Source organism: Cuculus canorus, chromosome 3, assembly GCF_017976375.1.
Source record: "Cuculus canorus isolate bCucCan1 chromosome 3, bCucCan1.pri, whole genome shotgun sequence".
In the NCBI taxonomy this organism is placed as follows: domain Eukaryota; kingdom Metazoa; phylum Chordata; class Aves; order Cuculiformes; family Cuculidae; genus Cuculus; species Cuculus canorus.
The window spans coordinates 107,609,432-107,897,789 of NC_071403.1; the positions used below are offsets into that span (position 1 = coordinate 107,609,432).

Here is a 288,358-nt window from a genome sequence, read left to right on the forward strand (position 1 = left end):
GCTTGACCATTGCCTCCTGGCAAAAATGAAAAGACTGATTTTGTCACCTTTTGTCCCTCCCATCCCTGTGGGGCAAACAAATGAAGCTGGGACTTGGGGCTTACTGACAGACCTCCGCTTCTGTACAGTCTCAGAAAACATGGCCATTCCCATCTTCATTGAGAAACACCCAGTGGGTCAGATTTTCACAGTGTAAGTTTGGTATCTATCCATTTAAGTCAAAAGTGGCAACATTATGCATTCATTTGTCCCTTAAGGTCTCCTCATTCATAAAAATAAAACCAGATGCCTGGCTACTGAATTTATCTAATTACTTAAAGAAGTTTCTGATGCTGGCAACTGCTACAGCATGCATAATTGAGCCTCCATAGCTCTCTCAAACACAAGACAAACACATCAGTGTATTTTATGTAAATGTTTCAGAACACTGGTTATTTCATTTACCTGAGATAAGTTTAGATATAAGTGCTTTAAGCAGCTTAATACAAACAATGTTAACACTCTAGTTGCCTTGCCATCACAAATACTCTTACTTTTCTACTCTGTTCTCCATATGCCTTGTTTTCTTCATGGTTTTCAAGCACAGATTTCCTTAAGTGCAGTAATTAATAAGTTAATATTTTATTTCACAGATTTTGAGAAATGTAGAAAAACTGCACAACACCACTGCCACTTGTTAGGAGTAAACACCAATATGTGCAACTGCACTCTGAACACAGCCAGCACTGCCAGGCTGTGCATGACATCTTGGGATGTCATGAGCCTACAGAAGATTTTGCTCACTGATTCCTGTGGTAGTATTTGGTGGAAAAGGCTTGAGGGTAATTGTTTGAGTGCAGAAAACTTGTTCCTTTCTGTTAAGGCATATGGATGGGATTAGATATGACAGAGCTATGTGTGATCTTGCAGAAATCTTTTAATTTGTCTGTGCTTTCTGTCCTTACATGCACTCAGGACTCCGCAGTAGCGGCTTTCTAAGCCTGCAATGGTCAGCTGACAAGACACATTCAACAGTTTCTGTGTAACAATCAGAGGCCAGTTAGTTCAGTCCCAGGTCACTTTGATTCCTTACAAATTTCCTACTCAACATGAAGAGCAAACTTTCTCATGGTTTTAAAATTGTGGCCTGGAGCTCCACAGCAGAAGTGCAGCATCCATCAAGGGTCACACAAGTGAGACAAAGACCTGGTGCACGGGAGGACACTGCACTTTTCCCCTAAAAGTGTCCTAGCAAAGGTTCAGATTTCTCGTAAGAATTTGAAAGGCATATCTTGTACTGTAGCATAGATGAAGATGATTTTCTTCGCCTGTGCCTACACTGGTGAAGCCAGCAGACTTTCATGAGCGTCGGGTAGATGAGCAGGATGGGTTGTGCTGCTGCACACACCTGCTCCACAGGATGTGTATACCCATAACCATACAGCACAGACCTCTCAGAAGCAACTTATGGCCTTTGAAGCCACCACAGTTTGCTTTCACTGTGACCTATTTTCATGCTGACCTATGTAAACCTACCATGTCTCTCTTCTTCTTTCCACAAAAAATTGACCTGTTTATGTAAATCATTACAGAAAGGCCAGCTACAATCAAAATATTATGGGCCAGGTCAGTAATGAGCTTGCACTGAATTTGGACACCTGACTCCAAAACTACACCCGTCCCTGGTAGTGCCCAAATGTTTGTGTATGGTCAGGTCATTGTTTGTCCTCAGCTCAGAGGCCAAAATATTTTGTGAGTAACAAACCCAGAACAGGTGGATTTGACACTTCCAAATATGTGAGGTTTGCCCTATTTCATTTACCTGTGCATCACCGCGCACAGAGGGAGGGACGCATGAGGGATCTTACATGTTTGCATTGGCTGAAACACGTAAGTCCACTATTTATATTATAAACAAAAAAATTGTTAAAAAATGTTGAAGTAATGAAGATTAGATTAACTAAAATGATCTTCTCTTCAGTGAAGTCACATTTTCAGCTGTTACCCAACATGAACTTTACTCAGCTGTTATGCAAAGCAATGTTATTATAAACAATACCTGTACAGCTTAAAAATTCTGCATGAAGATGATCTCAAAATGAAGATTTATTTAACAGACTGTGACTAAGGTCCATCAGCAAGTGTCTGATTGTCCAGGTCTGCTGCTAACCCTGTTTGAAAACACCCAACCTCCTTACTGAGTCTTGGCCAGATTGTATCTTCTGTCCACTCTGATTTTGCACTCTTACCATACCTATCTCTTTCTGCTGCTTTGTCTTCCAGAGCATAGTTAATCCCTGAGTATATCACAATTCAATGCAGCCAGTATGTTTCCCTCAAAAATCAAGAACCTTCTCAAATTCTCTTTGAAACCAAAAAGTATTTTAACTCACTACTCTTGTTTGTTAGCTGTTTCATTATGACTTTCTGGGTACAGCTTAGAGGTGTGTGTTCCTTTGCTTTCAGGCTTCATATTACAGTGGAAACAAAGCTACTCTGCATGCCAGTGCTACCCACTTGGAAATGAACAGAGCAGTGATTCTGGTAAATATTTTACTGAAGAGAGTTACTGAGCTGCTGCTGCTATGGTGAAGTGAGGCTGTAATGTGCATCAGCCCTACTAGGTGTGTATGTATGCATATGTTCATGTCTATGTCATGCAGTAATAAATTCTCCACCCCTTGAAATTTGTCACCTAAAGTGTGCATTCATATATTTAATAACATTTTCAACGGATCCTGCTAAATCCCTCTTTAACTAACAAGCAAATGAAAATATAATCTAGGAAAACTTACAAACTGCCACCACAAACAGTAATATCAATTAACAGAAAAATCAAGTGGACTAGAAGCGATGATGGGAGGCATGAACACATACAGATACGGAGTATTTGTCCATCCTTTAGATAATAGGGTTCAATACCTATTGTCTCCAAACTAGCAGTTTCCTGACTGCACAGTTGGGTCTTTTGCAAACAGATCTTTCTCTGTGGCAAATCCCAGCACTGACATGGAGCCACACAAAATGGTTCACCTCTTACTCCTGCATTTTGTGTTGCCGGCTCCTGGGTGGCCGGAAATTGCATCTGTCAGGAAAGAGCATAGGCGGCAGCACTCAGAAATGTTGTGATAAAAAGAGACAGCCAGTGCCCTCCTCTGTGTTTTGTTTTGATACTCTTCAGCTCTCCACTACACACAACAATGATAAGCTGAATACCCTGTCTAATGAAAAACTTGGATAGTTTTTCTGCCCACTCAATGTTTCACAGTTCCTGGGATGCTCATTTCCAGGATGCCAGGTTAGCTCATAGGCAGCAATGCAGAAATGTGTCAGCCCATTGGCAGCATCCTTGACCCAAGCCCAGGCAGAGTTGGCTGGACTGGGAGAGCTGAGGTAGGTACAACTTGGACAGGGCTGCACCACTGCTGAGTTTCTGGAAGCAACAGCACTGTGTTCACACACCATCGCATTTGAGCTCAGCCCTGCCAGGTCCAAGCTGGCTCTTTGCCCTTGATACAATTTACCCACAAATTAGATAATTCATCCGTGGAAAATGAGAAATAGATCTATCAGCTGTTCCTCTTGGAAAACTACCACCCTGCAGCAGGAACGATGAAGAAAGACCTTGGTGTAGGTGCTGTCACTGTTGTCACCCTTGACAATTGGATTCAGCATGCCTACAGCTACACCCTTCAGTTAGCTGAGGTGGGTACTAGAAGCTGAACTTCAGGAGGACTTTTTGCTTGTGCTAGTTATCACTATTGTCCACTGCTTCTGACATCTCAGCTCCATCATTCAGCACTAGTCTAACTATTTCTGTGCAGTCCTACCATGTGTTCTTGGAGGCACAGCCTTTGCTGTCCCACCTTGCCTTGTCTTACTGAACTTGCTCTTCAGTATTCTCATTTGCACTGATCAAGAGGCTTCTTCAATAACCCACTGACCTAAGACTTTAAAGATACACAGACATCTCAACATGTACATAAATGCCCATGGATTTCTGGAAATAATATACCTGAGTGAAAAATAAGCGGCTAAACACCAGTGAAGGTCTGTGTCCAAAAATTTTAGGATTTTTCTGTCAAGATCTGCAAGTATGGAGGTATTGTGGGGACTTCAGCCCTCCACTAGCACTGGGAAAATGGCACATAGCCACTTAGTTGCAAAGCCCCCACACTTAGATGTCTGTCCCTAGCACTTACGTACCTCTAAATTTCCAGCCCTAAGGTCTCAGTCTTCTTGCCCACAATTATCTGAATCAATAAATCTCACAAGGCCTTATGAAAAGGGTGATGGTACTCTGGAATTGTTAACTTGAAATAATAAGACTTTTGGGGTTTGTTTTCTTTATTAGATCATCTTGGTAGATCTGTTAATTGGTTTGTTGTCTGAAGGGGCTTTCTGTCAGTCCACTGCATTCTGACTCAAAAGGGATTACCACGGCAAGCCTGAACTTCTGCCTTAAGAGAATGAAATTAATTATGGACCTTAGTAACACAGCTGGGCCTTCTTAATAAACCTTTTTTTGTTGTGCTCTCTATTAATATGCTGACCCTATACACAGTTTCTGTAAGTACTAGAGTAGACACTCATAAATAAGAGGTAATCATTTTCATTTAAACTCAGCTAATCACTTTCACTTAAGAGAAATGCATTTATTGGATTGTTAGGTCAAAAGTAGCCAGGAACTACCTGTTTTTCCAATGTGTCTTTTGTACTCTGTCTCCTGTATTTATTCTAGATATTATTTTTTTTTTTTACAAACAGTGATCTTAGATAATACAGTGCATGCTCACTCGTATATCTTATGTATATACTTCTGAATACATAGGTGGAATTGCGGATTATGGTTTGTATTCCATAAGGCAAGTTAGGCAAGTTAGTAATTTTAGACAACTAAAAGGTTTAGAAATCCTTGAGAGCGTTTTATTAAATTGTTGTACCCAGCCTCATCAGAAAGAAGTCCATTCTAACCGTCATGTCACACTTGAACCTCTCTGTTCCCAGACTCACAGAATTGCTCTGTCACTAATCCTCTGACTTCAGGGAAATCGTTGAGGGAATATGATGTTATTCACATGAGTAAAGGCATCACAGCTTGTCACTTCAAAAGCTGTTTTTCCTCTTTAAACCTAACTTGCACCCAACTAACCCAGTATTTATAATCTTTACAGCTGTGTAGTTTACTCCTGGCTACTAACTATAGTCCTTTTACTGTAGTGCTGAACTGCACTGGGACACTGAAAAAATTGAACCAAAGCATCCGTTGAGTAAAGTTTCACTTCCCAAAAGAGAAAGAAACTTGAGAAATCTGACAGGCTAGTGCAAAAGAAGCATAGAAATCATTACCAAAAATATGTGGGAGGGAACGTGTATTTAAAATAGGACCGCCTAATTTGGCTGCTAAATCAGTATAAGGAGCTCCGTACATCTGTGTGCGGGAAAGGGGGGGGGAGGGGGAGGAGGGAGGGAGAAAGGAACAGAGAGAGAGAGGGAGGGAGGGAGAGAGGGAGGGATGGAGAGCAATGTGCCTTTCACAGAGCTGGGAGCTTGATGGGAATGTTTGATTAGCTCCCCTCTGAAAAAGAAAAGGTGTCCAGGCCTCCCCCCTGCTGCCTGCCTCTCATTCTGTAGTATAATGTTGACTGGAGTCTGGGGTACAGAAAAGCTTGGAAAAAATAGCACTTTCATACTGTTTGGAGAAAAGGAATAAAAAGTTGCACACCTCAAGCAAGGTAATTCTGATGCAATTTCTCTACTATATTTATTTATGGGGGAGAGTGGGGAGTTGCTTTTTTGTCTGTTGATAATAGTTAACTGTTTTCACTGCTAAGAAACTGTAGGGACATAATTATTTATCATTCCAGCTGTGTGTGTAGGATCAAAGAGCTAGGAAGATGAAGACATAGATGTAGAATGAAATTTTACTTTCAATTAAATATACTTCATTGAGTATTTATAAAAGCATTAAACACCTACTGTTAAAGTGGACACACATACTCACTACCTGAACAGCAAGGGCTTACCTGTTTGATAAAGAATGGTGTATGTTAGTCACACATCAAAAGATATATATATGTCTGCTGTTCAAATAGTGTGTAATAGGTAATGCATTTTGTTCTCTACATTTAAAATGGTTTTGCTTTCAAGACTGTCTCTTTGATCAACAAAAAGGTGTGTTAGCACTACTTTACAGTTGGAAACACTGATCTCCAAGATACAGAATGGAAAATTATATTATTCCAGTTATACGTATTTACGGTGTGAACTCCCTTGCTCAATGGATAGATAGATGTATGAACAGCACAGTAGCCTAGACGCTGTATATCTTTTTGTGCTGAGTGCTTGTTTTGCTGGTGAGGCTCCAAAAATGAATAGCATTGTCAAGCCTGCCACAGCCGTTCAGCTTTCTGCAGTGAGATTAGGGTCTCGATAAGGCTCTTCAAAATGTGATTTCTCTCAGACTAGTACAAACATGAGCCAAATGCCCCAAGCAAGCTATCAACCCTAGCTAATATTTTGTTCCTAGAGTTTATGGGAACAACGCCACATCCAGAACAAATAAGGAATTACAGACTGCAGAGGCAGATCCTCCTTGGAATACACTCCTTTTCCTCTAACCTCTCCAAAATTTAAACAAAATACCAAAACCAAGCAAGCACACAGAGAGAAAAAGTAGTTTAGATGGATTTTAACATACATTTGACTGAGAAAAGTAGTGGAGTCGCACATGTTTATAGCTTGCATTTTACCATATAGATGCTAAAGTTAAAAACACCTTGTGTATCTGTGTTTTTTTGGTATCTGTAATAATATGTTCTCCAGAGTTCATCAACTCATCACTTGAATGACAGTCATGGCTGTAAGACCAAACTCTTTCAGAGGTGCAATGAGAGCTTAAGCTAAAATAACTGCACTGCACACACACCTTGGTTTTGGAATATTAAATTTGAACATTATTTTAGACAGACTTATTTTGCTTGCATAATTTATATAATTTTTCATGTTGCTGGGGTTCTCACTGACATGACAAAAAAGATTTCCTGTTTTTCTGTTATTCAAGACATAAAAAAATACTTCGGCTTAAAAATACTTACTCTTTAAAAAGGAACTTTGACTGTCCTGCCAATATAATTGAATATTGCTTTGTGTTTCCACCTGTAGTAGGAATGTGATTCTTAACTTGCTCACTACTTCATATAAGGCACTTCTTTCCCTGGTAGTATTCTTACACATGGCTTACCACTGGCTCATTGAACTGAGAAGTTTTATTAGATAAACCAGTTTTCCTCACACTTGGGTTGCAAAAAAGCTACTCCATGTAGATTCTCTGGTGTCTAATAAGAATGAAATCCCACCAAAGTCTTTCCTTTAGTGGAGTCATTAAAAAGGTTCAGCCAGAACCTTTACTTTCGCAGAAGTAGTAGGAAATTATTTTTTACATTTCCTTTTGTCAAACTAGATTAGTCGGAAAATGTCTAAAAGGGGACAGTCTGAGATAGAGGGAACACAGAAGCTGGACAACACGCTAAATACTTCATGTGAAACAACAGAATTATTTAGTATTCCTCGCCATTGCTTTTTAGAAAACATTGCTAAAAATAAACTTGAAGTTTACTTTGCGGCGGCATCAAAGACTTTATTGTAACTGGTCTGTCTGGAGAACTGTAAACTTTTTTCTTTCCATCCCTGAACCACAAATAAAGCTTTAAAAAAAATACTGCCCAACATCTTAACATGCTAATGCAGAGTTCAGGACATGCTCTTTCAAGTATTCGTTTTGCTAAAAGTCTCCTAAATGATGACAGGAAAGTCATTTAGAGTATCTGGTTGAAATAAGCAATGAAAGCGATAGGTGACAGATCAGTTTACTATCTACAGCTGTGACTGTTCATATTCTGGTGTTTTGAGGCAAAACACATAGGGAAAAAATGTTGTAACATTCACAGACATGCAGTGCCCTTACAGAGGGACTGAAATGGGCAGTGCCAGACCAGTGAGGTATGTGTTGGCCCATTGCAAGGGGAGCGAGAGGCCACTGTATTTTCTGGGTGGGTGGTGAAAAAGCAGTAGTCCAGAATTTCCTGAGATTTCTAGGGGATGTTCTGCCCCCCCAGAAGCTCTGAGTTCACAGGATTCATCCAGTGTGCTGCAGCATCAGCTGAGGTTAGACCTCACATTCAGGACCCAGAAACGGGGCACTGGGTGGATATGTCCTTCCTTCTGAAAGCCCATCCATCACACTGGTCTTGTTGATCTGTGCTGGAAAACAGAAACTCGGAACAGAATAGGAATAACGGTGGGTTTGGGTTTTTTTTTGGGGGGGGGAGTGAGAGAAAGCCAAGGGAGAGATAGATAGGTGCTTAACACCTAACTTAGAGCACTTCAACTCCTCTTTTGAAGTTGCCGGGGGCACAAGGAGCCCCCTGTCCCAGCACTGGCCTGGTGTGCCTGTGCTAGTAAAGCTCAGCTGGGACCTGGGACAATGCAGCCCCTGTTCTGGGCCCGGCTGTCACACAGAGACTATAATTATCTCTCTTCTAATGACCAGCCAGGCAAGATAACAGTTTTTATGCTATGTTTAGAAAACAATGTCTTACTACAAATTGACAATTCAGCCGCCTGTAAAAGAGCCTCTCTAACAGCCTTAGTGCAGCTGCCATTCTTTTGCATCCCAGTTCCTTTATTTGCTGCACATTTCACACTTGGAAAACTTGAGTGAATGCTGCACAGACAGTGCAGTCTCCTCCTGCCACTGAAGAGGCTTGGAGAGCACAAAAGTGCCCAGAAAATCTGTAGCACTTTAGATTGTATCTTTATTAGTAAATTAAACTCTGACTGTCTGGCTCACCACAGCCTGCATTGCACTTGTGAACTCTTTTAGCCTCTGACCTGAAGCTGCTGTAAGCAGTGTGGAGGGAAGCACTAAGACTGCCTTTTACCAGTTCCTGATAACGCCTTGCAGAAAGCAAGTTACAGCAGAAAGCAGGATGTGGAGGGACTTGCTGCAGATAAAACAGGAGCCTGTGTTACTGATGAGCTTTTCTTTCAGTGCTGTGGCCCACAGACAAGTTGAGGGACTACTGAAATTATGTAGGCTCCTAAGGCATCTATGGGGTAGCTGTACTCACCAGCTGAGATGGCAGTCTGTGAGGATAGATCTGACCCTTGCAAACACCTTGAGGTATCAGAAGTAGACAGCCATGGCAGCACTCATGGATTAGCTATCTGGGTATTTGGTCTGGGTTCTGCAAACACTGTGCACTAAACTCTGTGCTGGGGCAGCTGTATATTTAGCAGTGTCTGAGGGCTGCTCCCACATCCTCTGCTGGCACAGAGCAGAGCCCGGTTCCCTCTTTCTGCCTCTGGCTCGTCTTACCTCTTTTGCCACCTTTTCTGAGTTGGCATCTCTGCCCTCCCCTGCAGCAGGACATGACTGGGTCGCTTCTGTCTGCTTTTCGTCTTCAGGCTGAGTTTTTAGCAAATGAGCCCTGGAAAAACAAAGTAAAAATTGTTGATCAGAAACAAAATTTCCCTAATGGATTAGAACCAGCAATATTTCTTATGAAAATGTATTTTGATTAAAAAAAGTAACCCCATCTGCAGCTTTTGCTTTCCCTTTTGAAGCAGAGCACCCAAATCAATAACTCATATCCCTAACTGAAAACATTTGCATTCAGAAGAGTATTTATAACCACCTTTGCTTCATTCAAATTATCTAGATTTAAGCAGTTCTTAACTTGACCAGTCTCACTGGCATGACTTTCTAGCCCCCACTAAGTCCATCCTACCTTTGCTTCCTCTCCAGAGCTTCAGAGTGCATTAAGAAGTCAGTTGCACATTAAGTACATGATCTGTGTCAGTTAATCTTTAAGGTGCCTCATTCTAAAGGACATCCCCTAGGCAGAGATATTAAAAATACGTTCAAGATCAACTTCCATTTGCGAACTGTTTTTCAGCCTGTCACCTTATAAAATAGCTTTATAAATGTAATACAGCAGCCAACAGTCTCTCAGCTGGCAGCTGGTTTCATGTGAAAAAAAAGCACCTAGTTGTCAAATGACAGTTTTACATGTGCAAAACTTTCTGGAAGAATTTTGAAGGATTCTTCATCTTTCAATAATGTCACTTCATGCAGCGCTTTGATGTCCCCTCTAGGATGAGCTGGGGATTTCCAGCACCTCCAGGCTTGTGCATAAATCTGTGGAAATTTTTACCTCTCCAAAATCACTTGTTTACAGGGAAGTTTGGACACAGCCATCTCTGTGCCATTTGATGTCCCTGCCAGGTTCCTTTATGATTCAGAAGGCTCCATTCTTTTTATTTTCCCCAAATTAGTTTACCCTTGAATCCGCAGAACAAGGGTGAGACATAGAGGAAAGCTGGCAGCAGTGCTGTGTATTCTGGCCCTGGCCACCTTCAGTGAGTCAGAATTAGGAAAGGATAATGTCTCCATGACTCCAGGGGCTATTTTCACAGCTGCCAGCCAGCTGAGGACAATGAGAGCCCACCCTGCTCACCTTGGTGAGAGCCTATCTTCCTCACCTCTCTTGCAAGTCATTTGCAGCACTTCAGAGTTTTGTTCTGCTGGGCTTAGTGGAAGAAATTTTTGGACATGAAGCGTAAGAAAGAGGGGTTGTTTGGAAATGAGGCTAAATGGGAAGAAAATGTGAGTCCAGATTAGGGAGGGAACAGGTTAGAGAAGTTTTTGCAGTGGAACAACTTGGTACAAATGGGATTGTTAGCAAGGTCAAATACAGGTATCACACAAGTCAGTCAAATCTTCTTTTACCTTGCTTTAGGGAGAGCCTTTCTACCAAACTGCATCTCAAAATATTTGGTAATTTGGGACATAAAGTCTCAGGATTCCATGGTCTACTTCTTCTATTCTCGATGATGAAATCTGTGTGTAGAAAGAAATGTGCAAGATAAGCAATAAGTAGATTTGAAGTAGAAGCTCATATGTTAATCTCCTAAAGCCAAAGTTCAGAACAAACTTCATGAGTATGGTAGTGGATTATGCACCATTGAGGTCTATAGGTTTAGTTTTGTTTTAAAAACAAGACCATAGATTACAAATTTTTGCTCCCAGTCTGTGAGATAACCAATTTCCCTACTTGAACTTGGGCTTTCAGAAACAGAACCTTGTGATTCATCCCAGTGCCAAAACTACAGGTTTTAAAAGCTTCTAGTATGCAAAACTCATTAGCCAGGTCCTGAGACACATTTCTCAACAATTTCTGGCTTCACATACACTGTCACAGTATCCAGGACCAGGTTCTGGCCACTTTCTCTGTCATTACATTTTCTAGCTCCTAAAGTCCACTCCGGAGCACTTGGGTATTGAGGGATGTCATTTTGGAAACACAACCATCTCTCATGTTGTCTGCATTATCCATATGCTAGAAGGCCCCCTCCTGCCAGTTGTCAAGGTTTGCCAATACATCCTATAAGGCTGCACAACTTGGCCCACACTACATCAGGTCTCACCTCCACCAACAGCATGTCTTCATAAACCCAGCACTACTCATAAAAGCTTCATTTATAATGCTGACACCTATGCAAACCCATAGTACATTTTCATCCCGAAAGAGTCAGAGATGTCTTCTCTACTCATTAAAAAATAGAAACAGCATTCACAGATCCATGGTTGTTAAACTGCTCCAAACAACAGCAACACCTGGTGAAAGACCCCAGCTTGAATGTGCTTGTTGGGTTATAGGTGGGCTGCAAACCAGCACCAAGTGAGAGGGATACAACTAAAAAAGCCTGTAGCAAAGCCAAAGCAGCAATGACCACTAGCTGAGTAGGTCAGCTGCTGCAGAAACAAGGCATAAGGCTCCATCCTCACCGCAGCCTCGCACTTTGAGCCCTTGAGGAGCAGGACTCACCTTCAGCCCAGGAGGAGAGGAGCCAGACTTCCAAACCCCAAGTTCACTGTGGAGAAGATAGTAGAAAGGAATCCAGCTTATCCACAGAAGTAGTGATAGTCTCTGCCTAAAGACCAGACTAGACTAAAGACTAGACTTTGTTGTTCTCCATGTATGAGAAAGCAAAAATTTAGTTAGCAGCCTTAGGAGCACCTCATAGTCCAGACCAGCGGGACATGAATGACACCTGTAGCGGACAATCCACACATGGCTTTTGTGCCTGGATACCACAACTGCTCATGCATATCCTCTGAGCATCCAAGTGGCACCTCTATACCCATGCCTAAGGAAGGAGGGAGCCAGGGCTCCACGTGTAGGGCATGGGGTAGAGTAGCCACAACAATGCCCTGGGGCATGGAGTGGGGTATCCTGGTCCTTGGCAGCTGACCCTGCAAGGAGTGAGGGGGTTTGGAGGTCCCAGCAAAGCAGCATTAGAAGATGAGTGAGACCCATGGGGCATTTTGGGGTTGTTTTCTGATTTGTCTTTTGTATCATGGCAGCACCCTTTTAGCAGGGCTTGGTATTTTGTAAACTAAGGGCGTCAGAGACATATCCAAGAGAGCAGGAGGGAAAGGTTCCCGAGCAGGAATAATGCAGTTAGTCAGGAAGAAATAATACATTTTGAAATACACAAAAAACATAAGGGGAAAATGTTAAGTAGTGCAGGGAGCATGAGACTTATAACACAAATTTTATAACACAAAATTGGAACTACTTTCTCAACTTTGTTCCACTGGTTTCCACCACAGAAGCAAATTTCAGCTAAGCTTTTCAAAATGCTTTCTACAGCTTCTACAATGCTTCCTGATTTATTGAAGATATTTTATGTAAGATGTTTCTTTGATCAAGTATTCATTAGCAGACATCGATGAATTTCACCACTTACTGCTTTCTTTCAAACCAGTGCCACATGCCAGGGTAGTTCCAGATATTTTTTTAAAAAATTACATATATTTGTTGAATCCTTATCCAACCAGTCCATTGCTTTGACATAAGGCATCAGTAGCCATTCCTACTATAGGAGATACTGAATTGATAAAGGTTTTCTGCTAGATATTGTAGATTTACCAGCATGCTTAGGCATCAGTTTCACTTTTGACCTAACATATAATTCATTTTTCTAGTAAAGGGGTACATGTAGCTTCAATAAGCAGAGCTTACTTCAATAAACAGAGCTTTATTACTTCAATAAAGTATCTCTAAATTTCTGCTTCTAAGTTGCTATCAAAAAAAGAAAGAGCCAAGTCTTGTCTGAACATGCTACAGAAATCCTAAAAATCATCCCCAGGGTGATACGCAGTTTCCTCAGCTCCTTTAACACAAATTCTTCACTTTTAGACAAAATATGTACCTTCGGGGGAATTCTGACACACTGCAATAATTCTTAGATTCCAGACAGCACAATAGCATCGTTAGTCAGTGCTCTTTTCATTGTGTATCCAACCTGAGAAGCCACATATTGCACTTTTTAAAAAGTCATTTGGAATTGTTAAAACCATTTATTGGAAACAGAAAATGCTGTGTTTTCTAAAAAGTGAGCCACGGATCTCATATCCCAAACTGAGCACAGCCCTCGGACACTGCTGAGTTGCGGGTACTTCCCTTTGCCATCAGTTCCTTGGGGAAATAGCAGTGCCAGGGATTGATGGTACCTGGCTGAGGTCTGAATGATATTAAGCAGAAGTAGTTAAATTAGAAAACGGGAGCAAATTCTCTGCAACAGCGGGCAAGATCCAGTGCACAGAGGGAGCATGGAAGCAAGTGGGGGCAGACACCTGAGCAGAGTAAGAGCCATGGTGGGGAGGGAGGAAAAAGGGACAGAATTGTCTGGACAAGCATTCACAAGTTTGAGATAACAGCGATTCCCAATGAACCATAAAAGCTGCTCACCAAAGTGAAAAAAAAAATTAATGTATAATACATTAACGGAAACCAGGAAAGTACAGTGTAACAACCCTCATAGAAATTGTCATCTGGATAATCCAAATTATATCTTCTCTGTAAGTGACATATTCTAAATGTATCTCTTCGTTAGCTGGAAGGGGCAGGTCAGACCAGCATAATTGATGGCTATCTTGCTGAGACAGATGAAAAAGTATAATCATTGCAGTTTTATTTAAGCTCTGAGAAAGGTCTGGCAATTTAAATGACACTGCAGTTTTAAATAAATTACCTTCTTCTGAAAGAGCTCTATGGAAAGTAGAGAAATGATTTGCCAGTGGTACTATAACCTCATGTTTGTTTAATTTCAGGGCATAGCATGAACACAAAATGAGTAGTGCAGGGCTGCTTGGGTGTTTTTGTTTGGCTCTACATTGCTGGATATAGCACCTCTTCATTATGCCTACCTCAAAGGAGCTATTTTGGACTGAACTCTTCTTGCAAATATGCATATAAACTTTTCTTAAAGCAGCTCTGAAAAAAGGACTCCTATGCCCAAAATAAAACTTAGGTAGAATGTAGACCTCTGAATCCACCCACACCTCAATTCCATGACTTGAGAGTGACTTGAGAGGTACCCTGCAAGAGGAACTGGCTACTGGGAGTCCCCGTAGCCTTCTCCTTCGAGTCAGGGGCCTCATGGAGCAGAGCAGGTACTGTTTAAAAAATGATGTGTCAGACACAGCAATCAAAACTTTTGAATTATAAGAAGGAGAAAGTGGTGATAACACAATCAGGGATGACTGTATCAGAGCTGTCTGTGGCCTCAGAGAGTTTGAACCTATATTTCTTTCATCACCAAAGAGGTCTGCCATCATCAGACTTCCAGGCACAGAAGACAGATACCTCCATTCTCTGCAATGAAACAGGACCTCTCTGCAACCAGCAGTGCCAAAGGTGGGGTCAGAAAGAAAGAAACTGAGTGGCCTGGCTTGCTGCTTGATTGCTTGCCTGGGAGCAGAGCAGAGCCAGAAGTTCTGGCTTTGCTCCTGGAAGGAATATGTGTTTCACAGTAGCTCAGTACTGCATAAAAAGTAGAATGAGTCTAGGAAGAGAGAAGGCCCTGGGACCATACATCCTCTTCCCCATCTGAACATCCAAACCACAGGGCTGCAGAAGTGCTCCTCGGGCACCTTCATGGCTCTTAGGATCCCAGACACGCAGTGATCTCGTTTCAGTAGAAAGGTGAGAATGTGCCCGGGCATCCTCACTATCCTTGGGGATGGAACCCTCACTCTCAAAGACTCTCTTCAATTACTTTGTATAGGGCTTGGAAGAGGTGGAGTTTCTACTCCCTCCAAGGTCATTTTGAACTCTTGGGACTTCTCCAAGTAGAGGCTATAACCTCTGACCACCTCTGGTTTAACATCACTTTGCACAGGTGACCAGAGTCTTTCAGGACACATGGGGAAACTGTTCATGTTTTGCTTGTCAGGTGCAATAGCTTTACACCCATTTTAGGCAGCTCACTGACCACTCGGTAGGCTAAACAGCCCAACCTGCCTGTAGTTACCACACGCTCACACCAGTAAGCTGTGCCAGTCAACTGAACTTCTTTGAGAAACAGCTCTCTTTGTATAGCAGTATGGTGTAAACCAGCACTTGTTCAAGAAACAGAGCAATGTCCAAGCCCACAGCGCCCATCTCTGAAGCAAAAGGCCTAAAAGGCAAGGAAAAAGTGCAGCAGCCATCACCTCGCCGTCAAAGGGTCACTACCTGCAGGGTGAAGGACAACCTCTGTCCAGATGTAGGATTTGTCTGGCCATGGAAAGCAGCTGATGAACCGTCTGTAGCTACTGCTTTGGTGGTAAAGGAAATTATTCAAAATTATAAAACCCTGCCTGTAATTCTAATGCTAACTGTGTATGTAAAAAAAGACTCCTTAAGGCCAAAGCACAAGCTGTTCCCAGGACCAGAAACTCACTTAGCTGGTTTTGTTGTTCTTTTTATTAAATACACAATTGCATAATGTGAGATGTCCGATACTTCTTACAACTCCTCAATCATAAGGGAAAGACCCGCAGCCATAAAAGTCTGTATTTCCTCGACAGGACTTTCTGAGGTGCTGGACATTCAAGCAGAGTGCACCATGGTGCTCTGAAGCTCAGCACCGCCTCCAGCAAGCATGTTTAGGTTCTTAGTCCTAGTTCCACCTACCTTCTGCCATCTGGCCAAGATGTGGGGTCTGCAAGCACAGCAAAGGCTCCTCTGAAAGCTGAAAAAGTTTGAAGAATGAACACGGAACAGTAAACCTTGAGTTTCTTATTGACACTTCCCACAAACAGTGTGTGCAAATTATTTCTTCCTTTTGATATGTTAAAGTATATCGTGACCTATCTTTGCAGATAGTGCTGGTACAGATATTAGGTTTCTCATTTCAGTCATAGCAAGACCCACATAATTTCCTTCAAATATGAAAGAAAACAGGTGTGTGCTCAAGAGCACTTTAATTCCTGGATGAATATATTATATTGCAGACCACTCAAAGAGCAAAGTCCAGCATCCCATGCAAACAAGCTCAAGCCTGGGATACGTGCAGGGCAACCTAATTTTCCAAAACAAATAGAGGTATCAGCTTGCCTTTTCTGGTTCAGCAGAACACATCACTTACCTTTTTAAAATAAACAGCCACTTCTATATTTATTTTTTTATGTACAGACTTTCAGAGCAGCACAGTGTAATGCGTGGACGTCATTCCTTCAGTTTTACAGGAAAGGGGGTAAAACTAAGTTACACATGATGAGTGTTTGCCATATTAACTGGAGTGCACCAAAATGAGCAGTTATAATATCACTGAGGAAGGTACAATACCATGAAGGCAGAAAGTGAACTTGATAAAGACAGAATTGAATAATTTTTTGAAAAGAGACAAAAGGAAACAAAAAAATACCTAAAATGTTTAATTTTACAAGATGATGATGGTCAGCTCCTATCTATCCAAACTAGTTTACTCACACCTACACTAAGCCCACTTGATTTTCCCATAAAGGGCACATACTTAACTCAACCCACAGTGCTTAGATCTTGTGTTGTTAACTGTGAGCTACTTGCTCAGATAGCTTTCAAACAAAGTCCACTTCTGTGCTTTCATGGTACCAGTGCTGCAGTAATATTACAGCTCCTTGACAAGGGGAACAATAACACACACTGTTGTAGTACAAAGAGAGTGCACAAATTAATTTCTGCAGCACAGGAGATTACAGGAAATAAACTGCTTACTCCTGCAGAGACAAAGCACGTGGCACCAGCAAAGAATTCTGTATTGCACGTGGAAAGGACAGCAGTGCCTGACACCAAATATCAAGGGCTTAAAATCTACACTTCTGTTGGAAAATGTGACAGTTTGCCATACGGTGACAATTTATACATATTTAAACCATCTGTTTGTTTGTAGCATGTAGCAGCTTTCTCAGACCTTTATTAAAATCAAGCTGTTAATAAAAGGTCTGTATAAAAATCTTACCTTATGTCCAGAAAGAACAGTTTACTAACTCTGTCTCTTCCCTAACAATCAAGCTTTTTAAAGTATTCACAGTAGCGAAAAAATAATCAACATCCTTTCAAATAGAATTTTTGTTTTAAAATGCAGAATAAGAATCTGCAGTGGAAAACACTGAAAGAGATTCTTCTTACTACATTTCTACTTGACGTAGCTGGGATTTAAGCACATGTTAATGTAATGTGTTTACTTAACTGCTTTCCTGGTATAAAGTTAACTTCTGTTAATGCAGTCTGAAGGATACCGATGAGAAAATGTACTCTGATAAGCTAAGATCCAACATTAAATCCAGGAGATTTAATACTAAATTGTCACTAGTTACCAGCAATGATTGAGGCTGCAGATAACTGATTAGTGGAAATCCGATAAAGAAAAATCTCAGCAAAGTTCATCCTCTAGACAAATCCAAAGTAGAAACTTTTGGGTTTAATGGGATCTATTAATTTGGTTAAGGAACAATAGCTTTGTATTCAATAGCAAAATATTCTTGATCTACAGAAAAAACATCACAAAACCTCCCATTGGATCTAAACAGACAAAAAAGCCTGTTGTATGCATAGATCTGTTTGCAGGAGCAGATCCCTGCTTTCCCTTTCCTTCCCAGAGAAACCAAAACCCCCCAGGCTGTTACTCCCTTTGCTGTTTTGAAGTAGTGGATGCCATGCTACTATACAGTGTAAGAGATCTCAAATGACTGACATCAGATGACTCTCTAGGCCCCAAATACAATGAAAGCACAAAGACTCACCACAACGGAAAGCCTGGAGTCCCTAAGCCAGACAGTAATGGTTGGCAGTGTAAATCCTACGCTTTTCCCCGTGTGACAGCCCAAGGTCTGAAGGCCAGGACTCCCTTGAGAGTGTTGCCACCAGAGCTGTGTTGCAGGATGTATGTGCACTTTTCTCGGCATACCAGTGCCTAATGCAGAAATTACCGTAGTGGAAAAACTAAGTTTCTTTGCTATTATAGTTTATTTTCACCAGGATCCATCAGAATAGTAATGTAAACTGCACCAGCAAAATAACAAGAGTCCACAATAGAATGCTTTGGAGCGCATGTGTAACAACAAATCTGTTAAATAAATCTAACAGCCTTGTCTAAATGCTTCTGTTAATTCTCCTATTAATAAAATATCTGTAATTACAGGCTAAGTGGTCTGCTGAACTCATTTGCCCTGATGGGCTTTATATATGAACTCCTTTTAGAATTATTGGCCTCTCTCTGCTGGAAATTTGTAGTATTTTAGGGGGAGGGGATACAAACAAACAAACAAACAAAATAACAAAAAACCCAAACCACAACCACTTTCTGTTTCTTCAAAAAACAGTACCAGCAGACCAGGCAGAGACAGAAACTGCAGCTAAATCTGGGGTAGTGCCACCCAAGAGGACTGGGGTGGCTTCTGGGGCACCTGGTCTTGGCTTGGGAACAGCCGGGTTTGGGGGATGCAGGGCCTTTGGAAATCAATAAGAAGTCTCGTGCAGCACTGGTGGTACAGGTCGTTTATCCATTGTGTGAGACAGGAAATGTTTGGCAGTGTTGGACTCCCTCTGCAAAGCACACAGCAACTCACCTGTGAGGCTACCTTTTCAATGGCTCCTTTACCATCTCAGACCTTTTCCACTCTAGTTAAACTGGAGATGAAAATACTTCATCACCAACACAAATACAGTCAGGACTATTTCTCACAGCTCTATTTGACTTTAAATAAAGATGCCACTGCTGAATTTATTCACTGCAGATTTGGGGAATGTTCACATTAAGATGCATTTTGCAACACTTACGTCAGTGCCAATGTAGTCTTTAATGGTGCATTGTGGTTCTGCAAATTACCTGCAGCTCTTATTCTGCCTTCTCTTTTTCCTGAAGCAAGAATTCATTGCAAGGGGTAACAATTTTTTGGTACCTTTGAAAGGGTAACACGGTGTAGTGATGGGCTGAGACATATAAATGAACAGAAAAGCATCAGAGCTAATTACTCTGAACTCTCTTCTACAGTTTACTATTTCATTTAGCAGCTACACAGCAGAGATACACTGCAGTAAATGCTTCAAATAGATTTTTCTTTCAAGAGATAGGCAGGGTTTTTTCATGGAAGCTAATAGCAACAGCAAAACACTACCACATAAATTGTCTTGTTGCTATGGCTTGTACAGTCTGAGGTCACCCCAACTGCACTGTTCATCATTTTGTAGAAAGACACAGCCCTTTTCCGCACCATCAAGATTCAGCTTGGTGTCTTCTGAGCAACCTCTGCTGCTTTTAGCTTTAGTAGCCTCACAGGAGGGTTGCTTTAGGGTGGTCATTAAGGAATGACATGGTATTTTAGGAAGTGATATTGTTAGTGTACCCTGGGGTTTCAGGTTCTCTGACTGCAGTACAGAAGCAAGAAATCAGAGGTGCAGATGGTCCGTGTAAAAAGGGTTATAAATTATATAGGCATAGAACTCACCAAATTCAGTTTAGTCTAGCATGTAATTTTCGTCATCCTGACTCATCCTGCTTGAAAAAGAAGAGTAGTTAAAATAAAAAATGTGGAAACGTTGTATATGAAGACAGACTACTGATCTTTTTTCCTGTCCTGTATCTATTTCATCAGTCTAAACTTCCTTCCATAACAGATGAAGACCTGGTCTTGAGTACACAAATCTCTGCATCAAATCTGCCACTGCTACATTTTCTAGTAGGGAAATATCTTGCTTTTCCTGATCACTTGCGGCTTTAAAATTCCGTTATTTTCTTCGTTGATATCAAACTAATTTTTACTTTAGTACAAATCTTTCCATTCGTAATCATGTAATCAGTTTCTTTGAAGACCAAGTTTATTTTGATTCTTGAGTTTTCCCTGTACAACATAAAAATATTTTCTCCCTCTCAGACTTTTTACTCTGATATTTGCCAAGCATCTCATAGTATTTCAATGACTGAGATGAATCATGAGTGCACAACTCAGGATTCTCACAACAATCACTAAATAACTGCAAAATCAGCATGTGAAGTAATGCTCAGGAGAAGCTGGGAGGGGCTTATCTCTGATAAGTTAGTATTCTTGTAGCACAGAAAATAGCTTCTGGGGTGGCAGGAGTCAGAGATCACATATACAGATCCAGAAAATAACATTGTCTGGTTGTTCTGACAGAGTGCTCTTAATCTCAGCTGCACACGCATGCACAAATGTGCACGCACACACATCCTCAGAAAAAGAAAGAAACCGGTAATTTGTCTCACAAACAATGGCACGATTCCAAGGTACTTTATACAATATCCGTCAGGATTGAACAGACTTGTATTCCTAGAATCTTTATGAGACTACATGGTGCAGTTTGATGTACAGACAATGAGATTCTGTGAGCATGCCTCAGAAAAGCAGAGAATGAACTAAAATAGCTGTCAAAGCATATCTGTACCCATGATGCCCTCTGCTGCCACTGGTTTCTGAAATAAGCGTGTAGAATGAAATCTTGGTTTCCTGAGGCAAAAGGGAAATCTTGGACAGAAGTAAAAAATTAGTCCATGGGAATGCCACAGCCCAAACATCGTCTCCATGGGGGACATCAGCTGCTATACAAAGCATGAGAAGAGGATGTAGGAGGTAAAGACTGTGAAAGGTTGAAGAAATCCTTCTTTCCCCAGTGTCACAGTATCACACAATACCTCTGAATGCAACCTGATATATTCTTTTCCTTTTCAGTGTTTCTTAGTGGCAAACTAGATTTTGCTTTACTCACCATGAAGGCCACAGTCATTGCAACCTTCTTTGGTAAGTACAGTTGATGTGCTGCAATTAGTAGCTTGTGGGTTTGTACTCTTCTGGGCTGGATCACCAGTGGCTGCTGGCTTCCTCTCTTCTGTTTGGACTCCATGGCTGATGATACAATTAGTGGTGGGTGGAGTAAGCCTTGGCACAGCTTCTCAGAAATGGGCTACCCAAACTTCTTGACTTTGGCATAGAAACAACATTAATTATTTGCAGAGATCTCTAAGTACATGACCACCTGCATGCAATCCATATCAGATGGCACAATTAGGCCTGCAAATGTCTATAATGTAAAAATTCCTTCAAAAAAAAAAATGATCTGTTTCTTACTTAGGAGTGTCTTTTCCCAATTTTTATCTGTGTTCTTGCTCTTTCTATGAACAAGAGGGTGCCAAAGGAAAAAAGTTGTAAATATGTTTTATTTTCTTTCCCTTGGCAGTCAGACAAGATCTGGCTTTTTGGGAACATGTAGAGACTCCAGAATCTGCAATTCATCTCACATGAACAGTCTGGTTGATTAAGAATGGTTTCATACTCTACTTTAATTACATGTGTTCCTTTGATGGAGATGCAGCCACCACGTAACATAACGTTGCTGTATGGCTTTGATTGTGATATTCCTAGGCAATATTCCCTCTAGCTGGAACTATGATGTCTGGCAGGTTATCCATTCTTAGGTGAAATTCATAGCTAGCTGTGTAGTTGTTCTGTCTTTACTAAGAGACCAAATCACTTTCTCCACATTAAATTGTGCCCAAAGATTTCATGCAAGTTCTTGTAGTTATTAAGTCTGCAAATCCTCTGTAGCCACTCTAGGAGGAGAAGAGCATAAAAGAAAGAAATGAGACTGCTGTTGCATATTCTAGTAAGATTAACTTAACAATAATGAGAGCATCAGCCAACACGTCATAGAGAGTTTCAATTTCCTCTAAAGGCTCAGAGAAGGAAAAAGTGAATGAGATCAAGATATTTGTAATGAAGCTAGTAATTCCCCGTAATATAGTGCTTATAGACTAAAACAAAGAATGAAGGGTTGTTGTGTGTAACACACTTAGCAAGTAAAACTGACAAGGTAAGCTACATGCATATATTGTGATGTATGTTTTAATGTAACAATGTATGTCTCTCATATCATTTCACTTTTCAAATCATATTTCTACTTACTGAAGAAAAGCAGTGCCCTTTCTAGGACAGAATATTGAGACATGCCACACTAGAACTTGACGAGGTCCATAATGATGCTCAGTATTCCATGCCCACTACTACCAGTGAGTGGAATTCCACAGCACACCGTTACAGGATGATCTCTTCAAGGGCTATTAGAAGGATTTTTCTCCCCCTAATTTTCCAGTTGCTTTGTGCACAGAGCGTGTTGGTTCATTGACTTATCTGTTGCACCAGTTACGAAGAGTGTCCACTGCTTGTGGAAATACTGGGGCCTTTCACAGTTTTCATGACCACAGGGACTCAATGTCATCTTTCGATAACAAGTTCCACAGATGAATGTGTGAGCTGAACCTGTCCTTAATCCCCTTCAGAAAACCACCCCCACAGTAGTTGCCATCTTGACTGCAAAATTAGCTCATGAGTAGAAACCTAGCCGTCACTCAAGATATTGCCATTTTATTTTTTCAGTCTGTTGGTTCAAATTTGGGAAATCTCATGCACTGGACCTTGTGCTGACAGATGTTGATAATCCCCTTTTTCCTGTTACTATGTTTTTTGTTTTTTTGTTTTAGGTGTGTTTCTTATGTGTACATGTGCAGCTAAGGAAGCCACAAGGAAGATGAAAAAAGCTAAGCTATGTAAGTGTCCTAGTGGTATTCTTGGCTGCTTTACAGCAAGCATCTCTAATGCTTTAAAAAAGTGCAAAGTGAGTTTGTATTCTAGTAGCTCTTCACAGTTGGCTGCAAAGTCAACGGGAGCATATGTTAAGAGATTTTTTTTTTAATTGAAATCAAATCACTAGGTAAAGTGTCTGCTACAGAATGTGTGTAAAGGGGAAATTGTGTACTTCACTACTAAAATCTGCCTTCATAGGTCATTGGGTACCCCACAAGGATCTAAGCAAACACTAAGAATTTCAGAGAGAGAGACATAAATATGTGAAAAGAACCTGATGTAACACAAAGCATATATAGCTGATTAGCATGAGACAAGTGGTGCGTGTCCTATGCACTAGGATGTATAACTTTCAGCTATATTGCTGTAAGACCATTCCTGTTTAAAGATTATTTTGCTCATTTAGTTGACAAACAAGCCTGCTGCGAGGTTGTGAACTCACGCTTAAAACCCTTGTTTGAAGTAAATTGTATCCAGCAAAGAGTTTTAAAAATTAAGGGTAAGATACTGGGATGTGGCTGCAGCCTGGCATTACAGGTGACACAGAACTACATGAGCACAGCAGGAGGCTTCGGAAGCCTCCCACCTCGTGTATGCACAGTCTTTCTCCTTCTCCCTCCTTCCCACAGGTTAACCACAGCCTGGGTGATTACATTTCTTTCTCTCTGCAGCATAGATTCTTAATGGGTATTTCCTTCAAAGAAGCAAACATTGAAGGTCAGATATATCCCCAGGCTCAGACACATCCATCAGGACAGGGGGTTGTATGTGTTATATTGTAGATGCAGAACACATAGACATGTCTTGTATCGCAAAATTTAAGGCATAAGAGGAGGGCATCCCTGTCACTCAGTTACTTATTGCTTCATGACAAGATCACTCAACTATAAAACTTTCACTCTGACTTTACCAAGATTTTGCACTCACAGATGTACCCCAGATCGATTGCGATGTCAAGGCGGGGAAAATAATCAATCCAGAATTCATTGCAAAATGCCCTCCTGGATGTCAAGATGTAAAACACCGCGTTTATGGCACAGACATTTACGCTTCCTTTTCCAGTGTGTGCAATGCTGCTATTCACAGGTGAGTGAGTTTAAATGAGCAAGGCACTGAGACAAAACTGTCACTTCAGTGTAGGGAAGCTCTTGGCTTTTCAGATCCTTTAGAACTCCCACTGCCTGGTAGGTTCGATTGCAGATTGCTGTTCTGATAGAACAGCAGAGAAAGAACATGTGTGATGCTATGGATCCAATCTTATGAAGTACTGTCAATCCTGTATTCCTGTTGAAATTAGTCATGTTTGAAGATATTTCTCAACTTTAGGAGGACTGTCTTGAGATTTGCAGATCTCTCATTCATGCACAGGAAATTACTACTGTAATACTATTATTCGAGAGGAAGATAGGGATGGAGCTGCTGCTACTAATAAAGCTTCGGAGAAAAATAGACATATCACCAGTGATGAATACATATGACTCTTATACTTCTGGGATTGCTTTTTGTTCTCCAGATTTGAATTTAACTGTCCTTGACATCGAAGACTGAGTAATGAGATTTTTCTGTTACAGAAAATGACTCTGGACAAGAAAATCTATAATACAAATTTTATAGCACAATTTTTTCTGAGTTTCATTCACCATTCAAAAAATGTGCATAAAATTTTAACAGATAATAACTTCAAAAGCAAAATAAAAAGTAACTTTATGCAGGATACAGAGAAAGCTGAAAATGCGGTAAGAATTTGTAGAACCAGACTGATAATTTGACATCAATCAGAGTTATTTGAACTATTGCAGTGCTTCCAGTCCTGTGAAATAGGTAGCATCTTGAGTAAAGCTGGATAGTTAAGGTTTTGGGACTTTGCACCTTACCTCTGCACTGGGCAGTGCACAGACTGTGTATATGGGGCTGCCACCTCCTGGCTGCAGCTCTGTCTGCTCAGTCCCTTGCTGGGGAGATAACTACCAGGTGATAGGATTTCAAACAATAAATTCCTCCTTCAGATACTAGTGCACAGTGGAAACTGTGTGCCTCTGCACACAGAGCTTGTGCCAAAGGGAAGTTCTATAATACTGATAGTGACTGCAATTCCCTCCGTCGTTCAAATGCTGGTTTCCTGTAGTATTGCAGTAAGGGTTTCAGTTTTTCCTTGCTTGCCAGGTGGGTTTGGCTTTGTTAGTTTTTATGTTTCATTTCTTTAGACAGTAAATTTCCTTTCCTTACAGTTATTTTACCAGCGGCTTCTTGTAATGATCAGAGATAGCTACAGCACTAACATATTGTTTGCTGCCCGTTACTTGTTCTGCACAGTGAATCACTGCCAGACCTATGTTCCTTCTGCAGTTGCAGCCTCTTCCTGATTTGCCTACTTCCATAATGATGCCACAGCAGGTTGCATACACTGAAAGTTTTCTGTTTGTCTTGAGATACGTGTTACATCGTATTTCAAACACCATTTAATGTGCACAGCAAGTAGTCCCAGCCAGGTTTTCTACAGCTTCCAGAAATATTGTGTTCAGTTTACTCCATGCTGTGGTCCAAACCAGGCTTATTTTTTTGCAGATAACACATACTGGAACTCAAAAAAATTCCATTAGTTTTACAAAAGAAGACGTCAAACAAGTGGGAGATTTGCCTCATATTTGTATTTCTGTCACATGGTTGGCCCAAAAACTTCCCTGAGTACCTCTCCTTGTATCTTCAGTCTTTCAATCAAGCTTGCAGGAATTTTAACGAAGGCAGTAGCTTGTTCTTGTGTACAACTAGGTCAACCTTAAACACAGGACCAGTGGATCAGTGGGGAGAGCAAATAGATCCTGACAGCACTTTGTAACAAAAGGCTCTTCTCTATGTGGAAGAAGCACAAACATTTCTTAGCAGCAGGCATAGCAGTAGCTTCACTAAAGGCCCTCGTTTAAAGGTAGAAGTGAATGCTTCACACCTCTTGCATTATTGAACAGTTTCTGCATTTCGGGGGGAATTTCCATCCTCAGATATCATGTTTTCATCTTGCAGTGGTGTAATTGACAACACAGGTGGGAAGATCCTTGTCCAAAAAGTTGCCGGTCACTCTGGTTACCGTGGAAGCTTCTCCAACGGGGTCCGGTCGCTGTCACTTCCACGCTGGAGGGAGTCCTTCCTCGTGTCAGGTACCACAGGGGCATGTCAGAGCTGTCTGCCCTCCCCAGCTGCAACTCACTGCCCGACCAACCAGGCAGCAAAAGGCATAAGGGGAAGCAGCCTTCTCATTTGAAAGACCCGCTAGGTCACAACAGGTCCATCTCACCTAGCTTTAGCATGAATAATGCACTTGAGACAATTTTTATTCCGGGCTTCCTATATAGCCTGCAAAGAGACATACACCCTGCCGGCTGTGTGCTCAGCTCAGCCCAGTGTGGGTCTCAGCCCACTGCGGAAGGTGACAGGCTATCTGGATTGATACTCTGAGAGCATCTTAACTCCTGCGACTGATACACAACATCCAAGCCACAGTACTAACAGGGAGCTCCTGCTGTTGCACTTGCTCTCCACCCTGGTAAGTAGTGCTGCTAAGGGAACTAAAGGGCCTTTTGGCCATTTGAAGCAGCCTCAGCCTGCGCCTGAGTTCACGTCTTCTGAAGGCACTTTGGACTGATGGCAACAAATCTCAAGCCACCTATAGCCATAATGTATTTATGCAAACCCTACATCAAGCAATTCTATTGATGCATCCCAACTACGTTACGCATTCTCCCCACCTGTGTTAGCCAAACAGTGCTATCTACTACGTGCAGGGAAATCCATCTTAATTCCTTTTTTCTCCCCATTATATATATAGCAGCTCAGTTGTGTTCACTGGCAAAATTCACGAATTTATTTCTTTTGTAAATCAGATCCCCTTTACAGAAGCTTCAGATTATCTTAAACCTACTTGCACTTACTCTACCTGTTTGAAAGGAAGGTCTAATTTACATTGCTTTACATACAATTTCTAAATCTAGCTTCTTGCTACATCCATACAGTGGATTAGTTCTTGCTAGTCTGCACTTTTAGAGGTTTAGGATAGGTATGACCAATTGATGTTAGTTAACTACATCATTTCTGGAAAAATCAACAGCTCAAGCAACTAAACAGCCACTAAAAATAAAGAAATGTTCTTTTCATGTGAAAATTCATGGACAGTAAAGGAGGTCTCGGAAATTGACCAAAACAAGCTGTCATCTGGAGTTTGTATTAATATATTTGGATGCAATTTTTACAGCATTTTGCCATGGGTACACCACATTATGAGAAGGATTTATTTTGGATGAGTACAAATTTCCTGGAATAGCTGAATTGCTACTTGTACTGTCGCTAATTTTTCTCCCAACAAACAGCACATTGTAATTCTGGTACATAAATGGGAAATAAGATTTTTTTACTTCAGCAGCTGCTCAGTTGTTATACCATAAAACTGTAGGAATTTTTGATTTATAGTAACAAATCTTTATTCTTAAGTAATGAGACACTATAAAAGAAAGTACAGGAGAAAGTTACAAGCACATGTAAGAGGTCATGATGAGAAATCTAGTTGTGGATGCCCCATCCCTGGAGGGGTTCAAGGCCATGTTGGATGGTGCCTTGGGCAGCCTGATCTAGTGGGATGTCTGTGCTCATGGCGGGGGGGTTGGAACAGGATGACCTTTAAGGTCCCTTCCAACCCTAACTATTCTATGATTCTATGATTCTATGAAGAGATTTGTCCCTTGTGCACTTGATTTTATGCATGCTGAGTGCTCTCACTGATGTCAGTTTATAAACTAGCTCAAGCATAAATCTAACATAATATATCATTTTATACACAAATTATATCATATATCATTTTCTATACAAATAGGAAGTAAACTTTCACTATAACTACTTAAAATGTGGGAATTTTAGAGAGACATTTAGAAAATCCAGGAAGGTTGTGCTATTCATCTCGGCAGCCTGAGACTGAATGCAGACAGAACTCACCCTCAAAAAGAGATGAGTTGGGTTTTTTTTAACAATTATGGGTCATAAAAAGACAGAGCTGCATAATGCATTCCCCAATATAAATACAAAGTCACCTAAGGCATTAATTTCAGGACAGTTTTAGATCTTGAACAAAATTCCCCATTTTCCAGCTGAATAACCTCTCAGCAGAAGACCAGGCCTGTATGTGCTACGGCACCCTGGATACATGCCAACAGTTTATTCCTAGTTAGGATATTGCCACCAAGACTTTGTGATGTTTAAATTGTGAATGAGCATTCACACAGAAGAGCACAAGAGGAATCCCCTGGGGATCCAGGCAATGAAGTGGAGTGATTTAGGGGCAAGAGGGATGAGGTCTACTGTCTGGGATTAAAGCAGCCAACACACTAGGAGGTACGCAAATACACTGGTATTCCCTTTCAAGCACTGAAATGTCTTGGCACTCAGTTGAATGACTCCATTCAGTTTAGTGGGAGTTTTGCAGCTAGTGGGTTAAGAAAATAGAGTTCTAAACCTCTGAGTCTGCTAGTCACAAATAAGCATGAGAGGGAGAACAGCCATCACTCCATTGCTCGTACTTCAACAACCAGAAGTTGAGGTTTTCAGCCCACTTGTAAACCCATATTTAAGTATGTTAAGCAAATTCCAACACAGATGCAACTTTTTCCAGACAGTGGAAAAGACATGTTACCATTGCTCCAGAGAGCAGGAGGGCATGCAGGTCAGGCATCAGATCTGCCTCTCAATCACATGTGGAACACAAGTTGCTGTTGATCAAAAACTCCAGAGTCTGGGAGCAGCCAGCCTTCCCACACCAGCTTGTTTGTTTGCATAGCAGTGGGCTTCGGGTTTGCATTAAAAATCAGATTAACACAGAAAGACTTTAAAATAAGATTAAATTATTACACTATCACTGCACCCATGTACCAGCCACTCACGCCTGGCGACTCTACCTCTGTTAGGGATAAAGAAAGGCATTTCAAAAGCATCTGCAATCCTATAACTTTTCCATCTTTCTATCAAATTGGGAGAAAACTCCCTAGTCCTGTGTGGCTCATGATCCCAGTTTTAGCTTGGAGAGAAATAGAAGTGAAGACCTGTTGCCCCTCACTTAGGCCAGCTTCTGCAAGATACCCAAGGGCAAGGAGAAAGTTTTATCCAGTTTGTCCTTGCATGCTAACTTGCCAGATCTGGTCTTTGGCAGATCTGTGTGACCTCAGTGGATCTGCTTTCAGGTTATACCACTCTATATAAAAAGCTGAATAGTTCTTGACATCATTGCCTCATTAGTAACTCAAACTAACTAGAGTTCTTCATCTAGCGTTTTTAATGACATATGAAATTTTAGAGAGGAGTCAAACAAAGGAGCTAGAGACACGAAAATGGAAAAGGACAATGCCTCTCCTGTTCCATGGCCACCCCTGCAGATAGAGGACCAGTTTCCCTCACATACACCATACTTTGTGCGCCATCATGGACAAAAAAACCAAACCCTTATAGAGGGCTACAGATGTCCTACACCCACCAGCTCCTAGAAGCCAGAGCAGATTTCCCCGCACTGGGCTTCTCTGCAACACTTCTCTTTCAGTGACATAAACATGCCTTGCGACCACAAAAACTGCCCCAAAAGGTGGAATTGTATGGCCCCATGTACCAATAGAGATGACATCTGCTGTGACACTAAAAAGATTTATGGTTTACAGCTTAACTGGAAAATATACCTCATTGTTTTAAGACAAGACCCTCATTTTAGATCTAAATATAGGTACCATATGTTCCCACACACAAACACAGCCTTCTCTCACTGTTATTACTGAAAAGACTGTTGCCAGAAATGGTATATTACAAAAGAGAGGTCAGAGAAGAGTACTATGTGCATGACAAAATGAATCCCACATCAAACATGCTTTCTAATTCAACTGCAGAGTCAGGCACTGTTAAAGGCTGCCTAGGGAACATGTGGGTTTAAGTACAGGTTATACAGATGTCCTTCAGGAACAGTCCTCTTATGCTCAGCACCATTTGAAGGCAAAAGAATGAACTAATTGACCTCTTCAAATCCTTCCCATGGTTACGTTTTCATGCATTCTACCTTTTTTTTGTAATGATGATGCATTTAGCCATTGGTATTTTTAGTGGCATGGTTTTGAGATTCTGCCATCAGATGAAAGAAATCTTCAAGAAAATTAGTTGAGCAGTAAATAAACAGGGCCTGGTTCTGAATGTGTTTGTTAGATGGGAGTTTTGTCCATGGTCTTGCACCTGGGTAAGGGCAATCCAAACCACAAATACGGGCTGGGTAGAAAGTGGATGGAGAGTAGTCCCCAAGAGAAAGACTTGGTAGTGCTGACAGATGAGAAGCTCAATGTGAGCCGGCAATGTGTGTTTGCAGTCCAGAAAGCCAACCATACCGTGGGCTGCAACCAAAGTGTAACCAACAGGCAGAGGGGAAGTGATAGTCTCCCTCTACACTACTCTCACGAGATCTCATCTGAAGTACTGCATTCGGTTCTGGAGTCCTCAGCTAAAGAAGGACATGGATCTGTCAGAGTAAGTACAGAGGAGGGCCACAAAAATGATCAAGAGGTCTTGAGAAACTCCCATATGAAGACAGGCTGAAAGGGTTGGGGTTGTTCAGCCTGGAGAAGAGAAGGCTCCAGGGGGACCTTATAGTGACCTTCCAGCACTTAAAAGAGGCCTAAAAGAAAGCTGGGGAGGGGCTCTTTATCAGGAAGTGCAGGGAAAGGATGAGGGGTAATGGTTTTAAATTGGAGAGGGGAGATTTAGATTAGGTATTAGGGAGAAATTCTTCACTGTGAGAGTGGTGAGGCACTGGCAGAGGTTGTCCAGGAAAGCTGTGGCTGCCTCATCCCTGGAGATGTTCAAGGCCAGGTTGGATGGGGCCTTGAGCAGCTTGGTCTGGTGGGAGTTGTCCCTGCTCATGGCAGGGCATGTAGAGCTACACGATCTTTAAGATCTCTCCTAATCTCTATGATTCTATGAAAATATAGAATATTTTGTGATGCTGTCTAATGATTTTTTTGTAGAGGGCAAGCCAAGAAAAGGTGTAACGTATCCATCAGCTCTTGAATATTCTTCTTCAAAAAGCACAGCTGTCAAATCAGGCAAGTAATTACAACTGACTTTCCCTGCATCCATTCACAAATACCCATTGCAGATTCTCAGTTGTGTAGTGCAAAGATATAATTATTCACAGCCAGAAGTTAATACATACCTTAATATCTCATCCAGACCCCTCATGGTATTTATTTTTGTTAAGCATATGTAAATTATCCCAGACAATTACTATTTTTTGGTCATATCATGTTTCACAGACTTCTGTTCCCAAGTATTTTCCCCCTTGCTTTAAATCTGTTAGTGAGTATGATGTTGTATTGATTATATGAAAGCATTTGAGGCTTTACATCTTGACTTTCTCCTAATGTTATTCATGTTATCTTTTGGGATATTCAGTGATGAGAGTATAATAATAAATAATAATTCCAGTGACACAGATATCAATGCATTGCAACTTTAGCTAAGGATCATATGATAAGGAACTACTTTTTAAAACCATTTTAGGCAGCATCCTACTCTGTCAGACTCAACTCAGTTTAAATAATTCAGTGGTTTTCAGAGTTCTTTGATCAAGTATCACACCAGGTGGTAGTCGATATTCAAGTGTACGTGAAGTACCTTCATCACTGAAATGAAACTTGTTTGTGTCCCTTGTAATGTTCAGACTCTTCCTTTGGAGTGTAAACAAAAACAAAGTTAATTACTTGTACTACTGCACACTGCTCTAAGTTGGCTCTTCTGCTCTTTGCTGAGCCTGGGCCTTCCTGATTTTAACCACTGTGATCTGTGGTATAATAAAATGTGCATGATCTTCTCCATAAACTCAACTGCCAGTCAATGGGTGCATCCATCCAAGGCCACACAGATACTTGGAGTCCCACTCTCCTCTTGTACATTATTGTTGTTTGGACCTTTGAAGCAAAGTACAGAGCTCTTTCGTCAAATGTAGGCTTTTACTTGCACAATGGCAAATTTAAATCTGAAAGCTGTAGTTGTTCAAACTGAATAGGCATCAATCAAGGACATGCCTTTAGTTTGCAGTACTTTTGCATTTACAATCAAAGGTACAGGTTTGTATGTATCTTGACTGGATATGCAGAAATTACTGACCCAAATATTAGACACTGCTAGAAGGGAGACAATACCTTAGAAACCTTGGGGTATTTTTCCTAAGAAACATTTACTAAAACCACATCTCAATATTCTCAAATGTACCCACTCTTGAAGTATTAGCCCAAACATCTCACACCAGACGAGAAATACTCAAAGCAACATTTTCTTCTACCAGTGCTAAAACCCACCTTACATGAGAATCTGTATAAAAGGGGATCTTCATCCAGTTGTGCAAACAAGATATCATGAGCCTGTTCCTGCAGCAAACCAAAGGTGAAAATGGCTTTCTGCACTCTCTTCTTGAATCAAAAATTTTAGGACCCTAACAACAAGGACTTTACATTCAAGCAGAGAAAACCCAGGAGGATCAAAGAAAGTAACTGTTGCATCAAACTCATAGCTTGGGGACACCATTGCATTACTTTGCCCAGTCCTGTCCCACAGGTAGCAAAGAGATCTGATGGTCCTATCCATCTCCTCCAAGCTCTGCTTGGCCTCCCTGCCACCTCAGCCCAGCCATTTCAGCTGTACTGTGCTAGAAACTCCTTGTCCTTAAGAGTAACATCTCTGTAATATGGTGCTGAGGCCATATCATGATGGAGGATTTCCTGCTTCTTCCTATTTTTCTGATTTCAATTAGAGAGACCACATTGCACACTTCGACACTTAAAACCATTATCTGTGGAAGGTAAAGGCAGCACTTTGAGGATTACACTCACTTGCTGCCAGATTAGCAAAACATCCTGCTTCACATCCTGAACATCCTGATCAATTGGGATGAGACAATTTTTGTTCTCATCCCAGGGGCAGTGGAGATGCATAGTGCCCATCATTTCTTTAAATACTGCTAGTGGTTACAGTGCTTCCCAAATACTGGACATAGCAAGAAAACCTTGTCAAAATTGTAACTATTCACAGCTGGTAAAACCAATCAAAATATATTGCTTTTAAAAACAATACAATTTTTTAGGAAACCATTAACCCTAGAGTGATTGCTGGAATAGGTCAATGCTGCCAAAATAGCTAGAGAAAATAAACAAAAAAAAGAAGAGCAAACTCCTCCGATACTCAGTCAGACATAAAAGCAGAGGCTGATTGTTTTGCAGGGTAGCAGTAAATGAGCCATAATACATTTTCTAAGTACCTCGGTGACTTTGGGCCTTAGAAGGGAAAAAAAAAGGACAAAAAATTCCCCTTTCCTTGTAAACCGGTAGCATTCAAGATTTGGCCCCATGAAGATCTGACAACATCAGGCAAGAAAGAACTACACATGAATGTGAGTTAGTGACTGAAATATTGCATGTTATCTGGTATTCTCCAAATGCCCTACACACACTGTGACCCTGATTCTCAGGACATGTTGCTACTCAGAGGAAAAATCAACAATATAGGGTAAAACTCTATATTTATTTCTCACTTCAGAAATTCTATCGACATTGGCAGGAGTTTCTGGGCATTCAAAATGCCTAAGTTTGGCATAAAAAATATGGGATAACTAATCTCTAGAAGCACCCAACCATCACTTTTTCTCACTTGGTGAGAAAGTTCCAATTAGACTGACTGACGTACCTAATGCCAGGTGATGGGATACTTTCCTTCAGGGACTGATAAATTCTAAAGAGGAGACTTAAAATTATTTTCTTCCAGAGTTGCATTTGCTAATGTGCTTAATTTTGTTTCAGAGCCTAAAAAGCCAGAACAAGACCTAAAAGCTATGAAGAGTGCAGATACCATTAATACATCAGAAAAAGCATCGGAACAAGGTATGGGTTGCAGATCCCCCCCAGGGTTGGAGATCTCAGTGCGCTTTCGCAGGATCCATCCCAATCTAAACTATCTGTAGATGCTTATAGGAAGCAGTTTGACACTGGTAACACATACAGTTTTACCTCCTTCATCCAGCCTCCTCTCTGCAGACTCTTTCCCACCAAACCAACCCTATTATGTGACTGCCCGCAATGGTTATTGGAGGGTATGTGCCAATTCAGAGAAGACAGGAAACCCTCTCAGTTTAATTTCTGCCTGTGTTTCATGGGAGTTCAGACATCACGAATTTCCGAAGCCTGTGCTATGGCGCTCAGCAACTTTCTACACAGGGCATGTGCCCTACAAACCCTTTGAAGATGCAGTGAGGGAGATGGGCACCCTGCCCGCAGGAACACAGAGTACAGCTAGCCCTAAAAAGCCACCAGAAAGCTTCTTCAGAAACCCAGCCAACAGGCACCAAGGCAACATGTATTCTCTGCTCTTACTATGCTGCTTCCTTGGGTTTGCTGTTAATACTGTTAGCTCCCAGCTTACTTGCTCCTTGCAGCCTGGGATAGAAAGCCAGCCAGTACCCATGCTCCCCACCCCTGCAGCACCAGATCATAGGGGAAGAATCACTGTGCCCTCTGTCTTCTTTCTTTTAGTGCAGCAGTGTGGAGTAGGGCACCGTTCAGCCTAAAGAGAGCCATTCACACTGATTTTTTCAGCTGAGTTGTTTTGTTTTCCTTCTGAGCCCTCTTTCAGCATTATCCCATTAAAACTGTCTAAGATGTGAGTTTTTCACTGGCTAGCATTAGATGGTAATTAATCCACCAGACAGTTTCACGATGATGCTTTCCAAAAGGAGAACATCCAGCAATAATATACAAGCTTGTGCTGTGCAGCAATGAATAGACTGCACATTATTCCTTTTTGGTGTATACAGTCTGCCGGGCTACTTCCAGGGACACAGGCAGGGAGGAGAGGAACAAAAGTAAGGCGAACATGGGATATATCTTAGGGCAGTTTTTTGTAGATAGATGGAGGAGATAATGGTGAAGATTCCTTTTCAAGACAATGACTTGAAAGAACTGTAAGCGTGTCAATGATTTTGTATAAGGATATTTAGGATGCAAATTTTGCAACCAGAATTGTCTCTGTTTTCACAACAGATGATACATTTTAAAAGTAGTAGCAGCTATGAGGTCAGTCAAAATTAGATTAGGTCAGCACGTCCCAAGAGGTGCTCTCATCCACTCCCCTCATCCAAAGCCCTAACCCTCCCTGCTCCAGCTCTGACCTGCTTCCTCAAACACTTTTACCTAAAAGTTGTCTTGCTGCCAAAAGCATTTCAGTGCTGTGGTGAGCAACACATATATTATTCCAATCTGTGACACAAAATGGCCATCTTTTATTTACAGATGTCAGCTGATTCCCATTTATTTGGACATTCTAACCGCTTAGATACACTGAGGAAAGATGATAGCAAAATCAAAACTGACTCGTTGAACCATCTCATAGGTGTAAGACATCTGTAAGGTTGAGAAGTGTTCCTGGTAAAGCAGAGAAAGTGTAGGGGAAACACTTGGGCTACAACAGGCTGCTGCCAGCACCCTCTGCGGGGTAGTGTAATATTGCATCACACAGACACCTGTGTTATGCACCAACACAGTGACAAAGGCACTAATGGCTCCATGAGTGCAGATGCCTGTAGACACCCTGAGGAGAACACCAATGTCTTATTTGCCTTAAACAATGCGTGCTAGTAATGGTGCTTCCATGAATGCCACGCATCCAGCTGCAGTGATTGTGTCAATGTCCCTACAGGGGATGCAGTCCGCAAAGAGTATCAGACATCTCCGGTGCCAACACCAGCTACACAAATGGCCACCACAACACCAACACCAACAACCACGACAACGGATCCTTCCACCACAATGCCAAAGCCAACCACAACACCTGCAGCAACCAGAACCACAGCAGTTGCAGCTGCAGCCAAGACTCGGCCTGGACTGCATAGGGTCAGAGATATAGGTCAGTAGTATGGATGTTTGCTTTACTTTCTTCCTGACCTACAGATTTCCTAAAATTAGAGGAACAAGACAAGCAGCTGAATATACCACGATTTAGTGCATCATGAAATCAGTAATTCAATGCAGCAATATTAGGAGTGGATAAAAAAATTAATTCTAGCAGATAGGCCAGAGTTAGAGTTATGCCTGAGAGATACATACAAAATTAGTGTGCTTCATAGATAAACAAACATGTAAATTCTCTGAGACGGGAGTTCACCTGCAGTAATATTACAGCTAGTCTGCTAGAATATTACATCTTCACATATATTGTGATCTACTGACATATAAAATGATTCATATGGGAGTAAGCTCTCCACTCCCAAATGCTGTCACTATTTTCAGGTACAGGAGTCAACAAATAGTTCTTTGATTTGTGTGTCTGGGCTAAGAGTTCAACAAATAAGTCACAACTCATTTTAGTATTAATTTTGGGATAACTTTCAATAAATGAAAGCTGTAATATCTTTTTTGCAACAGCTTTTAGATTTTAAAGATTAAAACGCTGGGAAGGAATCCTTATATGATTTTTGCACGCCTAGTTTTCTTTAATCACTCCTTTCCCATATATTCTTATTCATTAACATTAGGGGTTTTGGTTCAATAACTGAAAATGAAAATCTCTTATTTTCAGGTTCTAGTAGTGTCCACCCAGCATACTCATCTGTGTTAGCTGCAGCATCAAGTAAGTATGGTGAAGAAGTATGTGCCAGAAGGTATACAGTACAGTGTATTTTAAGGCAGTAATGATTAAATAACCTTTCATGCCTGAGCAGACACAATGACTGAGTCCAAGCCTGGATTTAAACTGAAAAACAGGCATTTGGCATGAATGTCAGAGGTGCTGATCACCCACAGCTCTGGGGAAGCCTTTCTAGTGAATATTTGAGCATTTAATCCTTGACAAATGCTGCATTTTGCAACACTTGAGACAAAGCGTGTGCTGTTTGAATTGTATTTTCCTACTGCTTCGTTCTGTCTTACATTCTCAAAGAGAGACTTGATTTAGTTGCAAGACACGTGATGCAGAGGACTGCATGACTATCTAAACTTAAGGCTGAAAGTTCTGAAACGCAGAGTTATGTCAAACCAATGCTCTTTGGAAAACCTCAGGCTGTGGTTCTGTGAGTGGCATAAATGCATTGCTATTCCTGGTATGCCACTCACGTTATTGACAGCAGAATGACAGCTGCTCAGACCTCTCCATCTTGATCCATAAGGCTGCTCCCACTCTAGCCTACAAGGCAATATTTAGAGGTGTTTTCCCATACAACGTGTAATTTCTCAGCTATGCAGTCAAGTAAAGGGGAATATTTTCAACTGTTCTCAAGTTGCTGAGTGTAGGGACATGATTGTTTTTGAATGAAAAGGAAGCTGGGCCATCATTAGGTTTTATGCTCTGTTGCTATTTCTGAGTGCCTTCAGCTTGGCTTTGCCCTCACGCGTGTAACTGCAGCCGCAGCCATCCTTGCCTCTGGGTAATTCAGAGCCATGCGTATAGCAGGGATCTTCTGGGCAATTCAGCTCTTGAGGGAAAGCATCATTAGGTCAAATTTATCTGCGAGCCCGGAATAAGGGCAGGGGCTGAAGGAGGTAATCTTACCAAGCCAAATATGAAGGCAGGATTTACAGAAGTGCCAACACAATTCAAAGGCATTTAAATTCAATAGGAATCTGCATCATTCAGTACCTAATGTGCCTGTAAGCCTCATCTTGCTTGTTGCTCTCTTTTCTATTTACTATTCCCACAGGCTGAGCACAGAAGAGGCTATTATTGTCTTTACTAGCAATTAGGAAACCCCATTTGAGGTTTCCCAGTCAGTGAGAGCTGAATGTTGAAGGTAAAATTCTGGCAACACTGAAATCAGTGAGAAGGTTGTACTTGCCTTTAATAAGATAGAAACTTTAATCAAAATAAAATAGATAGATAGATAGATAGATAGATAGATAGATAGATAAAAAACTCACTCACTTTTTCGAGTCTCTTAATGGCCACTTCGCTGCAATTTGGATCCATCTTTCTTCACAATTTTCTTTACTGAAATTTGTAACAAAAATTAACGGCCGAAAGATTAAAGTGGTCAGACTTAGGGACAGGTTATCGTGAGTTGGAGGAACAGTGAAGATGAACTTCTGATTTCACCGACTTCATTTGTAGGACCATGTCTAGCCTGCCTGTACTTGGTATCTGGCTTCCTGAATTCTCCTGATCTCCTCCCGGTTCTAAAAGAGAACTGGCTAAAATAAAAACACAGAATATGGTACAAATATGGTTTTGAGGTGATTACTATATACAAAACAGTTTCTCAGTTTTGTCTGTCTGAGGAGCCTTTAGGACTCACTTCTATTACTTAGGCCAGAGTTTCTGATGATGTCCTTAGCCTTAACCAGAGTTTGGCTTGACCAGACAGAATCAAATGTTCTCATGTCTGTCTTGGCTCACAGGGACTCACAAATCTACTTCTCACATGGCATTGGTAGTTTGCCTGCAAAAGACATCTTATACCTAAGCAGTCTTGAAATAGAGCACAGTCAGGATGAGCACACGTGTGGCTACTGTTAGTTCCAGTATTTCCATTTCCAGTCACTAATAACGGCAAAAGTTCATAAGGCCAAAAGAAAAGCAGAACTTGCCACTTAGAGCATCAGAGCAAGGACAAAAATTCTCCACCCCAGCTCTGGCTGTTCTTTCTCCTTTATCTTCTGTTTGTCAAAGATACAGAAACAGGAAAAATATCTGAGCAGGATGCAATGCCATCTTTAAGACTTGGTTTGGAAAAAACTGCTAAATGAAAAATCACTGATGCAACTAGCATGATGTTTGACAGGTTATTCCTATCTGCCCTGCTAATGACTGCAGCACTTCACCAGTGCAGTATGTGGTAATGGATGATCCCGAGGGAGAAGCAGCAATGGCAGTGCGCTTTGAAAGTGGATGCAAACTCTCTCCTGCTCTAGGCCCAATTTTAAGTTCAGCCATGCTCCGGTACAATAATGGCTTCTGCCTCTTTCCAACAGCAGTTAGCCAAGCATGTTCCCAAGGGCCACAAACCCACTTGCCCTCTTCCATCCCAGCTGTTCTAGCAACCCTTTCTTGCACAGCTGCTTGGAGCCTAGAAGAGGACTGGGAATAAATCCTGTGCTCCTGTGAACATTGCAATGGTAAACCATGATCCTTAGTGCCATGCAGAGGCACTGAGCTGACATATGAGGTGCAGCAAGAGTGAACAGTCCTGAGGACGCGCCCAATCAAAAGGAGCATAGAAAGAAGGCCAGGTTGTGGAAGGTAGGGTAGACACAGAATTTAAAATGTGACATGAAATAGTTCTGATACTGAGCTAATCTCTGTCTTACCCTCTTGTACTCTGTTTCTACTGACCTTCTAACCAGTGTTCATATTCGTTCGGGCTCAGCTGTGGTAAACCCAAAACAAGGGAAGCTCTCAGTCTCAGAGTTTATTTTCTTCTACCTCTTTGGCATGTACCAATCTCCTGTGTGGAAAGTTTGCCCTGAACAACCCCTTACAACACGGCTGCACAGAAAAACTTTTCCTTCCATAGCCTGAAAATTCAGCATAGACAGCCATAGTCCATTTGGAGACAGAGCTACAAGGTTATAGAGCTCAAAAGCCTTGCCCGTTTGGCAGATGAGCCAGTTATTTCCTTAAACAGGATGTCTTTATCTTCTGGAGTTTACAAGGTTTCTCAGAGCAGCTCCTAGAAATCCCATCAAAGGATTTCTAGCGGCCTGTGAAGGTTCGAGTTCGAGTCCAATCCAAGCAATTTGGTGTCACCTAATTTTGAAATATCAAGTTCCCAAGGAGCAGCAGTTCCTGTTTTCTGAGACAAACATTCAAAATGGTCTCATTGATGATATCTTATTGATAAAAATGTCTCATTGGCTCCTGTCCAGTGTTCACAGGAGTCAGCTAGAACATTCCCATTGATTTCAGCAGGCTTTAGAATTAATCCGTCTGGGAAAACTAATGAATAAAGGCTTGTCAAAGGATAAATTTGTTAACAAGATTTTTAAGAATAATTAATGAAATGAAAGTCATGGTTAAAGATGCAGTTTTCATCTGCAAATGCTTTGAGCCTTCAGTATTTTTGAACAATGGGAATTTAATAACCAAATCACCTTAAAACAAAGCCTTTTGTGTAGATTGTGGTGAAGATATTTCAGACACATGAATTCTCTCACGTTATTTTTGTCATTGTCTCATTATTTACTGTCTGCTTGCTTGGCTGTGTCTGCTTATTCTCTGCCAAAAGGGTAGTATCTGGTCTGGGGGGTTGGTTTGGGTTGTTGGTTGTTGTTTTTTCAACATTTCTCTCACAACCAGCACAATTAGATGGTTCTGAAATAGAAGTAAACGTGGATAACCCATGTGAGGGAGAGAAGGGAAGTTATAAGGGAAGACAAACCACAGGAGTAACTACAAACCTTTTAAATGCAGACTAGAGACCTGTACAAGTACTATTCATAACTGAAGGGAGTGTTACTTAGACTGATCTATATAACACAGAGCAAGGCAATCCTTTCTTAAGCTGTGTCAAAATACACAGTGTTAACATCTGAGAAAGTACATTGATGAAAACTCTGTCACTATGAATCATTAACTGTATGATTCATAGTGACAGAGCTGTACAGCTGTACAATAAGACTTCATGAAAAACCCAAGTAGTAGTAGTTCTGAACCAAATATGGTATAAACCACACTTTTCCCGTTTGATGCCTACTTAGGACAGATTCAGGCTGCACAAGGAAGAGGACAGAATGCAGGTACGTCTTAAATTAATAATAACTAGTAGTTTGTATTGCCATAATACTAGGAAACCTTGCATTTAAGTTCCATGTACTAATCAATATAATATTTTCAAAGTATTCAGAAGCACTTCCACTTCTGCAAGTAACAGGAATATTTTACGACCCAATGCAGGTAAGGACATTACAATTCCTTCTCTAATTCCTCCCTGTAGCTAGTTCCACCACTCACAGCTACTGAATCACATAATGCATTGTTTTTCACCCATAGCAGGATGCGGTGACAGCAGGTATTGCACTGGTTATTGTGACAATACTGTAACTTCTAAGGGAAAAAAGCAATGGGAGAAGTTAAAAGTAGAATTGTTCTCAAAATAGTATTCCTGAAAACATTTATAAAGATCTTTTACTTTGCTATTGCAAAGTGAGATGGGAACTTTGTATCAGTGTAACTTTGGGGGATGAAAGCCTAACCCTAGGAGGAGGTGTGTGTTTCCAGGCCCTGAGCATGATCAGTATCTCAGGATACAACACTAGTTGTTCCAGTGCCCAGGTGTATAACTACACTGCACAGCATCTACTACCATTAAAACTCTCTGCTTCTGCCAACACCTCTTTCAGATTTTAAAATCCTTTTCTTAAAAAAATGCATAGTTCCCATCTCCCATTTCCATTTCATTCTCTCTTCTCACCTGCTGGCATATAACCTCTCACCTCTTTGTTGCATCGTGCAGGTATTCAGCGCCAAGAGCCTATCGCTGCCTTCCGAAGGGCTGCTGGCTCTCCAGCCCACCTGGGTGAGCAAGATTGCTAGCAGCAAATTTTCTGCTCTCTTTCATAGTTTTAGCAACCCCAAATTAGCCCTCAAGCAGTACCACAGATCGTTTTTGTTGTTCTGGAGGAGGACCAGAACAAGCCTCACATGCTGAATGCCAGCTAGCAGCTTCCTGAATGCAAAGGGCAAAGCACAGTTCAGTCTCTGCTGAGCGGTTTTTCAGGCCGTGGGAATCAACATCTACCACAGTGTATGCAATTTTCCTCATTTGTTAGTCAAAATGAGGAACAAAAGAACAGCTCTGCACAGCCCATCAGGTCTAAGATTGACCTGAATCTTCTGTTGCTGTAGTTTTCTACAATTGTCTGAAAGGAGATTGTGGAGAGGTGGGTGTTGGTCTCTTTGCCTGAATGCTAGATGACAGGATGAGAGGGAATGGCCACGGGAGGTTCAGACTGGACATTAGGAAGTATTTCTTCACTGAAAGAGTTATCAAGCACTGGAACAGGCTGCCCAGGGTGGTGGTTGGGTCACCATTCCTGGAGGTATTTAAGAGACGGGTAGATTAATTGTTTAGGGATATGATTTAGGATTGGACAGGTATAATTGGAATTGATGATCTCAAAGGTCTTCTCCAACAGAGTGCTTCTATAATTCAATGATTCCCAGAAGCCTCTAGGCTGATTGCAATCTTAGAGTTCATCTTTAATACCGGATGTAGAAACATCTCCTGTACTCTCCTTCCTCCCTGGCTGTGCAATTCACCACCCTTTACCAGAAACAAAACCTGTCAGGAGATGAGATGTGTGGCCAGGATCAGCCAGAGCAGAGTGAGGGATGGAAGCCAGCGAGACAGACAGGACTGCCCCTTGTTGACAAGGGCAGTGCTTGCTGACAAGGCCTGCAGACCCACAGAGCCCTAACAAGAAGAACAACGCGTTTCCAGTGGTGGTACCTGGGGCTAGCCAACAACCAGGCCACCAGGCAAGTCCCCAGCAATGAGGCAAGTCTGACCAAATGAGGCAGGACACTGGACCAGTAAGGCAAGGTCAGGATCAGGATAGCAAGACATAAGACTAGGTACAGATGCAAGGAGAAAAGACAAAGGTATGTGTTTACCTGCTGTCCTCAAGCAACAAAGGTGGTAGCCCTCGTAACTGGTTCCTACATCCCTTTCTCACACACAGTCCTTTCTAACTATTGTGCCCAAGCCTGGGCAAGGGTGACAGAGCTGCGCTGCAGTGGACCTGACCTCAATCATGGGAAGCCAAATCCCCTGGGGAGGGAGAGGCTGGAGCGCCTGAGGGTGTTCTCAAGGCCCCGAGGGCTTTGATGAGAGCTGGGAAGCATGGGAAGAGTATTGCAACAGGAGAAAGCGAAGCAGTTGTTGACACTGAGGTTAGAGAACATTATTATGCAGTAGGACTTTCTGGATGATACAGGCCAATCCAGCAATCTCCCCATCAATATGACAATTGGTAGTTGACCTAGTTGCAGCAATTTAAAACGAATACACTTCCTGTCATCCCAAGATTTATTCTGCCCTCTCACTTCTGTACTGGGACAAAGTAGCTTCATATGAATCTTTTTTTCTTTTCTCAGTCATTGGACACTTCTTTGCCCCAGCAGGGTGAATCCCACCTTTAGAGATTTTCTGTTCACAAGCTAGCGTCACTGAAATCTGGTATTCTTCTCAGTGACAGCATTTAGGAGACACATTGGCCACTTCGATAACAAATGAGCACCAGCTCTTCTCTGTGGGGATCCCCTGATCTGCAACCATCACCCCTAGCTCCAGTTGCTGCTTTTTTTCTTTGCATGAATTCTGGCAAATGACTCTACCCAGGTGGATGATAAACTAGGAATATCCCTCCTGCCTTTCCTTCTGTTTCCTTCCCCATTACCCAGGCCTGTCCTCCCCTCACCTTACTTCTCCTAAGTAAATTACAGCAAAACTTCTGTGTGCATCACTACTGACTTTCAAGCCCTTCACTTTCCTCAGTGTTTAGATTCTTTATTGGGTGTCTAAGCAGGACTCAGCATAAGGATGGAAAGGGGTCTGGAAAAATCATCATGACGAGGCTTCTCCTGCCCTAAGGGAGACTACACCTCCTATTCAGCCATCTGTCTTATGCAACAAGCCTCCCTCCCAAAAAGCAGCTGATAGCTTGTTGCTGGGGTGGCAACATAAGGGCAAGGTCAGTGTTCCCACTATACTGGAGGACACTGGCAAGCCCATGACTTTTTCCAATCCTACATCGTGGTTGACCCACTGTCTCTAGTCAAAGACATTAGCTGCCACTCTGGGTAGGAAAACACAGGCTGGAGGGGCAGTATGGATTCAATGGGCCTGAGATATAGGTCTTTGTAAACCACTCTGAACAAACCTAGAGACAGACTGACAGGGGTGAAGGATCATATCATTGCCGCGAGGTACTGCTCTTGTCCTAGTTAGCTGCAACGGCTTTCATCTGGCTGTAAACCAGAGCAAAAGGTCACTTTTCAGAAAAGCTCTTCAGCAGGCTCCATAAACAAAGACACTTTAGGGTCTATTTATGAAAGCAGCGATTTTGATGAAGCTTTCCATTTCCGACAGGTTGTAAGCAAAACGTAGACAACTTCTTTGTATTTGAAGAGGTCAAGGGGATAGAAAAATCCCTAGATGAGATGTACTTGCAAATTTTCAATGGAAAACAATCTAAGCCAAGGAAAAGTATACTGAAGTCAGTATACTTGCCCCAGTATCAAAGGAATTTAGAGGAACAAGACCAAAACAGATCTAAAGAGGTGTATTTAAAATCAAAATAATATTAGTGCTCTGGAGGCAGTGATACAAGGCTCCTAAATATGGCCTGAAATGTGCACATAAAGGTTTCCAGGCTTACCAGTTTCCTAGTTGTTAATGATGATTCACTGTACGACCTTTCTAAACTGAGACACAGCTTTGTAATTTCTAGTAATTCCATTATTTTCAGTAATAATTTTTCTTCTCTTTCATGTGTGAAAGCAATGGAAACAGACTTGTGGAAACCTGGACTGAGCCTTTTTGATACAGGTAAACATTTAAATCATCCAATAACTAGTCTGGCAACAACAACTTTCCACCAAATAAGGAAGAAAGTTAACCCTGTTCATCAGGCCCATGACATTGCTGATAACAATCTCATTTTAAAGAGTAATTACAGTATTTAAAATTATAAGTGAGGTGTGTAGTTTATATCTTAGTAGTTAAAATTAATCTGTGCTTGCACCCGTCTCAAGTTCCTGCCTAGAGCAGGAGCAGAACAGATGGGCTCTGGAAAATGTTGGCAGCTACATGTCAGGAGAAGTGTTCTAGCTACAGAAATTCATTTGTAAAATAGGTATTCTGGGAATGCCACAGTTGGGATAGCAGTTTAAAGTTGCAATCAGTGAAGAAGGTGACATTATTCTGATGTCAATGTACTTATGAAAGACATTCAGGTAAGAAAAGGAGGGTTTAAGCTGAGCTTAAATAATATGCACCATCAAATTTTCTGACATTTTAGCCTTAAAAATTGGCAATATGGAGATGACAACATTTTTATAATTACAGGTGAGTGAGGGGAAAAGACCCTACAGCTGTAGGAGGCTTAAGTAGCAACAAGACCAAGACTTGTACAACCCTTAATCAGGAGCAGTTACCAACTGCACATTCTACGTGTTCAATATTTAAGGATTGCCTTTCCTCAGGAATATTTAAAACAGATGACACAAACTACAGCTCAGTTCATAACAGTGTACTGTCCCTCTGACAACAGGCTGGGACATTCAATACAAGATGTCTTTTCTGTCTCTGGTTTTGTTGCTGGAGAGCGCTGTGCTTGTGGCCCTTGTAAAGACCATTCCCTTTAACGTCCTGCTTCAAAGCTGGGGCATGACTAATCCTTGCACCGGCTCTGATGAGCAGCATAGTCCATATGCATTAGCTTGAAAATCCAATGTCAGCAGCCACCATCAAAATCTGCACCATCCCAAACATGAACAGATCTCTCTTCTTCAGCAGCAGTAGGCTGAGCCAGAGAGAGGGGGCATTTCTCTCTGCTGTAGCTTAAGTTTTATGTGTAATTATTTAGAAAAGGGTTCAGCACTAGGGCAAGGGGTGTAGAGGGGTATTTTGAGACAGAAAGTGACAGATTGCATTAAATGCAATGAGAGGTTGGTTGTGGGGGAAGGGATGTTACATTAATAGTTTCTCAGCAACTGAAATGCCTGCATAGACCAGTGTGATAAAAGTGATGAATTCAGACTGTCACTTCAAAGGAATGGTTTCTAGCGTGGATGTAGTCGCTGCTGTCTTACTTAAATGAATAGGAAGTTTAATCAGCATGGACATCTGTGACAATCAGTGAAGGGAACTTTAATTAGCATGCAGTAGACTACCCATGCAGTAAGTTGAAATTCCCATGGCATTAACAACATTAAATTGGACTGGCAGAACAGGGAGGCCCATAGAGGCTGACCACCTCCCCAATTAGTTGGGGAAGATTATTTGGTGGGTGACCTTATTGTTACACTAAGCACAGATCAACCAACTGACCCACAACCTTCAAGAACTGGTAATTGCACTGGCAAAGAAAAAAGAAAAGTGCTGCATTGCCTACATTTGGGTTTTCCATACCAACAGCGCTAATGTCAGCTTTGTATGCCTGGGTAAGCAGTACAGATTTTAGTGGATGCACATAAACACATGAGGCAGATAACTATGAATTAACTTCCCTATACACTATAATTGCTAAAATGAATGGCACATGTTAATATCTAATTTCACTATGGTGTTAAATCCACCTACTTTCTCTTCTGCAAATAAGCCAAGTGGGAGGAACTGTACATATGGGATACCAAGCTGGCACATGTGAGGTTTGTGGTGTGCGGGCTGCAGGATGAAGTGTTGCTTCGGTCTGTTGCTAAGGAACTGTTATGTGCCCATGTAATTAAAGCCTGTACTGGAACATACACAGTCAGGAGGGCAAGATGCTGGCTATTTCAGAATTTAAAGGAAAAAACAGAATCATTCTGATCCATGTGGTTGACAAAGAGAGACTACTTATGGGTCCAAGTCATTACTTTCTTTTTCTTTCTCTTTCTCATGTTGACTATAACTTCTGTGTCAGAGAAACCTGCCATAAATCAGCATTGCCAGTAAAAAGAACCATCGTTTCTCCCAGCCACCCTCTGCCCAGGCACCTGCATGGCTAGAGAGTGAGGTCTGTCAAGGAACTGATCCAGCCCATCATTAAGCTTTTTCTTTCTTTCTAGTTTAACCCTGCTCTTCCTCTTTTTCTCTTTGTGTCCCACCAACCTAGCAAGAAGAGGGCTCTGCTTGAGGCTGGTTTGCACCACCTGAAAATGTTGATGGGTCTGTACCTGCAGGCATTTATACACAGTTGGAGCAAGGGCAAAGAAGGGGCATTGCCAAAGATACTGACAAGCTCTTCCTCTTCTAGGTTTGGGAGGCTGTGGCTACTGGTGGAGGGGCAGGGTCACCAGACGCAAGTGCACAGCCCAGCATCAGCTTGCAAGAAACAGTCAGTCCTGTGGACTCTTCCTTCAAAGCATCCTCCTGCAGCTCCTGCTGCTATGATTTATTTTGCCTGGCTGCTGAACTGCCCTCCTTCACATTTGTCCAAAGAGCAGCCATCGACACACACCAGACTAAGCCCCGAATTCACTCTCTCCCTCTAACAGTGTCCTGTTTCCCCTCCATGTACTGCTGTTGCTTGTGACTTAGGCCATCAGTACCTCCCCAGGTCACACTCATGCGTCTCCACACCTGCAGCTGGGGGGTTTGGTCGCATTGAGTGTTTTCAGCTCAAACACTCCTCGGTTGCCCACACCCCACAGTGCCGCCTGTGGCAGAGGGTTTATCTCTCAGAAGCAGCAGCTGCTCCTGTACGGGATTTGCCTTACATCCTTCCTCAGGCCAAAATCATATCTATTCCCAGGCCTCAGACAGGTCAGCAGATGTCACTGGACAGAGCTGTTTTGCATCACCCCATTCCAAAACCATCCCTTTTCCTCAGTCAGGAGCCAGTGCCCAGCCTCAGGCAGTGCTGTGCCAGCAGCACCCTTCTGCCTTCCCCCATCCAAACAGGCCTCCTGTCTGCGAGCGCACACTGCCAGGAGCCATCTCCCCTGCTCTTTGCCTGGGAGCTCATCCCAGGTGTGCAAAGGAGTGGCAAGACAAGAGGCACAAGCCAGCCTCAAGCTGGACAACAGGTTCAGCCAGGGGGGACAAAACCAGCTAAAGCCTGGCTTGACAGCCTGCTTTTCAACAGGGCCAGCCTGCTCTGGCAGGGGAGGACTGGCTGCACTGACTCTGGGGGTGAGGCATTTCTAGCACAAACCCCAATGTCAGGAAGGGTGGAGAGCCCCTATTCCCCGTCCAGAAAGGGTCTGCTTCCAAAGCTTGGATACGAGCACAGGGAGGCTGCGCATGGATGTGCAGGCACTGCAGGGCACCATGTGTGCAGTGACAAAAAGCAACACCAGCCCTAGGGCTGTCCTAATCTGGGTCATTGCCAGGGAAATTTTCATGCAAAACAAAAAGAAATCACTAGCTCTTGCTGTAAACAAAGCAGGGGTAATCTTAGTGCTCTTTACCTATTTCATTCATACACAACCACGTGGGCTCCAGTACAAGCTAAGCAGGTAGCTTAGTGTCCTGTCTCTAGTGACAAGCAACAGCAGATGCCTGGAGATGAGCAAAGCAGAGGGCAACCATACAGTGCTGCTGTTAGCAGATCTGTTTAGTCCCTGCAGCAGAAATTTCCTTCACTGCAGATGAATTTAAAAATGAGAAGCAACCTTTCTGTCCCCCAAGGATGCTGCACTGTGCTATAGCCTCCCTGCAGGGGATCAGGCATCAATTCAGCTTTACATCAGGCGTTGCATACTCAGACTAAATACAAACTTCGTTGCTGACCCAAAACTATTTGCGGCTTTCGCCATGCAGGCAGAAGGACTCAAAGTAATTGCATTTGCCTCTTCTGAAGGGAGAAGCATTAGATGTAGCTTAAATGGAAATATGAATGGTGATGGAGGGAGATGGAGCTGGTATTTCCCCCCCCATCTTCTTGGCTTTTTTCTGCATTATGGCTTGGTCATTAATATCTTCTGCAATCAGCTTAGGCAGTGTATGCATTCTGAGCCGTTGCAGCACTGGTCATATTTCAGTGGTGACCTTCACTGATGCCCCTTTGCTGCCTGCTGTCTTCACACACACTGATGCTTTCATGCTTGGTTTGATAGTGGCTGGCTGCTGTGGGAGACAAACGCTTCAGCAACGAGTAATTTCTTAGCATTTTACTCTATTACGTGCACACTTTCTAATCTTACCTTGTTACTGTCTCTCTCTGAATTCTGTATTCTTTTCTCAACTTATTTGTTGATTAATATTTAGGAAACCTTCCTCCTTCTTATTTAAGAAAAATAATATGCAGTTTATGAAACCAGTAAGCCTTTCTGCTGTTCCTTTGACCAACTGCTTCCTTGGTGAGCATTCAGTTTGAGGATTGCCTGATCACTGCTTTCTCTTTGGATGATTATCCCAGCTAAATCCCCTTAATCTTGTCATGCTGTAGTGAAAAGAAACAGCTCTTTGCCCTTGGTCATGAGGGAGAAGATGTACTGTAGGGAACTCTCACCAAATGTTTAAGTGGTGAGTGAAGTTCAGCATTTTCAAACCTTCTGACACCAGCCTGATGATGCCCTGTGAGTCAGTGCATCTCACATGGATGTAAACTTGTGTTTCCAAGGCTGTCACCATGCAAATATCTCACTTGGGGCCTCGGCTAAAAGTGATCTAGGACTTGGCGGTAGCTCTCTGCCACCATTTACTGGCTTTCTTTTCTGCTTTACAAAATAACGCAGTCCTCTGGGAGCACCGAAGGAGCACCTGTGGCTTGCATTGTTTCCTGAGGTACAACATGGTGGAGTGAGTCAATGCCAGTGCCTGTCTCCAAACAGAAAAGTGTGCCACTAAAATGTCATTCCTCTGATTTGGATGATGTGTAACACATTGCATAACACAGATAAAGCATGGTGAGCTGGGATTGCGGCATCAGCTCTCTCAGGGGCGAAGTGCTGAGAGGTCATCATCCCAGACCATGGCCATCAGCCTCTGCACCTGAGGAACCCTCTATTTGTGCATGCTGCTCTGAAGCCCTTGCAGTAAAGAGACTGACTCGCAAAGAAGAGTCAAAGTTGGTGCTTGCAGAAATTTTGGTCCCACTTCTACAAATGCGTTCACTCTTGTTTTATCATAGAAGCAATGTAGGTGGAAAAAGGTAAGGTCTAAGGACATGCTCCCCATCCTTGTTTCTGTCCCGTAGTCCTCAGGCCCAGGGGGTTCTGCAGCTGCCTCATTGCCTGCTCCTTTCTGGAGCAACGGATACCACCAAGCACACACTGACTGAGCTATTCCTTCCTCTCTCTAGGCTACAGTTCAAAGGAAGAATTGAATCCCAAACCGCTGGAGTCTATCTCCCAGGGGAACCCGAGTACGTACATCAGAATTAATTTCATAATTAAGCTATATAATTTTATTAATTACATGGTGCCAGAATGAATTCAAATTAAATAGCAAAAGGTAAGTTTCTAAGAAAGCCCAAGAAACATGAGAATCAAGTAATTCCCTCGCAGAGGAACAGCGAGTGCTCTTTGCTGACTCCTCTTACACATATAATTGATTTTTGTTTCTACAAGGAAGGAAATAACAGCCGAGATTTAGCTTACCTGGGCAGGGAGATGGTGGTGTTCGCTGCTCCTTCTTCCCAGGCAGTATCATCTCTACATTCCTAAGGAGCAGAGCTTCGCTCAGAGACTTCAATGGTGGAGGACAGCAAACCAATGTGTAGTGGCCAGAGCGCACTCACCCTTTCCACAGCAGTGGGTGGGAAGGAAGGAAACCACCTGGGAAAGGAACCTGGCACCTGCCACAGCAAGGCAAGAGAGGATGCAGAGGGAGCATCGAGCATCCCTCCATCTGTGTGTGGAGATGTAGGGTTCCCTGTTCTGAAAAGGAAATCTTCTACAGCCCTGTATAATTAAACACGGATTTGCCCATTAGCTCATCTTTAGATGGCGGTCAGGGTAGAAGGAAAAAGAGAAAGCAAGCTCCAAGTGGAGAGATGGGTTTGTCTGCCGTCGCCTCCAGGGAAGCTGCCAGAACCTGGGTCCCCTCTTGCCCATCTTCCAGCAGCAGAACACTGTATCTTGCAGAACTGGTATTTCAGAGACTCTCTTTACATTAACTACTCAACCAAATGTCTGTATATTCATAGGCATTAGTCCTAATACTTAAAAGTAATTTTTTCCCCTAAAATGTCAAATACATCTGTAACTGAGACAGAAACAAGGGGAAGAAGAAAAGGGAAAAGATCTGTCCTACAAACAAAATCTCACTGGAAAAAGTGGAGCTCAGTGTGGCAGAACCACAGGCAAGTGCAGCTGTTTCCAGCAGCTGAACTGAGATAAGGCACTCCAGAATCAAAACTCTCATCCCTCTGATACTTCTAGGACCATAAAAGCTATAATTCAGATCTTGCCTCCCTACAAATCAGAAAGCGCCCATCTCCTTCCGTAGCACCTGTACCCTGTGCTCTTGCAGAGCTCCGCTGATGTCCCAGCACTGAAATACTCCTGCTGTCTGAATCCTCCGTCAGAAATTAAGGCTGTATATAAGTGTATGTAAATCTTTGCGTGCCTCGACCCTGTTGGCTAACACACTCCCCACTTTCCACATATAGACTGCATGGTGTACCTCCCTTTGAAGGACAGGAAATTCGGGAAGACTTGGCCGTTAATTGAGGTATTATTTGTTGTGGGTTCCCGGCCTTGCCTCATGATATGCTGTGAACGAACACGGTTCTCAGTCACGCTTCTATAATTCAGTATTATTGAAACTAGAAAAACAGACAGCTACGGGAGAAAAAAATTGAAGGTAATGAGATGGGCGGCAGTTGCATAAGCCAGTAAGAACAATTGGTGCTTTGTAGCCTTCAGGCTACCTAATGATTAAAACACACTATTTTGGACAGTCTGATTGGTAGGAGGCATCATTGGAGGGAAATCAAGAGATGACGATGACCCGGGCACTGGAGGGGGGAAAATGTTAATTAGCGCTCTAGTTAAGCCACATTCTGATCCTGCTCCTGGTTGCAGTCCAACTGATGAATGTTTTATGACTAACCTGCAGAGAAGTAAAAGCAGGCTTGCACTGATGAAGACAGCATTTGCAGAAGCACAAAGATCAGGTTCATCTGTGTAATTAGAGTTTGTCAGGGTGCAGGTGTCAATTTTCTAGAATATAGCTTTCAGCCCAGGGATGCAACACACAGCAGCACACTGCTGCCGCGGATGCAGGTAGAAGCCTACAGCTACATGTGAAAAGAGCCCCACTCAGTGTGAAGGCACCAAACGAATCATCATCCCTGATGTTTGCTCCAGCCCAGAATGAAGTCGCCAAACGATTCTCACTCAGAAGCACAGCATTGCTGGGACTGCTGTCAACAGCTTCTTGAAGAGACCCAACAATGTCCTTCGCCCTGGGACAGATCCCAGCATCATACATTTATGGAACTAAGTGGATCTTCCCTCTCCTCTGAACAGCACTAACACAGTATGTGAAGAACTGTTCTTGTTATATCTATCATACCAGTTAAGCCCACAAAAGCATAACCAAAGAGATCCCTGTAGCCTGTGCTCTGCAGGTGGCCAGCCTGAAAAATAATCCAAAGGTCACCTCTGGGCCATGAACAAAGCAAGCCAAACCCAAGCTGCTGCTCTGAAGGCACGAGACATGAGCCAGCTTGCTCCTTCACAGCTTACCTCTCCTCCTTAGCCCCAAAATGCGGTGGTCCTGGACTGACCCTTGAGGACTGCTAGTTGTCCTGCCATCACCCGTCTGCGTTGGATATTATATGGGAGAAAATCACGGCAATGACCACGTTCACCAATGAGCAGGACAGACTTGAGCCCCTGACTGTAACTCATCCTTGACAAAGGCTTTTTGGTAGAGCTTGCTCAGCTGGCGTAGTTGCTGGATGTTGGCTTCTTAAGCCTTTAGCCCTCACGAGAAGCACAGCTATCGGAGAGAACCCAAAATATATTTTGCGTGTTTCTGTGTCTCTCCTCAGATTGCAAGGTTGACCTGTCCTTCTTGATGGACGGGAGCTGGAGCATTGGTAAACGTCGCTTTCAGCTCCAGAAGCAGTTCCTTGGCAACGTAGCTCAAGCTCTTGGCATCGGCAGCACTGGTCCTCTGATGGGCATCATTCAGTATGGGTAAGAGCTTCTTGTGCAGCCACTCCCATTGCTGTGGGGCACAACCACACACTCAGGCAGCTGTAGCTCTGTGGCTGACGCATGCCAATGGTCTCACTCCTGCTTGCACCTAAGAGCCATAAAGCACAGACAGGTCCTACGGTGTTTGCATTTTGGCATGTGAAGTGCAAACCTGACAATTTCTCTCATTTCTTCTTTCAGTGATGACCCTTCCACAGAATTTAACTTAAAAACTTATGCCAACTCCAAAGACCTGAGAAACGCCATTGAGAAAATCTCACAGAAAGGTGGACTTTCCAATGTTGGTAGGTGATAGGCTGCTTGCACACCCTCAGCTCAGGGAGGGCTCCAGAGCCTGGGTTGTAACAAGCCTACACCTCCTCACTGGGTACAGAAACTGTGACCAAATGATGCTCAACACAAGGACGGGTCTGGTGGGGGGGCATAACTGCTCCCATCATAACTTACCTGTGCTGGTCCAGGGCGCTGCATGTCCCTCACAAATGGAATCTACCTTTCTCCTCATGGGTAGGTCCCACCAACGAGTCAGGGATCCTTGCTAACCCAGTTTGTCACCTCCAGCCCTTCTGGGACACAGGGAGGGGGTTAATGGGGTTCAGCACATGGGCACAGAAGGGTCCAGGAAGCACTGGCACCATCAGGAGTGACCTCCTCTCTTGCACACAAAGTCTCAGAAACTACTTTCCCCAACTGTCAGCAGGGTTCAAACACTTGAATCAGCCTTCTGCCTACCATTGCATGAGATATTGTCAGGTAGTTTTCAAACCTGTAACTCACTCTCATGAGTCCTCTTTTATTCCAGGGAAGGCACTTTCATTTGTCAACAAAAACTTCTTTTTGGATGCTAATGGAAACCGAGGTGGAGCACCAAATGTGGTTGTAGTGATGGTAGATGGGTGGCCAACCGACCGAGTGGAAGAGGCTTCTAGGCTGGCCAGAGAATCAGGGATCAATATTTTCTTTGTCACTATTGAAGCAGCTGCTGAAAGTGAAAAGCAGAGAATTGTTGAACCAAACTTTGTGGACAAGGTAATTACTGGGCTGGGCTCTAGCCAGAAGCTTATTTCTGACTCCACATTTTCCAAGCTATTTCATTCAAGGCTTTTCCCTTTCTTTCTTACAACTTGTGGTTATTTCTTGTCCTGCTCATATTGTCTTGAGTCTCCCACATGAAAAGGCAGGCAGCAGTGCTGAAGTCAGAAAGGGGATGAAGTCAGTAAAGTTCTAGTTTGAGGTGCATCAAGGAGCAAATGGCATTTTACTGACTAAACATTGGCACAAGCCCACAGTTGTACTGAGATAAGAGGCCTTCTGAATATACAGTAGTATGGACAAGCACAATCACAGCCTGAGCTTTCCATGGGCCTCCTGCTATGCATCTCTCACTCAGCAAAGACAGAGGAGCCCTGTCAACTTAATGTCAGTGTTGCTTCTACAAACATAGGTTCCATAGATGCAAATATATGGAACACAGGTGCACATCCCAGTTGTCCAGCTGTGCTGGATAACTCAAACACTTTTTTTCTTCTGTTAATCTGATGCAGGTTGTTTTTCTGGTTTTGTTTTTTTTTTTTTTTGTTTTTTTTGTTGTTTTTTTTCTTTATTCTGCTGCTACTGACTTCACAGTAGCTCTTAGAAAAAGAGTAAACCCTGCCATGTGCACCAAAAATAAAAAGAGAATGCTAGCCTAGAATGATTTGTATTTGGCACTAATAGTAGCTGCCAGCTCAACAGTGCTTCAGGGAAAGCTGGGACCCAGTTGCAGCAGGAGGTAATGTACCAAGTGCCAGACCAGGAGGGGCTCAGGAAGCAGGGTCAAGTTATCTAGTATTCTCAGAAAACAGATCCCCATTTCAGCTGTGTTGCTTTGACATGAAATAATCTCCCATGAGCTGCAGAGCTGCTCCAGAGCTGCGCTGTCTCCGGTCAGCATTTAATTGGATTGTAGTCTCATTTGCATTTAATGTTTTTAAAAGGGCAAAGCTACAGTGAGTCTCTGCAAATCTGATAGAGGCACAGCAGAAGTGGGAATAGTGTGGGCTTAGAATAGGAAGGTAAAAAGGGAACAATGGCTTGATACTGGTGCATAGTAATGCTAAAATAACAGCAAAACAGTGAAAGCAAGTGAGAGGAAGGCATGATGAGGAGCCCAGACTGGTGGGAACTGTAACTCCCTTGGAGCCGTTAGCTTCTAAACAAGTCAAGATCAGGCACCAAGAAAACAGTGCTTTGGTCTTTTAAAACACTCAGACACATAATGTTGATAGATAGAGCCTGACTTAACAAAATATTCTCACCTAGAGACCAGTGGTATTAGCATTTAAAAGGTGCTAAAGCCAAGGGCTATTTGATCCAGCCTGTTCCAACTTTCTACCTCCAGCACATTTGACTTCTCCTGCTCCCTCCTCTGTGCCACCCCTACTTCCCACCAACACTTCATTTCCCCTAACCCTACAGAAGCCTCCCACACATTTGTTGCATGTTTGCTTATAAAAACTAGTGATTTTTATGGGAAATCTCTATGGGCTTTTTGCATTTTCACCAAAAGGTCTTTGGTTTTTTTCTGCTTTGTAGGGTATGAGCCAAGGATAATCCAGCTTTAGTCCCAGGTTTCAGTTCAAGGTAGTAGGGTTTCTCAGCAGGCAAAACTTTCCTCTGAACAATGGGGGCTGAAGTTGCCACTTGGCAAACACACAGGCTCCCATAATGCCCACTGGAGCCACTCTAACAGCAGCTTTGGGATTTGGATGCTTTTTCTAAGAACAATATATGTCAGCTAAAAAAGCCTGACAGGTGGCAAACTTGCTTATTACGGTTCTTTCACTACTATAATATAAGCTCCATCCCACAGCTTTAAAAAAAAAAAAACAGGCAGGAAAAAACTGTCTCGTTACGCAAGTATCTGTGATGTTACATTGACATCATTTCCCAGGAAAGCAGATGGTGACTGAAGGAGAGGCCACTTCAGACTCCACCACTGCTCTTTCCAGGAGCCTGTACTTACAATCCAGCTACCTACCCCAGCTGAAACGAAACGACTGAATTTCCATTGTGTTCATTCTTGTGTTGCCATGCAGGCAGTGTGCAGGACAAACGGTTTCTATTCCATCAATGTTCCCAGCTGGTTCAGCCTACACAAGGTGGTCCAGCCCTTGGTGAAGCGGGTCTGCGACACCGATCGGCTGGTTTGCAGCAAGACGTGCCTCAATTCAGCTGACATTGGTTTCGTAATTGACGGCTCCAGCAGCGTCGGCACCAGCAATTTCCGCACAGTCCTCCAGTTCGTAGCCAATATTAGCAAGGAGTTCGAGATTTCAGACACGGACACCCGCATCGGAGCTGTTCAGTACACCTATGAGCAAAGGCTCGAGTTCAGCTTTGACAAGTACAGCACAAAGCAGGACGTGCTGAGTGCTATTAAAAGGATCAGTTACTGGAGTGGTGGGACCAGCACGGGAGCAGCGATCACCTATGCCTTAGAGGAGCTGTTCAGCAAATCCAAACCCAACAAAAGAAAGATAATGATTCTCATTACCGATGGCAGGTCTTATGATGATGTCAGAGTGCCGGCCCTGGCAGCTCACCAAAACGGTAAGCTCTTCTTTCACTACCTGCTCTCCCTGCCTCAGCGTTCATCTTAGGTCAGTTTGGTATGATTTGAAGGCACTGGAAGAAACTTTATGAACAAAGAGTAATGCCTCACCCAGGGGTCTCATTGAGCTCTAATAAGAGGTAACACATGAAGCTTTCTTTAGCTTTCCAGTCAGGATAGTCATACATCTTCCAACGCAATTGTATGACATTTGCATTGGAACAAGAACTCGTTGTTCAGGAGTCTGTTGTTCAGACCCAGACAGAAGCTTTACTACCGATTAAACCTTTTTGCTATTGGTAAAAGATACTTCGAAAGCACAAACTAGGCCTTTCTTCCAACTTTAAAATGCCATTTTTATACAGAAAGCGAGCGAGCCTTGTGACTCACTACCCACGTTTTTGTGGTCGACAACTACATTTGTAGTATTGGTGTTAAATCAAACCTAATGCAAAGACAAGTTTTATGTTCATTCTAAATTCTTGGTTTCTTTCCAGGAGTTATAGCTTACTCCATCGGAGTTGCCTGGGCAGCCCAAGATGAACTGGAAGCAATAGCAACGGACCCTGATAAGGAGCATTCCTTCTTTGTGGATGAATTTGACAACCTCTACCACTTTGTTAATGAGATCATCCGAAACATTTGCACAGAATTCAATTCCCAGCCACGGAACTGATAAACTGGAGCAAGGCAGGACCCTCAGTCACCATGCTGAAGGCACACCAAGTGCCACAGGAGTAATGCCATGCCCTCAGTTCAAGAAACACTGGAGGTGTTTTTCTCTGGCACTTTCCAGTCAGCAAGGCTGATTGCAGCTCTGTCCCTATGCATGATAATGCTCTGTAGACTGTTGATTTTTTTTTTTTCCTTGCAGGCTTCAGAAACTCCGATTTGGATGGACAGTGAAAGAGGCAGTAAACATGGAGGAAATAAGCGGAGCTGCTTGAAAAGCAGCTTCAAGTATAGAGCCCCAGCTTGTCCGATTCCTACCTTTGGGCACACACCATCTCCTTAGTAGGTACTGCCTGCTTCCTGACGTGGCCAGATCCCTTCAAGAGGCAGCCACACTGCACAGCTGCTGCGGCAGAAGCACCTCTTGTGGCACTGCCCAAAAGATGACACCCAGATCAGGGCTGAAGAACCACACATTTTTTTCTTTTTTTGTGGAGGGACATAACTCGAATATGAGTACCTTCTTAAAAGCAGGCATCCTCTCCATTCAGGTCTCTTGCCAGCAAGTTAAGCTTCAGCTAGTGTAAACTCAAACACTGCAATTTATCCAAACCCGGAGACTGGGAGGCAAGTGAGAGGAAAGAGTCAAGCTGCAGGACCCTATAACCATTTGTTAACCCCAGTAAATAAAGCCCCAAATCCACAAAGCAGCCAACACATAGGAACTGGAATCTAATCTCCTATAGCACTGGATTATTATTTGATAATTGTCTTGCCCCTTAGCTCTCTTGCTCTACTCTTGCATGGCTCAAGGCTTGCAGGACTGCAGGAAAGCTGCCATGACAGGAAATTGAGACAAAATATGGATTTAAGTTGCTCGCAATTAGAAAAGCATTTGAGACCCAGTGCTGTATCATTAAACTACAGCTCGAAACAGCTTGCAGCAGTCTCTAGGGTGAGAAGAACTATTCAAGAGCCATTATTAGGATTTAAGACTAATAATTTGGGACTTCAAATTTGACTTCTCTTTTATGGATTGATTTATAAATTAACCTACTACAGCTCTGCATGGTTGTTTCTGAAATGAAGAGCTAGCTGTATCACTAGCCAGGAAAAGAGGAGTGACTTATCAAGGACGTCAAAGGAACTGCACTTTAATTAGGAAGCAGCAGTTGCTGGTTATGTTTCTATCCAGTATAATTTAAGAAAACATATTCATTAAGTGAAGTTATTGCAGGAAAGGGATGAAGTTTCAGACGCAATAGAAATGCCCGTGTTCATACACCTTATAGCTATCAAAGCCATAATGCATCAGGAGGAACTTGTGGAACTAACAGGAAATGGGAAGAAATTAAAATCCAAATTTTACATCTTACTTGCAAACTAAGTTTAATAGCGTTCCTAGTTTAATAACCATGCCCCAGGATGTTTATTATTTACATAAAAATATCAGTTGGAGTAAATTCTCATAATAGAGACCCCTTTCTGTGGACAAAAGTAGCGCAACTTCTTAAATTGTTCAGAAACATGACTGAAGTAGCTCAAGAATTACCAATTACGTAAGCATAATGCAAACTAAGTGAGAACAGCAGATTCTGCATGATCTCCCTGGTGTGGTTACATAAGCCAGACTGGGGTCCTCTCAAGGGGTTATCAAAACCAACCCTGGATGAAACAGTGGGTTTACACGGGGAAGGTTCAGGTCTTCCTTCCTCTTAGAAGAAACATTCAAATGCAGCTTTAACTGAACATCATCATACAATGATGCTACCAAGACAGAAGTTCAGGGCACTGTCAACTTACAAAAAAAAAATCAAAACAGAGACATAAATGTATTTTTATACAGAGTTTTTAACATTAATCTGTCCTGCTGCACTTCCACAGCAATAGCCTCTTGGCTTGAAAAAAGTAAAGATCGAGAGTTAATAGAGTTAAGTAGAAGCCGAGCAACCCCTGATACCGCCATCTCCTGATCCACATCCCTCACTACTATTCTGTTGAAAGTACCTTCCTCTGTGAACAAGGGACATTACATGGGCTGGACAAAATGCAAATGCATAAACTGAACGTACTGGGGACTTCAGTTCAGACACCAGATTTATTGTCTTGGGGTTTAATTTGGGGCTACCTGAGAAAAAGACCTACATTTTAAATTTTAGCTACTCTTAATATCATGGTTTAATTTTTAATGCAACAGCCATACTGGCCAGACTCTTGCAGCTCAGAAGACTGGTACTCTGCAGAGACTTCCCAATGTTTCACTTGTGCTCTGCCAAAAGCACAGCACAGGTGGCCAAGACTTTCAGGAACAGTCAGAGCCATAAGTGTTTTTTAAGCACATGCATTTTAAATTCTCCCAAAAGCTAAAACTTCAAGCAATGAGCTTTCAAATGCTCTTTCACAGGGAAGATGCACAGCTACCTTTTCTGTGTCAAGCACTTATAAAGGGCACTGCAGGGTTTGTTATGGTTTAAATGGTTTATCTTAACTTCACAGAACAACTACGGTGCTTGGTTGCCAATATGCATTTTTATTAACTTCTTGGGATGATGTCAAAGTTGTTGGATCTCGAAGTGTGGAATTGGTTGAAGGTTTAATCTGACTGGCATCTAAACTTAGATATCCTATTCATAAACACTATAAACTCACGCATAAGACTCAAAACTTGTAAAAATACATCTTTCCATTAACAACAGAATCAAATTAATCAGCACAGAACACACTCCTCTTAACCTTTACCTTTCATAGCAATCAAAATACTTGCCATCTACTTAAGTCTCTAAATCCTGTTTTATTAAAAAACAAGATAACATGTATAAATGTTCATAAATGTTTGAGAGGGTGTATTTGTTTGAAGAAAGCAGCAGAACTCCTTCTGTAACATATAAAAGCTATTTTGAATTCATCAGTACAAGTTGCTATATCTTTTGCAATAAAATTGTCTCAAAGGCATATGCAGTACATGTCGCCTCATACGTGTTTAAAAATAAACACCAATATGGTCCATGCCATTTTAGTTTCTAAAACACAGCTGAGGTATTTACTAGATTATGGAAGCCCTAGTAAGGCTGGTATAGCTTCAGGTGTTTCAATGTCATCCTTTTACATGCTAAGCTGAAAAAAGCCTAAGAGCGAGCTAGCAGAGGAAGGACTAAATTACCTATCGCATGAATTAGTCTTTCAGAGTCTAATGGCTGAAAGGCATCAAAATCATATGTACTTCCCCAGGTCTGCAAGATCATGTCTTATTTGGAACTAGACTTCTTTTAGAAGCTGTAAAAAAAATCAATGCCCTCTCTACACACTTTTGAGGTGCAGGGCCATATCAAAGAGGATCTAGATGTCCAGATGCTTGATGCTGGGCCACTTAGTTTCAGATGCCTGAGCAGTGTGGTGGAACCTGCTGTCTGGCTGAGGAATCCAAAAGAGAAGGGCACAAAAGGGTTGGACTTGGAGGCAGTCAGCCAACCAGGGCTGGGAGCTGTCTGAACTCGTCACCAGATACATAGTCAAAAGGGAGTTGTCTGATTACCCTCTCCCTAGGAAAAAAGTGTCTTTGCACTCAGGAGCTGGGCTGGTGTGTTATCACTGCTCAGCAATCACAATGCAGAACACCCGTCTGGAAATAAATACTGATGTCCATGCTCTGAAAGCTTTGGGGAAGCTCCACGTCAGAACCTTTTGCCTTTAACTCCAGCATCAGCTAGTCACACTTCTGGTGAAAAGTTCAATTCACATTTCAACCATCTCTTCAGAGAGAGGTACCTCAAGGCCATGTTTCCCAACAGTACCTTAACCTTGCTGGTCCAGAAGTGGGACACTCGGCACCTCTGCTGTCACTGTGCCAGCCTGCACAGCAGCCATTGCCTACCATGTCACTGTCTTGCTCCTCAGCTGCTGCTGCTTTGCTGGTTCAGCAAGAGGAGAGTTTCTCCATGACAGCTTTTCTGACAGCTGGGCAGACCAACTATCCCTTCCTCCTTGTGTCTCTCCCCGACGGCTCTCCAGCACATGAAGGGAACTCTTCCAGTAACCAGGAAAGCTCTGGGGTTAAGCATCCAGACAGGATCAACCCAATCATAATGTCCTCAGTGGATCTAACACCCTACTTGTAAACTCCACAGAAAATTATCCACATTATCTACTTAGCAAGTCAAAGCAAACAGTAAATATTACCTAAACACCTAACCTAAGGCAGTCTTCTGTGGTACACATACCTTATATTATTTCATGGTTGAACAAAGTCACTATCATTCTTTGTCATTATGAAAAAAAATTGATCCCTTTTCTTTTCCATTCCCAACTCAGTTTGAGAAGTCTTAAGATAGTATGAGGCAATCTGCATTTCCTAAATCACCTATATACTGAAAACACCATAAGCCTACATTTATATAGCTAAGTGCCTCAAATTCCTCAAAACAGTCTTGTTTACCCTTGTTAAAATCTTAAACTGAAGGGTATTGCAGGTTTTAGCGCTGCATCAGCTACATCACTCACAATCAGCTTTCAGTCATTCTGAATGGCAAAAGGAGCATGTTGTTTTTCTTGACATGTTTAACTCCTCTGATTTCTAATAAAAACTCTGATAATGCAGTTCAAGAACTCCAATACTCACTCATAGAAATAACTTCCTCTGAAGCACAAACAGAAACAGTAGTTAAAATTTTCACCATACAGCTGAAGAGAATACACTCAATTTTCTCAAATCATTATGAGCACATCTTGTTCATAGGCAAATCCACAAGGATGTTAGGAAGGCTTCGCATATGGAAGGGTCAGTTCTACATTGTTTGTGAAATATTCTTTCTCTCCACCTCAGGAATCTTCTGATGACCCTTTCTGGAGGCAGAACACTGGGGTGAACACAAATCATATTGTCATTTCCTAAAGCAATTCTTCTTTTCATATAAGGAGGGAAGATGAGTAGGACTAAATCAGAAGGGTTATTTTACCTACCATGGAAAGGAGATGAGAACTTCATTTATCCCACCTACCAGTTTAGAAAAAACAGGATGGACTCACTAAGAAGTTGTTCTGCTCACTTCTGTGTAGGTTCCCATACCACCCCCTCAACAGTGCCGTTCTGAGCATTTTCCCATAGCAACACAACTACCATCTGTGATTTGTGGTTTGCTCTCCCTCATCCTCTCCCCAAGGGCAGAACCCCGTGCCTTGCTGAGATCAATGCACAGCTGACAGACCAGCTCCTGCACAGTAGCACTCGGTGTGCCTGTTCTGTTCAGCCCATGAAGATATTGGGCACTGTCCGCCTAAGTGCACGGAAAGATGTTGGGTGCCAAGAGTGTCAAGACAGCAGAGCAGTACAAAACCAAGACATACGGAGATGACAAAACCCGATAAACTACTGTGAATGGTAATGCTTTGCACAGTTCAAGAGGAAGTTCACATGAAGTTACCTCATGCCTCTCCAAATGCATGTCTACTTGTCCTAGTCCGAGTGCACTTACTCCTCCTAGCAGAATTATGAACACAATACAAAATGTTGAAAAATAGTATTTATTAGCACCCAATTTACATAATTATATGGTACAAATGACACTCACTTGCTGCTGTAACATTAAATAAAGCTGCTCTTAAAAACCATTGCTTATATCTGGAAGTCCATGTGATTTTTGCTCAGCACAGAATGCGGGTACAGTATACAGCTACCCCACTTCACTACTGTCATACCAATACAAATACCTGCATGGTTACCTCGATGTGGTCTCATTTTAAATGGCACACTAACATAAGCAGATCTATATAATTTTAATGACAAAATATTTACTTGGCTTATTCAGGCAAGTGAGTGTAGCTTTAAATATAACCTATCCAAGAAGTTTCACAAAGTATGAATTACAGTGAAAAAGAAAAACTTCAGGGCTGCAACTGAGAAGCTCAAAAATATACAAGTGTGTTTCAAAATAATCTCCCTCTAATTTTTCCATCTTTGCCGTTTTAGGTATTCATATTGAATTTCAGTAAGAAGTTTAATATTAAGCGTTTGAAGAAGCATTTTCATTTAAAGCAAAAATTTATATTTTTTATTATAAAGACTTATCAAATCTTTGGAGAATGAATCACTTTTTCACTTTTCTTATATCCCACAATTAAGAAGCCTTTCTGAAATCGCGGAATACACGAATCTTATGGATTCTTATTCCCAAGAAAACTATTTCCTCCCCAAGTTAGAAAACAGAACTTCTCATTTAATTTAACTTTTGTTAAATTCACTTTTGTACGACAGTAGCATTTAAATAGGGTAATTTGGTGACACTGAAATTCTGATACAACCTTGTACTGAGCCATACACAAACTGACAAGCAGACTATTACTCAACAAGTAGATATTTCTCATTTGGATCCACCACTCTGCAAGACACTTGAAGCCCAACATTGTGCTAAAGTAGTCACTCTAAACTGGCGTGCAAAATCATAACCTCAGCATAATCCTGAAGGGGAGTCTTAATTTCCTTTAGTTGCTTATGTATCAGTCACAGTAGCCTTTTCATACCAACTGTCTGGCATGGAAGTGACACAAACAGAAGAGGAGCAACTGTAATTACTAACATTTAAGTGGTTATCACCTGTGGTGTCTTCTCCAAAAGAGAACTGTCAAGTAACTCTAAGTTCAACAGTTATTCTTGTAGAGAGGAAAATGTATATTGATATAAACAACAACAAAATGTCCAAACTACAGCCCATAAGGCAAAGAATTATGTTTGGAATAATTTTATGGGGTTTTTTTTAACCTTTTTTTTTAAAAAAACCCAATTATTATAAGATATTTATGCAAAATACAATGCAGGTAGTTGATATGCTGACAAATGTCAACAAAAAATTTTACAGCAACAACAGTCCTTCCATTACAGATTTTCTTCTAAAGTTTTTTCAGATGTATGACTCAAAGAAAATATAGCACAAGATTGCTTTTCATTCTGCTTGGGCTATAAAGGTACAAGAAATTTTTAGCTAATAACGTCCTTGGTTTGCATTTCCAGAAAGAGTGCTAACACATAAGAGACAGATTTCAAAACGTCTGCATGTTTCTAAATGCCTGACTGCAAGCAAACAATTCTAGGAGCCATACATCTGGAAAAAAGGCTACATTCAACAAGCACTATCTTGATGACAGAAAGAATAAAAAAATAAATTCTTAATGGAAAAATATTAGCTTGAAGTCCATCATTTATCCCTTATACAATGTTTTTGGCTGCTTTTAGTAAGTAATCAAAAATAATGCAATTATTTGGCTTGGCAACTAATTATCCCTTTCCTTTCAGAATAATACAAATCCAGCTGCATAAATATTTTCTCAACATCTGAGTCTAACACGCTGCTGCAAGGACCAAGGGTTTCTTGAAATAGCAGAGAAGTAATTTTGGGAGCCTGCAATTCAAACTGAGGAAATTCAAGTAGACTGGGTTTGAGGACCATGTCAACATCAGGCTTTGAGTAGCTTAACACGTGCAGGCATGGTTTAAATGTGGATGTGATCTCTCAAGATCACAACATGGCTTGGCAGCACAAGCAGGGCAAAACTAGTTTAACACACAACACCACCACCCAGACTCAATCAGGAAGAATGCTGGGCTAAAAAGAATATATTACTATTAAATGCCTTTTTACTTCAGCTGGATTTTGTCATCCAGCAACAAATATCTCCTGACAATAAATCAGTTGAAATCCACAAATTGTACTACTCATCTGGATTTACACCTTCTATAGCGAAATACAGATTCTCAAAACCATCTTAAATGATACAGGACTCACAAGTTTTCACAACACAACTTAGAACAGCAAAATTAAGTCAGCAGGTGGGGTAAGAGATAACTCAGTAGAATTAAATGAACCAGGAATAAGGTACAAATCACCCTTTTGGTGGTGGGAAGAGTAGGGTTGAAGCTAAAGCTCCACAACTCTTCAGAAAATACTGAAAGAGAAAATCAATAGTCCTCTATGAAATTTATCTCACTATGAGAGTCCACTACAGATGGGATTTTCACATTCTAAGAAAATATAACCTAAAGGAGGATGTAAGTGGGAAGATAAAAATCAAATATCAAAACGATAGATAACCTGCACAACAGGTATGTTCATTAGCACAGGCAGAAACATCAGTTTAAGATCTTATTTCCCACCATCCTTCCTCCTGGGACTAGTTCCACCAGCTGAACGAGAGCAGCTGCCTGAGCAAGGACTATTTGTACAAAGCTCACCTTCACTGTTCCCATCCCTTGACTCCCCACGTTTGTTCATTTGCACTGTTGTATGTAATAATATCTTTTACAACATGGTTACTTCTTGTAAAACATCCCTGATGCAATTGGATGGATTAACATTATGGTTTTCACCAGTTTCTCACCTGCTCAGTAAAAACATTGCAGAGGTTTTGACTAGCAGTTTACAGGTCACTTGTTTCAGTAACGGTGTTTGTCTCTAAGGTAAAAAGACACCAATGAGGAAAGAGTCAAGACTATGCACCTACTGTAACCCTCTTCAACCAAACACTTTATCGGATTTAGATAAAATATTCTCAACACCTTCACATCCTTATGAAAAAAGGGAGCTTCCTGGAACAGTTAAGTAATTTTTCCAAAGAAATCCTTGCTTCCTCTCTGTCACTCAATACTAACAGCTACACTGAACATCCCTGTGATGCTTACCACAACAGCAGATGCCAAAGAAAATTCAAATTACTCAAATATTGCAACATTTTATACAAAACAATTTACCCTACCTAAGTGGACTACTATAACATTCTGATTTCTTCATTTTTGACAATGTAGTCCAAAACAATTTCCACTAAGTAGCCACAAATTTCAGAATGTTTTAAAATGCTATATTATAAGCAGCATCACGTTTTCACAATTCCCATGAATCTTATCCATTAGAAAGCTGAAGGACATACGTACAAAGTGAGTCACAAATTATCTGGAACCATTGGTCCCATTCATATCTCATTTGTATGAGAAAGTACTGAAGGAGTACTTTTTACAGAATGGGCTGTTTAACATAAAGCAAGTCATACAGTTGACATTGTATATAACATAGATTAAATATGTAGATTATGACTGAAGGAAAACAAGCCTTGAGTAACAAGCCTAAAATTCTACTCTGCTTCCCAAATTTTGTGGCTTTGGTTCAATACTAACAGACATCATGAGACAAAGTCTTGGTCCTACAATTATCTTTTAAAATAAATATTTACCCAGAAGCAAAAGAGTAGCCCCACTACAGTGTCTGAGAAACTTACCTTCACCTAACTAGGTCCCCAGCATGAAGACTATGTTAGCAGGAGAGTAAGTTCTGTTCTTAGAAGTTAAGTAATAAACTATTACAAAGCTCTTTGCATCTCCTCATCTAAAGCGATATGGTTTTGAAATCTGAACAATCTCCAGTTTTTATGTTGACACAAGAGTGCACAATTTGGGGTCTGGATATATATAACTAGATTTTATCCTTCATACAACCTGCAACCAATGGATGAATGAATAAGCTGAAAAAAACTTTTCATGTTTTCATTTGTGATACCATCAATCTAAATGCCACACTGTTCTCCCAAGCCCAGTTCTCCCAATAGTATACCAGTCACATGGATGGCATATCGGTTCTGGCCATTTAATCTACTATCTATGCCTCATAGAGTTCAGCAAAAGTCTCCCTGCTTCCCTCGCAGTTTAGCATACAAATCAAATGACCACTGCTACAGACCTTAAAAATAAAAACATAAATAATCTCAGTTGCAGATACCCTCGCACTGCAGAAATTACTTACGTTAGACTGCAAACCTGATGCTTCAGCAAAGATGACTGCAAGGAAAACACTGCTATAGTCTCTTGTACAGGCACAGGAACAATGACAATGGCTGCATTTCCTTCCACGACTCAACCCACATTGCTAGGTTTTACCAGGTTTTACTAGATATTTTACACAGCTATCAAGCAGGCTCCCAAGGACAGTCTGCAAAGACAGTGCCAAACCACAGGCTGCAAATGCTTCCAAATACACATCTTGAAAGGCCTTAAAACACCCCTTCAAACTTGCATATCTGATGCCTATGCCTTCTTTAGGGTTTTTTTGTTTCCTTGGGGATGGACTAACACTTCTGCTGATCAAACGCTACTCAAATGGCACATTAGTTTCTGGAAATTGCTGCTCCCCAAAATTACATTGTTAAAATGTGAGAAAGGAGGTGAGGAAAGGGGATACATCTGTGATCAAACAGGCATACCGAAAAAGGTGGTGTAACTAAGTTCTTCATCTCTTGTACATTTATTCAAAAGGACAAGTTTCTGGTTACTTTAAATTCACAACTGCAAAATGGTGTTGTATGATCTATGCACAAAGCTGTATGGTGAACATCATACACTCAATTAAAGACATTACATATGGGACTGCTTTAATGTAACAAATGGCCTAAAAAATTACCTATAGTATGCAACATATAGTTCTGTAGGCTTCTTGCTAAAGAATATATTTTACCAAAATAAAGAAGAATGAGAACCCAAAATATTCATCAGGTGATTTTTGTAAAAGTAATAAAATCTTTTACTTGGTGTGATAGAAGTTTTCCATTGAGAAAAAAATAAATGCAGACACTACCAATCTCTAAGAGTGAATAATTATACCTAGAGCTTCTTCCAGGCTACTCCGAAGAATTTTGTGCAAGTGTTTTGGTAACTGAATCAAATATGTGAAAGTAAACGGCACAGTAAAGTAAACTGGAAATGAGGGTATTTAAACCTAGCAGGCCAATTTTCAACATACAGAAGGACTGAAAATTCTCCCATTAAATTAGTTAGTAAAATCAAAATCTTAGCACAGGCTAACACACACAAAAATTTCTATGAGTTAACCATTAAAAAATGTACTATGTAAATTAGATATGGGAAAAATAGTAATGGTAAAATACCACATACTGACACTGCACAAAAAAGCTTTTCTGCAAAAATAAGCCTTAGGTCCCATTTTGTTTACATCTTCAACAGATGTATGGATCACATTCACTAAAGTTCCCAATTACACTGAACCAGGAAGAACTGCACAGAAAAAGTTAAAAAAAAAAAAAGAATGATTTAGTGCTCTTAGAGATCAGAAGTTCAAAGTTTATAAACCCCAGGATAATCATTAAGCCGGAATTATCTATCTGCAAAAGAATCATAACAACATACTGAAAGTGAAGAAGAAACTTGAGAAGCAACCATGCTCAAAGTTATTTAGAATAGTTGTAAGAAAAACAGAAATACGATTTGGGTTTGTATGACACTAGCCAGAAAACCAAAAATTTGGTTTTCCTACACAAAAGCATCATGTTACAGGGGAAAAAAAAAAAAAATCAAATCCCACACTTAACAGATGACCTTCAGACTAAGTCCAACAAGCTATGCATGTGGAATGGTTTTGCGGGCACCAAGATATGGAGAACTGAGCTTAAAAGCTGAAAACAAGAGTTGTGTAAAAAGAGCAGACTTAAAAATAGCTTGAAGAAAGTAGAAAGGAATGGAAATATACAGCTAAAACCACTGACTGCATGCAGGTTCCAAATTACATAGCCAATGAGGAATACGTAAAATGGCACAAAACATGGCTTGGAATACTGGCATGAAGTTACAAAAAAGAACCACCAAACATCATGAAAATCCTCCTGTACGTGAGACATACACATTGAAATAATCTTCAAAAGGAAGCCTAACTGCTTAGAACATACATAAAACCTCAATGAACAAGATAATATTAAAATGCACAAGTCTACAACCCTGCTTTAGCAAGCAGATGGACTAGATAACCTAAATAATTATTTTCATCCCTAACTCCTATGATGATGTTCAGAAGATCTGACAGGTTCATGCACAATAGCCTGCAGTCCTACAGGTATGTGAGCAAGTACAGTAAAAAGACATTGACGTCAATTATGAAGACCAGCACAAAAATATATATACTCCACAACCTCTTTGTAAGGCTACATTTGTTTGTTTTGTTTTTTTTTTTTAAAGGCACCTCATCCTCTAGCTATTGCCAGCTTAAAAAATCACTTTCAGTTTGAGCAAGAGTTCAATAGCGAGAAGGAAACATTTTTCAATTCACATTTGAACACCCACTTCTTACATTCCAACTGTAATCAGAATGACAGTCTTTAAAAACAAGCATGCCAGCCTATTAGTTTTATGTACAGCAATTTAAACAACTGTAACTATATATTGTATTGTGTAAGCAAAAGCACAACATTCATTTCATACTCACACCATTACCCTTTGTATACACAAACTGAAGAGAACTCTTAATACTAAAACATTAAAATGCACCCATTGAGTCTTCCCATACTAGACACATTTAATACATGTTTACAATATATATACACATATATACTATACATAACTTTTAGAATTTTTCAAATAAATCTTTGTAATTTCCTCTTCAAAGAAATAAAATAATGACAGTGAAAGAATATGAGTCAAGTACACAGAACTCTCACAAAGTTGAATGCTGAGTTTTGCAGCCAAGTTTCCCCTTTCCCATCATAACCAAAACACTTTATAAAAACTAAATAATCTGAATTACTACTGTAGTCATCTGCTTCATGGTAAAAGTTCTAATTTTATCTATGGAAATATATTGCATATCCATGAAGTGACATATCTCGATATTCTGAGAAAAAAAAGGTATTCCAGGATATTTTAGTAAATATAATGTGTTGCAGACTCAAACATCACAGGTCAACCTTTTATTCTAAATAATACAGATGATTTAAACTCTGAGATTAGCTTCAAATGTGGTCCCATCCCCGAATGCCACTCTAGAAACAACACAGTCAAATGCTATGTTGATACCTTTCAATGATTCCTTTTTAGAAAGTGTCAGTTTAAAGGTAAAGATTCAGTTATCAGTCTCCAGTCTGAACCTCAGGCCAGTACATGGGAGAGTTGCACTGAGTTCCTTCCTACTCACATCAGCACCAGAAATCATCTCCGACAGAAATTCTGCCTTCCATTCCCATTAGAGGAAAACACCACCTGCAAGTTTATGAGCAGTAATAACTGTGATGACAACACATAATGGAAAAGAATCAACTCACCTTCATTTAAGAAGGGATAAAAAGACTAAAAGATCGGTTTAAAAGCTATTTGTCATTCAAATCAACAGAGAAGCTCTGAGTACACAAACAAAGCACATCTGTTGAGTAATTACAAATACTCATTCTTCAGGTAACCTAACCAATGGCACAATATGCCCAGGGAAGCGGACAAGTTAAAAAGTTCCACAAATGGTGAAGCTGCGTAATACCTCTAAAAGTAGCAGAATCTCTCAAACGGATGGAACTTTGTACAGTTTGCACCTATTGCACTAGTAGGACTCATACAAAGCATCAGGTACGGGTTTAAAAAGAAGTATTTCACTGTTATCCTTAATGCCCTTTTTAGCAGGAACAGAAAGAGGAGATGAATGTTTGATAGTTAAATTGTAGGACAGCTCCTTTGGAAAGCTTTGCAATAACGTCTTGTTGCAGATCTCCAAGAATAAACAGCATTATAAATCTGAATAAGTTAAATCTGCTACTACAGTATATACAGACTGGTTCAAGTCTGTTGTTAATTGGGACTAGATTAAAGGCTCAGCTTCTAGCCACACACTAATGCACTCTGTAAAAAAATTATATAAATTTTTTTGCAAACTAAATATTTACTGTATAACACAGAAGATGTAGCAAAAACTTTACTGCATTTTAATTTATGTTAGTAATTTGCTTTCCTTTAATTGCATTTATCTTAGGCTAGCAGCCAGGTGGCTCAGATTAACTATCCGCTACTGCTCTCTGAACAAGATCTACTTTATTAATAACAAAGGGATGATGAAGTGCCTCTCACATGACACGGTAATGAGCATGTGAACTGACACTTCTTACAGGTGATGTAATTTTAAGTACATTAAGATTCCTCAGTGAGAAGCATCCTAGGAAGTTTCCCTCTTTTCCTACTCCCTGATGCAATTAGACCCCTTCTTTCCAGTATTCCATTTTATTCATAGAGAATACATAGACCTAGTTTCACCCAAGGCCTGCCTGGACGAAAATTCACACCCTCTGAAATAAAAGCATTTCTTTTGTTTTTTAGCTATTTGAAACTGAGAGTTTCTAAGCTCTCAGCACCAGCTGAGTTCACAGAAACCAGAACAAACGTCAATTTAGAAAACAGCACCCTGCAAAACTAAACACTTACAAACATTCTCTGAATTACAGGGCAGGATAAGAAGACTCATGCCCTCAACTTCTCTTTTGCGCAGCTGGTTAAATATATACAAAGCTAGAGTTGAAAGAGAAGCACTCTGTCATACAAACACTTTAGCCAGGGCATCTGCCCCTGCACTGGCAATATAACATTTGGAGGGGTGGAATGCCACATCGTGAATGGACTCATCAAATTTTTTGCGATGAGCAGTAAATTCTTGGATGCAGGTCTTGCTTTCGAGATTCCATAAGCGAATTGAACAGTCATGACCTAAAGAAAGGGGAAACAGTTTTTTAATAGTTCTCACGTCTGTCACCATTATAAGAAAATGAAAATGAAATCTGAATGTACTTACTGCCAGACATCAAATACAAGCCATTCGGATCAACAGCTAAACTTGTAACTGCATCTAAGTGAGCTACCATGGAGTGGATCAGTTTTCCTTTGAAAGAAAAGAATTGTTTAGGTTATTTTCTGCAATTCTCTTTGTTGTCCACATTCACTGCTTAAACTTGTCTCATGATTGAATTATTAAAATTATGCAAGAAGTCGGTCTTTTAATTGTTACAGTCTCAGAAGAGACACAGTACCAATACCAACAACTTCGTTATATCCTTGGTTTATGTATGCAAAACCACCACAAAGCTGCAATCACTGTGCATTTTGTATTTCTGCCCCTTAAGTGAATTAAGAGAGTTCAAGAGTAAGATCTTGACCAGAAAGGAGTACAGCAATGAATAAAACTACATAAGAATACAGGATAATCTTAGTCAATTCAGAAAGAATCAAAGTTCTATTACAGCTTATAATATTCATATATATTTTCCTCAGCTTCCATTTGGTCCTTTCACCTCTTCTTATTTAACATACATCGAGGAAGTAGTAAAATTAAAATCAATATGCGTATTGAAAGATCTCAATTTAACTTTTAAGACTGTGTGACCTGGAAGCAGAGAAGTCATAAACTGAAGATTATCACAATTCACAGTCAGAGTGCCAGATTAATACCATTCCTATCAGAAGGTACTTTAAAACCTAAGAGATTTATAACTGCACGCCTCAGTGTGACTCTCACTACAAATTAGAAAAAGTATTATAATCCGTTCGACTGATTCTGCAGAAGTGAGAGATTTGGAGAAATACAGTGGATCAAACTGAGAACTATGCCTACAAAAGAACTTCTACCTCCAAGACATCAGGAAAAGGTCTTGGGAGAACTAAAGGAGTGCCAGAGTTCAAAAGGAGTGCTCAGTTCAAAATAACACACACAACACAACAGAAGAAACATGAACATTACCACAAATATTTTGAAAAAGTTTCCTTTTATGTTAAGTACCGATAACCCCCATATATAAGGCATGTTAAAAGAGCAGACAGAGAATGATGCAGGTTCCTTATCACTATGCTACTGAAGTTTTAAATTTACAGGCAATCTTTGGGCTCAACTGGTGATGAAAGATTTCTGGTTTAGAGGACATCCAATTCTTAATGTCCCTTAGTACTTCCGTGAATAATTATAACAATAATGACATTCCATTTATATTTTACGTTATACAACTGCTATGAGTAGGATCCGTTGAAAAGATGCGTACCTGTATTGTTGTCGTAGAATTTGATGTGTCTGTCTTCATGAGCAGTGATACTAATTGGAAGAGTTGGATGGCTGATGACTCTGTTTATCTGACAGGAAGAAGCGACTGCTAGGAGAAAACCCACACATAAACACATGTAAATTGCCAAGGTTTTTTCAAGACTGCTACTAAGAAATAAATATGTAATCATCCTTCTCTACCTTTATATCATGGACAGTCTCAGCTAGCACCTTACGTAATGTGGTCTACTCCAAAATACTTCCCAAATTACTAACACAGACCCATACATAAACCACATGTATTGAGTGTAAATACAACAAATAAAGTCCAACTTTTAGCCATGGTTTTGAATAGGCACATCAGGCAAGAACGTGAAGCCAAAAAATGTGTCAAAATACTTTTTTTTTTTTTTTTTTTTTTTGCACTTTCCCAACTCCTCTTTTCAAGCCAAACTTTCTTCAGTCAGTACAGGAAAATTAACACTGCAGGCAGTTCATTTCCAAGCAAACAAGATCACATCTCAGAGCAAAACACATCTACTATTATTTCAAATACTTAGATCAAAATTCTTGTTGAAAAGGATGCTAGACTACTCATAGAAGAGCCATTTTCCTAGCCTTCAAGAATCTTGAAATAAAAAAATAGTATAGAAGTATTTTTTATTAGAAATGCAGGCATTGTTGTGATGCACAGACTAGTACAAGGCACAATTTACCACGAAACCACAAACAGCCACTCCACAGAACATCAAAATACAGTTATCTTTCATGTGGGAGTTGACTGTATTCAGTTAAACTGCTACCAGAAAACACTTACATCACCTAATCAAAATTCTTACTAAAATAAATAAAATAGAATACTACTATAAGATCACTTGCTACTAAGGTGGTAAAGACTTCAATCTCCTTCTTTCTATAAAAGTCTGAACCACTAAGCAGTGTCAGCATCCACAGGACACGTAAAATTATGAAAGTGTAAATTATGGAACAAACACATTCATATTAATAAACCTCCCTAATATTACTAAAAGCACATGAGACTGCATCCCAGCCAGCTATCCTCACAGTTTCAAAATGCACGCAAAGAGGCTTATACTGAGCAGCAGAGTCCCTAAGTGGTAGTGGTAGTAGGGCAGTTCAGGTGACTCCTTTTCCTCTTGCCTAGATCTTGTAGAAATAATTAGACACTTTTTTTTTTTTTAGACACACGTAAGCTTTATAGTACTGTTACATAACTAAAGAAACTAAACAGAGATTGCTGGTTGCCATATTACAATCTCATTTTCTTAAAGGAATATTACAGAAGCACAGTAAGGAGGAGGTGGTGAAAGAATAGAAGAGGGAGGCAGAAGAGAAGAAGAAAGGTAAATTCCATAGAAAAAAGATAACTAATTTAGGACTGTGTTTTTAGACTGGAACAAAGATGTGGATTAAAAAAACAACCTGCACACTAAAGAATAATATAAAGAAGGGAGGTGGCACTTTTCATTCCCTCTTATTGAAAGATGGTCATTTAACTGTTTTAAAGAAGACAAACAAAGCCAACAAGAAGGGTTTACTCCCTCTAAAAAATATAATTAAATAATAGAAATTAGCAAAATAAAACTGTTAGGGAAAAAAATTATCAACATTTTTAAAATTCTGAATTTAAAACTGAATGTTTATATTGTTATCAAGCTACCATTTTGGCCAGAACATGAAACCTCAAGCTTCAGCTCATTCTGACCTCTTTCCTAATGCCAGGGTAATTTACTGACAGCAGACTCCTTATTCCTTTTCTTCTAAAACTTCCAATATTGGCCACTGCCATGATCCAAGGCACTATGTGAGACCTTGTGAATACTATTCCACTGGAGCTTTGCTTTTTTTCTTACACTGAAAACTTCAAATAAAGCCCAACTGCAAACGAGCCACGAGTGTATGCAAAAATTAGAAAAGGGATAACTCTGAGAAAAAAAAACCACACACACACACACATCCCTCCTAATTTTTTTAATAAATTAAACTTTAGATTTTCCTGCGATTGCCCCTATCTTGCAGTTTTGAACTGAAGAGAGAATGGAAACCTTCAAGTTGCAAAGATCACTGGGCTGCATTAAAAAAATCTGTGCTTTTCCTTGTGCTACCGTTCCTTCAAGAGGAATTCAGATAGTGTGGGCTTCTTTCTTCTACCTTCTTTTAAATGCATGTACATTCTTCTGCTATACCCATAAGGTCTGTTGTAGTAGTAATAATTTACTGTTAAATCTCAAAACACAGCTTGTAACATAATTCATGTAATAATTATCATGACATTGCTCAATTTTCTGGAAACACTAAAAAGCCTACCAATCTTAAACAAGCAATTTTTTAGGTTTTGGGTTTGTTTTCAGTTTTTTTTGATACGTACTAGTATCCACACTGGACTCCAGGGTAAGAATTCGTTGCCGCGTCTCCATGTTAAAAATGCTAGTGTGTCCACTGTTAAATGATGCTACCATGAGGCTTGGGTCACTGCTCACAAGATCTACGGATGAAGGGATTCCCAGTTCTAGAAAACAACATTGAGAACATTTTCATAAGACTTAGTTGGTGTAAGAAAACTAAAAAACACAAAAAAACACAACCAACAAGCACTTTCATTTCAAAAGGGCCACGGTTATGAAAGGAAATGGTACATTTTAAAACGCACATTACGCCAATCTAAACAGATTGCCCTATGTGGTCACTATTTTAATCCTATATTTTTTGAAATGTATAATAACAACATTCTTTATGAAAATGCTGTATGTGGAACTGCAGCTGGACAGAAATCTACTTTGAAATCAAGAAAGTAAGGACTTCCTGCACTCTTTTCCTTCGTTTGACTCTAAGAGCAATTCTCAAACAAACCTGCACTGCCTCAAGTAAAAGAAAATGAAATTGAAGTGGTAAAACCATTTACATGACAGATTATTAACTTCATCATCTACCTGGGCAAATTCAGAGCTTAAAACCACCCTAAAGCTTTCCAGATGCAAACTGTATACTCTGACACTGTCAGCATGAAAGGTTACATAAATTCATTACATACTCAAATTACAAAGCTCTGTCCATCCTGCCAATTACAGTATACATGTGAACTCCTTACACTGTAGCTATCTGAACACTATGAGGCAGAGCTTGGGTATACAAACTACCCTTAAAATTTTCCTCCTCAAATGCCCTGTTCACCACCTGCTCTGTGAAAGACCAACACTGGTTGCAACAGCTGCCAGAAGGAGAAGGAAGAAGTAGAGAGTGAGACACTGAATGTTAAATAGCTCAATGTCCACGGATCCAGATAACGCAGGATTATCAGAACTTCTCTCTAAACTTAAGACTCATGGGATAAATATCTTTCTCGGACACACGGCCTCAGGAATGTTGCTGAGGAATGGCAGTACTTATCTACAGGTACTCCAAAAAAGACAGAAAAAAACTGATGTAAGAAGAAAACATGTATTGTTTCTGAAGTGACCTTTTCTACCACTGCCATGTCTGCTTATCTGTAGTGCCCTGGTAAACCTACAACTGTTAATCTAAAGGACTTAAATAATGACTGCTAGGTATTTGGGAGAGTTTGTTCAAGGTTCTCAATAAACCATAGGAAAACTAAGTTTCAAATGTGCATCTTTGAATCTCACAACTGGGTTTCATTCCAGTTTGGAATATAAAAACCCCAAAGAATAGCTCTGTGAGGCAACACTACTCCCTATTCCATCTTAACTTTTTTTTTTTTTAAAAAAAAAGCAACAACAAAAAAAATCCACAACTTCCCTCCTCCCACACTACTAAGAAGTTTTCAAACTGGACAGGTAGGCAAGCTGGCCACAAATCAGTTATGTTTTTCACAGAACCCTACATACCACTGGAAGCACAGTTCTGCAAGAAATAAAATACATGAAACATTTCTATTTTGCTCAGTCTACGTTAATTAACAAGTAATGGCAGTTCCAAACAGCTTTACACCATAATTCAATAAGCCTGTTCAGTTACATCAGAGCTTATTTTGCCTGAAAGTTGTTCTGAAGAGCCAAAGAACTGTCTCAGTTAGTGGGTTGCCTTTAAGACCATCAGCTCAAAGAGTCTGGCAATGTCAACGGGCTCATTCTTCATAGCTGGTAGTATGAGGCTATCTTGTGGATTGGTGCTGAAAACACTGTTGATAACACAGGGATGTTCCAGTTACCACGGAGCAGTGCTCACACAGAGTCAAGGCCCTTCCTCCTTCTCACACCAACACACCAGTGAGCAGAATGAAGGTACATGAGAAGGGAGGGGACAGAGTGAAGAGAGCTGACCCCAACTCACCAAAGGGATACTCCACAACACATGATGTCATGCTCAGCATATAAAGCTGGGGAAAGAAGGAAGGAAGGGGGGAGGGAAGTTCAGAGTGATAGTGTTTGTCTTCTCAATTAACCGTTATGCATGATGGAGCCCTAATTTCCTAAAGATGGCTGAACATCTGTTTGCTGATGGGAAGTAGCGAATGCATTCCTTGTTTTGCTTTGCTTGCACATGTGGCTTTTGCTTTACTTATTAAACTGTCTTCATCTCAACATGCGAGTTTTTTCAGTTTTACCTTTGCAGTTCTGTCTCCCATCCCAAAAGGGAAAAGTGAGTGCTGTGTGGTGCTTAGTTGCTGGCTGGGACTAAACCACGACAGGGAAAGAAAGGACTTTTTATTCCGAACAAACCAAAAGCAAGAGCCTAATGGAAACTCAGTTTGAATCTGAAATATGAAGTTGATAAATTATACTCCATGGTTCTAGTAACATCAGCAGATCATAGGCAGCAGCTGGCTTTGAGAACTACATGGCTGCCCCGCTGTGTGTAGGTATCTATTCATAGAATGGTCTGAGTTGGAAGGGACCTTAAAGGTCACCCAGTTTCAACCCCCATGCCATGACAACCTACTAGATCAGGCCATCCAAGGCCCCATCCAACCTGGCCTTGAACACCTCCAGGGATGGGGCAGCCACAGCTTCCCTGGGCAACCTCTTCTAGGGTTGTCTCCACCCTCATTGTGAAGAATGTCCTCCTAAGGTCTAGTCTAAATCTTCCACCTTCTATTTTAAAGCTAATTCCCCTCATCCTATCACTACATGCCCTGGTAAAAAGTCCCTTCCCAGCTTTCTTGTAGGCCGCCTTCTGACACTGGAAGGCCACTATAAGGTCTCCCCAGAGCCTTCTCTTCTCCAGGCTAAACAACCCCAACCCTCTTGGTGTCAGTTGATATCAAATGAGAAGGCACTCAAAATTTCATCTTCACAAAAATATCCATAAGGATATAAAATTCAGAAAAACAAAAAGATTTCTATTCAATCATCAGAATTATGGTAGTCTGACCAGTGATGCTCATGAACTTTAAGGTAGGGTAATTTTCTGTACCTTGATTATCATTAAATATATTGAGAGCTGGAGCAATTTCTGTAGCTTTCCATAGACGTATAGTGCCGTCTGCTGAACAAGAGAGCAAACGCTGGTGTGTTCCACTGTAAACCAGACCCCACACTGCATCTGTATGGCCTACAAAAGCACCTCTTAGAACAGAAGGATCTGTGAAAAAAACACAACAAAACACATTTCAAAACAAATTTTCAATTAAGTCAATAGTTACATTTTGGTCTGTGTTTATGGACCAACCTTAAGAAGCTAGTCTATAAAAAAAAACCAAGACCAACCAGGTCATATCAATATAGAAGTCTCAATTATTTTTTCATGAAGATGCATGAATTTCATCAGCATACATAACATTCTGTTATCCAGTCTACAACCAATGGAACAAAAAATGTTTCAGCACAAGGGACAGTATCAAAGTTGGCAGAACACATTTTGATTTTAAAATATGCTCTCAACCAACCACTAGTGGCACATCAGTCCTTTTATTTCCAAAAGCCATTCTTAAGGCCAATTGCCTCTGAAGCTATGGGAAGTGAAAAATGTTTTATAAACACACACACAAGGCTGACATCCATTCAGACCTTGTAAGTCTTATGAAACTGGGCCTTTTTAGCTGCTTGCAGAATACAACAACGGCTTTGGTCTCATACTATACAATCTCATTTCATCTCTCATCAACCAGTGCTAGTATCAAAACAAAAATTTATTCCAAGTAATTGAAGACAACATTCAATTTTCTCTTTTTAATTTTCAAAAAGGTATTACCTGCAAATTGAAAGATTTTAGCCACATAACACTGATGTCACTAAATATATCATTCTACTGGTGTGCGTAACAGCGACGTACCGTAAGAGTCATATGGGTCGATGTTTGGGTTGGTTGTACTCCAGCCGTGGATGAGGCCGTCCGTTCCTCCACTGTAACACTGTTCACCATTACTGCTCATCACCACACAGAGCACTGGTCCACTGGAAGAACCCCCCAAAAACCACGTTAACTATTAACATTTCTGCTATGCGAAGAACAATGTAAATGGAATCTTCAGAATTTCCTGTTAGCTACAACTCGCTTGCTGCATGGACGGCAACAAAAATTATGCGTAGTCAGATCATATGCTACAACACTTCCTACAAAAAAAACCTCCACAATATTTGGTAACATAACTACAATCAGGACAATTTAACCACTATGCACATCAAATATATGCCACACTTAAATTATAGGCTTTGTTATTCCGCATGAATAACTTTTTTTCCCTTTTCCAAAGATCTAAGGCTCTTCTATGAAACTGATTCAGTAGATTTTAATTCCCTGCAAGAAGCTTCATTCGACAGATGCACATCTGACAGAAAGGCAAGAGCTGCAATGATGAACAGAATACCTAATCGAATTTGAACTGTATAATTTGAAGATTTTTCTTTTTAAAACTCTGGTGTACCTAGTTTCAGATTTAAATAATCATACAGAAAGAAGATGAACATATGCAGATATTTTAAATAACATGGGAACTAAAATCATCCCATGAAAGCACTAGTTGACAAGGTGGAATTTTTAAAAAATTGTATGCCTGCCTAAAGATAATATATTTCTCAAAACGTAGAACATTTCTCAGGAAATACTCACTTATGTGCTCTGAAGGTATATATTGGCTCTACATCAAGAGAAGCACTCCTAAATAAAGTACAAGAAAATATTAACATGTATATGATCTTACACAATGCTTTACAATAATGTGTGCACACTGCTAAATTCTTAAAATCACCACTACATCTTTTGAAATGTTTCTCCCGTAACTTCCTCTCCCAACATTATTTTTCGTATGTCTAGGAATTATTTTTTTTATGTCTAGGAATTCTTTGCATTCCTTCAAAATATGAAAGGATTTGTTTTGTTGGTTTAGTTTTGGATTTTTGTTTGAAGACCTTCAAGGCAGAGGGTCCACAAACTCTCACACACCAGTCAAACCATTAGCTAGGTATATCAATGGTGGAGAAGGAATGGAGGGCCACTGGCATCACATGAAATATATTATTAAGCGTTCCCAACCTCTAGCACATGAAAGGAGCTTATGACACCCACACCAATGCTGTAGCACAGTTACAAACCACTTAAAAAACTGCTGCTCTGGACTTTACTTACCAGGTGCTTATTACAGGAAGACCATATGCTTTGCCCAGTCCTCCTAAAAGGTATGATGTACACCCTTGCTATGTTAGACCCACTAAGAATTCGCTCTCACTTCTGCAAATCCCCAGCAACACGCATGAGACAGTGTACAACATCTCTGTCAAAGTTTAAAGCTGTACACAAGTATATGCATATATGTGTATACATATATGTGCATATATACAAATGCATTTTTTTATACATTTATATACACATGCAAGCACACTAACAGGCCACATCCAAATATTTTCACTAGTAAATTCATTTCCCATGTTATCTACAAGGAAAATATAAAAAAGTGAATGGTTTTCAATTTCACAAAACACATTCACAAACATGCACTGCTTCTAGCACTCCTTAAAAATCTCTATTGTTCTCCAAGAGCCCGTTTTCCTTTAATTTCAAGTAACTCTAAGGGTCATCCAGTGAAGTGGCATCTACAATATCTTTTTTTTCTTCACAAATGAAAATATTTTTTGAAACAAAGCATTACAAAAAAATCTTACTTCTTTGCTGGGGCTGTTTTTTGTAAATTCCACATTTTTAATGTATGGTCCTCTGAAGCAGTTATTAAGACTGGTTCAACCGGATGAAAAGCGAGACCTCTTATTCCATCAAAGTGACTTCTTAATGTGAATTTGGGGTTCCAAGTCTTTCTCAATGCATCCTTATTGTTTGCTATCTAATAAAAAAAAATGCCAAACTTGTAATTAATCTGAAAGGAACAAGGAAAGGAAGAAATCATAATTTTAGTTTGGCATTTTCAGAAGATGTCAAATTACTTCATCCAGTTTTCATAATAACCTGCTCTTCAACAACAGTCCGTTTAACATTAATCAGACAATTCAAAACAAGAAAGAAGGTAGATGCATTCCAAAAGTGCAACAAATAACGTTGCATCCACAGGAATACAGCCTGTGCAAATCTGAAATACTCCACATCTGCTAAGTTACACAATTTAAAAGCTGAAAAGTACCTTTCTGACTGATACTGCTGTGAAGTCAGTTTGGTATTTGAAAGTTGATCTATACCTGCTGGCTCATTCATTAACACTGAACCTGACCCGACCAAGCTCTGGTTCCTGAACATCCAAGTACTATTGACATGGCATCTCTGCAGTTAAAGACCTAAGAGGAACAGGGAAGGGTCTAGCAGCACAAAGGAACACAGTCTAATTTACTCACCTAAGGCAACACGAACTCTGTAATAATGCAAGACAAGTAAAGCTGCCAGGGAAAAAAAAAAGCCAAACCAAAACAACAAAAAAAAAAAGCAAAAGGGACTTGGCTACACACTAAGAATATAACTGGCAAGCAATAAGGTATCATATATATACACACACAATTATTTGGCAATAAATGCATTTTTAGCAGATCCAAAAAGAAAGCCCTTAAAAAATAACAGTTTTGCAACATTGCTCCTCTGAACAAATGTTGACATAAAATGCTGAACAGACTTTTATCATTCTGTCAGTCAACACTGCCATAGTTAAATTGCCATTCCTGTAACCACTGGTGAGTGTGGTGATGGAAGAACAGGAAAACAAACAATTGTAACTGAAATATTGATGATTTAATTATGTTGAAAGCTACAGATAAAACCAAATAATTTAGTCTTAACTGCAAAGAAAAGACAACTGTTCTGAGATACTTCAAGAATCTCCATTTTATTCAGTAGGGGGCTGTGGGGTGGGATTAATAACAAAAGTGCTTTTTCTTAAGTTTTGTTACTCCTGGATTTAGTAATAAAATGTATGCTTCAATTAAGCGATTCTATAGATTTTAAACAATGAGAAAGGAGTTGCAACTAACAGCAGGATTAGCCTCACCGTATTTCTTGGTAACTACGTACTGTCTGCTCAGGGAGACAGTTCCGTTTCTTTGCCAGTGTACTGAACCGAGTTGGCTCAATAAGGGAACAGAAAAATGCTGGAGCTGGTGCAAGGACTTGCAGGACTGTAAAGTTAGCAGCTATGGCAGATTTTCTGGAGATTGGCCAAGAAAGTCTCAGAAAATGATGGCAGAAGACAAACAGAGTATTCACAGATATGTGGAGAGGAATTTGGTTGCCTCAACACAGGCACCTAATGCCGATCAGGTGATGGAGTAAACCCTGCCTGCTCTCCAGCTGCCACACCAAGAGCAGAGGTCCTGTGTCACATCTGCGAAAGCCACACAGACACCTTAGATGGTCTAACCGTGCACACCTAAAAGATCTGTCAGGGTGATATTCTCCATTTGCTCTCTCATTCATTCAAAGACATCGCTCCAAAGGAGTCAAGATAGAGGGCTGTCCCAGCCAGTAGAAGAGTAGAAGAGATGGAAACCGATCCTAGCCCTGACGCACCGCTTGCCTGGCTGGCCCACCATCATTCCTCTTCACCCACCAGTCTCTCACAAGCCACAAGAGACTGCATTACTAACACGGCAGCCAGCCTCCTTTTCTCTCTCCCCGCTGAAATATAACAACATCTGGGACTTGAAAAGCAGTATGGAGGCAAGAGAGGAAGGAAGGATCTTTAACTTCAAAATCAGCATCTGATCTGGATTCGCCAGTAATTGTAATATCGATGTCTATACTGACATCTTGAAAACTCCAGTAACAGCAATGATATGCAAGTAGCACTATGGACGCTTCTCTAGGAAGAGTGCAATTGAAGGTCCAAAACCTCCAAATTAGTACACAATATTAAATGTAATCGTTATGTAGTTCAGATACCCTTATGTTCAGTACTCAATCTACCATAATTTTATAGAGCTTCTTAATGTACCCAGGTTAGGGAAAAAAAACAGAACAAACCAAAGTGAACATCTGTTAAGACAACAATGTGCCAAGGAAGCAGAAAGAAAATATAAATTTAAACTGGCTATAAAGCTGAGAGATTTCATAGTGTTAGATATTCTAAAAACATACCCACAAAAGGAAAATTTTCTTTTTTAAGTAATAAATCAAGTGAAAACCATTCGTTAATTTACAGACAGTCAAAGTAGCATGTAAAAAACTTAAACCATGAAATGAGGTAGGCTAATGCTACCCATGTTTTAGAAGAAAAGAATTCAGTAAAAGCGTCAGTGGGAAGAAAGGGACTGAAAATAGAAATATCTGCAATTCTTGAGAGCCAATACATGTAAAGACTGATTCACATTAAATCCTTCGACTCCATTCTCCATATGGTTCAAAATTGATAGTTAAAAATAGATACTAAGTTTCCATTAATCCTACCTGATTAACATTTGGCAGTTGGAAAAACATTATGAAGTAGTCCAGAATAAAATCAGACTGCACGATTTGTAAGCTAAACTTCCAGTGAAATTTGAAATGGAAAACTAGCTTTTCATTTTGCTTCAATACAAAGCACAACGGCAAGAGCAAAGAGGTTTGTAAACAAATTTCTTTTTGTAAATTGTCAGCACTAGAGAAGATAAGAGGTGAGGTAAGCATAACTATGAACTCCCAATCACAGGCCTTCATAAAGGCATTTAACAAGTGAACAACAGAAGTTCATATTCTCAACCATGCAGAACAGGATAGGGGTGGATACAGAAATAACAGATTCCATAAACAAAAGCTATTAATTCAGAGTATGGAGACATGCACAAACACTATAGCTTATATGGACACTTGAACAATGCAGTCAAGCAATGAAAGCATTAAGTTCTTGTACAGAGAGTGTAGGTTTGCCACGTCCTCTGAATTTAAAAATTCAGCATCAAAGTTTCAGGCATAACAGTAAAAGAAATTAAATTTGTACACCATCTTACCCCTTTTTGGAGACAAAGTTAGGGAAGATAAGCAAAAAAATAAAGAACTGAGCCCAAATTAGTAGATAATGCTAAAATATCGAATTTTAGCAGAGATGTTCTATAACATTGCAATCCCGATGATTCACAACACATCACATGGTCAGAAACTCGCTATAGCAATAGGGCACACCTCTGCAGTGTCACTCTCAAAATGTGTGTAAACTTTCATTAACTATGTAATTTATTGCTTTACAATTACATACAAGGGTAGAACTTCAAAGTAAGGACCTGCAGGTTATTTCTGAAGTGTCAGATCCAATTTGTGATAGTAAAATCCTAGAAGGTGATTACTTAAGAGTCAAATTTACTGAAGGGTATGATTCATCCCCAGCATGCAATACTAAAATATCACCTCTGAAAACCCTCAACCTTGACAGAGCTGGACAATGCAGTAGCAAGTTAACAGATCACAAGTGATTAAAGTAATACCTGAAGTATTTTTTCCCAAGAAATCAGAAATAAAGAAAAAAAAATGTATATGACAGCAAAGAGGCAATTTTAAGAATGATTTTCCATAAAAGGGGAAAGAAAAAAGTCATAGGCTACACACAAACCCACAGAAGTGCTGGCCACAACAGCCTCCTAAAAAGCGTCTGGTTCTGTTTCTCATGTGAAATGATGCTACTGCCCACACGAAGTAAAGCAAAGCACAACTCTCCCCCAGCGAAGTATTGAACAGCTTCCAGCAGAGAGATCCCATAGTTTCCCTAGGTAACTTGTTTCAGTATCACCTCCTACAAAACATTTCTTCCTCTAATGTCCAACATGAACATCTCAAGTCATAATTTGCTACCGTTTCCTCTTAACACCTGGCAGTATGAAGAGCTTGGCTCTGTCATCCTTGTAAGCACTCTTCCCATATCTGTAAGCTGCTATTCAAGCACGTCTTGGCCTCCAAACAAATGAGTAAGACTAGTGTCCACCCCCAACACTTCCTCATCAGTCACATGCTACTGGACTATGCCAGATATCTTCACAACCCTCCTGAAGCACAGAGGCCCAAAACTGCATATAGGTATGGCCTCGTAAGTCCCTCTTAGAGGGGACACTAACTTCCCTCAATGCTAACCCTCATTTTGCTCAGCAACAACTGCGGTCACAAGCATCCAGCTGTATCACTATCTCTAATTAAGTTTACTTTTAATCTTCAACTATTTGAATGGTATGGGAGGCAAATAAGAGAAGGAAAGGCTTGCAGACTGCTAGAAGGCTGCTGTGTATGGGAAGAATAGTTCTGTCAAGTGAAAATTTGTGACACGCTCTGCAGAATAATTTTAACAGGAAAACACTTTCTGCTGAATCTACACACATGTAACTTGCAGCTGCCTTCAGCAAGCAGACAGTAGGACCTTGAGTTACCATTAATAACCACTTACATCATAAGTCAGTGAATCTGCCTCATTGGCTACCGTAAGGCCTGCCAGTTCTCCAAGACCCAGCTCATTTTCAAGGGCTTCATCTGGTCCCATAATAAAAGATTTCCCTGAAGAAGGAGGGAATGTTAAAGCTTCCACTGCAAGAAAACAAAAAAAAACAAAAAAAAGAAATCCTGAAACGTGAATTTATACAACAAAGATTAATAAAAGCATATTTTCCACTTCCAAATACTAAACACCTCTCAAGTAGCTAAGGACAAAATGATATAAAAGGTTGGACAAACACCAGCCATTCTAAGGATAATCACTGTACTTACCAATGAACAGTATCCTCTTAACATAATGCTTGAGGTGTACATGACTCAAAACAGTAAGTGTAATTAGCCACAGAGGGAAAAGTATACTACCGTTCACCCATACATAATTCAAATGTAACATAAAAAAGCTCAGGCTCTTCCTCAACTCCACTACAAAATATGCAAATAGGTTCTGGAAAAGTAGCTAAAATGTAGACAAGAATAGCTGATGGGAGCAGCTGGACTATTCCATATACATCCAAAAGTACATCTGCAATGAAGCTGTTTACATGCGCTCCAATCTAGCAATACAAATGGAAATTGAGATTTCATCACTACTTGTAAAATCAACTACCTACCAATCAGGCTAGTCGGCACTGAATTCCAAGCTTTTACTAGCAGTACCCAAACTTACTTTCAGGTTTACAGCTGCTATAGCATACCTATTGGCTCTCAAGTCACTGGAATATAAACACATCCATAGCTAGATTCACTAGAAACGAGAGGATCAAGAACTAAGAGGAGTACAGTTCACACACATGACATAAGGCACTGCATCAAGGAGTATGATTTGAAAGAAGCTGTGCTAGCTTCTCTGTACAATAGCTCTCCAAGTCTATACCTCACAAAATGGGGACTGAATAGATGACAGCGTGTTACCTTCTGGATACAGGAGACTTCACTCAATTTTATGTACCTTTTGGCTCAAAAAGGGTTTTTCAGTAAATTACTATTTTTTTCCCCTTTTAGCTCCATAGTGAATACAAGCCTTGGCAAATACTGTTGCTACCAGGGAGAGAGAAAAGGAAACACCATCTCATTCTCAGTGTGTTATTTAGTTTAACAACACTAACCCTAAGCTAAAACCAAGCAAACTACAGTTTGCAATTAACAGCCTGATCTGTTCAGGCGACCACCTCCTTTTCCAAAAGACTTGGATTCAGATGTCATTCAATTCCCCTCCAGTCCACCCAGCACAAAGTAAGCTAACCTCTCCATGGACTTTCCGTTCCACATTCATACCCCTACTGAATGTCCTGTTTGCTTTCTATTACTTTCTACAATCAAATAAAAGCCCTTCAAGCTCTGCTGTTTGATTAGGTCTCTTAGCTATTAACTTTTAATCACAAATATCTCTTACCTTCTTCATCCTGAAGTCTGAACTACCATTGCCTTTTTCTTTCTTTTCAACTTACAATGTAAAATGCTACTTGACACCAAAAACACACATTAAATTTGAAAAGTTACTAGAGTTAAAAAATTGCATGCCAAAAATGAAGGAAGAAATGCATAGCTAATAGTTTGTAATACCAAACAATCAGTTATCCTCTTTCGCTTTAGTGAGAGTCCATCAGACTCTCTGAACTGAAAAACACATTCTTGAAAGGACATGAAAATCAAGCACCGCTAATATGGCTCTCAGTACATGTGAGAAAAGTTGGAAAGGAAACATTCAACAAAAAATTTCTCCACTCCTCAAAGTGTTGCTAAGTTACCCCCTTCTTTCATAAAGAAAATCACTGAGCATGTAGGAAACAGAACTACTGAGATCTTTAGTAACTATGCCACACACTAGGGCTTTTTATGCATCTTAATTATAACTTGGCAACCTACTTTTTCACACTAACTGAAAAACTGCTAAATGAAACTCATGTTTTCCAAAGACATACTTACCAATTAAATAAAGAGCACATAATATGATGTTTTACAAATTAATACAGCCTCATATATTTACTTCATTACGCTGCGTATTGCAGAAATTCAAATGTTGAATCAAATACACGATTTAGCAACTTCCAGAGATTATATTAATGAAAGTAATCGCACATCTTTTTACTAAGATGTGTGGCTTTCCATCCTTGGACTAGCCACTATGAGAATTTCTTTTAGTTTTTGAAACACATTATGGAAATTAATACACTGGCAAGCTCTAAGTTGTTCTATATGATTCACTACACAACCACCACACACATTTAAAAGCTATATCTATCCGCTTGTGCTTAGCTGTAGAACCTCTATCTTTGCACTTAAACACCGCACCCACCTGTGTGTATATGTATGTACATAAACATACATTTTAAATTATTTTTATAAAGAGAAAAACAGAGGCTCTTATGTCCTGAGTTTATGTTCTACACTTGACTGCCAACCGCGAGTACAAAAAAAAAGTCAGTGACTTAAGATTCTCACATTAACAAAGCCACCAAGCGCCAAATGAGTTTTTTCCGGAAGTTCAAAGGAATTCAGCCAAGACTTTCCCTTGCTAGATGTCCTGAGGAACAGGAATGTTCTTCCCCTTACAGGGAGGAACGGGAATGCCATTTATCATATTTAGACTGAACTGATAATGCTGAATCAGTATTTGTAAAGTGTAAATATTAGAAATCAATCTTTAAGCAGAAGTAACTATAAATATCTGCCCATTACAAAACTGTATGTATATTTGTAATACTTACCTTCATCTGTTCTGTTTATCTCGTGTTCAATGAGCCTTGAGCTACTGGGTCTAGAGGGCGGTGCAACAGATGGCTGTAACGAAGGGAGATCATCAACATCTCTCAAGTTTGCAAGCATATCTTGTAGCTTTGACCTGTTGGGCCCTAACCAGGAAAAAAAAAATAAAAAAAAAATTGAATGGTTTATGCGCAGTTCACAACGGCACTAATTGTATCAGATATGCTACAGCACCACATGCAACAATGGATCCTACCTTGCATTGTATCATTACCACAGAAAAACTAATGAGCACCTATTTTCAGCAGTAACTATCATCCAGCATGAAATGAATTTCTTGAAAAGAAAGTGATAGAAGCAACTGAGAATTGTGAACGCACATTTTTCCCCACATTTTTAAACTCATACTGCTACTTGCATGGGATGCTGAAGAATGCCTCCAAATGAGTCACACTGATTATTAGAATATTTACTTTCCCAAAACAATAGCTGACATTTGTGACTATTTTAATATTTGTGGATAAGGTACTTTGTGCAGCATATTCTTATGACAACATGATTATTTTAAACTTATTTGTGCAGTAGTGTAGTATCGTGAACTATATGATCCAAAAAGTTATATTAAAATACAAATGCAACTGGATTCACTGGCCTACTTCCTGAAGCTACATATGGTGAAGACCCATGCCCTTCTTGACACTTACCTGTACTTTGCTCCATCATTTTCCCACATCCCTGTTTTGACTGTTTTATATAGGATTGAGGCTGAAACATATCTTCGGTAGTTTTTCCTGTTGTAAGTTTAATTAAGAATGGGAAAATGTCTTACCCATAGTCCATTATGTTTTTTCCTAGACCAGTAAATAATACAGCTATTTTTTAAGCAGCTTTAACACAGAAGTGTACTCCAATATATGTATTCTCTCACAAAACCATTCTATGATTCTATTCTGTTATTACTTCACAGGAGTGTTTACTACAGCCTTGCAAAATCATAAGTTTACTAATGCAGTTGCAAACTTTTTTTGCACCCTAACCATAATGACAGATAATAAACTAAATTGTATTTAACTTGTCTGTCACAAAAATATTACTTCATTCAGCAAAACAGTAAGTAGGATTTTGCAAGATTGCTTTACTGTAATATCTGATTTATAAAAACAATACTTAGTAGCAGTTCAGTGTCTAAACACCATTTATGATAAGATTAAAGTCATAGAAACAAACTTTGTACAATTTAATGTCAAGATATTTAGTCCTTGCTTTTTTTCCCTGGACTTCCTTCCTCACATTCTTCTTCATTATGTACAATATCATGAGTAGCTGAAAACAGGCTCTTATTCTTCCTGATTTTTCTGCATTAATCCCTTCCAATGATGGTTTGTCCATGGAAAGATGCTTAATTTCTGTACTGCAGTAAACCATTTGGTCTCCCAAGATCAAACCAAACAAATCAATCTAAAAAGTACTGTGAATGTATTGAGCAGTAGTTATCTTAACAAAGGAGCACTGGATGCCCAAGTGCTACCTTGTATCAGGAAGTTCTCATAAATATATTAAACATCCTCAAATAATATCTATACCAACAATTAAATATTTTTTTTTATAAAAAATGAAAAGCACTCAACAGCTGTTCAAGAATATAATTTCAGTAGTTTGATTAAATTTACACTAAATTCACCCTACAACTACTCCCTGAACTACATAGAATGTCTGTGTATTTTTAAAATAACAGACAAGTTACAAAAACTAATTTCACTGAAATCACATATTGGCATGCCCTCTCTATCTTAACTATAAAGAAATTCAGAATCAATTTTGTGAAACATGAACACTTTAATTTGCCAGCTCAGCTTCTTGTCAGACTTGCAATTACTTTCCAGTAACTTAAATGATTCCAAAGATGACAAAAATATCACCTGAGAAATACAAATTATGGTAATGATTTACTTTTTTTTATACAAGAAAAAAAGGAGGTTTAATTTATGTATTTGATAGCAAAATTTCAGTAACATAACCAACTGCTGAGCAGCAGCTTATCACATTTAGTATCAATACAAAAAGTAACAAAATAAGTCAGCCTCAATGATGAGAGTATCTGACCACTTTCGTATTCTTATGCATGTCTCTTTGGAAGTGAGAATTTCCTTAGTATTCATAAGCATCTTCCCACAAAGGGAGAAACATTCCTCAAATTTCTTACTGGGCTACAAGCAATATTATTAATTTACATCATTCACACATGAATTCTCAATATGGCTAAATGTTTGAAATATAGCTGTGAATACCGTGTTTCATTTTAAACACTTCATCTGAGATCAAAAAGCTTTAAGGCTTACTTATCAAAAACCACTGAGTTTTATAAAACAAATTTGTATTTCAAGAAATGTAACAAAAAATATTTTACAGGGCTAGAAACTGTATTTCAGACACTGATCACATTTTTTGATTTGGATAAAAATACCCAACATTTTTAAAGGCTAGTCCCACAGGTATGAAAGTCAATAAATAAGTCCTGTGATTTATAAATACACCGATGGTCAGAGTTACTTCCTATTTCGAGCCCTGCATAATAAATTATGATGACAGCATGACTTTCATGTTGTGAATGTTAAGGAAAAACAGGGGTAGAAATTAACCTGTTTCCTCCCTCTGTCATCTAATAGGATACTCAAGACAGTTTCTGCTTTGGTTTTGGTTTGTTTTTTTTTAAATTTACATACCAGACTTTAAGTCTTCCTGTGAAACTGGCATGTTTCCAGCTGAGAAAGGGTTCTGAAGCCTTCTACATTAAAGTGTGAACTATTAAAACAATGCCTTTTACAATTTAAGTTTCTGAATAACAGAAGTATAATCCATGCTTAAAGCAAGAATTTTTAATTAATCCAATACCTGGTTGGAAGAAGTTATATCTAATCCAACTATTTATCAGGTAACTTGATTGACTGTCATTAATTTCAACCCCTGAGGACTGGTGAACAGGAAAGCAGTCAGGAGCAGCAAAGTAAAAGAGTAAGTAATTTTAGGAAAACATTGAAAGAGAGATAGAATTAAGGGTGTGAAAGATGTGGCATTTATGATTTTAAGGTGCAATGTTTTCCACTTACTCTTCACCCCCTTTTTCCCCTTGCGCTCCTTTTTGTATTGTTCCTTGAGTTTGGTTATTACTCCCTGGTCGACATTCCAAGCTTCAGGCATGAGACACTGGTCTTCCTTTTCTAAACAAAGTGAAACAAATGAAACATCCTTTTTCAATAATGTCACCAATGTCTCCACTGAAGGAGGTAACAGCTGCTGTCAATAGCATTTGTCTTTTAAACAGACAGAAAGAGCACCAAGCCTGTGAAAGCTGTAAAACTGCTACCCACATTCTACTTCTATTTGCTCAGAATTTTCTTAACAAAAAATTGAGATGAAATATTTCACATGCCTAATTTCTATAACCAAGCACATAGCTGTTCACAAATGTAAAAAACATTTACTTTCTAATAAATCAGGATATATTTTTTCAGCTTTTCCTTTCCTCCAGGGAAAGGATTATTATATTTAGAAGCAGCAGCTATGTTACTCGTCAACATAATTTACAACTTGGATATCGCACCACGGCATTTCAAATTCTCATTTCATTGTCTTTGTGCTATTAAATATGTTGTAGTTTACACAAAGCAGCAGCATATTAAAATCATTTTGGAACATAGTATACACGTCATCAAGATTTGAATAAAATCCTAAAGCACTAAAGCCATGAAATTTCATTAAAAGTGGAAAGTCTGAGTTAAGTCTTTGAAAAAATACACAAAACAATTAAATATGCCCAATGAAAAAAAAATCCCCAGTTTTCTTTCCTAAAACACATCTCTCAAATTGCTTCCCTTGAGAAGGATCCTTCCAATGGTATATTATTTAGAGATTTTGAACAAAACATGTTATGTGAATTCAAATATCCAAGTCATTTTTTCCATGTATGGAAAGACTGTACTGTGGCAGCTTAGAAAAATAATTTGTGAGACGAGGGAGATAATACAGCCTTTCCTTATATATATTTATGTTCATGACAATTACAGCTACAAAAATTATTGAAATGCATTATATTTTTTGCTTTGTTTTCCTCATTAAAATCTCAATCTTATTATTTTAAAAATAATTCCTTTCATACCAAGTTTGCTTTTTACATCAATAAATTATTCTAGACCTTTTTAAAATACGAACATTGATAAACTTATCCTTAGACTAATATGCAGAAAGGGTATTAAATGCCTGTAGAGGAAGCACAACACTATCAGTCACAATCTGAAGAAGTCACTATGATCGGACAGCAGATTCAATACCAGAACATGGGTTATTAGGAGGACTGACTTGTTACAAATTAACTATGCTGAAAAAGACCCAGGGATCCTCCATTCACATAGAGTCATATAATCACTGCATTGGAAGAGACTCACTGGGTCATCGAGTCCAACCATTCCTAATACTCCCTAAACCATGCCCCCAGAACCTCATCCACCCGTCCCTTAAACGCCTCCAGGGAAGGTGACTCAACCACCTCCCTGGGCAGTCTCTGTCAGTGCCCAATGACCCTTTCCGTGAAAATTTTTTTCCTGATGTCCAGCCTGAACCTCCCCTGGCGGAGCTTGAGGCCATTCCTCCTTGTCCTGTCCTCTGTCACTTCGGAGAAGAGGCCAGCTCCCTCTTCTCCGCAACCTCCTTTCAGGTAGTTGTAGAGAGTAATAAAGTCTCCCCTCTCAGCCTCCTCTTCTCCAGGCTAAACAACTCCAGCTCTCTCAGCTGCTCCTCATACGACTTGTTCTCCAGCCCCCTCACCAGCTTCGTTGCGCTTCTCTGGACACGCTCCAGAGCCTCAACATCCTTCTTGTGGTGAGGGGCCCAGAACTGAACACAGTACTCAAGGTGCGGTCTCACCAGTGCCGAATACAGAGGGAGAATAACCTCCCTGGACCTGCTGGTCACGCTGTTTCTGATACAAGCCAAGATGTCATTGGCCTTCTTGGCCACCTGGGCACACTGCTGGCTCATGTTCAGTCGGCTGTCAACCAACACCTCCAGGTCTTTCTCCTCTAGGCAGCTTTTTAGCCAGATTTCTCCTACTCTGTAGCACTGCATAGGGTTGTTGTACCCCAAGTGCAGGATCTGGCATTTGGCCTTGTTGAACCTCATGCCATTCGTCTCAGCCCATCGGTCCAGCCTGTTCAGATCCCTTTGCAGAGCCTCCCTACCCTCCAGCAGATCCACGCTTCCACCCAGCTTAGTGTCATCTGCAAACTTGCTGAGGGTGCACTCAATGCCTTCATCCAGGTCATTGATAAAGACATTGAACAGCGCTGGACCCAGTACCGAGCCCTGGGGAACCCCACTTGTAACTGGCCTCCAGCTGGAGTTAACTTCACTGACCACCACTCTCTGGGCCAGGCCATCCAACCAGTTTTCAACCCAGGAGTGTGTGCGCCTGTCCAGGCCAGAGGCTGACACAGTTTCTGAAGCAGAATGCTGTGAGAAACTGTGTCAAAGGCTTTACTGAAGTCCAAGAAGACTACATCCACAGCCTTTCCCTCACCCAGTAGTCGAGTCACTTTGTCATAGAAGGCGATCAGGGTAGTTTGGCAAGACCTGCCTTTTGTGAACCCGTGTTGACTGGGCCTGATCACCCGGTTCTCTTGCATGTGCTTCATGATAGCACTCAAGATCACCTGTTTCATGACTTTCCCTGGCACTGAGGTCAGACTGACAGGCCTGTAGCTCCCTGGATCTTCCCTGCAACCCTTCTTGTAGATGGGCATAACATCAGCCAGCCTCCAGTCCAGTGGAACTTCTCCAGTCAGCCAGGACCCCTGGAAGATGATGGAAACGGGTTTGGAAAGGACATCCGCCAGCTTCTTTAATACTCTTGGGTGGATCCCATCCGGCCCCATAGACTTGTGGGTGTCTAGCTGGGTACGTAAGTCTCTAACCACATCCTCTTGGATCATGGGAGCCTCATTCAGCTCCTCTAACTCCTGGGTTTGTACACAGGGGGAACAACTTCCCTTACTATTAAAGACTGAGGCAAAGAAGGCATTAAGTACCTCAGCCTTGTCCTCATCCCTTGTCACTGTTGTTCCTTCTGCGTCCAGTAGGGACTGAATATTCTCCCTAGTCCTCCTTTTCTTGTTAATGTATTTGCAGAAAGATTTTTTATTATCTTTCACAGACTTATCCAGTTTGATTTCTAGTTGGGCCTTAGCCTTCCTGATTTTTTCCCTGCACGATCTCACTTCCTCCCTGTAGTCTACCCACAATGCCTGTCCCGTTTTCCAAAGCTCACAGACATTCCTCTTCTTTTTGATATCTCTGAAGATCTCCCTACTCAACCAAGCCGTTTTTTTCCCCCCGTTGGCTCCTTTTCCAGAACATGGGGATGGCTTGCTCCTGAGCTGCTAGGATTTCATTTTTGAAGAGTGCCCAGCACTCGTGGGCTCCCTTGCCCTTAAGGACTGTCTCCGATGAGACTTTGCTAACCAGCCTTCTGAACAGTCCAAAGTCTGCCCTCTGGAAGTTTAATGTGACTGTTTTGCTAATCCCCTTCTTCATCTCACCTAGAACTGAAAACCCTATCATCTATCTATCGCTTTGTCCCAGGCATCCTCCAACCGTAACATCCTCCACAAGGCCTTTTCTGTTCACAAACAGCAGGTCCAGGAGGGCACCCTCCCTTGTCAGCTCACTCACCAGTTGTGTGAGGAAGTTGTCTTCCACACACTCCAGGAACCTCCTAGCTTCCTTTCTGCTGTATTGCACTTCCAGCAGACATCAGGAAGATTGAAGTCTCCCACGAGGACAAGAGGTAGCGATCTAGAGACTATCCCCATCTGTTTATAGAAGAGCTCATCAGCTGCTTCTTCTTGGCTGGGTGGTCTGTAGCAGACTCCCACCACAATATCTGCTTTCTTGTGGGCTCCTTTTATTTTAACCCACAGGCACTCAGTCCCTTCCTCACCATAATTGAGTTCAAGGGTATCAAAGCACTCTCTAACATAGAGGGCTACACCACCTCCTCTCCTACCCTTCCTGTCCCGCCTGAAGAGTTTATACCTCCCCATGGCTGCACTCCAGTTATACGAGTCATCCCACCATGTTTCCGTGATAGCTATGACATCGTAGTCACCTTGCCCTACAACAGCTTCCAACTCCTCCTTCTTATTGCCCATGCTGCGTGCATTGGTGTAAATGGACTTTAGCTGGGCTGGCAAACCTTCAGCCCTCATAAAGGGAATAGAGTTCATTCCCAATTGACTGGTCCTTGGAACTCTACAGTGCCAGTTTCATCCTTACTGTCTTCAGGTAAAATCGCCCCCACTTGCTCTGAGGTGATGTACTGGCGGTCCTCTCCAGCACACCATCTCTCAGTTACTGGAGTCCCACTTCCAGGCTCACTCACGACTAGCCTGGTCTTGTCCCCCTCCCTCTTCACATCTAGTTTAAAGCTCTATTTAAGAGCCTAGCTAGATCTTTAGTAAGGACTTTAGTCCACCTAGGAGACAAGTGTGTCCCATCCCTAGCAAGAAAGCCTGGGGGTGGGTCACCCCATGATCAAAGAACTCAAAGCCTTTCTCCTCACACCAGGCTCAGAGAACAGGAGACTGAACATCAGACTGAACAGGAGTCAGCAGCATACCCTTGCAGCAAAGGCAATTTCTGTACCCTGGTCTGTATTAACAAGAACGTAGCCAGTAGAATGAGGGATGTGACTATTCCCCTCTGGTACTTGATACCACAGCTTGAGTATTGCATCCAGAATATTTCTTATGCTGGGAAACATCATTAATCATAATGCCAAGTACCTAGCACTGACTCAGTACATAACCACTGAGCTGTAGCAGGCAAGCTACAAGCTGGGGCTGAGCATACTGTGCATGTTCAGTGACAGCATCTTAGTGTTGCCTACAGCTACCCGATGGGCAGGTATAGAGAAGGCAGACTCTGCTCAGATTTGCATCACAGGACAAAATACTTTTTACTAGGAGGACAGTTAAGTACTAGAATACTGTCCTGAGAGTTAATGGGAACTCCTTTCTCAGAAGATATGCAAAACTTGACAGGAAGAAGGCCAGCATAACCTGCTGCAAATGGACCCGAGCAAGAGGCTGGACTAGAAGATCTCCTTTGAACCGTCCAGTCACAATCTTATACTCATGAGTGACAGATTAATTCAAGACAAAAAGTCTTGAATCATTTGTCTTTTTGCAGCATATATTAAAACAGATAAGTATTAGTAAGCTGAACGGAGACTCCAAAAAAGATGGTCACCGCCTCTTAATACATATGCTCAATTAAGTACCACTAGTGATCAAAAATCGTGTGAAGAACTCAAAAAAAGTAGGAGAAAAATCATTCTTGAGAGAAACAGATATATATTCTTTCTGGGACCAGGTGATAAGTTTTAATCATGATGTTCCTCCCTGGTTAGACAAGATTTTTTGTTCTCCTCCAACAAAAAATTTAAATGGATTTATGTTAGATTGTGTTGGTGCCAGCAAAATACCTAATATATTAATTTTCTAGAGACTGTTCAAGGACAGTTCCTGTCTCACACACAGTCACCATTCAACTTCACAAGTGGATACTGAACTACTACTGTGCAAGTGCCTTATAGTTTAAAAAACAACTTGATCACTTCTGAGGACCTTCAACAAAATAATGTAAGTGATCAGTAATGCTTGGGATCCCAAACGAAACAACGACTACCTTTGTTCACTCCTATGCTTAATACACAATATCACTCTTCCATGCTACATTTAACAGTTCCACTTAAATCAAACTAACATAAGTGATTCAAAATGGCAGTTTCTAGAAAAAGTTTATTCTTATGTACAGTTACCATAGAAGACACAGGTTGTGAAACAGGTAACTGAAAAACATGAACGTCTACAGCTCAAACTATTTCTCGAAATGAAACTACTGCTTTCCATGACTACTTCTTTTTAATGTTACACTTTTGCTTGTTCGTACTCAGCTGTCATCAATGAAAACAAAAATAAACCAGAAGTGTGAACTTGAGAACAAAAAAGCTCTTATTGGTATGCTAACTTTTCAGTGACACAAGCAATAGCCATACCTATCAAGCATAAATGGATAAAATTTTAATATTACAGAGAAGGATCAGAACAACCTAAAACAAATATTTTTCTGTAAAAAAGGAGGTAATATTCCTAAATTTGTTTGGTCAACAGAATACTGGCTGCTGTACCTAATGATATTGAGACATATCCTCTCAAGTATAGAGGCTACACCAGTCCGAACAATAACTTGGAGTCCAGCCATGAGGTGGACATGGCTTCAGTGAAATACAGCCTCTCAGAGCTGTTAGCTCATGTGAGAGCCACAGCTACCATGCTTAATTGTCAAGGTTTCAGTTCCTTTATAAAGTTCAATTATTCATCTTCCATAGCTCCTTCTGTGTCTACTTATGCTCAAGACTTTCTAGAGCAGCTTAAGAAGGAAACAACTTCCCATCAAGATATTTAACCAGTTCCCTTCCTTCTTCCCTTCCCTATACAGTAAGCTTATGTGGAATAATTATGTCACAGTAAAGTGTACAGTGGCATTCTGGATTGCTGGACATGAAACTCAAGGCCAGAGAACAGTTTGTGAAACGTCACTCTATGACTAGGGGATTTAAAGGTATATTCTTCTGATATATTATAAAAAAAGACAACGATGAGAAGCATAAAACTTGAAGAATCCTTACATTAAAGCAGTACATAGAGAAAATGAGAATACTATATCAAGAGGACTTCAGTCTGCCAATTATTTACTGTAGGAATACTAAAAAGGTGCTGCGATTGTGACAGATATCTCAGTCAATCAACGAATCAGAATATATTAGTGCAATTTTTTCTGCCTGATACAATCCATCACATTTCCTTACCCCAGTCTGTTCCATCTCCTGAACTTCTTGATTCTCCATCACCTTCATCTGAGGTAACCAAAAAGTCAAACTCTTTCAAAGCTTCTTCTGTATCTCTGTCTTCACTGCTGTCAGATAGCACTCTTTTCCTTACAATCTGAAAGGCCAGGAGGGAGAGAGAAATTCTGAATTAAATTACACACATCTCTCTATACCAAGTAGTACTGTCTTGTCTTCTAAGCAAAAACCTAACGGGAAGTTGCAGAAGAAGCAGAAAAGTACATGTTAATAAGCAAATCTGGAATAAGCACATTTCTAAGTCAAAAATAAATTTGCCTGTATTGATGGACACAAAATGAAAGATCTAATCAATCACTTGATAATGAATCTACATTGCTCCAGACAGCTAGGATTTTTTTATAAACCAGAAAAATGCAAATTTCCTTTTAATATACAGATGAAAAAAACCCACACAAAAAACACCCCCAGAATACTGTAGAAAGGGCTTCAGCAAAACCAAACTCACTTTGCTTCTCTGAAAATAGCTTTTTCAACTCTTACCTCTGAAATCACTCTACATACAGACGAAAAGAGAAGTCTAGAGAAAAAAAAACCTTGAACAGCTGACAAGAGCTAATCTGCTTAGATTTGGCAAAAAAACATTCCATCCTGAATACTTTCTCAGAACACAGTACTTCAACGTTCCATCTGCATTTCCCTTTCAAATTCAAAAGCAAATTTGGTAAAAAAAAAAAATAAAAAATCCCATGTTTTAATGAAGGACCTTACAATATGCTTTCTGCACTACATTTACTTATCCTTCACTAATCAAAATGTACTAGATGTTTTACAGTTATTTGACTGACAGGTGAGCTGATGCCATGATACATGAGATCTGTAACATAGATCTTACTCCTACACAAAAAGAAAAATCACATTCGGCACAATATTTTGACTGGCAAGCTGAAGAGACTTCAATACATAGGTCAACATCCATAGTTCATAAGGATAAATGACTGTTTCCTCTAGATACAATAAACCCATTTCAAATCCTGAAACAATTCTAAACTTCAAGTTTCATTCCTTTGGCAGGCTTTCTGAACATAATGTATTACAGATGATTTTAGAGAAGAGCCTCAGACTTTAGTTCACAGTACATGAATGACAGGAACAAGTTCACAAATATCCTCTTTAAAAACTCTTTAAAACTGATGTTTAAGTGTTCGGTCTTAAAACTGATCATGGAAACAATCACAACTTATCTGCTTCAACTGTTAGAAAACACAAAGCACTGAATATTAATTTTGTTATTAGATTGAGTACTGATTGTATATATCTGGTTTATGTGTTACAGGCAAATCGTATAGCAAAGTATAGATCATGAAGGAATTTAAACTCCTTTAAAAGGAGGAGGATAAAGTCCTACAAGTCATTTTAAATATCAATACATTTACATAAATATTCAAGAAACAACGCATTTTTTACATGCCACATTGCAAACAATACCTTCAAACTAAGCTGAAATTGAGAAAAAGGACATCTGCTACCTTAAAAATTGTATCCGATTTATATAAAAAATATTAGGCAGTCTGGAATAGTAGAAAGAATTTAAAAAAATTTAATCTGTCACTGCAAACTTATAGCAATAAAGACAGCAAAGCTTAACTTACATTCACAAACTCAGAAATGCGTATATAACTCCTCTTATGCACACATGCATGGACAGACCATCATAAAGATGCATTAATGATTTGCACATGTACATACACAGTCATATACTTTGTACATACGCATCTCATTAATCTCATTTTTCCTGTTCTTCATAACCTTTTCAATTATTTTTTCCACTCACTGTTGCAGTATCAATGATTGTTTTCTCTCTTCCTTCAATATCTTCTTCATCTTCTTCATCACTGAAGTCTGCAGCTGCATTTTCAAGAAACTTGAAGGTCTCCAGCAGAGAGGCAGAGTCAGTCAAATCAGGTTTCCTAAACAACAACAACAACAACCATCATGAGTCAAAAGAAATCATAACAAAATCATTTTGCAATTACCAGTCTGTCCTGTTTTATGATGGCCAAGAACAAAAGAGACTAAAATAAGCCTGCAAGTATAAATGGACTATAACAGGTAAAATGTTTGCAGATTATAAAACTAAACAATACCCACCAACTATCTTATTAGAACCAACAATTATTCTTCATCCAGCTGCAATTACCAGGACAGCCACTTCAATTCTTCATTCAAAAGGCATTTTAAAGCAACATTCATCTGATATGTGCCCAAAACCAACATCTATACTGATATAACACCATTGAAAACCTCAGCAGTAAGGACATGTTTTACAGCTACTAAGTTGGACTCCCACATGTGCATCAGGGTACAGGAAAACTTTGCTGCTGCTAATGTTCCTCACCTTGCTGGGAAACTTAAATTTCTAAATCTGCCATTCATTAAGACATGGTAAATGTGCCTCTATAAAACAATATAATGGGAAAATACCATTGATGACTAAATAATGTTTACGTAGATGTTAACATTAAAGAAATAAAGAAACAGATGAAGATTGGGTAAAAATATGACTGCAGTAGCACAAATTCAGGCATTAACTCAGAACAGGAAGCATAAGGGGTGTCATATTAGCAACCAAAGAAGAAGAATCCAAGAAGCAGGATGGTAACCATTATTAAAACTCTGATGAAAGAACAATTAAAACAACTGTAACATTAACAACGGGTTCCATGTTTTCTATGCAGAAGATGCACTTCTCCATTCATCCCCAAAAGATAAAATAGTGGGAGAAAAAAACAAGTCCGTTGGAATTGCAAAGATCGCTTCCCGCAAAATCTTGTACATTCTTTATTTGACTTTACGGCAGTAGAGACAAACTTTATTGTTTTCTTACCATTAATCAGTAGTCTGTTTTTCATAGCTCATCACTAAAGGCACGTCATCTTGATTTTCACAACCACTGAAACCATAGAAGTCTCTCTCTCTTTTCAGAATTGTAGCGGTAAGTTGTCTTGTAAAGTCAGTCTTACTACCAGCAAGTACCCTGCTAATGGTAAATTCTGCTTCTGTGACGACCCATTTCAAGTTGTGATCAACTGACAAGCCTGTATATTAAGACCTTTTAAACTCCCTGCAGTGCAAACACCCGATTATTTGTCCATCACTCACATAATGCAGTATTCGTTCATACTTTTTAAAGCTTTATTACAGGAAATATCCAATGGCAAAAGCTCCGATGTGTAATAAGGCATGATAAGCAGCACATTTCCTTCTTTATGCAGTCTCTGCTCAAGCAGTTCTATGCTCTGCTGGTTTTGGCTGGGATAGGGTTAGTTTTCTTCACAGTAGCTAGTACGGGGCTATGTGTTGGATTGGTGCTGGAAACAGGGTTGATAACACAGGGATGTTCCAGTTACTGCTGAGCAGTTCTTACACAGAGTCAAGGTCTTTTCTGTCCCTCACCTCACCTGTGAGCAGTCTAGGGGTACACAAGAAGTTGTGAGGGAAAACAGCCAGAACAGCCAACTCCAACTCCCAACCAAAGGGACATTCCACACCATATGATGTCATACTCAGCATATAAAGCTGGGAGAAGAAGGAGGAAGAGGGGGAAGTTCAGAGTGATGGCATTTGTCTTCCTAAGTAACCACTAAATGTGATGGAGCCTGCTTTCCTGGGGATGGTTGAACACTTGCCTGCCAATAGGAAGTAGTGAAATAATTCCTTGTTTTGGTTTACTTCTTAAAGTGTTTTTATCTGAATCCATGAGTTTTGTCACTTTTACCCATTCAATTTGCTCCTCCATTCCAACTCAGAAGAGTGAATTAGCAGCTGTGTGGTGCTTAGTTTTTGGTTGGGGTTAAACCACAACAGCCCTGTTTGGCACCCAGCGTGGGGCTTGAAGGGTTTGAGATAACTACAGAGTTGACTGGAATGTGCTAGATCGAATTTATAGCTGTTACAGCTGTTTACCTATTAATCAGCGGGTTCCTGTACTTGCCCTGTGGCTTGCTTGCCTTACTGTATATTAAAGTCAGTGATGTCTTTTGCTTTTCCTGTTTGCTGTACTGCTTATCATCTTACTCTGCTGTGCCTGGGAATATTTCCTTAATAGCAATGGCGATGCGCCTGGGCTGGCAGACGACCAGGGCATCACTGCTGTTTCTGTGCTGCTGTACTGGACAGACTGCAACTCCAATATGAACTCCAGTTGAAACGACTGATCTGTGGATGAGTCCATGCAGGATTATAAAACCCCTAAGTGTCTGTGGATAAGTGCATGCTGCAGCAGTTACACCTTGAAACATCAATGCAGCAATGGCTGTGCATAAGGTTATTCTGGAGCAGCCCATTCTGGAGCCACGGATGAGGCCATGACAGAGCGGGTATACCCACAGAGGGTCTGCAGCCACGAGTGAGGACACGTTGGAGCAGATTTACTTCTGAAGCAACTCCAGATAAGCCTATGCTGCCGCAGGTATACCCTTGGAGAGACTCTGGCTGATAGATAAGGCTTCACTTGGAGACAGTACATACCTAAGGGACTGCAGTTTGTCAGTAAGTCCAAGCCTGAGCAGGGGAAAGGGGAGGAGTTCATTGTAATGTTTAACTCTATGGTCTGGTCCAAAAGGATGATGGGTAGAGATTGTAATGGAGATACCTTGCAATTGTTGTAACCCATAATATGAGTTGCATGTTACAGGAATAGCTATAGCAGGAAGCAGCCGAACCAGTGGAGGACAAGCCTACAAGAAGCAGTGCAAGTGCAGCAGTGATACAACCTGACCTGGCTTTGTTACTTTATGACTCCACACAACACACCACCTCTCCTTTCCTGAATAACCACCATAACAGATGAAGCCCAAAGTCATGGACTAAATTAACCCAATAGACATTTTGCAGACATTTTACAGGGAGGATCCATAGATTAAGGAAGAAGGAGGAAGAAGGCAGAGACATTTGGAGTTATAGCAGTTGTCTTCCCAAGAAACCATCATGTGTGATGGAGCCCTGCTTTCCTCAAGATGATCGAACACCTGCTTGCTGATGGGAAGTAGTAAATCAATTGCTTGGATTGCTTTGCTTGCATGCCCAGCTTTTGCTTTACTTATTAAGCTATCTTCATCTCAACCCATGAGTTTTCTCACTTTTACCCTTCTGAATCTCTCCTTCACCCCACCAGGGGGAGGGATGAGAGAGAAGCTGTGTGGTGCTTAGTCGCTGGCTGGGGTTAAACCACAACATACACTTACATAACAACAATTAGCAGGAGTGGTTTCTTCATAGCATCAATATGTCTGACCCTCACCAAGACAATTTGCTATTCTATCCTTTTTTCATTTAATCATCTTTAGGGCCCAAAAATACCAATCAAGATTTCACTTTCCATTAGAAATTCCATATATGCAGTAGCATAATATAACATGATGTACAGTATGTTTTCATAGTCACTGGTTTTACGGAAAATATTGCTTCCACTTTCCCATATCTTATCTTAGATAAGAACAATCTCAAACATGCTTCCCACTTGCCTTGCTTCCTGCTGTGCTTTGACCCTCTTGTTTCTATGACAAACCTTAAAGCACTATAATATTTTTTCTATTCAGCCACAGAACAGTTGTTACTAAGAGAGAAATATCCTTCTGCAGGTACAAATACTTGCAGTAATTCATACCCAGATTTGGTTCTGTACTCATTTGATCTTAAATCAGGCTCTCTCCCAGTGAAGTTCAAAGTGACAACAGAAGGAGACCTTTTTAAAATAATTGGCCTGAACTCAACTATCATATTAATTATTACATACTTCAGTGGGCTGGATATATACATAATTGTGTATCTCCATGCACATAGCAGCTAAAAGGCATTTCACGTATAGGAAAACACATTAGTTTATCCCGTATTTCAAAACTCCTGCCCAGTACAAAAATGTACGAAGTCAGCACAAAACATTATTTATGGTAAGGCACAACTTTCAAGAAAGAATTCATACAAACCAAAAAAAGAAAACAGAATTAACAGACTATTTAAGGGCTCCCCAGGGAAATGAAGCTTCAAGCTAACAGACAGGCTGATTTGCTATATTGTACCCCAATGCACTTTAGCAATCATATTAAAAATAACTCAATAATTTAGCTATTTTTCATCCTTTTGCAGCACATAAACACATGATATTTTAGATATTACTGTCAGCATGAACACTTAGGAATATTGTAAAATACACTTAAGAAAATGTCTAGCCTTAGCTAATTTATGTTATGTCCTTTGATGGCAATTTGAAGGTCACTCGACCCTGTGCTCCTCAGCTGCTTGTTCCTCATCTCTCCCACTGCTCCTTCCTCAATCATACTCTGCAACAGGACCCTTCTATGGCTTTCTCCCCAGCACTTAACCTTGCCTTCTTTCTTTAAGGGTTTTATCCCAGCTGACTTACCACTTCCTAACCAAACCTAAAACCCATAAATAATCATTTAACCAATATAAGATCTTCTATCTGATACCCTGTGCATTACATCCTTCTCTCCAGTAGCATTATTCAATTAGACAGGAAAGTCTTTGGAGCAAAGAGACTACCTGCTACTTGTGCCTGCACATGATTAAGTACCACAGGACTAACTGCTTGTCGTAAGCATAACAAGTACAATAAACAGTGCCAGAAAGTAAAGTATAGCCAGACTAATGCTACTGGATTTTTCATTTTACTGCTAATGGATGGGTAGTACACAGATTTTGTTAACATTACACTTGACATAGCGAACTTCTGATCACTAAAGATAAGACACCTTTTCCTGTTAAAAATACGAAAATCACGTTACAACTAGGCTTGTAACTGAGGTACTTACTTCACTTAAAGAAACATAAAACTGAAATCACATGCATATTTTTCAGGAGAAGTTGCCAGAATTTTCTGCAGCTGTGACTGCCTTGAAAATCTCACCCCAATTTGTATTTCATAGGCTGCTGAATTATTCAGATCTGTCTTAATCTCCTGGCCCCTTTAAGACTAAAATTAAAAATCTCTTCCCATGAAATCTAGGAAATACGATTTGTGGATATTCCACACGTACTATTTAAAGCAAGCATGGCATCTTCTGCCCAATAATAACATGGTTAAAGACAAGTAGTTTGTTTAAAAATCCAGTTGTCCCTGACATCAAAATATTAGCAGCTTTACAAAAAGTGTAGTGTTCAATTGGCTCTCACCATTCAATATTCAGGATCCTATCAGAAATCCTGTCTATTACTACAAAAGAAGTAGAAACTATAACCTATAGGAAAGGTGAAATTATGTGGAAAGTAAAACAGTACATTGATACACCGAAACAGTACCTTTCCTGCTCCCAACACCATCCAGAATGTTTTGCATTGCAAAGCCAAGTTTAACTTAGATTAAAGTCACATTACAGAGATGTATTTTCTTTGTAACCAACACATTCAATATTTCTATCGTTACCTTCTCCTTTGTGGATAATAACTCTTGGGAGTCTGTGGTCATGTCCAGGGAGACACACAAACTTCTCCCATGAACTGCCCAATCACAAGGCCATTAACTGCCTCGGTCCTACTCACTCCCACAAAGGAAAAAGCAGAGGGGTTTTTATTTGTTTGTTTTATCCAAGACTTACACAAGTTATCTTAAATAAAATCAGATTTTATTAATAAATTCAGAAGCAGGAAGAAATACCACAGTAAAATTAAATAAACACCAGTTCAGCATAGGGTGAGAAATTATTCTGGGGATCTGTACAGGAAAAAGCATGTTGTAACCCAGCATTCAAAGAGCTGTTCTAGCATACTCTTTCTTGAGTCATTTTTGCTGGCTCAGTTTCTTCCTACTATCAAAATGTGCTACTGCAAGGTCATACATTTTATTAATCTCTGAGTTTTATTAATTACCCAATTAATTTAGTTATTCCATGTTTTAACAGTCTTTTCAATGTGGCTAGTTGAGTTCTTTCAAACTGGACACAGTAAATAAATGCATGCAAATTCAAATGTATCCTTTTCTATGAGGACCATCTTAACAGTTCTTTAATTCTTTAGTACTGTGCAAAATCTTTCATAATGCCAACACAGAAAATATCAGACTAATAATGTAGAAAACTGCAACACCTACAATCATCAAAATTTATACACAAGGAACACAGCGCAGGCTAGATAGTCTGTCACAACTTTTGAAACCTCTTACTAATACACACCACACAATGCAGGAACCAGTGCAATACATACTACAATCAGTAAGCAACACTTACAAAATGGTTTGGATGTTAATAGGAATCATGAAGTAATGCCATTTAAAAACGAAAGGTCACTTCTTTTGCAAAATCTAGTCAGGCAACTACATGTCAAATAAACAAGCTTTTTAAAGAATAAAAATAAAAAAAAAATTCAATGGTTGAAGAACTAAAGTAACTTTTCTAAGTTATTTCTCCATTGACCTCCCTTCTCTTTGCTTCTCTCCCTCCCACTGCAAAACAACTCTCTCTTTCTCCCAATTCCTTCTTTCCCTTGACTCTTCACGACATTTCCCAAACATCAAGCATCTCACAAACCCGTAAGCCATAGATATGTGCCAATGTAATGAAAAAAGCAGTTCATTAGTACTTTCCACACACAATCCCCCAATTTACCCATATTTTCTTTTTCTTTTAATGCATCAGTTGAAAGTGTCCAGGTACAACCTAAATCAGGTTTCTTTGAAATGCCTGTTATATCACTGCAAGGTGGCGCCAGGGACAAATAGGAAAAAGGTGAAAAAACACCACTAAAGGGAATAAGGCAAATTTTGGGTTGGCTTTTTTTTTTTTTTTCCTTTTTTTAGTTCAATATTTTAGTTTCACATGCTATTTTGGAAATCATTTTCATGGCAGATGTTACCTCACGTTATTAAATTTAGATATTTTCCCAAATAAACCATTTTATAAGTGAGTCAACACACAACATTCATCAGACAGTATGCAGCAGTTTCATTACATGGGTCAGAGTTAATAGGATTTAGAGATGCAAAAGGGTTATTCAAGGCCTTCTGGGATAGAAATACGTGCATTCGCTGAAGTATCAGTTGGAATGATTTGTTGTACATCATAAAGATAAGGTCTTCCAAATGTTTTATTTTAATCTCTGAAAAGGTCTTTGGATTTGCTTTCAAATGTTGAGGTTTTGTGGGTTTTTTGCTCATGTAAAGTATAGGCAGTGGAAGCCACATGTGGTTCAATTGAAAAAAAAAATGCAGTATATCAGTTTCAGAGAGACAGACATATCACTCAGAATCACTATTCTTCAAAAAGTTTCTACTTAGATATAGTTCTAATGATCAAAGCCTTAGTAAGAAATTGGAAAATGTATCTACATTGTTTTTATATATACACACACATCTATATACCTGTGTATATACATGTGCTTGGTTTATCCTCGTTCCTTTCCAGTTGTATTCCCTTATTATATTTGCTTCCACACATATCAAACAGTAGTCAAAGACACACCTTCAAGAAGGTAAACTAATTGGACTGTTCAGGTTTCAGTCAATAAGATAAAGCTATTTAAAAATGAGGTAATAAGTGAACTGAAGATACTTAAATACTCTCATGTTTTCAAGTGCAGGCAGCTTTCTTTTCTGTTTCATTTGTTGGGGGAAAGCATCCCTTCATCTCACTGCAGATGTTAAAAATTGCAGCCACTATTATAAAGTTATTATTTTAGTATCTATTTTTCAATCTAGTCATGCCAAGTGGTACTTATCTTTTGTAATGCAAGTGAGCTGATCTGAAGAAACTGAAAACAGATTCCCTTTTAAATTCCATTTAAAAGGTGGAAACGGGACTATATCTATCTCAGGTTATCATATTAACATTTCACTTATGGAATCAAAATCTTCCAGGGTGCATTCAAAATCCACATGATGTCTTGAGTGCTAAAGTTTTCAAGAAGATCTGTACATTAGCAAATAAATAGGCAATGTAAGAATACAAGTTTGGCGACAGATGTAGCAGCTAGTAACACAAAGACTGAGGCTACTTAACATAATAGTAAGAGAAACTGATTTGGCTTTAAAAGACTTTGAGACAACAACAGTTTATTCATCACTGTACCAAAAAAAATAAAACAAATAAGTAGGGGGAGTTCTCTGATAGAGTTGCAACCCTTTCAAACATAAAAAATTAAGCTGAGGGGTATGAGAGACCAGACGACAATTTTCTAAAGTATATGGTGCCCAGCAGAATTCAAGTTGCATATTGTCTGCTGCAAACAAACATTATTGTCTTAAGTATTTGCACTAACACTTCCACACACACAAACAAAAGTCTCATCAGCTTCATAATAATCACCCCAAACATTCTCAACAGCCTTTCTGATAAAAAGCCTTGACTTACTTTTGATATCACAGCACCAAGTGTGCAAACCCTGGCTGTTGAAGTAGGTATAACTGTTATAACATAAAACAAGGTATAACTGGTATAACAGACAAGTTCTGCTATAACAGACAACTCATTAAAATCTGTTAGAGGTATAGTGAGTTGAGCAGAGGAGAAATATCCCCGCTACACTATGAAGCATGCACTTCACACATCCCTGATGTCAGAGGAAAAATGCCAGGGCTCACCCTTACAACAAAGGCTTTTTTAGAAAAACGTGTGGTGGATGTCTGCTGTTGTGAGAAGTGCAATCAACAATCAGGGGTAGATCAGAGGTATTGCTGAGGGAGGCCAAGCAGCAGCAATGACCACTACGCACAGATTAACAGGCTTACACAAAAATCATGCTAAAATCAGACTGAGCCGAGAAGAACATCAGCTCTTCTTTTACTGGAATTTCTCTCAGTACCAATTTGCTTCCATTTGCTCCACCGCTTTCATTTCACTGAGAAAGAACTGGTTGGCTACCAATAAAGCAACAGTCAAAACATAAAGGAAGTTTAGTCTCCCATTTCCATCACATCCTCTCTCCTCTCAAAGAGATGACCATAAGGCAGCATAAAAGCATCAAATCCTAGGTTTTTTTCTTTCTTTGGGATTTATCACAAGTGTTCAGTTGTACAGATGGCAGTTTACCCAGTTTGTTCTTTCTGCAATTTCTACTGCTATACAGAGAAACCTTTTAAGGAAATTTAAAGCTAATTTACCTTCCATTTATCTGTTCCTGAAATGCACCCTCAGGATTGAAACATCTAAAACAGCTAAGCCTAAAACATTTTCAAGGCTCACAACTAGCCTCAGACTTGCTGGCAGATATTTGACATCAATGTTTATTAAATGTTTTGACCCACAAAATTTGCTAAACTGCATTGGCTTGAGCTTTGCTGTGATGACAGCAAAGCTTTCTCCTACAAAGGATTTCACTGTGTCCATACAGCCACAGAGCATTTTCCATCGGGGTTTTAGTTTGCAACTGTATCAATGTCTATTGGTCCTGGCAAACACACACATACATCCCTAAACTTCCTGGGATTGCACAAAGGTTTTAGTCAGTTTCTTCTTCGTCCAATTTCTCACGGTAACTTTCCTCCTCTACCACTACCAAGCTACAGGCACTTGTTCCTTGCTCTCCTTCCAGTCATACAAGCTTGCTGTGGACCCAATCCTCTTCTCACATTACATATATGCTGGGAATAACAAGGGGCTGCTAAAAAAATTGCCAGTCTTTCTGCCCTCCTGGTAAGTGGCCTAGTACTGGTAAGGTTGCTTCAAAGAGTATCCCTACCTCGACTGTGAGCCAGAACTTGACTGTGTCACCAAAGTTTTTCCCAGTTCTGCTAACTGGGTAGAAAAAGCATTGAGTTAAATTTTCAAACACAGTAAGAATTCCAAGATCCATGCACCTTAAATCTCAGTCACCTATTCAATGCTAATACTCTTCAAAAACAAGCTACTCCATACATGTTTATGTAATGCTGACAACAGATGAGGCAGGGAACAGGTAAGCGTGAGCTAATCAAGAACAACATCTTATCTCATTTCTGTTTTGTTTTCCCATCTGCCATAAAGCTGCACTCTCAAATCTCAGAGGCATGCGATGATGCAGTTGGGAGGGGATGAACAGTGCCACATGCCACAGAAACACTGAGGTATAACATTTTTTACAGTATCTAGTAGCATAAGAGGAAATAGCTGATAAAAAATAGTCTCTGCCACAGAATGCCTCCTGCATAGAAAATTGAAAGAGATGGTTTGAAAGCCTGCTTGAAACACATAGAAGAACGACAGCATTGAAAGCTAGTCCTATACTCAGATTGACCAAGGAATGTTAATAAAATCCCAGCTTTTTCCTCTCAGTGACGGAGATCTCGGCTGACATCCACAAACCTCAAATCAACCACAAAGACTGACATGACTATGTTGAACAAGATCTCTGGAAAATTCTTCCACTTCCCTGGAGTCACTTCTCACACATCACGTATCAATACACTCCCCTAAGCTTTCTAATACAGACTGCCATCTTATGCATTATAAGTGAGATGAAAACAGCTTCTCAAAAAAAAGCATGCAGCCTGATCAGCCTTGCAGCTGACAAACTTGTGGAGCCACAATGGAAGGGACTTCATTTTTCTCCATCAGTGAATATTCTCAGCCATAGAGTAGAATACAAAGTGTTAAACCCAAAATGAGATCTACCCAGAAAGCAAGCAGAAAGGAAAGAAATGCAAATGTACCCAAAACTGCTATAGCAAAACCATTGTCCAAACATTTAATCCATCAAATAACTACCTTATAAATATATCTATCTGTTTCAAAACTGAAGTAAACACATTTAAATGAATTTTAAAGTGTAAGAAGAGGAGCTTCCCCTGAGAAGAAGTGACCCTTTCACCAGAAATCGTACTAAAATTGTTATTGTAACCTATCAAGCATTCCTTGTTCTTCATAAACAAAGCTGCTGTATATAAATGACATGGCCTGTCAACTATGTAGCAGAACAATATATTTTAGTAGCTCCCGGGTTTTCTCATACGTTCAAATTTTCCACCTCACAGCATTAAATTTAATTACATAACAATGAACTTCCGCCCTTATGTAACTTGCTGGCCTGGAGTTGCTGCAGCTATCTGCTGGGTATAATGAAATTTTACAAATGCTTTATAAAGGACAGACTGTGTCATGTAACAGTATCAGACCTGAGGAAAAAAAGGTCTTTAATTTTTCCACAGTAGTACAGAGAAGGAAAAAAGAGGGAGAATCTTTGAAGAAAGCTGTGCTCACTGATGCAGCACAAACTACTGGAAACAGTTACCTCATGTATTGTTCAGACAAACAATTCTGCATAATTTTCATTATTTTTTAAATTCTGCAATTAAAGTATCTTAAATAAGATTAGATTGTTTTACTGAAGCCTCTACAGTTAGGTTTCAGACTCAACTTATATATATATTTTTTTTAACTCCACATGTAAAAGAGAAGAAAACAGAAAATACATCTCTTATGTTTTCAACATTACTTAAAAGCAGAAGTAAGCACAAGCTTTTACTCTCTTTGACTGACTTTTCATAGTATTAGAAATAGTGGAAGACAGAAATGAATAGTTTTACACTTCAGTCACATTTAAATACATATATCCACCAGTGGAAAACCAAAAACTTAGAGGAATCATAAAGTAACAAGTGAATTTGTTTTTCTGATCCAGTAAAAAAAAATCCTGTATCTCGAATAGATTATCACATCATAGTCAGCACAGACCAGACGGGCAAAGCCCGTGATCGATACAATAACATTTCCAGCAATACAAATGAACCCTAAACTCCAAACAATGCTAACCTGTAATCTCCTAGCACTAGTATTTCAAAGAGGCTTGATCTGACTCCGTGCTGCCACTCAACTGAAAAAAAACTTATGGTGCTTTTGAGCTGTGAATCTTAAGAGTTACTCCCATGCTTATTGCTCAATGTAATAAAAGTAGTTAAAAATGCTCTAATTTCCAGTTAGGGGAAAAATCCTCAAATCTTCTCAATAAACAATAATTTGTTCTTCAACATTAAATGCATTAAACACAGAAAGATAATGTCATCCTGATGCTTACCCAATCATGATGTTTTCTTTAATCTGGCCCTCTGTGCCATTTACCATTGGCTCTTGATTTTTGTTTTCCTTCTCTGAAGCATCACTTGAGAGGCCCAGTAAAGCTCGTACTCGTTTTGACTTCACATCCAATATTGTGTCAGTGTAGCCCACTTCTTGCAGATACCTACAGGAACAGAACTCATGCTAATCTTCCATGCACATCTCACTTATTTAAAACAGTAAATGCAAACTTCTGCCTGAACTCATCTTCCACTCCTTAGCTTAGCAAAGTATGGTGCTGTGCTAACGAAACATGCTTATAAATCATCCTGTACCAGCTGCAGAGGGATCGCCTCTTGCAGTACCAGCCTCCACAGTCACAGAGAAAAAAATAAAAAAATATATCAAAGAGCCTAGCAGTCAGAGGTTATACAATACGTTATTCATTCATTTACTAAAATGGATGGAAAAGCACTTTCAATTAAAATATTTACAACTAAATTAAAATCACCAGTTGCACGTACAACGTGGCCATTTTATTCTTCAACACATGGAAATTATACACGAAGCCTTACAAGAAGTGTCAGATATGTGTTCCTTATGTAAGCATTATTCAAAGCCTAGAAAACAGAGAGAAACTCTGTAGCTGACAGTGAGAGTTGTTATTTATAATGCACTAGTTTTGACAAAATCTTTGCCTTGCCTTTTTCTTATTCTGCAAAGAACCTGCAAAATATTAATTTGTCTTGCATAAAAGGGATAGGTAGGAAGAATTTGGGACTAGTTTGTATTTTAAAATCTTCAGGTCTAAAGTTGGCTTTTCCATCTACAAGCCACGTTGCCTTTGGGGGTGGGAGGCTAAAGGAAAATAATTGTTAAAAAAAAAAGTCAAAATTAGTCTCTTTCCTCTCATCTAGAATACAGAGTTAATAGCACTCTCTTCTCAGAAGCACTGGATTCATTAAATGGTCAATATTCTAGAACACTGTAAATAGGGGAAACGCTATTTTACAATAACAGAATCACAGAATCAGAGAGTGGCAGTGGTTGGAAGGCACTTCTGGAGATCACCTAGTCCAACACCTCTGCTAAAGCAGGCTCGTCTGGAGAAGGTTGCACAGGAATGCGCCCAGGCAGGTTTTGATTATCTCCAGAGGAGGAGGCTCCACAGCCTCCTTGGGCCACCTGTTCCAGTGCTCCACCACCCTTACAGTAAGAAAGTTTTTCCTCATGTTCAGGTAGAACCTCTGTACTCCAGTTTGTTGCCCACTGCCCCTTGTCCTGTCACTGGACACAGCTGAGAAGAGCTTGCCCCTATCCTCTCAACACCTGCCCCTTAGATATTTAAAGTATTGATAAGATCCCCTCTTAGCCTTCTCTTTTCCAAGCTGAGTAGACCGAGCTCACTCAGTCTTTCCTCACAAGAGAGTTGCCCTGATGCCCTAATCATCTTTGTGGCCCTTTGTTGGAGTCTCTCCAGTAGTTTCTTGTCTTTCTTGAGCTGGGGAGCTCAGAACTGGACACAGTACTCCAGATGGGGCCTCACTAGGGCAGAGCAAATGGGGAGGAGAGAACCTCCTTTGACCTGCTTGCTACACCCTGATGCACCCAAGGATGTCATTGGCCTTGTAACAGCTGTTACAATTCAAGGACATGCACTTTTCCTGCAACGTTCTCCTCCAACTATTTAACAATATCCTGTACATAACCACATTAGGAGATAAATACTAACTGATAAAAATCAAACAAGTCACCTAGACAAAACAGAGTCTGTCAGTAATACGCACTCTGTATTCAGCACTGTGTCACTTTTTTTACGAATGACCCTGAGAAGGAATGACTTGTCTTCAGCATCGCTGTTCCACTTTATTTATATTTATCCAACATACATGCAAAGATTTGAGCTCTTGAAAAAGAAAAGCATGCACATGCCATCCAACAAAAAAAAAAATTAACTTTTGTATAATTCCTTGGAAAATGGATCTTTAAAATAAGCACCAGACTGTCCTTACTGTCTACCTCCCCTCTCATTTAATCCTATGTAATACACACACAAAAAAAATTAGAAACCAAAAGTTTTGCTAGCTGATAAGAAGATCTTAGAATCTAAATATCAGCATAGAAGATGAGGAAAACTCTTGGAAAAAAACACATAAAGACTCTGATGAGTGTCTTTAAGAAGCCTCTTCATCTTAAATCAAGCACTGTAACCAATGCAAAAAACCCCACACAAAGTTGTGACCAAGTACCTTGGAAATTAATTAACTCATTATGACTGCAATTCAAAAACTGATTTAGGTTAACACAGATTTGCTTCCTTGAGATGAACCAAGAATTAGGAAACTTCCAGTCTAACCATCAGGATAATAGTCTTTTTTGCTCTTAGAGCAGGCCAAAATAAAAGTTATACCTCTCCAACACCAGTTATTGTTATTTTATGTAGCTCTTAACAGTTACTTGTGTTCGTTGTTTTTTAATTGCAAAAAGAATTGCGAAGTGTCATGACCCACTGTTTTGACACACAGCTTGTTTTATTACACTCAATAAAAGAAAAGTAAAGATTACACGTTCACGATTTGACAACAATTCTCATCTGAAGTTCTGAAATATTAAAATTTTTCAAAAACCTAGGTAAAGCAAGGCAGGAGCTGAATGAACTTCATCACACATGCTAACTTTTCTTGAAAGAAAATCTAACAGAAAAAAATCAAATACTACCATCATCACATTTCATTACCAGATTCTTTTCCTTCCATTTGTTGTTCAAGTCCTTTTTTCAACACTTACTGTCTTAGCAGCTGTCGTCCTTGTTTCCATATTAGCTGACTGTTCTGTTGTGGCTGAATCTCTGTCTCATTCCCTTCATCTGGAAAAGATTATTTAATTGTGAACACTTTTTTCTTTGTCCTACTTTTTAAAAAGATGTCCATCCACTTGAAAAGACAAATTAGGAATGGTTTAGTAACAAAAAAGTAGATTCAAAGTGCCAATAATCAAACAAGAGGCAAAACCACACATAGCCTGTAACTAGTAATATGTACACATAAAGGTCATCAGGTACATCCTACTGTATGAGAGCAAGTTCTACTAATCAGCAGTGCCTTTCCTTCTGTTGCATATCCAAAAGCCCCATCTTACTCCTCCTTCTTTAAGGTAACTTAATCATACAGATAATCTACAGATCTATTTTTGCATTAACCTTCCAATATAATTGCTGCTCAGACTTTTAAGTTTGAATACAAAGCGCCTTAACTGTTAACAATATCAAATGCAACTGCAGCACAGTATCTACTTAACACCTTACTGTCCAACCACTTTCCTTAATATTTGTCTGTACAACATAAAAACAACAGATCTACTCACATCAACTTTAAATTGATCCATATCTGTATTAGTTTTGTAGAAGGAAACAAAAATTACAACAGTGTTCATACGTTTATTTTTTTTCAACATGAAAAGCTGTAGAAAAACTTTCACCACATTTTCCACAACTGTAAGTTTGTATCCAAACAGTACCACTCTGGGTAAATCCACAAAAAAAAATTACGTGGCTGTTCTGGTCAGAAACTTATACGAATGTTGGCAACAACAGCTACGCATTTATTCCATATATGGCTTCATACTACATCATGGAGGGGGGTTACCCTCCTCCAGGAGATACATGAGCATAATCTTCCCACAAAAGATCTTGGTTTGTTGTCTACAAAAGCCTCTAAAAACTTGAAATTCTTGTGGCTGAAACACTAAAGGATGAACAACCTTCTTCTGTAAACAAAAATTAAGGACCAGAAAAAAAAATGTGGTAAAATCTATGAGTAACTTGACATGGGATGAGGGAAAGCCACTGTCCTTACCAAGAAGTCATTTACCTTTAAACAACGTAATTAACACCACACAGAAAAAAAAACACCACACACCCAAGAAATTCAAAGACTAATCAGAATTCACATGCAAGGAGACCCATATGAATTTTATCCATCTCAAATTCACAAATCCATTAATAGCAACTGTGGGAAACAATCAATTGCACAGTGATTTTCTGATGACAACTGAACACAGCTGGATCCAGTACTACCAAAGCTCATTCTGTAAGAATTAAAACACAACTGAGATAAATCTGTCTGAAAATTCCTTTTGAAAGCAAAACTCCTTCTTCTGAAGCCACTGTTACATACGTATGCAGGCAAGAATTCTCTTTTGCCTGGTCTTCTCAAAAGTGATGACCACTAGCTCTAACAGCAGTTTACAGATGAGAATGAAGGTACTTGCATTATGACCAATTAACAGTAGAAGATATCACAAGGCATCCCTTTATCAGGATACCTAACTCTTTTTTTCTAAACTGTATTACTGACTCTCCAAGAGATCGTAGTGAAAACAAACAAGGATCCATTTGGAAGAACTATTAAAAACACTTCTGTATTTTTGACTCAAGGAGTAGGAAAAACGGGGGCCAGCTTGTAGAAATACAAGTGTCTATCAAAGAGAACTCCAAAGAAGCGTGATAATAACATTTCTGCTTTAAGTATGTATCTTTAATCAGTCCAGATTTTATATAGAACAAAAGTGTCCATTTCTGACACTTACATATATAAAACGCGACGGGATAAATCAGTATAATGGAATTTTAACAAAGGTCATTCCACTAATGTTCATTTCGCAGAACTAATGCACCGGCTACAGCTCTGCTGGGCAAGCCAGGCCTTGCACTACATTCCTCAGCGGGAAACTAGAGCAACATGCTACAGCTATATCCCGAGAAATTACAAAAAACAAAGACGTCTAAGATGGTGGCAGGATCAGGACAAAGTTTTCTAGTGGTCTAGATACGGATTGGGTCTTCCACTTAGTAACACCAAATTAAACTATTTCTTCACTTATGGAAATAATCTTGATAATAATCTGAATTCAAATTCCTAAAAAATTCAAAATTAATTTTATCTGACCTTTAGCCAGATGTCTGTAGCCCCCCTTTTTCTTTATCCTGAGGACAGGCCAAGGAGAAGGAGAGAGGGATGAAATGAAGCAATTTATGTTCCTAATTCCTCAAGTTCAGTGCTTAAAATTATTTGTGTGAAGTAGGAAATGCAGCCTCTAGAAAAACAAATCAGCTTTCCAGAGACCAAGGTGAAAAACTGTCCTCTCACAGCACAGTGCTGCAATTAGTTATATGCATTTCCAGCAATCACAGGAAATCTGTAAATAAATTCCCCACGCTCAAACTCTCACTTATGTGCAATAAGCACTTCCATTATTTTTCTCCTGGAACACCACTAAGGTAATAGAACAAAAATTTATGTACTATACATTTCATGTCCTTTGTCATTTATGTTTTACTCAGAAGAATTATGCAAAGATAAAATGATTCTATAGCTATAAATCTAGTATCTCCTCATATCAAAACACCCATACACATTACTAAGAAACAGAAAAAAATCATCTCAACAGGAGCAGTTGGTTGGTTTGGTTTTTTAAAAATCTAAAAACATCTGATTTATTAGTAGACTCTTTCAGAGCATCAGCACATATTTCTAATTTTACAAAAGTAAAATACAGTCTTTACTAATGATGTCTATTCCCACTGCTTCTATTAAGTGGCTTATTTTATTAACAGTATCATTTCAGCATCTGCACAAACCACAGTTAAGCTTTTATGCCAGTAATGAACACGTTCTTAAGAAATTCTTACCAGAATCATAGTTTGGTGGCTTCATATCTCCCTGATTCAATTCTGTGCCATATTTTAATTTGTGATATTTAGCCCTGAAAGAAGAAGAAAACAAACCAAAACCATCAGCACATTTAAAGGGTATCTCTGAACACATAAATGTCACCCGTCTTCACTTGAAAAGCCACTCCTTTCTTATAGGCTAGAAACAAAACAAAATAAATAATCTCAGCAGGACTTCAAATATGCAATTGTGCTTAATTATTTTTTCCAATGTTGACATGCAATTGCAAAATGAATACTGACAAAAGTCAGGGAGCAGTAGACTGCAGATTTTACAAAACGTTGCTACAGAAAAAAATCTCCTTCCCTGTGGACATGAGCTATTGTCTGCTTCCCTCTCTACCCCTCCCTTTCTCAGACATCACTTAATATTTCCTATTGTCACCTCAATTAAGCAGTTTTATTCTTCAAAACTGCTTTGAGAGCACAGACCTTCAGTTAGAACTATCTTAAATAAGATTCAGCACTGACAGCAGCCCATTTACAGCACTTTCTTGTAGAGCTGCTAGATCTGCCACTAGACCAGGTTTGAAAATGGGAGACTTTTAATAATACTAAGCTTACCAAAGGCCTGTTGTAATAAAACCCACAAAGCATGCAACACAATGACAGTAAGAGACTGTAAGTAAGACTTCTAAACACACAAAATAATGCCATAGTCGCACAGCAATATAAACACACGTAAGATTCACTAGAGTAGTCTCATAACACAGTTACAGAGAAAATGAGGCAAAGAGAGACTCAGCCAGTTCCACTACCTGTTCCTCGCTTCTTTCACACTTACTGTAACTTTTGTCTCTATAATTGTTTTCTGCCAAACATGAAAATTTAGACAATTCAAAAAAACTCGATTGCCTATAAAGTTTTGTAGACATTCATAACTGGGTAGAAAATTAGCACATGTACTAGGTCCCTATGCTGAGCAAAAAGCAGGGAAGAATTCAGGCAATGCTGGGCATGCAGCCTGGCAGGAGTGGGACAACCAACTAGCATGCACACATGCACAGCTCCAATGCGAATGCACGAACTGGATGTAAGGCAGCAAGATACAGGCTACAAAAGATAAAAAGAAGGAAAAAAAAACCTCACATGAAACCCATTTTCACGTTATTGTATTAGCCTCACTACTCACTAGGGAACTCTTCCACTTAAAGTGTTTTTAAAAAAATTAATGGGTGTGACAATCCTTAATCGTATGAGGCAAGTCTAACAAAGCTTGAATGACTGTATCAGGAAAAACTGTAGATAGTTTTCAAGTTACAGGCACCTCTTGATTGCTTCTCAGACATCTTCATTACAACACTGTTCTTTTGCCTTTTCCTATTTCATCGAGGAAGCTCATTATTTCTAACAAAATGGTGCTGAGGCAAGCAATGGTTGGTAGTTCTTATGTTTCAATATCAACAGTACTAGTTTCCTACTAATCCAGCTACATTTTAATTACAATAAACATTTAATTCTGGATGAGAAAGGTAAGTGCAAAATGAAGAAATGCCTCTTAGACACGGCAACAAAACAGATGAAGCGACTTCCTCCTCTAGAGTTAAGAGCACTGAGGCCTAACTCAGCTGAGCAGCAACCAGCAAAGAAAGGAGAAAGAATGCACTTGAAATATATTAACCGCAGTAAGTGAAGGATAAACATTTTGGTCAGTATGGAAAAGAATAACCAAAAATAGAACAAAATTAAAGATGAATGGCTCACTTAAAATACTTATCTTTCCTTTTCCAGCTGCTTCCTACATCTCATTGGCAGAGAGATGTTACTCTGGTAAAACAACTGCCTTTCATTATTGTTAAACATTGATGCTTTTTCCTTCACCACCACAAATAAAAAGTAATGACTAAACAAGAATTAAGAAATCCTCTACACTGTTGCTAACCTACCTCACCAACATTAAACACCTCACTTTGTCAAAAACTTCAAGTTTTTATGCAATCAGCAATTCAAGTGACCATAATGTTTAATCCATTTTGATTTGACTTATCAAAAGAGAGAAAACATAATACTTCACTTTAATGTGGACTACTAACCTATACTGTGCTCTGCTCAGTTCCTGAAAACAGCTTCAGAGCAACGCTAGTTTTGCAGCATGAGGCGTTTGCTTTTAGCTCATGGATCAAGTCCCATTATCATCTATGCATTCACTACTTTTTTTACCAAAGTTTTGTTAATAATCTTCATCCTAAGAACCAAAGTAAAACGTTTGCTAGGTTACCTGAATGGATCATTCCTTACACCTTCTCTATTCCGTAGATCTCTCACCTGTTCTCCAAAATCCACTTTTCAAAATATTCAACCTGCATACTTCTCAGTATATTTATTACAATCTGTTACATCTGTGTATGCTCATTTTTTAAATTTCTTTCCCTCTTAACAGTAATATCCTTCTTTCTTCTTATTGACATTTCCCCCCGTTATTAAGAGCATTACAAAATCAATTCAGCAAAGTGAGATTATTCATTCTATCCACACTTTAAACTATTAATAGCAGGTTTTTTAACTGTTTTTTCCTCTTGAGGCAACAATTTTTAAAGCCTTTGTTATTCTTCTTTACTTCAAGAAGACAACCTAGATTACATGGTCTTGTACACCACCAGCCCTCAAATTTATTTTGAGGCCAAGCTGGACTAAGATTTCACCTTTCAGAAAATTTAACTTAGTATATCACGGGCAGAGACAAGCAGAAATACAGATGCAGTTGAGGAATCATGTCCTAACAAAGCCAGGCAACTGAAGAGCTGACAATCCCCAAAAGCATTCTTTAACGTTACTATTGCTAGGAAAGTTAAAACCAAAATGCAATAGACATTTGCCTGCACAAAATGACAAAAATGACAAAAACCACAATGCCAAACTCAAACCCGAATTAATTAGAATTGGTATCAATTGGTATCAATTCAGGTATCCAAGCAGGACACTGATTAGATGTGAAAAGAAACATGAATAATATGTCAGAGTACTCAGTGAACTCACCTTCAGCTGAGGTCAGCTTCTAAAGTTCAGAAGAAAATATCGATACAGACAGCTAACAGTCCATCAAGGATCAAGGAAGTATTTTCTACACTTCTCCAGGCAATAAGTATTAGATTTACTATTAGAAACTATCTTATGGTATGGTTGAAAATGTCGCAGGTATGAGAGACAAATAACAATCTCCCTTCTAATGCATTCTAAGGAAAGGGCTGAACATGATTCATACTCCAAGACTAGGAGAGTCTTAACCATTCAGTTGCACATATTGCAATCAAAGGCTATGAAACCTCTCACAAAAGAACCTAATTCTTTTCTCTACAAAATCTGAATATAGCTTAGTCCATTAGCATATTTATATTTAATCTATTTCTATAATAAGAGAATATCTCCTGCCCACCTGTCATGCTCGATTTCTCCACTTTTTAAGAAATCACAGTCCGCTTATTTATAGCTTTAAACTATCCCTCTGCAGTTCACACATCCTAGCAGTGAGATACTATTATCACAAAAAAGAGCAAATGTATTTTTTCTGTTAAGTATAAAGAAAAACCAAAGTTTCTCCAGCCCTTGTATCAACTGGTCGAAAACAAGGCAAGTCGTTCTGGGGCAGGGGAAGCCTTTATTAAATGAAACTTGTTCAACTTGAATGATTTACTTTCAATTTCTGAAAACCACAACTGAATTATCAACAGTATGCCAAGCCTGAAAAGTTACCTGAAAATAACTAGCTGAGGGATACAACTTTATACAAGGTATTTTCCATCTGAAAACTAGCCTACAAATCCTTCAGAAGAAACCTATCTAGGGGCTGTGAAACTATGTTACAGATGCCCTTAGTCAGATAAGTATGAACATTACCACTGCTTTGGCTTTTGCACTTCATTATGCAATTCTCATTTTTTGATTAGCAGTTATTTTCTTTTATTATGTGTCTTCTATGCAAACCGCGCTTGGAGACATTTAACACGGCTGCCACAACACTTAAAGAGCAATGTAGGAAAACATTAAAAGCTTTTATCCTTCTAAAATTTCCTAAGATTGAGAGCAGTGAAACTTTTCCGAGTACTTCACACAGAAACAAGTTTGATCCTAATCAAAAAAGGCCACTATTTCTTGGAAATATCTGTTGCCAGACCTGAAGCATCTGATCCAGCTGTGCTGAGGGAGCCTGCCAAAACATCCGTAGAAGATCTAGGAGCTGCCGCCAAACCAAGAGACATAAACAAGAATGACTGCCAGGAATAGCACGGCAAGATATTCTACCCAGAGAAGAAGGCGCCAGCTTTACGCTGATCAGACACACCAATGCAGAAAACAACATAAAATTAAATCAAGTGTTTCTAGAGACATGGCTCAGGAGTCCAGTTCTTTGGTTAAAATATGTTAGGACAGGAAATGAGCTAGACTAGATAAATCAGGACATGTACTTGAGAGAACCAATACTACATTTCAGCTAGCTCCCGAAAATCCAGAGGAAACTATGCAATTTACTTCTGGTAGAGAAAGTATTGACAAAGTAATAAAAAGTAACCCTCAAACATAAATAATCTCACACTGCAATATATTGGATGTTAGTAAAACTACATCAAAACTGCTGTTGGAGCAAATGATAGTGCTTACCTATTAACTATCTCCTTTTAAGCTCCTTTCTATTTAGCGTATTAAGAGCCTTCAATAAAAATAACTGGGCTTCCTATACAGGCAACAAAAAGGTAATCTCACAATTACTAAAATTAAGAGCAAACATTAAACTAAATTTGTCAGAAAAGCATGATAATCTGTAAGTAAAACTCATTTTCTACCTTATCCACTATAAAATTACATAAGTGCCATGAAATAGAAAACAATGACAATGCTTCCAAAGGTGTTTTATTTACAGTAAACTTTGAAAACACTTGGCTGATAGAAGAAATGCTGAACACCCACTACACAGAACAGCAGCTCATAAAAGCATGTATCTGAGAAAACGAATGTTACTCATTTCTTGCTCATAGTTTCCTGAGGGCATTGCAAACATGGAATACTATGGGCCATAATTTCATATTCTGTCCTGTTACTCATAACTTATTTCATCTAGCTAAGAAAGATTTGGTGTGCTGCAAGGCCAGAGCAGAAGAAATGAAGGAATGCTCCTCTGGTCCTCTTTCACCCACACCACCCTTCCCCCTAACTTGACCAGAAATGTTTTCCTTCTACCTTGTAGGATTTCATTTTCCATCTCTGAGATCCCAGTGGAAATAGCCAGCATCCCAACTGACTATTGCCTGACCTGGCCAACAGCTGATTTAGGTAAATGCTGGGAAAGAGAGCAGTGCTTCCAAGCTCGGTGTGTTGCTATTCTTTTAACTATCAGGCAAGAACACTTGCTGGGGGACATTTCCAGCAGAAATGCAAGACTGTTTTTCCAGAACTGGCAAATAATACCACTGTTTAAAACCACGAACTCTTATAAATAGCTGTCTCCAGCACACACCATTCATGAGAATCACATTTACTTTAAAAACCATTGCACACCCACACTGCAACTGCCAAACTGGATCAGATCAGCCAACTACAGCCTACTGACCTGAGTAACAGAGGCTAATACCATACACTGCAGACCAAAATAGAAGAAAAGATAAAAGATACCAATGTAATAACTGCTAATAAGAAAACATAGGGTGTTTTCTCCTAATCCTGACTGTGACTGCTGCACTAGGATTTAAATGTCTTAACTGAGGTGGATTTTACTGAATGCAACTGGGAGACATTTTCACTGCCCACATGGAAGTTTGATTTTTGGTTTCCTGGGATTGTATTTTTTTTTTAATCTTACAAAGCTTCTCTGATAGCACACAGAAATATGCTTGCATATTTAGAGAAACTGCTAAATTATCTGCATTATGAACATGAAATACTAGAGATAACCCCCAAGTAATCAGGACTAGCTTCCTCCGTTTTGAAGTACAAGAAATCTTATTGAATTTATATACCTTAGAGCATCTATTTAACAGCACGAGAATGTACTCCATTGCCTCTGTCTTCTTTTAAAGTGACTCTAATCTTTATAATCATGCCTCAAACATCAGCTTTTCTATGGCTCTAAGCTACAATCACCATCATGCATACATGTGATATTTTTATATCAATTTTTATTTATATACTATTTGATATAAGACCAGCACCATAACAAGGCCTGGGCAAAAAGGTTATCTACCTCAGGAACTCCTCTGAGAATTCCCCAAAGCAAGTACACTAGATCTGGACTGGCTGCTGCTGGACAGGAAACTGGCTGCAGTTCCATACTAGTGGATAATTTGGTTGCTACCAGAAAGAGCCAAACTGGATGATGCAAGGCATATTTCGTGTGTTAAAGCAGCCTACATGAGATAAGCAAATCTAAATGCAATACAGTGATGTACAACAATTAGTGTCCTTGTCAAGTTATCTAGCTGCAATATCCTATTCTTCATTTGCATATGTGTATATTTCTACTCTTATTACTAGCAATACAAACTATTTAAGAGAGATTATATTAATATTTCATTAAAGAAAAGTAGCAATTATCTGATAGCAAAATGGTATGCAACCAATGATTGCTTTATAGTAGTACCATAAACATGGTCTTTGGTCAAGAATTTTAACATACATTTTATTAATAAATCAATTCTCAAACTAAATTTGGCCTAAAGTAAATCAGTTGAACAGAAAGACTTCTGGAAACATCATAAAAACACAATCTTGCCTCAACGATTAGAACAATAGGAAAGTATATGCAAGAATAAAATGGTAAAGTAGACTGGGGATTTCTACTGAAATCTCCATCAACACAGAAGTTGACATTTGATTAACAGGTAAACATGAACACTTTTTCACTCTTCACAAAATTACCCTTCAGAGTGTATTCCTGTGGAGTCTATCATACTGAAAATCTAAAAACTTAGCAAGATTAAAAACTAGTATTTACTAGACTGATGACAGTTATTCAAGATTTCAGCTGTCAGAGATTATTAAACAAAGCCAGTGCTTTAAACAAAAAGAGAATACACAATAACTCTGGAGTATAATCTATACAGTTAGGTGGACCTCTACCAAGGAAAAAGTATTCATCACTGATCGGTTTTATTTGCATGTTAGAGTCATACTATGTGAGCTATTGCTTTTACCATAATGTGGTTTATTTGGTGTAATAATATTTGTCATTTTGAGAGCTGCATATACACATAAGAAATATTTCTTGGTTTCATAAAATACAAAGGCAAAAGAAAGTATTTATCTTCAGAACTTCTTCATCACATACTCATCACTAAAGTAGTGTTACCTTTCCTGTTTAAGTGCATATTCCAGCATTTTGATTCTTCGCACAAGATCCTTCTTCAGATTTTCCTGTCCTTTCCTTTCACCTTGAAGAAAGGCAATCTGGGCCTGCAAAAGGAAGTGTTCAATTTAGAATCTGCTTCCTCAAAACTATTCAGCATAGCTCTTACATGCATATGTCTCCCCAGAGTTATTTTAAAATTGAATTGTACAGTTCAAAAGAAATTGGCTTACTGTGTTTTATGAACATTAAAGGCTTAGACAAAACATTGCACAGATAAGCCTTCTTCACTGCATGCTCATCACAGATCCCCCTATTCCCCCAAAAAAGATAAGCAATAAACCCTCTCAAACAAACTGGAATTGCTTTATTTCCTCTCTCAGCTAAACATTCAGTAAAAGATAAAGAATAGATAAAATAAGCATACAAAAAGCCTCAGCAGATAAAAGCATTTACCAACAATAAGCAGAAGATGATAAAGTATTTCTGCTCACTAACTGAAGCAGTGTATAATTAGTGTTCTGCTCTATAGATACATGCCAGTTATATGATACTAGTCAAAGAACTGAAGTACAGCATGTTCAGCTAAAAGAGAAATAAAACCCTGTTTGTAATACAGTGCCAAGTGTTAATTATAATACTTACTAAAATAGGTTAAAGAAAGCTCTCCAGTAATTAAGAAAGAGGAAAAATGAAAAATAGGCAAAGGTGTTTTGATGAGGGAGATGAATAGAGAACTTATATAGAATAAAATCAAGTGGAAAACGGACACACCTAACTTTCATCGACTTCCAGCAAAGAGTAAGTATTTAGTTGCCTGTGAAATAGAAAATTATTGTATATACAGTATACTTACTCCTAACCAGAAAGGCAGAGCTACCTGTTTCTCTACCTCATGCTGAAATCAAGTCTTTTATATGAGGCAGGTTCTTGTGCTCTCTCAACTCATGAATACACTTGTAGACAAAAATACCTACAGGCAGTCACCACTTCACACCTTGGCCTCACCTGCATCGCAAGCCACCTGCCATTTGCAGGATCAGCAGCTTTCTGCTATCTTTGCAGCTTAGTCTCCAAGTATCTCAACTGCTTTTGAGAAGCACAAAAAGGATAACAGGAAACTGGTCTAGACCCTCAGTTGTTGAATGAGAAGACCAGTTAGCCTTTCATGTATATAAATATCCATAGCAGCAACATAAGCAGTGTTTTTTGTACAGACTGTAGCTACTACAGTCTGTACCAATCTCTAGGCAAACTTGGGGAAAAATAAGCAGGAACATCTTCTCCTCACCTGCCACAACCTCTGGTGGTCACCAGATATTTTGGTTAATGGAGACAGACACTTAAATAATAACTTCAGATTTTTACACCAAGGTGAGAAAAAGTGTTTCCATAAATGATATTTTCTCTCCACCAACTATGAAAGGAATGCGCAAAACTGTTGTATTTTGGAGATCAGCAAAATTAATCTTACTCCAAAAGGCCATTTTGCTGGTGGCCAGCTATAGCAGCAGCTCTAAAATATGACACCAGCTGACATAATTTCATTGTTCAAGTACATCCAGTAAACAGCTTGTCAGACACCTGAAGAATCCTTAACCACCAGCCACCAACTAGAACAGCCAGTTTATCATGAGTGAATAACACTGGCTGCATTTCAATGAAGTCAGTCTTTGCCTTCAATGGGGGAAATGCATTTGACTGCCAAAAAAAACCTCATCTGAATCAAAAGAAAGGCCTCTGTCGCTCTGGCATCAAGCTTCTCCTCACTTAGAAAAGACCTTTGTGATTGTGGAGTACAACCCTACCTGTCCACTACTTAACCATATACCTCAGCACCCCATCTACTTGTCTTTTAAATACCCCCAGGGATGGTGACTCAACCACCTCCCTGAGCAGCCTGTTCCAGAGCCTGATAACCCTTACAGTGAAGGAATTTTCCTCATGTCCAATCTAAACCTCTCCTGGTGCAACTTGAGGCCATTTCCTCTCATCCTACCACTTGTCACTTGGCAGAAGGCACCAGCAAACACTTCACTACAACCTCCTTTCCGGTAGTTGGAGGTAGTGATAACGTCTCCCCTCAGACGCCTTTTCTCTAGGCTAAACAAATCCAGTTCCCTCAACCACTCCTCACAAGACTTGTTCTCCAGCTCCTTCACCAGGTTCATTGCCCTTCTCCTGGACACGCTCCAGCACCTCCATGTTTTTCTTGTAGCAAGAGATCCAAAACTGAAGACAGTATTCGAGGTGCAGCCTCACCAGTGCAGAGTACAGGGGCACAATCACTTCCCTGGTCCTGCTGGCCACACTGTTTCTGATACAGGTCAAGACACCATTGGCCTTCTTGGCTACTTGAGCACAGTGCTGGTTCATACTCAGCCGGCTGTCAACAAATAGGCCAGGTCCTTCTCTGCCAGGCAGGTTTATAGCTATTCTTCCCCAAGCCTGTAGCGCTGCACAGGGTTGCTGTGTCCCAAGTGCAGAACCCAGCACTTGGCCTTGTTGAACCTCATACCGGTGGTCACAGCCCACTGATACAGCCCATTCAGATCCCTCTGTAGATCCTCCCTACTCTCAAGCAGATCAACACAGCTTAAAGTCATCTGCAAAGTTACTAAGGGTACACTCAATGCCTTCATCTAGATCACTGATAAAGATATTGAACAGAACTGGACCTAACACTGAGCCCTGGGGAACACCAGTTGCGACCAGCCTCCAACTGGATTTACCTCCATTTACCACCATTCTTTGGGCCCAGCCATCTAGATGGTTTTTTACCCAGCAGAGAGTGCACCTCTCCAGGCCATGGCTCTCAACACTTAACACTCAAACTAGGATGAACATAAAAACTACAGTTGAATTCTACATTTGTTTTATGCTCAGATTTAGGGAAAGGCCAAAAGAAATAAATGCTGGTGCTGGAGTCTGAATTCCCTACTCTGTATCTGTGCAAGAAGCATGTCAACTTAACAAGGTAATCATCCTCCTCAGTAACAAGAGGAACACATCAAGCATATACAACTTAGTTTGCAGCAACTGTACAGATACCCAGATTATAATGCATATCGTTGTGACAGGGATTACTCTCTCTTTGCCTCCAAAAAGGCCTAGAGGAAAAGAACAAATGCCCTTCTAGCCAAAAGTAAGAGAACATCAAAGCACACTACTAAAAACTGCAGAACACGTTGTACATATGCATTTGTCTGGAATGAAAAAGATCATCCAGTGCCATCAGGACACAAGCTGAAATGATCTGTGATGTGACCTGCTGTCTGCAAGCAATTTCTAGCTAAGAACAAAATGACTGAACAGGCTGGAATGAAGCATTTTTACCCAGCACATTAGTAAAAGACGGCCAGTAGTGGCCTGGCTCACGCACTGCTCTGCTATATGGGTCAAATCAGCATTACCATGCTAACAATTGAGTTTAGAGAGTCATCTTCCACTGGTAGGGGCCTAAACAAAGAAAAAAATGTAACTTCTCAGCAGTTTTGACAGCTTACTTTTGTAAGAGACACATAAATGGATCTGATTAAGAAATATCTTATGACACCTTCTTCATGAGCAAATGAGTAGAGTCATGATTCTGATACAGGGCAGACCTGGCTCCCTGACTTGTCTGACTAATCATTGGAGAACCAAGATGCAAAACTGTTACCAGAAGCTGCTTATGCACTTAAATAGTGTAAATGTTCCTCACTCTGCCTCTGAAGCTGAAGCATCTATGTCTTATGATTCAACATGAAGGAAAAGCATTGTGCTCTGTCTTCTTGGGGCCAGCAGCAGGCTCTACATATTATACACATATTGCACAGGAAGGAAGAGCACTGCAAAAGATATTAACTGATTCTTCCAGACATCTTTTACAGTCAGTGGTGTGCCAATACTTTTACTGGTATTTATAACTTTTCTTTTTCCTGGACTTCCAAGAAATCTTTGTGTTCATTACTGGAAAACCACACAGCAACAACAGAGTCAAATTCATAGCCCAATACTGATCTCTCTAGCCCTACACGAGCTTATTGCCAGGATCTTTCAACGTTACTCTGTATTTTAAAGATCAGCAGTTTGTTTGGCAAATCAAGAAACAGACAAGTGTACCAGAAGGCTTGAGAATAATTTTGCTCTCTCCATGGAGGCTGCCCACTTTCTAGCATAGTTTGATTATACTTTTCTTCTGAGTAGCATCCTTAAGCTCAATACTGATTATTTTTGAGAAATTCTGGCTCTCAAAATGAGAATGCTTACATTTGCACTTTTCATAATATACAAAAAGTAAGAAACTATTGCCCTCTTTCCCACAGGATATTAGCAACCCTTATCCCTCATTTATATAAGTACTGTATAATTACAATTAAGTTAGCCTCAGCGGACAACAAAACATCAGTTATATATGTAAGCTAAAATTTTATTTAAGAAATTCTTTATAATATTCAAGTTTATTTGTAATGCACATAAGGACAATATCAAAATAATAAGTGAAATTTTATACTAGCTATAATACTGTAACAGTCCATGTGCCACAAGCAGATTTCATTCTTTACAATGTTTGGCAATTAACTGAAAATATGCAAAGGAATTTATAAGTTCACACCATAAATTAAACAATTCATAGCATAAATGAAAACTGAATAAATGAATGCAATGAGTTTAATTATCTAAACTGACAAATTATGAGATCTAGCAGTATTTTCTCAGCCTCTAGACCAAAACCACGATAACTCTCAGTTCACCATTTTCAATCAAAATATTTAGTCAATGTCTAAATGTTTGTGCAAACATTCAGAGTGTAAAAGGTCTGAGTTTAAACACAAGGAAAAGTATAACTGAAATGTAAAATTACAGTTTTCTTATAATTTGGATGTAAATGACAGAATTATATAAATTGGTTGCAACTACACAGGCCATTTCCCACGGCTGGAGCTTTAGCGCAAGTCAAGGCTGAAGTCTGCACTACCTGACGGAGCCGGAGAGCAGAGAAGGATCGCTTTGGTTTTTAATGATCTAGTGTTCTATGCTTGTGCTTTGGCCACTCCTGGGAAGGTCTGCCAAGCATCTCAGGAATTCAAAAATATGCCCAACAGACAGGTTCTGCTACAACTGACCTTCTAGCTAGTAAGGTTAAAATGCATCAAGTTGTAGGCTAGTCATCACAAACCTCTAAAACGCCTACGGGGATCATGCAAAAACTTGTATTCTTCCTTGCCTTATGGGTGGGGCACATCGTCTCCATAAAGCACCGGCCACACCGGCTCCACAATGAGGAATTAAGGCATAGTCCACCTCAAGTTTATTCCAGGCTAAGTGCTACAAGTTACTGCATTACAGCTCAATTGTGAAATTAAAATCAAGAAGGCAAGGAAAAAAAAAAAAACCAACAACCAACCCCACTAAAAAAAAACACCAAAACAACAAAGAATGTTGGGAAAAGAGGTGCCTGGAACAGCCTACTTCAGCTACAAATATGTAGTCCAGTATATATTTTTCTTCACTTTATCTCATTAAATTGTTTCATATTATTAACTGCAACACAACTTAGAAGTGTCATATCTTAGCTATCCACTTCTTTATCAAGAGATTTAAAAAAATAACATTCATTCTTTTGTTAAAAAAAAAAAAATTAAACTTGTGCAACAACTTTGTTGTTTTAAGAAACTCCCCAAAAGACTAACTACAGTCACATTACTGTGAAGCAGACAAAAGGGTGAGGTAATGTTTTAGGTAGCACTGGGTTAGAAACATTTTCTAAAATGCTGTTGAATTCCTTAGACAGGCTTAGCAGCCATAAGAACGCACTTAAATAATTAAATTATATCTTAATAAATCTGGATTTTAACAATATTTAAAAACAGTAAATGGAAATTTACACTTCCTGGAATCAGCAATCACAACAAGGATCTTGAAAAGTATATTATTTCTTGTTAGGCTGACACCTTGACATTACAGAAAAGCAAGAGATTAAAAAAAAATTAACTTTAACAGAAGATGTTTAAAAAGAAACAATACTATGGCCGCTAACAAATGATGCATGTTTATTATCAATTTCTATCAGTTTCTGAATTTTAAGGCTATTTCACATTAAAAGGTGGGAGTTCTTAAGACTTGAGAACTATAAAAAGCCTTTCCATTCTTTTAATATATTTATCTTAATATTTCAAAGTAAACCTCACTTCAAATTCACGAACGCTTGAAGGTTGACAGGCATAATTCGACAAAGAGTGAGCTACGACCACACGCAATTCTGTATAAGCTGCTTCCACATTTCAAAAACAAAGTTTCCTTGAGTTCAGAGAATGAGAAGAAGGAAGGGAAAAAGCTGCAAGAAAAGTATTGCAAAAAATATGTAGATAGGTAAAAACTAAATCCATATACAGATGAATGGGGCTCAAATAGTTGTTCTAACTGGTCTACCAAGATCTGCCAGGATTCTGCAGGCTATGGGAATGCTCTACTTTAGATTATAGTTGGCTCACTGAAGCACTATATATTTAAGTGTATTTGTAAGTAAGTGTAGGTATGCCTAGGGGTGGGGCCAGTAAGAGGAGAAGAGAAAAAAAACAGGTACAGGGGAGGGGAAAGGTAAATATCAGTGGTCTACTGCAGCTGGCAATTTTTCAGGCATCATACTTAACGCTGCAACACATTATCACTAGCACCCTGTGCAAAGAGAGCCTAGATCTTCCTTTGGAAGCACTTGTAGCCATTTAGAACAACATAAAACTGAAGTGGGGCCACAGGCTGAAACAAGTGGCAGGCACTGAGGCCTATTTAACTTCACCCCACACAGAAGCCCTTCATCCTGCTTATCACCTGCATACTCACACTGGACAATACTACCTCATGGGATTAATGCACAGCACCATCTGCTACTGGTAAATTATTTTTGCTGGATTTCTCAGAGATGTCCCAAAAGTGGCGTCAGAGCTAAGCTCTGAAAAAATCAAACAATACAAGAGAGATTAAAGACTTAGCTTATGGTAAAAAAAAGATGGTTGAAAAAGCTATTTACTGACATTTGTCATCTCTCTGACAAGACTAGCTGAAAAACAATTTCTTATCAGTGAATTCAGAACTCCTAATAGATCACCCAAAATCAAAACCGACTTGGTAATTTATTCCTGGCAATATCTTGATCACTAATTTAAACATCTAATCCAAAAGGAAGACTTCTTTCTGCAATTTGAAACGTTTTACTAGGCCGATCTCTGTCCAGATAGCCAGCCTTTCTTTTACCCACTCTTCAGTGCTGCCTTTCACTGTTCTAAAAACTGCAAACATTAAAATACTCGCTGAGTTAGCCAGCAATGTATATTCAGCTTATTTTTCTTCATAGTAAAAACTTTCTCTAATCCTCCTTTGTAATACTTTTTTTTTTCCACTTTTGAGTCACAGAAGCATGCTCCGTATAGACTGATGTAAGGATAAAAAGAGCAAGTTAAAAGTGATGTGATTCTATAGAGAACACTGCAATGACATGTCACTAAATAATCGCATATTATGAGCTGGAGTCTAAAATGCAAATACTTAAATGTAATTCCTGCACAAGAAAGGCAGAAATGCAGCAACAGCAGTCAGCACTAAGACTGACAAACAGACAGGTCCCACATTTAAACTGAGACAGTGGAAGTTCACAGGCTGAATGAATCACTTGGGTTATACCAAGACAAGGGAGAACAAATCTGGAGGAGATTTGTAGATTTGGCTTTGGTAACAAAAAAAGGAGTGAACCAGACTTGATCACATGGGCATTTGCAAAGGAACTCAGCACACTCCCCTTTCTACACCCTACAGCCAGGAGCAGCTTCTCCTTGTACTCCAGAATGCACAACCATCACCCTGAACTGACTAGAGCATCAAGTGAAACAGATACAAAAATAACCGATTCTGTTCTCGCCTCTTGTTTACAAGATTGGATACAAATACCTCCCCTGTCATTTTTATTCCAATGCTTTTGCAATCCTATGTGACTACCCTAAAGGGAAACATATTCCTGGCTAAGAGCGGGAAAAAAAGCAGTCTTTCCACACTGAAATCTTTAAATTAACTTGTCACTGGGCTATTTTCAAAATATTCAATACTAGTTAGCATATAGCAAATTTTTCCAACAGGAAAAGAACATCTTCTAGATAAAGCCATCCACAGGCCCCCACACAACAGGTCACTATGATAAAGGGAATCTTTGTTTTCACATTTCAGAGTAATTTTATCTCTAGTGTATTATCTGCAGAGCTTGGATCCTGGGCACTCTGAACTGACTCAGAAGAGCTGATTGAAGGGTTTCTCAGCATTTAAAAGCAAAGAATATAATAACTCTTCATATATTTCTAAGCCAGTTTTCCCCCCCTTTTTAGCTAAGGAACTTAGAAAGGAGGACTTGACAACACCTGGCAGCCCTGTGAAGCCAAATATGTGAGTAGGTTGCTGACCAACACCTGTTTTCTCAGAAAAATGTGTACAGATACCAATTTTAGCCGAGGCTCAGCATTTGTACAGCCTTACTGTTTTTAGTATTAAATTCAGATGAACCAAAAGTCTCTGGAGATACATGTGATCTTCCTCGGGGAAGTTTACACAGCCTGTTCTGGAATTAGTAAATAAAGTTTCAGCATCTACTGAAACTTTGATAAAGGCTGAGTTATATTTGCAACTTGTTGTTCAAACAGTACAAAGTTACTTACCCCTGATGCAATAAAACTGACATGAGCCAAGACCTTCAACAGAAAAAAGAGGGCCACAATTTGAGTAGGACACAGCGATACCAATTTAAATTATAAATGTACACTATCAGTAAAGACACAGAGGATGTTAGCACCTGACATCGAAAACCAAGGTTTTCCACCTACAATGTAACAACTTACATCACTATTGCTTAATTCAACAAGTCCGTAGCAAATAATTAAAAACAGACAATCCTCTTTTTTTAAGTATAACTTCCCATGAAAAGCATTTGTAAGCTTTAAAGACTACTTGGAGACCATGCAACATTGCAAAACTTGGTCTTTTCATGTCACCTCAATATTTACAGCAGCACTTTCCTAAAAAAATTAGGCCCATTTAAGAAATACATTTTCATTACACTTAAGCTAAATTACAGGTTTAGTGGATTTGAGAAGAATGGGAAATATGATGTTGGGAAATGCTCAGATCATTTATGCAATTAAAAAAATAAAAAACAAAGGACTACAAAACCAGATACAGACCTGCAAAGAACCAGTCTCATCAGTTTCCATTTACATTCTACTTCTCTACAAAAGCTACAAATATCTATAAGGCAGCTCTTTTGTCACTGAACATTTACTCCCACTAGTCCTCCTGGCTTAAATAAAAGAAGCCATGACAGCATATCAATGGGTATATTCGGATGAGCTGGCAATCATGCATTATAAGCAAACAGCAAAAGAGAGTACAGAAGCTTCTCTTCTTTGCTTCACATGAATTTGGCAACTAGAAAGTTTACTAAAAAAAACTTAGCAACGAAAGGGTACCTGGCAGTCATTGAGACCCATTTAGCATCATCTTTCCCCAACTAAACATCCCTCAGTATCGAGACCACATCTTATTTTCTTCTGCCTTTCTCTTGATTTATCTGATGTATTTAAAACAATAAAGTTGTATCCTTCCGGGTGGAGAGGAATTTAACATTAATCACTGTTTTCTTTGCAATATCTGCCTCGTGACAAAAAATATTTTATCAAAGACCTCTACAGCACTTCTGGCAACTCAACTTTCACAAGGAATCTCAGACATTTGACCCACATCATCTTATTTGAAAATCTTATACGAAACTTCTTCAAACTATATCTTCTATTTATTGGTCAAACTGAATCTTTAGAAGTTTTCCATTAACTTAATAACTGATTTCATCAACTCATTTGTTTCTCTCTCAACAATACTTGCAGGTTATCCAGCTATCAAAATGACTTTAACTAGAAAATTAATTCAGTAAGAGGACCATTATCTAAAAGCCAACAAACTGTAAATATCAACTATTTCTGAATCAAGTAACAAATGTCCTAAACCACACTATAAATAGAGACAGCCATCTGTCTTATTTGCCCCTTCTCCTTATTACTTTAACTCGTCTATCTCCAAGGACACAATCTTACTACACAGCCTGACTGGTTTCATTGCCTGCCTCTTGCCTCAGAAAAGCAGCAGCAAGGGGGAAGATTATCATTCACAACCTCCACTCCCCACACCCTCCAGAGAGACAGCATTTTTAAATCAGACTCCCATAACTCACCTCATATTATTTCTATCACATTCCTTTTATTACAGTTGTTTGCTACCATTTAAACACACTTGATCTCATCTCATCTCATTAACTCTTTCCCTATCATTTCATGGTTTTGTTGTTGTTTTTTCTTTTGGCACCGTCTGACACCGAATATTGTTAACAAAGTTGCGGAAAGCCAAGTACATTGTATCCACCCATTCCCCACGATTTCCTTTCAAACCTTTTCAAAGGAAAGTTTACCCAAGAAAAATAATTTTAATGTAACCTCATCAGATCCCACTACTCCAAACCAATCTTCTACTCTTAAGAAACAGTTATCAGTTAAAAGAAACAAAAACTTTAGTAGTGAAGAGGTCAAGAGCTAGAAGATTCCTTAGCAGGGTACAGGGTGCCCATACACGCTTTTACACACAGCACAGCAGTTTGTTGCAATTTAGAACATTTGTGAAATTCGGGAAAGTGCCAAAGTCTGCCAATCAGCATTTTTTGCCAGAAAAGTGTTTGTCAGAAGCAAAACTTTCCACAGCAACATATGCATAGCTTGCAAAGACAAAATTTATAGTCAAAACAAAAACCATACAAAAACTAAAAAAAAAAAAACAAAACAAAAACCAAAACAAAAAGCATACACACATTTGCCTTCCAAGCTCATCCGGCTCAGGAGAAGCAGAACTCAACAATTTGGGACCTTGCTGGGACAAGGAAGTGCATCAGCAGTGCTTGGCGCTGTGGGGATCCCAGCTGCTGGGGCAGAGCCCCCACAGCTCTCTCCCAAGGGCGGCAGATGGCCAATTAAAAGGGAAATAACACCCGCAACAAAGAATCACCCCCAACCAGTCAGAAGATGTTATGGTCAAGGCAAGAGACCAACCTGGAAGGTATTTTAAACCCTGCTTGCTTCAAGTGAAGATATGAGTTTCAGTGCCTTGCATATGCATTTGATCAAACTCCTGGGTATATTGGGATGGGCTTGTCCAATACATAATGGCAACTCTGAAATGCCTCAGAAACACAGTCCAGAAAAACACAGAATGAAAAAAAATCATAGTTCAAAACTTATTCAGAACAGAAAACCCTTTCTTGTCAAATCTCTCTAGCAGCTACTAGAAGAACCCAAGAAAATGAAAACTACTTATTTCTGAAAAGATACGAAAATAAATAATACCATAAAATATAGTTTATGAATAATAAACTGAGGATTAATAGCATCAGTACTTATTCCAGTGAATTAGTTCACAGAACATCACGAAAGTTTATTCTTATGATAATTTTTCAATCTGCAGATGTCAAAGTACCATAAACAGAAATCAAGCATTAAAAATGAAATATGTAATTAGCAGATAAGCATCTAGAACTCTGTATGAATTTGTCTTCATTCTGATTTAAAATGCACAGCTTATTAATGATACTTGCATAGACGTATATGTTGAAGTCCCCTTTTGTCCTGAATGAGGAAGATTATATAATAGAGGCGATAATGACTTTAAAAGACTCAAGAAAAATACTTAGAAAATCAGAGTAAACATGGATATTTGCCAAGGAAAGCAAAACACAGGCATTTGATAGGAAGAAAAACCTTGGGAAGGCAGTACTAAACCAGCAGCTAAGAACAGAGTAAGCTGCCCTGCCTGCCAATTCATGTATGTTATAAACTAAGATATGTGTCACCTGAACAAGCACCACATAACGCATCAGAAAGGTACTCTACCTGAACATCACATTTAGTCCCACATGATTAATTAGAAAGAAGAAAAAATGATAAAATAAAAACAAGCCCAGAGGGGAAGAAAAGGAAGACAGGTAATCACAGTGGGACTGTCATAGAGAGTGTTTTTTGGAGAGAGAGAGACAGACATACAGACAAAGAAAGAAAGAGACAATAGCTTAACTTATCAACCACTACAGAGCAGAAGCCAAGCATGGTAACACTGTGGCATAAAGCATTTGAAGTATTTAAATATCTTTGCATGTAAGAAACTGGAGATAAAACATCTACCTCTAAAAGACAAGATGAACTGCAGATAAAAATTTATGGAATACTAAGATAAATATACAAAATAGGTCCTCTGCTACACAGCCTCCCAAGACAGTGGATAATATAACATTTAAATTTACATTGGATGGAAGACTAGTGAAGTACAACCAGGAGCACTGTATCTTTCATCTCAAGAGAGAGAAACTGCCCGACCTCATATTTCCATTATTTTGTTAAACACTTCCAAATATATAGGCCAAAAAAAGGCTTCAGAAGGAGCACAAAACTAGTTTTTAATTAACGCTGCTCATCCTTCAGCTGTACATGTACAAAGCATCCTGTAGCTGCTTGAACCCCTCACACAAATCTCTCACATGGATCAAAGAACATTCAACTGCAAATGGTCACAGCAGACGTTAACGCCTGATGACTACAGAGTCGGCCAAGAATTTTGCACCTTTCTGAACATGACTCCGCAGCAGATAAATGCTGCTACTGCTCCTGGCAATGCCAGCCACAGCTAATTATAACTTTACTGAAATGTTCCGGCAAGAGCCAAAGGCATTCAAGCAAACAACTTGTAATCAGGTTATATTCCCAGTTCTGCCACTAACAATCCACGACTTTGGCAAATAGTTTAAATACTCTTCTTCTTTCCTCCTCTCCCATCCATTAGGCTTACCAAGATTTTGAGGGATACTTGGAGAAGGAAGGGAGAGGAGGAATAGCATGCTAGCCTCTACTGAAGGGCATTACAAATATGCAAAGTGTTATTACTATTAACACACTGGCAGAATTTCTTAGGTCCAGTAAAACAAATTTCTTTTCTCCAAAGCAATTTTTGAGACCTATATCAGCTATGAAAAAAAAAGTCAAGATATTTATGGAACTGCAGTGGAAATGTGACATATGATGATGTTTTCTTAGCTATAGCTAAGCTTTCTATGTAGTACACAATATTTTCTACATAGCATTTACTTGATATAGTTAACAGAAATATGATTCATTTACTAATAAATTTTTCATTGAATCATTGAAGTTAAAATAAAAATTACTCTTTTATCCTTATGACCACTTCCTTTAAATTCCTATAAGGGAACCATCACCAAAGAATGTCACGTCTGTCACACTCCTCTGTTTGATGTTACCATACAAAGTGCAATTAAAAAGATTACTTCCTTACTAATTAAAAAAAAAATAAATAACAAAATAACAAAACCACAAACCGCCGCACACAAAACCATAAAGGTGGTTTGCATTGCTAAACAGGCTCAAGACTCTCTTTGACAAAGACAATACTTTCAAGGAAACACATGGGGGGGGGGGGGGGGGAAGGGAGGAGATGGACAGGAAGCAGGAGACAAAGAAAAAGAAGCCGAGTAGACACTTTTCAGTCTCCAACGTGGCCCACTAAGAGCCAAACAGCGGGCTGCTGGCGATGTGGACAGCGTTGAGGTTTACAACAGGGATTTCCTCGTAAACAAAGCCGAAGAGGAACAACAACAAGAACTGCCGCATCCTCGAACGTGAACAGGAGGTAACGCAACGCGCCCACCGCCCAAGCACCTGACACCAAAGGCGCCGGGGCCACCAGTTCTTTAACCGCGAGATCCCCATCAGCCTATTAATGACCGCAACCGCGACTCGGCACCGAGGGCCCGGCCTAACAGGGGCTGCGAGGCTCGGGGCGGTCGCTGCCCTCCGCGGGGGGCGCAGGGACGGAAAAACCCGTCCCTGCGCCCCCCGCGGAGGGCAGCGGCCGCCCCAGGATGGGTTTTGGGAAGGAGGCGCCGCGTTTTACCTGCAGCTCCGCCCGCTCCGCCTCCCACTCGGCGCGCTCCGCCTCGAAGCGGCCCCACTCGTGCTGCAGGAAATGCAGGATGCCCGGCACGCTGTACTGAGCCCGGGAAGCCGACACTGGAGCGGCGGCTCCGGGTGCCGAGACTCCTCCCGCTCCTCCTCCGCCTCCTCCTCCCGCTGCAGCCGCCGCCGCCGCCGCTGCCGCCGCCGCCTCGCCGGGCTCCAGCGCCGGCGGGGACAGGAGGAGAGCGTTGTTATTGTTGTTGTTGCTGAAGAAAACGCCGGGCCCGGCTTGCTCGTCCATGGCCGGGCTGGGTCCGCCGCGCTCGCCGCCCGCTCCCCGCCGCGTCCCGGCAGAAGCAGCAACCTGGGCGCGTCCCGCCCGCCGTCACCGCCTGACAGCCGCCCCCGCCGAGGCTACGGCGGCCCCGCGGGGACACTTCCGGGCCGCGGTTCGCCCCCGCGCCAGAGGCATTCTGGGAAGTGTAGTTCTGCTGCGGGGGGGGTCATAGAACAGTTTGAATGGGAAAGGACCTTAAAGGTCATCCAGTTCCAACCCCCAAACCACCACACCTCCCACCAGACCAGGCTGCCCAAGGCCCCACCCAACCTGGCCTTGGATTTCCTGAGTTGGGCTCGTTCAGCCTGGAAAAGAGGAAGCTCTGAGGAGATCTTATAGCGACTTTCCAGTACCTGAAGGGGGCCTACAGGAAAGCTGGAGAGGGGCTGGTCACAAAGGCGTGAGGGGATAGGACGAGAGGAAACGGGTATAAACTGGAGAGGGGCAGATTTAGACTGTGAGAGTGGTGAGGCACTGGCACAGGTTGCTCAGGGAAGTTGTGGCTGCCCCATCCCTGGAGGTGTTCAAGGCCACGTTGGATGGGATCTTGGGCAGCCTGATCTAGTGATTCCATGGCAGGGGGGTTGGAACTAGATGATCTTTAAGGTCTCTTCCAACTCTAACTATTCTATGAGTCTATGATTCTGATTCCCTGGGCAACCTGTGCCAGTGCCTCACTACCCTCACAGTGAAGAATTTAATCCCAATGTCTAATCTAAATCTTCCCCCTGCCAATTTGTAGACATTTCCTTTTGTCCTGTCTCTACATGCCCTTGTGAACAGTCCCTCACCAGCTTTCTTGTAGCCCCCTTCAGGCACTGGAAGGTTGCTATATGGTCTATGTGGCCTAGGATACAGTTGGAGGGAAGATTTCCCCAATCACCTTTTTTCTCCTCTGCACTGCCCTTATTTCGAGGAAGGGTGTTGCAGTGAGCGAGCCTCACTCCTACCCTCTGCCATCCTGGAGTAGACACCAGCAAGCCACGGCAGGGAGCAGGGGGCAACAAACTCCTAGGTCCTGAGGGATGGGAGGGGGACAGAGACCATGGGGAGCCACCCCGACTCCTGCCCCACAAACACACGGCAGGAGGGGCAGGGCAGCTCTGAGCAGCAGTGAGAGCATGGATTAATCACAATCTCCACCCAGATCAGGATTTAAATGGTTTTGGCAGACTCACAGGCTATGCCCAGGACATGAAAAAAGGCTGGTGTCTCAGAGGAGTCACACAGACTTGGGTCAAGCTCTGCCCTTTCACCCTCAGCATTTCTGTTTCAGCCCTGTTCTGAGCTGTGTTCAGTGTCAAAGCACTAAACACTATAAATCCATCTCACGATAGGATGAAACGGAGAGCAAAACAGCATTTTTCAGGAATTACCATGCTGCAAAGAAAGGGAAAATAAAATACTTAGAGATTGGAGGTGAAGCCCTGGACTGAGGGCACAAGCTGCCACCGGCACTGCTCTCACTCACTTCTCCCAGAGCCACACACGAAGATAAAAGGTTAGGCTATGCTACATACTTTCTCATACTGGTGGCTTGATGAAGACAAATACACATAACCTGTAGGCTATACAGCAGGGCTAAGTGCTAGCAGCGTGTGATGGACAGCATGCAGCCACTGAGGCTGCTGTGGTAGGGTCACTGTGGTGCCAAGAATGGGTCCCACTGTCCCTCACCGTGCCCTGGGCACACCAGAGTGCCCCACTGCTTGCTCAAGCAACACTTCCTGCTTCCTTCTGGCTGTTCCAAAACCATACTCGGCTGCTTCGATAACCCTTCCCTTGGAAATTAGTGTTGTGGCTGCTGGAGGACCTGTTCACGCTTTAAAGAGGCAAAGACAACTAAGGAAGCTTATTGAAACACCAGAGAGCAGAGGGGAACAGGAGCAAAAGCACAGAAGAGGCAGCATGCTCTGGGGAACCTCAGCAAGGAACTGTGGTATAACAACAAGGCTCACACGGAAAGGAAGGAAACAGCAGAAAGAGGAAAGACGTGAAGGGGAAACGGAGCAAAGCAGCTACACGAAAAAGCACACTAAACACTGACAGAAAAAGATGAAAAGGAGGGTGACAAAGAACGATAAGCACTATAGGCATTTCAAGTTATTTTGTGTTTTTTAATCAAATGAAATTTGATGCCAAAATATTACATAACCACATGGTTATACCGTTAGTTTCAGGAGCAAGCAAAGAAGTGAAGGAGGACTAAAAACTGGGGAAGAATGTATACAAATGAAAGTTATGCACATTGTATATAGTCACACAGTATACAAAGAAAAACCTCTCCCTTCTCTATCCTTCTATGTCCGACTAGTGACATTTTCTTTTCCACTACCTTTTTTCTATTTTTCTACAGACTTCTGAGTTTTGTTTGATTTCTACACTTCCCTCCCTCAATTTTCTGAGTTTTCAGAGATCTTGTAAACTAAAGTCCAACCAAAACATAAGGCTGCTGAGATAAAAATTAAGGTAAATAAAACCTGATTATAGACAAAAGCTTTCCAGCAAACATCAAAGCCATTAATTACTAGACTAGCTAGGGGGGATCTAAAACAGGTTATAAAGTTATTTTCTTAGTTTTACTTGCAAAATTTTTGCATTCAATTTTGTACTGAGTTTCTTCAATACTTCCTCTCAAATATTAAACAAGTTCAGAACTTCTGAGCAAAACAGCTTTGTAATGCTGGAAACAGTTATTAGAAAGCAATATATTTTAATTTAATTCCCACTACATATACAAAGATGAAAAAAGTTGTGAAATTACTTCCCTCCTCATGTCCAACATATTGGTTTTACTTGTGCACGTATCTTTACTCCTGCAGAACAATGGAACAAGACAGGAAGCTAACATCTCTATTAAAAAAAATTTGAAAGATTAGAGTATGGACCACTAGTTGTGTCCTCACTTTAGAATTAGAATATTCTCTGTGAAATAAAAACTTTTCCAATTTTATGCTAAATATTTCGCACACACCAAACTCAATAGGGGAAAAGAGCATTGTCTTGTCCTCATTTTGCATAGGTACTCAAAGGGTTATATCAGATTTTTCTTATGGGAAAAGAGAGACTAGGCCAGCAACTACGCAAGAATAATGATCTACAAATATTTCAACCATCAATCATATTCAATTCGACTTACTATCCCTTTTTTATATTGCGTTGAAGTAGCAGCCTCTGAAATATGCAGTTTTTCCAGAGTATCCATAAAAGCATCAGAGATGAAAATCAACAGGCCTTGCCAAGGCTTCTAGTCATGTGGCTTCTCTCTATAAAGCAAAATGTATAGAAAGATCCCTATAGAAGCCCATAAATTCAACAGCAGTGTCACAAGAATCATGTAAATCAGTCTCATACACACAAGAAAACACATGGTTCTGCACTTCTGTCACTAGGAAAGATGAGATCTGGTGGATGGACAGACATTGGTAGTGACTGGCTCTGTGCTGTAAGGTTAGCACAGCATTTGAGTTCTAAGCTCCAAAATCTGCAGACCAGGCTTGCTCAGACGTGAGGGGAGCCACATCCTTTTCAAAAAAGAAAAGCCCAGTAGGGGAAGGAGAAACTGGAGGAGCCTGGCTCTTGCCCGTGTTCTTGTTCCCTTAGTCAGTACAGGTGCAAAGCGCTCAAATAATTTGACTCTGCAAACTTTATCAAGGACTATACATAAGATACATCTTGTGTCCACTGAGACTAAAACCTGCAGGAAGGCTAGGTACCTAGGAGCCTAGACAAAGAGCAGAGCATTGAATCATCATATTCAAACAGCGTCTGGAGGATTGGAAGATTGCTAACACACAGCATCTCACAAGGGCCAAAATCACACCTACAAAAATGCAGATAGTAGGCAGCTCTCTTTATAAACTCCTTTTCCAATGCATTCTTCAAAATCTATCTTAGAAGAAATAGGGGACTAGATTCTTTGCATTCTTTATTAATTTTCAAGTATGGAAAAGGATCTGAAAGCAATATACACCATATAAATAAAGACAACTCATTAAGACAGCATGCTTGATCATTCGACTTGAGAAAAGGTGAAAATTTTCAATTCTTTGTTCTTTTTCATGCAAGCTGAAATGATCTATAAGGTCTGACAATCCCCTTCCCTAGTTTGTTTTTAGAAGGGAATCTTTTGTAATTCTACACTTGAAATTTTGCACAGTACATGCTAAGTACTTCACAAGTTTCCCCTCTTCCCTCCTTCCCCACTCAGAAGTTAGTGTGTTGGCACACTAATAGGATAACAATCACCAGATTTCAAAAACCACTCAGAGGTTTGGGGTAGCTTTTAAATAAAACTATTTAGTCAGAGAATAAGATTTTTTGGTGGATAATTTATAACACAAATTCATAAATATGATCACATTCAATTGCCTAAAAATGTATACAAATAACACCACTTCCCTTGTAACGCATGGATTTCAAGTAATTACATAAAGCTCTATTAGACAGCCTTTAACATACAAATCACACAAAATTACAGACATATATGCAGTAACACATTAAGAATAATGTAATTCTTCCGACTACTTAAAGGTCCAAAAATAATAAAAGTAATTCAAAAAAAGCTAGTTTTCAGTTTAATTGTTGGGGTGGAATGTACTGTGGGTGGTGGTTGCCTAGCAGCTGCTTTGGCTTTGCTGGCCTGACTTGCTCGGACTGCAGTTTCTAGACGTGTCTTTAATTCAGGAGCAGCTCCCATTACTGTCTTGAAAGCATGTGGGTAAAGTGGACCAATGTGCATTAGAGTCTGAAGTGCAAATTCGTGAAGATCTTTAGATGTTGTAGATGCAGAAGCAAAGGCATTTTCATTCAGTAAATAGGAGATCAGAGTTGGAACAAGAAGGGCAAGCAACTGGACTCCTAAAAGTGAAAGGAAAAAAAAACAATGTAATGACTGTATCAGAGAAGAAAACAAAAGAAAATTAATTTTATCAGTTAATGGACTGATAAGGATAATTTTGTTTTCAGAATTGACAATAAACACTGCAATAAAAAATTATCGAATAAATAACAACTGAAACGTAGATGGCTTCCTGTCCTTAAGTCACTCAAATCTTTCTTAGCAGGACTGTATTTCAGACTTGCATTATTGTTCCTCAGTTATTTTGTTTCTGACACTTCTTTATAGAAGCCTTTGCACCATCTGACTGGAGATCATTGATAAGACATTGTGAAATGTAGAGTGCCTGTTATATTAAAGGATTTCAAAACACTGCTCAGGCAGACAGAAAACATTATTCAATTTAATCCAAGTATCAGCCTCCCTAGTGAGCATAATACTTATCTGATACGTTACTGCATTCTGGAAGATCTCAATCCAAAAACTAGCATTGCCGCTATAGTTGTGACAGCATGACCTAACAAGGCCACAGCCCCAAATGGCACAGGAATCAAAAAGCTTAATCTTCAGAACAAAAAAAAGCAACTAATCTTAAGCAGTAAGCCTAATTTTGTAGCTAGCAACGATACATGTATGCTGTTGAAATGCATAACCTGTTAGGTGCAAATTTTAAGCTCAAAGTACTTAAATGGTTATTCATGTATCTAAAATTTTGTAGGTTATCAAGAGCATTAATGATTTGCATTAATGATTTTCCCTTAAAGGTTCTTACTGAATTAATACTCATGAGGTGATTGTCTTCGGCCAGCATTAGCAAAAAATCAGATGTTTTGTTTCCCCATCGCTTTTTACATCTCATTTTACATATGTTTCAAACAACTGTGCCAGAAGCAGAACAGGTCTCAAAAAAGTACACATTTAGTGTCTTACCATCAGTGAAGTATGGAGTATGGGGCAGGGGGGGAACAAACCCAAACAAAACCAACAGTAATGTTTCTGCAATGAACGTTATCAGCATTCAAAGCCAAATGTCTGCAGAGTATCTCTTTAGAAAACACATTGTTTAAGTTAGAGAATATCTGAACTTAAAGAAAAACTATAAATACTGTATTCTATCTACTGAAGCAAACAGGAGACTCCATCTACAATCAAGATATCCTGACCAGTACAATTACATTTCTTGAGCTTTTTAGATAAACCTTGCTGAGCTGGTAGAAACGATGTGATAAAAGTGATAAGTCGGCAAAAATAAATAAAAGTTAACAATGGGAAAAAGTAAATTTAAACAGCATCAACTACTCATTTCCAAACAGAATAAAATAACACTCACTATTGCAGTTCACATTTAGAACAAAATTTTTTCCTTCGATCACTAGAAATGCAAAGGCTACAGCACATCATACTGTCTGTTCTATACCAGTCCACGTATATCAAAGGTCTGGCAGTGGAATCATAAAAGTGTGTTGCATAGGCATGGTCTATTTGTGACTACACCATCAAGATCCTAACTGCAATATTTCTGATGTTGAATATTCTGTTTCAGCATTACAAGTGTCACTAGAAAAACTAAATACTTACTGTTCTGCTCCTCACCAAGAGCGACCAATGTTTCAAGGACTTTAATTCCTTCCTGGACTGCTAACAGCTCAAGGTTGTTTTTTGGGCGGCTCCTTTCCACAGCTTTCAACTTCTCGACCATGATAGGGGCCAATGAATGAATATACGGAGTTGACAGGGCACGATTGGTGTGTTGGAACACAGAAAGGAGAAGCTGGTAACACTTTGCTTGAACCTAATCAAATCAAGATAAATACATTGTCCTGAAAGTTATTTGTTAACCCTGGGAATTCTAATGAACTCTGTTATCTATGTATATGAAATACATGTGATACCAAAGGAAAAAAAAAAAAATATATGGCTAAAGGGGAAGGAAACATACTGAATAAGAGGAAAGCAGCAACACAGCCCATCTGCTAAAATAACATCAGTCCAGTTTTCAAGAAAAGGAAGGTTAATTAGAAAGAACAGGCAGGTAACAAATAGCAGTGATAATAGGAGAAATTAAAGGAATAGTTCATGTCTCACAAGTCAGTCACACAGGTCCACAGAGAACTGTATCTTCAAGCCACAGAACTACCAGCACTAACAGATGTACCTACAAACTCACAAAATGCTATTCCCATCTCAGATGGTTAAACCAGCCCATAAAAATTACTCATATCAAAGTGATCTTATTGCCGTAACACGAGCCAAGGCTGTAGCCAAAAGTAGCAGGGCCTATCCATCGCTCTTCTCATTCCCCATCTTGTGCTGATAGTAGCATAACAGTATACACGCAGCCATACTCTCAGCTGGAACACAGAACCCTCTCCCTGTCTTCCTTATATTTTCTTTTTCCCTCCTCCCTTTTTTTTTCTGGAAAGCAGGCATTATTAAAGTCAAGGTTTGGGACAATCACTTACTGATGATCTTATTTAGATGAACTTATGAACGCATTCTATTTGCGCATACAAAGGTTTTCCTCCAAAATTCCCCACAAATAACCCAAAACTTTTGAAAAGGTAAAACTCCACTACAAATACAAGTATAAAACATTGCACATGCTTTCAAACTGCACTCAGGTCTGAAAAGGATGAGCATATGCTGAACAGAAATATTTTAGAGGAAGTATTACTGAACACAATGATCTGTGAGGGAAATCTGGGGATGACAGGAAACACAGAAGTATAAATAAAAATAATGAATAAAAAGTTTATAGATAATAAAAACTCACAGTAAGAAACTAAAAGTTATGCAGCTCAGATTGCTGTTGGTTCACTAGTATATGGCTGCAAGTTTCCATAGAATTAAATATTCAAGGCCTGAAGTAATAGTGTCTTCTAATGCCATTTGTATTCTTTATACCAGAGCTCCACAAAAGAACATTTTTTCTAATGACTTAATCAGCATTATCTTTGACCTGTTTCAACAAATTATTCCTCTGACTCTCCATACCATTCCAAATAAATCCCTTCCCCTTCTGTCTATGTTCTTCAAACTTTACTCCTTATTAGCACATAAGATTATCAGTCTTCGAAATAAGGAGTAAAAGTCTCTTTTCTTAGATGCACGCGTAACTTAAGTAAGAGTTTTAGAACTGCATCTGACAGCAGAATATCAACCAAGCTTCTTTTGTTCCATCTATATAATATAAAACTTTTGACTATTCTGCATCCACAGAAGTTTAACAAAACTCCTGTGAGGTAAAATCGGGGCTTGTTCAAAGCACGCAAGGCACGTTCTCATGTAAAACTTATCCATTAGCGTCCAGCATCAAAGGTTTCTCAAAGGAGTTACCTTGTTGAGGTAAAATGAAATTGAGCTCAGCAGCCTTCTGGTTATTACTATATATGATACCCAGCCTTCCAGACTTCTGCAGGTGGTAATGGTTTCAAAAATACTCCTGTGTTTCTTATGAGGCAGCGGTATTTCTTCAGAAGACTTTTTTCCATAACTGGTTCAATGATTTTTGTACAATCAGTATAGTGCTTTTATGACAAACAGATGTCTGTTTAGTTACTGATCCCAACAAGTGTTTTATATTTAAAAAAACTAGAGTGGACACACAAGTACTGCAGAGTATATGTTCTGTCTATCAGCGAGGAGAGTGGACACAATCTGGCTGCTGTCAAAGCATTCTCTCTGAATTACAAAAATAGTACTAAGTTCCAGCTTCCTGACAGCTTTCCAGGAGGGTGGTGGACAAATGAGTATTTCTCTCACTGTTCATATGTTTACACAGAGAAGACAAACCAAAGGACATAAGTGGAATCAGGAGACAAGACAATTCATAATATGTAGATGTTCTGATGTTGACCACAAAAGTTACATTTTTGCACTACTGAGTTTTGTGTGAACATGTGAAATAATCACACATTCTGCACAAACATAAAATTCATAAGAAACATGGGCTGCATATTTACCCGCATAAAAAGTAGTTTAGTTTGTATGATAACGGATCAGCATTAATATAGAAACATCACCACTCTCTGGTAACCAACCTTCTGATTTGCTTTGATTTGCAACCATTTCATTTTCACATATCGAAGATTTTTTTTTCCTTTTAAAAAGCTGCAAGTCAAGAACTTGGCACAAGGTCATGAACACACATTATCCAGAAGCACTTAGTTTAGGTTGTTTTACTCATTGAAGAGTTTCTATAATGCATTGTTGAAAATTGTAGATATTTCGACAAGCAGTAGCTGTCACTGAAGTAAAGGCACTGAAAAGCATTCAGGAAATATGATAAAAACATCACAACTAGATTTTCTCAGGTATATATCATTCACATCCCTATAACATGAACTTACCCAAGGATCACAGGAATTTAATGCACTTTTAAATCTGCTCATACACCCATTTTGTAAAGACTGCACTCCAATTATTTCAGTGCTCGCTGACCAAAGGAAGACAGCAATAGCTGTAAGTATGCTGACTTCATCAAGAACAGGCTTAGAGGCTTCTGAAAAACAAAACCAAACACATTGTTAGCATACTCCAAAAATGGTTTAGAATTTATTTAGTACGAGGCTGTGAACACAGATAAACTTACAAAGAGGAAATAAATGTACCCACAATTATTTGCAACTGCACGTAAATATGCATCTACTTATTACAGGTTCATTTTATCATTAGACAAAAAGCGAACAACTCTATTCTAATAGTTGTTTTAATAAAGTCAGTCAAACTTGCTGAAACTTAAATATGAAGGAACAAGCATCACCCACATTTTTTCTGACCAAGTCATAGGTTTTGGGTTTTGTGTATAAACAAGAGAGGACGAAAAAAATGCGTGGGTCAGATACTATTGCAATTGAAAATATACTTTCTATTTTTTTTAGATCTCTTCAGCTGATAAGCAGAATAAGAAACTGATATCCAGTGCAGCAACAACTTTTACTTAACATGAAGTTTCACATAACAGACTACCTGTTCTGACAGCTACCTGTCACCAGTAAGAACAGTCTTATTTTAACCTATCCTGTTTTTGAAACAATAAGCATTTTGCCCTGCATAAGCTCTGTCTTCACAGATCTCGTTCATGAATTTACATCAACAGGAAAAAAAAATTTTTTTTTTATATATATATATATGTACAGTTCTGCTGGTTTTGCTGGCCAGATTGGTTCTGCTCTCCCTGGAGAGGCATAAACAAGCAGATTTATAATCAGCAAAAAGAAAAACAGTATGACTGCCCTTTACAGATGTCAGCTAGTTACTCAATTGTCTTAGCCGTGATGTGAAATCTCACTTCAAAAAACTAATCCAAATACTTTAAGCGACAAACTTTTCTCTTTTTAATAATGAATTTAAAATTTGTTTAAATTTTATTGAATTATGAAACTTGAAATCATACGCAGTAGACCTTGCTTAGAATCTTGTGTGTGATGTGTCTCACTCCACAAAAGAATGGAAAGGAAAAGGAAATGCTCTTGCAAAGAACCAAGAAAAATTTCTTAAGTCCGTAAAAAAGCTTAAAAATCAGTAATATTTCTGGAAAGAGGGACAGGGAAACCTTCACAGTAACAAAAGGCTGGAAGACAAGAGCTGATGTGACAAATCAAATCAGAAGTTTAACTTGGTTAATGCAAATCTACCGATCCCTCCCTTCAGACATTTTCAAGATCATTTGCAATTACCTACTCACTCCCTATCTTTCACATGAGTAACTCTATTCAAGCCTCTCTTCAGCCTCTATAAATGGCTCCTTGGGGATGTAATGGGATGTTTTTTGGCTGAACTACCATTATGCAAATGACAAATCTTTGTGTCTCTCTTTTACTAACTATGCAGCTGAGACCATATATCTTTCGGCTTTTAGAAGGACAAAGCAAAGTACAAATGTGAATCAAGAGAAGTAGTCTGCAGTTCTTTAAAGACACACAGTAGACATCCTGCTGGTGGGTAACAGATTTTTTTGGCAGGGATAGGATTTTCTTCTCACCACTGAAAGCTTGTAGTAGTACTGTGAATATTCTACTCCAGGATGAATCTTGCCACAATTATCCATTGCTGTCTTCACACACATTCACTTTAATGCTCACTGTCATTAAGACTATAGGAATCGTGTCAGCAAATACTTAAAAGATACACCGATTGTTATTTTTCTTGAGGTTTAATTCAAGGTGTTGAGTCCACGCACAGTACTGAATTACAGTTTCAGTTCCTCTACAAACAGTGTTTTGGCAACTAAAACCTCCTTTTCTTTAGCTAGCAGGTATTCTGTGGAAAGAGTAAAGGAATTGTGGGGATAGTTTGCTCGGGCCTTGCCAACATGCCTAGAGTTGCCAGTAGTCACAGAAACTGAGGCTTAGCCCAGGAAGTAAAGTGAATTCAGCTTGGAACTTGTTTAGATTTTACTTGTGAGACATTCAGCAGACGTCAGAAAAAGCGACTGACATCAGAAGGCAGATTTCCAGGTTCCAGAAACAACTCAATAGCTCAAACTATGAAGACTGTTAAGGTCAGCCTGAGGAAAATCTAAAGCATGAAATAATCACATTGTAAGGGGATTCAAAATGGAAGAGGGAAGTCAGAACTAGTAAAGAAAAATACCCTATGGAAAGGACCTGGGGGAGGCTACAAGATGAGCTAAAAAAGACAACGTTTCTAACTGGAGGTTATATTCAGTATTGTTAAAGAAAACAGACCAACAAAGACAAATCTGGGATGGGAACTCCTGAGATGTAAATCCCTTTTCTTAAAGGCAATGCTGTGCATTGTCTTCAATGCAACCGATTAAGTAACTCTAAACAGTTATATGCTGCATGCACTCAGGTCTTTCTCCCATATCAGTTCTACAAGCAATTCATCATCTGTTTTAATCTCCAACTCTCAGACATGAAGCCCATTAAATTACAGGCAGATACAATACTTGCCTTTTCATTACAGCAAAACTCAGTTCTCTTTAACTCTCCTACACCAGGAAATCACTTACCAGGCTGAGAGTATTCCAAGACAGATGCCAGAGTGCTGCGGATAAGAGCTGTCCATTGTTTCTGAGTTTTATCAGTCTTGACTGTTGGAAGAGTAACAATAGTTTTTATCCCTTGAAGGGCTGCACTGACTGGAGGTGGGACCTGATTATCTGCTGATTTAACTGCTGTTTCTTTCAATACTCTTGTAATCAGAAATAGGATTGTGGGTAAGACTGTCATACACCCTAAAAAAAAATGAAAAAAGGGACAAAAAAGACAATAGAATTTCTGAAGTTAATTCCAACAACTGTCACAGATAATCTCTTCAGCTTTCCCAATACGTATATATATGGCTAGGAGGCAAAGTAGACACCAAGATAAACTGCAATTTAGGTAACAAGTGACATGTGCCATTCCATACTTTATCACCAAATTAATTCACCGGTACTACCGAAGTGTATCTAATACAAGTCATACAAGCCAACACTTAAAATGCTGCTGTCAATTCAGCAATGACGACTCAGCTATTCAAGTCTTGCCCTGCACGGCATGCTATACATGGTATCTATCATATTAAACACACACAGATTGTTAAACATCTTAAAACCGGATCTGCATATCTCTAGGGTCCTATAAAATAAACAACAATAACAGGTCTGGAAACAGGTATCCAAACGAAGTTATGGCACTTTCCAAGGAAGCTGGTGCGTGGTACAAGCCCCACAAGCAAAGTAAGGAAGTTACTTGGGTGTCTCACATTCTTGGCAAAAGCTGTAGCCATCTGTCTACTCTACAAAAGAGACAAAACAACACTTCTCCTACTGCATTGCTTTTCTGAAGAAATCCATACCTATATACGTGTTTTGTGTCACCAGTCCTCCACATGCAGGCTAGGCATACTCAAGAAATATTGGTCAAGTAACACATAACCTGACTTCAGACACACGGAACTTTATCTCAGGCTGCCTGGAGAAGTTGTAGATGCCCCATACCTGGAAGTGTTCAAGGCCAGGTTCGATGGGGCTTTGAGCAACCTGATTTATGGAAGGTGTCTCTGCCCATGGCAAGGGGGGTAGAACTGGATGATCTTTAAGGCCCCTTTCAATCCACTCTGCGATTCCATTAGAAGGAGTTTCAATGACACAGGTAGACTTTAAGTTTCCACAGGACTAAAAGAAGGATGCTATCGGGTTTAGACATGTAATATCTATATATAGCCCACTGCAGACAGTCAAGTTTCTATGCCTCTTTTTCCCACATCTGTGGAAACACAAATCCTGCTATTTTCCTACTTCCAAGAATGCTGTGAGGATAAATACACAAAGTAGAATACTTATGACTGGAAGAAATTGCTGGAGATCATCTAGTCCAACCCCCTTTTTCAAAGCAGCAGTTCCTCTGTATCAGATTACCCAGGATCTTGTTCAATGGCGACTGCAAGATGCTCATATTTTAAAGAAAGAGAAATAAATATAAAGAAAAAACCAGTCACAGAAAGTGATGATTCTCTTTGCAATTTCCCTCACATCCGAAGTCTCAGTTAACACAAATGTTTGTGCGTGTACTATCCTTGCCTCCCTACAGCTATCAGGCAGCTACATCTTCTAGATGAGGAAAAAACCCCAACTTTATCAGTCTCTGTACACTAACAATAGTTTCAGAGCTACTTTCACCGGTCACTTGCCAAATGCTCGAAGTCATGCCTTCAGTCCGGTCAACAAAGAAGTAGTATTGTTACTCTTTCTGTCCCCCAATGCCCTGCCCAACCCCCACCCTTCTCCCCCCTCCCCCCCCCCAAAACCAAAGAGAATCAGGAATTAAATAAAAACAGTGAGAGACTCCAGGTCATCTCAAAATCTATTATTTTTTAAAGAAGCAGAAGATACAAATTGTCTGTTTGAGGATGACCCTTGCTGCAATTTGAGCACAACTTTGTCCAAATATGTTATTTACCATGCATCTCATTAAATGAGACCAACTGCTAAAATGTCTTATCTACATTATTGTGTGAAACTTCCCAGAGACCCACAAGACAACTCTTAAGCAATTTGTTCACTGAAAAGTAAAACTCAAAGAGCACAGCTTTCCATGCAATTCTGTCCTTTACCCTTGAACTCCGCTCAGTGCAATTACCCTAGTTCACACACATCCTTTGTGACAGTCTCCCTGGGCAGAAGAAAGCTCCATTTAGTTTACAGTAACATTTGGGATGACTGACAGTCAACGGCTGCAAAACCAAGTGTACCACAACTGAATTGTGCTGTTTTTTCCTTAGTAGGATTCTGTTTTCATCCAGTTGCTGCTTTTCATGAACTTCTCAGGAATTTAATTATCTCCAAGATGTCTATGTTCATTTAGAATGTGATAAAAATTGGCCAAAAGGTTTCAACATCATGAAAAAAGGAGGAGAAAAAAAACCAAGAATAAAAACATAGTGATAGAGACCTCATTTCCTCAGCAAACTTGCAGCACACATGCAAATTTAAATTCAAATAAATTCCCTTACATTGCTCATTGGAAAAGCCTGAATTCTTAATTTATTTTACAATCTAAACATACTTTTCAGTAGGTGACCCTTAAAGTATCTTGTGAAAATATATTCACCACTCACATGTGTTTTGTTATGATAGCTTACCTGCTGGAGAACACAAAGAAGGCAGGTCAGACAGTATAGTAACAGCGGCAGCCACGAGACGAGCACTTTCCTCAGAGAGGTGGGATTTGGCAGCAATGTGACTTGGAGAATCTGACACTTTTGAACTCAGATGGGGCATGTGCCGTACTAGGATAAACATGAGCAACTCCATGGCTGCAAAGACTAGAGATTTTCCAGGCACAAGACCACCACTCTCACCTCCTTCTCCTAAAGCAAGAGGATTTTCTTTTTCCTCGATATCATCTTCATCTGTAAAAAAAGAAAGAAATGTCTAAGGGGTCAATTAGGAAAGATTACAGACCAAAGAGTACCTGAAGAACTCTTTCAATAAAAGTTAAAAAAAATCAAGAAAACAAAGTTACTTCAACAGGAAGATATGACAAACATGGTTCATATCAAACTAAATATTTTACATAGAATGATTTAAAGGGGTTTAAAATGCTTAAGCAGTATTGTGAATGCAACAATACTTATTAAAGATCCATTGAGAACTAGGAAAAAAGTAATACACAAAATAAAACCACAGTGATTACTTTGCTTCTTTTAAAACTGATTGTAAAATTAACAGCAATGACTGATAAAGAAATAGGTGTGACAATTTTTCTTTTAATTTAATGACTCTTAAATGTTCCACCCTGACAAAATTTTATTTCAGCCTCGATTGATTATGAAATAAGAAAACAGAAAAGCATTGTAAGATTCTGTGTTCGAGTTCATGATTTCAGAGCATGCAGTTCAAAAAGTCTCTCTCTTGAATGGCAGCTTGGCCAGCTGCAGTCTTTCCTTCTCCCATTAAACAGCAACAGAGATTCAGTAAGTCAGAGCTGGCCAGAACTACCCCTATGGAGCTCCTATGAATTTAAATGATTGCTAGTGTTATCACATTCACTAATTTGAAAAATGCAACTTAATGGGCCTACAGACAACAATCCCATTAATTCATATGAAGGAACAGAGCTTGCATTTTTAGCTGTGCTGGTTCCTCAAACTCCAGCAAAATCCTCTCTCTGTTTTTATGTGAAAAAACGGGCAAAAGCTAATAGTCACTTTTTTCCTCAACAGTATATTGTGCCAGACTAAGATGGTAGTTTTCTTTAGTAAGAGAATACTCTTTGGGTTTTACTTTACTTCTTTTCAGTAAAAGAAAACATGGCAGACCTAAGCTAACCATATATCAATGAACTATTTGCCAGGTTGCCACGTGGAAACTAATTAAGCTGGTAAAGACAGAAGCAGTACATCCAATGTGAGATTTTTAAACAAATGGTAAAGGGATGATTGAACGGGAAGATGCTCTGTTAAAAGCAAGAGGTTATGAAATGTAAAAGCAGCTTTCAGAGTGATGCTAATATCCTTATCAAGCATATTTTAACATAAAGTAGAAATAAACTAACAATATATGCTGATGAAAAGCCTAAGTAAAACACCAGAAACCAAAACATCATACCAGAAGCAGAAATAAAAGAAATAAGAATGAATTTTATTAAAGCTCAATAAAGGCCAAGTAGAGGAAGGATTTAGGTATATTAACTCAGAGAATCTCAGAAAAACTTAAGTTGAAAGGGACACCTGTAAGTCATCCAAGTCCAATCTCCTGTTCAAAATAGGGCTAACTTGAAAGCTAGAGAAGAGACAGTTGTTCAGGGCTGGTCCAGTTTTTATTATCTCCAAGCATCGAGATGCCACAACATTCCTGGGCACTGCTCCCATGGTGACAATTTTTTTTCCTCGTATACCACCTGGATTTCCATCGCTGCAGGTTGTGTCCATTGCCTCTTGTCCTTCTACCATACGCCTTTCTGAAGAGACTGGAATGGTTTTCTCTTTAAATCCCCCTTAAGAAGGGCGATTGCTATTCTATCCGACATTAACCTCTCTTTTGCAGACTAAACAAGTTTAGCTCTCTCAGCCTCTCCTCACGTGTCACATACTTCATCTCCCTAAGCAGCTTAGTGGACCTCCACTGTACTTCAGTTTGTCAGCATCTCTTACTCAGGATGAGAAGGAAGAGCAACAAAAACTACATTCTACTCCAGATGCATCTTCACAAGCTCAAGTTGAAAGGAAAATCATATCCCTTAATCTACCAGTCATGCTCTTCCAATACAGACCAGAGCCTTCAGCACTGCACAGGCACAGGCACACCACAGATTCACAATCAATTCATTATCTGGCATGTCAGCCATCCATCCTGTCAGCCCCTCAAGATTAAACCACTGAACGGGGTTATTCAAGCCCAAATGCAGGATCTTGCATTTGCCTTTGCTGAACTTCAGTCCTGCCACTCAAGATTCCCCTGAAAGGCAGCACTGCCCACCAGAGCATCCATTACTTGGACAATCCACAAATTTGCTGAGGGTGCATTCTGTGTCCTATCATCCAGGTTGTTGATGATGATGTTAAACAGTAGCAGACTCAATACTGAATTCTAAGGAACAGCAGTTGCAACCAGCTGCCAGTTAGACTTGAATCATGAAACTCCATTCACGCCCAACAGCATAACCAGTCATTCTCCTGCATTTCAGCCCATCTCTCTCCAATTTGACAATGATACTATAGAGTACTGGGTCAAAAGCCTTGCAAAAGTCAAATATCCACCACTCTACCTTCATCCAAAGCCAGTTATTTCATCACAGAGGGTGATTAGGCATTATTTGTCCTTGGTAAGTCTGTGCTCACTATTTCAAATCGCATTCTTCTACTTCATGTACTCAGAAGTGGTTTCCAAGGGAATTTACTCCAAAATCTTTCAACATACACAGCAGGCTCACTGGCACACAGTTGTCCCCAAACCAACCTCACATCTTTACTTACTGAAAGTTAAACATAGCATCTACTGTTTGCCATCCACTGGAAAGCTTTCTTGAGCACCACAGCTTTTCAAAGACGACTGTAGCAGCATTGGCATGTCATCAGTCAACTCCCTCAGATGCATCTCTGGTTCACGGTACGCTTTTAACTAAGTTGTTGCTAACCTGATGCTCTTCTACTAGAGGTGGTAACTCTCTCCTCTAAACTTGCTCAATCCACAAAGAGAACTAAGCAAAGAAGATAACACTGCTTCACGTTTTCCCCTGCCACGTCCGTCCTTGGTCTTTCTGCTGCCAACGTATGTATAAAAGGCCTTCTTGTCACACTTGACATCCAGCACCAGTCTCAGCTCCAGCCACATTGCAGCTTTCCTGATTCCACTCCTCCACACCTGAGCAGATGTCTTCAGTAGTCCCCCCGGGCAGTGTGCCCCCACTTCCAACATGCATACACTTCCTTGTCACGTTTCAGCTCAGTCAGGAATTCCCGTTCAGCCAAGTTAGCCTCCTGCCATGCCTGTTTGGCATCTGGCACTTTTGGATGAGCTATTTTTTGTCACCAAAGACGAACCATCTCTCTTTCCTTTGCCCTTCTGGGAAGCTTACCAAAAGACCTCTTCTGCAAGCTCCCTGCACAAGTCCAAGTCTGCTAAGTCAGGCCAAAGCTTTTGCTCTGCTACTTGCTTTCTTCATTTCCCCTAGGATCATGAACCCCACTCCCTCATGGCTGCTACAGCCACAGCTACCTTCATAACCATTTCTTTTGCATTAGCGAGGAGCAGATCCACAGAGTATCTCCCTTATTTGGGCTCTTCAGCATCTGGACTGAAAAGATCTGTGCCTCATATGCTTCTAAAAGCTTCAGATTGTTAGCATCCTGTAGTGTTGCCCTTCCAGCACTGGATGTCTGGATGGTAACAGCCTCCCATAGCCTGTGACTGGAAGGCTTCTTCCAGTTGTTTTAATATGGTTTCACCCACCTCCTCTTCTTGATTAGGCAGTCTGTGGCAAACAAGAAGAGAGTACCCAACTGGTATCATCCTTCACTTCCTTTTAGTGGTATCAGCTCTGACTTGTTCGAAGAGGGACGGCTGGCTTGGATCCCTACCCTGAGAGCTTGCTCCTCTTCTCAACAGATTTCTATGGTGTTCTCCAACTGGATGTCTGGAGATAAAGCCTTTTGTTATCAGAAGTCACAACCTTGCTGTCTCCACCAACTTTGTGGTAGTCCCATCCTGCAGGGCCATACTGCAGCAGAGCCTATGGACGTCTGTCCTTCTGTGACACAGGGGGCTTGGACTCCTGCACCTGCAGGATCTCTACAAAGAACATGAAATTCTTCTGTTTGCCTTTCTTGACACTACACAGTCTCCTACCTTCACATGCATTTCCTTCACATTTAACAGATGAGAGCAATGTCACCTCCAGCCCTGGCTGAACAGACAGCACCTGGAAGACAGTCACATCCAGGAGTCTGATCTCAATTTCAAGCCAGGTCATTAGACCTCTGATGTGCCAGAGGCGACTGTTCCTCAGTCAGCAGACTTGCTGTGTGTCACTGCCAGCATTATGCTGACTTGAGCAGTTTTGCACAGTCTTGAGCAGTATTTCTGGGCTGCATGAGCATGTCTTTCCATGCCAACTGCCTCGCTCCTGTTTGCACAGCCTGTTCCCATTGCTCCTTGTTGCTGACACGCCCTGAATGTCAGTGAAGTAAGAATCTAGATGCAAATCTGCTCCACTTCCTGGCAAGAGCTCCTGGGCAGGGAACTTTTCACCCTGGTTCTAGCAGCCATTCACTCACCACATGAATGCCAGTTGTGCCAGGGATGCACTACGAGACCCTACATTGGGGGCTTGAACCATTAAATCTCAGAGAAAAGGTAAATGAAGTGCCAAAAGACAGTCAACGGAGAAACATTAATGAAACTGAGCAGGGTATAGTAGGATCTTAAGTGGTGTGCTGGATATAAATTTCATCACTCATATTCAAGAAAAATGAACAAAACCTATGACATGAAAAGAGTAACTGCTAGAATTATCACAGGAAGAAAAAACACTTAATAGTTAAGAAATTGGCAGGGAAGATTATGAACACATCAAAAGTATCTGTGGAATACACAACAATTTCCTCCTCACTTTAACCATGCTCTAAAGCATTTGAGTTTCTTTCCCAGTATGAAAACCTGTTGTTTATATACTCTGCAAAGCAAGCCGTGTTTTCAAAATCTTACTTAGGGTGTTCCTTTTTCCCTGCAAATAGTCTTGAGCTGCTCTTACTATCTGCTGGACAACTCCTGTAACCAGCAGCTGGACTGAAGGAGGATCCCAGGTCAGGAGGAGTCGGTGAAGCACGCTAAGGAGTTCAACACCAAGGAGCTACAGTGAAACAAAACATACATTACAAAAATTAATCAGGTCTTAACAATTCCTAATTGTTATGTCACTTGCTTATGATGAGCAAATACTTTTCTCATGAAAAAATAATTACAGCTTTTGTAATCACCACAGATGAAAGACCAAGACCTAGAAAAAGCTGACAGCTACAACATGCTTGTACAGTACCTGATCCTCTGCAATATGGATCCTGGCACACGGAGAATCCAATAAGGTATGTAGCGCTTGTAAACAAGATGTAACATGCTCAACAGGCTCTTCAGGTCGTGGGGAACACAGAAACTGTATACTAACACCTGAAAAGAGCAATAATTTAAAAGAATGTTCATATCATCATAAAATCAAGTTTTCTTTTTTAAATTTCTTTTTAAGTACAGTAGGTTTTTAACAACTTCAGAAAGATACATGTTTTTCTCTATTCTTTTTCCTTTAAAGGAAAAGAGAGTTAATGTATTGCAAATAGCAGAATTATATTTGCTTTCTCTTCTTTACCCTGTCTTCTCCAAGATTTGGTAGGAAAAATAATAAACAGTCACAGCACGTACGTTATCTTACTGGTACTGAACTCTAAACTTGTAACTCTTACCCAAAATTAAGTGCATTCGATCTTTGTTTATCTCCGGCAAAGATTTAGTGGTAGGTGGAGTTCCAGGTGTCTGGTTTAACATAATGGATGTAGCACATTTCTGTGAATTGGGCGTTGCTGCAGCAGTCTCTTCTGTTGATTCTGAAGCATTAAATCCTGTACTGTTCAGCCAAAGTGCCACTGCATGTAATATAGGAGCCCAGGAGTTTCGGTAATGCAGTCTAGCTGTATCAATCGTTTCTGGAGTGTAAAATGCTCCCCCTATCAGCAAAGCAAAGGTAAATTATGAAATTTTCTGCAAATAACAGACAAAAAGCACATACTCTAAATTTATTAGTTTCTTTACTCTGGGCGATCATAGACATATCCAGATGTAATCCTTCCTAATGATAGTGCATCCCAGTTCTCCTTGTGAAGGAGTAATACTAGGTACCTCTCCTAAAAATGTGCAGTGGTCGAAATAGAACAGTAAGGAGAGAGCCAGAAAGGCAGGCAAAGTCATTAGGTCTCGCAACATTTTTCATACAGAACACCCATTCTTAGCTCAGTAAAATATTATAAGACAGCATCTGCTCTAATTTCAAGGGCTATGGGTTTTTTTTTTTTCTTATAGTAAACATCTTTTTGCATTTGATATCAAAGTATTAGAGATGTAGAAGTTCTACAAAGACTTGGTTCTAATGATGCCTGTGGTTCAGATGAAGAATATCATCACTGCAGACTGAATGAAAAAAGCACACTCAAACTTCAAACACACATTCCTACTACATACAGGCAGAAATTCATCACTTGCATAAAAAATGTGCCTGCCAAATAATTTATGGAATAATTTTAAAGTCTCAACTAAGGGTTTCTTTCGATTTTTCACAATAACACAAAAAGAAATTTAAGAGCTTACCATCTGGTGGAAGCTGGGTAGCAAATTCAGCTGGTAAAGTTAAAAGAGCATAATCTTTCAGTGCAGCCAACCAGAGACGGCTAAGTGCAGGCAGCTCAGGTTGTACAAGTGTTATCAAACTGTCTGGTGGCAACTCATCTATAGTACCAAAATCATCCTCATCCTCCTCTGCATTCCTTGAAATGTGTTTTGGTTTGGTCTCTGCTTCTTTCTTAATTTTCATGGCAACAACGTACACCTAGAAGGAACACAGATATGAAAGTACATGCTGTGAGAACCTAAAAAGAAAAAATACAGCAGCCTTTCCCTTGTGAAAGTTACAAGTTCCATACACAGATGACTCACCAGAAAATGACTGGGAAAAAGAGATTTGCAATACAATTATCTTTTATTTATATCATTTTTCCTTTATTTTTACTAGTATATAACATCTAAGGCATTTCCCAAAACAATGTGGTTGCACACTTCTTTCCTAAATGTCTATGACTGCTGCTCTAAGTAGACATCTTGATTTAAATAACTGATTTTATTAAACCAATGCATCCTTACTGCAAAGGCTTCTTTGACACACATTAAGCGCTACTAGATAAATTAGAGTAATTGTCTCTTTCTGGAAGCAGAATACGTATCATAAAGACATAAAAATAGCTTTAAGTGTTACATGAATACAAGAACATCTATGTGTTTATCGTTGATAGATGCTATGAAGGAATAAAAGGATTTTCAAAAGAAAATATGGGAATAAGCAGAAATATCAGAAAAATACAGTAAAAAGCATTTTTAGAAAATAAATAGAACAGAAATAAATGTCTTCGCACAACAGATGCTCTACACCAAAGCTGAATATTACAGTAGGGCGTGATTAACACTATACAGCTGAAATGTACTTTCCTCTGTAATTTCAAAAGTACCTTCCAAGAAAATTTATTGAAAAAAACGCACATCCTAAAGTACTACACTTAAAGAAACCAAAATACCATTTGCGTAATTATATGAAGAGCTCTACAGCATGCAAGTAACATTTCAGGAAGGAAGGTAACGTAAGTAGTGCTAACTCTGTGTCTCAGAAATAGTTGAACATTTCTGGTATTTCAGCCATTCCCCAACAGTATGTACATTAAGGCTGTAACTTTGACAAACTCCTAATTAATTAACTGCAATATTTTACCAGAACATATTTTAAGGTTGTTTACATTTTGGCTTTTTAAGTTTAAGAGTGATAGGATGGGAGGAAAATAAAAATCTGACAGGGTATAAGTATATACTTTAAAACAGAAAAGTGCAGTAAACCAATCAAGTATCACTGAAATATGGATCAGCACAGTGGCAGAAAAAGGAACAGAGAAAGATACAGAGATGAAAACATCCCATGAGTGGATCTGCAACACACAAGGAGAAGGGCAGGTGCAAGGCTCACTGGCTGAACAGCTAGTGAGGTGCGAGGCTGCTATATCGCTGCAAAATCTTTTCTAACTTTTAAAGACTTAATGTTCCAATGTTTACCTCAGCCCAGGCTTTCAGAACTGCAAGTTTTTCCATAGTAGTTGCACTTTCTCGGTAAAGCTGGCTAGAAGACCCCTTTCCTGCTTGCACTTTATCCAGGGAAGAGACAAGAAGGTTGTGAACTCGGCGGAGATCGTTCAGGTCACTTACAACCCCACTTCCTATCCAAGCACTACATACCTAGAGAACAAAGTTTAGAATCATTCTAAACCAGCAAAAAAACCTAATAACCTTATAAATGAAAAAAAAACCCAAAACACTCTAAGAAAACAAAAACCAAAGTATTCACCACAAAATAAAACCCCAACACATTAGAAGTTTTTCGCCTGCTTAAAATAAAAACCCCAAGGTTTTCCTTTTTTTTGCTCCCCACCCATGATAACAGAATTGCTCAGGTAGGTAGCTACAAAGGCTGTATTTGCAAAGCATATTACAATGGAACTTAAAGATACAGAGAAAATATTTAAAATAGTTTTTGAATGCTCCATAAATAGGCAATAAGAAGTCTTATATTCTGTTCGTAAGTGTCTGGTCAAATCATTCAAGTAAGGTGTTATTGCATTCACTGTGAAGAAAATATTGGACAGCAATCAATGAAAGTATATATCTCAAATTATACATTAAAGCTTTATATTGATAAGAAGCTTTCAAGATCATTAATGTCAAGAAAACACCAAGAAACAAGTGAGATAAAAACCTTTAAATTCTGAACAATCAATAGTAGACAGACAGCTGGGTGTCTCAGCACTTTTTTCTTTTTTAATTAAATGAACCCAAACAGGTACTTAAAATCTAAACATCATACAGATCAGCTGCTCCTGTTAAGTGCTATACATTGGCATTTATCCTCTGAAATGCACATTTATGCCCACGCATAACGCAGGCAGTAGAAGTATCCTGGTGCAGCTGCTTTTCTACAAAGAAGAAGGATGAATTCTTCTAGGATAGCTGCTTTGATGCTGGTGGTGATTCTACCAGGACAAGGAAGAGAAGCAAAAAAACCCACAGAACTGACAAATGCAGAACTGACATGAAGACATAATTAGTTTCACAAAGACTAAATATTTCCTGATGTAGCTCCCAAAAGAGATTTTTGCACTTCTGAGAAACAAAATAGAATCTTACTAGGAGACTCAAAAGATGCTGCAAAAACATCACGGCTTAGGTTTATAAAAATTTCCAGTCACTTGCTGCTACTTCTCTTCCCCACCCTTCTACCAAAAAGAAGGAAAATCAGTTTGGCTTATACTATCTGAACATTTTTCTCCATACCTGGCAGGCCTTCGCAGTTATATCAGACGGCGTATCTTGGGAAAAAGCTGGCCTCAGAGCAGCCCCAACCTGTTGACAGAAAGAAAAATAAAAAAATTCCAGCTAAAACAATAGTGACACAACATTAATCTCACCTTGTTTAAGGCTCAAACACATACACAGGTCAAGCAAGACAAGCCTGCCAATTTTGGAACTATAGTAACATCTCAAACTTATCTTTGTTGTCTAGTAGACATTCAAAACAACAAAGTCCTAAACTCGGTTTTGCTGGGTTTTTTTTCTGCTTGCCCATTACCTTTTTAAGCCTCCACTACCTTTGTCAAATATGTGGTATTATCTTTCTTCTGCTAATGAGCATCCTTTTAATCATGAAAGTATTTTGCAATTTATGCAAAGGCTCAAGAAGCCAATGACTTTTTGATGTTCAATGGAATAATGATGTGAAATCAAATGTTTATGCTTAGGTTTGCATCAAGTTCCCAAAATGACAAATACTGGCTAAAAAAGCCTTTTAGGAAGTTGTTATCAGGCAGCATTTTTCAGAAACAGAAGGAACCCAGTCAAAGAGACAGAAGCAACGGTTACAGCTCTACAGAAGGAAGAAAAAAAGGCAGGAAGTGAAAAGGATGAAAGCTTGCCTTTAAAAAGTATTTGCAAAGATCTTGAAGACACAATGAAGACAAAAGAGGTGAAATAATTAAGCTACACAACAAAATAAAGCAATAATATCCCCCCCAAAAAACCTTAAACTGCCTGTTCCTATAAATTCGTAGCTTTTATTTAAATAGAAGTACACACATTCATTCAGAAGGAAACATATTTATTACATTAAACATGGAAGAGAACCAGTGTTACTTTCCAATTCCTAACTCTACAAATGAAATGCCACTCTTGTCAAAAATTCAACATAACTTGTAATATTTGGCTTTAAGAATCAATAGCTACTGAATTTTTAAATTTTGCCAGCTTCTAATTTGTGATAAATTGGAAGACACATACAAATAAATTTTGAAGAGGTGAATAAAAGTCTCTTCAGTATGTTTTCGCACACAAAAATCTTTTGAAGTTACAAAATGTTCTCAAAGCTAATACTGGCATATTGGCATAAATACACAATTTCCTGAACTTATAAAGGAGGTCTCACATTAGCTTGATACTGCTCCAGTATCACATGGCCTGGAAATTCTGGCTCAGGAACCGATGCAAATTTCTTGATAATGTCTTCAAGAGCTTGAAGACCAGCCATTCGTAACTGGTTGCTGTGATCAGTTGCAGCCATGAATGCCATTCGAATAAGGTCAGAGAGATGGAGTACTAAGAAGTCATCTTAGAATAAAACAGAAAGAACTATTTAGTAACTCAAAAGACAGTTAATACAACAGATATTTGTAACGTTTTCCTCACAGACATGTACAAATTTTACCTATTCTTTTTCAAACATCCACATTTACGGTACAGAAGAAGGTAGGAAAGAATATCATGTATTTTTCTCTCCCCTCCCCCCCTCCAAAAAAGCAAAAAGCCACAACTTTTATTCCTAAGACAACCTTAAAAATTAAGCACAAATTTAAAAAAAAATTAAATACATGATACACAGAAACTGCACTGAATACAGTGTGTAAATGTAGCTCTGTAGCTCAGAAGAGATTAGAACATTTAATAGAGCTAATCTTAGTAATCTCCCTAAACCTACAAAAAATCTTCAAGGCAATTGCTGTTTGAATCCTGTGCTTATAGTGACCCCTGCTGATAAAGAAAAACCTTGTCAAGTTTAAACACCTAAAACCTGACTATACCTTTAGTTCTGCTCCAAAAAGCCACATCCAAGGCTGTAAGCAGCAGAAAACATGCAGAAATAACAATACATAACTCAGGAACATTTCTGAATGGACTATTCTTGTCTATTTTTTATTAATTTTCTTTTTTCCTTACTCTCAATTTTACGTTACCAGATATTGTAGAACTAATAAAAAATAAATAATTTTAAAATGTAATATCATGGTGACTAACAATAAACAAAAATTATGAAAGTTATACTTATTAAAAAGTCTCAAGGTAAAAAAGAAAAATTTTGGTTAGTAGCTGAAACTTTTCAGAACATGTCAGTAAAGGCAGACTGGAGATCACTTAAAAACTATGAAGTGGTAAAATCTGCACTTTTTCAAAGCATCACAGAAGTTAGTAAAGTTTAAATATTTTGGAAGTTGAAATTGTGCAGAGGGGGTAGGAGAGGTGTAGAAGTTTGCTGAGGTTTCCTTTTTACCATGATACCAAACCCATCCAGTTCACTTTATCCAAATTCAGAGATGTAAATCCTCAGGATTTTATATTAAATCCTCCACAGGATCCTATAAGCAGCAGTTATTACATAATTTTTCCTGTAATACAGTGCCATCTCAAAATAAACTTTCCCTAAACTTTTCCCTTCTAGTTTTCAAACAGTGACCTCAACCTCAAACCAAGTCAGAAACAAGATCCTCACAAAACCAATGCACAGCGTTAGAACCAGACTGCATCAAAGCAACACAGGCGAAGACCTAATAAATTTCTGTATCTTAAACAGACATCGTCACTACACAACACAAACACTAATACCCATTAATCCTATGTATTCTAGGATGCTCCTGATATTCCTCCTACACATACAAAGTGCTCATGAGCGCTACATGGGAGAAATTACTATGCACCAGCAACACCACCACATGGACAACTCAAAGACAGAAATTTCCCACTATCTGTTAGTAAAACATTTCTTTACAATATAGCTACCACTTCTCTGACCTCTCAATTTTGATCTTCTAACTTACAAAAATATACAAAAATATCTTCAAAACATGAGTTTTAAAACTAACATTCATCACTCTCATGGATGTCAAGAGAATAAACTTCATAAAGCAGCTGTGTCTATATCTTCTTATAACTCCCTCTCACATCCCTCTCCGCAACCAACGCCACAGCAATAATTACCTGACCTTATAGCTTTTTTCTTTCCTAGCATTCCTTCAATCTGGAGGTGCTAAAATAATCTCTGAAGTCTAATTCATTGCTGCCATTATGTTAAACTCAGAAACTGTTTCCAACCCACCCTCAGCTAGAAGCTTTCTGCTTCTATTTCAGACTGGAGGAAAGGTTTGCAAATCTATAGCTTTTTCCAAGCAGATTGGTCTGTCAGAATTTATATCCTCTAGCAAACTTCATTCTTTGTGTTCATTTTGTTAACTACAGAGGTTACACAACTACAGCTTCATTGTCTTTTGCTGGCCATTTCCTTTGTTTTTAACTATTCGAATGACAGGATAACTGCTTGTGTTTTTAATTGGTCGCGTAATCTTAAACCTATAAAGAGGTGTCAGAAATTAAAAAAAACAAACAAAACATGCACATTCTGTAATTACTTTTTGGGTTTTTAAGCCTGGCTGAACGAGCCAGTGCCAGATCAAAGTGCGCCTTGTTCGCATTCTCACATAGCATGATAATTCGGCACAGACAATCTGCTGCAAACACACGAGTTGCCCAACGAGGTGCTACAGAAGGCTTGGATTTATCCTCTTCACCCAAGGTAGTAAACATTGTATCATCGTCCATCTCATCCTTCTTCTCTGATTCCTCATCCTTCCCTCCTCCCAAGGAAGCAGCAGTACTCATGTCTACAGAGAAAAATTGAAAAAAAAAATCCCACTGTTATAATCCACAAAAAGCAGCTAAGGACATATTCAAAACTTTCCTTACATTTAGATTCAGAACAGACTAATTCTTCTGTTGAACCAAGGTGTAGGAATATCAGTAAAAGAAATGTTTTTATCTCTAATCTGGGCTATATTGCCCTTTATTTGGCTGAAATGACATAAAACAAATTCCTGAAACATTAATTCTCTGCAGGTACCAACTATGGCTGAATCCCATATCTAAACTACTCACTTGGAAAATTAACGTAATTAAATTGCCAACAAACAAGGCAAGGAGATTACCAGGCTCAGAATCAGAGAATCAGCTTGGCTTGGAACTATTCAGCTCCTGTTTCAAATAAAAGCTACAGTGCATGTTAAATTGAAACAAAACTACAAAGTTCCCTGCCATGGGACTGGTATGCAGCCAAGCAGGCTTAACATTCAAAAAATTCTTTTCTCTAAGTATTGCTGTGAGACTTCATTTCCGAAAATAAAATTACTTCAGGGATATTAAAAAAACCACAAAATCCAAACAGGGACAGAAAGCAAAACATGTATATACAGTTTTACTATTCAGAAAGGAGAACATAAAATCTCAACGACAAGGTCTAAACTAGGAAAATGCCAAGATAGTGACAAGAATTAGTGGCAATAATTAATGGAGAACAAGAAGAAATTACTGCAAGGATAACCATCTCCACTTCTTAGGGAGCCTAAAGTTAAGCAGCTGAAGAACCAAGACATTCAATGAAGAAAGGAAGAGGCTATAGCAAATCAAGCACGATTAAGCCAATACACAAGAGTGTTTTGAGAAGGCATTCAGGACCTTATGTGGCCAATTTATGAATCTCTTCTTAAAAAGCAAACCAGACTTTGTTCATAAGCTAGTTAGTCAGATCAAAGTGGTTCAATATGGAGCTGCTGGCTTATTAAAGTACAGCTGGGAGAAATGTCTTTAAATATGGTTCTCCTAAAGATCATTTCACCTACTAATAAATAAGAAATTGGACAATCATGTTAAAAATTTTAAAACCCATCCCACATGAAATAAGGACATGCCAACTTCAAACTCGTGAAACAAGTTCTTTCACACTGGGCAGATATATGGTAACTACATTGCATAAAGAGATCCTTGGTAGCATTACTCATCAGCAAATGTGAAGCTGGCAACATTTGTAAAGAGCTTCAGGATTAACTCCCAGTATGTCAATAAACAAGTACTAATGCAAAGGAAATCAGCAGAATCTGCGTCACAACCACCCTACAAGCTGAAAAACAGGAATAAGGTCTCAGAGGGCAAGATCTGCACAAACAAGTCTGCAAAGCTGAACAAGAAGCAAAAGTTTCATCACCATGGTAACCCATCATCACATCAGCAACTAACAAAACCTCATAAAAGAAAGCTCAGAGCACGCATGGCCCTGATGTATAAAGCTAAAAAGAATATGTCTGCTTTCGCTAAGATACTGAAATGTCAGAGTAATAATCACAACACTGCTTCTCCACTGGAAATCCCACAATAAGGCAGCTAACTTTTTAATCTTAAAGGCAATATTCTAATCCTTAACAGTGAAGATTTCTTCTTTCTAAGGACATTTTAATGCACTATAATCAAATTTCTACATGCAATATAAGCTATGTCTTAACTAGGATAAACAACAAGCTCCAAACAAATATTTCCAGAAGATTCTAATACTAAGGACAGACTGTGTGTGAACACTATAGAACTCTTACCACTGGAAGCTGCAAGGACATCCTTACAAAGCATTAGCCAGTGAGAAAGGTTTTCTACTGCCAGTGATGAAAGCATATGTCCCAAAGTATCATGGATATCTGAGCACAACTTCCGATCAGTCTCCCGATCCAACATTCCGAAAAGGACGCCTTCGAGGCCTGTCTCTGTTATATTAACCCCCTGATGTCGAGAATGAGCATCTCGCCGAGAACCAGCCCCTGGTGCAAAAGGATTGGTACCTGCAAAATGATAATGAGAAATCTTTTCTGAAATCAGCAACTCAGTTTTAAAATTCAGAATAACAGCCTAAAATTGGACTATGTGTATGTGTGTGTGTGTATTTCAGGCAATGATACACGAAGTCGTTATTGAATTTCTTCTGAATTAATACTAGAAATACAGCAATTCATCTTGTATATTTTCTGCACAGCAAATAACACATCCAAGTATTACTTGAAAAAAAATATATACAGAAAAAATATCTCTCTTCAAAATATATATCCCATGAATTTATAAAAAATCCTAATAGTAGTGGATTTTAAAGAATCTTTCCAGAGACAAACTTAACTGGCGTGATTTAACACAAGTAAGCTTCCGATTCTGTATTTGTATGAACACTTCCTGCTCAACACCATTGAGCCACTTGTTTTCAGAATAAAATGATACACATAAGAAGTGAACCAGCCAGCAAAGTCTACAGGCTTTGCAGACATGCTGGTTAACAACACAATCAGCATACAAAACCAAATTTCAAAAGAGCAAGACCTAAAACACCAGAAAAGAACTACAAAATGACTCCACTGTATATACACTGCATTCCCTATTTTTTTTGCCTGAGACAGAGAAGTTTAAGTCTGAACTTTCTGTAAAGTTAAATTATAAATGAATTTAAGAAGTAAAGAGGGGTGTGGCCAGAAATTATTGGAGCTAGAAGGGACAGCTTTTGGTTTTGGTTCTGTTGTTGGGCGGTGGCTGTTGAGGGTTTTTCCCTTCTGTGAAGGCAAACCATACACACACCCACATACACATGCACTCAACTGTCACAAAAAGGCCACATGAAAGAAATACTTACTGATGCCACTGTTTTCTTTGTCTCCAGCATTTTTTGCTAAGCTCATGGCATATTCACATACTTCTGCTGCTTCCCTCTGAGCAAGTTGCCGTAAACACGCAACTGCTGCCCGGCGAAGCAGCAAGTGGGAGCTGCACAAATGAACCTAAAAATCAGAGCCATTGCCAGTGAGTGTACTGCTGCACCTCATATCAATCAATCAGTACTGCTACGGACTAACAGCATTCTACTTTTCAATTATTTGTCCATGTGTGAGCTGCTGGGTACCGAGCTCTTCACACGATCTTGAAAGTTCAGAAGTAAGCACTTTTTGTAATGTACAAATACGAAAATAAAGCTGACATGTACAGAGCTGACAGTAGTTATCTGGTTAAAGAAATAAGAGCTTAAATATTGGAACTACTGCATTAGTGTTATTTTAGATTAATTATACTTTCCAATCTGGTACACTCTTCAGTACTACCTAACCTCATATTCTGCTACACCCGTAAACCACACTCTTTTAAACAAGAAGCCATCATCAGCTGCACCACACAACTGCTATCATAAAAATTATTTCAAACTTGTAACAGAATCTGTAGCATAAGTTTTTAAAGTGCCTCTTGATAAGACAGCCTCCGATTTCCTTGTTAACCAGCACTGGCTTCCAGTTCCTTTTGAAACACTTCAAGTACAAGCAAGTATTTTCCTTATATAAGAATTGTACATGGTCTCTATTTTCCTGAGAGGAAGTAACTGCACAGAGAATTCCATGTTTTTCCACAGTGAAAGAGATAAAGAGTTTTCTTTAAGAAATTGATTCTTTATTCACTCCAGGGAATTTGTTTTTAATAAACCAAATGCACATTTGCTTTCTCAGTGTTAGGTTATTAAGAGGATGGAAATGCTTTCCTAAATGAAAGGGCTGCATAGTTTATAAAGCATTTTAACAGTAGATCTTTATTCCACATATGAATAAACAAGATTTTAGTCCTGAAAAAACAAGCAGACTTTAAAGAACCTCTAAATATCACACTGTGGTTGTTTTAATGGAACTAAAACATAAAACATTTTAGGAATTTAATTAATGGAAAGATCATTCCCCATTTTAAGTTACAAAACAAACAACTAGTGCTTATGAAGCAAATGCAGGAAGAAGGAATGAAACTAGATTGTGGAACTGTGTGGTTTAATTTTGATACCTGGCATTAATTCCATTCAAAAGTGAGATAAAAAGTAATTAAGAGTTTGCTAATGCGGCAGGTAAGGCAGACCTTGCCTACATATCAATGTATTTGCAGTATAAAGAAATCAACAAGACAACATAAAGGAAAATTTATCAAACTAAGTATGACTCCAAAATAATGAATATGAGAAAAGAGAAATAAAATAGCTTTTGTCTAGCTGAGGACCATAGAGGGACAGGAAAGAGACAGCAGAAAACCCTAGGAAAAGCCTTCAAGACTGCCATTCCTGTATGAACTTCATTGTCTGTAATATTACCTACTGGTACCTACTGGTACCCTATGCTATAGGGACTGTTTGCCATGTCATACATAGCATTCATACAAAAAACCAACTACCTACAATGGGATACACTGCATCTCTTTCATGCAAAATTTTGTGAAAGAACAAGTGACAGGTTCTGGGAACACACTGCTCTCCCAAGAGTCCTCCAGAGTGTGAAGGGGAAGCAAGGGTGGGTGGTAAGCACGGAACAATGAGAAAATGCGGGAGGAAAGTCTGGAGGGCAGACTAAAAAAACAAGGTCTAATTTTGATTTAATTAGGATTGCACGTCTGCTAATACAGAACCACCAGTTCCACAAAGAATGAAACAAAAAGCTTTGCAAAACATCCAACAGACATTAAGGAGAAGCTTTTCAAATTTTTCAGAATCACACTGCTGAACCCTCTAGAAAATAACTTTAAAAATAGTAATAAAAAAACCCCACAACACCAAAATGCACACACACATACCACCACCACCACCCACACACCATCTCTCTTCTTATAGTTATATGTGGTATGTTTTAGTTTCCAGTCTCCTCACTTCCAGGCTTAAGCCAGATTTTCCTGACAGAACACTAATGGAGGAAGAAAGGAACAGTAACAACAATAGCACAAGAATTTGAATGTCAGCATCTACTCTGCTGACAGTGAACTAAATCCAAAATCCTCTGCCTTTCCCCAGTTCACTCACTGCCCTCTATGGATGGAATCAGTTGGAGCAAACAGTGTTTCAGCATCTTTTTACTCAGTCATATTATATAAAAATGCTTCATATCTTGTGCTGTGACAGAGGAAAGAGAATCACACCCATGACATCATTCTGAAAAGATCTAAAAAGGCTTCAAGACAGCCATATTTCTTTTGCAATCCAGTGTTTTTGCAATTGTGTCTTGCTTATAACATACAAATATTCCTTGACATCTTGCCAAGTGCTTCTCCTCTCCTCTGCTTTGTATGTACATAAAACTTTGGGGAACAAAAGGGATGTATTCGGTACTCACACAAAGACTGGGAACCAGACTGGACAGGTTGACATGCCGTGGTGCAAACATATGAAGCTGCTGAAGGCAGGATATGGCAGCTGCCTGAACTAGCGAATCTGAATGGTCTTGTGTGATTGCACATCCCACCAAACAGGAAGAACGGATTGTTGAAATCGTAGCTCCATTACCTAATGATGTAACACAATAAACTTAACAGGACTAAAATTTTTGTATGACAATCGCCCACCTTAAAACCTTTGAGAAACAAGATCTTTTAATACTTCAGAAGTTCACAGACTAACATGAAATTTTTCTGAATTCCTACCATAAATAGTATCCACACAATTTCAAAAGAACATTAGAGTGTTTCCATACCTCTTTATTAGCTCAGTTAAACTATGTCCTGTCCAAATGAATATTTGATCCATAATATTCAGTCAGAAATATTTGACTGAAATATTTCAGTCCATAGACATAAACCCACTAGAATTATCTGAACTTAAATTTTGAAAGTGTCTTTCTTTCTCTAAACATGAGCAGCTTTTCAAGAACCAAACCATCCCCTAAAATATCAGATAATGCATAAGCTAGCAGACACGTAACCACGTGATTTTAATTAGCTCCATTAGATGAGTCGCAATACTCTTACAGGACAAGCACTCAAAAGAACATGTTTGAAAAATAAACCCATTCTGTATTTTAAGAATTAATCTGCATCAGGTTTACAAAAAAAACCCCTTGAATTATAGAAAAATATAACCTAGAAAAGACAGTCTACATAAACTGTTAAAAGTTAATGACACACCAGATCAAAACGCTTACACACCACAAGCTCAATTAAATCATCTAGAAATTTTTCGTAACAAAATTTAAGTCCAATTCTTGGCTCTCTGGCACTGCATCGATGACCATCCTATAAACATTCCTACAAATCCCACTTAGACAAAGTTATAAATCTGTGTTTTGTTTTTGAGCAACAGAATTTTAGATACAGTGCTTAGCACGACAAGATCTTGTTCTCTGAAGTAAGGTACAGCGATTTAAGAATATGAAGAATGAGTGGAAATGAACTATAGTTCACAATATTATCAATTATGTCAAACTTCATCTCTTCCCATCAGTTAAAAATAAAATGAACACATGTTGAAAAAGCAGAGAAAAAATCTTGCCTCTTGCCCCACCTATACACAAAAACATACGTCCAAGTACGCAGTAAGGGTGCTTTTCACATTTTACCTACCATGCAAATCTACCATTGGCAAGAAAAACATACATCACTGCAACTTCATTATACAACTCTCAAACTGCACTCCAAAAAGCCCCAAGCAGTCATAAGTAGGACGGGAAGTGGTGTTGCTCACAGGACTGTAGCTGAATTTGTCAACATCTCCCACCCCCCTCCCCCAGACCTGCAACAGCAACAATCACAAATTTATTTTCTTCCATTTAAGGTCGTGATATGTTTTCTTTATACAATCTAGATTTTTTGCTTTCTCTTCAAATTCCCACTAACCTTGCAGCTCAGGCCCAACAGTAGTTATTATAGCTCCAAGACACCGGCCTAAGCATTGATGTACTTCCGTATGCGATGGTGGAACTGTTAAGAGCAGAGTAAGAACTAGAGAAAGCGTTGGCTCCACATACCCACGGTACATTGGTCCACTAGAATCTACTATCAAGGCGAGTGAATGGAGAGACCAGGTCTATCAAAAAAAACAAAGGAATATTTTTCAGTAATACATCCAGGAAATTAAAACTATTTTGCATGCAGACTGAGCCTGGCTCTGCGTGCCCTTGCTTAAACATGTCTAGTTAGCTACTCTGACTCCAGAAATGCTTCAAAGGTCTCAGAACCTCAAGCACCCATATAGGAATGCAAATATCTTTAGCATATTCTTTGGCTATCAGGAGTTTTGGGGATAATGGAAATAAGATGAGAAAAAAATTGAGCAAAAAATGGTTATGCACTTTGAGAAAGAAAAGTACAAATACAAACAACACATCCACCCAAAAATCTGACAGAAGAACAGTGAGAGAGGAAAGGAGAGGGAGAGGAGAGGGAGAGGAGAGGGAGAGGAGAGGGAGAGGAGAGGGAGAGGAGAGGGAGAGGAGAGGGAGAGGAGAGGGAGAGGAGAGGGAGAGGAGAGGGAGAGGAGAGGGAGAGGAGAGGGAGAGGAGAGGGAGAGGAGAGGGAGAGGAGAGGGAGAGCAAGAATCATTCTGTTGTAAAACTGTAAAGTCTGAAATTGGCAAGTTGACAAAGTCCTTAGCAGGGAGTGCTTTTGACATTCCAGCAGGAACTGATTTTTATGACAGTTTGAAAGTTCACATGCATTTTCTAATTAATTTTCTTATTAGGTGGTGTGAGAGAAGAAAGCAGTGCTGTCCAAAGTCCACCTACCAGAAGATGAAGAAAAACGTGGTGATTAACCTATTTCAAGTGCAAGATAAGTCAACAACAAAAGAGCAAAATACTTTTTTGTAATTGCCAAAGCAAGAAGTGGGCGAGGGGACAGTCTTCTTGGCCACTAGCATTTCATAGGAAATATATTCCTCTGATAGGTCTGAAAGCATTAGCTCTCTCTACATAAAACCCTGCTTAATTATCTTATTTCAGAATCTTCTTCCATTAAATACACAATGCAATTTCATTAGAAAGACTAAGTTAAAAAATATAACGGTTACAAAGCTAGACACTTGGGAATGAGACACAAAATTTGCCTTTGAAAGTGCGCCTTTTTAATTGATGCAACCCAAAAACTAACAGCACTAGCAGTCATGTAACTATTTCTACAGTCCTAACCACCCGGAGCACATTACAGGTTATCTTTTCTTTCCTGCAAATTTCCGTTACTTGTATTCCCATACAGTTTCTGTGTATCCACACTGATTTGGTGAGGGACGAAGTTTAAAAGCTTAGCTTTTCACGGTGGTCTGGTGTCATACTCTCAACAGAAAATAAGTTGGGCCTACAAGTTCCACCTGGGCTTCCCCTTTACACCTCACATTTATTTCATAAAGCAGTAACCAGTCCCATTTTAAGTCAATGGTACACAATTATATGCCTCAAAATTATTTACTCATACATGAAGTAAGTCACATATGAAAACTGTATTTTGTCTTACCTGAGATAAACTAAGGAGATTTAAAAGACACTTTAAATGGTTTATAGATTATTATTTTTTAAATATTAATTATAAACAAAACTAGGCTTGTTTTCTCAAGTGATAAGCCTGGTGGATGTACAATTCTGTATAGTTACTTGAGGCTTTAGCTTCTCAGTCTGCACGTATGAAGTGCCCTTGCTCACAGGTGGCACACAACTTCCTGCTGCTAAAGCATAATAGTCAGTCTCTATTCTAGATAATCATTTCCTTGCAGTAACTTGTGAAAAGAATGACAAAAAATTACTAGTTCTATCGTGCAATTAGACCATAGTCTTTGAAGAACAATAATTATAGGCAAGACACATGCTTCCTTTCAGAATTAATTCTCAACCCCTCAAATTTTTCCTGGGAGAATAAAGCTTATTCTCCCAATTTTCAAGTATTTTCAACTTAGGAAACTTTCTGAATTGCACAGTCTTTATACATATTCAGCAACTCCAAAGACACTGCTATTTCAGCAGCATGTTTGGTCCCCTTTTTACTCTACCAGCAACACTTAGCAGTTAAGTTGTCTTCTTGTGAGACTTCACGTATATAGGCCATAGGGGATAGAAACCCTTCCATGCCTTTGCCTTGTCTTGGACTTGGCTCTTCCCCTCCTCCAACTGCAGTTCAGCTTGCAACAGATTTTTGTTGTCATAATGTAACCCTCCAAAGATGATGTGTTGCCATACTGTGTCTACAGTATCACATACACAGAATTTACTTCACAAGGGAAAGTACTGCGCATCACCTGAGACTATAGAAACTGACCACGTGTTAACCAATAATTAGTTATTTTAAAACCTCCATTTAGGCAGCTGTGATACAGCTAACACATTTTGCTTTATGATTACAATCAATTAGGAATATGCACACAGGCAATTACGTTGGCTCAGCTGACAAACAGACCCTTGACAGTCTGAATTAATGTGACTACCTGTAACTGCCCCTCTAACTAACAGTAAAGTAACATTTTAACTGCAGTACATATTTGAGATTCTCTACTGTAAGAGTAAATAAGGTAAGTTTCACGTTCTTCATGCTCCCTGGCACACGCTGCATCTGTATGATTTGGCTTTCATGTGACAATTTCACATTCAATCTCACAATCAATTGAAGAACATCTGAACAGGTAATTTATTTGAAGTACTTTTGTGGTGATTATGGTTTTACCTGCACTTCAGGAGAGGTTCCATCTTGTGCCAATGCCAAGAGAATACTGACGCTAGTTTTCAGATGCTGTCCGGAACCTATTCCACCAACATACCGATGCAGACAGCCCAGAGCCAAAGAATGGCCTGTTCTTGATACAACATCTCGAGCAGATTTTAACCTACCAATGTTTAAATAAAAGAAAATCGTGTAATTCACTAAGTTTGTTACAAAGAATCCTTCAAGAACCATAACAGTGCAAATGACTAACAGAATTTTGCAGGTTATCTTACAAGATCTTTAGAAGTCTTTTAACAACAAAAATAAAAACAATGTACTTACTCTATATGGCTATTAAACATATAAGGCAACATATATGTAATCTTATATGTAATATGAGATTACATATAAGGCAAGTTAAAAAAAAAAAGAGACTTTAATAGTTATTTCCTTTCTTCCTGTTCAGAACTTCACATTTTAGATGAAGAAGTGTTTTGGAAGTGAAAGAGTACAGGAAAAGCATCTAGTGTTTATCAATGTTTCACAGCAGACTAATTTAATAATCAAAAAAGTCATTGCTAGGTCACTGCAGTGAAAGGAATTAAGAATAGAAAAATGACACCACATATTGAGAAATGACAAAGAAATCCACAGCTATGTCTTCCACTGCAAAGTCAACTGAATAACTTTTTAATGCAGTCATTTTCTTCTACAGCTGAGTTGTATGACTTTTCCAATAAAGCTTTTTTCTTTTAAATAGCTTTTTATTAATGAATCTAAAACAGAATGAATAGCATTCTGAATGACCTAGTTGTATGAAGCAGTGACTTGTTATTTTCCACAATACTTCTGAATATGTCACATACATAACTTTTTAAACAAAACCTTTTCAGGGCTGGGGAAGAGAGAGAAAAGAAAAGATGCTCTAATAAAAACAAAGACATTTTTTCCTGGCTGTCCATATATGAGAGGTATGCTCTCAGCCCTCAGCAAACAACAAAGCACAAATCTCAAATATAAAAAAATTACTTGATGGTATCAACAGACTGGCAGCCATTAACAACCTGAACCCTAGATAAGAATCCAAGGAAATAGTCCTAGTAATAGAATTTTAAGGAAAGAATATTAAAAATTATGTACTTTATTACAAGAGAAAATGATGTGAAAAACTGATTTACCCAGAGTTAGGAGAATGGGACTGAGACTATGTGCGTGCAGCCCTGGGGCCAAAAACATGGGCTGCAGCCCTGGGGCAGGTGCGTTCTGACTCACAGACAGGCTGATGATGATTTAAGCCAAAAATTGAGGAACGTGTTGTCTATTATACATACCAGCCATCTTTCTAAAGACCTCAGATTAATAACAGAATATCGAAAAAAATATGGGCCAGTAAATAAGTTAAATCAACACATAAAGAGGATGATGAAACAGAATCACTCTCACACAATTCACAGTACAGACATAATTAGCATAAGCTGCATTTATCTATCGGAAGCAGTGTAGTCACCTTTAAGTAACTCATCAAACACTATTCATTGGTATAATTTCATATTCCAAGTAGTTTAACAATTCAGCTTTTATTCCCGGAAGAATCAAATAAAATAAATCTAAAATACAAGGCTCTGTTTAAAGGGTTGTTAGATTTACATAACCATAGCAATCAAGCATGAAGAAAAGAGAATAATCAAATTAGTATTTAGTAGAGGAATCTTCCAAACTACATTAAATTGCATTTCAATTTCCTTTTCCAAATCAAAACCAACTTACTTATCAAAGCTGTACTGAGCCATTCTGGCAATGAAGGAGGCTTCTCCAACCACTTGAGCCATTCTGCCAAGAGCTTCCCCTGCTGCACATCTCAAAATAGGGTTAGGATTATCAAGGGCACCCATTACCAGTGTCAGAGCAGATTTGCGGACTTCTTCTGGTCCTAATGTGCTTTTATTCTCAGCTAAACCCTGTGTGAAAGGAAAAGAAAAAAAGAAATTTCAAAGGAGAGCAGAACGGGAAGTCATAAGAGCCATTTTACTGTATTTGAAATCTTCAATTAAAAATTATGCACTTTTACTTTTGTTTACATTTGTGGTCATTTATCCTAAAATACACTAGTTGAAAAAAATACTTAAAATTCAATCTCAACAATACATTCAGCCTTACACTTGCTATTTCATATACAGGAAGACCTGTTGCATCAGTCTTTTCCTAGCAAAGGCATTACAGTGCTATATGCACCCTGAATCTGAATCTGAGGTAGCTTTACGTAGGAGACCCCAGAAGAAAACAAGAAGCTTTAAAATCTAACTGCAACATCTCTTGCTGTCAGATGGGAAAACCACAGTTCAGTTATGTTTCTGCAAGAATCGCTTAAACTGAAGATGTTTTAGGTACATGAAAATGCCTTTTTCTTAATAATCATATCTTTGCAAACATTTATACAGTCTGTTATATAAATGTTATACACAACAATAACAGTAAACACCACTTCTGCATCTTCTTTGGTCCACATACTTCATTAACAGTACATCATCTTTCATTACAACTTTCCAGAAGTCTTTTCATTTGGAAAAAATAATTTAACACTGTGTAATAATAAATAATGTACAGACAATGCATGTATTACAGAAGAAGTTGATGGCTCTACCATAGATTCTCATTTTCTGTTCTGAAATCCTCATTTCAGCTCGATTTTGACAATTCTTTCACCACTGGCATGGCATGAGGAATTCCAGGCATCTGTCTCAGAATCTACTTTTCAGCTTCTTGCAAAATGATTAACATTTCCAAGAACAAAGCAAGGAAGAGAGGTTTTGTCACTGTATTTTGCCCATCCACCAAGGACACAGAGCCCTGGTAACAATTAGCTTAATCTAGGCAGCCATTTCTCAGACAGCAAAAGTCAGACAACAAGAAATTCATCCAATCTTTAATTACAGGCTGGCACTTCTATGAGGGTTGCTTCCTCAGTGCACAGGACTTAGTTGCTCTGAAGATGAGCAGCGATGACAATGACAGATGCTGTCCAGTAGACTCATGAATTGGGAGCTATATAAAACAGCATCAGGAAAAAGTTAGAAATGCCTTAAGAAATTCCTCTGGAAGAAAGAAAATCCTACACTCTGACACTGTTCCACAAAGCCCTGAAGAAATGCAAGTCACTGAAACCAAATATTTCTCAGGAATATTATTTGTGACTTGCTGTCCGGCCTCCTGACTTGATAGCATGAGGTTGGGTTTCCAGGCACAGACAGAGAACACAGAGCTGTAACTGAAGTCAGTGGGACTGGACATAAGCACCTAGAATTCTGTGCAATATTAGGAAGTCTAAAGTAGAAAAAATTAAGACATCTAAAATGGAACCCAAAATCTCTTTCTGTTTTTCTTTCCATGAGCCTCATCTGCACAATATCATATGACATAAGGGGTTTTTTGAGGATATAGGAAAAAATACTTAAATCCAGAAGCACAATGCAAACAAAACTACAGTACTAAAAAAATAAGAAAAAGACAGTCTGGATACTACAGAACGCTAACTACGTGGCCTGATCTGTTCTCTGTACTGATACATGCAATGAGAGCTCATGCCAATACCTGAAAAAAATCAATTTTTGTACTGTCAAACTGTTCAATGTGTAAGTAGTAACTTCAGTAACATTTTTCTAACAGTCTTTTGTATCCAATATAAATTGATGAAGCAAACTGCTGAATTTTGGCATTCATTACAAGTTTACAAATTTTACCTTCAAGGCGCTAAGAACAGCAGTAAAGATATTAAGCTGCACAGCTTGCTGGCGAACACCTTTAGCCTGCTTGACGCATTCAGCAAAGTGATCCAACATCTGTAATCTAAAACAAAGGAAAGAACATAATTTCAGCGATATTCTGTCAAAATATAAACTAAAACACAGCTAGTAAATAAAAACACACAACAAAAGGGCCTTCTAGTTTCAGTCACAGAATTTATGCTTCAGGGGCTGCAGAAGGTATTCACTTCTGGCAGAAAGTGCAGAGGTATTCTGAACATCCCTTTTCCTGGTTCTTTTAGCTTATCCACAAATGTTTACTATTCATTTTGAAGAAAACACCACCAAGAGGAATCGAGTCTTCAGAAATATCTGTCTGTATATCTAGAAAGCTATGAAGATCAGAGTGGTAAAATGCTGCCTCACCACTACCATTCAAAAGTTATCCTCCATAGATAGAGTTATCCTCCATATTCCTATTATTGTTTCTACTGTTTTCCCAATTTAACGTCCATTTTCCCCAAATTCAACCATGCCAGAAAGTGTTACTGGGAGGAGGAATATTCCCTAGAAGATACCAAGAACAGGAATATATAATGAATAATCTGCATTCTTAACTATTTTTAGTTCCCCATCCACATCTTTCCATAGTTAAGAAAAGATACACATCAAGTTGAATTACTGCAAACTGGCCTCAAGTCTATCCTGCACTCACTGTAAAATGAGATCGACTGCTAGGAAAAAAACGTTCCCATCACAATTGCACTGAAGGATAATTTTACTTTGAAATGTGTCTTCGAGTTGCTTTCACTCTGCGTTCAGTGACCAATTAGCTAAACTGAATGATGAAACCAGTGCTGGCAACTCATAACTCTGCAAATATAATGTGGAAGACAAAGGAAAATAAGCTGAATTCCATTTCCTCTTTTTTGATCATGCATAGAATCATTTGCCAGGTATCAATCAAATAGTCTTACTTGTGGAAGCCAAATGAAGTTCAATAGATTCCACTGCTATGTTTTCAAGGCTGATTTGAAGTTAATCGCAATGCATATTTTTACAGGAAATTTTGGCTGCAGAAATATTACTACTGTTAAATGTAGTCAGAGGAGAGAATAACCTAGTCTCCACCTCTGAACCTTAAATCTTCAAAATTGATATAACTGAGGAAATCACCTTGTTTCTAAACTAAGCAGACAAATTCTGGACTCCTGAGAGACACTGAACACCAAATATTGAACTCCGAATTCAAAGACAGTTGATATCAAAGTAGATTCTTATTTCAAGGAAAAAAAAAATGGAAATGTAATACTACCTAGAGAACATGGCATTAGATTCTGAAATGGACATTGATGTAAACTGACCTATGTTTGTAAGAGACATGAGGAAAAACCACACCAAAGAGAGCTACGGATGCATCGATGACAGATACTCCTAAAGGAAGGGGACCGGGTACGGCTTCGCCAGCAGGGATGCGCAAATAAATAGAAGATGGATCATGTTCTAAAGCACCACTTCCAGATGCACTGTTTGGCTGAAGCTGCAAAATACCACATAATATAAATAACTCTGAATACACCTTCCCACATAAAATTTGGAAACAGAGATAATCAAAACATATATGCAATAGCTTAAAACAACAAAATAGCTTACAAACACCTGAATGCAACTGCAGTGTCCCCACGCATATATAGACTAGCACTTACAGGTCCAGCTAAATTCCACAGGGTCAAAGCAGTTAATAGCGGGATAAATGCACAAATTATCACTCCTGATAGTAAGGGACGGAAATTAGAGAAAAGCAGATTAATTCTGGTATTAACAGTAGGTTCTGAATCACTGACTACAAAGTGACATTTCAGAAAAAAAAGGTTATTCATTCACTGTCTGTTTGAGCATTGAGTTACAATGCAGTATATTAAATTACCAGTTTTAGCTGTAATAATTCCCTACACAAACATTTAGAAACAGTATTAAAATTAGTAGCATTCCTATAATCATGAAAATACTTCCTAATCATCATTCTTTCAGGAGATACAAATAATCATCTATTTTCTCTGAAGAAGAACTTATTTTCATAACTTGTTAATTATTTAATCATGAAACAAAATTAGAATATAATAGCTCTGTATTCTTCTTAAAAGGTCAGAAAACAATACAAACATTTGTTGAGATCTCCATAACACTAAAAAAATAAAATGTAACCAAGTATAAAAAGATCCCATGATGCACTACAGGGCTCCAGTTACCACCAGAGACTGTTTTACAAGTTAGAGGTTAAAAAAAAAAGGGGCAGGAGAAGGGTGGGTGGGAAGGAGTGTCCCAGAAAGCTCTGCAGAGTGAAGAATGCACTGGATGTCTACCACAACAACCACGGCAAGTTTATAAAACCCTTTTTTCCATTTGACATGCTGAACTTTTCTGAGAAACACTTCCGCCTTGGTTTCTTACACTTAGCATCAGTCTTGACTTTTGGATCTGCTCAGCCAAGACAGTTGCTTTCTGACAAACCTCGCCATTGTTAGACAGGCTGGGCAGAAGAGGCAGTTTCAGCCTCCCCCTTCTTAAGCCGACAAATTCCTGAAAAGCTGATTAGTGAAATTTATGATGGCACAGTTCAGCAAATGCTCAGAACAGTTAGTTGTCTACAGAATACAGTTCACTGAGAAAGCAGAAATCAGAGCAGAATTATGAAGACAGAGGGGGGTACACCCAGATGGACAAAAATGTTTTCTCCATGTCATTAAATCCTGAAATATATATGGGTAAAAGGATTGAAAAGTGGTGGTCTGTCCCTTACTAGTCATCACAAATCAGGAAAGCAAAGAGAAGGCTTTACCAGATAGCTTCCTAAACTATTTAACATTACCAAATTGGTCCCTAAGCTACACTTCTTCTTCAAGGGCCATATGAAAAATAACAACTGGATCAACATTACCAGTTGATCTGACCAAAGATTCCCACAGCAATAATTGCTTCCTCTTTTAAAATTTTTAATACCTATGTTTCAAAGACTCACATGTTTTACAAGTGCAGCAAATTCCTTATAATGCCAACAAAATTGTGTCAACACTTCCAAGTGAAATGTAAGATTTCATACTGCACCTATAACACCAGTTAAATCTTGTTTTCCTGTAACACCATTTCAATACTGACATTTTGACAGAAGTTTATTTATGAAACATATTAAATGGAACTTAGATTTTTCCTAGTTCAAAAAACACGTAAGAGAACGACTGCTAGACTAGGAAGATGGAGGGAGGTGATAGTGGTGATTGGCAGAGAGGGAGGCAAGGGCTGTTGTTTTGTTTTAGAGAAATTACGTTAGTTCACTAACCACAACCATATGAGTAGTGTTATGCAATTTATATCTGAGCAGTAAGCAGTTTTTAGGCAAAACAGTAAACTACCAATAGAAGGACTTACATCTACAAAACCTCTGAAATAAGACTAAAAACAAGGCATAGAGTTTCAGTTTTAGAAGGCTTCTCTCCTGCCCCCCATCATACAGAGAAGATAGTGCAGATAGTTCATCATCCTAGTTTTTTATTACCTGGTCTTCAATTGACTTATGATCTGTTTCTTGCAGCCAAGAGCCAAGAAGAACACTATCATCATAATGACAAAGAGACCTGAGGAGTGATGTGGTTGTATTAGCAGAGTTGTCTGTCAAAGTAAACTCTGCTACCAACTCTCGAAGAAGCGCATTAAATGATCCTAGAAGAATGGACGTTAAAAAGTATCAGTGCTGCATCTTAACCAAAACATTTCAGCTAATGATCAGAAGATACAAATCAAAGCACGCGCCATTACCTCGGTATTACAGGTAGCAAACAGACAGAAAAGTAAACCTGACAAGGCCAGAGTTGAAAGTAAGGCTTCAAACAGAAATGTTGGATTCCCGTTCCCAAATCAATGTTCTGAACAAGAGATCAAGCCACCCCTTCCAGGTTGACAATCCACATTTTGCAAACATTTGCTTGTTCACGTCATTATGTAAATGTAATGAATTAACAAAAAACAAACAAACAAAACCCCAAAAGCTAACCTGTTGGATTATGCGACAGTATTTGGCAGAAACAAAAAAAACAAACCAAAAGCAAATCTTCATTCTTATATTTGCCCTGAGTATACTAAGAAACAACGTCTGCTGTCTTTTAAGTAACAATGATGTATACCACCTAAACTGGATTTCAGAACACAATCTCCATATCTCTCAGTCCTATAAACAGGACTGTAACTTTGATACCGTTTTCCTCTAGTATTTTGCAGTGTTCATACTCCACAGTCATACTTTCAAGATGACATACAGAAGATGAGGAATATAGTACAAAACTCCTGGAGATTCCTAGTAATCTATTTTGAACCTTGTATCTGCTTCAAAGGCAAGAACCAAAAATACACCAAAAGGAGTAAGTAGAATTTTTACTTTAATAAAAATTTATGTACCTTCATATGTCTTCGGTGGTAATAAAGCCAATATATCATAAAGTCTTAAACGGACCATAGCTGCACTAGCTTTGAGATGAGCTCCGTGGGCTTTAATTACTGATGGAATGCTATAGAATATAAAAAAAAAAAGAGAGCCAGAAATATTGCAGTTTCTGAGAAGAGTATTTTCAGATTTCTTTTCACAAGATATCTCTCTAGCCAAGACAAGAAAATAGTGTTCAGAGAACAACTATGAGCAACATTACTCAATTATCAGTACATTTTCAGAGGTAACTGTATGGAAAAAAAATTTATCAAAATAAACACATGGTGCTATAAATGAGGTGCATGTACATCCTCAGAAGAAACACCTATTTTAATATAGGGGAAGGGGAGAAACCAGAACCACAAAACTCAACCCAAAATTGTTTTTATTTCTTTGTATTCTGTAGAATGTTTAAGTCTTCTTAGTACTTTTCGTAAGAGAAGAATTTATTGATTAACATCAAGTAGATCAGTACCAGAGTTTTCTCATTTCTTGCACAAGGATAAGAACATCATGAATTAAAGAGATCACTGAACTTAAAACCCAAAACACAGTTACAAAAGTTACCATGGTAGGCCCTTCAGCACAAGATATGCAATAATATACTTTTACAAAGCCAATGACCATAAACACAATGCTTATAGAAGATTTTTTCAACATGGACAAGCAGCAACAGTGCAGTACTAGGTCACCATATGAAATAAAACAAGTTAGTTCTAGTATTTCAGGTCCAGGAAAAAAAGTCAGTAAAGAGTAAAAACTGCTTACTTACTGTGACATCATTGTCATGGCACATTCTATAGGTGTCATCAATTTCCTGATCACATCCTCAGTAAGGAGCTCAGGACAGTGAGCAACAAAACTTCTCATGGCTAGTGACAAAAAGGTATAAATCAAAATTTTGCTGAAACACACATACCTAAAGCATGAACGAGATACAGATCCTAAGAGAATATCAAAAAAGCAGCAATTAAAAATGTTTACACAAGGACTGCGTGACACGGTCATAAAACTAAATGCCAAAACCAGGTCACATTGATGAAAAGCTGACACATTTTTATAATTCTCAAAAAAAGCAGGGAAGTTGAGAGTTGTTTCTAGAATACTTGGGACCATGTTTTAGTTTACTACGCACTTGTAATCTTGAAGTTTGAAATTCTTACCACACAGAGCTCCAGCACGGCCTTCCAGTGTTACTTGCCAGGTAAAAGAATCTCCTCTTGCCTTCTCTGCTTCTAACTCCTTCAGAGAACGTGGAAACACATTTCGCCATAGCAGCAACATCTTAGGCAGATGATACCGAACAACAGACGGGCCTATGCAAAAAAATAAAGTGGCAGCATAACAAAAACTTGTATTTAACAGTGAAAAATAAGCCATGAAGGTTTGTGCTCCTTAAGCTATTTTTCTATGACTTCACATGTCTTCCTTTTCCCCTAATCTGAACAACTGGAAACAAAGCAAATTCTTTCTCATTTCTAGGTTAAAAGTGTGGCAAATAAACAGTATAATTAAGTCTGTTTGTTGGTATCAAATACGAAATAGGTAATTCTATACTTTGTCACGTGATACATAACCACTTGCAACTATTTTTTAATATTTTTCCACAGTGACTTCTAATTTTTGATTCATATTACTATGTTGAAAGCAAGCTCTTTGGCCAATCCTAACTTGTTCATAAAATGAGTAGAGAAATAAGTGACAGTTATTGGTTATGAAACGAATTCAACAGTCAAGTTTAAAGAAAACTTCTGAAAAAGCTCTAGAAGACCTAGTGCAAGTGCTTTAAAAATACATTAGAGGACAACCACAATAAGGCTATGCTGTTATGCAAACATGACAATAAGCTGGCATAAAAGAGGCAATTTAGAGAAGAAGAGGAAACACAAAATGGGATTTGCTGAGAGAATCATAGAATCATAAAATCACCAGGTTGGAAAGGACCCACTGGATCATCGAGTCCAACCATTCCTAACACTCCCTTAAACCATGTCCCTAAGCACTTCATCAATCCGTTCCCTAAACGCCTCCAGGCAAGGTGACTCGACCACCTCCCTGGGCAGCCTGTTCCAGTGCCCGATGACTCTTTCTATGAAGAATTTTTTTCTGATATCCAGCCTGAACCTCCCCTGGTGGAGCTTCAGGCCATTCCCCCTTGTCCTGCCCTCAGTCACTTGGGAGAAGAGGCCAGCTCCCTCCTCTCCACAACCTCCTTTCAGGTAGTTGTAGAGAGCAATGAGGTCTCCCCTCAGCCTCCTCTTCTCCAGGCTAAACAACCCCAGCTCTCTCAGCCGCTCCTCATAAGACTTGTTCTCCAGCCCCCTCACCAGCTTCGTTGCTCTTCTCTGGACACGCTCCAGAGCCTCAACATCCTTCTTGTGGTGAGGGGTCCAGAACTGAACACAGTACTCAAGGTGCGGTCTCAAAAGAGATCTCTTTTGAGAGATCAAAAGACTGCAGAATGCATCAGAACTTTATCAATTTTCCAGTATAAAAAACCAAAACAAACAAAAAATCAACAATATTCCTGCAAAATTCAAGAGTATACTTATCAGAAGTTGCATTTTGAAAGGTTATATGTCTGTGATACAAACATGAAGCTGGCTTTTCTGAAAGACAACTGAATGGCTTTTAAACACTTCCAATGAGTACTGTTGCCTATCCAGAGGCACCTAATTCATTGAAATGCTTGCTACGGTTTGTTTACAGTCCATTCATTTCTTCTGCACCGCAGTATCAAGAAAGGAAGACTATGGACATTTTTGCCCTTTTCATAGAGTGACTAAACGCTGGGTTTTCAAAAACAGAGCAGAATTCTTTTTATCGTTAAAACTCTCTGCTATCCTTCAGCTTACGTAAACATTAATATTTCACTTCTCCCCAGTATGAACAACGCTGGTGAAATAAATGCACTAACGCTGCACTGATTATATGTAGAGACCATCTGCCAAAGCAAATAATCAGAAATGTTGGATAAGCATTAAAATAAAACAAAAATCAACCGGTTTTACAAACCTAAAGTCATAAGTGCTCCAAGTAAAAGCCATCCAGCTTGAGTCCGCTGTAAGGAGAGTCTGCTGTTTTGTGCAGCAGTTCGTAACAAATCCTCAGCAATACTGACCACCATCTGCACCAATAACAAAAAACAGTGGATTTTAAAAATATAAAGCCCATCTGCTAGACATCAATCCTTACAGACTACATCTACAAAGATGTTCTCAAATAATTTAAATTGACCTTCCATAAAGAATGAATGCAGATTACATTTCACACAGATGATCAGTGTTTTGTATATGTCAATAAGGGCAACAATATTCTCTTCAGCAATTATTCATCAATATGTCAAACAAGAACACAAATTTGAAAGAGAAAAAGGGGAAAAGCTGGGAATTACTGCAACTGAAACACTACAAACACATGCTCTGGCCATCGCTCTCTTGCTAGGCAGGAGTTCAATTTCAATAATGCTTTCCATCATTACCACATCAAACACTTTGCAAAACTATTACTTCTAGATAAAAAGGTATGTTTTAGTACACTCACAGATGAAACACTTATAATCTCACCTTTCCTTTGGCGTGAGGAATACCTAAGGGACACTGATGCACACCACCTAACAAAGCAGCCATTGCAAAACTGTAGCCACTAACAGCTTCAGGTGAGGTCTTCAGATTGTTGAGTCTTTCTGAACATCTATCTAAAAATGGAGTCAACTGAAAAGGCAATGCCACAGCTACACACCGCAAGCACCATGCAGCTGCAAGTCGAGCAGCCATGCTGGGATGAAGGAGAACTGAAGTCACTGTCTCCAACAGACCTACAGAAAACAGAGTTTACACTCTTAAAGTCATGATGTGCTTTTTAATATGTGTAGACAAGTAAAATCAATCAGTACTAAACCTGCAACATGAACATACGAAAGTCAGAATTGAAGTACTTGAATTTTATGACTTTGCCTTTTTCTTTGCAGAAAGATAGAAGTGTTATTAGCATCGTGCTGCTCCACACGAGATTTTACCAGCAAAGCCGGAACTGCCAGAGCCACAGCACTGACTTCTACTATCTGAACAACAGAAAAGAGGCTTGTGAACCTATATAAGAAAATGGGCACTGGATGAGATGATTCCTACAGTCTTCTCATCTTTTACACAGACTGCCAATAAAAGAACAATAGCACAACCGATCTTTGGTTTTGCTTCACATTGTAGACAAGCACGTGCTACAGATGTCACTGAGTGCTGCACTCTGCTTTTGACACTGTGATGTCTCCTCTGCACCAAGTTACCATCTTTCTACACTTTCCAAACCTCCATGCCTAGCTGATCCCACCTTCTGTGAACTCTTCAGTTCAATCTGTCTCCACACCAATGCTTTCCTTCGTCCAGATCTCTCATCTTACAAACTCCTACTTTAGAGCCCCCACTGCTGCCTTATCTCTTGCTTTCTCTGCAGCTGGTGAACAACTTCCACCTGCTTACTTCACAGCAGGTAGCAGACATAACACTGAGATACAGTCCCCTCTGTTCTTGTGGGGCACAGCAGCCAGAAGGAATAAACACAAGCACAATCTTTCCCACTCCACAGCTGGAGCAAAATCAGCAGGAGAAGAAAGTCATATGCATCAAGACAACATAAAAAAACATAAAGAAATGTCTAAAGCAATTTGCACTTCCATTGGAAAAAACTATGGGCATCGACAAACTGGAAAAAACTTAAAATTCAGATGTTAAAACAAGCAAGAAGAAAATCCCACATAAATCCTAGTCAATTTAAGCCAAATAACTAGCTTTTTAAAGTAGGACTATCTACAGCTTCATCTCAACAAAATACCCTTAACCTCCCCAGAGAAACTTGGTATCTGAATGCCATACAGCTTTCCAGGAGCAAATATTTCAGAACGTATACAGCAAAACAATGGATTTCCTATAAAACAACTATCAGAAACTAATCAATGCTAAAAATCACAACTTAACAAATTTATTCACCCTAAAACAGTGCCTCAGGCAGACTTCAACCGAAACAGTTGCTTAATACTTTGTCAAACTTGAACTAAAGTTAGATTACTAAACACAAAGAGCTAGACAAATGTAGCCACCTGCAGTACCACAGGGAGTGCCAGTTTCATCAATTTATTTCTTATGTATTCATTTATTATTTAACTAGATTTAGTGTTATTTCATATTCATTGATCAAACGTCTTATTTAATCTATTTAAACTTATTTGCATACCAATAGAGGGTTCTTGAATAAGAGGAGATGCAGTGGCATTCAGACTCTGAACCAGACTACCCAGTTCCTGAAGGGCACACACCATTACATGCTGGCTCGCAGCTACATCAGCAGCTCCTGACTTATTTTCACTATTAGCATCATTCACTACTGCTTCTGCAGGAAAAAAAAAACAAAAGCAACTTGTTAAACTACCATTTGAATCACATCTGAACATATACAGGACAAAAAGAGACAGTTTAGTTTTGAAACCAACCTTATATTAAAAGTTTGGTCATAGTGTGAACTTGCAAAGCAAACACATTCTGACCAGAAACAGTTTTCACAGCTATCAGCCAAAGACAATCACCCAAAGATCATGAAAAATAGATGCCCCACAGCTACTATGGGTGGCAGTGCACTAAGAGGTAGAACTAATAGAATAACACAGAAAAAGCAAGTATACACATATATACAGCACATGTGTATTGTATCAATACACAGTAACAAAAAATATAATCTTGACATATCTAGGCTCTGCATACAAATTTGCATGCAAATATATATAAATTAAGACAGAAAAAAACCCCAGACCTGTAGTAAACAATTAATTACAATCTGTAATCATCTTAAAATTATCCAATTAAGTTCCTACAACTCACTGTAGGTTTTTTTTCTTCTATACAATATCCCAGAAGCAGCAACTACCACTTCAAAGAAAACAGACTTCAGTATCAGGTTAACGTTTATATGTCTCCTACAGTACAAATTTAGAAAATTGTCCCCTTTATATGAAGGGAGGCAATCATTAAAAATGATTCTCACCCACTGCCTTCATTTGTTTACCGATGGCTTGACATATATCTTTGGCAGCTGCAATCTGTGCTTTCTCCCCAAGTAAGCTGCCCACAGTTGCTCTCAGGATAAAGGACACACATCTTCGAGAGTAAACTGCCTCCACGTGGGTCTGAGTTGCACGAGGATGGGAGACCAGATCGAGTACGTGTGACAAAAACGTAGCAAAGTTGCGCTCCAACCACTGACCTCCTAATGTCGTAACAAAGACAACGTAGGCCTGCAAATTCGAAAGTTACATACAGATCCAATTAAAACAGAAACAGAAGTCTATATTCAGTCACTGAAGACTAAAGACTATATTTATACTCAGGCATAAAGCAGCACAGTAGCAACGCCAGTTTGTAATAAGCAACCCTGATGGGGTTTAGCAGGATGAATCGATTTATTAGCTAGGTGTTTGTCACTGAAGCTGAACTGTTTCCAGTGTCAAAATTAATTCCTATACTGCTACACATACCGTGAAGAACAAAATACTCTTTCGGTGATAGCAAGAAAATCCAGTGCATCACTCAAAATGTGTCTCTTTTAAAAAATGTTAAGAACATAATGTCAATGACAGCAGCAATATTAGCATATTCAAATTCACAATGAAGACTGGGCATTTTTACTAAGTTGACCTGAGAAATGCTGAGAAAAAAGGGATACACAAAATATCCTATGATCAAAAGAATATCTGGATTCTGGCAAGTTACTGCAGCACATTGAAATGTATGTCAGAGTCAGAACGTTTGAATTTGAAAATATGGTGCTGCCACCTTTCTCTAGCAGACAAGTGGAGCCTCCACATTCAGCAAAGCTCACCTACTCAGGACATACACTGAGAAAGAAGAATCGTAGTTTTAACAAATTATGGCTGTAAACTTTAATCAGCAGTTGAAAAGACAGCCAGCACACACCACAGGACAACATTATGTCCTCTCTAAAAAGTATAATATTTAAATATGCAGCTAAAGTCTTTAACTTGCAAAATTATTGGAAAACTTACCAAGTTAATCCCACCTAATATACACTGAGCAAATAAGCTTTCCTTAGCACATATTTTAATCTATCATTACTGCATATCAGTAATAAAAGAAAATAGCTTAGGTGAATGACACTACATGTACATCTCACAAAACAGTCAAACCAGACTCATAAGTTAACTTATAAACAAATAAAGAACAGAAGTGTGATTTTTCCTACTAAAAGCACTACAGTCACATATAAATATTAGTTTATTAAAAAAAAGAGAGAGAGAGAGCCTATGACAAACCTGGGTAACACCAACTCGCACTTCCCTGTTGACAGATCCTCCTACTTTTAACATCTCTCCACCACTCTTTAGGAAACCAGATCCTCCTCGCAGAAATCCTGTGGCCATGAGCTCCAAAACCTCCTCAAGCGTGGCTCTCTTCACATTCTGTCGCATCACTTTAGCAAGAAGAAAAGTAATCATTTAATCCCGAAGTTCCAACCAATACAAGCAATGATCTAAAAACTAGACATCAGTTCAAAACTGTCCTGCAAACATAAATCTAGCCAACATTTCAGATAACAGCTTGTTTTCACGCTTAAAACATAAGCTACTTTGTCCCAGGTGATTTCTAAGAGTTTGCTCTCTCTTTCTTTATACAACTACAATAGGGATTCTGCACTCTCTACTCTTTCTAGCTTACAGTTTATAAAATGAAACAATCTGCCCAAAAGTTTCCATCTACAACCACGTATCATGTAATGCTGTCACGTAACGCGGTACTTAAGATGCAGTTTGTCTGCCTGGAAATGGAATCCAGAACTTGTACCTGTTGCTTGTTTTGGTATCAGTGCTGTAGCCATGACCGTCCCCAAAAGCTTTGACACTGCAACTCGCACACCATAGTTTGAGTTTTCCAGAGCTTTGAAGCACAGCGTTGCAACATTCTCTAGTTCAGCCGTCCACATAAACACCGCTTCATTCTGTAATTCCAGCAGACACTGTAGGAAAAAAAAAGACTTGCTGAGCACTAATGGTCACCATTCTTACCTTTTCTCTAAGCATCAGTTTAACTGTCAGGTTTATTCAGCAAGTATTTTAACACTGAATACATTAAATTTTCTCACACACACGCTCTCCCATTTAACCAATAACTTGGCTGAGTAAAGAATCAGAAGACTCATAGAATAGGTTAACACAAAAATAAAAATTAAAAGAGGAAAGCACAATAAAAGAACTATGTTACCAAAAGCCTCTCCCAGTGTGGCTAACAGATAATATATTCTACCTCATATTTGTTTACAAAGAGGGGAAGACAGTATTACAGTATTTTTGTTTATATGAAATAAATCAAATGTCTGAGCCTTTGATGTCAACTAGCAATGACTTATCTTGCCCAACGAACTATCAAATTTCCTATTTTAAACAACAGGTCACAGTTCACTCTCACAGCACAAGAATTTCTAAGACTGGTGAGAAACACACCCACCTTAGCCACTGCGCATCTTACAGCCATAGATCTGTCCGTCAACAGAGATCGGGCGTTCTTATAAATGTCACGGTGACAAGAAGCTGCTGCTCCTCCAAGTCCATTTAGGACTTTCTGTAAACTCATCAGAATTTCACTGCGGCCTTGAGACTGCATACACACACACAAACACATTTATGCAAAAACGTGGACACAGTACTTAAATCAAGAACAAGGTGTACAACTCCGCATTGTCCTGCTTCTTCATGGGAATACTTTTGGAAACACTGATAATACAGTTCAGCCATATACAATGGATACTTAGCTGGTTTTAGATAGCAGTCAGCACTATACACGGCTTTGCTAAAACAGCCTCAGTTGTCATACGAACTAAAATTAGCCCAAGCAATCCAACAAACTGGCTGTAGACAAGATGCTTCTGCCTACCCCACAATTTATCTGCTGGAGCTGCAGAAAAAAAAACCCCAAAACAGTCAATATAAGAGAACAGGAAGGCCAAATAGTTGACAGCTTCCTGCTATCCCTGCACACAGGCAGGTACTTGCAGTTGGAGGGCCAAATAAAAAATTTAAAAAAATTAAAATCACACAGATACAATAATACAGCCAAAGAGAACAGCTGTCAGGATAAGATCCATACAATCACTACTCCTTCCAACTAGTCATAGATAAAAAACCAAAAACAACAACAACAAAAAAATTAAAACAAAACCAAAACACCAGAGCTACTGGTGTTAACTCAGATCTCCTGACAGCCCGGGACACAATGACACATTCTCTCAATATTATGACACACTCTCTTTTCAGAGTGCAATGTATCCTGCCCACATGCAGGAGTAACATCTTTGTTGAAAAACTTAAGTACTTATTAACTTTTAAATGAATGAATATTTATTCAGTGTACACAAGCAGACATCCTAACGCAGAAATGGCACATACAATGATATTGCAATTTTAATTACAGATGCCGCTATGAGAAAACTACTATCATATTCATATGACAAAACTCTAAACTTCAAAAATACATGCACATGTTTAACATGATACTAACTATGTAAGTGATTTCCATTTTTCTTTGTAGAAGGCAAACAATGCAGGCATTTTGGCGAACACCTTTGGAAGAAGGTTTTAGTTCAAATGGAATCACAATCACACATATGGCATAATATGAAACTTACCTCTGCGCTTTTCAGAGACTTTAAAAGATTATTCACTGTTTCCGGAAAAGAACTACCCAGCATTCTACCCATTTTTTCATAAAATGCTCCAACACAAGCCACAGCAGCCCTATAAAAAAAAAGACAGTAACTGGTGTACTCCCTTTCTGTATCATCCAAATGAAGACAAATACTAAAATAGAAATGTATGTTTTAATCATAATTGATCGATAAACTCTATTTATTGTCCACTAGTCATACTGGCTACTTAACACTGCATTCAAGTAATTTTTTAGTTTACAAAAAAAAAGTAACATAAGAGTTATTAGCTTCTAAAAACACAAAAGCATTTGAACTGGTATTATTACAAGATCTACAGATAGAGTGAAAAACTCTGCAAACAAGCATACGCTAAAATACTAGCAAGCCTAAGGTTTAGTGCTCCAATAAACTGTCTCCTTTCAAAGCACCTGCAAGATAACCCCTACCTTTAATAGATTCTGACTCATCTGTGTAGATACTGAATGATGTTTTTTTCCCAAGCCTATGAACTTCAAATGCATAAATAATTGCATAACACAAGAAAATGTATAGGCACTATAAAAATCATTAGATTCATAAACAGTTTTATACACATTTTCCTTGACCTGACATTTGAGATTAAGAATATTTTAAGTAGCATCCCACCGCAGTTATATACACAAATTACTCCAGGACAGTCACAGAAGTAGCTCCTGAGAACATGCACTTTTACATCACAAAGGAACAAGGCATTTTTAAAATGTGAAATTCTTGGGTAAATGACTTTTTAGCAAAGCTATATGTTACAAGCCCATTACAGCCTACCCATTTACAGGCACCTCTTCCACACAATTATTCAACGCAACCATCAAAACCTTAAGGTTGAAACCATACAGTAAAAAACCTTCTGGACTAGCACTTAAAATCATAGAATAGTTAGGGTTGGAAGGGACCTTGAAGATCATCTAGTTCCAACACCCCGGCCATGAGCAGGGACATCCCACTGGATCAGGCTGCCCAAGGCCCCATCCAACCTGGCCTTGAACACCTCCAGGGATGGGGCATCCACACCCTCCCTGGGCAACCTGTGCCAGTGCCTCACCACTCTCATGGGGAAGAAATTCTTCCCAATGTCCAGTCTAAATCTACCCCTCTCCAGTTTATACCCGTTTCCCCCGATCCTGTCCTCACAAGCCTTTACGAATAGCCCCTCTACAGCTTTCCTGTAGCCCCTTCAGGTACTGGAAGGTCACTGTAAGATCTCCTCTGAGCCTTCTCTTCTCCAGGCTGAACAAGCCCAACTCTCTCAGCCTGTCCTGTAGGGAAGGTGCTCCAGCCCTCCGATCATCTTTGTGGCCCTCCCCTGGACCTGTTCCAACAGTTCCATACCCCTCTTACATTGAGGATTCCAGAACTGGACACAGTACTCCAGATGAGGTCTCACAAGAGAGGAATAGAGGGGCAGAATCACTTCCCTCGACCTTGATATACTTGAGTGGGTATCATAAGTTTCAGAGCATGTTATAGTACACATCTCTTCCCACTTACACAAGTTCCTCACAGAGTGGCAACAGCTTCAAACAAAAGGACAGCATCTGCCCAAAACTTCAGACTTTATTGTTAAATCCTATAGTTAGGATAATGTCTGAAAGCAGGCCCAAACTGGGGTTCAGTAGATACTGCGAAGATATGAAGCAGTATGTGTGCAAAGTACTAAAACCGGTTACAGCAGAACCTGTTTGTGACATTAACTGCATTCGTACTAATAAGACTGTTCCTATAAGGAAAGATGAAGTGGATCACACATAAATGCACCCACACATCCAAGTACACAAACTATGCTTGAGAGACCTGTGCAGTGTATCTCAGTAGGTAAATACAAACAGGGGGAAAAAAACCTTGAACATCTGGTTACAATTCTCTGGGCATAGATAATGCTCATTTGACGATCTGAAGGTTCCATCTTAAATGGGATACTTAAGCACAATCAGTAATAATCCCACTAGTGGAATTTCCTCATTGCATTACTTCATCTACTGTTATCCTCACCATGACATAAACGTGAAAAAACACAAGACAGGCCCTAGCCTAGAGGTAAGTATTTCACTTTCAGATAGCCACATATGTGTCACTTTTCAGTCTTGCCATCCACAACCTCAATCCTGTTCTTTTTCCTGCTATATCAAGCATAAGTGAACTCCAAATAAGCATGCAAAATACAAGTAAACATAACATGCACATATACACATTACAGATTATTCTGTAATGCCCATTTTTCTTAAAAATCATTCTCCTTTCCCTAATAACATTGAACATACAGTTTCGTAGGCAGGTAGGATGCAGTATCATCTTTGCTCTTGATGATGTCATTACACTTGTCAAGCGTCTGAAAAACTGTAAATGTGTCTCCAATGCTGTAGAGAGCAGCAAGATTTTTTGCTAGTAGTTTTCGTGTAGGTGGCCCTGGGGAACTGCTGATGAGTCCTGTTAGCTGTTCTACAAGTTTCTTCTGTTTTTCCTTGACATCTGTCTGTTAATGAACCAAAAATAAATAAAATGAGAGAAGTTATTTAATCCTTTGCCTTGCCTCCAATGCCCAGAGAAACCTACAAGAAATTGAAGTAAACCTGACATAACTCCTACTTCTATGTAATTCAGCAAATTGATACCTCACAGAGATTTGCAAAGCATTCAATAATAGCATAGACAGATGCTAAACGCTCAGAATTAGCTGTTACTCTACTTAATTTTTACTTTTTTAAAAATACTTCCTAAAAATACAGCAAGACCTGCCTAGAACATCTTTTAATCCTCTTTACCATCAAGAAGCCCTGGTCTGGGAGGGAAAGTTTAGCCTTTCAAATATTTTCAACAATGAAGAACTCAAACCAAGCTATGTGTTATGTACTAGAGTCATACTGACTGCCTACAATGAAACAATTTAGAGCTACTAACTAAAACAGAGGCTCTTCAGGCTGAATCTGAAATCATACAGTTATGTTTTAGTAAGAAATGGAAAAAAAAAAAACAAAACATTAAATTACCTTGTTAGCAGCTACTAGCACTTTATCCAAAAATCTTAACCACTCAAAGATAAAGACTGGTCTCTTTGCTTCTGTGATTTGAGCTAATGCTTCCTCGTTCAGTAACAAACTATGAGCCAGCTCCATAACTGGTTAAATCCTGGTTTTATTGCAAATTTGTGTAGCAACTCTAAAATAAAAATGTAAACATTAGTATACAATACAGTACAACAGTACAAAGCTTTGACAATCAAATGAAAATACGAAGATGAAATCTATAGATTACAATATCATGATTGCAGTCTGCTTAGACTTGTCTTAGCTAAGCAGTCCCACATAAAAACTACTCACATATTTACAACTTAATACATCCATTACCATTTCAAGGAACACAGTTATTAATTATAAAAAAACACCTACAGGCAACTTCAGGGTGCTAACTCTTAACCAAGAAAAATATACTGAAGTCCCTGTTTAAATTAAAAAAAAGGTAAAGGGAGTCATCTCACTGTTTCCTCTTAAATAAAACAGAATAAGGATTGTCCCTAATCAAGACGTTTGACCACACTCCCAAAATCTGGGCAAGAACTTGGCCACCTTCTCATCACCTTCCATAGACAAGATGAGAAGGAGGTGAGCCTATTTCCAGCCATAACAAATTTGAGAGAGGCAGGAACAGCAACAGCATTTGGCATCACTGACTTAAGACTTCCCAGATCTCACAAGCCTTGCTTTAAATGCTGTACAAATAAGTCCTCTCAAACCCAGAGACTGCAAGTCTCCCCTACAGGTTAAATACTGCAGATCAAACACTGGAGATTCTGCTCAAAATGCAAATAGGGCACAGCAGCAAAGCACTACCAAAAGCATACTATCAGTGTAAGCAAACACTCTGCAGACTTGTCCAAACCACATTTAAACAACGTGTAGCTGTTTAAAGCAGAAGAGATTAAAAAAACCCCAAAACTTATCTAAAAATCACAAAATTAAGTCAATCACCTTTAGCAAAAAGAAACCCAAAAAGCAGAAAACCCCCACCTCTAAACCTGAACGCAGCGATGCTGAAACCTCAGATCTTGGGCAAAACTGAAAAAGCAAAGCAACTAAGAAATATCATGAAAGACACCATCTTCTGACAGCTGTGCCGTTCCATTTGTGTCCTCAAGTGCTCACAGCTGCTTCCTCATTTGCTGTCAAAATCAACAAATTCTTAAAGTCAAATGCAGTGATTTAAACAGAATTTTATTTTTTTAAAAAAACCAATCCCCAGATTAGACACTAGTAAAGGCCCACACATCAATGTTACAACTGTATTATGGGTCTAAATTCACCCTAATGATTTGGTGCTGATGAAATTAAAGCATCACAATGTCTCTAACCCTAGATTTGTTCCCTGCTCTTTGATACTTTGCATGACTATACTCCTCACTGCATACATCTCCAGTGACAGATCAGCAAAGGTGGAAGAGCCGCATATGGAAGCACACACAGCCTGACCCTGACACCTCCAGACATCTTCCGAGTTTGTTTTTTCTTTTAAGTTATAAAAAAATTGAGGAGGTATTGTCTGTCAATAATGCAAACACATCACCTCAAAACACCTTTATATGAGATCAATGCAATGAATGACGCATGATTCTTTGGATATCATCCCAGAGATCTATACTACTTATCACACCTGCAGAGCACAGGAGTACGATGACGGCACAGCTCAAGTGTCCTTTTCCTCCCCAGACTAAAGTTTTTATTTTCCCCTGGCCTCTAGAGCCATGTTCCCCTTATACACCTTCCACACATTCCTTTACCTCTTCATCTAAATTTGGGAAACACAAGCTCTGAGCTACCAAATCTGTGCACACACCGAGCTGAAGCACAAGGGGTTGGATCTACTGATTCTGGTGAGGACTGGGTGTTACTGTGCATGTCACAAATAATAAATACATTGCTATTTCCCACAGGATCCAGACCAAAAGCCTACCAAAGCCAACTGGCATCCAACAAATTATGTCAACACATTATAGCAATTATAAAACGTTCAGATGTACTAGCATTCCTTTCTATTGTCCAGCTATTTCTCTCTAGCCTAAATCATGGAATCATAGCATTGTAGAATCGTTAAGGTTGGAAAAGACCTTTGTGATCATCCAGTCCAACTGTCAGCCCAGATCAACCATTTAGATCTCCATCATACAGGCACTTCAGCAGAATAACCAAGAAAGCTGATAAACGGGCACATTTAAGAGAAGTGACATCCTCCTGCGCCAGGTGAAAGGCTTTTGGGCCCTTCTACCTGTATGAGTTACTTTAAAAAGCTTTAACACATCTCCCACTGCAACTTACCTGGTTTAAAAAACCCCTCATGAAGTAATGCCTCAAGACCACATTATGATCCCAGCAACACACCCATTCCTCGGTAAAGAATAATGTTGAAGAATCATAGAATGGTTTGGCTTGGAAGAGACCATGAAGGTCATCTAGGCTACCCCCCTTGGTGAGCCAGGACATCTTCAACTCAATCAGGTCACTCAGAGCCCCATCCAACTGGACGATGAATGCTTCCAGGGACGGGGCACCCACCACCTCTCTGGGGAAACCGTTTCAGTGTTTCACCACCCTCAGTGAACAAAATTTCTTCCTAATATCTAGTCTAAACTTGTCCTCTTTTAGTTTTAAATCATTAGCCCTTATCCTGTCGCTACAGCTACAGACCCTGCTAAAAAGTTTTTCCCCATCTTCCTTAAAGGCCCCTTTAAGTACTGAAAGGCCACAATAAGGTCTCCTTGGAGTCTTCTCCAAGCTGAACAATCAAAACTCCCCCAGCCTGTCTTCACAGAAGAGGCATTCCATCCCTCTGATCTTTTTTGTGGCCCTCCTCTAGACCTGCTCCAACAGATCCATATCTTTCCTGTTCTGAGGACTCCACAGCTGGACGCAGCAAGTGAGGGTCTCACGAGAGCAGAGCAGAGGGGTAGAATCACTTCCCTCGCCCTGCTGGCCACACTTCTTTTGATGCAGCCCAGGATACAGTTGGCCTTCAGGGCTGCGAGCGCACATCGCCAGCTCATGTCCAGTTTTCCACCCATAAGTACTCCCAGGTCCTTCTCCGCAGGACTGCTCTCAATCCCTTCATCCCTCAGCCCGCATGGATACCGAGGGCTGCCCTGACCCTGCACTCTGCCTTGCTGAATCTCATGAGGTTCACACAGGCCCACTTCTCAAGCTCCCTCAGGATGGTGAAGGGAGGTATGAATAAATCATTATGTTAAGGGAAAGAATTAGCTGAAGCAATTACTCTTGGCCGGCTTGTGGCTAGAAAGAACGTGATTGTAACAGGAGTTTAGCTTGCTTACTAGTTGACACAAGCAACAAATCAAGCAGTGTGTATCTTAAAGAAACTTATCTCCGACTGATGCTCCAAGCTGCGGAAGCAGGGCTGGCTAGAAGAAAAAAAAAAGGACAGTTCTGCAGGAGAAACAAAGAACAGACCAGAGCTCACCAAGAGGACACAGTGATGAAGGAGGTAAGATGAAGACCACCAGAGGCTTCTGAAGACCACACAGAAACTGTGATGCGCATACGAGAGTGGGTGATAAACTACAATAATGAGTTCTCAAAAAAATAATGAACATGTAATGTGTTTGAATCTCTATGAACAGGTGTGTTTAACCAGTATAAAAGTCACGTAACCAGCCCAAATAGTCGCACACATTAGGTGGAATCATCCTGTGTGTGCCCGGCGTCGCATTAAAGGATCCCTACTTAATAATCACACTGGCATTGACTCTTGAGTTTGGCTTTTTCACAGCATTAATGGCATCGCGTCAGAGAGCGGCCAGGAGCATGCTGCCTTCCACGCACCGCTCCCCCACCATGGATGTACACATGGATGCACACACTGGACACACACATGTGATGCACACATCAGATGCACACACAGAACACACACACAGCCGCACGCATGGGATGCACACATGGATGATGCACACATGGATGATGCACAACACAGATGCAGACATTAGATGCACACACGGGATGCACATGCAGGATGCACACAGAGACACACACACGGATGATGCGCACAGAGACACACACACGGATGATTCACACACGGGACGCACACATGGATGATGCACACATGGGATGCACACAAGGACGCACACACGGACACACACACTGGATGCACACATTGGACGATGCACACGTTGGACTCAAAACACGGACGCACACGCGGGATGCAGACATTGGATGTACACATGAATGCACACACGGATGCAGACATGGATGATGTACACATGGATGTATACACGGATGATACACACAGAGATGATACACACACAGATAGATGATACACACACAGATGCACACGCGAGACGCGCACGGACGCGCGCACGGGATGCTCCCGCCCCCGCCAGGTCCCGGCGCGCGCCCCGCTCCTACCGCGCGGCCGCCGCGTGCTGCTGGCTCAGCGCCGCGTCGGGCGCCGCTATCGGGCGCCGCTTCCGCCCCCGCTGCGCCCCCGGCCCGGCGCTCCGCAGGACGCGAGCTGCTGCGTCCCCAGGCCCGGCGCAGCGCGGAGGCGGAGCAGGAGCAGGAAGCGGCGCGCGCGCAGGCGCGGGGAGGGGAGGGAGGCGGGGGCAGCGGCCGCGCGCAGGCGCTGCCATCGGCCGGAGGCGAGCAGGAGTGGGTGAGTGTGTGAGGATCGCCGGGAGCGGCCCGACAGGGGTGGAGAGGGAGGGAAAGGGAGGGAGAGAGGGGAAAGGGAGGGAGAGAGGGGGAAGGGAGGGAGGGAGGGAGGGAGGGAGAAGAAAGAGAGGGAGGAAGGGAAAGAGGGAGGGAAACAGAGCGATGGAGGGAAAGAGAGAGAGAGAGCGAGGGAGGGAAAGGAAGGGAGGAGAAGCAGAGAAAGGGAGAAAAAGAGAGAGGGAAAGGGAGAAAGAGAGGGAAAGAGGGAGGAAGGAAGAGAAAAGAAGGGAGGAAAATAGAAGGGGGGAGGAAGGGATGGAGGGAGGAAAAGAGAGGAAAAGAGGGAGGAATGGAAATACAGAGGGAAAGGGGGAGAAAAAGAGGGAGGAATGGAAAGGGAGGGAGGGAGGAAAAGAAAGAGGGAGGGAAAAGGGGGGGAAGGGAAAGGGGAAGGGAGAGAGCAAGAAGGGAAGGTGGGGAAGAGAGAAGTAGGGAAAGAGAGGGAGGGAGAGATGGAAGAGGGGAAAGGGGGAATGAAGGGGGGAGGGAGAGATGGAGGAAGGGAGAGGGGGGATGAAGAGAGGGAGGGAAAGAGAAGGGTAGGGATGGAAAGAGAGAGAAGGGCAGAGAAATGTGCGTGGCATCTCATTCCCTGTGTTCCCATGTTTTCGTCCCTCAGTGCTGTGCCCCTCCAGCCTTTGACCACATAGTGCGTGCAAGTTCTTCCTGTGGGTTCTGTGTGTGAGCTGCAGAGAAACAGAATGTGAGGTAAAGCTTGTTGAGGGCGTTCAGAGGAAAGGGGTCAGAACAGGGCACGTGCGCTGAACATGGAGGAAGATGAAGAGGAAGACTACATGTCTGATTTATTTATTAAGTAAGTTGATGGCTCTTTTGTTCCTTCTTAAGTGATTTTTAAACATGAAAAAAAACCCAAAGTGCTAATATTTACTGGAATTATTAACACTTAGACAGGATGTAAGGCCAGGCTTGCCCATGGTGAGGCGGGTGAAGGAAGCTATTCAGAAAGAAGAGAAGCAAAAGGAAGCCAATGAGAAGAACAGACAAAAGAGTATAAAAGAAGAAGAAAAAGAGAGACGGGACTTGGTATTGAAAAGTGCATTGGGCACTGAGAACAAAGGCTTTGCTTTGCTCCAGAAGATGGGCTACAAGAGCGGCCAGGCCCTTGGCAAGAGTGGTAAGTTTGTCACTGTCTGGAATTGTGTGCCTATATCAGGTGTGCCTTCATATTTTACGGACTGCAGCTGCTTCTTCGTTTATATACAGGGTCAATAGGTGCCTCTGGGAGCCCCAGCATTCCTACACTGTCAATGTGTAGTAGCAGAAAAAAAAGATGAGAGCAAATCTCTAAGAACCGTAATAGAAATGGTATGGACTCTCAAGAGATAAGAGGGAAGCAGCAGTGCTTGCTGCTTAGTAAATGCATTTCCAGATGTGCATGCCTACAGGAATTGCAGTAAGGTTGCTTTGATGGTCTTGCAAAGATAATCAGTTAAAAAAAAATGTCAGCCTTCCTCTTTGAGTTTATAGTTGGATTGTAAAAAAGTGATGATGTACACTTATCTACCCTTAAGAAGCCTTAATAGGGGAAGTAAAATCAATTAAACACAGCACACCAGTAAAACAAAGCTGTTGTGCCAGTTCATTGTGTCTCTATCAGACAATCAGTAAATGAACTGGCCCAAACAGATTTTTTTTATTCTTCATCTTTGTCAGCTTGGGAGATTCTAGAATGAAAAATGCTACAGAAGGCTGTAACAAAGCAGTCTTCATCATAGGTATGTTATGCCTGTCAAATCAAGACCATTTTGTTTCATTTGGGTTGTGTCCTGAAAAAAAGTATACAGCTATTTAGCAGACAAGCTGAAAAAAAACGAGGGAGTTCAAGTTAGCTGGGTTGTTTGTAATGCGCTGAATGCAAACTGATTTGGGAGTTTTCAACTTCCAAGCAACAAAACTACAAGATAACGTGCATATTTAATAGCAAAAGCAGTTTGCCTACTTGAATATACTGCATGAATCACAATTTGGGAAAGACCCTATTTGTTAAATTGGCCTATTTTTTCTCTCATAGGAGAAGGCATTGTTGAACCTATTCCTCTGAACATTAAAACAGGTTTGTAATACTTCCTAATTCACTTAGTTGGATGTCAGAACTTCTCAACTGCTTACATTCATCTTTTGAATTTACATAGGCAGAAGTGGGCTTGGTCATGAGGAATTAAAAAAGCGAAAAGCTGAAGAAAAACTGGAAAACTATAGACAAAAACTCCATATGCAAAAACAAGCAAATGAACAAGCTGCAGATCAGTTCAGGTAAAATGATGTAGCTGCTATTCCAAGCAGTGTCAAAACAACCATTCTTTTTATGCTTTAAGTTTGTTGGTTATTTTAACGTGGTACTATTTTTGAATGTTGTTCACGTGAGAGATAAGCATTGAAATATAGAGTAATTATTTCTCAGTTCTAAAGCAAAGGAACAGTGTAATGCCTAAAGTGTGTGATGCGTCATTTACTTTTGTAAATGTTAGTAAAGCAAACAACATAGATACTAACTCTTCTCAAAGCACTTTCAACTTTTTAAATCAGAGGGCCATGTCATCTTTCTTAATATAAAAAGCACAGATAATCCTGCAGGGTTTTAAATGGTGTTAAAAACCAAGGTGGTTTTTTTATTTTATGTTTTGCTGTTTTTATTTTCTCCCAGTTTCCTTGTTGTTTGTGGAGAAAAGCCTAGGCTGAATCTTCTGCAGGTGTTTCAGTGAATCACTTTTTTCATATGTTACAAAAAAGTGGTGAAGAAACAGTATTCATTGTAGTGTGTCTTGAAGGTATAATTCCCAAAAAATGTGTTTGCTCACACAGAAATAATGTCAGAAGGATTTCTTAACTTCAGTGTTGTTGTGGTCTGAGAGAATTGGTAGGGCTAGAATCTTAGCTTTTTTGCTTTAAAAAAAGCTTTTGACTCTAATGCATCTCTCTGTTTGTCTGCCTGCTTATCGTAGCTGTCTTCTTTCTCTTAACAGAATAAGATTCAAAAACAAACAAGAAGAACGGAAGATGGAAGGGGACCTTCGAAAAAGCCAGAGGGCCTGCCAGCAGTTAGATATGCAAAAAGTGAGACCTGTATCTCTGGGGGCTGGAAGGAAGGCTTGTAGGTTAGAGATACAGGCTATAAAGTAGCAATGCAATTCTTTTAAGTTCTCTAAAAATTGGGAGGTAATTAGCCAAAATCTTGATGTCCTGCAACACTTTAGTTTTTTTAAAAGCGTTTTAACATATCTGTTTGCACCATTAAGATATTTGAAGTTGTACACTAGCCTCATGATACCTTATATCTCGTATAGAAGGACCTGTGTTAATTTGCATCATCAGAGCTCACCTGGTTTTGCTCTTGCATTCTTGTGGTTACTTTTGAGCTGTTCGGATGTCTTTCAGTGGCCAGTGTCAGACTGTCCTAAATAACAGTGCTGTTTGCCTCAAGTGAGAGAGCAACACCATCACAGAATGGTTGAAGTTAGCAGGGACTCTATAGATAATCTTGTCCAACTATCCTGCTCAAGCAGGGCCTCCTAAAGCGGGTTTGGATCTGGCCCATGTCCAGACAGCTGTTCAGTATCTCCAAGGATGGGGATCATCACTGAAGGAATTGGCAGATTCACCAAAGCAGCATTTAAACAAAAACAACAAACAAGAAAAGAAAACCCAAAACCAAGTACCTTTGACCTGCAAGGAATAACACAGGCAATAGCAGTGAACTACTATAGAAGTTTTTGTTACTTGAAAACTCTTAAGTATTTTTCTTTTCTCTATTAATTTATTAGAGGTTAATACCGCCCCACAAGTTCTGCTGAGATTGTTTGGTACTCATTAGTCTGCTTCGGATGAAGTTGGCTGAATTATCTTAGATCATCTCTGGTGACTCTTCTTCCTTTAGCTTTCCTCAGGTGGATTAGGGAGCGCTGTGTGGTCTCTTGATAAAATAACTTGGAATAGCATGTCTTCAACTGATAAAAAAAGGGTATTTGTTCACAGCCTTGGTAATATTATGTTCCTATGTAGCCTTATACGTACTGAACATGTGTGGTCTAGAATTTAATGTTAGCGTACCTTTACTTGTTTTTAAGAAAGTGAGGAATCCTTCTTATGGACCACTGTACCTAGTTTCCTAATAGTAATTCTTGGTTATACTGTACAGGAAAGTTTTAAAACCTAACTTCTCACCTATTAGAAATTGTTTTTATCCAGAAATTGTTTTTTTTTTTTTTTACAAGAAAAGCTACAAAGGCAGATGATTATCATTTTAATCCTTCATTATTTAAGGATATTGATGTTCCCAAGGAGACTTGGTATTGGCTGACACCTGAAGAGGAAGACAAAAAGGATGAGGAAGATGAGGAAGATGAATGCACAAGCTCAGACTTGAGTGTAAGCTCTGCAACTAAATTAATGGCTTGACTTAGAATTAAATTTAATATTTCTTTAAAAAAGTATATGGGTGTAAAGGCTATATGTATATGTGTCATTTTTCAAATGGTAGTGAATGGCCTCTGCAGTCCTAGAGCTGCCATTTTTATAGCAGTTATGTGATAAAATATAAAACATTAAACAACCAATTTATTGCTCAACTGTTTTCAAGCTGATCTTTGGAAAAAGTGGACTAGAAATTAAATTCTAAACGTTTTTGTCTTAGCCAAGATATGCAAGATCAAAGTTATTTACTTTTGAGTTTTAATTTTGGATGCCTCATTGCATGTCTTATTCTAGAATCACTAAGTAATTTCTGAAAATGCTTCACATGTTACCTCCAGATAGACACTGGAAATTCACGTTTTTTGAGAACTAGATTACACAGCTCTTGTTAGCCTTATGTTTTTGATTTACAGAGATTAGGTGTGAAAAAATAAAATCATATACTCAAAATAAAGTACCAAGGCAATATTTTTAGCTCTCTCTTCAGTGCAGGTTTCTTAGCTGGAAAGAAGGATGAGCAGATAAGTCATTAACTTTCCAGAGATCATGAATTCCTGTGCTGTATGCTACAAATTTGGTATTGGCTGACACCTGAAGTGCTTTGATGAAGTGCTTAGGGACATGGTTTAGGGAGTGTTAGGAATGGTTGGACTCGATGATCCAATGGGTCCTTTCCAACCTTGTGATTCTGTGAAATTTGGGAAACTTCATGCCTTACTGAACTACAGTATTGTGTCGCTTTTCCATAGCAAAAGGTGAAACAATCTGTTGTACCACAGTTATTAGCTCAAATTGGTTTATGTCGTGTGCGCCCCAGATCATCGCATACCTGTATATATATTTCTAGGTATCAGAAAAGCTACACATCCTGACTGCCTATCTGAGAGAAGAACACTTCTATTGCATTTGGTGTGGAACAACCTATGAAGGTGAGAGTAAACCTGTCTGTGTTTTACTTTGCTTGTGCAGCTAGACTTCAGGGGTAAAATATATCCTTTATCTATCTCTTCCTGCAGTCTTTAAACTCTGTTTAGTAAATAGTTCTTCCAGGCTGCTGTTTTTTGCACAAAGCTTTGTAAGTTTCGAATATAAGCCAGTTATAAACAAAAACAAAAAAGAAAAAGAGAAAAACAACTCACAACCAACTATAATGGCATTTAGTTGAATTGGTGTTCAGATTAATTTTGTCTTGAAACAAAATCAGATGTTATAACTACTACCATAAAAATCTGTTAAAGCTTGCAGGTGTTCCTGAAACAGTTAAAATATTATGCAGTTTCACTGTGCCAGAGGGTAGAATTTGTGTTCAGTGTTTTAAAACAAAGTTCAGAATTTATAACTTGCAAACCACCTTGAATTCTATTTAATCTGCTTTACATGGATTCTTCAGATAATTCTAGCCATTTTTTTTTTTTCCCTCCTCTGAGCTGGAATTACTTGGTTTTTCTGTGCTTATCCTGTAGACTCTGAAGATTTATCTTCAAACTGCCCTGGAGACAGTGCTGCAGATCATGACTAAAGCCTTTCTAAAGGAAGGAGTCCTAAGTAAGTAAGTATGTATAGTTAATATCTTTTAGAAGGTTTGGAGCTTTGCCATTCACACCGAAGTATGCAGAAGAACAGTTAAACTTGCATTTCTGAAGCATCTTGTAGTTTTTTTGCATTAAAATTTTGCATTTATAATTGAACTACCCTAATTGAGAGGCAGGTTGTTATCCAGAGTCTTTGGTAATGCCTTGCCCAGCTGGAGAAGATCAGCCAATAATAAATTTCATGTATGAGTAAGGGAATAAATATTGGCTAGTTACTGTAATGCGTTAAACAGGGGGTTTTTTATCTTTACAGAAATGACTAAACATCAGACTTTTCTTCTTTACTATCTTAGACCTGATGGGTGAGCAAAAAAGCTTGTGAAAAACATTACAGTGATGTTAATTTGAACCAATATTCTGTTTATGTAAAGGCCCAGAGTTTGCATAATTAAGTAGCAGCAGATCTTGTTGTTATTTGGCTTTTATATGTATTAAAAGATGCAATTTAATAGACCTTTTATTTTTAGGGAACAGCAGTTGCTACTGCAAAATAGTCATTAATAGAAAATTACTGCTTAAGTATACAAATACTATGAAAAAAAGTATCAAAAACTGCTGGGACAAGCTCAGTATTACGTAACAGTAATTGTATTGGTAATGGTATCATGTATGCTCTGCCCAAGAACTGTAAAGGATATTTGGACAAAATCTGTCACATATCAATATTCATACTATAAGAGTAGTTTTATGGGTAACAGGGAAAAGGAAGTGGAACTAGTGGTATTTTGTCTGTGCCAGGATGCAATTTTTCCCAGATCCTGACCACTGCAAAGAAATACCAATTAGTCTGGAATACTGAAATGCTCAATGTATTTGTAATTCATGATAAGGAGGAAAAAAACAACTTCAAGCAGGTCTTACAAAAGGATATAAATACAGATTCTTATTTAGCAACAAATACTTGCAGCAGATCAGCAATAATTTCCATAAGAATATAAAAAATTACTATGCATTCATTTATATATTTCCTTTTAACCAAATACCCACTTCTAACCCATTTATCATTTCATAAAAAGCATACAGTACTTCACTACACATAGTAGCCATTTTTCTTCTCAGAAATCTCTGCTTTATGGACTTAAATGAGCTCCACAGCAATGGATAGTTTGACAAGATACAGCTCAAAGAAAAGCACCTGAAGTACTAATAATGTGCCTGTCTTTTCTTCCTGCTCCTCACCACCACACACACAATTCTTCCAGTTCGAGCAAATCTGAACTCTTTTAAGTATGTAACTAAAAAGTAACAGACAAACTGCTGTTATCTTATGACAGTAAGGCTATTCTTGTACACTTATTAACAGATAGGCATGCCTCATTATTATAATAAGAGATTAAAATCTAGCAGTGTAGGAGATAATCTTCAAGGTGCTCTCACAGCACAAGATTTCAAATGGTTGCTATTGAGGAAACTCCAGAGAATTTTGCTATATTAAGAGCACCATAACCGTTCCTTTCAGGAAAAAAAAAAAAGTCATAACCTAAGGTTCTCAGAAGTTTAGAATAAATCTAAAGGAGATTTCATAGAACCAGAATGCTTAACATTTTAAGTATGCATTCCTTGAGAATTTTAAAGCATATATTTTTAAGTTCTAAAGCACCGAAGGTGCTAGGTGTTCAACAGGTGTGTAGAGATAAAGTTCACCCTAAAGAACTGAAATTTAATAAATAACCCACACCTATTCCTACTATCTTTTCTGCTAAAAATTAGTCTTGGTATTAATGGGTGCATTCTAGTAATTATTAAAAACATCACTGATCTGAGAAAAATTTGAGTCACACAATACAAGACAGCACCTCTTCCACAGAAAGCAGTAGATAATCTCGACTGATAAGGGATGCAGCATATATTAAGAGCAAGCATAGAGAGATTTACCACAGGCCAATTAGCACCACAGCGATTTAGTCTTCTGGGAGACAAAGACTAGATTTCTGAACTTTTTGTACAATATAGTTCAGCTCATCCACAACCTATGTTTGCAGGTAAAAATCACAAAAGATTGCTCGCAGAAGTACCCTGTCCTGGTTTGTAGCTAATGGACGCGAATGGTGATGTCATCCTTTTGGCTACAAGTTCCACTTTGGCAGAATGGAAAATACACATCTTAAGTGTTGCTGTTGCTTCTGACATTTATTGTTAATTCGTCAACTTCGACAGACATCAAATGCTGGATTTATATGCAGAATCTGAAAAACTTGTAAAAGGAGTTTTAAGTGAGTTGTTTTTATCAACGGACATCAAATGAAGTATTTCAGATGCAGACAGTCTTCCTGAAGAGTCTCTTGAAAGCATCCTTTTTATCATAGTTGCCTGCAAAAAGAAAGTAAATGTCAATAAATTATTTTTGAGTGAATAAATCAACTGAAATAATGTATTAAAATCCCATACCTCTGCTGGAAATTGGTTGATTAAGCGCTCTGGAAGTTTACCTTCTCTAATATCATGCCATATCTGAAATTCATAAGAGACAACAGTTTCAGTATGTTTTCATTGATTATTTTTTGCGTCCCACTTTATGACCCATGTAATTTACCAAAGTAATTAGGAAAATCTACAGAAAAGATAAGGCTTCAAAAGAAAGTAAGTGTAAACAGTTAGGAAGCTTTTCCATTTAGTTATATTTTGGTTTGGTTTTATAGTCTTTTCATCAACTGTTGTCCCATTTTAAGCCTAAAAGCTTCACAGTCTACAATGATGTGTTTGTTTCATCAATCCTATGTCTCAGAACCATTAATCTTCTTTCTTTAGTTTTAAGGTAGTGGTTTTATAAACTCTTGCTCCATTAAAAACAATGCAAGCTGACTAAATTTCTTACTTTAGCTGTTACTATTTGCAAGCCAGGCAGGTGTGCTTTCTCCCTTTTACCTTGTTCAATACCACGTGCTTATTTCTGTGTCACTGCAGAAAATGCTCTGTGAAGCTCAGAGCATCTATCATATAGAGGGTTTGTAATTACATGCTTTCAGAAACTGTTTCTGGGCAACAGCTATTTTTTCCACGTGATGTAGCTTTCTGAATAAACGGATAAGTTTACATGATTCACTTAGCTGTTAACTAATGTAATGTGTGCTTGAAAATGACAGTCACATTCTTGCACACTTAGCATCCTGCATCATTAGTTAGTCTTATGGATGCTATAGCCTGGCTTAGCAAGCCTTTATAACCTTTATGCAGTAAAAGAACAGCTCCCATGAACTTCAAGCTTTTTCCCTACTCTTCAGCAATAGCCGTAGACCAGTGACCCTACCTGCTGGTGCTTATCAGCTGAACCAGTTACTCAGATGATCAGCTTCACTTTTGCCTGATGTTCTTTCAGCTTATTGTGCTCCATTAAGTGAAATTATTTTTTCAGTTTATTGTGCTCCATTAAGTGAAATTATTTTTTTTAAGAGGATGGAGCAACTGAAGACCATCCTAGGACTCTACATCCACGTGACTTCCCCATCTGCCTACAGATAAAAGGTTTTTATGCTTTAAGGAAACAAGACTAAATAATTAGTCCTGCCTTTTTGACTGTAAACACCGTAGGACTGTGGACACATTTAGGCTGTCAGCTGTGAGCACAAGATGTCTTAGAAAATACTACAAGGTAGCTAAACAGAGCCAGGATGAACCTCAGAGTCAAGCAGACACACTGGTATCATTTTCTTATATTGGCAAAGGACCAAGGTAATAGTGTTCGAGTAGTTTCTGGTGCCAGACACACACGTATATGTTAGTTACTTTAGACAAGGGACTCAGCAGCTGTATTGCTGTTCTGCAAATATATAGGTTTAGGCATATGAACCGTTACACTAATAATGTGCAAAGCACCAAGAAAAAGCAAATGACACATAAAAGATACCTTTTCCAAAAAAGCTAAGGTATCGTCTTTTTCAAGTAAGACTACATACTTCAAATCACTTTTGTGTCCATTTTAGAAGGCTGCAAGTGTTTTGGCTTGAAAAAAACTTTGTTCTTGCTCCACTGTACAGTGAAGACGAGACTATGGCAGATACAAAACTCTCCTATTCATAATTTTTATTTTCTAAAATTAGAAAAATATTCTCTTCAAATACCCCGAACAAAAAATAGACTTGCAGAAACTTGAAATATTTTTTCTAGACGTTATTCTTTACACGCTCAGGCTTTAATGTGTATGTATGTCAGTAGGACATAAGTGAAATAAAACCAGTAATATTTCATTTCCTCAGTTACTACGTTTCCACCAAAGTGTGAGGACTTACTTGCCTTACAGAAATTAATCAAGGAGAAAATGTAAATAGCGACAAAACAATATCAGCAATCAGCATGGGGGACTAACAGAAATGCAAAACAATAGCAGTGAAACTTCTTTTCAAAAAGCAGATTACATACCTCACTTTTTTCATGACGACTGCATGGAGAAAGAACTTCAAACCAAATTAATCCCAGTGCATAAATATCTACTTCCTTTCCGTATTTGTCCCCAAACTACAAAGATTAGAACAAGAACAATACAGGAGTCAAATCCAACTGGACATTAAAGCAAAATTTGAAGTCAGTAGCAATTTCCACGCCAGGGCTACAGGAGTGGCCCTACTTGATGATCATATTAATTGTTAACCCCTTCTGCTACAGACCTATTAAATAATGACTGTTATATCACATTAAACACACCAAAATTAAGACTTCTGCAGACCTATGCACATAAAGCATGCCAATATCTCTTTTCACAAATTGTGAAACAAATAGAAGAACTCAAATTCTACAGTTAACAGAGGTTCTAAATTCAAAGTAAACCATGTGGCTGGCAGCCTGGTTTTGCAAGAGCATTCCTTACAGCATGCAGTGTCGGACACTAGGTTAGCACAGGGAAATAAACACACAGACGACCTTCTCCAGAATATAATTACCCTCAAATACAGTCATACCAGGGAATTCAGGCAACTTGGTTTAGGATGGAGAACTTTCATTGCTGAATTTATAATGCAAATCTAGTTACAGAGACCATAATATAACAGAATAATTACCTGTTCTGGTGCCATATATGATTCTGTTCCTCTGTTCTTACTCAGAGTCCCATATGCCAGAGAAGTCACAAGACCAAAGTCGCCTATTTTTATTTTATCTTCATGTGATATGAATATATTTTGAGGCTAGATATATATAAAAAAAAAAAAAATCACCATATCACCAAAGTTTATCATCAAGCATAATCAGCCACAGAAATGCTCCCCAGAAAATTTGATAATCGTTCCCAGAAATTGCCATTAAGAAACTGGTAGTGTGGGAAACAGAAAAAAAGTTCAACTGATTTTTAAAAACACAAACTGAAGTATTAAACATGCCACAGTAACTGCAATTTTTTTTTTCAGCTAGCTCAGTCATAACTGTATCATGCTTTAATGCTCTTCAAGTACATTGCTTATTCAAATAACATTTCATATCCAGAAGTGCTTTTAGGTGTTCAACCCTAGCCCTGGGATTTGATACACTTGGGCAAAGCATTTAAGCTCAATTCCACTCAGATCATAATTTCTTGTAGGCATAGCAGGATTATCTGTACTAAATCAGTTGCGGAGTTAGGACTTACTACAGGCATCTCACAGCATCACTTTTAAGTTTTCATTGAACTTCCCGTTTTTAAATTTGACAAAGTCATAAGCAAGTAAAAATGGAACTGTATCTGCTTGGATGAAGTTTCCCAAAGAAGATAATTACTTTTCTGGATGTTAAAACAAAATTAAATAGCCTCATGCTATCTTTTACTCAAATAAGCTCTAGTGGATTGTAAGGCTGGGAGAGACTTAGATATCTATCTTTGTGTCAGGAATGCCTAGTGCAGTTCTTCTGTTGAAAATTGATCATGTCCACACACATTTAAACAGCACTTACACCTGGCTACGCTACTTGAAGACTCCATTCATACCAGGCACAAATAGGATTAATCATAGCTTAAACGTACCCTGCAGCTTCAATTCTGGGACATAAAGATCTCAAATGGCCAATCATCTAAGTTGACAGAGGATCAAAGTGGAGAGAAAGCTTCCCAAATTCAAGTGCAGGAAAGCTATCAATAGGGCTTGGCAGCACGTTACAGCCAGATGCTATGAATAAAAGACTGGGGCAGCAGATTCATAGGAATAAAGAAAAGTAGGAGAGTGGGCTGAGAAGAAAATAAAGTAGGACTGAAGGACCAAGAAAACTCAAAGCACACAGAGCAGGAAGAGCTAAGAATTAATGGGTGAGAAGACATTTATTAGGCACCTTTACCCCAGGCATGTAAGGAGAATGCTATGTATATTTGGGGTTCATTCCAGTATTGGAGTAATAAGCCTGATAGAAAATCTCTAGAAGATATGAATGTTATCTGTCCATAAGTGGGCAGTGAACAGGACAGCGAACATGGTTCCTGGTGAACAGGAACCATGAATGCAAAAAGATTTCAATCTCTTATCTCAAGAAGTCCGTAAACTTCAGGTTACTAGAAGATGCGAGTGGAAGGGAATATGCATCAAGGACAGCATCACTGTGTCATCTCTCTAGGTATCTGGAAATGGCTGCTGTGCGAGAACAGCATCCCAGATCAACATTTAATGTGACCTACTAATGCCACCGTGCTAATGGCTTCCACAAAGCAAGTAATTTCAAACTCTAAGCAACATTATATAGCTGGCATTTGAAGCCCTGAAGGCTTGCAACTTTGTCCTTTATAGTCTTTATATCAAACTAAAATCTTTTTCTGATTGTGGGCTTGTAGAGACTGAAATTCTATATATATAAAAATGTAACATTCAAATATTTGTATGCATACGTGAGCAACTAGAGCAACAAGACCATACAAGAGCAGCTAGAATATGTTGTTATCAAATAGCTATTATTAGGATATATGAGATGCACCTTTACAATATGACAAGAGCAAACTTCCTAGGCTCAACTTTGCACTTTCTTTCAATTCTTTTATCAAGTAAAGTTAATTTTTTTTTTCCAATAGGCAGTCTCGTGACCCAGTAACACATAATACACTGAAAATGTCTGTTAACTGATGTCTACTGATTTTTTTTTAACTACTGCTTTCTGAGATCTTCCAGTGTACCTCCTGATTTTAGGATGAAGTCCAGCCTACTGCTGAAAAAAAATTAATCACTAGCAATATCAGAAGAAGCACATTACTAGAGTACCTAATAAACTACACAAAGACTAGAACAATTTAATGTTTTCTGAAGTTCCAGCAAGTACTATTTTTTTTAATTACCTATCCTACTTACCTTGAGGTCTCGATGAATTAAGTCTTTAGAATGAATATATTCTACTCCTTTCAGTACTTGTAAAAATTTGTTTTGTGCCATTTCATGATACTTTCGGGTTTGTCTCTTCTTTTCAATCCAGTTTTCCAATGTCCCTTGTTCACAGAATTCCATTGTGATGAAAAGACAGTGCAATTTTTTCTCTGACTTCTTCCTGCAAAAAAAAATTATATACCATATTGAAATTGGCAAGATACAGTTCTTCCCAAGCCATCGGTAATTCATCAGTCGTTCTTCTTAGACCACAAAATTCACCATGGCAAACAAATCTGAGTGCAAACTATTATCTTATAGATACCTCGAGTCTGGGTAAGTTACATAGTCATCTCCTTCCCAGCTAAAATAATAGCGCACTATGTTTTCATGGTCAAGCCTCGCAAGTTCTTTTACTTCACGATTTACCTTCCTATATGGAGGATGGAGAAAAAAAGAAAAAGAAAATTAAATAGCATTTCCCTATAAAAAATAATAATAAATAAAATACATGATATCAAGTAGGAGCATGCAGATAGTTTTACATTAATATAGAAAAAGAACATAACATTCTCTTTCATACAGGTTCAAAATTGCAGCTACAAATTCTGTGGGTTTTCATTCATCTGCCCAGTTATTGAAAGTGCAAAAATGTTTTACCTGTATTAAAAATTAAAGCCTCACTCAAAAGAAGCTGAAATAAAACTAGATAGTTGCAATGCATAGTTCTGTTAGGTAGCCAAATACAGGGTAACAAACACTCATGATTTCTTTTCACCTCTGTGAAGTTACTTTACATATACAGAAGTCAGTGTAAATACTGATGAAGAACTACTACTAAGTTTGGCCAGCACTTGTTGTTGTAACGTTGCCTGAGGGAATTTAAGTTCAAACCCACCAGAAGACCAGCAGCGGAATATTGTTCTCAGGATTGCATACAAATTAAAATAACACATATTTGAGACAAACACAATTATTTTAAGGGCAGTTACACGACGTAAACAAGAATTATCTCCAACAACTTGAAATTTTTCAGCTAGATTACCTAAAATAAATTCAAGTTTTTCAGCTGCTGATCAAATACTCCGGTAGGTACTGGTTACAGAAAATTACTTTTTAAAAAAGATTAATATCATCATTCTCTGTTGAGTTTTATTTATTCTCACATGGGTTATATATAAAGCATTTTCCAATTACAAATTACTATTTTGCCTTATTATAGCCAATATGCATTACTGATATGAACATTTTCCATGTAACCTGTCGGTACTAACAGTGCTGCCTTAAATGTTTTATTAATCAGCATGTTTTCTTCCAACACATTTTACAATATTAATAACCAGAGCACTACTGTGTCCAGGGAGAGTAGAACTTAACCGGTCTGCTTTTTTACAACTGCATCTGAAATTATTCCAGAGCATGCAAAAATTTAACAAAATTGTATGCCATTTTCACCTTCACTTACAAAGAAAGAAAACTATTTACCATAAAGAATGGAGAATTGATAATGAAAATTGCTTAAATGCTCCTAGGATTATTAAAGAGACAAAACAAAGTACTAAAATCTTGATTAAGGTTGTACTAAAAAAAAAAAAAAACACAAACAGAAGTATATATACAGTACATACTTTGTGAAGCAAACTCGTTTGACTGCATAGGTTCTGTCAGCATTCTTTGCTATTCCTTTGAAAACATTCCCAAAAGCGCCTTCACCAATAGGCTCTATATTTCTAAAACTCTCAAGGAATCTTAAAAAAAAATATATACATATATTACTTAAATATATGTAACATTAAATTTACAAGATACAAAGATTATCCTGACAGATCTAATACATCTGCTGAAATATCATTCTACAGGGATCACTGAGCACTTACACAGTGGAACAAGGGAAAGTGACCCTTGAAAGCACGTAAGGGTAATTACCCTCACATCATCACACAAAGGACCTTTGGTTGTAAGCATTAAATATTATTGCACGTCAGTTGCTATACTACACTTTAAATTTTCAGAGGAAAAAAGATGTCAAGCATCTATTTTCTTTGAAAGTTATTTTTACAGCAGTATTTTCTCACGTTATATTATAAATAAACAAACAAATCTAGAGCACTGCATACTGTAATTGCCATACAGATTTTATTTAAAAAAATAAAGTTCTTACCTTTGATTCACAGTGTATGGGCTTTCCCTGGTATCTGTGTCCAAATGTGGCAAACTTTCATCTGAATCTGACATCTTTTTTTTCTCTCCCTCGTTTCTGATGTTACCAAAATTAGCTGCCAATTGTCTTTAACAAGGAGAAAAGCAAAACTTAAAATGAGCCTTTTTCCTAGTATGTGACAAGAGAAAAGAAATGTACCTCCCAATAGTGGCATTTCTTTGCTAGTTATAGAAACACCGAAGTGGTTTGCAATGGAGTTTATGGGAGATAGTAACCTAGAAATAAACACATACCTTTTACCTTTCAGGGTGTCTCTCTACAAGAAAAAGAAAAAAAAAAGCCTAATTGAGGTATCCTGAAAATTAGCACTATAATTACTTTAAAATGTGCCTGAGAACATAACTAGGAATTGTCTATAAATGTGTTCATACCTTATATAGACAATGTAATAAGAAGCCATATCTTAGCTTCAAATTTTTCACTATGTGTAACATCATCATTCTTCCTACAGAATAATAGAAGCTTAGTTTGAGCCCCTGTCTTGGGAGTACTGCCCATTCGGTCAGCAGTTCATAAATTGGGTCTACAGAACTGAAATAAATGACTAATGGTTAACAGTAAGAAAATACTGAATATTCTTAGGAAAAATGCACATATGTTTTCTAGTGATTTGTAGATAAAGGAACAAGCTGATGCAATGCTGACAAGAAGCTTGCTTTATTTAGGGTCTAAAATGTAATTATGAGGAAGACTTATTTTCATACTATACCCAAGAAGGTGAAGGCTTTTCACATACTCGCATGTCTTTCATTTTTTCTACCAACTTTTCAGCTGAGTCTTCAAAGCAAATACTGCTGCTATTGAAAAATAATAGAATAGTTTCAGGTGAAAGTAACACAATCATAAATAATTACCACAAGGAAAAAAAAAAAGCATAAAACAGATACACAGTTTTAAAAAGCAAAATCTGACAAAGCATTAATAATCATGACTGATTTAAACTACAAAACTTTATGCTGGAGAGCTAATAATAACGTAACATACACCTCTATGATATGATATCATATGAAATTGTGTGTATAAATATACAATATGATACATATTCTATTACAGCCTTTAATTAAATAGGTTAAATACAGAGGTTTATTTCAATGCAGAGCAGCCACCTCTAGCATTGTACGTATCAGCTTGTTTACAATTGCACAAAGAACATAACAGAAGTGGTAGTGGCACTACAATCAAATTAACTTCTGGACACAAAAGGCTTGACCTAGAGTTCCCAAATTGGCAATTAAACTTCATGCATGTTCATTCTCTTTCACTAAGCAAATTTTCTCTTTGGTGGAAGTGAAGATTTATGGAGAATGAAAAAGAAAAAAAAAATAGAGAACAAAGCAGAATGTGGAGCACCAAAAAGTACTGAATTGAATTCTACTGAGTTCACAAGAGTGTCACAATAGGAAAATGAGTGTTAAATTGTTGTGAAATGGTGCAGCTGTATTGAGTAGGTTATTCTATTTACATCACAGTAAATATGCTTCTGAAAGAAGTTCTCGTGGCAAAATAGAAGTCTCTTGGAAAGCTCTATAATTATTATAAACTAACTTGTAAGACCTCAAATAAAATTTTCCTCTGAAGTGTAAGAAGTATAAGCTCAAAATAATTGGCATTATACTGCAATAAAGAAACTAGGACAGATTTTATTTAGAACCAGATCACATGACCCTCTAAAATTGGTAAGTACATTTTGTTATCACATTATTTGTGAACCCAACTTACTCTGAGTCAGACTGAATTGGCGCTCGAGAGGAATTACTATGTTCGCCAAGTGTAAAATTGCTGTTAGATTTTTCACTTCCTATCTGAAAAAAAGAAAAAACAAGAATTGTTAACATAATCACATAAAAAAATCCCTAGTGCAAAAGATGCCATTCAAAGAGAGGGGAGGGAAGATTACAAGGTCCTAAGTGGAAGCTGTTAACTGCAATGAACATTCGAAGTCCTGCAGAAGAATGGTATCTGCCTAACTTCCATCAAGAGGAGTGAAACACAGAAGCCTGTCACAGTTTTCCCCGCTCATATTGAGACTATATAGACACATTTGCAGAGGTTGAGTCTGAGATCTATTAAAAATCAGGGGAAGAGTCACAGTTATTAAAAGCAAATGTTTTCATTGTTCACTGCATATGCAATTGTCTGTGTGGAAAATGAGATACGTGTAGGCTTTGGTTTATGTAATCAGCAGAACTGAAAATCTAAGTCTGCACAAAAAGACATTCAATGTCTTCAGTGTGAAAACCACGCAAAACCTGGATTACTAAATCAGGACCAGCTACAAGAAATTAATCCTAAATATTTAGCAGAGGTTCTTCCCACTCACCCCTTTTTCCTTCTGTCTCATAAGAGCATCAATGTAATATTAAAAGCAACACCTGCAATTGTTACAGACCATAACCTGACAAAAAGTAAAAAAACTTAAGGGTTTACGTTTTGATGGTAGCCAACAAGCAAAACCCTTTTCTAAAATTCAGGAGTACTGGAACTTTACTACTTTTTGCTAATTACCTTTTGTTTTTTACAGAGATATTGCTGGGCATTAATAAAAATTAAAACTGAGCCAAAACAACCCACCCCAAATTTAGAATAATTGCTACAGAGGTTCTGCCTGAGGTAGTATATTTCAGACTTTCAGATGAAAACGCAAAGCCTCATGAGCTCGCAACACGGAACAGTGTTAAGGAAGGATCCTAGAGCTATAAAAGGCCATTAATTACATGGTTAACTTAAAACAACAATAAAAGAAGCATTTACATTTCACTGTAAACAGCCAAATAATAAAAGAAAGTACTTTAAGTAAAAATAATTATTTCCTCCCCTGTACTGCCTTCCTTCCCTTTAAACTACAGTTTGTTTAAGTTAGTTCATATGTCCTGTTCTGTGCATTTGAGAAGTGGGTTTGGATGACTGTTAGAATTCTGATAATTATTTTGTACATTTGGAAATATGATTGCCAACATGAAGACAACAGTTCTGCTCTCCAGAGGATGGCATTAACAATTGCTTCACTAGACTCTGCCTCAGAACACTGCAGAAGGTAAATCCTGTTGATTCTCACTCCTGATTTTGTCTCTCTCACATCTCACAACAGATTCTTGATCCAAAGGAGGCAGCAAGAGATTTCTTTTGACACCACTTCATATGGGAGACAAGCAGTATGTTAGAGTAGTCAATATTCAGAAGTTTTTAACATATGTGCATCCTTGACTGACAATGTATCAGACCATATTCTGAAATACACAGAGGTATCAAAAATGAGATTTTTTTTTTTTTAATCTAGCAACTGAATATGGAAACACAATATAAATTTTACTGACAGAATCCTGTAGCCCAACTAACCTACCAAAATAAGGATTGTTTTCCTCCTCAGTGGAATCCATGGAATATGCTTGTAAATACAATAAGGAAATCTGTTCGAGGATTGAAAATACAAGAATCAAAGTGCTGTCTTAAGGCTAAGTACAGTACATACTGTTAGAGAGCCTTCCTTGTCTAGCTTCTCATATGCCTGTTTTGCAGCAGCTTGTTTTGCAGCAGCTAGAGAAGGTCCAGTGCCAATTCCATACACCGTACCACTAATCACACAGCTACAAGAAAACCTGTAAAACACAACAGGGAATGAAGTTTTATATCCCACATGACAAAGTCTTGACTTAATGGTTTTAAACACTACAGTCAATTGACATTATAGAATGGAAATCTGAAATATACATATTCAGGGCAGTATTTCCAATATACATTTAATCTAATTAGTAATGGCAGATAACTAGCTCAACATGCCTTCAAGATAACCAGTTTACAGAGAGTGAATATTTAGCACTTTGTAAGGTTGAGCTTTCTCAGAGCATCATATCATATGCACCCACAATCACAAAAACCTTGCGGTTTAGATTTTAAAACAGCTGATTTGCTAGCAGTTATTGTCAAGAGAGTTAAAATATGTAGATATTCTTTATCATACTTCAGCTGTTGTGAACTGGAATGTCTCTACGACTCACCAACTGCAACGCGTACAGAAGGGGATGCAAACAGGCTCTCCTTGGAACTTGGTTCCTAAGAGTCTCCAAACTACATGCCAAGAGGCTATCAAATGTGCCAGAGCTACAACCAAGGTAACTAACAATTTGTCAACACTGGCTACCATTTTATATCATCATGCCATCTCTTCTCCTGGCTAAACAAACTCAATCCTCTTAGCCTCTCCTCCTATGCTGTATCCTCCAACTCCTTAGCCACTTTAATGGCCCTCCACTGGATTCTCTCCAGACTACCAAATTTTTATTGTATTTCTGAAGATTCATACAACACTGCTCAGGGTAACTAATGATAGTGTTAGTAAACACAAAAAAGTATTAAGAGCAAGTATGAAGACAAAGCACATCTTACATGGGAGCATGGGCACCTCCAGAACACTGTTTCTTAGAATAATCAACTAATCTCCGTGTCCTTTGTGAAAACATATTTAGTCGGCTGACATAGTCATTGTCTGGTACAGGTGGTAAGGTCACTGGACTTGTCACTAATTCTTCAGCTTGCATATTTGAAGGACTCTCTAGCTATAAAACAAACAAAACAGGTAACTTAAAAACTTAATAAATAGATTAAGATTAAAAATGTACAAGGTCTAATACAGCTGAAAGGTTTGGCAGCATTTCAAAATATTTTTAAGAAATTGCAGTTTTGCATTAACAGAGTCCCTTGTGGCAACGGGCAGTCATCCCAGCCCAGAATTATTACATTTTTAATTTCCAAAGAAATGTAAATCCAGTTTTCCAAGTATGGCACCAATGTCTTTAACAACGTATACCGTATGTCCTACTCTTTTAAGAAAAGATGGAGAATGAGCTGTGAAATGTTTCATAGAGAAAAAAGAAAGGAATGCTGCCTTCTGGATTTTCCCAGAGCCTGGCCAGAGCCAAGGAAAGGGATGGCAGCAGGATGCTGCTGATGCTGCCTTTAACAAGGCCTGCAAATGCTCATGTGCATGTACAAGAGAGGAAAGCAGGACTTTTCAGCTGTCCCATAGTTAAGCAGCATTAGTAATATATTAGCAAACATGCAGCAATCATGTTAATGATGGTGACACGGTAAAAAGCACATGGAAACACATAAGGAAAGATTCCACTCAAAAGGGGCTAAGAAGCATTCAGAGTCCAAAAGAAAAATAAAGAATGGCTGCCACAAAACGCATGACAGAAAATACAGGAAAATTAGCAAAATTCAAACCTAAACTAAACCAAGGAAGGACAAAGAGTATAGAATCAACTATATCATAAAGAATATAACTACAAAGAAACAAAGATGAATCAGGTAAAGTGAAAGTAAGCAACTTTATGAGCAGAGTGGCAACAAATACACTGAATGTTTTCAAGATATCAAATTACTGAACAGTTGTCAAGATGAAAAAGGAACACTGTCCACTCTGAATATACTAAGGCAGCTTGACAAATTCTTGATACATTCCTGCATCCTCCTGTAACAGCAGAGGAGGAAACACTCTCAATATTACATACCAACCCTGTAGTAGAATAAGGAAAATAGTTCAGGGGTAAAAAGGAGAAAATTACTGAACAGGCCAGAACAAAGACAACTTTAATAGATTATTAGAAGCTCTTCCAAATTAAAGAGAACAATCATATTGTTGGTGACTTCTAGAGATTCATCTTCAACTTTTACTAGCAAAACAAACTAAAATAAATAAAAAATAAATTAAATCCTACAGTTCACTCACCTGTTTTTCAATCATTTCCCAGGTTTCTTTTGCTGCTACTGCTCTTGCTTCCTTCTTATTTTTACCAGTGCCTGTACGGTATTCTACACCATCTATTTTAACCACAACTGTGAACCTGCAATGAAGAAAATGTTTCTAAAACATTGTTACATTTTGTCTCGATATACTTAATAACCCTTATAGATTCAACTTCCTTCTTACAAAGCACTGCAAATTAACTGTGAGGGTATTAAAACTGTTCACATGTTTTTATTGTATCCAACTCCTGATTATCATAATTCTTTAGTAGAAATATTTTTAAATGTTTCCTCCCAACTCACAAGCACATATACTTTATTAGTTCTAACAACATTTCTAAATGCTTAACTGCTTTTAAAAAGCAAAGTTATTTTAATTTTTAAAAGCAAAAGAATGCATAAGGTCAGCATTGTAACAGGGAAGGTTGTGAAACCCTAACACCAGGACGTCTCTCAGCACTGCAAAACTACACGGAGAAGAAAGATTAGCTATTCTTGATTTCATGGTTCTATATGTGACATGACACTCACCTTTGATACATTGCTAAATACACTATTTAGCACATGAAAAAAATGTCTGGTGCTTCATGAGACATGAAGGCAGTCCCTCCAAAAAAGTCAGTCCCTCCAACAAAACCCAAGTCCTGCCCTTCCACACTCAACCGATGATCCCTTCTCCCTCTACTGCACAACTGTAGATGCAGTGCTTTCCATATAGTAACTCCATGAGTCAGAGCAGGGAACCAATGCAGCTCAGGACTGATTGTATAGGATCTGGCTGGGCTGGAGTTAACTTTCTTCACGGCCGCTGGTATGATGCTATGTTGTATATTTGGGACTAAAACCATCTTCATAACACAATAATGTCCTATCTATTGATGAGCAGTGTTTGCAGAGCATCAAAGCCTTTTCTTTTTCCCTGCTCTAGCCTCCCAGAAAGTAGGCTGGGAAGGAGCGAGAAGCTGGGAAGGGACAAAACCAGGACAGCTGGCCGGTGGGATATTCCATGCCATATAGCATCACACTCAGCAATAAAAGCTGGGGGAAGAAGGAGGAACAGGGGACATTTGGGGTTACAATCTTTGTCTTCCCAAGTAACTATTATACATGATGAAGCCTTGCTTTCTTGGAAACGGTGAAACATATGCCTGCCAATGGGAAGTAATGAATTCCTTATTTTGTTTTGGTTGCACATACAGCTTTGCTTCATTTATTAAACTGCCTTTATCTTGATCTACATGTTTTTTCCCCTTCCCCCCTTCTGATTCTCTCCCCTGTTTCACTGCCACCTGGGGTCAGCCCACCGTACTGAACTAATAATACATGGTTGGTTTTCAGCCAGATCAGTTCTTACCCAGATCCAACCTGTCCTACAGCTGCAAAATCCCTAATATCTCTGCTACTGCCTTTGCACAAAAGGCAACAGAGGAGAAATCAACCACTAGTTTTCCGCTTTTGGCAGGAGCATAGACTTGCATCAAGGTAAAGTGACCGTTATTATTAACCTCAGGGTACAGCAGTACTTCATATTGCAGCAGAGCATGTAGGTTCACAAGTCCATACCAAACAAGATAAAAAGCCTAGGTGTAACACCATGAGTTTCTCTGGGACAATTTGTCTCATATTGTGGAATGACTTCAGGAATTCACTTCACATTATTCCAATTTCACTCTCTATTTCCCCTTTGAGTAGAAAACAATGCAGATGCAGAATAGTGCTTGCAGTCACTGTGTAAGCAAGCATTAATGAGAGATCTTAAGGAGGTAAACAGCCTGACAAAACCTTCTGCCATATGCCACATACTCTACTTACAGTAAAACGCATACAAAAAAAAACATGAAAGAAAGATCATTTTTTTGAAAGAGTTTCTCAGCAAACCCATATCTTAGCACTGAATGCCACACACATTCAGCTTTGACTTCACATCCAAAATTTAACATTTAAGCATCCTGAAGAAATCTGCACTTTGAATCTCAGTGACTCATGAGTTAATTATCTGAGTTGAGGATTATCTGAGTGAGTGTCACATGACTTGGTCCCAAACATATAGTCATGCACCATGGACTCCAAGTTATCAAGCACTGCTCAGACTTGACAGGTTTAGGCAGGACTGGCCTGGTTGTCTCCATGCTGCATTCCCAGCCCAAGAAAGCTCACAGTCACTCAGGACTGAGCCAGCCTGGGCTCTTCACCATCTTACATTACGTATAGCACTGACCCTGCAAGACATGGCAGAGGAAGTAGCTACAGCACCAAAACCAGAAGAGGTAAGGAAGCATCTCTGCATCATGCCTCAGACAACTGCAGGAGGACTTAGGAGATGGGACACAGCACAGAAGATCTAGGGAACCAGCTCAGGACCAGCAGTGCCAGTGCAAACTGTTAGCAGAAATGGCACTAGGAAAGAGCATCAAAAGGGCGCCAAAAGACATTTATAGCACTCAACGCTGTAGCCAGACATTGTACATGGTTTTCTCCTCAAACTCGCACATTACATCCTCCCCACCCACCTACTTCTCAGTTTATGGCTCCAACCAACTCTCCTGCCACGTATACACTTTCACTAAATTAACTTTTATGACTGCAAACTTTACCAAGTCCATTCACTGCAGGAAAAGTCCTGATGATTATTAATGTGCATAGTAAACTTACTCAGGATCATGAGATAGGCCAGTCACCTTGACATCAGCATAGACCAGTGTCAATTTCTGCCTTTGACAGTATTCATTGAGCTTCTTCATACACTCACGTTCCATTTTCACACAATCTCAAAAAGGTTCTGCAAAACAACACAAAAAGATGTCTGTTCCTCCAGGTAGAGTATTGAGACAGCCTCTAATCCTGGCAGACCTCAGCTGTGGTGTAAAATAGCAAACCGGTGCCAGTAAAATAAAGTTCACAAAAAACTAATTCCAATTGCTAATTCAAATGGTTGATCTGTGATTGGTTCTGAAGATTCGTTTAGAAAGCAGAGGAGAGAATCTACTGATCAGAGATTTCCTAGCAGATTTCTTAGCAAGAAAAGGCTGAATCATTCCCCAAATCCTGTGCACAGCAATCCGTAACGCTTCCCCATACAGATTCTTTCACACACACAGACACACACAGAGACACATACAAAGACACACACAGAAACACACATACAGACAAAGACACACACAGAAACACACACACACAAACACACACACAGATCTCCCCGAGCCGCGGGCTGTGACACGTACCAGGACGGGCGCAGCTCCCGGCGCGGAGCAGCCTCGGCGGGTCCGGGCGGGTCCCTCGCTGTCCGCGTCCCCTCCGGCTCCGGGAGCTGCGGCAGCACAGCAGCTCGGGCGGCTTGCACGCACCACCTCGGTTTCGTTTCCCACTGCACGGACCTGGCTGGAAGCGAAACCGAAACCGAGGATAGAAGGCAGGCCCCGCCCGGTCTGCGGGGCTCGGGGCAGGGGGTGCGGAAGCCTCCGCCGTTCCCGACTTCCCGGGAACCAAGGATGCGAGGCAAGGGCACCGCTTCTCGAAGATACCCCAACCCCCGGCACTGTTATCCCACTGGGATTGTTCCCTGACCAACTGTTACCCTTTTCTTTTCCAACATGAATATTACAGCTCATCTCCATTGATAGTGGACAGTAGCGGTGCACCCAGCTTTTCCCAAACACATCCCAGTGTTTTTCCCCCCCTCTGACTCGACACTCATATCCCTTAGAAAGTGTGACAGAATTAATTACAGCTCCAAATGTTCTTGGTGTTCATATCAGTAATTCTGCTATTCTGCAATGGTCTCAACCTCAGCAGCCTCCCAAAGAAATGAATCCAAATATTAATTAAGGAATGCAGAAAAAGTATTTCTTTTTACACATTTTGAGTTTTCAATCTAGTTATTATCCTTCTGGTTGGGGACATTATTGCATCTTATTTTTTTACTGCATTACTACACTCTCTTTTTCATAGAATGATAGAATCACTAGGTTGGAAAAGACCTTTCAGATCATTGAATCCAACCATTCTTATCTGCCACTAAACCATGTCCCTGAGCACCCTGTCTACCCGTCTTTTAAATACCTCCAGGGATGGGGACTCAACCCCCTCCCTGTGCAGCTTCTGCCAGTGCCCCATGACCCTTTCTGTGAATTTTTTTTTCCTGATATCCAGTCTTAACCTCCCCTGGTGGAGCTTGAGGCCATTCCCCCTTGTCCTGTCCCCTGTCACTTGGGAGAAGAGGCCAGCCCCCTCCTCTCCACAACCTCCTTTCAGGTAGTTGTAGAGGGCAATAATGTCTCCCTTCAGCCTCCTCTTCTCCAGGCTAAACAACCCGAAGTTCTCTCAACTGCTCCTCATAAGACTTGTTCTCCAGCCCCCTCACCAGGTTTTTTACCCTTCTCTGGACACACTCCAGAGCCTCAACATCCTTCTTGTGGTGAAGGACCCAGAACTGAACACAGTACTCAAGGTGCGGTCTCACCAGTGCCGAATACAGAGGGAGAATCACCTCCCTGGACCTGCTGGTCACACCGTTTCTGATACAAGCCAAGAAGCCATTGGCCAATGAACATGCTGGCTCATGTTCACTCGGCTATCAATCAACACCCCCAAGCCCTTCTCCTCCAGGCAGCTCTCCAGCCACTCCTCCCCCAGTCTGTAGCACCGCACGCCCACAGCGGGCGCATGGGGGCGTGGCCCATCTAGATTCCGCCCAAGACAGCCAGGGACGAGGCCCCGCCCAGCGAGGGCTCTCGGTGGAAGGGCGTGGCCGGGAGAGGCCCCGCCCACCACGAGGCCGTGCCCGCGCCCCGCCCCGCTGAGCGCCGTCCCGGGAGGCAGCGGCGTCCGGGGGTTTGCGGCGGCGGCTGTCGGGGCGCTCCCCGCCGCCCTCGGTCGCTCGGCCGTGGCGTAGGGGCGGCGCCATGGGGGTGCACGGCGTCAAAGCGGTGTTCTTCGACTTGGACAACACGCTGGTGGACACGGCGGCGGCCGGGCGGCGCGCCATCGAGGAGGTGCTGCGTGTGTGTGTGTGTCCCCGCCGCGGCCGGTGCTGGGAGGGGGGGGCAGGGCGGCGCCGCGGTGACAGCCTCTTTCTTTATCCCAGGTGATCAACGCCCTGCAGTCCAAGCATCACTACGGCGAAGGGGAGGCCCGCGTCATTTGCGATAAGGTCCAGGCGAAGCTGCTGAAGGAGTGCCACGACCCCGCCAAGATGTGCATCACCGACCTACGGATTTCCCATTGGGAGGAGGCGATCCAGGAGACCATCGGCGGGGAGGCGAACCGCAACCTGGCCGCCGAGTGCTACTTCTTGTGGAAAACCACCCGGCTGCAGCACCTCACGCTGGCCGAGGACACGCGGGGGATGCTGACCGAGCTGCGCAAGGGCGTGCGCCTGCTGCTCCTCACCAACGGGGACAAGCAGACGCAGAGGGAGAAGATCGAAGCCTGCGCCTGTCAGCCCTACTTCGATGCCATCGTCGTGGGGGGAGAGCAGAAGGAGGAGAAGCCGGCTCCATCCATCTTTCACTACTGCTGCGACCTGCTGGGGGTGCAGCCCGCGGAGTGCGTGATGGTCGGTGACTCTCTAGATACAGATATCCAAGGAGGCCTGAATGCTGGCTTGAAAGCAACTGTCTGGTTAAACAAAGCGATGACAACCCCGGTAGATACCTCCCCGGTGCCTCACTATATTATTTCTTCTGTTCTGGATCTTCCGGCGGTTTTGCAGAAGATGGAGCACAAAATTAATGCGAAGTTAGGAACTGACCATATGGCTAGTAATAATGAAGAACATTGATGGTTCCACCATACGATCAGAGACGTGCTGAGCTGTTAGGTGACTCCAGCTCTTTTAAAAAAGTTGAGCCTAGGATATTGAACTCACGTATGGTATGCTTTCTTAAACGGCAGAGGGGTGAATAAAAGCATAGTTGTCAACAAAAACAGGGTAATTAGATTAATTTAGAGGATGCAAGTGCAGTTAATTTAAAGCAACTGCCTCTGTCTGGAAATCATTTTGACAGGCTGTGGCTAAAGTCTATCTGTCTCTGACTTAAGTTGCTAGTCTCTTGTTTTTACAGCAGAAAAGAAAATTTGAATGTTTTGATCTTTGGCATTTGGCTTTGCTGACTTTTAAGTTTAACAGAAAATTCAGTTCAAACCTTGTTTGCAGTGTGTAAGAGAAGTTGAGAAAGAGTGTGGTACAATCTAGTAAATCTCTACAGTTAATCTGCAGTTTATCTCAGGAACTGGAGTGAATTTTGCTGTTCCTAAAACCAGAATTTATTGGCAGAGTCTATTATGCAGCAAACCATTAGAAAATGCTCTAGCTTTGAATTTGTTTCAGGTTTTAGAATCTTTTTTTCTGACTTTGCAGTGACTTTTTTTGTATGGAATCTCTGAGTTTTGCAAAAGTATATGTACATTAAAATTTACATTTGTGTAGGGGACCATTTATCAGAGGGACTTGTGGATGACTTCCTTCTTTATCTTGGTGCTTATGCAGATATGCAGGATATTTTCAATGGTCTTCTTACTGTACTGTCGAACTCTTTAAAAGCTAATTTTATTGTTCTGTCTGATTTTATTAGTGAATTTTGATCAGCCTTTGGGAGAGACTGGTCTTGGTCTTGCTCACGTGTATGAATACCCAGATTCAACTCCAGGATCAGTGGTTTTTTTGACTGTTTTAATGGCGCTGCTATACAATCGCTCCTTACTCTGGTTTCTACATGTATTTTGTGTATTTACTCTGGAGAAAATATGAGCTTGCTGTTGGTAAATGGCTTTCATGACTCTCTTCCAGGAAATTGGAAAATTATGTCATATGTACTATAGTACTGTGTACAACTTTATAATGCGTATGTGCTATTTCCACTAGATGCAGGAGATGACTCTCTAAAACACTAAGGATTTCTCTTTCCCAGAGTATTATGTTAGTAATTTAATGGGAAAATATTCACTTATTAAATGGAAATATAAACACTTATTGGAACACCCACATTTTTCAAAACCTATTTCCTATATATGCATTGGACTGAATATCTGACCTTATTTGAGCTTTCAAATATTATATTTCAGAATAAATCCATGACAAATCTTCTGAGAACAGGAATATTGAGGTGCTGGCAGAAGATCAGCTGGCATATGGGCAGCAATAAAAGATCAGCAAAAAGTACAGAAACCTACCAGGAAAATGGGTATGTAGAAAGAATCTTATCTACAAGATAAGTTCCTTCATTTAACTTGACATGAATTTTAGTTAGTCTTGCATAGAATGACAGGTTCAGTTTAGAGGAGGCTGTTACTGGTCTAGGTGAAATTCTTTGGCAAAGAGATTAGATTGCATCAAAACATGTTGCTTCTGCATTGGTGGAGGAGGAAATACTAAAATTCGAACCTCTCTCATCTAGTTGTCCCTTAAAAAAGGGTGAAGTGGGTACAGGTTATTTGCACTGTCTGGCAAAGGTCTTTGAGACATTAGGATAAGTGAAGAGAACAGAGGCAGAGCCTACCTGTACCTTTCAGGAAATGAGCGTATGCCAAGAGCAATCCAGTGACAGTGGTGTGCCAGGTTGCCACGTGTCACATGAGCCAGTGGAACTGACTTGACACACCTTTGTTACTGAAGCAAGAGGCCTAAGTTAAGATTTTATTTTGCATTTGGACAAGCATGAAAAAGAGTCGCTGTGGGTTAGTTGCGAATAATGTTCGCTATAACCAAGCACTGAGAGAATAAAGGTCATGGAGACTACAAGGAATATTGTATAGAAGTAGAAAGGTATGCAAAAGGTTAGATGGACCCTTGAAAAGGTAATGGATTTGAAGTAATCTCTCTTAACCATTCTGTCTGGTGCAAAAGCAATAACTTTGCTTACAACAGCAGTCCAAAGGAGCTACAAGTGTAACTTTGCATTGTTTGCACAGCATCCAGGTAATAGAACTTGGTTCAGAATGAGCTTTATGATAGAGGTGAGGTTTAAAATAAGAAAGAGTAATAATTCACAATTCTATCTGTAGTCTTGAAGGGTTTATATATACCAGGTTACCTTTATTTTTTTTTAATATAAGTTAATGCTCATATTCTCTTGCCACTGCATCATTCTGAAGTGGGATGCTGAGCCTGCTTATTGTATAAAGAGTCTCTTGTTTTAGAAGGGACTCCTAATTGTTTTGCATGTGGCCAGTCATTTTCTTAAATCTATGAATCTATGAAAAGAACACTGTAACTGAACACTCAGGTGATGGTGTGGCCTGTAGAGGCTACACCCAAGTATATTTTTTCCATTGCTGAGTTCTGTACCAGGCTGGATGTGACTACCAGTGTCCAGAGAGAGCATTAGTGTTACGATGCTTCTATAAAACAAGAAGACACAACAGAAGGGATTTCTCTATCCAGGAGTCTTAGAAGCAGTTACCTAATAAGCTGTATTACGTATCTAGAGTGTCTCTAAATATTCAAGATGTTTTTCATGGATGGATCTCACAGAAAACCTAATGAAAAATAACTATATTTAAAGAAGTGGAAAAATGAATGTGGTGGTGGGATAATTTTCACATCAGAAGCAGGAACAGATCAACAAAACAGTCTACATTTAGTTCCAGTTAAGTTCTGGTTTTGCTTAGTGTAATGCTCTAATAGCTAAGTTGTCTAGTTTAAATTATATTGCCAAAACACACTAAGTAAGAAGAGAAAAAGTAATTCCACCTATATTTTTAAAAAATATTTTTTTCCAGATAAACATTACCTCTTGACATTACTCTACACTTTTACTTCAGTAAAATGAACTGAAACAATAGTTTATTATGAACTGTATTTTAGTTCTTGATTTAAAATAACCCATGTACTAGTCTAATAAAAGTATTTTGTTTATAAAACCTTTCTTTTAACTCTCTGTATTACTGTGGATAACTATGTTTGTGACCAGGTTTATGACAAGGGTGAAGGGTTGTGTTTGTGTTTTAAAATAGCACAAAATTAGCCTTCAAAATCTGTGACCTCACATTTGAGTGTGGTGACTGAATGTTGTTTCCATTATTTTAAGCACAGGCTGAGATGTAGTTCTGTATTTATGAAGCTTCTTGGCTGGACTCTGTGTATTGAATTCGTAGCTGCACTTCATTCCTAGATGGACTGACTTGCCAAGCTGAGTGCCAGCTCAGAAATGCCTACAACATCCTGTGCACTGGCTGACTTGAACCAATCCTATTTACCTTCTCCTCTGAAGCATCTGTTACTTGACAGCACCAGTGGCAGGGGTTTGAAGTACATTGAGGCAGTCTGATCCATCAGAGCAGTTTCTCCTGTTCACAGATGTCATGATTCTTTTTTCGACTTCAGCTATAAAATGTGGGGATTTTTACTTCCAGCCTATCTTATCTTGAGGCCTTTAAATTAAATTACCTTAATTCTATACTAACAAAAATAATTATCTAGAAATCATCTGAACAGGTTGAGAAGTGCAACAAATAGCAACACAATGTATCTCTGCTGTATGTAGCAGTATACTGTTCTTTTGTGCACAGCTTTTACTATCAGCCTTGCAGTGGGATTGTCTCCATTATAACTCGCTTTCTAGATCACACTGTGCACATACAAGAGACATAACAATGCAGAGATGATGTCAGCTGTGTCTAAAGCAAAACCTGCAACTTTGTGCCTATGTTGCAAGGGACCTAGGCAGAGAGAATCACATCGCCTGCTCCGTATAGCATATTTTGACCTTTCATTCCATCTATTAAAAACAAAGTTGTGTGAGAGCCTTATCCTGAGCAGTCCTCAAATGTCAGAAAGAAGATTCATATTTAAAAATATGAAATGAAATTATGGTGCTAATACATGAAATTTCAGTCCTTTAGATGTGCGAGCCACGTTTGTCAAGTCTACACCTAACCAAAGATGAGATGATAACTTCACACAGAGTCTAATTTAACATAGGAAGATGTTGCCACTTACGTCAGTGGAATTGCACAAGTTTAAGTAAGATTTGTACACTCATTTCTATAAGATCATCTGCAAGTGACTTCTGTCTCCCACTTCTCCTCCCTTGGCTAATTGATCTCTATAATCTATTTTGTTGGTTGCATTTCCATATCATTCTGAATCACAACAGTATCTGGCATTTGGGTCAAAGTTTGCGGAAGATTGCATTAAAACAGTGATGGAAGAGAGACAGTTTTTGTAGGAAGATCATGTTAAGTACATAGGTTTAGTACCTGATCCTTGGCAGCTGTGTCCTGCCAGCATGTGTTGGGGCTGTGTTTGTTTTAAATGGCCTTTCCTCCAAGGAAACTTTCATTCATATCTCAGAGACCGGGCAAATTTGTAAAAAACAAAACCAAAACAAAAAATATAATGTAAAAATGCAGGGGAGAGGGAAGCCTCCAAACAAAACTCTCTATTAGTCACCTATAGATATCAAAGTTTATAGGGCAAGTTTAAAATACTAAGTCTGAGATACTTTCTCTGGGTTTCCAAATAAATGTTGATGATTAGTTGACTTGAGAAGTGAATGTTGTGAAGAAAACAAAACACTGCAGTTCAGCAGTTTCCCAGTGTCTATTCAGTCCATTCATTATGGGCTCTATATGTTTGATTTTTCTGTCAAATATGTTCAAGAACAACTCTGTCACACTGAGAAAATCCAACTTATGGGTTTCTTAAATAATGTATTACTAGGTAGCATGGAGGAAACTATGTAAGTGTCTTCAACTACATTTTAATATACATTTTATTTAATGTATTTAATGTATTTATGCACATATTTGTCGAGGTTTTTTTTTGTATTTTGCCCTGAAAATGTTTATCTTGCTACATCGTCAGTATTGCAAAAATGCAGTAAAGTACAGGGCCAATAAGATCTGTGCAGGTGCCTGGGTATATATGGCTGTGGTCATCTAACAGCTATGCTTTGATTAAGGTTTTAGGATTTTTTTGTTACTTCTCTGTGATTCATTTAGAATAGGTATGGCTCAGTTTCCCAGGAAACAAAGGTGAGAAAATGGAGGGGAACGCTTTTAAATTTATCTTGCTTACCAGTCAAAATCCAGCCTGGTGGGCATCAGGTAAGCACATATTTATTTGCTTGTGTTGTTGCTGAGTCTGCTCAATGCTACTGCATTCAGGCAGATGTGGGAAGACCATTTTCCAGAGCCCATGGCCAGAATGACAGAAAGGTCAAACTGGAAACGAAATCATTACATTTCAAAGTAAATCAACTACTCAAATATGTATTGTCATACATATGTAGTCCTTCTGCTATGTGAGTATTAACAATCTCAGTAAGTTCTTCTATACTTTTTGTGCACTGGGCCAACAAGTATCCTCAAAGTTACCGTGCCCTTTCCATCCGAGCACTAATGTGTTGTAGGTCTGGCTGTTTGTTAAAGTCGGGCTTAGGCATTTTCATTTGTGCTACTGGTGGTAATGACAGGGCCTGTTAAATCTCACTGGGGATAGGATTTATCAGGAAGTCTGCAGTGGATGAACTGACAGCCTTTGTTTTCCAAACTGTTGATGCCTTCCATTGTGTTTTGTTTCAGATATCTAAATGAGAAGGGTCCTGAATGTTCTAAGTCCTTTTTTTTTTCTTTCAGGAAGAAAATGCCTAAACAACACAAACAGCTTGTTTATTCTTCTTTCAGTAAATGAAACTGAATAAAAATACTTTTTTTTTGCTTCAATCCTTCTCATCTGAAAGTATTTTAAAAGATACCTAATAACTTGGAGTCTAAACTGCTTCGCTACATTTGTTATATTTATCCTGTTACTTTGTGAGACACCATATGCGTCTTTTAAAAACTGCTACTGCTGCAGCCAGAGGCTCATCTTTATATTGTATTATTATAGTTTTACACCATATTTCTATGCTGTATTCAAAATGAAATAAGTCCCTACCATTCAGATATTATACTTTGAGATAGATTGACCTGGTTAACACTTTCTCTTTGTTTTATTTTGAATATTGTGCTCCTTGTTTAATGATGTTCTGTCCACCCAAACCACTTCTCATTTGTTTTTCTCTCTTTTCTGTAAAGCAGCAGTGTTTGTGCTTACTTGCAGGGTGAGCAGCATGCAATAGATGTGTGTAAAACGCAGAGGAAAAAAACCTTTTTGATGATGGTTTTGATGATGAATAATAATTCTATAATCGACTGCCAGGAAGAATTGCGGTTGGCATGGCTTCTCCATTTTAGTGTCACAGTACAACTATTCAGATATCAGCAGGTTCATGCTGCATGAAACATTTCAAGGACCTTAAAAAACAGGCCTCGCTGTTTTTCTATTTCTATTTTCTGTTACAAAGGACCAGTGCTGTTTTTTGGGTTGTACGCACTTGCTCTGTAACAGGATTTGATTAGGAAAATGGCTTTCTTTTTTTCCATGTTGCTGAATGCTAAAACAATATCCTTAAGGAATCACGGTGCTGTTAATAAGCTGTGCTTTCCACATTAGGAAATGCAAATTTATTTTAGGATATTTTGAGGTGGCTAACTTAGGAGTGTGGAAAGAGGAAATCAAGGTTGAACAATGAGACCATTTCTTCAATTAGTGTCTGTAGTAAGGTTGAAGAGAAACTTCTACCATTTGGGTATTTAAAAATAGACCCAGTTTATTATGCTCACAGTCACTCATCTAAGTTTCTAAAAAATCAGTATTTTCAAATAATATAAATTTTGAAAGAAAACACTAACAAGAATAATGCAATTAGTAGTCTGCTGGATACTTAATTCTCATTTTCAGTGTTTCCTCAACAGGTGGCATTAGAGGCTTGTTAAATGTAAATACAATCACAGTTGGTTGAGGTTGTTTGCTTTTCCCATGATCTCCTTATTCAGTCACCATTACCGTTTTAAAAAGAAAACATACCTGGTACCCATAAATGAGGTCAGAGCAGTCTTCACATTACCCTTCTCACATCGTAAATGATGATGAGGTCCTGTTTCACCAGGCATTGTATACACACACTGTACAACAACCCTGCTTAGAAGAGATGTTTGATCTGGGTGGGTAAGTATCATCTTTATTTTAAGTATGAGGATCTGTGGCATATTTTGCCAAATGTATGTCAGCTGGAAAAGACATGACTAAGAGGATCAGCAACAAGTTTGTCATAGCCTCTTGGGGCCAAACACAATCTAGCCTTCTAAGGTACCTATGGATTGTGCTTGAGGTGAATTTGATTTATATTGTGTAAGTATTGGACTTAGTTAAGAAAAAGGATTGGTTTTTTTCCTGCAGCTGATGCTGCAGTGGTATCTTTATGATTCAAAAATTCTCCTGATGAGCTCCTTTCTCTAAAATTAGATAGCACTCTAGCATGTTATTTCTATGACCTGCTACTACATTGTATTCTTCTCTGTGAAGTTCTTGGCTGCAGCCCCAGACCAGAAATTTGGCCATGTCTATAAAGTCAGCACCTCGATTCCTATTTGGGCATCTGGAAACCTGGAATGATTTTCGTTTACAACCCCAGCGACACTGTGTTTAGCATCTCCCGCTGGATATTGAGTTGAATTTTGCCGCTCACTGGTGGCTGTATGTCTCCACATGAGGAAGCCTCAAACGGAGGCAGCAATTTCTGCTGCATTTTTGCTCAGCAGGTGGCAGCTGAGAACCAGTTTTCAGCAGAAACAGCCCACAGGCTGCAGCATCCCTGTGCAACTGCAGTGCCCAGCAGAGGATTTCTCCACCCCAGCAATCACGCTGACCCTTAGAGCGTAGCAGAACTGATCAACAGGTGCAGTGGGCTTCTGCATTTCAGAAACTGGTACCATGATGTAAAGGGCTTGCCCGGTGCATCTCGTACGGTATTGACTTGGCACACATCAATTGTACGGTATGGCGGGTTGACTGCACCACATGTGTGCTGTGGGCCTCCGTCTACTGTTGTTGAGCCATCAGCATCGCTGCCAGCTCTCCAGCAACACTGCTGGACCTGCTGCTACTGCTCCAGTCAAGCAGAGTAGAAAAATGTACAAAAATGACAAAGAGAATATGCCCAGAGAGATAAAGTGGTGGCCCCACTGTGAGGTACAGAACTACTGCTGTCTTATCTTAGCAGAGATTCAGAAAACCGGAGTGACTGGCTGATAGTCACATAGCAAGCTTGGGATGGAGCTGGTGATCACAACCAGCTATGCCTGGCCCTCGGTTGTGTTCTTGGCCATTGTACCTGAGGCAAACCCTCCTCTGAAACTCCCCTAGGTGAAGGGCAACAGCATGGTGGCAGAATCTGTCCATACAATGAGAATAAACAATTAAGCAGCACTGGAGTGGTTCAAGATGTTCACTTACGCTCAGCAACTCTTCTCATCTGAGACCATGGCTGTGCAGAAGTATTGCTACAGGGGAACACCTCTCACAAGTAATTGTGAATTGGGGTACGCACTGAAAGGAGCCCATTTCTGCACGGTCTGCCTCTCTTATCCTGAAAGCATGTAGAACATTTTAAATCTTCCTCAGTAGAACTAGTGTTAGAAGAGATCTTTCTTCATGTTAAGTAACATTATCAGATGTTTGCACAGAGAAAATACCCTTGCACAATCCCCAAAGTCTTTCCTTGGCGCTTAGGAAGAAGGATGCTGTGTTGCCTAAGTGACTGCCTGTTTAGTACACAAAACAAATGTGAGAAAGGCAGTGATCTTAAAAGATCTTTGTGCCTTACTCAGGCCAAAATTACATAAAATATCAAATTTTCAACGCTAGAAGTCTGGAAGAGTTTGTGTAAATGGCCAATGCAGCTTTGACCACTAGATTGTAAAGGCTCTGTAACAAGACTGACTAGGAATTATGTGTCTCGTGCAATATTTGCTACCCTCCTTTTCCTTTTCCTGCCTATCTAGCTCTTTTTTTTTTGTTTCACCCACTTTTCCAGATGTGCTTGTTAAGCTCCCTTGGTCAAGCAGTCTTGCTACAAGTTTCTACTCTGCCCAACATAAAGTAAGCCCAGGACGTTTGCCAGTATGTCATGCCCAAAGTAAGCATGGACAATAATTATTTTGTTTTAATGAATAATACGAATATCTTTCTTCTGGGATGAAAAGCAGACCTCCTAAAAGCTTCAGTGCTTTTCCACGCACCAAAGATAGCAAATCTAGGAGGTAAAAAGGCCAAAATCTAACATGGCTGCAGATTTGCACAGGTCATGTCGGAGAAATAACTGGTCCTGGTTTTACTTGGCTCGGACTCCAGTTGTGTTTTCATTGGGGTGGATAGAGAAGAACTCTGTTAAGATCGAAGCATGTATGACTAAGGTAAACAGTGGAACAGCCTGGCCTGCTGCTTGTCAAGCAACTGCTGTCCCATGTCCTTGACAAACACTTCTAGCTAATGTCTGTTACCTCACTGGGGCAAAGCAAACCAAAGGTGATGTCTTCTCCTACAGATCAGTCAGTGGGAATTCCCTTTGAGCAAAAGTAGCAGCTGTTACCTGTGAGAGGCTGAGGGATCATGTCTACCTGGAATTTCCCAAGACAAAACCCATAGCTACTGGCAGGTATTTGTCAGCATGAGGCAGTCTGGCGTGCAGAAAATGAACACTGTATGTAGAGGAACGAGTGCTTTAACTTGAACACTGCTGTGAGGAAAATGAAATCCTGAGCAGCAATGCCCCAGGATCTCTGCAGATGAGCACAAGGCAAGTGGGAATTACATCAATATCAGGAAACAGATATACACAAATAACTCAAGTACTTCCTCGGGACATCATACATGTTAAATCCAGAATTAATTCCTGCAGGCTGTCGCGGTTGCCAAGGTATAAATGGTTTCAGAAAGATTAAACCCATTTGTGGAGGATGCATCCGAAAGAATATGCTGAACAGAATGGTCTGGATACAGCTTATGCTTCTGGAAGTATTTACCACACTGATGACCAGCAGCTAAAACTGCTTAACAGGGAAAGCAACAGCCTAGAAAATGCTTCATTTCCTATCCTCCTCTTCAGTCATCTACTGCTTGCCAGCCCTGCAGGGAGCACACCGGGACTGGTGCCCTTCCGAGCTGACCCAGACAGATGTTCTCCCGCAACATTTTCCCCCAAAATCTCAAGTAAACATTGCAAAATTAAGGGTTTTTTTAATTATTATTTCCATATAGGTTGCACCTCTCATTTAGAAAATATTATGATATGAGTCTTCTTACACCTTTCAGACAAATACCTCAGAAAAGCAGGCAAAACGTGCTCATAATTTAGATACAATCACTGTGCCAGCTGGCACTTCACACCTTCATTACTTCCCACCTTCCAACAACTGACTCCTGGAGGAAAGTGGTTTCAAGTATGCTTTTGGAAACTGCCTAGTTCACCCAGTACATGAAATCTCCATCACAGGAATTTAAAATATCCCCTGGAATTATATGGCCCAAAGAAAACACCCAACATAAGTCATACAAAAAGAAACATCTCACCCCCACCTTACCACAAAACTGCAATTTACAGTTCTAATTGAGAATAACATATAGCCCTCCACTTCTCTGTGTAGGGATAAATATTTCAGCCAGTACTTACTGAGCTACAAACATCACAACTTCTCCCCTTATATTCTTTTAATTGGCATGTTATATTTACTATACATGGTAATGTATACATGGTAAAGAGCCAGAAGTAAGGATTTGTTTTTTATATTACTTTAAAAGAATATATTTCTATACGTCGATACTACAATTTTACCTCTCTAAATGTGACGTTACTCAATTTTACAGGGTTTGATGAGACTTTGCCCTGAGAAGAAGCTAGAATAAATCTATGCACTGCACAAGTTTCAGTCTAAAACCAGCTCTCACAGAGCAAGAGGAGTCCCTGTGAGCCTACGAAGATTTCAATGTGTGCAAGTGCCATCAGTTTGTTCTTAAGTTTAATGTACCTTAGTATTCTGATTAAGCAGAGCCTCAGTGACTTGTGTATGTGATAAGCAGAATCACAGGCAACTGCAGATGGTCCCCTGACCCTATGCATTGATAGAGCTCTGGTCATTTTCATAGTTTGAAAATACATGGGAGTTTTTGCCTCTCCCATTCTCCTCCGATGCCTCCAAATATTTTTCCACTGAGGTTTTCCAACAGCTTTTTCGGAGGTAGGCTGGCCAGCTTTCCCAGTTTGTATTATATTTTTCATCATATTGTTGCTGTAACCATCTTGAAATTAGTTTCCACAGACCCCTGTCGAAGCTTACCGGTCCACTTTCATGCTGCTTGGGACACAGTGATTCAGCAGTTAAAAAAGCATTTCTTGCATACACATAAATCAATTCCTTGCCACTGCCAGGCTAAACAAACTGTGGCCCCTTTCCAGAAAAAAAAGAAAGGAACTCCTTATATGAACCTAAGATGTTGTTGTAAGTTTATCTTAATGAGATAGTTACAGTCTTCAATGCTCATTTTTTAATTATTTGGAAGAATCCACTTGGACTCAGTTAAATGGCATGGTAGGATATTAATCTGGGCTAGAAAAATCCAATTACCAGAAGCAAGTGGGCAGCTTTTCTAAACAGCATCCATTACATTTTACAGGACCCCAGTTTTAATTAAAACAAACAAAGCTCTCGTGTTCTGCATACAAAGAAAGACTCCAAACTTTCCAGTGTGGTTCAGGCTCAGCTGCCAGTTCTGTCTTCCCTTGGCTTTATCTATATTCAAAGTCATACCAATTTAACTCCCAAGCAGTTTTTAATCACAATTAATGAAATAGATGCTAATCACTACAGAAATGCACTTAATTTGATTTAAATAAGGTTTATATCAGCCTAGTTAATTGAGTTTACCACCACCTTCATCTGGCATATGTAACATTTAAAACTGAATGAGGAATGTCTTCAGATTATATAACTAAATTTAAATTATACAGCCAATCCATGTAATTTTGAAGGCAAATGTTTCCTGTGTTAAGAAAACCTAATTTTGGGAGAGGACTTAGGCAGCCCCATTCCCCAGGGAAAGATCCAAAAGAGAACTCCATAAATTACCAGCTTGGGGCTGCAGATCATTGGAGGATCAGTTTGCACGAGAGCTGCTCCTTGCACTGTGAAACCACAGCTGAATAGGAATTTAATGGGCTGTTAATGTGCTCAGGATAACATTTCAGTAAGTAACAAATAAGTAAGCTGCATTCTGTATTAAAAGGACTGGATGAAATATTAAATGAAACCTTTGTGCCATAATAGCATAGCTGCAAAGACAGCTGTTTTCAAAAAATGACCAATATTTCTGTTTTATATACCAGAAAAAAGAATGAATATATGTTCACATTCAATTACACCTGGCCTTAAGGAGATATGGTCCCTACCCAAAGGAGCAGGAGTTCTGAATAAACAAATTGCATAACACAAAATTCAGTGATATACAAAAGAATAGCTCTTAAGGGGTGAACTTGCCCTAATGTTGACAGGATACCTTATTCTGATGGATACCTTCTGCTAAAATAGAAAAATAACTACCTTATCCCAGATGCAAACAAATCACATATTTTGAGATCTTAAACTACACGGCTTGTTCTCTCACAACATGATGATAATGTGTCATCCAACTCAGCTAAACAGATCCAGCCGCAAGCAGAGAGACCTTTTTAATAAGGATGTCTATTTAAAAAGAACTTTAATGTTGTGCGTCATGAAAACCTAATCTGTTTTTTTTAAGAAAATTATAATCTGATATTATTAACGAGATTTTTGCCCCTGCCTGCTCAGCCACAAAGCAATCTCGAATGGTTTTGCCTGTATTTGGAATTCCCCTTTTATCACCAACTCTACAGCTCCTTTGAACAACCCATTGTCATTGAAACCAAGAACCTATTTGTTATTTTAAGGATCCAGCCAAGAGGACAAAAAATACTACTGCAATGTATTGAAATGGTGGGTAATTGTGACAAAAGAAGCTACACAGATGAAAAGCTGAGGCATTTCATTTAGTAAATTCGATTTCTCCAGAGACTGCACTACCACAAGCACTACCCTTCCATATGCCAGGTCATAGATGATGCAACTCCTGTTTTATTTTGAGGCTCTGATCACCTGATTACCCAGACTGCATATGTTTTCCATCGGTGACAAAACCAAAACATTTTTCTTTGGAGACCGATAACAGTGCGTAGTTAGTTAGCTAATTATATTAATTAATAGCAACTAAAAGACATCCTTCAGACTCGGCTCTCACCAGGTGGAAAAGAGCACAGTTTCTGGTGTTCCTCACCTGTGTGAAGAGGGAGGTGGTCTGGGCTCTAAATCCCAAGGCGTGGTACAGAATTACAGGACTCCTAATTCCTTCACAGTAACGGAAAGCTGCATTTGCCATTCCTCTTCCTTGGCAGTATTAAAGTATGAATCAATTGAGAAGTGTAACAGTCATGGGTGAGATTTGAACTGGTGCCAGCTGAAAATATACCTGCTGAAGCAGGGAAGCTGCTGGTGTACATCAGCATCATCCTTAAATTTCTTTTTTGTCCTTCCTTCCTCCCTCCCTTCCTTCCTTCCTTCCTTCCTTCCTTCCTTCCTTCCTTCCTTCCTTCCTTCCTTCCTTCCTTCCTTCCTTCCTTCCTTCCTTCCTTCCTTCCTTCCTTCCTTCCTTCCTCTCTACACAACTGACCTTTTGGGTAGTTTTCTGCTTCTGCGATGGCACTGCAGGAATTACTATTGCAAATCAGAATTGTCTACTAAGTCCACTCCCCTTTCCCAACAGCTGTCAATACCAGGTGTTTTCAGAGGACAATGTTGTAGATGTGCTCAGCAGCTCCCACCACACTGGAGAGTACTCAGTCTTGAACACAGTGAAGTGAGGGGACACAGACCCCTTATACACAGACAGATTATTTCAGCTCTCTGTAATACTTATTTTTATTATGTAAGTACCTGATTTGATTTTGGATTTTACTAACCGACTGTTATTCTTATTCTTAGAGTTCTTTAGCAGATTAAAATGGATTTAAGTATTTCCTGTACATGTGTACTGCGAAAATAACAATCAAATGAATACTTTTAAATAGTTTCATGTCATTATTATTTCAGGAAAAGATGCCGAGCTAATTTCTAAACCACAGTCGGCTGTATGCATCAGTAGTACTCCAACTTGCACACACCTCTTCTTCCAACTCCAAGTAATATCATCTCTACTTTTACTTCAGATAAAAGGTTTTTAATTTCCCTTCCTAGTTTTATGATTATTTTTCCCTTCTGTCTTACATTCTAATTGAGAGTCTCATTATTTAACTCCCTTTTCCCAGTCCTGTTTCTTGATTTTTCCTAGTTCTCTTTTTAAAAAGTCCTGAAAAAAAAAAAAATCTCTGAAATATATAATTATATGAAAGTGAGGGTAGTGCAGACTATTACACTCTGATATGATTTACCTAGCTTGGAGACGTTAGCATTTTCTGTGAATAATCTTTGAATCTTTGAAGCAGTTAAGTTTCATGGGAAAATTGAAAGAACTTAATTACTTTGGAATCCTCTCTTGTGAGACCTCATCTGGAATACTGTGTCCAGTTCTGGAATCCTCAATATAAGAAGGACATGGAGCAGTTGGAATGAGTCCAGAGGAGGGCTACAAAGATGATCGGAGGGCTGGAGCACCTTCCATACGAGGACAGGCTGAGAGAGTTGGGCTTGTTCAGCCTGGAGAAGAGAAGGCTCAGAGGAGATCTTATAGTGACCTTCCAGTACCTGAAGGGGCTACAGGAAAGCTGGAGAGGGCTATTCATAAAGGCTTGTGGGGACAGGACCAGGGGGAATGGGTATAAACAGGAGAGGGGCAGATTTAGACTGGACATTAGGAAGAATTTCTTCACCATGAGAGTAGTGAGACACCGGAACAGGTTGCCAAGGGAATTTGTGGATGCCTCATCTCCGGAGCTGTTCAAGGCCAGGTTGGATGGAGCCTTGGGCAGCCTGATCTAGTGGGATGTCCCTGCCCATGGCAGCGGGGTTGGAACTAGATGATCTTTAAGGTCTCTTCCAACTCAAACTGTACTATGATACTATGAATACAATACTACAGTGCCACCCTCACCGTCATATTTAATTGCACAAAGATATTTAATAGTTTTTGTCTTAGAAATTATTGAAGTGTTGCACCACTTTTAGATCTGGTCAATTTTTTTAATGTCTTGTTTATAAAAATATACAATCTCAAGTCTAATAGTTTGGAGAAGATTTGAGAATGATGATTACATCTGGGAAACACGTTAGAAAATTTGTTTTGTAAGGAAAACTCTGAAGACGAATTTGACTCAATTATCTGTAAAAAGGAAGAGATGCTGAATCAACATATTTTATTCACTGTGAAGGCAACTTGTGCTTTTATTTTTCCTGCCCAGCCTAAGAACTTAGAACAAATTTATTCACACATTTGTAGTCTCTCTACTCTAGTCTAGTAAACAATTTAAGAAATACTACTTTAAGACACTAAGACGACAAAAAAATAAAAAAGTAATTGAGTAGTTCCTGGACTATGGACTGTGAATGATTCAGAAAGACATGGAAAGTAGTCCCCATAGTGTGCTTTTAGATAAAAGTATGCAGGCAAGTAGTTGCTGTCTTTAATTCCCACAGCAGTGGGAATTAAACAGTGGTGTGACAGTGGCTATTAATCAAAAAAATCCTTGGGAATCACTGAGTCTCCTGAAAACACCTTTTTCACCAAAGGCAGAAGTTTTCCCCTCAGTGTTATCACCAGGGTGCTCCTTGCACTCCTCAGGCTTGTATGACTTTCCCAATAGTGGGAAAGATCACAATAGAGATAATAGAAGATCATCACATGAAGAGTTAGACTGAGTGGTCTTCTTCAAAAGGGACAACCTGTACTTGGACATTTTAATCCTAGAAAGAGATACTATTTTTCAATTGTTGTTAACATCGTCATTATCATCGTCATCATTATAATTTTAATTTCACTCACATATACCCACACTTAGGTCTGCTGCAGGGAAAGAGCCGCAGGAGGGGACCCAACACAGGAGAAGAATCAAAGTCTTCCCCTCATCTCCCCGCTCCTCACGGTCACCCCAGGGCAGGCATGTCACAGGGACTCAGTACCCACTCCTGAGGTCGTACCCAAATTTCAAGGAAGCCCAAAACCTCTCTCCACAAGGGCTTTGTTTTGGAAGCAGGGATGAGAATTCTTTGGCTGCGGGCACCCATGCAATAAGGCTGGCTAATGTGCAGGCTCTATATTTGATTTCCCATGGGAGTTTTGCTGCTTTAGCTGGAAACATTGTATGGGCAGATACAGCAGCGCTGTTTCCAAGGTTTATTTAATTTAATTGCAGTGTGTCATTACTGACAAATATCTCTTCCAGTTCATGAAAGGCATAGGCTATTTTATAGAGTGCTTATGGCTCCCATTTTTGTTCTCCCAAGTTTGATCTCACTAGGTATTTGAACTAGATGGCATCAGATTATTACATATGATGAAGGAAGAAAGCCAGGCAGGAGGAGAGAAATTTCTGAAACAGTACCTTAGCTAAAACATGAGCTAAACACGAAAACTGAAACAGTAACTTGTGTAAGGTATATATGCGTACATTCACCTTGCAAAAACACAGCGCACACACACACATTTGTGGACAGATTCAATACTTAAACATAATTTATTTTTACAACTGGCAACATCAAAGCTGAAAATCACTTTGGCTTTATGAGGCGGGTGCCGTGTTCTCACGGTGATCTTATTCTTTGCCAAGTACTTCTCACAGAGGAATTATGCCACTGAGTAAAACTTAAAAATTAGAAGTATGAGAACTTTTCCAAGGAGCATACCATCATGGCTCTTACTTCACAGTCCCTGGTAGGGAACATAAATGACAGACTGTCTACTGCCATGCTGGTTTATGACCTTTGAGGTATAGTTACACAGTTGACAGTGTCATTGTTCAAACGCATTTTGGAGTAAAGTGTATACCTGCAATTTTCAACTCACTTTAACCTTCTTCAGGGGTCTTGCATGGCACTGAAAATCCTGGGTTTGTGAATATCAGCCTGTCCCCACCTAAGCTGAAACACTGTGTTCATACTCGCCAAGACCACAGCAGTGCCGATCTGAGTGAAGATTCTAGGGATGACAAACTCTGGCTCGCAACATGTCAGGTTTCCTGCCTCTTCCACTCAATATGACAAAGACAAAACCAGCATACCCTGTTGTGCTGTAAAAAAGGAAACCCATAGGTATGGCCAGCTTGCATCCTACAGGTGATACAAGAAGGTCTAAAGTCAGGAGTACTATTAGTGGAGAGAAAATTAAATACCGTAAAGAATGTTTTGGATTTACCAAAGTGTAATTAAAAGCAGGAGACTGGAGTACCAGCAGCAATGCTATGAGTCTCCCTGATTAATTCCTTATGGGTGCATACGGTGAACTAATGAAGTAGCCCATATGTTTTAATGCTGTTAGCAGAGGCGGGCAACGGAGCAGTAATCTGAAGAACAGGGTTAAGTTGAACAGGGAGACAGAAAATATTTCATATAGCAAGTAAGGATTTCAGGAGAGTATTCGGTAGGTGTCATGAATCCTAGTAAAACCTCTATGTGAACTGTTTTGAGTATATCTACAGCAAGGTAGGTTAAAACAAGCTGAAAGTGATTAGGAAAGACATTTACAGACCTAGCAGGACAGGCCCAGCAAGGACGAAAGGGAGAGGAGGAAGCAGTGGGTGGCCAGGAGCAGGCACAGCCCACAGTCACATGTGTGACTGCCACTGAGCTGCACCCTGCTTGGGTGCACACACCCACAGCTGCCGGCGAGAGGACACTGTGGTGACTGGGAGAGCCTGGGAAGCCTGGGAAAGCAAGCAACCGATCCGGATCAGCTACCAAAGTGGACGGAACAAGTGGGACCTCGCTGGTATTGGTAGGCACAGCTGAAATTGAGGAGAGGAGGTGACAGGGAAGCACCCTGAGCTACAAAGCACCCTGGAGCCCTTCCACAGCTGATTCTCACTTGAGTGCCTGCGAAAGCCCTGCACCCTGTGCTGCTGCTCCCTCTGGCCCCGCACAGGGGAAAGCTGTTTCCACATTCAGACATTGGACCCAGACTAAAAGATGGGGTCCCAGCAGCTGTGTCACTAGTGTGGAGATGTAAGAACAACCTCTGTTTCTAGTGGGTTTTGCTCAATGCACAGAGGACCTCTGCGAATCCTGGCACCGTTCTTTTGCAGATGTTTCATGGCACGTGCTTCATGCCCCGGCACCTCACGGACCATCTCACACTGGGTATAAAACACCTACTTATCTGATGGCAATTAGTGTCTTCATGCGGTTATGAGGTAGGCATCCAGTCGACGTCAGCTCACGGAGAGCATGTAACAGGCAGCTGCTTTCCTCCTCTCCCACCCTAGACTCCTTGCCTGCATGACAGCCAAATATTCCGCCAGTCAGGGGAAGCAAAAACTAATTTTCCATAACAGAGGCAATACTCCTGCAGTAACATGGGACAGCCATTAGAGAAGTGCCGTTTCAGCGCACATCATTGACTTCGGGAAACAGAAGTGGTCCGCAGGCCGGCTGGCACTGCAGGACATGGACACGGGAGCTGAGCCTTCAATGGGAGATATGGTTTGTGCAGAGGAGAGCGCACAGCGTGCAGGTAGGTGCCATTATGCTAACAGTGATTCCAAAGCTTTCAAAAGATTGAAAATATCTGGCATTTTGTGCTCCTTATTGCCATTGTCACCATGTCGGCAAAACTGGGCTTTCACCAGCAACTCCCCTGGGCAGGCAATGGGCTCTAGGAAGAATTTAATTGGCGTAAATTTGTAATATGATTGGGAACTGAGCTAGGTTAGAAAAATTTCTCCATCTGGTGCTGTGGGCTTGTAAAAAATGACTGTCCTGAGAACAGCGGCAAGATGTATTTAATTATTATTAGTTATTTATTAGTATTATTATTATTACAACAGGTTTTTGCTCACCCTAAGGAGGACCTCTCCCACTTGTGAGCCTGCACCAGTGTGCATGCCCATGTGAAATAAACCACAATGTTTGGGTTTTGCCTTTGTAGGGAAGCCACTGAGATATTTCAGGGATCATTTCATATCTTGGTCTTAGTTTTACAGAGGTGATCATAGACTCAACCTAGCACTACTCCTTCTGCTAGTCCCTGACATGAGGACAGGGATACCTGCATGTCCTTTAGCATTTATAACACCTCTCTAGTCACACCTCTCCCTCTTCCCTGTTCTCTTCTTGCCTTTTTTATCCCATCTCTTCTCTTCTTTCTTATAACCAACCTGCCTTTCTCTCTCACCCTGCCCCATCTTTCCCCTTCCTTTCCTCATGCTGCTTTTTCCCATCACAGTCTTCTCTCCTGCCCTTTCACCCTGATATCATCACTAGCCTCAGCCGTAGCTGGGTGTGAAGGACTGGGGTCAGGTTGCCGTTGCTGAGCTAGGACACATGCCACCACTCTAAGTCTGCTGCTGTCTCACTGCCAGCACTGGTGGCACCAGCTGCTGCACTAGGGAAATGGCGGCACCAAAATCCTGCATTGCTCACAGCCACACATCCCCTGAGCCACAGGAAGAGAGCAGAAAACACCTTGTTCTTGCCGTCAACCCACAGCATAACCTCATTTGCATATTTGTCTCTGAGACTAAATAGGAAAGGCTGTCCAAGGCCCATCACTGGTCCAGGGGATTGAGGCAAGTGCTGCTGAGTTCCCGAGCACTTCACAATTTGTGGCAGTGGCAGATGAATTGTACGTCAGCCACCCCAGGGCACAGGGTGCAGCTGGAGACTGGTACCTTTCGTTTTATCCTGGGGACCTGAGGAACAAACACACTGGGAGGAGTTGGTGCTCCTCTCAGGAGTGAACCTGTCCTGTGCCTGTCAGCAGCATCTCCCTGTAGCCAGCAGGCACCCAACCAGGAGTTTTATCCTTGTAGCTTGCGCACATCTTTCCTGAAAGATAGAGGCAGGTTTTCAACTTGCCTCTCTCCTGGCTGCTGGTAAACCTCAGGATGGGCTCTGCCCTGGAAAGCAGTCAGTAAAAAAATTTGGCATAAACATAAACAAGGCACCCCACTCTCCAAGTCATTAGCACCACTGGCTTTGGGAGCTGAATAAGCCAGTAGTTTCTCCCAGAAATATCACTTCCCCTTGGTAGGTTTCCAGGGTAACAGTGCCAAAGCCTTCCTGGATAGTACAGGTAATACTCTTCCTCTTTTATCTTCACTTTAAGTTCCTAGAAAAAGCTGTGAGCGCAATACCACTGTCGGCAAGATGAGAGCTTTCACAGACACTCTTTCCTCCCCCAAAGCCTAGATCTAATCCTCAGCAAAATGCTGTAGTCCAATTTATAGAATATGTTCTCATCCCTAAACAGATGGAATGTCAAGCCCTTCTGGAAATCTCACACCATTACAAACCAACGATACATAATGAAATAACAGTACCAGCTTACTTCAAGCAAGCACCAAGAGCACAAAAAACCTTTTTTCCTCAAGAGCATTTGTCCTTTTCCCTCGTGGGGCAGTTTTTAAGAACCCCAGTCCTTTTTTTAAATCACACTTAAAAATATGGGAATGCACTTGCAAAACACATACTGCTGTATTAAGATGACATATTTGGAGTGGTCTTAAAATGCTGATTTTGCTTTCTTTAATGACTGCCCACGAACAATTCTTCAGCTTGCCTTGGCCCTAGATAAGACAGGCACAATGGGAGAACTTAGTTAATTTTTTTGTTCTTTGTTTGATTGGTATCTGACAATTTGACTTCCTAAATCCTTTGCTTTCACTAATCACAGTCCCTCTCCAGTTCTTTCCATTAACACCTTCCTGTAACAGCTCAGGGCTGACCTTGGCTTTTGAAACCAAAAGTAGGACTCATGATCAGGCATTTACTAATAGAAAAGGTATACTGACTGTCAGTCTTCAAATAACTCCTTCTGAGGAAACTTGACTGTTTCTCAACTACATGAGACCATGGTCACATATGGGCCAAACCATTACAGTCTGTGGGGATTCCCAAATATCTTCACTGATCCTGGTTCTGTGATAACTGAGTTTATTTCATTTCTGTGCGTATGAGGATTTGCCCTAAGTGATCTCCAGGATATTGTAAAATAAACTCATACTGTATAAAAACATGGGGGGAAATAGCTGTGTTCTAGGTACAGTTCTTTACATGAAGTTTTATCCCATATTTCAGACCAAACCTCCCATGAGAGTTTATTACATAAATGACATTTAAAGAGTATAAGCATTAACGGCAAAGTTACAGTCATGCTAGAGTACCATAGCTGCAGTCAGCCCATTCATTTTCTCACCAAAAGAGCCTAAACCATGCCTTAAACAGACATGTTGCTGTTTCCTCATATCACATATTTCATTAGAACGGATAAATTAAAATACTTCCTTAGCCTGTACAGCATAAAAAGCCTCCATGTAATCACTGAAAAGAAGGCCAAGCTGCAGGCCATTTTGTGGCATATTAACTGTGCTGATTAATCTGATCTTGAGCCAAGCTCCACTTTAATCTTTTGAGTCTTGTTTTAGTTTCAGTAACATCTAAACACACCCAGTTGGGCAGCATGTATTAGGTTTCTCACTATTCAGTAAAAAAAGGGAAATAATGATTAAGTTATTTTTCTGACATAGGTGGGTTTTGGTTTTTGATAATCAGCCATCACGATCCATAAATCCATAAGGGTTTAATGAAAAAGAAGAAGAGAGGAGGGAAGATTGCTAGGCAATTTCTTCTATGCTTTTTATTAGTTAACCAGCAAGGAAGTTTTATTTGGGTCATGGAATGTTGTTGATTCGGTTGCCAGAGTGTTCCTGCAGCCTTCAGTATAAAGTGGACCTGATCTGCAGTAGTACAGGTAAAAATAATACTAGGAGCAGGGACAATGATGATGATGATTCTAGCAGTAACATTCAGCTGTGACTGCAAACAACATACTAACCAGTACTGACCAGCAGACTTGGTCCTGATTTCAAATGTCTGTCACAAACCAGACACAATACTCACAGAAACCAAATGATGGTTTAGCAAGCTTTCCGATACAACATGAGCTGTGTACTCTTGGTCAGAAGCGGAAACTTCGGTTTCCATTCATGCCTGATCAATGGTCTGTCCCTGGCAGAAACACCCAGCATCGGCATGGGGACCTGGAGTGCTGGAGACTTTCTTAGCTCTTGCAATTTCAACAGCTAACTGTGCCCAAGTGCTAAACTTGGCTGACTGCAATTTCGAGAAGCTAAATTTTGTTCTGCCTTTATCTGTGAGATTAAAGAGCCATACAGTTTCAGGTATTCTCCTTTTCCCTCCATGTACAAACTCAGATTCTAATCTAATTACCTCTTCCTTTCATCTCCCATTAGTTAAATGAACAGTGCCCGTCAGCCACTTGGTCCCCAAACTGCCGCTCTCTCTCCAGCTCTTTGCAGCTGCCCCCAGCGCAGGGGCAGGCACTGATGGCAGGGGGAGCTGCCACAGCTGTGCCCTCCCATGCCATCCCACACTCCTGATGCTGAGGTGCTCAGCATCATGCAGCCTACCCAGGCTTCATCTTGGGAATGGACACCCTTGACATGGACACTCTTCAGAACAAACCTCTGGGGACCAGCAGAACTGATATGGGCTTGCTGTTCCAGGCTTTCCTGCTACCTGGTTGCTCCTGCCACACTGAAGGAGCCAGAATATGCTTTTTTCCTGTGGCCTCACTTAGCCATTAATTCCTATTCCTCCAATTTTTGCCACTCTCTGCAATTGTATTTTCAGTCAGGCAGCAGCTTGTGTTTCTTCCATATTGCTGGTGAATTCCAGCCAGCCTTTTCATGTGACTCTTCCCCATAAAACATATTTTACCCTCTGGGCTGGTAATTTCCCACTAATACTTTACAATCCCTTCAGGTCAATTAATGCAGCAGATGACTTCTTGACTACTATCTTTTAGGCACTAACTGTAACAGGAACTGTCTATCTCCCAGGGCCTGGATTCACCTCTGATTTCTTAAAAGCAGTCTCTCTTTACTCCAAAACATTTTGGGTTTGTTTTTTTTTTTTTTTTTTTTCCCTTTTAACTGGAAATTGAATCTTGGAATCCAGTCTTTAACTGGAAATCTTCTTCAGCAGGACAATATACGTGTGAGTAGGGTTGGCAGATTCCCACTCTACTTGTCTGGACTGGCCTTGTGAATGTCCTTGTTGTGTTTCTACAATGAAATGTGGGGCAGCATGGAGGTGGTCCGCACCTACAGGGCCCGGGTGCTTTAGAGGGCATACAAATTGGCCTTTGTATACAGTCTTTTTATGTATTTCCTATAACTCTTCCATTCAGAAATTATCCTGAGTCTTCAAAGGATCAGTCCTATAGTTTTGCTTCTTATTTTAGTAAAGTTCACAGGAAAATATGTATTTTTTTCCTAGTTAGATGTTAGTCTCAAACCCAGCAGCAAGGCAGACAGACACTACGTTAAGCACTGACTTTCTAGTCACTGCAGTCACTTCTGCTTGCTAGATTTTGAGAGATCCAATGAATAATGTGAAATAGAGCACCCCTGGGAGAAGGAGCTGACCACCATGCTCTGTATCCTGCAATTTCAGAATTGGCGAGTGGTGAAGCATATCCTCAGTGAAGACTGGCTAACCACATAACTATACTGTAACATAGGCATGGAGGATGCAGTACAAAGAATGAATACATAGAAAAAAAATGAGTATTTGGTGATTGTGCCATAACAGGTAGACAAAGGAAGGCAATGAGAAGCCATAACTGAACTGGAAGCCTCTCGGTCCTGGGAGAAAGTGGACACTGAACAGTGAATGAATAATCATTTGATTATGTAAAACCCAAATTTCGGCAAATTTTACACCTGAAAATCTGCAGTCAATATCCTCATTTCCTCACAAGTGCAATAACAAACAACAAAAACAACTTTGCCCTCTGCCCATGACCTAGTTGCAACCATTTCAGTGTTCCTAAACCTATAATGAATCAAAAGCAAACATCATAGACAGGAACACATCTTTTAATGCCTGGTTGTTGAAGAGATAAAGAAACCACTTTCTTTGCCAGTATCCCATGCATGTCGGAACTTAGTAATTATATGTTTTGATCTACCAGCCTGCTATGTTGTCGTACTGAAACAAAAAGTGCTTCCACTCAGCCAAGCCACATATCTTGGCAGTCTCCATCCTGAAAGACAACAAAGCCGTAGTCTAAAAACTTGGCAACTCTCCTGGCACGCTACACCTTGGGTTTAGCAAGTCAGTCACGCTATGCTGGCTTTGGTTTACCATAAAGCAATAACGCAATGGAAAATTCTGGAGTTTTGGTCCACAATAAATTGTCTATGCTGGCCTTCAGAAGCTGCTTCAGAAGCAGGGTAACTCCCTGAACTAGGAAATCATGTTCCTTCCTGTAATCTACTCATGGTGAATGAAAGGTATGAAATGGTGAAAAGTACTTAGCACTTACTGCAACTCTTTTCTCTTATTTCCCTACTACCTATGGTGTTTTCAAAGTCCTGAATAATTGCACCATGAACATAACACTTGCATACCTATTTTTAAAATATTAATAAACAAACTAAGGTATCAGATATCTGGAAGGAGCTTAACGGCGTTCTCTACCCTTGGTGAAAAGACAGCGCTTTAGCATGTTTCTAGTGGGATACGAGGCTGGAGGAGAGCAAAGGAAAGAAAATGAGGAATACTTCACAGTTTTAAGAGGGGCTTGGACAATTTCCAAACAGGAGGCAGTGATCAGACACTATTTCATATGGACTGTGATACTCAAATTAAAAAAAAAAAATTGTGTTAATTGCATAGAAGGGAAACGAGTCACCTCTGAGGATAGCTTTATTAATTCTAAAATAATGTTGAAAACACCACAGCCAGGCCAGGATCTGGCCTTATTTTGCAGAATGATGGCTGCCAAAACATTAAATCAGCTTTCAGAGTTTGAGAAAATAGAAAGAATCTACAGTAAAACTCGTATAACATAATGTGTCTCACCTCTCTGGGCTAAAGCCAGTACATCAACAGTGTACTGTCCCAAAAAAATGGAGCTAGTTAATACTGGTAGGTGCAAAAATCAGTTGTTTCACTGGAGGTGCACAAAAACCCAAAAGAATTTCAAGGTAGATCAGGGAAACATCAGAAAAGCAAAATCTACAGCAGGTAAAACAACAGAAATGTTCTGAAGAGCACAGGTAGTAGACGTGTGCATGAATTCAGTATATTAATGAAAACTGAAGGGTTTCTGGTAGTTAAGTCATATGTCACAAATCTACTAGAATTATATGAAGGGAACAAACATGCAAACAAGCCATATCTCACTGATATATAATATCAGTGAGATAAAAAAACAGATACTGTTTTTTTAAAAGACATTTGAAGCAGGTCATTCACAGAAGGCTCTCAAGGAAATTAAACTGATCTAGAAGATGAGAAAGACTTCTCAGATGGATAAAGGCTGCTGAAAATTAGGGAATAACAGCATAAGAATATGGTGGCTATAAAGATACTTGTTTTCTGTACCCACTGTCTTTTCTCCAACACTCAAACAATACCTAAACCTTTCTCCCCTCAACCAAAAACTGGGATCAACCAGCCACAATTATTTTCATCTAGTTTTCCATTTGAAAAACGAGATTTTGTTCATAACTTGGGAAGGTAGCACTGTAGATATTTTCCCTTTTCAGTAACACCTCAGAGGGAAACACTGGCACCACTGAAGATGGGAGTGAGAGCAGCCATTCAGCTGGCAGAAGATCAAATATTGTGCCTGTCTTCAGCAAGGATTTGGCAAACAGTAAACCGGTGGACCTACCCTCAATATTAGCAAGAGCTGTCAAACAAGTGACTATAAAATCAGTATGTAAATATTTAGAAGACATCAAGAAGACTTATCAGCATTAGCATGGGCATCTAAAGAACACAGGTTCCAGCTTGGTAAGTTAAGTTGGAAGTGTTAGATACAGATGCTTCTTGAGTTCAGTAAGGTTTTTAGTAGCATCACATGACACTCATAAAACCAAGTTAAAGGGCATTGTTATAAACATAATGCACAAAGTTCATTTAAAAAACACACTGAAGGAGCACTGCTCAGGAGTTCAATGTCTACCTTTATTCCTGCAAGGGCCTTTCCTGAAGCAGCATTGTAAACAATATTCCGATGAACAGAGGACAGAGGAGAGTGGACTAAAATGTGACACGTCATGTTGGAAGTCTTTTAAAGGATTTTGGAGACTGGAACTAGAATTAAAACTGAATATGAGGAATCAGAAAGAGCAAAACCCCCAAAAGATAATGTTCAATAATGACAGTGCTCAGTGCAATACTTCAGAAAGCAAATTCAAACACACAAGTAAGTGTTTAGTCAAAACGGAAGGCTAGAGTTTAACCCTATTAATTCATCTCAGTTATACTGGTGGCAGCATCAGACATATCTCACCAGAATAAAGATAGCTTTCTTCTCAAATGCCACATTATTTTTTGTTTAAAAGACATGGGAAAACTGGAGAAAGAGAGTCTGGACTATGTTGAAGTATTGAATATGAGAGAAGATTGGTCTTGCTTACTCTAGATGCAGGCAGGTTTGGGGAGCATGATTAGATAGTAATCTTCCAATGGATTGCTCTAAAGGTTACTTGAAAGAGGATTCTGATAGATTTCTCTCCACAGCCACTCAGAGAAAATGAGAAGAAATTATCTTAATTTGCAGCAAAGAATACTTAATTTGGTTGTTGAGGAAAAAAAAACAACCTTTTTTTATTGGAGTTTTGAACTAGCTGAATAGAGTCATCAGGGATGTTGGAAGTTTTCAGAAACCCACTGGACAAACCCTTTTAGAGAATGTGTAAATGCAGTTCACCCTCTCTTGGTGAAAGGACTTCACACAGATCTTCCCTGAGGTCTCTGCCAAACACTTTCTTCTGAGGCTGCAATTTCATTTTTAAATAATGGACCTTTATTTCTGAAGTTATAAATATATATATATATGTACATTTATGTTCACCACTTTTTATTCACTCTGAGATTAACTCAACTTTATGGACAAAAATATCTGGCCCTTACGTTGCATGTTTCACTGATTTGTGTATGACTGTTATTATATTTGCTGTTCTCAGCTCAGCCAAATAACATACAGACCTTATAGGCTGTACCAATAATTTTTTTACCATCCACCAGTAAATGAGGAAATAAGTATGCAAAATGATGATTCCACAGTATCTGCTGTCCGTGCCGTGATACTGCCTGCAGGCTATAACTGACAATCCATTAAATGAATACAGCCCATGTGAATCACTGTTACAAGGTGTTCAGTACATTTGCAGTTCCAAGCACTCCTATACAATCCCATCTTTGTTGCCAAGAAAACGTCTCTAAGCTTTCGATTTTTTTTTTCAACTACTGGGGGAAAAGACATTCTGACGAAAATTGATTCATACACGTGAAGTTCTAGTCAATATTTTGTAACAACTGGTTAGAAACCTCTTGGTATACTGTGTGGCATCCGTACAAAAAAGAACATGCTCTATACAAATAGGAAACAGATGTCTTCTAAGTAAAAGGATAAATTCTAATCTCAGACATTACACGCTAACTTTTTCTCTTCCCACACAGAAATATACTCCTTAGGTTTTCATTTTCTTCTTTAAACTACAATATTTTTATTATTGATTGTTACAGAATATTTTATGAAATTCAGGGTTGGGTTTTTTTCCCCAAAATAAATGTGTAGCTCTTGCTCAGTGAAACTATAACCTTACTGTATTAAAAAAATCTTCTGAAGATAGTGCATTTACGTGCCCTAATGACCATCCTTACATAGATTGTATGACAGCTGTACCATCAATATTTATTCACCAAACACAGACTTTCTGCTTTTCTTCACAGGCCAGGCTTCGAAGAACGAGCGCAGAGATAGCACCTGTAGTATCTCTGTCTGTCCTGTGTTAGGTCTTGTGACAAAAGCAACATCAGCTCATAAACAGACAAGGTCCCTAAATGTTGGCCACTGTTAGGAGCTCGCATCCAGAGAATACAGTGCGGCCCTTACATGGAGCATAGAGTACTGGAAAGAAGAAAAAAACTCAGAACATTAAAGGTAAACATTTTTAAGTATCTGTCAGACACAAATTGACATAAGCATCAGAATAAGAGGATGCTGAAACAAAGAGAGGGCATAAAGCTAGGGTAATAATAATTAAAAAGTGCCAGTAATGAATGGTAAAGCAAATTTCTTTCATTACTTGCCTGATTGTCCTAGGGCAAGGAATCTGTCACCAGAGACAAGTATTAATAATGTCAGTCAGGCACAGCCCAATACCTCTTTGTCTGATTTAATGTGCTATAGGAGACAGACACAGCTGGAATGCCTTGCAATTCTCAACTGACTGCTAAGGAAACCTAGCTGGTTTTCATCCAGATGTGTTCAGATGTGAAATATATGAGTTCAGGTGGAACACATCTGAAAATCATTGTTTTTTCATGGTCTAATTCTGGCTAGGCTTGCCATTTGGAGATTTTGTATTAATCCCACCTTGTAAACCAGAGCAACATTAGTGGGTGTGAAGAACCACCCAAACAGAAAATGGTTTTCAGGAAAACCCAGAGCACCTCATTTTGAGTGACTGCTTTATTTCAACAATTTTTGGCTTAAGAGATTAGTCAGGTGGCTAAAAACATGTTGGTCTCATGCCTCCTTAACTGCAGCCACTTTCCAAAGGAAAGGAATTATGTTTGAATTCCAGTTTCGCTGTGCACCCTCCAACACACAGGCTATCAGCAGTTGTTCAAATAGATTTCTGCCCATTAAAAGTCTATGTAGATGTATCACTCACCCCAAATCCTGAATTAACCCAGTGATAAAACAGTGAATGTCTTTAAGTATTAGTTTTGTGCCCTTTTTTTTTCACTTGAAAATGTCTGAAATAATTTTAATGAATTAGGATATTTGAATTATACATATTTTAATAAATGCACAGTGTGGGAATCTGTTTTGTGTCCTACAGACACAGATAAAGCACTCAAAAAAAGGAAGAAAACAAGCAGATATGGCTTTGCCTGTCCTTATACCATCTAGATGCAGTGTTGCTCCAGCAGTCCAAGTAAGTCTTCACAGGCACTGCAAGGTGCCCTAAATCAAGCTTCTTGCAAAGAGCAGCATTTCTGGACAGGAGTACCACCACATGATTTTACTACCTTCCACATCCATCCCCGCTTCTGGCACATTTCCCATGGCCAGGTTTGGTAGAGTTCATTAGACAATCCCTCCTTGCTCTCTTCATTCGTGACCTGTAGTGTTTAATTTTCAAAGCTATTAGATCCCCTGTATAAATGTCTGTCCCCCTCAACCAAAGCAAAAACTGGTACCTTCTTTAGTTTCTGGGTAATACAGCTGTGAAGGTGAGTTTTTGAATCCACTACACATAACCGCCTTGCAAAGTGATACTCATACCTTATCAGATGATAGAAGTAAAATGGGTTCTGTCTTTTCTGGACAGCCAGTAATGGCAGGAATGTATCCACATGATAATTTGTGTTTCTCACCGTGGACAAAGTATTCAATTATGTGCCTACTTCTATTTAAACTTATATTCCTTGTGAAAGATACTAGAAAACAGTTTCATTTAACACCTGTATTAATGATCTCTGAGAACTGAGAAACAGTACTATGGTAGCACAGGTAATATATAGAAAGTGTCTAAATAAATATGCTTACTTTTTTACCCAAATATAAATATTTACATTTGTGGGATAAAAGCCTAATTAACATGACTGAGAAAAATGTTGGCTTTCTGCTAGGGGAATACCATTCATATATATGGCTCATGAAATGAAGAAATCTGGGAATACATGATGCTGGAAGAGAAGTGAAAAATGAGGACTGCTGTAGAGGTCCAAGCTGCAGATCTTCCTGCTCATTACAAGGAGGTTGGACTAGATGACCTACTTAGTCTGTTCCTGATTATATTAGATTATTATGCCTCAGCCAGATGACTGTAACAGCACCTTTTCTTAACCCAAAGGTACCTTATACAAGATGACCACTTTCAGTTGCTCCCTTTTGTCTAGAAAAGCCTCACAGATGCCTAACGCTGCAGCTATGTGTTTGTCCTGGAGATTTAGCATACAAGTACAGTTTTGTAAACAAATATATTCAAATACTCATAAACTAATAATGATAATGATTTTTGCCTTTTAACCTTGATTTCCAAGGGCAAGTCTTCAAGCTGTTGATTAAGTCTAGATAAGCAAGAGAGGATCACCTTAGGATCTCCTGTTGGCAGTGCAGATCAGAGGTGGGGAGCAAGAGCATCATTCTCATCATCCCCTCACTGTGCCCGCACTTGTTGTTTGCAATGCTGAAATGCTTTTTACAGTGAATGGTGTCAGTGATACAGTTAGCAAGAAATATGGGCCTTGGATGGATGCAGGAATATATAGACAGCCCAAGAAATGAGAAGGGATGAAAGAAAAACCAAAAAGAAATTCAGTGGCTGTATTTGTTTTCCTTGGATTTTCTTTGGACTACTTGCCTTCTCTCTGAAATTATTTGGCTAAACTGGTGACTCCATGGTGTTTATTACTTTAATTACCAATGAACCACTGAGATGAAATTTACTGAATAATAAAGCTGTAGACAGATGTACTCTGCAGATCATCATGCACAGTTGTAAATTTGGGAAAAGAGCAAGATCTTACCACATTTAATTGGCACAGAGCAGCAGGACTCAGGAATTTATAGCCAATGTTTTCATCCATTAAAAAAAATATGTTTCCAATTCGTAAATTATTGGCTTAATTAAATTTAAATCACTTCAGCAGGCACACCTTGGAATCATCATTGCTTCCGGAGCTTGACTTAGTTGAGAAGTGTCCAGAGGAAGGAAGAGCAGAAGTCACAAGAAGCACAGAACAAAGCACAATGCAAATAATTAAAAGACATGGGGAACTGAGTGTGTTGGATAAAAAAAATTTGATTCACGTTTTCTTGAAGCTGGTGGCCAGCATGGGAAGCATATTGGAAGCACAGAAAATAAAGATTCCCTATCAACACCAACATCAACAACTGGGTTGTAAAAGGCAAGTGAAACTGGCAAAGACCTTAGAGACACAGGCAACTGCTCCTTGGCTCCCAGTTACAAGGAGGGATAGCTTGATGCAACCATGTCTTTGCTATACCCAGTTTTACTAAGCATAAGGACTCTTTCAAGGAATGAACTTTGAAGTCATCATTAGCAGAATTCATCAGGTCTGCTCCTGAGCATTATCAATGCACGGCCATGAGTGGAAATCCCAGAGTGCAAATAACAGCAGCACTGCAAAGCCTTCTTCAAAGGAGGGATAGTAGAGGCAGAAAGGGGGAGTGCGGATGTCACATGGGAAGGGTCTGTCTGTGCCAAGTGATCCCGCACCCCAAGTTCCTTTTTTATTTTTTTTTTTACTTTCATTGAAAATCCCTCAGATGCTGACAATTATTCCCATTGCACTGAGTACACCAGCAATTACAGGTCCATTTGAATGCCCATAGGAAGTCTTTCCATTGGCTTCATTGCTCTTTGGTTATTCTCTGTATTCACATCCTATCATCAGCTTCTTGCTGATAAATAGGTGATAGAAATAATTATTGATACTTGTGGTGTGGCAACATGGGAAAGTAGATACCTAAGAAAGCAATGCCTCTGACAGCAGGCAGCATTTTATGAAATGACATATTCTATGAGTTTGAAGTAATATCTTAAAATGCTTTAAAACTAATAAATGGATGTTCTAGCTAATGAGACTGTCTTCACCAGCCAAAACAATGCATCGTGTCATTAACGGAGTTACATAATGTCAGTAACTTTAAACATGGAGAACTAAAAACCTCCTTCATCCAATACCCTAGGTGACACCAAAAGCAGACTCAAGCTCCTTTCCACTTGGCAGAGGACTGGCAAAAGCACTGCAGTTTTCACAGCTACCTTTAATCCCAAGAGGCAGAGCTCAGGAAATACTGTAAGGGCTTGCTTCCCAGCTTACTTAGGTATTGGCCCGTCTGCCAGCCACGCTTCATTGGGCCTTGCCTCATTGCAGAGCTGCCCGGCGTCATTATGCACCAAAAAGCAACAAAGGGAGCTCAGCTGGCTTCAAAGGGTGCAGGACCCATGGCCCAGGCTGAGAGGGGCTGGCAAAGAGCAAGAAAAAGTCAGGCTTCAGTAACTTTTAATGACAGCTCTTGTTAGGGTTAAAAAAACAACTCGGCCATCGTGCTGTGATTCAGTCTGAAGGGGAACCCATCACCCTTGCTGCTACAGGTCGCAGCACTGCAAAGGATGTTGTTATCCTCGAAATTAATCATTCAGAGCTACCACAACAGGCATGTGATACCAAGCTGAGATGCAAAGCTCACTGCAGCCTGCCTGACAGGAGACTGATTACTGCTACTTCAGCCATCTCATCCTTCTCGCAGGATCCTTCCTCAACTATCAAATTACACTTTTGTACAACTGGGAAAAAGCAAGTTGTTTCAGCAAAGTCCCTCTCTTCCCCTTCCCAGGGCCCCTAATCAGCCCCTGGAGTAATACACTGACTGGTGCAGATGGACACTTCAAACAGCGCTAGCTGGAAAAAGTAAAGAATAAATTACCATCCTGTCTCGGTCCTGTTTCTTAGTATAATATTTCTGTTGTTAACAGAAAAGACAGTTTAACATTTTAGAAAGCTCTTATCATCCTTTCCTGTTTTTACAGGAAGCAAAAGTACATAGAAGCCAAAATCAGTAGTTAGGATTGGTAAGAAACAATTAAGTATGCATCCCAAGCTTTGAAATTCTCCAGAAATGCCAGGTAATTGAAATTTTTTCTCCTCACTTCCACTCATACGAGCCCTCAGATAGCTTTCTGGCTTTAAGAGTGTTGTGTCTGCCAACACAGAGAAATCTATCCCAGTCTCAGTACACTGGCCACATTATCTGTGGTCCTCTACTGAGGATAAACTCTCCTTGTCTTTCACCTCTCAGTAACAGTTCCATGTCAAGAATGAACCAAGTTCTTGTTAGATGAGTGATGCAGGGTGAAAATCCAGCTGTTGATGCTTCTTTCCTTCTGAGCAACATTTATTTACTATGATTTGGGCTACAACAGCTCCTGAAAGTACCAGTGGAGACATGTGCCCTGGGATGATGTGGACTATACAAAAGATACAGATACACACCCTAAAAGTTTACAGTCTAAAATAACAAGGAAAATAACTAAGATGTTTTTGCACATGAAGAAGCTCACACTTCATGAAATTAAACCGTCCCAGAGGAAGAAAGATTTGCTTGGGTCTGTGGATAAGACACCATCAATTATTATATATTTAATAATTTAAGTGACATATACTTCATCTGTGCCTCATTTAACATCAAAATAGCTCATCTATTTCTATAGTCAGATATCTTCTCTAATGCCTGGATTTCTGATGTACTACTATAGAGTAATGTTCACAATGAGTTTCATCATCAATTCCTTCTGAATTCCTGTTTCTTGGTCAATTCTGTTCTGTAAAACAGCTCTTTGTAGCAGTTATCTTGAATTTACAATAGCTTCACATTGAGAATTGAGGTATTACATGACTGTTATTTTAATGTTGTTTGTGTATTCAGTTGTACATAATTATGAAATGGAATTATGGGAAGGGGTTTAGAGAATTTATCTATAAGATATTTCGCAGTCATTAGCAACCGCAGCAAAGCCCAGTTGGACCAACGCAGGAAGGCAGAAAGAAATGCTTCTGTTTTTCTAGTGCTCTGGAGTGTTTTCCCATTTGTTGATTCTAGAAATTTTTTTCAAGTGAAACCTAGTTCCAGGAGCATGGGGAAATCATGCTAGATTTACATCCATACACTGCAGTGGAAAAAAGCTGATCCCGCACAATAAATCATTTCCATTTCATTTCAATATGTGATCACATGACAACACGTTGGGGAAAATGGAAATGTAATGGTATCACAGCTGCACATGGGCACAGCAGCAGGAGGACAAACCCAAGACAATACTGAGTTCAGAAGTTCAGATTTAGCACAGGGTTATAAAAGCTGAATTATAACCTTTGCTGAACTCATATCCCTAGAGCAACTCCCCACCACCGCACTCACACATAGTATCTTTTGTCCTCCACCAGAATAACTGGAGTGCTTAGAAATGATGGGCTTCAAGCATGAATATTTCTTCCCTTTCTTTGCTATTTTAATAAACCCTTGGAATAATCGTGCATTATTCTTTCCCTCCTGATTATGGGAGTTGCAAAATACACAGGACAATAGATTTTCAGTAATTTTCAGTCCTATCTTTTAGCATAAAGGAAATGTCATTGCAGCAGCACGATGCATTCACATATAATAGCAGCTTTGCTTGCAGCAACAAAAAAATCCACAAAATGAACATCTCAGTGTGAAGTGGATAAAAAACCTGTTGGATTTTAATGCTTCAGGATATGAAAAATCAATGTTTAACTGACTGTCTTAAAAACAATGCCTCAGCCAGGGAAAGGTTTTGTAAGGGGTTTCACACCAGTAAGTGTACTTGTAGGAAATGAAGCTCCCTGGGGTGCAATGCACACCCTCTCCTCCACCCACGCTCAAAGGTTCAGAGCAACCAGATCAGGGGTACCTTCCCTGATCTTTGTATTATTCACTGTTCCAGAGTTCAGAACAGAGCCCATAGCAGGAAGAAGGTGTGGGAAGAGAACAAGAGTGCCCTATGCATTTCCTTGGATGGCCCCTGCCCTCCACAGCTGAAACCACAGGGATTTTTGTGGGACTTCAGTGATGAAACAAACCCAAAGGGAAAAGCAAAGGGAACAAATGAAGGAATTTAGCAAAATGGTAGTTTTGTTTCTGTGGCTTGCTGCTGGGCTCCTTTCTGACAGTGGTCCAAGAAAACTGCCAGAAAGTCAGAAGACGTGTACTGAAGGGTTTTATTGGCCTGCGTGGCCCTGGAAAGACCTGGTTGGTGCTGCATGCAGCAGTTCTCTAATTCGTTTTCATTTGCTATTTTCCTAAAGAGGGTACCCTTTTGCATTTGAGAACCTAAAGTTAGGCTCCTAAATCTGAATATAAGAACTTAAATAAAGGTTGCCAAGCATTTTAGTGGGATTTGGCAGCACGTAGGCTATTACTGAATTCCTCGTTACAGGCCACATCTCACTGCAATACGACCGTGTATTTTTAACAGAGTGGATTTCATAGCAACCACAAACTCAATCACAACCCAGGGGAATGAGACAACTTCAATATCTACCAGACCTCTGTCTCACAGGAGATATTCATCACAATCTGTCCAAAAGTACTGCAATAGTTACAGCTCATCGTGATTTAGCAAAAGCAACCGAACAGAAGGTTGCTAAAATAAAGTCACTGAAATCTGCCTCCTTCAACAAAACTTACACAATCTTTTTCCTCCCAAATTCATCTTTCTTTTGTCATTTTCAGGAATCACTAGAACTACAGTTTTTCTCTTTTAACCTGCGGCCATTCCTCACTCTTTTAGTTGATCTGCCATGATCTCATGCCATTCCAGCATCATTTCACTAGAAGCAAAACACAGATACCAATTTATACTCTCTATTCCCTTCTCTTCCATGCCTAGATTTTCCTAAAACACTTCTAAACTTACACAGTCATCTACAACAAACTAAGAAAACCACTTGGAAAGCCTATTTCTTTCCAGTAGGAGAAGAAATTACTTTCTTTACTCTTTCAGTTATACTGGCTGCTACAGTGATGGGGTCCACGCAGGAGCTTGGGCAGACGTTTTGCTGCTGGCTTATTGCATTGCCTATGATTTCCACTCAGAGGACCCTGGAACAAACAAAAATCATAATCCTGTCCCTCCAACTTTCTCAAACAATATCTGAGAGTAGAAAAGGACACTCATTTGTCTTTTTTAAAATGATATTTTAATTACTCATGTCATGCCTCAGCAAAATGGCTAGCCTTTTGTTAATATGGGGCTTAATTGCATTACGAAGCCTTCATGGGACCCTTGCACATAAAGTGCTTTTCTTCAGACTTTCAAGACCTAAATTTGCAGTTGGCTCCTGACCAGCGCACTCGAGCAGATAGGCACGTAGGTAGCGGGCAGACCCCGTGTTGATGAAGTAATCATAGTTGACTGCCTCGCCTGTGCTATTCCACAAATATGCCCGCAAACAAAAATTGGATATGCATGTTGGTTTTCATTTTGAATCCATTAAAAAAAAAACAGCCCTTGGTATGTCAGAAAGCATGGAGACACCTTCACGGACTGTTGACTACGCCTCAGCAAAGCTTTACAACAGTCTCTTAGACAAAAAAGGGACTGATGCAGATACCTTAATAAGCATCCCATCTGTGAGGTCATCGGGATATTTCAAACAACTTTCAGCTCTCATTAATTCAGCGGTTTCCACAAGCATGTCCTTATCTTTTGTAACTTTTGCAGCCAAACTTCCTGGGAAAGCCTCTAAGCTGGGTGACATTCTTACCCATGGGTCAGTCTGCAGTAATGAGCTGCCAATTTATGTGTCCTTTGCACTCTCAGGCAGTATATGTTTATATTAACCTTTCATGTTGTGAATTTTTTTCCTTTATCCATGTAATTCTCTGGCTTCTACCATGCAAATCTCATTATTCCTAATAGGATGCAATTAGGATCTCCAAGCTGTCAATCATAGTCATTTGGAACAGTGAAGGGCATTTTCCAAGAATAAGTGTTTTTTCTGCTATATTAATAATAGAATGTGTAACAGAGACTATGCCTGAAAAGTAACAATGAATTCTGAGCTGCAGGCTAATGGGAATGTTTATCAGCTCTCTTGTCTTCTACCTTCAATTAACACAGAAGGTATGGCATAGTTTATTGCTTCACATAAAACGTGCTATGCATAACGTTGCAAAGAAATGAGATTTTTGATTCTTCAAGCCTTCTAGGCCTGAATGAGTAAAAAGGCATTTATTACAATTTCTTACAGTTTTGTGCACTAGAAAGATAAAACAGGTTCATCAGCACTTGCCCACATGCTAGGTCTTTATCACACTAATTAGTACCTTTAAGAGAATGTTGCAACGCTGTTTTCTATTCTAAGAACTCCCATGTCTGTATTCAGAATTTGTTGGACTGAAACTTCTAAAGGTGTAAGAGGGAAATAGCCACAGTCCTTGTTCACATCTTTCTTCGGCTGCTGCTGTTTTCTCAGTTTTGTGTGAAGGACATGAGTGGAAAAGGAGAACGGGTGAAGCCCTGGAAAGAGATGGATGCAGTATAGTAAGAAGAGATGCCAACAAGAGTTTACCTGCCAGGTCTTATAAGATAAACTCAAAACTTTTCAACAGGATGCAAAATGCGAGAACAGACCCAGAAGTGGGGCAGAAGAGTGCGTGGTTGGAAAAGCGTCTGCCCAAATCAAGATGAAGGGGCGAATGTGATGTAGGGAAGTAGGTGAAAAATGGAGGCTAAGCAGAAGACTTTGCAATATTTCAGTAGTGGAATAGCAAAGAACTGGACTAAAGTACGGGTATGAATGCTGAAGTAGCAGTAAAATAGAGAAGAGATTACAAAAAAAGGCCTGGATGGGAGTGGTGCGAGTGTGGAGGAAACTGTCAAAGACTACCACAATCTGAAAAACCTGAGGCTGGGCAGGGCAATGGTGAAGGTTAGGAAGGTCAGAGTAGGATGAGAGAGACTGATTTCACACTTGGATGTACAAAGCTATATTCTGATCACATTTTGTATTCCAACTGTCTTTATTTTGGTCTACTGTAAGTGGAATACAAGGTTTATTCCCTTCATTATTAACTTTCCTTTTCCAGCAGTGTGTGTTGGTTGATGCACACAACAACAGTCTTCTCAGAGCAAATAGGAAGTAATTACGAAGCAACAACTCACCTGAGTTAAGGAGAGGAAAATTCTCCAGTCTAGACTTTCTCAGTTACCCACTGCCTGCATGGACTCCTCTGCCTTCCCATAGTTTCCCATCAAAATTAATAAAACCTGGAAAGAGTCTATTAGAAAGCACCACTCAGATGATATTTGCATCACCAACAAAAGCCTTGAGTTTGGATGTAACTAGTTCTGTGGGTTTGATAACCATTTCTTTCATTTCCCTCTTGATATCTACCTAACATAATAATTTTATTCACATTGCCTACGTACAGTTTACAGTGGACACCAGTAATAGCTTTTCTATTCGTACTTTCCATAATCACTCTTTCACATACAGGTTTCTTTGGCACCACATATACGATCCACTCTCTGAGGCAGGCTGGCTTCTAGGTTTCTTCATTTCTCATTCTGTATTCTCTTAAAAATCTTAGAAAATAGGATCTTTAAAAATGACACTCATCACACACTTCGTAACATTTATCTGTGTCTTCCTGTTGTTTTTCATCTTTACAACTTCTTCACTTGAATGGACTCAGTGTGGTTTTCCTTTCACTGTTCCATGAAATATGAGTAGCTTATGCACATTTGAAAAGGGAATTTCAACAACAGTAAAATCCCTTTCCTGTCTCAGAGAGAAATATTACTGTGGGCTAAATGCTATGTTTCCTGATGCAAAAGATGCAGTTCAGAATAGGCAAGTGAAATGCACTATTGGACTGAAAAATAAGTGAGGTAAGGAAGAGAGGTTAAATTTTGCCTGGAGAAGAGGAGGCTGAGGGGAGACCTTATTGCTGTTTCCTGGAAGCTCCTGCAATAAAGGCAGCTTTGCCTCCAGGAGCCTGGTGTAGCTTTGCACGCTGCCAGCCACAACCATGTGCAAGGGCACACAAATGCTGCATAGTTCTAACTCCATAAAGCATTGACCTCAAGATGCAGATATGTGCTTAGTGAGACAAAGAATTACACAACTGAAAGCAAATGTAAAGCAAGCAAGATTATCAGGAAGAACAACGACTGCTGTCAGAAACCTAACTTTATGCTCCGTAAGATAAAAAAGAGCAGTGTTTATGGGTAATTATTACCCTTCCTGTGCTCTTCACAGATTAATTACTCTATTACAGGTTTTTTTTTGAGCCTAGATCTCAATGCGTTAGCTTAAACATGGGTGTATAAAGCCATCTGTGTCTCTTGGCTCCCAGATGCCACACAGAAGATTTTGTGTCTCCTGTAGATTCTGTGTCATGTTTGTCCATCCCACACAGATGTCTCATATGCATAGTATGAGAAATTAATCATTCAAGAATGGACTAGCAAATTCCCAGAGCATTTAACAGCCAACGAGTCTGCAGGACAATATCCCACTGGCCCAGACGCCTGTTCCTAATCAAGCAATGAAAATCATCAAAACATGAAGAGACATCTCCTTCAGCAGGCATTAATCTAGCTCTGTCAGCAAGAAACAAGACAGTGAAGAAAATGCTCAGTTTGGTCTGAGCCCTGACACAAGAGTGAGAAAGGACCTTGTCCACCCACCACCCCCATTGCCCTGGGAGCATCCTTGCTTGCAAACAGAGAACCATGTGGAATGCACGAAGTGATGGAGAACATGTCTCACACTTCCACACCTCCTCAGTTTCTTAATTACGAAAGCACATTTCCTCCCTTAGAGGATCATCAAATGAAGAAGATACCAAGGCTGAAGGTGGGTCTGAATTACAAGCAACTGCCTATGGTTGCATGGTTTCATCCTGTTCTATCTGTAGGAAATGCAAGGGACATATCCTTCCCCACAAGCCTATGCAGCCTAGCACAGGGTAATAGGATAATTATGACATATCATTTCTGGCCAGCTGACCTACCACCACAGTAACTTGTTGTCCACATAGACCGAATGGAAACCTAGTGCATGCTACAATGCCAGCATGAAACCAAGATAAATTTCCATCAGAATGTCACCAGATCTTTCAGGGCAAAACAATCCCTTCTACTGAGGGCTCTTGATAGGATAGAAAGAATGCAAATAGCAGTCTAATCAATGTGACAGAAAGGGAAGATGTGGGAGCGGAGCCTTGTTTTCTACTATTTGAAACCCAGCCAATGAGTCATTTAATCTGCAGCAACATGTATAGTACCAGTAGCTTGTAAATGAGATGACTAATATAAATTTTAAACCTTTTTTTTTTAAGATGTAAAGTTGCAGATAGTTTCCTGTAGGCAGGTGGAACACCACCTCTGGCAACAGCCAAATTGTCTAAAAGAATTAAGCATCAAATTTCTTTCAGCAACCTGCGTAAGTACTTGACCAATTTCAGCAGATATAATCTCATTAATAATATTTCTTGCACTTTCTTTTACATGGTCTTTGGATCTTTTTAAAGTTTTGTTTTAGAAATCAACTGAAACAGGGGAGGGGTTTTTAAAATTAGATTCTTTTCACAAATATTTACTTTCCTCTCCATATCTGACTAAGCTTGTATTGCAATAACTCTGTGTTTTCCAAGCTGGAAAAGTGTTTCACACTTAATCAGCAGGTGCTGATGTTTTTTTCTCTGGTTTCTGTCTCTCAAGGAAATCTCCATAAAGGGAGAGAGTAGGAAAAAAAACCACAGAGAAGTAGGCTGCAGAAAAGTAGATATGTAAGCTTCACTCTTTCAGCTTGCATCCTCCACTGACCTTTAGTAGACTGAGAACAGATATTTTAAAAGAAAACGAAATAAGGGACTCAAGAAGCGGCCATGGGTGCTCACCCTGCCCGGGCTGAAGCAGTCTCCACTGCACTCAGGCAGGTTTTGGCACCAGGTCAGAAGAAGGAGGACAGGAGGCAATTCAACCTCTTGCAGTTTTAGTTAGATTACTGAGAGTGAAATATTGCCTACTGTTCCCAGGGACAAAGTGCCAAACCTTTTTCCCATGCAGCCATGTGTGGGTGCTGGGCTGTGCCGAAGGAATGTGGGCTTGCTGGTGGGACAGGGAGAGGACAGCGCTCCTCTGCTCGCTTTACCAGAACTGGGTCAGGAAAGTTTGCCCCAAAACCAATACAAGACCTGGCTTTCCCCTCCACTCCCCTCACTAGCGTTTTTCTTCCAAAGACCTATTCATAAGGCTGTGTCTACAGGATTTAATCTAAATTATTTTAGAGAGATCTTGGTATGGGAAAGCAGTCATGGTCTAAGAGAAAGATTTAAATCCAACTGAAATCACTGGAGAGACTCCTGCTGGATTCATTGCACTTTGCATTAGGTATAACAAAACGTCTGCCAACATATTACAAGACATGGCTGCAAAGTGCCAACAGGGTCAGGTTGCCTTCACACTACATGAGGGCAGTGCAAGCTCCTCACGTATGAAGTACTTGCAGACTTGTATTGTGTAAATATTCTCTTTCCAGATTAACTTGAAGTCCCATTTGGAGAAACTTCAAGGGCTGCCAACAGCTTCTAGCACTATCCCACATTTCTACAGATTCAAATGATAAATTGATCTCTCTCTGTTAAACTAAATAAAATTGAATAAAGTTTTGTTCAAAGGGCTAAAGAAAAAGTTCATAAAACAAATTGAACTGTAGCTTTCTCATTATCTTTTGTAACAGTTCAAATCCTCCAATCCTCTCCAGTCCCATGCCACTGATACTCCACATTCTAAACATTTGTTCCAGCACTAACTGCACTGGTTTTATTAAAGTGATTCCATTTCTGCTGTGGTCAAAATTGCTTGTGTGACTTTACTGTAAGGTTCACTGACAATGATGCAGGCAAAAATAAAGGAGACCAAGTGTGGATTAGAGCCTACAATTAGACTCTCCTTCTGCAAATATTTTGGTACAGATGGGTGCATTCACAAAGTCATCTCGCTGAAGTCGATGGGATGAAACACCAACGCAAAGGATGTAGGTAAGTGTCTACAGTAAGGTACATAATGAAGCTTCCTCAGCCAATGGATAAGTTTGATATAAGTGGGGAGATAAGAGTATGGACGGACCCTAGAGGCAGCTAACCGGTGCTGCAAGCAGAGTTAAATGTATCTTATTAATGCTGTGTCCAAACACCCTGTAGGATGGAAAACATGTATTCAGTCTTGGCTGTGGAACAGATACCCATACAAAGAGCCCAAGAGAGGTCTGCCTTAAAGAAGGATGGCACTCTGCTAAGCCAGCTGTAAACAAATTCATGTGAAGTGGCATGAGATGAAAGCCTCTCTGCAACACTGAATCTGTTTCAGGAGCAGCTGAAGTTCACTACAGCAACTTTTAATTTGTATGCAAAAGACCACATTCAGTGAGCTTGCTACCAATTAAGATTATTTATAGAAAACATGATGTTTAATTTCAAACATCACCGTTTCAAGTAAGAGAGGGCAGGGCCTGGATGAATATGGATAGGAGACTCCCGACAGTGCTGGCATGTGGCAAGAAACAACATTTGGCTGTGGACAGATATCCCAGAGTGATGAAACAGCATGGGGACAAAATGTCCCTGTCCTCCCTTGTCTGGGCTGCCACCTCCTGGTTTGTGAGAGCCCTCTTCTTCCTTTTAGTCCCCATTAGCTCAACTATTATCACCAAAAACAGATAATTTCAACTGGAAGGGTCCTGGGAAGAGGAGGGGGACGACATTTTGCAGGAGATGGGGTCTGCAACCACCCCCCCATGGTGCAGACGGGCCACAGGTCACACCTAGCGATACTCCACAACAGTGAGCATCTCTTCTGAAAACCATTGAAGACTTACCTCTGGCAGGCTCTTTATATAAAATTCTGCTTTTAATGCAGGTATTTAGAATTTTTAGAAATATTTTGAAGTATTTTGGAAGTGTCACTTTCCTGGTAGGGTTACATCAAAGCCGGGACAGGTTGTATACACTAAAAAGTCACAGAGCAGCAAGCCGAGAGCACCTCAGGCTTAGAAGCTGCCAAAGAGAAGAAGTGGTTGGCAGGTTTTAACACGATCCCTCCAACAGAGATTTTTAATGAGCCCAAAACCCACAGCAATGAAAATGTAATGTGCTAACCTGAGGTAAACCTGAGAACAAGCTTCCCGAGCAAACCTTGCTGTTGATTTTCAGAGGCACAGCCTATGTTTTATCCTGATCTGTCTGGCCTGGCAGCTACCAAGCCTGTTGGCACAGGGCTTATTCAGTCCTTAACTACAAATCTTAACTATCAAATTAAAATTCATTAAAAAAAGCTAGGTGAGTTATTGCTGATGATTCTTAGAGGCGATGACAGTGTATCCTATGAAATAGGCACACATTACGCTGGATTCTGCCAACTATACTGCATTATGCTGAATGTGATGAGGTATTCCTCATAATTACCTGCTAAGAAAAAATAAGGGTGTTTCCAGCAACAGCAACATTATTGCTAATGTCACCGATGAGTAAGATCTCAGTTACAACACTGTATAAAATTATTGATATATGTGTGTTCAGGAAAGGTGAATTCTATCTGAGACAGGGAGGGAAGGGCCACCAAGGTGGTAAGAGAAGAGGAAAGCATGAAGGAAGAGGAAACTCAAGGAATTGATCCCGACAAAAAAAAAAACCTGAGGTATGATGTTGTTGCTATTTAATACTCAGGGGTGAGTATCATGACAGGAGAAGATTGAGCTAAGTTGACTACCAGAAATAAAATGTTCCAGATCAGCCTGCCTGTAGGAGCAGTAAAGGCAAAAAAAACTAATCTAAGAATGAACCTTCTTTTCAAGATTTTAGAGGCTTACATATGAAATGTTTGGGCTTTTTTATTTTATTTTATTTTTGCGTACAAAACTAAAAAAAGGTTGTTAGGTCCTTCCCTCTTACAGTTTTTACATTTTTTACAAGTTGCCACACTACATCAGTGACATTTCTCAGCTCTGTCAGATTGCCCTCTGTGTAATGCACATCATGAAAACACAAAATCTTCTAGCTTCTGGTAATGTGGGTCAGCCAAGGTGACTGGTGCAGTAGCGAGAGTCAACAGATGACAGCTTTTCTGTGGTCAAGTTGCAAATTACTGATCTATAGTCTACAACACTGAAAGGACAATGCTATGTCATGCAGTATTAAGAGAGCTCCGTATTTCTTAACCTGTGAGAAAGAAAAGCACTGCTTGCTGCTGTACGCACGTAAGATTTTGAATTGTTAAAATACTTTAAAATGGTCATTAATCAATATCAGGAGATTTAAAGAAGGGTAGATCACAATTAGGTGGGAAGCCTGTACTCACAATCCATCTGTCAAAAAGCAAAAGAGGAATTTTCAGGAAGTAGCAAATAAACTGATATAAAAATTATTGATAGTGTTTTCTAAATATATCTATAAATCCACTTACATACATCCCAAATGCTCTGCTAAGATGAGTCCAAATGTGGTTAGCATAGTAACGGTGACTCACAGATTCATAGAATCACCAGGTTAGAAAAGACTGCGAGATCATTGATTCCAGCTATTCCTATCTGCCACTAAACCATATCTTTAAGTACCTCATCTACAAGTCTTTTAAATACCTCCAGGGATGGTGACTCCACCCCCTCCCTGGGCAGCCTCTGCCAGTGCCCAATGACCCTTTCGCTGAAAATATTTTTCCTTACGTCCAGTCAGAACCTGCCCTGGCACAGCTTGAGGCCATTCCCCCTTGTCCTATCACCTGTCACTTGGGAGAAGAGACCAACACCCTCCTCTCTACAACCTCCTTCCAGGCAGTTGTAGGCAGTGATGCGGTCTCCCCTCAGCCTCTTGCAGGCTAAACAACCCCAGTTCCCTCAGCCACTCCTCATAAGACTTGTGTTCCAGCCTTTTCACCAGCTTAAAGATGATAACTACTGTAACATTCCTTTGGTCAGCTTGCAAATTGGAGATCAAGACTGGGACCTCTGGAGACAGAAGAGCAGTACTGATGGGATCTATCTGAACATGACTGATAAATAATAACAAAACTGCCAAAGCAAGAATGAAAAAAGCATAAGTTGGACATGAGTCACAACAATAAATTAGATTTTATTATGTTTTTATAAACATAATAAAACTTGGAAAATTCATTCGCCTCTTGATTTGACAGCCCAGTTTTTTCCTGAAACCAGAAAAACTGAAACAAAAGGAAAAGGAAGAAACTGGTGTTCACATGTCTTCTGGGTGTAGGATAAATATTAGGGAACTGTGGGACTGAATTAAACAATGGCAATGCTGTATTGACTGAAATAAACAAAATTCTCACATAGCAACTATTTCAAAACTAATTAAGATAAATGGCTTTCTCAGGATGGCTTTGTTTTCTAGTTATTAAATGTTGTTTTACCCCCCAGTAAGGTAAATTTCATGAGAGATCTCTTTGATTTATAAAACACTCTCTTTGTTGCAAAATCCCATCTGTAAACAAACAAATTTATTGCAACTTAAGTTGCAATTGCTCCTGATATACTGTCAGTTCTGATTAACTTCACCGTAATCTGGTGCATCCATTTATTACAACAGGCAGACACGGGTTTCTTCTCATGAGAACAAAGTAATGGATATGGGGGATGAAGATCTTTGTTTTAAGGCTGTAATCTCTTCTAATGCAGTGAAAACCAACAACAAGAAGAATGAGAACAGTGATTTTGCTGCTGGCCTAAAACGAGTGCTGGCAGTCTTCTCACTGAGAAAATCCCCCATTATAAGACTATGTCTGTTATCAGTTTTATAGCCTCTGCACCACACACTCTGACCGTGAGGGCACTGCTTTCCAACCCACGTCACCCGAGAGGGCAGCTGGGAAAATTTAGTTTGGTAATATTCCCTTGTTGTTTAAACAGGATAAGTAGATTCCATTTTTGCCAAATACTTGACACAGAATAAATCTTTCAAGAGCCCCAACAGTTACGCTGAAAGAATTAATTTCTGTGTGACAACACCTGTCATCACTTTTCCATTGAATCAAATAAAACAGATCTCAAAGACAGCTACAGTTGAATGAGTTAGTTTCTTATTTACAAAGCAAAAAGTAGCTATGCTTCTTAAAATAACTTAAAATATATTTTTTTCATGCCTAATGTTAAAATGAAATGAAACAGTTAAGAATGAATAAGAAGGTAGTCTGAAATGCCTTACTGCGGTTTGTTAAGTATTTTTTCCTGCGTGACAAAGCAAGCTTTCATCTAGTCTTCTGGCTTATGGGCCTAGGTTTCAGATGGGAATCTAGACCTCTTGGCTCTTCCCCTGTTCTCACTAGAGGGCCATGCAGACCACAGACATTCCTTCCTCTCCCACAACAAGGACTTCACCTTTCCTTACCTGTAGATTCCTTCTGAATCTCCTAACACAACCCCTGCAGTCAAAAAAGGCATAACCCAAGCAGATAAAAACTGGAGGAAAGCAGCAAGCAGTGACCATGCAATGTCCTAGAGAGAGAAAAAGAGAGAGGGAGAATCTTGCAGGCTGGCATCTTTACAGGAACAAAATAATGTACCAATAAATCTGCTTTTCTGAATTAATCCAGCAAGTATCAAAATCCTCCTTTTGGAGCGGGAGTACTTAGATCTGGAGGTGACCAACTAGCATATGTATGACCACCAACAACCAGCCACAAAAAACCTGATGATACAATTATTTAAAATTTACTCAAATAAATTTCCCCCCAAAACATTTCTGACAGGGAAATAGGCTCTCTCACCTGGCTAGGATCTTGCAGAAAAAGGAGAGGTTGAATTCTTCTCCCAAGGAGATGACACTAAAAACCCAACGACTAAGAAAGCTCTGACTAGACCCTGACAAAATGTCATCCATGGAACTGCAGCACCCCTTAGCAGCTAGGCACAGTCTGGATACACAGGCAAATTAATATGTTGCTTAACACTAAGGAGGTTTGACAGGTGTGTTTACCTACAGGCTCAAAAGATCAAATGATGAGGAGCATTGAAGTTGTAAGTTTAACATTGAGGGGGTTGATTTGTGCAAATTTCACAACTTTCTCAGGTTTTACATCCCTTCTGAACCTCTTTTTGAGCCTTTTCAATGTACCTCTGAATGTTCCTGCTACACATGGAAATATCCAGTCCTCTTCCCTGTTTTGTTGACTCCTCAGCCTAGTTGCTATTTTTTGGCAATGAGTCTCAAGCTCCAGCTGTACATTACATAAAATATATTTCCTTTAATCTACTTGGAATTAGCCTATATTTCATCTTGGACTGTCCCCTTGCTACTGTGTTGTGAGAAAGGTAGTAAATGCAACAAATCCAACTGCTCTAGATGCCTTACTATGATGTCTAATTTTACTTATGCCCTTCCAAATGAAAAACTCCATCATTTTTTCACTGTCTGGAAGCTTGGATTCATTGGAGGGGGCAGGAGCAGCCTCTTTCACTTTTCATGTGCTAGGGGGGAAAACTGGGCAAGCTTCGCTATCTCTGCGATTAGAAAGGGACCAACACAGACATCAAACTGCTGGATCAAGCATGTTCCAGAGAAAGTAAGTTCTTTTTCATGCATTACCCTAAGGCATCATTAGAAAATCATTTACTAGTAGACTGCTTCATTCTCGTGTTGTGGAAGGCAATGAGTAAATTATTCTATCAGGTGCTTTCCTGGGTGACTGCGTCTCTATGCTGTCAGTCACTAATAAAAGCAGCTCCCACCTGAAATGTCAGTGGATTAAACATGAGTAATTCATTTAGTTACCTTAAGACACTTCTAAATCCAACACTACCTCCTTTCCTTTGAAGTAAGAAACTTCACACTTCTTCTAAAGCGTTGCTGAGGGCAAGTGTTGCAGGATTGTGCAAATCGTTATCTTTCAAAAACATTTATTTAGTCATTGTTAGGTTTCAATGCTACCATTTTAAATCCATCTAAGAAATGTGTTTCCTAAAAGGAGTAGTAATGCTGGGCTAAGGAAAATACAAGCTTAGTTCTGGTGAAAGCAGACTTGGATTTTTAAATGTCATTGTTTGCGTAATAAATTTCACAGAAAAATCTGATTTCCCACATTGCAGACATGAAATTACTGAACAACTGAAAACTACCATGAATGGGTTGTACTACATGGTATAAAACTTACTGCAAGTGAAAGTCCTCTCCTCTGAAACCTTAGCAGGAAATTAAGACACAAACGTTCTGTTTGTGCAATGCATGTAGTTTTAAACAGCCACAAATTACAAAACCTGAAATACTTGGATTCTCCACAGCTCAGGCTATTGTAACTTTTCTCCAAGAGCCACTTCATCCCTTTGAGTAACATCAGTGGCTGGGGAAGGTCTCATATATTTTTTTATAATGCAAAGACCAAAATTATCCCTTGAAACTAAAAACAATTTAGCTACTTCTGAAGCTGTAATAAGGGAATGTGGGCAGAAATACAGTTTTCTCATAAGGAATTGCAGATGAGCTGAATTCATCTGATCTGGATCCCTACTGGCTTTACCACAGTTAGTGGTCAGAAAGATGGAGCAGGAATTCAGGCAGAAAACCTGTCTCTAATACCTGTAGATAAGTTTGTAACTGCCCCAGCAAGAAGCAAATTGTACCAACTAAAAAAAATATGAGTTAGGATTGATGAATTTGAGGCCATGAGGAAAAAAGCCTGGGCTGACCGTGACAGACTTCGGATAAACCACCTTCTTTAGAAATCCAAGCCAGTGGCCCAAGTCCTTAATATGCATATTCATGATATCCAAAATATATAGATTGAAATAGCTTGGAAAAGGCTCAAATTATCCTAGAAAGTAGCCTCTTCCTGCACTGCTGCAACCTGCTCTCACTACCCAAGTCTTATGCAATACCAACTTTTACTGAATTGCTGAGGTTGGCATGTACCCAGTGTGCACCCTGTCCATCCCCAGGCCAGTCTGTTCTGGCTCAGGGTGCTTCAACAGCTCTGATGCGGCCACACACTCTACTGGGAGGGAATGGGAACAGAGGAGACCTGTCGTCCTCAGCCCTCTCTGGAGAACCAACAGGGTCTAATGCTGCTGCTGGTAAAAGCCATCATTAAAGACTGATGGAAACTTTTCTTTGGAGATGACAAAAAGGAAAAGAAATACAGTTCTATACATTAACAAAAGATTATAGATAGAATCATAGAACCATAGAATCATGGAATCAGAATAGTTTGGGTTGGAAGGGATATTAGAGATCATAGAGTTCCAACAACTCTGCCATGGGCAGGGACACCTCCCACTAGATCAGGCTGCCCAGGGCCCCATCCAACCTGGCCTTGAACACCTCCAGGGATGGAGCAGCCACAACATCCCTGGGCAACCTGTGCCAGTGCCTCACCACTCTCATGGGGAAGAAATTCTTCCCAATGTCCAGTCTAAATCTGCCCCTCTCCTGTTTATACCTGTTCCCCCTGATCCTGTCCTCACGAATAGCCCCTCTACAGCTTTCCTGTAGCCCCTTCAGGTACTGGAAGGTCACTATAAGATCTCCTCGGAGCCTTCTCTTCTCCAGGCTGAACAGGCCAAACTCTATCAGCCTGTCCTTGTATGGGAGGTGCTCCAGCCCTCCGATCATCTTTGTAGCCCTTCTCTGGACCCATTCCAACAGTTCCATATCCTTCTTCAGTTGAGGATTCCAGAACTGGACACAGTATTCCAGATGAGGTCTCACAAGAAGGGAATAGAGGGGCAGAATCGCTTCCCTCGCCCTGCTGGCCACGCTTCTTTTGATGCAGCCCAGGACACAGTTGGCCTTCTGGGCTGTGAGCGCACATTGCCGGCTCATGTCGAGCTTCTCATCAACCAGCACCCCCAAGTCCTTCTCTGCAGAGCCGCTCTCAATCACATCATCCCTTATGCTGCATTGAAATTGCAGATTGCTCTGCCCCAGTTGTAGGACCTTGCACTTGGCTTTGTTGAACCTCATGAGGTTCACACAGCCTCACTTCTCCAGCCTGCCCAGGTCCCTCTGGGTTACAACCCATCCTTCCGGTAAATAGTAGCTGAAAAGGCTGTCATGTAAACAATAAAACTGGCAAAATATCACTTTGTGTTTGCTCAGTATTGTTGCTTTGATCAAAACCTTGTGTGCTATTAATATTTACCCTCCAGCACAACATGAAGCAGAAGAACATGACACATCAGGAAACAAGGAATGCTGAAGAACGATTGATATAGCAATGCTTCATAGCTCCTTAGTGGAAAGCTGGACTGGGAAACAACATATATTCATAAAAAGCAGGTACAGTGCTAAGCCTGGTGGGGCTCCGTAATGAATAAACTAACCAGAAAACAAATGTTTTGAATGACTGATGAGGAAGACAGAAGAAATAGACTCTAACAGAGTCCTTAATAAGATTCATGACTTTAGTACCCACAAAAGCACTAACTTACTCCTGAATAAGAAACATGAGCCACTCATTGTGCACACCTTCATTAATCCTACAAGGAGTGTTGTGAGCAGTGAAATGAATGAACCTGCCCTTACGAGTTTGTGCCTCTTGCTTGAATTATGCCTACTAAAGGATGAGCTTGTGATGAAGCCTGCCCATCAACAAACTCCAGATAATACACCTCTCTTTCATCTAGTTTGACCAAGGTTTATAGGGACATACAGGACCATGGGGATCTCTGTTCCTCTAGTCCAGAGCGGCCAGTAGGTTCAAAAGCTGATTGTGGGGCATTAGGACACACAGGTATGTGCACTCAGCAAATACTGCACTTGCTTTGCCTTGCCAGAAAACTAGCTGAAACCAGATACTCTCCTCATCTGCTTAATGAAATAAAAGCATCCAAAAGAAATGTGGACAAATATTTTGCAGAACCGCTGTCTACTTCTTCTTTTAAATAAATGTTGCATTAAGGGAAGTTGGAACAGCCTCAGAGATCAACACATAGTTCAGATTTCCTGAATAGCTGAGCATGAAAAGCCAGGAAGGAAAACAGTCCAAAAAGGCTGTAGGTGGTCAAGCACATCTGCTAAGACACTTGAATGGGATCAGACTGTGAAAAACAACAATGAAAAACAAAGTGAGGGACCAGTACTGCAGTGGGAAGAGGACACAGAGCCTGCTCCTTCCATACCAGAATATCCCAGGTCCTAGAGAAAGACAGTGTGAATCTGTGCTAGAACCAGGCAGTGGAAATGAAGACATATATATATATATACACACACACACGTATGTGTATATGTATGCTTCAAATGTAAAATATTACAACAGCAAATAGACTTAGCAGGCAACTGTCATTTCCAGCCTGTTTGGCTGCATGAAATTGTTTTGATAAACATAAACACAAAGAATACAAAGGGCGGCTAATAATTCAATCATATTAACAATCTTCGGTTATTCAGTCCTCTGATGACCCAAAAGGAAAATAAAGGTACCAAACTGGGCATGTGACTGATGCTCATTTTTTTCACTTTTCCTCTAGTAATCTTTGGCCATTTATCCTCCTAGAAACTATGCTAAAGCACATGGAGGGCAGGGAGGTGATTAATAACAGCCAGCACGGCTTCACCAGGGGCAAGCCTGTCTGACCAGCTTGGTGGCTTTCTATGATGGGGTAACCGCAGCAGTGGACATGGGTAGATTGACAGATGTGATCTATCTAGACATCCTTCTCTCTAAATTGGAGAGAGATGGATTTGATGGGTGGACGGTTCAGTGGATAAGAAACTGGTTGGATGGTCATATTCAGAGAGTAATGGTCAGTGGCTCAAAGTCCAGATGGAGATCCGTGACAAGTGGTGTCCCTTAGGGGTCCGTACTGGGACTGGTGCTGTTCAATATCTTCCCATGATATATACAGCAACATTGAGTATTGAGTGCACCTTCAGCAAGTTTGTGGATGACACCAAGCTGAGTGGTGTAGTTGCCACAACAGAAGGATGGGATGTCAGCCAGAGGGACATGGACAGACTGGAGAAGTGGGCCTGTGTGAACCTCATGAGGTTCAACAAAGCCAAGTGCAAGGTCTTGCACCTGGGTCAGGGCAATACCCATATTCAGTACATGATGGGGATGACGTGATTGAGAGCAGCCCTGCAGAGAAGGACTTGGGGGTGCTGGTTGATGAGAAGCTCGACATGAGCCGGCAATGTGCACTCACAGCCCAGAAGGCCAACTGTATCCTGGGCTGCATCAAAAGAAGCATGGGCAGCAGGTTGAGGGAAGTGATTCTGCCCTTCTATTCCTCTCTTGTGAGACCTCATCTGGAATACTGTGTCCAGTTTTGTAATCCTCAACATAAGAAGGACATGGACCTGTTGGAACGGGTCCAGAGGAGGGTTACAAAGATGATCAGAAGGCTGGAGCACCTCCCATATGAGGGCAGGCCGAGAGAGTTAGGGTTTGTTCAGCCTGGAGAAGGCTACGAGGACATCTTATAGTGACCTTTCAGTACTTGAAAGGGGCTACAGGAAAGCTTGAGAAGGGCTATTCATAAAGGTTTGTGGTGATAGGACAAGGGGAACGGGTGTAAACTGGAGAGGGGTAGGTTTAGGCTTGATATAAGGAAGAATTTCTTCACTATGAGAATGGTGAGGCACTGGCACAAGTTGCCCAGGGAAGCTCTGACTGCCCCATCCCTGGAGATGTTCAAGCCCATGTTGGATGGAGCCTTGAGCAGCCTGATCTAGTTAGATGTCCCTGCCCATAACAGGGGGGTTGGAACTAGATGACCTTTAAGGTCTCTTCCAACTCTAACTGTACTATGATGCTATGATACTGTTTGTGGTTTACAACTTAGATAAAAACAGACCAGCATCCCAAAATATAGAGGTATAAATGCCAAACCATAAGCAAATTTGTTTCTGCACTATCAGACTATTTATTAACCACTAGTCCTATGACATAAGATCTACATGCTGTGCATTTATAAAACACATTATCAGCTTCATTTAACCACAATCAAATTCATGTCCTAACAAGTATGTATCAAGATAAGATGAATGACATTACTTATTTTGCCATAAGGTGTTCTACAACTCATACCTGGCTAGACAGTGTTTATTCCTCAAAACTCTTCCATAATTACTGATATTGCTTAAGTATCTCCTGCGTGCGCTAGTGCTCTGAAATGCACCATGTAAACACACCTTGGAAAACTGACTTACCACCTGTGGGGAGATGATATCATACTTCCTTGGTGGTATTACCATAAACTCTCAGTTCACATTTGCTTGTAATAACAGACACGGGAAACATGCTGCATGTAGCTAGAAGAAAAAAAACCTCACAAATCTCACTTTTTAATAATTTCAACTTTCCATGGCATAGCCAAGGATTTTTTTGTGACCTTCTTTTCATTGTAATGTTCTTTACCAACGATTCTCATCTTCATTCTCACCCACAATCTTTTCAAGCTGGTGTTCTCATTGCAGCCTACACTTCATGCTAGAAGACATGGACTTTGCCATAGAAGACAGTTTTAGAAAAAATAAAGGAATTGGCCACATATACCATGGAAAAACTGGTATACGGTCAATACAGAGGTTTAGCTAGAACATCTTTTTGTTCTGCTCAGTTGTGCTCTTTTCAATACTCTGTCCAGCTTTAGTCTCTGGCTTTAAGAAAAACGGAGCAGTACCAGGCTGCATGGAAAGAAAGTTACCAGGAATCATCATACATCTAGGAACTATAATCTGCATGGAGGCTGAGGGGCTCCGTCTAGAGAAAGCTGAGGGAAGACACCAAGACAGACTTCAAATATTTAACAGGCTGCAAATAGGACAACCTATTCTCTGGGTTCCTGATGGATAAAAAGTTATGCGTCTCAACTGCAAGAAGGAATCCTGTAGCGCAACATTTAGGAAAGAACAAAAAAGCCCTAGACATACACTCAAAGGACAAAGCGAGATCTCCATTGGAAGGGTTTTCAGGAGAGCTCAGAGACACATCTGTTGGAAATATTACAGGCATATTTTATCTGGGTTTGGCAGCAGCAGGGGAGGCTGTGTTATTCCTGGAGATCCCACCCAGTCCTTCACGTTTGCAACCCTGTACTGCCCACCTGCAATTTCCAGATGTAGTTTTCAGCCACTTGACCTCCATCTTGCACGGGGACACACACACACACACACAACCAAGGAACAAGGGGTTGCACTGGGGAGCTCTGTGTCCTCTGGATGCTCAAACACAGATGTTGGTGGTCCTTTGAGTGGTGAATCTGCAGCCAAGGCTGTGATTCCAGGTTTCTACACCTGAGCTGTGCATGTGTTTCTTCCCCATGACACAGGGCATGACCATGTCCACGACGAAGATGGAGTCATCTCTCTCAGGTGATATCTAACAGATGTAATAAAAGATGCACTCCCTGACCCCAAATGGAATTGACTGTTTTTTGCCACAACTACTTTTCTACCATGATTGGTGATTTAAACGTGTTTTTTTGCCAAATTTCCCGAAAGGGTTTATAAAAATGTTTCAAGTAGGGAGAGCCAGTGTCATCAGCCAGCTTCATCACTTGCTGTTAGGATGAAAGTGAGTGTGGTGCCTAGCTGATTTTTATGCAGGTCTGGCTTGTCAAAACAAACTTTGGGAAAAAGAAGAAGTGTGTGCCTGTATTTATTTCTCCTGCTACATAAGATGCTTGGGGATTTTGTCACATTTTCTTAGAAAATATCTTTCAAAAGTTATCTGTCAGTGGAAAGACTTAGCACAGATCTGTCTGAACATAAAAGATATTAAGAATAACAGGCGATGTCAAGCATAAGTATAAAAGAGGAAATTGAGTCTGTAGATACAGTACAGGAACAGAAGTACATACACTTGATTTTACTGCCAAGCAAGTAAAAAATGTCAGGGATGGCCTCTGGAAAGTCCCTAATCATGTTGCTTCAGTGTTCTCCTCTCTAAAATGGAATTCTAATAATTACCTACCTCACAAGTGTGCTGTACTGCTGTGCCTAGGAGTGTTCGTGAAAAGGTCTGTGATTACCTCACAAAAAGAAATGTTATTCGCATTATTATTGCTATGATTTGTGTACATTTATGCAAATACATCTGTGTCCCCAAGTGATCTATATTGCAGATGCTGGCTGGGACATATAGGTAAGTAGTTACTTAAACTTAGATTGTTTCTCCATAGCTCAGTACAACTGATGGACAGAAATTCTTCTTCCAGATTACAAACTGTTTTGCTGTATAATCTGAACAGCTGCCTACATGTTAAATCAAATGCAAGCAGTGAAAAGCCCACTCAAAATTCATTCTGTAATCCATAAGGATGCTATAGAGCAAAGTATGTACCTCAAGAAAAGGTACATTAAAATTACAATAAACAACCGATTTTTGAAAATGACCAACATGGGTTTAGTAAACGGAATCCATGTACTTACCTGCTGAAATAATAATTTCAGCTGACCTTGACAGATAAGTAAGAATTATACACCATACAGAACAAGTCAGGCTACAACTCAATAATACAACTCCATGAGGAGTATACTTGGAATATAGATCTAAAATACCTGAGCTATGTAAAACCCCTATGAGCTCACTCTGTCAGTTCAGATTAGTCCAGAATACTCTGAAAAGATATGGTCACCTATGCAGAGTTAGCTGGACTAGATAGGATTTTTTTTCATACTGCTCTCATGGGTATCATATCTCCTTACAAAGCTGGCATAAGGAATGAAAACTGTGTCATAACTGCCAGATGATCTGGTAGCACACCGAGGTGACATTAGTGTGCACCCATGGATTCTATGGATCAGAATGCTGGGAGACGACTGGCCAGAGAGGTGTGTATGTGCTGCATCATTTCTTTAGCTTCCAAGAAGTAAGAGCTTAAAGGAGAGCTAAATGAAGGAGTTGTTAACAGAAAGGAGAAATGCTTTTCAATGTGAACACTAAAAATCACAGTAAAATCATCTAACAAAACTGACAACTAGCAGTATTGAAACAGCACTCAGATATAAGTGACATTATCAGGACTAAGAAGAGCCAACCTTAGTACCATGCAAGAGAAGAGGCTGTCTTCTACCTGCAGTACTTGGTAAAAGTGAATTAAAGTGCATAAAGATGCACCAGCACCACCAGCTTCCTTGCTCTGCAAAGCCATCACAGGACACAACAACCCAGAAACAGGCCACAAACTCCTTCACCCCCACCAAAACCCCCACCAATGATGGCAGAGAAACTTTTTTCTAATTTGCCAAAACCTCCAACGGTAGCCTTTTCAAATGCTCTGTTGTGTTGGTCCAAAGTGTTTCCCAGTGTTTAAACCTTGTGTGATGATTAGGTAAGTTTTAACCCAATGAGCTGGAAAAAAAAGACTCCCTCCTCCTTTTTAAGACATCCACCTATGTATTGGAGTACTTAACACCCTGTGCAATCCAAAGAGTTTCCAGTTCTTAAACCCTGGTATGGTTCTCACTGCTCTGATCTTATCACCCTCCAGTTTTCCAAGTGTGTCTTGAATACAGTGCTCAGATCAAATTTGACAGAGTTCCTCTGTTGTGACTTCATCAGGGAAGGGAGAGACTTACAGTCACCATCTGTGTCTTATATATTATTCTACTTCTTGTCCTTTGCAGAGTGATGTCTGCCTTTTCCGACATCCTCTCATTTTCCGTTTAATTTGTGATCTAGTCTCCTTGATGCTTATGCGGAGGCTGCCTCCTCAGGCACACTCACTTCCATCTTAATGCCAAGTGATGAAGCTGACTGATGACACTGGCTCACTCTACTTGAAACATTTTCATGGCACCTCTTATAAACTCTTGGGAAATCTGGCAAAAATATTTTCATGACCACTGAAAATACTGACTATTACATAGATACCACGAACCAATCTCATTTGTGTCTAGTCCTCTGTGCTTTTATTACACCATCTGTTTGGTGTTCAGCCTTCCCTGCAGTATACCCAAATCACTTGGGATACTAAGCCTGGTTCCTGAATCCGCCGACTGCCAAAGCCTTCCTCTCTAATTTGAATCAGTGTGGAAACAGTGACTTACACCAAATAGCCCATCATTTCTCTTGATTTGAATAATATAAGGAAAAGGATATTGCTTAAGTCAAGGAGGTAATTTAGCAAAATCTGAGTTTAGAAACACTTTTCTGAACTTTATTTTTCTAGCATTTTAAGAAATCTGCCATGCAAAAATGCTTGAGGTAAGATTGGCACCATCACATTTTCCACAGGCGCTATAAACAATAAAGCTGTTCAAGTGTTGACACCATTGCTTAATCACACCTACCAAGACTCTCCATACCTCCTTCCACTCTCACATCTGGATTGTACATTCTTTTAGGAAGTGACTTCTCACTCCACTTCACCTCAACAGCAATGAGTGCCACAGAGGCAGAGCTCTGCCCACTATGGAAACAGCAGAAGTAAATAGCACTGCAGCAGATTGTTACTGCTGCTGTATTTTAGATATGCACTGCTTCAGGCTTGGCATACATTTCTGTGATCCTTATCCAGCTGAAGGTCACAGTAGCTGGTTTGTCCTGATTTAACGTCAAGTTTCCTGTCTGGGAATTCAAAATCTTCAGTGGACATAAGACATGCTCATGCTCCAACAGCCACTGCTTTGCAACATGAGCATTGCAAATGCTGAGTACTAAAAAGGTATCGTGAACCTATCTCAATCACTCTACTTTTATCAAAAAACTCATTATCTTCAGTAGGACTTTCTCTTGAATGTACCAATGTACAAGCCTGATGCTTCTTTACAGCTTCTTCATACCTGCCGCCTCACTCTTCTCTTTTGACAACGTAACCCAGGATTGCTTTAATAAAGGAAAAGGAAAATATTTTACTATGCTTGTCACATGCTCTTTCACAGCCTGTACGCTGGTGGGCTTTCTTGCCTAGGGGAAAGGGAGAGGTTAAGGCACAGAAATACCCAAGTCTTCTTCAGCTTTCGCTCCAGGATACAGTTTATTATCTAAACATCAAATTCATAAAGTAACACAAAGCAAAGCTATTCCCTCATCCAAAGCCAGCTGCAGGGGCTCCCAGGCTTTCCATGCCAGAAAAAGGGCACACATCTTCATCTAAACCCCTGCTGAATCAAGTGACAAGCCAGCAGCCTGTAACCCTTTCCTGACTGTTTAACCCTGTCACAACAGGGTTTGCTGTTGTGAATGCCTTATTCCATAGCTGGAGCAGACAGTTTTACACTCTTTCAGGTTTTTGAGCACACAGCACTTTAAACACTTCTTTTGTACATCAGTACTTACAGCAAATTAGATAATTTGTTTAAATTTCTTCAAAAATCAGGCTATGGAGTGCTATATGTAATTCTACTTTTTTTTTTAAAGCAAAATGGAAACCTTTTTTCATCAGCACAAGCCTGTACATACATTTTAACTTTCAGAAATACACTGGTCACAGAAAGACCAACAGTGTGTTTAAGTGCTCACAACCTCTGGGAAGTTACTGTTAGATGTGAATTTTCAACATTCAGCCAAAGTATCAAGACAAATGGGGAAGAATAACAATGCATACAACCAAAAGAGTTTTGTATGTTGGACGCTTAGAACTGAAAAACATGATGGTAAACTAATGAGGTAAAAAAGTGTTTTTTAAATACAACCAATTCCTTAAAAGGGTAGATAAGCTGGAGGGTTGCAAACACAAAGCAAGAAATAGCAAAGCAGAGAGGAAAAAAGCAAACGGCGGTACTTTCAAGGCTTCTTCAGATAAATGCCTTCCGTAAGCAGATCATGGTTTTCTGCTGTACCGTGGGCTTGTGAAGATGAAAGGCAATGCTGGTTGGTTTGACTTACAAACAAAAGTAAACTCTCAGTCCCTCAATCGCTATCCTGCAGATCTATGCATAGTTTTTCCCGGATGCTGGCTGTGCAAGGTCTGTCTTAACAAGCTAGAGAACAGTAGAACGGATACTGGGCAGATCTATGTACTATTATCATTCTCAGTTTTATGGGGAACCTGAGGTACAGGAAAGATTAAATGTGCTTATATCCAGAAACTTAACTTACACCGCGCTTTTCTA

At 39.7% G+C, this 288,358-nt stretch overlaps 6 protein-coding genes and 1 long non-coding RNA gene across 24 annotated transcripts; 4 read left to right on the plus strand and 3 right to left on the minus strand.

Moving 5' to 3' along the window:
* The first annotated feature begins 5,505 nt into the window (after positions 1 to 5,505).
* On the plus strand, positions 5,506 to 68,138 carry VIT (vitrin). Of its 3 annotated transcripts, none has more exons than XM_054063567.1 (19): positions 5,506 to 5,714; positions 21,041 to 21,109; positions 22,846 to 22,911; positions 23,863 to 24,034; positions 25,967 to 26,100; positions 30,976 to 31,053; positions 33,802 to 33,882; positions 35,693 to 35,899; positions 36,572 to 36,622; positions 40,681 to 40,719; positions 40,820 to 40,876; positions 41,436 to 41,498; positions 44,484 to 44,531; positions 49,933 to 49,995; positions 52,633 to 52,780; positions 52,982 to 53,085; positions 53,604 to 53,830; positions 55,879 to 56,392; positions 56,891 to 68,138. In XM_054063567.1, the coding sequence occupies exons 2-19, from the start codon at positions 21,079 to 21,081 to the stop codon at positions 57,067 to 57,069; spliced, it is 2,262 nt and encodes a 753-aa protein (XP_053919542.1). In that variant the 5' UTR covers positions 5,506 to 5,714; positions 21,041 to 21,078; the 3' UTR covers positions 57,070 to 68,138. The 3 variants fall into 3 exon arrangements, with proteins under 3 accessions (XP_053919542.1, XP_009557640.2, XP_053919543.1); XM_009559345.2 differs by having other exon boundaries at positions 23,878 to 24,034; XM_054063568.1 differs by lacking the exon at positions 41,436 to 41,498.
* On the minus strand, positions 67,600 to 139,699 carry STRN (striatin). 7 transcript variants are annotated; one of them, XM_054063560.1, is made up of 19 exons: positions 139,300 to 139,699; positions 125,287 to 125,390; positions 117,969 to 118,042; positions 115,067 to 115,145; positions 112,299 to 112,463; positions 100,135 to 100,270; positions 98,304 to 98,439; positions 91,489 to 91,599; positions 89,086 to 89,172; positions 88,384 to 88,527; positions 85,632 to 85,768; positions 80,959 to 81,134; positions 79,910 to 79,957; positions 79,133 to 79,254; positions 78,275 to 78,442; positions 75,270 to 75,410; positions 72,882 to 72,986; positions 71,645 to 71,731; positions 67,600 to 71,559 (listed from the first exon to the last, which is right to left on the minus strand). In XM_054063560.1, exons 1-19 carry the CDS (start codon positions 139,600 to 139,602, stop codon positions 71,390 to 71,392), a joined length of 2,493 nt encoding a protein of 830 aa, XP_053919535.1. In that variant the 5' UTR covers positions 139,603 to 139,699; the 3' UTR covers positions 67,600 to 71,389. The 7 variants fall into 7 exon arrangements, with proteins under 7 accessions (XP_053919535.1, XP_053919534.1, XP_053919538.1 ...); XM_054063559.1 differs by having other exon boundaries at positions 72,882 to 72,989; positions 139,300 to 139,698; XM_054063563.1 differs by lacking the exon at positions 139,300 to 139,699 and adding an exon at positions 139,065 to 139,130 and having other exon boundaries at positions 72,882 to 72,989.
* A 2,058-nt stretch (positions 139,700 to 141,757) lies between these two features.
* Positions 141,758 to 202,301, minus strand: HEATR5B (HEAT repeat containing 5B). The gene is made up of 36 exons (XM_054062099.1): positions 202,166 to 202,301; positions 197,750 to 197,916; positions 197,024 to 197,235; positions 194,706 to 194,814; positions 193,529 to 193,678; positions 192,869 to 193,040; positions 192,340 to 192,497; positions 191,055 to 191,304; positions 190,251 to 190,406; positions 188,588 to 188,838; positions 188,037 to 188,148; positions 186,185 to 186,337; positions 185,794 to 185,893; positions 184,994 to 185,103; positions 184,098 to 184,261; positions 181,909 to 182,084; positions 180,542 to 180,647; positions 178,572 to 178,762; positions 176,826 to 176,985; positions 174,018 to 174,207; positions 172,523 to 172,692; positions 170,032 to 170,176; positions 168,959 to 169,198; positions 166,952 to 167,203; positions 164,701 to 164,882; positions 163,557 to 163,625; positions 162,285 to 162,464; positions 160,782 to 161,019; positions 159,884 to 160,144; positions 159,466 to 159,593; positions 159,135 to 159,279; positions 154,070 to 154,339; positions 151,455 to 151,679; positions 148,828 to 148,979; positions 146,057 to 146,270; positions 141,758 to 144,498 (listed from the first exon to the last, which is right to left on the minus strand). Exons 2-36 carry the CDS (start codon positions 197,873 to 197,875, stop codon positions 144,194 to 144,196), a joined length of 6,222 nt encoding a protein of 2,073 aa, XP_053918074.1. The 5' UTR covers positions 197,876 to 197,916; positions 202,166 to 202,301; the 3' UTR covers positions 141,758 to 144,193.
* A 52-nt stretch (positions 202,302 to 202,353) lies between these two features.
* Positions 202,354 to 210,713, plus strand: GPATCH11 (G-patch domain containing 11). 3 transcript variants are annotated; one of them, XM_054064202.1, is made up of 10 exons: positions 202,354 to 202,412; positions 203,091 to 203,285; positions 203,380 to 203,606; positions 204,504 to 204,545; positions 204,625 to 204,745; positions 205,456 to 205,546; positions 206,753 to 206,857; positions 207,750 to 207,831; positions 208,366 to 208,451; positions 210,477 to 210,713. In XM_054064202.1, exons 2-9 carry the CDS (start codon positions 203,239 to 203,241, stop codon positions 208,419 to 208,421), a joined length of 771 nt encoding a protein of 256 aa, XP_053920177.1. In that variant the 5' UTR covers positions 202,354 to 202,412; positions 203,091 to 203,238; the 3' UTR covers positions 208,422 to 208,451; positions 210,477 to 210,713. The 3 variants fall into 3 exon arrangements, with proteins under 3 accessions (XP_053920177.1, XP_053920176.1, XP_053920178.1); XM_054064201.1 differs by having other exon boundaries at positions 208,366 to 208,447; XM_054064203.1 differs by having other exon boundaries at positions 206,771 to 206,857; positions 208,366 to 208,447.
* On the minus strand, positions 210,655 to 227,162 carry EIF2AK2 (eukaryotic translation initiation factor 2 alpha kinase 2). Of its 7 annotated transcripts, XM_054064194.1 has the most exons (17): positions 226,923 to 227,161; positions 226,354 to 226,480; positions 223,685 to 223,799; positions 222,340 to 222,509; positions 221,426 to 221,552; positions 221,297 to 221,341; positions 219,676 to 219,758; positions 218,666 to 218,753; positions 218,190 to 218,212; positions 217,897 to 218,022; positions 217,364 to 217,483; positions 216,061 to 216,168; positions 215,724 to 215,916; positions 213,486 to 213,611; positions 212,851 to 212,946; positions 210,883 to 210,945; positions 210,655 to 210,804 (listed from the first exon to the last, which is right to left on the minus strand). In XM_054064194.1, the coding sequence occupies exons 2-17, from the start codon at positions 226,455 to 226,457 to the stop codon at positions 210,655 to 210,657; spliced, it is 1,737 nt and encodes a 578-aa protein (XP_053920169.1). In that variant the 5' UTR covers positions 226,458 to 226,480; positions 226,923 to 227,161. The 7 variants fall into 7 exon arrangements, with proteins under 7 accessions (XP_053920169.1, XP_053920166.1, XP_053920164.1 ...); XM_054064191.1 differs by having other exon boundaries at positions 210,655 to 210,945; positions 218,666 to 218,750; positions 226,923 to 227,162; XM_054064189.1 differs by having other exon boundaries at positions 210,655 to 210,945.
* A 1,314-nt stretch (positions 227,163 to 228,476) lies between these two features.
* Positions 228,477 to 235,178, plus strand: NANP (N-acetylneuraminic acid phosphatase). Its single transcript, XM_054064200.1, has 2 exons — positions 228,477 to 228,692; positions 228,785 to 235,178. Exons 1-2 carry the CDS (start codon positions 228,603 to 228,605, stop codon positions 229,478 to 229,480), a joined length of 786 nt encoding a protein of 261 aa, XP_053920175.1. The 5' UTR covers positions 228,477 to 228,602; the 3' UTR covers positions 229,481 to 235,178.
* A 12,193-nt stretch (positions 235,179 to 247,371) lies between these two features.
* LOC128851902 (uncharacterized) lies at positions 247,372 to 263,740 on the plus strand. Of its 2 annotated transcripts, XR_008449434.1 has the most exons (5): positions 247,372 to 248,248; positions 255,315 to 255,564; positions 257,512 to 257,722; positions 258,630 to 258,725; positions 259,423 to 263,740. It is a non-coding gene; the product is annotated as an uncharacterized LOC128851902 (long non-coding RNA). The 2 variants fall into 2 exon arrangements; XR_008449435.1 differs by lacking the exon at positions 255,315 to 255,564.
* Positions 263,741 to 288,358: the final 24,618 nt, after the last annotated feature.

Excerpts from the sequence above, each read along its gene's own strand:
- VIT (XM_054063567.1), top strand. The coding sequence starts at position 21,079 with ATGAAGGCCACAGTCATTGCAACCTTCTTTG. Across the intron at positions 49,996-52,632 it reads TATCTCCCAGGGGAACCCGA|ATTGCAAGGTTGACCTGTCC; the intron begins GTACGTACATCA and ends GTCTCTCCTCAG. Across the intron at positions 52,781-52,981 it reads ATGGGCATCATTCAGTATGG|TGATGACCCTTCCACAGAAT; the intron begins GTAAGAGCTTCT and ends TTCTTCTTTCAG.
- STRN (XM_054063559.1), bottom strand. The coding sequence starts at position 139,602 with ATGGACGAGCAAGCCGGGCCCGGCGTTTTCTTCAGCAACAACAACAAT. Across the intron at positions 100,271-112,298 it reads AAAGAAAACATCATGATTGG|GAAACCTGATTTGACTGACT; the intron begins GTAAGCATCAGG and ends GTTGTTGTTTAG. Across the intron at positions 98,440-100,134 it reads CAATCATTGATACTGCAACA|ATTGTAAGGAAAAGAGTGCT; the intron begins GTGAGTGGAAAA and ends CTGGCCTTTCAG.
- HEATR5B (XM_054062099.1), bottom strand. The coding sequence starts at position 197,875 with ATGGAGCTGGCTCATAGTTTGTTACTGAACGAGGAAGCATTAGCTCAA. Across the intron at positions 178,763-180,541 it reads CTGTTCTTAGCGCCTTGAAG|GGTTTAGCTGAGAATAAAAG; the intron begins GTAAAATTTGTA and ends CCTTTCACACAG. Across the intron at positions 176,986-178,571 it reads GCTCAGTACAGCTTTGATAA|GTTAAAATCTGCTCGAGATG; the intron begins GTAAGTTGGTTT and ends AAACATTGGTAG.
- GPATCH11 (XM_054064202.1), top strand. The coding sequence starts at position 203,239 with ATGGAGGAAGATGAAGAGGAAGACTACATGTCTGATTTATTTATTAA. Across the intron at positions 203,607-204,503 it reads CCAGGCCCTTGGCAAGAGTG|GAGAAGGCATTGTTGAACCT; the intron begins GTAAGTTTGTCA and ends TTTCTCTCATAG. Across the intron at positions 205,547-206,752 it reads AGCAGTTAGATATGCAAAAA|GATATTGATGTTCCCAAGGA; the intron begins GTGAGACCTGTA and ends TCATTATTTAAG.
- EIF2AK2 (XM_054064189.1), bottom strand. The coding sequence starts at position 226,457 with ATGGAACGTGAGTGTATGAAGAAGCTCAATGAATACTGTCAAAGGCAG. Across the intron at positions 218,754-219,675 it reads CCAATTCAGTCTGACTCAGA|CAGCAGTATTTGCTTTGAAG; the intron begins GTAAGTTGGGTT and ends ATTTTTCAATAG. Across the intron at positions 210,946-212,850 it reads GTCGTCATGAAAAAAGTGAG|ATATGGCATGATATTAGAGA; the intron begins GTATGTAATCTG and ends TATGAATTTCAG.
- NANP (XM_054064200.1), top strand. The coding sequence starts at position 228,603 with ATGGGGGTGCACGGCGTCAAAGCGGTGTTCTTCGACTTGGACAACACG. Across the intron at positions 228,693-228,784 it reads GGCGGCGCGCCATCGAGGAG|GTGATCAACGCCCTGCAGTC; the intron begins GTGCTGCGTGTG and ends TCTTTATCCCAG.